At 38.6% G+C, this 215,195-nt stretch overlaps 2 protein-coding genes and 1 non-coding gene across 5 annotated transcripts in view; 1 reads left to right on the top strand and 2 right to left on the bottom strand.

Annotated features, from left to right (window-relative positions):
* The first annotated feature begins 15,757 nt into the window (after positions 1-15,757).
* On the top strand, positions 15,758-194,346 carry BMPR1A (bone morphogenetic protein receptor type 1A). 3 transcript variants are annotated; one of them, XM_036926539.2, is made up of 13 exons: positions 15,758-15,916; positions 114,741-114,855; positions 145,314-145,532; positions 153,297-153,459; positions 155,320-155,422; positions 160,719-160,815; positions 160,978-161,077; positions 172,556-172,700; positions 184,149-184,341; positions 185,871-186,168; positions 189,169-189,344; positions 190,365-190,495; positions 190,586-194,346. In XM_036926539.2, exons 3-13 carry the CDS (start codon positions 145,466-145,468, stop codon positions 190,709-190,711), a joined length of 1,599 nt encoding a protein of 532 aa, XP_036782434.2. In that variant the 5' UTR covers positions 15,758-15,916; positions 114,741-114,855; positions 145,314-145,465; the 3' UTR covers positions 190,712-194,346. The 3 variants fall into 3 exon arrangements, with proteins under 3 accessions (XP_036782434.2, XP_057361824.1, XP_057361823.1); XM_057505840.1 differs by lacking the exon at positions 15,758-15,916 and adding an exon at positions 61,784-62,692; XM_057505841.1 differs by lacking the exon at positions 114,741-114,855 and having other exon boundaries at positions 15,782-15,916.
* On the bottom strand, positions 153,958-154,041 carry LOC118932824 (small nucleolar RNA SNORD79). Its single transcript, XR_005032913.1, has one exon. It is a non-coding gene; the product is annotated as a small nucleolar RNA SNORD79 (small nucleolar RNA).
* A 6,038-nt stretch (positions 194,347-200,384) lies between the features above and the next one.
* The window catches only part of MMRN2 (multimerin 2), a 15,625-nt gene continuing 814 nt past the window's right edge, over positions 200,385-215,195 (bottom strand). The window contains exons 2-7 of the mRNA XM_036926538.2: positions 207,652-207,780; positions 207,457-207,563; positions 207,273-207,353; positions 206,014-206,178; positions 204,122-205,861; positions 200,385-201,618 (exon numbers count right to left, since the gene is read on the bottom strand). Coding sequence (XP_036782433.2) covers positions 201,233-201,618; positions 204,122-205,861; positions 206,014-206,178; positions 207,273-207,353; positions 207,457-207,563; positions 207,652-207,780 — 2,608 coding nt within the window. The 3' untranslated portion in view covers positions 200,385-201,232. The remainder of the gene's footprint in view (positions 201,619-204,121; positions 205,862-206,013; positions 206,179-207,272; positions 207,354-207,456; positions 207,564-207,651; positions 207,781-215,195) is intronic.

Raw genomic sequence — 215,195 nt, 5'->3', positions numbered from 1 at the left:
CTTTTTTTCCTTTTCTTTTCAATAGACTGTACCTTTAGAGCAGTGTTAGGTTTGCAGCAAAATTGTACAGAAGATACACAGACTTCCCATTACCCCTGTACCCATGCATGTATAGCCTCCTCCTTGTCAAGCTCCTCCACCATCTGATACATTTGGTACATTTGTTACAATAAATGAACCTGCATTGACACATCCTTATCACCCAGAGTCCGTAGTTGGCATTAGGGTTCACTCTTGGTGTTGCTCATTCTGTGGGTTTGAACAAATGTATAATGACATGTATCCATAATGATAGCATCATACAGAATTGTTTCATTACCCTGAGAATCTCCTATGCCCCACTTACTCATCCCTCCCTCCACCTTAACCCCCGACAACCAGTAATTGTCTTATTGTCTCCATAGTTTTGCCTTTCCCAAAATGTCATATAGCAGGAATCATACAGTATGTAGCCTTTCCAATTTGGCTTCTTTCGCTAAGCAGTACACATTTACCTTTCCTCCATGTCTTTTCATGGCTTCATAGCTTATATCTTCTCAGCACTGAAAAATATCCCAGCAGTACATCCTTTTATTCTACAAACATTCCATGTGGTGAAGCTCTGTTGTCAGGATGGAAGACAACAATACAAAGTTCCTGCTTTCATAGAGCTTACACTTAAAATGGTAGAGACAGGTAATAAACAAGTAACACATAGTCGACATAATTTGAGATATGGGAAAATAAAACAGAGCGATGTGTTGGAGGCTGGAATAAGCTATGTTTGATTGGGTGGTCAGGGAAGACCTTGCTGAGGAGGTGATATTTGGGCTGAGGTCTGAATGATGAGAAGAAACCAATCATATCAAAGTTTGAGGTAGAATGTTCTAGATAAGGGGAATATAAATGTGAAGACATTAAGGGAACAGTTCTGCAACAGTGAAGGCACAGGGCTTGAGAGCAGAAGGTAAGGGTAGGAAGAAATGAGGTGGACAGCACAGAAGGCCTTGTAGGCCCTGGGAAGATGCCAGACAATGCCTTCCAATACCTGTCAGTTGCAAAGAGATAAAATAAGTATTTGACTATAGGGACCTCACTTTTGATAAAAGAATACATTTTATTTCTCCTATAAGACTTTTCACTGTTCATCAAGCAATTCCAGATGAATATGACAAAATGTCAAAGTTGTATAGAGTTTTCTGAAGCCTGGGAAACATCAATTTTGTGTGGGTGTGGGTAAATGGTGGAATTTCCAGAATCTCCTGCCTAGCCTTAGTTCATTTACATATCAATACGTGTTCACCACTTCAGAGCCTCTCACGGATCTCGAGCAAGTGGTGGAAAGGAAAATGGCCATTCTCTCCTCTCCTTTGTTCCTAGTATATAATTGGTCTGGCATCTGCCACTCACCAAGGACTCACCCATGGAGTTCCTCCCAGAAGGGGCCAAGGTGGCACAGAGTGAGTGGCAGTGGGAGAAGACAGACAGGGCCAGGCCTAGCTAGTGAATTTGAGCAAGCTGTGGGCAATAAAAACAGTTTCTTCCAACCTATCCTTTCTCTTGACTTATTTCAGTTTCACTGGTCTCATAGAGAATTCACCCAGGCCGGGAACACCCTACTCACAGGAGCTACAGTGGATATGGCACAGTATTGTTTTCTGAAGTCTGGGAAACATGGACCTATGCTTGTATACACACCCACACAAAATTGCATATACACACATTGTGTTTTACCTAATTGGAATCATACTATACATACTGTCTTGAGATTTGCTTTCCTTTATAAACTATTTTTAAACTATGAACTTAACTGTCTGATCCTATCCAAACCTTCTATAAAACATGTATTAAGGGTTATCTGAGTAATAATGCTCATGAGTTAATCTATTTACTGAGCCTGTGGAATACATCCTGCCATTAATTTTGTTGAGGCAATCAACTACTTTTCTGAACCATTAGACATCTGTGTCTTCAGTGTATTGCTGTCCTCTAAGCCTCAGGCTTACATAACCAGATTTTGCTCTCCTGCCTCACCAGGACGTTGCCCCACCATCTCCAAGTCTGCCTGTTTTATAGGTTGGAGGAATGGCCATGTATGTTCTTAGCCTTTCTTCCAGCATAGACCCTATTCCTTTAGGCACAGTGATTGGTTCAAGAAGTGGGTTTGTGAACCAAATCAAAGCCATCAGAGCCTTTCCCCAAGATATGATTAAAACTGGAGGCTGGAGAGAGAGATTTTCTTTTCTCACTGGTGGCTGAGCTGGAAGAATGTTGAATCCAAAGGCCCTCTGCTCCCTCCTGTGTGGAAAAGGTGTCTGCACTAGGAAAGAACGAAGCCAATAGGTGCTGAGAAACAAAGATTAGCAGTGGAAGGGAGAGAGCATTCTGCCAACTTGAGGGCTCTTGTATCTAGTCATTGCTGAGGCTCCATGTCTATCTCTTCCTTGGTTTGATAAAGTTCTCTTTGATCTTTGACCTTGTTTAAATTGGTTTCTGTCACTTGCAACCAAAAGAATCTCAACTAATACAATTCAGCCCATGCTGAATTCAGGATGCTTGGGGTGGGGACTTAAAGCCTCCGTGATATGACACTCATCTGACCCATGCCCCTCCTCTAAACATACACACAAACAGAGTGCTTTTTATTGCAAACATAGTTTTGAGAGAAATCCCCCAGTCCTGCCGCCCTACACTTCTTCTGTGCAGGAATTCTGGAGCTGTCACTAGCTGAATTTACCACCTTACCACCAACCTGCTGCTCCGCTGTGTTCTTTCTTCCAAGGAATTGTAGGCACCACCCAGTCATTGAAACTAGAAATCTGGGAGTATCCTAAGTGTCTTTCTTCTCCCACAGCTGCTCTTTCTGACAACCGATAATTACCACAGGCTCTCAAATTTCTTCCTGAAACTGCTTTAAATCTGTTCTCCCCTTTCCATCTTCAGGACTCCTTCCTGCCTTCAACCATCTCTCATCTAAGCTATCTCCCCAGCTTCCTAAGTGACCTTGTTGGGTCCATTTCGCCTCCCACCTACCCTTAAACCATTTCCCACACTGCAGCTGGAGAGAGATCTTCAGAAATAAGTCTGACCATATAATGGTCCTGCTTGACACTCATAAATGGCTTCCCATTGTCCCTTGATAGGGCCCAAACCAGCCTGCATATAAGACCCCTGGGTGCTAGCCCCATGGACCTCACTAGCCTTGTAACCCATCATGGACGTACTGTCTCCTAACACGACATTATCCTGGTCACTCAGTGGGACAGCATTCCCTCTCAGTATTTCCGTAACACCCTTGCATTTTTACATTATTTAATACTTATTTGACATATATGTTGCTCTCATATTTACACAAGAAAACAGCTACAAGGAATGACTATTTGGAGCATTTTTATGTGTTGGCCAAACTGAAAAATTCTGAATCCTTTTCTCCAGTAGTGGATACATCGGATTACGTTTTCTGTGTTTCTTCCATCCACAGCTAGTCATTTGACTGGAGAAATTTAGAACTGAAATGACAAAAGGATGTCATCATTGTTATTGCTTAGCTGGAAACTGTCTTTTTTTTTTTTTTTTTTACAAACAAATTCTATTAAAAAACCAAAACATTTTATTAAGTAAATTATTAAAGACTACCTTTCCATTTGCAAGTCATTTATTCCCTTATCTAACTCCAGTTCAAAATCTATTTGATGCATGAAAGTAGATATGAGGAGACTATTTCAAAATAGTTGTTAGATTCAGGGAAGAAGCCAGCAAATAGAGGTTTTATCTTTTACTTCTAATGAAGAATTTGGGGGTGTTAGAGGGCCCTAGCATTTGTGGAAGAAGAATTAGTACAAGGCATCCCATGTGTGCCTGTGGTACAAGCAGCGACGGTGATTCTGTTTTGTTGTGATCATTGTTACAGAGACCCCTGTAGAGTCTCCTCCCATATGGGTGACTTTTTGGTGAGCTGCAGGTAGGGAGGCATTAGAAAAAAGTAGACATGGATTGGAAAGGAACCTGATCCAGCCTGGGATCCAGGGTTTGTGGTACTGTCTTTAAGAAAAAGAATATAAAATTTCAAACATAAAATTGGTGACAAAAGTGAGTATCCATTTAGAATGAGAAGAAAGAATAACAACAAATTATAGGAACCATGAATTTCTAGGTCTCTTTCTTCTGAAATGTCTTTTGGCAACTTATCAGAAAAGTTTACACAGCAATGCTCCTTGATTGCAACCTGACTTACCTTCTCAATCTAGGACATTCTAGCAACTCTCAGCACTCACAGGGGCCTTTGAAAGTGAGGGACTCGGCAGCTTAAGCTTCTTTAGTTTCCTGGTACAGCTACTCTGGACCCAGGCCAATAGAATGAAAGACACAGCCATTTTGGGATCCCAATTCCCCGGCTCATGTTGAATGTTAGGAATTGACAACACTTGTCAGGGCTGCCTCCAGAACCACGACCAAGACATGCCTTGGAGTTGGGAGAGTAAATCAGGTTCCTGAGTGAGGCAGGGCTTGAAATGGGCCCTGACTCTGCAGCTCCCACCTCCTAACAGGTGGTTATGTTTCTCCACCTTTTAGTTGAATCATCCCTGTCCTATAAACCAGGTTTAGTGTGAAGGAAACTGAGGCAGTAAGTAGTCTTATAAGGTTGGCGGTTTAGGAGGAAGGACTGTGGTGCTGCAGAAGAAGACCCAGGCAGAGGTCAGCCTGAGCCATGGGCACCAGGTCCTGTTTGAATTGTTGGGGATGATTAAAATGACCAGAATTATCTCTTACCTTGTAGATTAAAAACCAGAATTTGACTTTAGAGGATAGGAAAGAAGCCTTTTCTCATGCACTTTCTATGTACCAGGTAAAGTGCTTGGCACTTCATGGACCTTTTCCCATTGAATCTTCACAACAGCACCAGGTTGGGAAGACAAAGGTAAGGTAGGTTAAATACCTTTCTCAAAAAGTACAGGTAGGATTGTATTCTCTCCAATAGGCACTTGATGTGAAGTCCTGTCAGTTAACCAGTTTCAAAATTCCTCTCCTTGGTGGATATATTATGCTCTGCCCAAAGTACTGGGGGAACACAGAGAGTTGAGTTTAGTTCCACAAACATTCATGAAGCCTCTACTTGAAGCAGGCCTTGGGCTGAGTAACTAAGTATTGTGAATTCAGAGACAAGTGAGGTACAGTCACTGCCCTAACAAAGCTCATTGTCTGGTGGAAGAAATATTGGTACCACATAATTTTCACTATCATATGGCAATAAATGTTTGTCCAACTTTTCTGCAAAGCAGACTGAAAAGGAAACAACAATAAACACATGTCCTCTAGAGACACTCTGCAATTGTGAAATTTCTTCTACAAAGTAATATTTTAGCTAAAAACAAAATTACGTCCTTTGTTTTAAGTTATTGCTATCAGATAAAACTGTTGCCATGGAGAAGATGCTTTATATTATCATGTACTCTGTGCCCAATGCCAGGTATCCTGCTTTAAAAAGCAGAATGTAAGGTAAACTATTGGACAGAAATGATCCTCTGTCCTGGGACTACTCAGGAGGGACACTAACTCAGCCTGGGACTGGGCAATGGAGGCTTTCTAAAGAAGTAAATTCCTGAGCTAAGGCTGGAAATAAGAACTGGAGCCTAGCCCACGCTGAAGCAAAACTCATACGCTAATTACTGAACTGCAGTGGGCTGTATTTGAAGTCAGGCTCATTAAGAATTTTACAGTTTGTTTTCTTTTCCCTTCAACATAAACAATGATGGATCAATCACTTTCTAGAAGGAAAAGGAAAGGCAACTAAATTAATTGTTGACTCTATGCCAACTATTTTCCATACACTCTCAGTTACTTCTTCTTACATCTGTCTCATTAGATTGCTATTATTTATCCACATTGTATAGATGAAGAAACTGGGATTCAGAGAAGTTTACAAACTCTGCCCAAGGTCAAAAATTAAGAAGTTCAGCCAGAATTCTGACACCAAAGTTGGTGTTCTTCCCATCATATTGTATTGCTTAGTCTGTTTCTGAAGTGTCTCTCTACTGGGTACAGTAGCAGTCAAGAAAACAGGGGGGGTTGGCTTCACATTTCAAGGACGAAAGGAAAGAAAAACAGAGGCTTTCCATGCACTTTTGGCTATTTCCTCTGGTTATGGAAAGTTCTGGAAAGGAATTTTTGGGATACAACCCTGGCTGGCATTGCAGCACCCTCCCTCACCAAGCCAGATCTGTTGAATCTGGACATGGAGAAGCAAGGGTTCATGGGACATCCTTTGGGAGTGTCCACTGAGGTCTTCTTTATACAGTTTATAATTTGTTGTAAACAGCGTGCTATTCCTAATTAAACCTGTATGATCATGCCTGAACTTTTAGGAAATGAGGACTTCTTTCTACATTGTATTTTCAGAGGTAAAACTCTTCTGCTCCACGAGCTTCCTTAACTTGTTTGATTCAGAGTTCAGAACTCTTGAGTCTAGAAACGCAGGGATCCTGGGAAAACACCCGACAAATGCCTGAGTGAGAGGATTGCTGGCAATCATGAGCCATCTCTTCCAGAGAGATGTGCTGAGATCCTATTTAGCAGGGCCCCAAGGCACCCCAAACACAGTTTCTTTGATGCTTTTCATGTTAGAATAGAAGGGAATACAGATCTCTCAAATCGTAATTTTTAAAGAAACATTTGCTCTAAATGACTACTCCCTCTTTTAGAGAAAGGAGCTGGAAAAAACCATCTTAGTTTGAAATTGTGATAAAAACAGCTTATGTTTCTTAAATGTAATTTTTACTAATTAAGAAAGGAATATGAACAAAATCTGAAAAACATATATGAATATGAAGAAGAAAGAATAACTATAGTCTCACTCTCTGGAGACAACCACTATTAACATTATGCCAATTTTCTACCATTTAAAAAGTTTTGAAATTTGTAATGGTAAGAACACTTCTTACACACCTGTAACTTTTATACGTATTCAATAGTAACCTGCAATTTCTAGTGCTCTGCATGTTCAGAGAAACTTGTCGAGTAACAAACTACAGTAATGATCCCTAAAAGTAGCTTTATTACCATTTGCTTTGAAAGGTGAGAACAGAAACCGCCATTCAGGAGATGGGCTCAGATACTGTTCATGAGCCCTGAGCTGAACAGGTCACAGTCTGTCACAGGTCACCAATACTGTGTACTAGAACTTTCTGTGAAAACAGAAAATGTCTGTACTCTTCTAACTCATGTGGCTATTGAGCACTTAATGGGCCTAGGCTGAGAAACTGAATTTTCCTTTCATTTACTTATAACTAATTTAAACCTTACATAGCCACACACAGTATGTGACTATTGTATCGGACAATGCAATTCTACACAAAGGATTTTTAAATGAGTCACTTGCTGGCCTCAAAGTGTATGGTGGGCAGGGATTGAAAGTTGACACTGAAAATGTTTCATCTGTCATTTCAAATAATGACAGAACTCAGAATATTTCTCAGCAATGAGAAATGCCACTCCAAGAAAAAGTATAGAGATAGGCTCACAATTAGAAAAGGAAATCAGTCATTAGCTACCTTCTGACATCCTAGCAATTAACCAGTCTTGGGAGAAGAGCAGGTATCTCCAGAGAGGTACCAAATAAATAAGAGATAAGAGACTATAAAAATGAAAAGGCTTTTGCTCTTTCATCACAGGATAATCCAATACCTGTGAATTAATGGCAAAAGGCTCAGTAATAGCCTTTGTGAGGAAATAGGAGCAGTGTAGCAGGATATCCTTCTTCCGCACTAAAGCGCCCAATTCTTTCAATTTTATATACAGCGGAAGCAATTAATTGTACTCGAAAGAAATCCACAGCTGGCTTTTCCTGATGGCTCCATAAGCAACAAGCCCTATTGTTCAGATTCCGGGAGAGATGTGGAATCATTCTACTGCACAGTTGAGATTTTTCTGATTGTTGAGTTTGAATTTTCCAAAGATGAAAACATGTGTAACAGCTAAAATTAAATTCTTCTTGGTAATTGTACCTTTTCAGTACAAGCAGGTGTCAGAAAGTTAATTTGTTATTTACAATGTAATCCAAGCATATCACTTGATGCTAGCATTTCTTCTAAACTTTATGGAACTGAATCATAAGTTATTCACTTTTGTTTGTTTTAGGTGTTTATGCTCAATTGAACTTGTACCGTCTCTGCTTTCGTGGTGAACATTCATAGTGTGGCTATTCGATGATTGTGAAGAACAAACAAGATGATATGTAAAAAACCTAGAGACTCAACATTTCAAACTATTGGTCTGTCTGGTGTTTTGCCTTTTAGATGCATTTAAACACACTGTATTTCATTAACTTTTAGATGTACATTTTTTGACATTTTATCATCTCTGAAATTAGGATGTCTTGTAACTGATGATGTGTCATAATTTAATTGGCAGTGTTTTTCTTTCCCAGGTGTACATAAAATAATGATGCCTCTTATAATCAATGATATCTTAGTTCTGATCAAATATAGTGGTTATATAGTTAAAATTTGATTAATATGATGCATAATTGCAAGTATAACCACAGAATACCTTTTATTAAGAACATTCACATTGATCAAATTAATGAAACTTTTGATTAGTTACTCATTTTATATGAGATTCTAATTGACTTAATCCTGACAAATATGCATCTTGCCACTTTCATTTTCCCTAAATGCCCTGAAAGGCATACAATATGATACAATGTTTTATATATATAATATAAATATGTAATAATTCTATTACATATTTATATTATATATATAATCTATATAATAGCTATTATAATATATAAATATAACAGCTATAAAATAATATATAGTATTACATATATATAATATATAATGTTAAGCAATAAAAAAGGTGGTCCTTTAAGCAAGCCAGGGACTAGGCTCTTTGTCTGCAATTGGAGCTGCATCTTTTGTGGAGTTCAGTAGGGCCAAGTGCAGGTTTGCACCACACGACTTCTGGGACCACCTTTCCCACACAGCAGGACTTGAACGGTGCCCCTGGGAGTCCTGCAGTGCAGCTACCTTGGAGCTCAGCCTAACCACAGCAACGGTGGCAAACAACCAGAGCAGGGGAGGGTAAAAAGGAGGGAGGAACGGGAGTGCCTTCTTTGACCTTGAAGGACAGAGCAGCACAGCAGATGCCTGGAGGAGCTCAGGACTCCCACACTCTCCCTCCAGCTGGACCTTGAAAACAGATGGATTGGCAGAAGCCAGGATTTCAATGATTACAATGGTAGGTCCCAGCCTGGGGCTGCTATTTTGATACCTTGTGTATTTTGATACCCCCTACACCATCCTTCCCTAGTGTGGGAGGCTGGGAAACTCCTATTTACATGTAAGTGAATAAAGGCTGGGAAACTCCTATTTACATGTAAGTGAATAAAGGGATGAAATTTTTTTGGGGGAAAGACATAGAAACAGCTAAACTATGCAAAAAAAAGTCAGTGATACAGACTATAGAGAAGAAAGCCTAAGGAGTTTAGGGTGAAGCAGTCAAAGACTTCCTACAAGAGGTAGGACTTAAGCATTGCAGGCAGGAGAATGGCATTGAAAGGAGAATGAATGTGGCCCATTCTGTAGGAAGTGCAGAGACCAGTCTAACAGAATGTTGTCATACATCAGGGGTTCCCAGATTTTCATGAGATGTTTTGATGGATGCTTCATCAAGAGAAATCTGGAAAAACTGAGCAAGATCAGTTGAAAAAAGGGAAAGACCAATTAGGAGAATAGGCTAGTCTAATTCGGTTATATAGTGAGGAAGACAGGTTTTAAGGTGGGTAATAAATGGATATAAAATAACCTATATTTTGAAAGAAACACTGATAGATATTGGTTACTGATTAAATATTTGATTATGCTTCCTGTTGAAAAAATTGAGGATGTTGTTTTAAAGAACAAATGTAACTTCAGAACTCAAGCATTATTTGTTGAAAACAAGTTGTTAGAATTGAAAGTCGATGATAGTTCTTTGTTATCATGGACAGCATCAGCTAGATTATCATTCCATCAAGATAAGTGCTTTAGCATTAATCTTCAGAAATACTAAAAGAAAAAACCAACCCCAAAGCAAAAAGCAACCCTACTTTGGTTGATAAAAATAAATGAATGAGGACAAACTATCAATAGGGAACAAAACCAAGTATCAACTATCTTAAGGGCAACAAATCCTGACTCAGAAACAAATATTAAATGAAGAAATTATGTACATGTCTTATTTTTACTAGATTTTAAACTTTCAGAGAACAGGAGTCCACTATAATGCCTAGTATATTCAATCATTCAGTAAGTATTTATTGACTACCTACTGATATACCAGGCAGCACATTAGATCACAGGGGTACAGTGGAATAAGAATAAGACAGTTCCTGTCCTCTAGAACTTTGTATCTAGCACAGAGATAGGGTACCCCAACATAGGTGGTGGATAAACTAGTATGCCTGGTCATATTGGTGGAACTACACCACACCTAGGAATGCATCCAGATAACCATGTAGATCATGTACAGTAGAGACAGTATGGCTGTTAATGACTCAGCATTCTTGATTCACTACCATATCTCCCCAGGTATCTCAGCCTGAATCTTTATCACAACTTGTCTTCCTTTGACGATTCATTCACCAGGTAATCAAACTCAGTTCCAGATCCTGGGATTTCTGGTCCTCTAGTCTTGAGTAGAATCACTGTTTAAGAATAGTAAGTAGAATCAGATATGGGTTATAAATATATATGTATAAATATAAATATGCAGCTGGAGTTGGGAGGCCAACCTCATGCAGTTGAAATACTGCTTATAACTTTTGACTTCCCCAAAACTTAACTACTGATAGCCTGTTTTTGACCAGAAGCCCTACTGGTAACATAAACAGTCGATTAACACATATTTTGTACGTGTTGTATGTATTATACATTGTATTTTTAAAATAAAGTAGGCTAGAGAAAAGAAAGTGCTTTTTCAAATTGTTAAAATCTCCCAAAATTTTCCAATGTGTTTGTTGAAAAGAATCCACATACAAGTGGACCATGCAGTTCAAACCTATGTGTTCAAAGGTCAACTGTGTATGTGTATACATATACATATATACACATATATAGACACACCTCTTACACTTTTATTATTTTTGATGCACTTTTACATATTGTATTTGGTTTTTGTTTTTATCTGGTTAAAAAAATAAAGTGTAATAGGTCATAAACCCACTGTTCTCAGGACAGAAGAAAACAGGGTGGTGAGGGTGGCGAAGTGCTACAGGATGGGGAAGGACAAGATTTACCTGGGCTGAGTGGGAGCTGGGGTGAGGAAATGAGGAAGCCCCAGCTCCAGGTGTTGGGTGGGAGGAACTCCAGACTTCTAGGCAGTACCTGAGAGCCAGAGAGCAGTGAGCAAACAACAGGTGGTAGCCCAGGAGAGCAGCAGGCATCAGGATGTCCCAGGTGAGGTGTTGGGGAAAGAAGGCCCAAGGGATGGGTAGAAAATGGACACTGATGATCTAGGAAGAACGAGCTAGAGGTAAGTAAGTGTTGCCACCAGGAGTGACTATTAGTTCATAGCAAAGTCTGTGTTGCAGGGTTGGGGCAGACTCTAGAGAGCAGAGTCCAGACAATAGCAGAGGAAATCAAGTTCCACACAGGTTAATAGGCCAGGGCTTCAAGCACAAGACAAGGGCTGTGTGTCAGTTCTTAGAAAGGGACCAAGGTTAGGACCGAGGACCCAGTAGGTAGCAAAGGCAGTAGGCAGCTGAGTCTTGGGCTTGGGATTGGAGCTATGGGAAGTCTTCCTGCCACAGGGTCAGGAGAGGATCAGGTTCTCTGGTAAAGAGTGTAGGGAGGAAGGACTACAGAGACCTGCGGACTAGAAAGGACCAAGTGGTAGTTACTTTGCAGCAACAGCTGCAGTGGATGGTCTTTTAGTGACAGTAAACAAATGCTTTGAGGCAAAGCAAAATGGAAATGGAAATGGGAAAAGGAGCAAGTTATTTAGAAGTAAAAATAGAAGGGGAGTAAAATATACTGTTACAAAGAAAAGAACAGATTTAGATTTTGAAACTTTTCTCAATTTTGTACACTGAATTAATTACATATAACTATTTTTTCTTAAACACAATTTCTCTGCTGGCTTGGTCCTTCTAAACCAGGATGGGGTATTATTCACCAATAAAATAAGGTAGTACTTTTCATGCTGAAAAATGTAGCTGTTTCCTCAATTCTTCACATTGCATCTGTTGTTTTAAAATCTGGTTTGAAGTCAAACTAAGGCATTACCCTGCCACAGGCATTCCTTCCCCAGTCCCTCCTTACTGGACTCTAACTTATCTCTATGCCCACAGAGATTTAGTGTTGCCTTTACCTCATAAAGTCTTTACAACAGGAAAATGACTTTGGATGGATTAACTTGGATTAATCTATTGAACTACAGCCTTCTCTGAAAGCAGAATTTCCACTTCACGAAAGAGGGTATATACAACTCAGAGCTTTTCTGATCCAGCCTCACCCTTTTCAACATTGTCGTCTATGCCATCCTTTAAAACTGGGGCTTGATGACAAGGTTCAGATACGCTTAGAGGAAATTCTAGCCTTATCTCTCTCATTCATTTAACAAATATTGAGCACTTGTTATGTGCCAGGAATTAGGCCCCAAGGAAACAGTTGAGAACAAGATTGATGAGGTCTTTGCTCTTGTCCAGTTTACATTCTAGTGGGGCAGTGAAACTCAGACTGTAAACAAATAACTAAACGAACAAGGACATTTCATATAGTAAAAAGTGGCATAAAGTAAAGGAAGTTGTCTGTGTTGGGGTGCTAATTTAAGACAGGCGACCAGGGAAGGTGTCCCTGAAGATCTGAGAACTGTATGAGAAGGTAATTTTCCATTCCAAACTAATGTTATATGATTTGGGCATGCAACTACCATTCTTGGGACCTACATAGCTCAACCTAAGTGTGCACGAAAAAGCACCTTTCCAGCCCATTTTAACCTACTTAAAGGAAAACTATCACAATAGAGAGCATTAAATGTGGATGTCAAGGTGTTGCCTTTGAGTTTGGGGGCCAGACCATACCTGTCCGGATATCTCCTTGGGCTTCCTGGCTGCTCTATTCATTTAGTGGGCAGGCAAACCGGAGAAACAGGCCGGCATGCATACACATGCCAGGAACCTGAGAGAACACCATGCCCTGCTTAGTTGTTCTTAGGTAGGCTGCCTGCTGTGATTTAACACTGAGGATTTAAGCCTGGGCACTAAGTGGGCCTTATCTAAGGAGAGCAAAAAGATGTCAAGCCAAATTCCCAAAGACTTGAAAAGGAGATCCTTTAGCAGAGAAGCAAAGATACGGCTTAAAATTCGATGCCTCAGTTTTGCTTCCATTTCTACAGTGGCATATAGCACAATCCAGGCAACATCGATTTGTGCATTTTGGAAACCTGATGCACTGAAGTTCCAACCTGAGATTCTTGTTTATTTTATAGACTGATTCATATGTCTGAAAATCAGACAAAGCTTTAGAGTGTATATTAACACACTTGTCATGATTTCATCTGCCATGACATATTGCTTAGCATACATCAGTGAGGTCTTTGGCCAACCAGTCTGAATCTCCTTGAGCAACAGGACCATTACTGCCCCGTGCCCCCAAACTAAAGCAGTGTAGTATGTAGAAAACTTGAAAAGGAAAAATGATACATTTTATTTGATGCAAGGAAACTTATGTATCAAACATTCTTCTGTGCAACATGGTACTGTCAAGCCTGAGACTGCTAAAGAGTTCAGAAAAAAAATTAGAGAATAACTAAGAATTGAAAAATAATTCAGAATAACAGAGGGTATCTTAGGCATGAAAGGGAAGGGTAGGTAAAAGAAGGAGCAAAGGGGGAAACGATAAAGGGTGGACTGAAAAAAAATCTTTAAGACAAGAATGTAAAGGAATTTAGATGTTTAAACAAGAATATAAGGGAATACTCTGGAATCCAAACATCTCTTCAAAAAAAAATGTGTGTAAAAACAAATGATCAGCGCAGGAACATTCTTCTCTTTCCTTCCTTCTTTTCACCCACAGTTTAAAAAGTGATTTTATAAAGGGACCTGAAAAGAAGAGACTTTTGTAAAGAGACTTATTTAACACAATTCATTTGTTGAAACACTTACCAAAAAGATTAAGGTCACATTTGCTCATTAAAAAGGGGTCTATACAAGCATACCTCATTGTATTGCTCTTCACAGATACTGTTTTTTCCAAATTGAAGGTTTGTGGCAACAACCCATGAGGGGCAAGTGTATAAACATCATTTTTCCAACAGCCTTTGCTCACTTCATGCCTGTGTGTCACATTTTGGTAATTCTGCCAATATTTCAAAGTTCATCATTATTACTTTGTTACCATCTGTGATTAGTGATTACCACTTGCTGAAAGCTCAGATGATATCATTTTTTAACAATGAAGTGTTTTTCAATTAGGGTATGTACATGTATGTTGCTTTTTTTAAGCCTTCATGCTGTTGCATTCTTAATATAGTGTGGTATAAACATTACTTTATTATGCACTGGGAAACAAAAACTTCATTTGACCTCTGGCATTGCTCTATCCATTTTATCGCAGTGGTCTGGAACCGAACTGTAGCATCTCCAGGGTATGCCTGTACTCATCACATACAGGACATTTAATACTTTTAATAACATTTTCCACAAAGAATGAGAGGAAATGGCAGAAAAGTTAGTGACAGTATTTACATTTTCCAACTGGAGGGAATGCAACTCTGGAGGGTATACGAGGTCACTAAAGTGAGCCAAACGTAGAGAAGGGAGCGATATTTATAGTCGGCTGACTTCAGTTCTTTTGGGTTAAGGCCACTCCTCATCTTGTCTTTGGAATTCACCGGCTCCCAGATCACGGGGCCCAGGCCGGCGAGGCCTCAGAGCTCCTGGACCAAGGCAATGCTTCTTTTCCCTGCAGCTCTCTCGGAGGGCGCCCACCTCCATCTCCCTAACCTGTGCCTCAGCACATTGGCAAAGAACCCAGAAAGAGAAGCCGGGGAGCGGTGGGTGAATAATGTGTGTAGTGTGGCTACATTTTTCTTTTCTTTGTGGCAATTGCTACCACGACCTGGCAGTTCCCAGCTGTGGTGCGTGAATTCTGAGCTTCCAGGCTTATTCACATGCCGGCTGACTGGCGCTCACGTGGGGTATTAAAGTTGTCGAGACGCGGGGGTGGGGGGTGGTCCACGCGACGAACTCCTGAGAACGCGCAGCTCCGTCGTGTGCGGCGCGCGCTCTGCGTCTATTCGATGCGGCTTCCGGAAACAATCCGGCCGCGCCAAGGCGACGGTAGGGCTGCTCTGTGAGGAGGGGTCGCCGGGCCGTACGGAGGAGAAGTCGCCCCCGCCCCACAACGACAGCCCGGCGCCCCACTGCCCGGGAGGAGGTACCGCTGCCGGCAGAGGGGCGCCGGGCCCCACGGACCCTTCGGCCGCTTCCGCCGCAAGCTCGGCTCCCCTCGTGTCCGGGGCGGGGCGGGGCGGGGCGGGACCGGCGCCTTCTCAGTGCGCGCGCGCAGCGCCGCGTCTCGTGGAGGCCTACCCCTCCCCCCAGCCCCCCCGCCCTCGCCGCTTCTCCCCACCCACCCCCCGTGTGAGAGCCGGCGGCGGCGGCGGCGGCGGCGGCGGCTGCCGAGATTGGAATCCGCCTGCTGGCGTTCGGCGGAGGAGGAGGAGGAGGAGGGAGGAGGGCGGAGAGAGCGGACGGGGAGAGCGGGCAGGAAGGCTCAGGCTCCCGTGCGTCCATCCGCGCAAGACGAGGATCGCACGGCCGCGCGAGGGGCGACCGGGCCGGGGCCGCTGCGCGCCGAGGGCGGAGGCCAAGCCGGGTCCCCGCCGCGCCCCGGCGGTTCGCCGCGCCCACCGCGCTCCGCGCCGTATACTAGAGGATGAGTTTCCCGGGGTCCGGGTGAGTTGGCTGGTCCGGAGCGTGCGTGTGCGCCCCGAGAGAAGCCGGCCGCGGCGGGGAGGCCGGAGCGGGCTCGGGGCGAAGTTTCGGAAGGAACCGGCAGCGCGCGGGAGGCCAGAGATGGGGGCGGCCCGGCCCGGCGGCCCCGCGGGGTCTCATCAACCCGTCTGTGTCAGGCCGCGGCCGACTGGGCCCCGCCGCCCTGCGCCCCCACTCTGGGCTCGGCCCCGCCGCAGACCCCGGCCCACGGGACGGCCGACGTCGGGCCCGTGAGGCCCCCGGCAGTCCCCGCAGCCCGGCCCCTCTTTTGTTCCTCAACTCCGGGTTTCGGGCCGAGTTTGGGGAGGCGGTGTGGACGAAAGCTGACTTCTAGGACGCTTCTTGAATCCTTAAATGGGAAAGGCGCTCACCTCCCTTGCCCGGGAACTGCGAGGTTGATATTCAAGATCTGACTCTCTCCGCTTTTGCAAAAAAGAAAGAAAATATCTGTTTCGTGAGATGGTAGAGCGCGGAGGAGTTGCATGTCCTTCCTCAAAACTTGCTGGCGGGAAGGTGCCAGGTTTCTCGGAGGTTCACCTGTTGTCCTGCGCTGCCTCCGCTGCCATGTCTGTTGTGATTCTGCACTTCGGTTTCTGAAAACTTTCTGCTGGATTGAATGTAGCCCGTTTCTTTGCTTTTTCCAGACTCCTAGTGGAAAGGTTTGGCAAGAAAAAAAGCTTGCGTCAGGGAGGAAAAATAATGTGCAGTGTGTTAGTGTGGCGTTTTGTGACTTGTACTCTTTCATGCTCTTGGATATTTTAATTTGGTCCGAGTGCTGCAGGTTTTCTCTTTCAAACGCTTAGCATACTGTTCTGAGTACATAGTACGAACTTGGCACATTCACCTGTGTTACGTCATTTAATCCTTCGATAACTGGTTATTGCTGGTTACTGTATTCCTTATTTTCAGACGAGGAAACCGAGACGCAAGGAGGTTAAAGAGCTTATTTGAAGGGAGCTGGGATTTGAACCCAGAATTTTCTCTATTATTCAGGAACTGTTCAAGTGAGACATACGAGGAGTTAAAACAACCACAACAGAAACATCTTTTTGCACTTTTACGTTTGGGAGCACTTTACGGTTACCTATACTTGAAAAGATTGTTCTGTTGCTTAAGTTGAAAACAACTTTATTGTATTTACTTATAAGAGTTCAATTCTGAATTAAAGTAGAATATAACTTCATGCTTATTGTTTTCAGTTCTTGAAATAAAAAGTTTGTGAACCAGAATTATTTAAATATTTAAACTTAAAGCATTTAAAACACGGATAGTTCTGAGCTGGAAATGGGGTGAGTTTACAAAAAGGCAGCTTGAAATTTAGAATGCACTTCTATTAAAACCGGTATTCATTCTATTCGTTTTTTTTTTTTTAACCTCCTTGCACATTCTCCGTGGAACTCATTTAAAACTTTGTTTCCTTCATTTTTCCACATCCTTTACTGAAACGATTGAGGCATCCAGTGGGAGCTCCTTGCAGAATTTACTGGATTTCCTCCCTTGCGTGTGCTATTCTTTCAAGCTGTCTTGTTGCTGCTTTTCCTTTTCAAGTCATATTAATATTTTTTAAAAGTGTGTCCTTATAAAAGTAATACATGTTCAATAAAGATAAATTGTAAAGCTTGTGAGCCAAATTGAAGTAAAATTAAAATTCAGTCTTTCATAATCCCATCTCTAAAGATTGCCAGAAGTATTTTATTTTTCTGCCTTCACTTCCTGGCCATCCATCCACATCTTAACCTCTTGTTACTTGGATTTCACCTTCACAAAGGTCACCTATAACCTAATCAACACATTTAAATTCCTTTTCTAAATTAACTCCCTGAGCTCTCTGTTAAAAAGGCTTCAAAATTTCATTCTTGAAATGCCTTTACATGACTTTTATTCATCTGTCCATTTCATTCAACGAATACTACTGTGTTCAAACATACCATGTAAGGCAGTAGGATGCAACACAAATAAGCATCTTGCCCTCATGGAGCTTAAAACTGGGGGTGACATATATTGAATGAATTCTATAATTAAATATAATTGTGATTATAATTAAAATGCAGAGTAGTATCAGAGCTTAAAATGGGAATTTGACCTGGTGCTGGTGGGGCAGGGAGAATCTGAGAAGTCCTTTTCAAAAATGTTACTTTGAAACCTAGGGCAATTCTGAAGGATGAGTAGGAATTAACTAGATGAAAAGAGGGCATCTGTGGCATTATACTGACTTTGTTCCTCTGTGCCCTCTTTTTTGCTTTCTGTTCTTCGTTCTTCCCAATTAGTAATAAGTGTTCTCCAAGTTTCACTCTTCAGTATGTCTCTAGACCTTTGACATTATTGTGCAGTCTCTTTTGTCTGAATAATTCTCAGATCTCTACTCATTATTCTTCTCTGCCATTTAAATCCTTGTTCTTCCAACTGCTTTCTGTATATCTTTATCTGGTTGTTCTGGTTCAGATTGAACTCTTCTTCCTTACCAAACTTGTTTCCCTTGTTCCTTATTTCTGTTGATGTCATAGCATATCCAAACCTTTACCCATTCCATGACATTTTGTCTGTAGCTAACATCTTTTGGTCCTACTTTAATGGTATTGCCATGGTTCTCTCTGTCCCTGCAAACTCTAGTATCATTCCTAATGTGTGTTGGTGTCAGGGTTACAATAGACTCATAAAATGAGTTGGGTAGTTGTCTTCCTTTTTCTCTTTTCAGGAGTTTAGCCTAAGATACTTTTTTTTGGTTGAGAATTTACAGACTTCACCTGTAAGACCATTCAGCCCTAGATTTCCTTTTTTGGAGAGGACTTTTGAGTACAGTTTCAACTTAATAGCTGTTCTGTATAGGTTTTCTGCTGCTTGTGTGAATTTTAATGTTCGATATTCTCTCCAGAAATTTGAGTTTTCTAATCTAGTGTTATTTGCTTTTTACTCAGTTCTTTTTTTCTCTGAATTTCTTGGATTTGATGTATATTAGTGTGCAGTGTTCTATACTGATTATATTTGGTAATGTTCCTTTTTTTTTTTTTTTGCCTAATGGAATCAGGTTCTCATCCCAGTTGGGCCAATGTTACGGTCTTCTTGCCTTCACTTCTGCCTTTACCCAGGTTATCTTAATGTATTTCTGCCTAAAACTTGAAGTCCAGTTCTTGTCATTTCTCTGTTTGGAAGTTTCCAGTTTTCTGTTCAATGCAGTCCTTTCCATGGGATCTCCCCTGGATTTTCCTTATTCTTACCTCCCATGATTTTTGCTTCCTGCACATATTCTTTTTGCCCTGTTCCTGCTATTGCTTATACTCCCCTCTACTTGTTTAAGGTGCATATATGGCCGGTTGGTGTATGTCCAAGTCCTATCCATTCTTCAAACCCAATTTCAGATTCCGTCTCTTTCTGAACTCTTCTCCATTTTCTTCTTCTGAATAGAATCCCTTCTGAGGGAAGGGATTTTTTTTTTTTAAGCATGAAATTTTTAGATATTTTCTTGTTCCACTTATTTGTATTTAAAAAAATCAACTTTATTGAAGTATAATTTATATATAGTGATAAGCACACATGTTAAGTGTGAGGTTCCATGAGTTATTTGGTTTTTTTGTAGGAATTTTTATACAAGTATTAGATTTGCTACTAGACTGCACACTGGGTCTGTAACTGACTATATTACATGTTAAAATGAATAAATGGAGAAAGCCCCTGTCTAGCCCAGGAGTGGTTGGGTATCATTTATAGTTGTATTGATCTGACTTTTGGATCTTGAGAGCAGGGAGCCATGGAAAGGAAAATGGATTTCCTCTCAAGCTAAATTTTAGACTTGAAAAGTCTTTCCTTCTTCCCCTCTTCCACCATTTATTAGTGCTTGTGCTTTTAGAATGCCTTTTTAATACCTCAAGGTTCATATTAACCAGGTCATTCCAACTCTCTAATACTTAAAAGATTTACAGTTGAGTTGTATTGTATTATGCCAGTTAAAAGATGTACCATACTTTTTAATAGACCACTTGTAAAAAAAAATATACTTCTAGTTAATTTTAAGAATCCATTGATTATAAGATGCACTCTAATGTTGGAGATCCTAAAATATGAAAAATATTATGTGTGCCTTAGAATTGATGACTAGGGTTTCTTTTATTCATCAAAAGTTCTATTCCTTTAGTGTAGATGTTGGGAAAAATAATTTAAACCACACTTATATAGGAGTGATTTATAGCTCTACTATTACTATGAAAGGTTATTTTTTAAAAGAGAATGCTTATTAAACCTCTTTAACAAGTAAACTATTCCAGGCATTATAGAGAAATATTATTTTTGGAAGGGGTCTCCCACAATTAGGTATGTCAGTCTGATTGCAGGGCAGTTTGAACAACAGCTTTATGTATACCTTCCCTCCCCCCTTAATTTCTTTCACTCATTTTCTGAACTCAGAGGTTCTCTAAGCGCTGGTAGTTTTCACCAAATGGCACATATAACATAAGGGGGGAATTGTGGAAGAGTTGTGATAGCCAGTTTTATGGGTTATTTTAAAGACAGTATCCAGTATTTGTATGTTATCATTAAAATTCATCAAATCCTTAATGTTTCAAAAAGTAAATACAAACATAATTGTAAATGTTTGGATGTTTTCCTAAATCATAATTATATTGTGTATCAGTTTTTATAGCTAATATTTTTAAGGCAATCAGTTCTTAAAATATATAAACAAATGGATGTGCTTGGAGACCCCCAACAGTGTTTTTTTTTGTGTGTGTGTGTGTCAGTTTTTTTTTTTTTAGATAATTATTTTTTTATTGAAGGGTAGTTGACACATGGTATTACATTACATTAGTTTCAGGTGTACAACATAGTGATTCAACATTTATATACATGACAATTCTAGGTACCAGCTATCACCATACCAAGCCCCAACAGTGTTTTTTTTTGAAGAATGTGCTCGTTAGAGAAGGAGCTTGAGCTGAGGTGATCAGTGTGCTCCATTTCAATGTACTCTTGGCCCATTGGGTCCCTAAACCAAGTTCATATGGGCAGGTTAAATATAGGACTAATGAATGAACATTGTATAGAAAGGAAATTATTCTTGAGTATCTTTTATTAAAAACAGGTGAATCTGAGCTATTCTGATATTGTGGATGCTGTTACTGTTACTTTTATACTTTTTGTATTTCTGATGAAATTTTCACAGTATATGTTCTACCACTAATAACATCAGAAACAGTGGAGCTTGGCTACTGCTCTAGCCATATGTAATTGGCTGTGACCTAAGAAGGATGGGGTATGTCAAGTGTAAGGATAAAACAGGATCTGCAGTTTAGGGAGATTAGTTACATAGTAGAGAATCCATTCGAACAGAGGAAGACTGAAGGTACTGAAACTTTTAGGGACACTGTTCTATCCTGGCACAGACTTAGGGTGGTAGTAGGTAATTAGGGCCTAGAATGGTAAGGACTTGATAGTTATCTGTGGGAGAGAGAAGTAATGGGATCGGCAGGGACTCCCAGGTTTCTATCTTGGGAACCTGGTAGGGTAAATGTATGTTGTTGGTTGAGATGAAAGATGTGGAGGGAAAGTAGTTTGTGGTAATAGTTTTGATCTTAAGGAGTTTGAGGTGCCTCTGAAACAACCAAGTAGAAATTTCCATTTGGCAGTTGCACATGCTGATCTGGAATTTGACAGCGGTTTGGGCTGGTGATAGGCATTTGGGAGTGATTATCATGTAGGTTCTGTAGTCCACTAACAGGAATTGGGTGACTCTCTCAAGTGACTTTTGCTTGCAAGTGATAAACTAAACTTAGACTAGCTTAAAGGGCAAAAAGGCTTTATCCCCCTGTCACGTTCTTTGAAGACAGGAAATAGACATGGCTAAATCTGATTGTTCAGATGATATAATCAGGGATCTGTCTTTTCTGTCCACTTTTTTAGCCCCATTTTCAGACAGGTACTTTGACCTGGCAGAGGAGGACCACTGGCAACTCCAGGCTTATATGGGTTTTACTGCTGTGGATTCAAAAGGGTATGAAATAGGCACCTTTTTCCTAGGTCCGTCTATTTTATTCTGTCTCATGGAGAGATTTTTACTGGATCTACATGAAGTCTGGGTACGATCATTGGCCAGGCCTGGCTTACATGCCAATGGGATCAGTCAGGGAGCTGGTTAAACACTGGGACTGATGGCTACCTGAGACCATATGAGATGGGGACATGGTTGTTTTCCCCAAAGAAAGGCTCTGGGCAGGTAAACAACGTAAGTCCACATCTCTTGGTCCTTAATTTCTTTAAGGTCATTTTTTGAGTATCTGAAGAAAAAAACACAAATTAACAATTTTGTGTGTAATTTTTTTTGGGGGGGTATAATTAATCGACAATTACATGAGGAACATTTTGTTTACTAGACTCCCCCCATCACCAAGTCCCCCCCACAAACCCCATTACAGTTGCTGTCCATCAGCATAGTAAGATGCTGTAGAATCACTACTTGTCTTCTCTGAGTTGCACAGCCCTCCCCATCTCCACCCCCCTACATTATACGTGCTAATCGTAATGCCCCCTTTCTTTCCCCCCCCCCCTTATCCCTCCCTTCCCACCCATCCTCCCTAGTCCCTTTCCCTTTGGTAACTGTTAGTCCATTCTTGGGTTCTGTGTTTCTGCTGTTGTTTTGTTCCTTCGGTTTTTTCTTTGTTCTTATACTCCACATATGAGTGAAATCATTTGGTATTTGTCTTTCTCTGCCTGGCTTATTCACTGCGCATAATACCCTCTAGCTCCATCCATGTTGTTACAAATGATAGGATTTGTTTTCTCCTTATGGCTGAGTAATATTCCATTGTGTATATGTATCACATCTTCTTTATGCATTCATCTACTGATGGACACTTAGGTTGCTTCCATTTCTTGGCTGTTGTAAATAGTGCTGCGATAAACATAGGGGTGCATCTGTCTTTTTCAAACTGGGCTTCTGCATTCTTAGGGTAAATTCCTAGAAGTGGAATTCCTGAGTCAAATGGTATTTCTATTTTGAGCTTTTTGAGGATCCTCCATACTGCTTTCCACAATGGTTGAACTAGTTTACATTCCCACCATCTGTGTAGGAGGGTTCCCCTTTCTCCACAACCTCCCCAACATTTGTTGTTGTTTGTCTTTTGGATGGTGGTGATCCTTACTGGTGTGAGGTGATATCTCATTGTGGTTTTAATTTGCATTTCTCTGATGACTAGTGATGTGGAGCATCTTTTCATGTGTCTGTTGGCCATCTGAATTTCGTCTTTGGAGAAGTGTCTGTTCAGTTCCTCTGCCCATTTTTTAATTGGATTATTTGCTCTTTGTTGAGGTGTATGAGCTCTTTATATATTTTGGATGTCAGCCCTTTATTGATCTGTCATTTATGAATATATTCTCCCATACTGTAGGATGCCTTTTTGTTCTCTTAGTGATGTCCTTTGCTGTACAGAAGCTTTTCAACTTGATATAGTCCCACTTTTTCATTTTTGCTTTTGTTTCCCTTGCCCGGAGAGATATGTTCATGAAGAAGTCACTCATGTTTATGTCCAAGAGATTTTTGCCAATGTTTTCCTTTTGTATGTAATTTTATGGTTATTTTATGGACCTCATGTCAGGAACTACTGGTATATATACCAAAAACCTAGGACAGCCCTGAGAAACACCAGTTGAAGACCTAGGTAGAGAAGAAATTAAATAATCCTCTAATTGTAGTTACATTAATATCTACAAAAGGGAAAGTATTCATGAAGTATTTGGGAGTGTGTGGTAAGGGAATATGGGGTGTTTGGAGTGCAGGTGCTTTGGAAGGCTTTCCTGAGAAAGTGGTCCATAGAGTGAGACCTCAGACCATAAAGGAGAGGGAGAATGTCTCTGGAAGTATTCAGTAGTTTTGAAAGCTGAGATTTAGCTTTTTTTTTCTTTTGTAAACCTATGAAGAAATATATTTATTGTGGATAATTTGAGAAATACAGAAAATTTTAAAGAAGCAGCAGAGCACTTAAATTTTGGCTTCTGGTGTTATAAAATAACATCTAGTACTGCTTGTATCACTGCATTAGTTCTGCAGTCTTGGATACTACACTAAAAAAACCTAACTGGATCTCCAGGCTGAAAAAGTGAAAGAGACTTGAAGAAATTTAAGGTCTGATTAAAAAGAAAATGAAAGAAAATTCTGTGACTTTAATGAGGAGCAGTTAGTTGCTGAAATTGCAGGTCATGTAATGCTTTTGGCACTGATGACATCACTGGATTTCTGACTTTTGGCTGAAAAGTCACTTCCTGCCCTTGCAGTCATTTTAAGTAATGAAGGGAATGGCATATGACCAGGGGTGTTCTTCCATGCCCTGCTTTCTTACCTCCTTTTTTGAGCATTAATCTTTTTTCTTCAGCCTTTAGAAACTATTTGAAGTGTTATAAGCTCTCAGTTTTGAAGTTAAGAAATTTGGAGGAGACTTTTATGGTTGTGATACTGTTTTATGTATATTGAAATTGGTGGGTAGTTTTCTTACTATCAATGAAAATTTTTTGTAGTGTATTTCAGGAGCATAAGATCTTGAGTGGTGAAAATTTGTATTTAAGAATATTTTAGGTTTTTGGCTACAAAGATAAGTATTAAAGGTTAAAATTTTGGTGAAATTCTTCATACTACATATTTAATTTTAAAATGTCATGAAATAAGAATATTTAGATGATAATTATTCTGAAGTATCTTAAATCAGCAAAATGCATTCTCTTGATGACAGATTTTTTTTTATTGCTTCATTTCAATAATCTTTCATGTAATATAAATGTTGGGGGAAAAACTGCATGTTGAATTCATATGTGTATCTGAGTAAAGAAAAACAAGTTAATTTTCCTGAAATACTGCTTTTGGTCATCATTCCTATTTGTTGACTATTTTTCTCTGGTTTCTTATTTGCTTACAATATAAAATTCACATTGTCTCAGACTGGCCGCCTCCTCTGGCCCAATCATCCTTTTCTGTCTCATTCACTTCCTATTACTCTTTTTTTAGCCTGTGACGCCTGAATATCCAATTCTGGGTTTGGGATTAGAATTCTTAGACCTAGATTGTCCACTACAGTAGCCAATGCCACATGTAGCTGTTGGACATTTGAAATATGGCTAGTCTGAATTATGTTGTTAATAAGAATTTGAAGTTAATAAGAAAAAAAAGAATGTAGAATATCTCCTTGTGCTTTTAAAATATTGATTACTATTGAAATGATACTGTTCTGAATATACTACTAATGTATTGGATAAAGTTATTTAAAATAATCTCACCAGTTTTTTTTTTTTTTTGCTTTTTTAATGTGGCTCTTAAAATTTTTTTCAATTATGCATTCTGTTAGACAGTGCTGCCTTGGACTTTCCATCCCCATTCTTTACTTACCAGAATGCTTCTAAATCTATCATAAATCTCCTGTGAAGCCTCCCAGTGATCCAGGCAGAAAGCTCTTCTGCATCATTGTTTAAAGGCATTACTTTGGTGTTTCTTGTACCATCTATCAATACATTAGATTTCTTTACTACAAGCCTTCTCAGCTTTTAATCTAGTGTGTAACTCCAATGTAGTTTTCCTAACTGTATATTACCATAGAACCTGCCTTTGTTTGTTCTACTTACAGAAGTTTATATGTATTTGTGGTTGAACTTCAAACAATAGAGGTGAAGTAGAAAGTGAAAGTCTTCTGTAATCCTCCCCTTGCCCACACCACAGATTACCAGTTAAAAGTATAGAGGTGGGGGATCAAGGGAAGATGGCGGCATGAGTAGTTCAGTGGAAATCTCCTCCCCAAAACATATATATTTATGAAAATACAATAAATACAACTATTCCTAAAAGAGACACCAGTGGATGCAGTATAACAGCCAGGATACATCTACATCTGCAAGAACTCAACATCACACGAAGGGGGTAAGATACAAGCCGTGGCTAGGCGGGACCCGAACACTCCCCCACCCCAGAACCCGGCGGGAAGAAAGGAGTCAGAACAGGGAGGGAGTGAAAGCCCAGGACTGCTAAACCACCAGCTCTAGAAATCCACACTTGGAGCACAGACACAAGGTGCATGGGGTGCTGGATATTAGAGAAACGGAAAAGCAAAACCTGTGGGCAGGTCCCCGCAACCGGCGCCCGTGAGACCAAAGAAAAGCGAGTGCTTTCTGCAAGTCTTAGAGAGACAGGGACCCCACAGCTGGACGACGTCGTCCCGGCACACTTAGCCAGCAGCTGGGAATCCCGGGGAACTTTAGGTGCCCTAAACCCCAGGGTGGCAGTGCAGCTCTGAAGCCCCTCATGGCACTAAGCAGCCTGCCAGTCGTTCCTCCAACTGGCACGGACCCCGACACACTGACCCAGTAGTGGGAGAGTGGCAGTGCGCACCGGGGGCAGCGGTGCTGGACGGGACCGGGAGTGGCTCGCCTGCGCCGACGGGACCAGGAGCGGCTCGTGCAAGCCCGCCGCAGCGGTGACCAAACAGCCTGGGTGCGGCCTGAGCGTGTCGGTGGCAGTGGCGGGCACCAGAGGAGCCAGGGAGAGGTCCGCGTGGGAGAGGCCCGCGTGCACCTGCAGTGGTGCCAGAGGGAGCAGCCATACTCCCAGCAGCCAACCAGAATCCCAACCTGTTGCACAGCCGCCCGGGCCAGACCCAAAGGCTGCTCCTGGCACACAGCTGCCCGGCAGGGGCATTGCTATTGCAGAGGAGCGCACCTGGCGTACCTGCCACTCCTCGCAGGGCTCTGCGCTGCTCTGATGGAGACCCCGCCCACAGCAGCTGAGGGGATTAACCCGGAGGCTGCTCCAGGAGTGCGGGTAACCGACACAGGCAGTGGAGAAGGGCAAGGCATCCAGCAAGCAGAAAAGGACTTTCTTCTCCCAGCTGACACACCCGCAACCTGCCTACAGCCACCGCTACCACCATGAAAAGGCAAAAAAATTTAGTCCAGTCCAAAATACTTCAGACAACATCTGAGAGAGGATCTGTAGAGACAGACCTAACCAGTCTCCCTGAAAAAGAATTCAAAATAAAAATCATAAACATGTTGACAGAGTGGCAGAGAAATATACAAGAGCTAAGGGATGATGTCCGAAGGAAGATTACAGAAGTGAAACAATCTCTGGAAGGATTTATAAGCAGAACGGATAAGATGCAAGAGGCCATTGATGGAATAGAAACCAGAGAACAGGAACGCATAGAAGCTGACGCAGAGAGAGATAAAAGGATCTCCAGGAATGAAACAATATTAAGAGAACTGTGTGACCAATCCAAAAGGAACAATATCCTCATTTTAGGGGTACCAGAAGAAGAAGAGAGAGAAAAAGGGATAGAAAGTGTCTTTGAAGAAATAATTGCTGAGAAATTCCCCAAACTGGGGGAGGAAATAGTTGCTCAGACTACGGAAGCACACAGAACTCCCGAGAGAAGGGACCCAAAGAGGATAACACTAAGACACGTAATAATTAAAATGGCAAAGATCAAGGACAAGGACAGAGTATTAAAGGCAGCCAGAGAGAGAAAAAAGGTCACCTACAAAGGAAAACCCATCAGGCTATTATCAGACTTCTTGACAGAAACCTTACAGGCCAGAAGAGAATGGCATGATATATTTAATGCAATGAAACAGAAGAGCCTTGAACCAAGAATACTGTATCCAACACGATTATCATTTAAATATGAAGGAGGGATTAAACAATTCCCAGACAAGCAAAAGTTGAGGGAATTTGCCTCCCACAAACCACCTCTATAGGATATCTTAGAGGGACTGCTCTAGATGGGAGCACTCCTAAAAAGAGCACAGAACAAAACAACCATATGAAGAATGGAGGAGGAGGAATAAGAAGGGAGAGAAATAATCATCAGACTGTGTTTATAACAGCTCAATAAGCGAGTTAAGTTAGACACTAAGGTAGTAAAGAAGCTAACCTTGAACCTTTGGTAACCACAAATCTAAAGACTGGAATGGCAGTAAGTACATATCTTTCAATAATCACCCTAAATGTAAATGGACTGAATGCACCAATCAAAAGCCACAGAGTAATAGAATGGATAAAAAAGCAAGACCCATCTATATGCTGCTTACGAGAGACTCACCTCAAACCCAAAGACATGCACAGATTAAAAGTCAAGGGATGGAAAAAGATATTTCTTGCAAACAACAGGGAGAAAAAATCAGGTGTTTTAATACTAGGATCAGACAAAACAGACTTCAAAATAAAGAAAGTAACAAGAGATAAAGAAGGACATTATATAATGATAAAGGGCTCAGTCCAACAAGAGGATATAACCATTATAAACATATATGTACCCAGTACAGGAGTACCAATACATGTGAAGCAAATACTAACAGAATTAAAGGAGGAAATAGAATGCAATGCATTCATTTTGGGAGACTTTAACACACCACTCACTCCAAAGGACAGATCCACCAGAAAGAAAATAAGTAAGGACACAGAGGCACTGAACAACGCACTAGAACAGGTGGACCTAATAGACATCTATAGAACTCTACATCCAAAAGCAACAGGATATACATTCTTCTCAAGTGCACATGGAACATTCTCCAGAATAGACCACATACTAGGACACAAAAAGAGCCTCAGTAAATTCCAAAAGACTGAAATCCTACCAACCAACTTTTCAGACCACAAAGGTATAAAACTAGACATAAATTATAAAAAGAAAGCAAAAAGGCCCACAAACACATGGAGGCTTAACAACATGCTCCTAAATAATCAATGGATCAATGACCAAATTAAAATGGAGATCCAGCAATATATGGAAACAAATGACAACAACAACACAAAGCCCCAACTTCTGTGGGACGCAGCAAAAGCAGTCTTAAGAGGAATGTATATAGCAATCCAGGCATATTTAAAGAAGGAAGAACAATTCCAAATGAATAGTCTTAATGTCACAATTATCGAAATTGGATAAAGAAGAACAAATGAGGCCTAAGATTTGCAGAAAGAGGGACATAAGAAAGATCAGAGAAGAAATCAATAAAATTGAGAAGAATAAAACAATAGGAAAAATCAATGAAACCAAGAGCTGGTTCTTCGAGAAAATTAACAAAATAGATAAGCCTCTAGCCAGACTTATTAAGAGAAAAAGAGAGTCAGCACACATCAACAGAAACAGAAATGAGAAAGGAAAAATCACGACGGACCCACAGAAATTCAAACAATTATTAGAGAATACTATGAAAACCTGTATGCTAACAAGCTGGAAAACCTAGGAGAAATGGACAACTTCCTAGAAAAATACAACCTTCCAAGAGTGATCCAGAAAGAAACAGAAAATCTAAACAGACCAATTACCAGCAACGAAATTGAAGCAGTAATCAAAAAACTACCCAAGAACAAAACCCCGGGGCCAGATGGATTTACCTTGGAATTTAGCAGACATAATAACCATTCTCCTTAAAGTTTTCCAAAAAATAAAAGAGGAGGGAATACTCCCAAACTCATTCTATGAAGCCAACATCACCCTAAAACTAAAACCAGGCAAAGACCCCAACAGGAAAGAAAATTACAGACCAATGTCCCTGATGAACGTAGATGCAAAAATACTCAACAAAATGTTAGCAAACCGAATTAAAAAATAGATCAAAAGAATCATACACCATGACCAAGTGGGATTCATCCCAGGGATGCAAGGATGGTACAACATTAGAAAATCCATCAACATCATCCACCACATCAACAAAAAGAAGGACAAAAACCACATGATCATCTCCACAGATGCTGAAAAAGCATTCGACAAAATTCAAAATCCATTCATGATAAAAACTCTCAACAAAATGGGCATAGAGGACAAGTACCTCAACATAATAAAGGCCATATATGATAAACCCACAGCTAACATCATACTGAACAGCGAGAGGCTGAAAGCTTTTCCTCTGAGATCAGGAACAAGACAGGGATGCCACTAGAACTAATATTGAAATTCAGCAAAGTTGCAGGATACAAAATTAATACACAGAAATCTGTGGCTTTCCTATACACTAACAATGAACTAATAGGAAGAGAAATCAGGAAAACAATTCCATTCACAGTAGCATCAAAAAGAATAAAATACCTACAAATAAACCTAACCAAGGAAGTGAAAAACCTATACCCTGAAAACTACAAGACACTCTTAAGAGAAATGAAAGAGGACACTAACAAATGGAAACTCATCCCATGGTTCTGGATAGGAAGAATTAATATCATCAAAATGGGTATCCTGCCCAAAGCAGTATACAGATTCTATGTAGTCCTTATCAAATTACCAACAGCATTCTTCAATGAACTGGAACAAATAGTTCAAAAATTCATATGGAAACACCAAAGACCCCGAATAGCCAAAGCAATCCTGAGAAGGAAGAATAAAGTGGGGGGGGATCTCACTCCCAAAACTTCAAGGTCTTCTACAAAGCCACAGTAATCAAGACAATTTGGTACTAGCACAAGAACAGAGCCACAGACCAGTGGAACAGAGTAGAGACTCCAAACATTACCCAAACATATATGGCCAATTAATATACGATAAAGGAGCCATGGACATACAATGGGGAAATGACAGTCTCTTCAACAGATGGTGCTGGCAAATCTGGACAGCTACATGTAAGAGAATGAAACTGGATCACTCTCAAACCCCATACACAAAGTAAATTCGAAATGGATCAAAGACCTGAATGTAAGTCATGAAACCATAAAACTCTTAGAAAAAAATATAGGCAAAAATCTCCTGAACATAGACATGAGTGACTTCTTCATGAACATATCTCCCCGGGCAAGGGAAACAAAAGCAGAAATGAACAAGTGGGACTATATCAAGCTAAAAAGGTTCTGTACAGCAAAGGACACCATCAATAGAACAAAAAGGTATCCTACAGTATGGGAGAATATATTCATAAATGACAGATCCGATAAAGGGTTGACATCCAAAATATATAAAGAGCTCACACACCTCAACAAACAAAAAGCAAATAATCCAATTAAAAAATGGGCAGAGGAGCTGAATAGACAGTTCTCTAAAGAAGAAATTCAGATGGCTAACAGACAAATGAAAAGATGCTCCACATCGCTTCTCATCAGAGAAATGTAAATTAAAACCACAATGAGATATATCACCTCACACCAGTAAGGATAGCCATCATCAAAAAGACAAACAATAACAAATGTTGGCGAGGTTGTGGAGAAAGGGGAACCCTTCTACACTGCTGGTGGGAATGTAAATTAGTTCAACCATTGTGGAAAGCAGTATGAAGGTTCCTCAAAATGCTCAAAATAGAAATACCATTTGAATTCCACCTATAGGAATTTACCCTAAGAATGCAGCACTCCAGTTTGAAAAAGACCTATGTACCCCTATGTTTATTGCAGCACTATTTACAATAGCCAAGATACGGAAGCAACCTAAGTGTCTATCAGTAGATGAATGGATAAAGAAGATGTGGTACATATGCACAATGGAATATTACTCAGCCATAAGAAAAAAACAGATCCTACCATTTGCAACAACATGGATGGAGCTAGAGGGTATTATGCTCAGTGAAATAAGCCAGGCAGAGAAAGACAAGTACCAAATGATTTCACTCGTATGTGGAATATAAGAACAAGAGAAAACTGAAGGAACAAAACAGCAGCAGAATCACAGAACCCAAGAATGGACTAACATTTACCAAAGGGAAAGGGACTGGGGAGGATGGGTTGGAAGGGAGGCATAAGGGCGGGGAAAAAGAAAGGGGGCATTATGATTAGCATGTATAGTGTGTGTGGGGGGCACAGGGAGGGCTGTGCAACACAGAGAATACAAGTAGTGATTTTACAGCATCTTACTACGCTGATGGACAGTGACTGTGAAGGGGTATGTGGGGGGGACTTGGTGAAGGGGGGAGTCTAGTAAATAAAGGTTCTTCATGTAATTGTAGATTAATGAGACCAAAAAAAAAAAATCAGATGTGAAAGATAGGTATCTATTATCTCTTCCATCTTCCACTGACTTCTCCCAGTGAAGTAATAAACTTTAGAAAATGAAAAAAAAAAAGTATAGAGGTGAGTGTAATATTTCTTTTTCGTTATCTTCATTTTTCTCTTTCCCTCTCCCCAGTCCAAAAAAAAATAAAGTCTTTTCTTTAACTTTTCTTTTTTCACTGAATGTATATGAGCATAAGTCAAATTTCTTTAAACTGCATTTTTAAAAATGCATTCTCTAAAACTAAAAATTTGTGAAATGAAGAATATACTGTTAGACAACTCCCTCTCCCTTGAATATATTCCTCCAGTAATAAGTCTGTTTGTTAATTGAGTGGCCTAATTCTCTGTGTTGAGTAAACTTTTGTTCTTCGTAAAGTTACTCAGTGTTTCTTGTTCTTTCTTGGTATTTTATCAATTTACATAGAAGATGGTTTGTGACAGGTTCATTGAGAAGAAACAACAACAAAGTTCATTTTGTTAAGGTTAAGCAAATAAAATCTTTATAGCAAGAAGGTGCTGATTTCTTAAAAGAGTAAAGGAATCTTGATACATTTACAGTGACTTTTTCTGGATTCCAAATAACCTAAAAGGTTCATTAACCTTGAGCTACTTATATGTTATCTGTCCATATATATTTATTGTATTCTGTACCTTCCTGTTATTAGGTTTGTGACCTTGCATCAAAGTAGTTGATTAGTTGATCTTTCAAAGTCTTATTTCCTCATATATATAATGAGGATAATAGTCCTCTTGCTGGGTTGCTGTGAAGACTAAATGAGTTAGTGCAGTCAAGCACTGACCACTGTTCTTGCCACATAGTAATGCCTAACGAATGCTGGTGAAGATGAATATTTGTGTGTGAGAAGTTGACGTCAGTTTTATCTTCAAGGCAGTTTGAATGGCTGCACATATGGGGTCCTTGAAAATGAAATCTAATCCCAGTACCTTCTGAAAGTGTTATTTTTGTTGGTATTAGTACAACACTGGAATTTGTGAAGTACTTACGTATACCAACAGTACTGGCAAATTGACATAGAGGCTTTGTTGCTTTTCCTGTTTTATACCTCAGTCTGAGGCTAATAAAGGTTAATTGTCTTAGTAAGGTCAAACAGTAAGAGAAGAAAGCAGCTAGAATGAGGTTTTCCCTGGTTATCTCAGAAAAGGGATTAGAACCTCAGAGTTAGATATAAAGTGAAATTGAGGCCTCTGCATTCTAAAGAAAAAGCCCAAGCACTTAGTAGTGAATCTTTTCCGGGCTTACTAATGTGACAGAAACTTGCCAGATGCTGGGGAGGGCAGTTGGGTGCACCAGTCCCTGCAGAGGCTAGTTTGCCTAGGGGGAACCTAATTTTTTGCTCCTTTCTTTCTCCCTTTAGGGTAGCCTTCCCAACAGGCTTCACATGGAGAGGTCTAAGAGAACTGGTCCTGAAGGTCAGGGATACTAGCAAAAAGTGGAGCAGAACATCTCATTACCTAGGCGATAGCCATTATGCAGCTGATTCATTTATTTGTGTCTGTCTGAGCAAGGGATAAAGAAAATTGGAGTGAGATCTCAGTGTGGACAGAGTGGGTGGCAGTGGAAGAGCTTGCATTTGTTTTGAATTTTTGAATTTGGTTTTGAAGTTCATGTGGGTAATTCAGGAGGTAAGGAGACATTGGCTATCTTGGCAGGGCTGACTCTTCTGGAGAGGGTAACTACAAGTAGTTAGAAGAGGTTGAGATAAGCAGATCTTTAGGTAGGGAAATGTGTAGTGGGTTAGAGCCCCTCATCCCTCAGTCACCAAGGAGCCTCAGCTCGTCCCCAGAGGGAAAGCCATCATTTGGCTGCCTGTGATATGGACAGTATAGTCAGTATTAGCCAGGGAAGTGCCAACAACCACAGAGGACAAAAATAGTCAGACACTGAGATGGTTTATTCTGTTCTTCATCCCTCAACTCCCTCAAAGTAGATCAGATCACACCTCTTTCCCACCTGAGCTTTCTCAGACCGTAGGCCTGAGAGGAAGGGGGTCATTATAAGATTGACAATTAAAGTTTTAAACAGCAATAAATTGGACTTGACTTTTAATAACTGAAAGCTACTGGAAAGCTCTAGGAATTGCTCCAGATGTCAGTAAGGGGTAGGAAAGGGAAACTGGACCAACCACAGTTGGGGTAGATACTGGAGAAAAATAAAACCATTTCTCACTTTTTTACTGATTTCAGATCTTTTATTAAGTTATATAAGTATCAGTTTAAGTTCCTACTAAAGCACCTCTGACACCAGACCTCATTCTTTTCTCTATAAAGCTGCTAGAGTATTAGACATGACTGTTTGATCTTAATGGTTCTGTTTCCAAGTGCATTCCAGTTTTGTTCAATGTAATCTTAGCATTTAGCAGATTTTACTTAATTCTAACTACTTCCATTTATAAACTATGATAACCTTTTTAATTGGAACATTATAAAATATTTTTTCCCTTAGTTTTTATGGAGTTGTTGGGTTTATCAAACCTTGGAAACATTAAATAAAATAAAAAGCATGTTTAAGAGATTTTGAGTTTATGAAGTTTCAAGTTAATTTTTAGCTGTTATATAGAAAAGGCAAGTGGATTCTAGTTTAAGTGATGTAGAGCAAGAAAATACAAGATGGAGATAGATTAGACAATACCTACTATATTTTCCTTGCTTTCTCCCTGGCCCTGTTTTAAGTACTTTGCATATATTAATCCATTTAATCCTTACAGATATTCTGTGATACAGGTGTTATTATCAGTTCCCTTTTACTCATGAAGAAAATGAGGCCACAGAAGTTAAACACCTTGTCAAGAGTTGCCCAGCTGGTGTCAGAGCTGGGATTCAAACTTAGGTATCCTATTTAGCGTCCATGTTGTTAATACAGAATTATATTCATTCCCAAACGGAATAGGATAATCTTAAAATGAGGCTGTGTACTACACAGGCACATAAACATGTTTTACTTTGTTTTTTGCCTGCCTCCTCTTATTCCCTGTTTTCCACTTAAGAGTAGATGAGTTTGCCCGTGTTTGCTGTAGTGTTACCTGAGGTACCTGGTAAAACATCTCTGCTATCTCCACTATCTCCAGGTCTAAATATATATATATATATATATATATATATATACACATATATATATATTTGATGGGTTAAAGTTGATTGACTTTAAACAATTCCTAGTTCTCTTTTTAATATTTAAGATTTGTTAGAAAGTTTTCATGGGTAACTTCTTGATTGATATTCTTTGAGTTGCCTAATATTTTCCTTTGCATCATAGAGAATATTAAAAGGTCAGTGGAATGCAGTTACTTTTTAAATATTTATCCGGAATCCTTCCTGTAAACACTTTTTAAAACCAGTGCTCTATTGTATATCTCATTTTTGAGATATATATAGAAATTTAATTGTTGATAATGATCACACAGACAAGCCTTTTTCACAGCTTTGCCATGGCTCTTACTCTTAAAATAGTGGAAATTGGGTAGATATATGCATGACATAATTACGTTATTTGTGTAGTTTTAGAATACATTTAAAATCTACCCTGTGAGAGAACAGGGAGAAAAAAAGAAAAAATACCATCACTCAATTGAAAATGAAAGTGAATAAGCCCATCTGTGGGGCAGTTTTTGGAGTCAAGTAAGTTGAGAAATGAAATCTGATACTTATTTACCTGTTAATGATGCTGAGACTGTCTCCTGGAATATTACTAAATTCCTTAGGTTGCTCCAAATTATTTAAACATAATCACCGGCATGTAGACATTTAAAAATAATCCCTTTACTTTCAGGTTTTTCTTCAAAACAAAAGCTTTTTTTGTCTCCTGATTACAAAAGTGATGCTCACTGAACCAATTTAAAACACAGAAAAGCCCTGAGAAAAAAGTAAAAAGTTCCTCATATTCATACTACTCAGAGATAACATCTGAAACTTTTTGGTATACACAACGTAAGTTTTAAAAATAATCTTACTACTGAATATTTCTCCCATAAGTTAAGAATTTGAGAAAACCAGGTGAGGAAAGATGAAATTCTGTTGTTCCTTGTGTAAGTTTGTTCATGCATTAAACCTGAATGTCTGAACCTGAAATACAAGAAAGTTAGAATTAAGGGAGGAGAATTGTCTAAACAGAAATACAAAGATTTGGAAATTTGGCTGTCTTGAGTTACCTGATCATCTTTTTTCATGTATATTTTCCCATTTTCAGCTTTGCAACTTCTAAGCTTTAAAGAAAAAGTTAAGATGTTTCAAATTTGATGTGTTTTTCTGTAATAATGAGCTGAAATAGAATAAGATGTGGGGCGGTAGAACCTAAACTGAGGGAAGTCAGAAACCATATGGAAATAGAAAATGCAAAACCTCTAGCAGAATGAAGCCAGAAAGAATGGAATCTAAACACTGGAATTATGCATCTGCTAGGCAGCTGTGCATTCCTTATTCATAGGTTCTGTTGTAGAAATAGCAAAAGAAACTTTGGGAAAGAAAACTATCGTCAATAGATGGAGCATATATTCTTTATCACTATGACGTATATTTAAAATTACACAGTGTATTCATCTTTAAGTGGATTACTCTATTTTAGGAGTTGTAAAAATTCTTTTTCAAAAATAACATCACTTTTGTGTAAACTAAGGTTTCCTATTTATATCTTCAGTACTGAATCAACATTTTATTAAAATACAGATGGGCTCGTGAGTGATAATGAAGACTGTGGTGCTGTGTGAATTTAGCCGCTTTCCTTTTTGTCAGTATTTGGGATAAGTGGCCCTTCAGTGTTCAGCCTTTTAAAAGTCAGCTCTTCTGAGTTGTCTGAACGATCAGGCAATTTCAAGCAGTTGCAATTTAAAAATGGAAAGGCGTGAAATGTTATTTAGTCCTAAGCTGCTTTGTAATTACATTTGTATAGCTTTATAGTTTAAAAAGCACTTTTATATCCATTATCCCCTGTGATCTTCATTGTCTTGCTAATAACCTTTTTTACTCTCTTAACTTGAAAATTAAGACAGAACATTATCAATTTAATTAGTGATTCTAATGCTTGTTAGTTTTTCCTAACTATAAAGGTGATGCATCGTCAGAATTTAGAAAACATGGAAAAGTAGAACAAAAAGGAAAATGTCCCCAACATCTTAGAATCATTATTAACATTTAGTATAATTCCTTTCAGTCTTCTTTTTCTATTTATATTTTTTGAATAGTTTGCCCTGATACTGAGCATCTAATAATTTTGTGTGTTAAAATTCACATCTTAAGTTTTTTTTTTGGTATTATTAATATACAATTACATGAGCAACATTGTGTTTACTAGATTGCCCCCATTATCAAGTCCCCACCACATACCCCATTACAGTCACTGTCCGTCAGCTTAGTAAGATGCTATTGAGTCACTACTTGTCTTCTCTGTGCTATACTGCCTTCCCCGTGCTCCCCCACACTGTGTGTGCTAATCATAATGCCCCTCACTCCCCTTCTCCCCCCCCCGCCCCACTGCCCAGTCGCTTTCCCTTTGGTAACTGTTAGTCCAGTCTTGGGTTCTGTGATTGATTCTGCTGCTGTTTTGTCCCTTGTTTTTGCTTTGTTCTTATGTCCACAGATGAGTGAAATCATTTGGTACTTGTCTTTCTTTGCCTGGCTTATTTTACTGAGCATAATACCCTCTAGCTCCATCCATGTTGTTGGAAATGGTAGGATTTGTTTTCTTCTTATGGCTGAATAATAGTCTTAACTATTTTTGATAAAAAATTATTCTTAACCATTTTTTGGAGATACCTTTTCAGTAAATTTGTTCCTATTTGAGGGAAAACATTTTATCCTAGGATCATTTTTTTATCTCTACCTCTGTCTGTGTATCTATATCTATAGATACGGAGAGTGGTTAAGAACTTGGGTTTAAATCCCAACCCTGATTTGGTTTAAATCCTACATTTTCTTCCCAGCAGTTTTGGCAAATTAATATCTCTGTGTCTGTGTCCTCATCTGTAAAATGGGAATTCCAACTTCATGGAATGGTTGTAAGTACATCTGTATATATACACATACGTGTTTGTGTGTGTGTGTGTGTGTGTGTGTGTGTGTGTGTGTGTGTATAACCTTTTATATCTTAGAACCATATCTGACTCATAGTAAGCACTGTGTAAGTTTGTTTCCTAATAAAATTTTAGATGAGGGGCCATAATTGCACTGACTGCTCATTGAACTAGCAGACAAAAAAATTGCTAAGGATATAGAAAATTTAACAACACAACGGAAAACTTAACCTAATTAGTATATATATATATATATATATATATATATATATATATATATAGAATACCACACCCAGTAAGGATAGAATATAACCCACTTGCTGTGTCATAGAGCAAGCTACAACAACAAAGGGTTGAAATTATACACAGTGTCCTCTGACCATAGTGGAATTAAGTTAGAAATCAGTAACAAAAGATAATAAAATCTTTGAAAGTAAGCAGTGCACTTTTAAATAACACATGGGACAAATAAGTTACAAAGGAATTGAAAATTGTTTTGGATTCAATAATAATGAAAATACACGTCATACGAAAATTTGGAATACAGTTAATTCTGTATTAGAGGAAATGTTATAGCCTAAAATACATATATTAGAAAAGTAGAAAAGTCAGTGATTTAAATGTTCATCTCAAGAAATTAAAATGATAAGGATTTCCTCTTTCTAAAATTTGATTGGATAGAGTGTGGGGGAATTTTATGTTTTGAATCAAATTCCTTTTTTCATAAGATGGGAGGAAAGGTATGGTTGACTAAAGGAGGTTTATTTTATTTTCCCATTAGTACGTTTGAAATCCCTCTTCCCAAAACTTGATTCCTACTCTACTTGGTTTCTAGGAGGCTTTATCTCAGTATCCTTTATTAAAACTTTACATTTTCTTGGGCCTTCCATAGAGCCCTTGACTTTTCTAAGGGGAAAGAAACAAGCTTTCTGAGGAAGCAGAGGCAAGAACTCTGAGATTATCAGTTTTAGTCTTCGTAATTATTTCTACGTCTTTCAGACTTGGAAAGTGTAATTCAACTTGACAAGCATGAATGAGCACCTGTTACAGACCAGAGACTGACCTGGCTTGGTCCATACTAGTGAAGTTCTGCTTTCATGGAGCTTATGTTCTAGTAGGGCAGAACAGCATTAAAAAACACAAGGCTACCCAGTTAGATGATTACAGTGTGGTATGGGTGTTAGGAAAGAAAGTTTAGAGGACTAAGAAAGTGGATAATAGCATTCCTAATAAGCTTACTTACATTGACAAGGTGATGAGATATGTAAAAAACTGATTAGAATAAAATGGGGAAATAGACCCATAGAAAGTAATAGAAAATATGTTTTAAAAAGATGAGGGTGAAAGACCTATACCCTGAAAACTACAGGACACCTTAAAAGAAATGAAAGAGAACACTAATAAATGGAAATTCATCCCATGCTCTTGGCTAGGAAGAATTAATTTTGTCAAAATGTCCATCCTGCCTAAAGCAATCTACAGATTCAATGCAATCCCTATCAAAATACCTACAGCATTCTTCAATGAACTAGAGCAAATAGTTCTGAAATTCATATGGAACCACAAAAGACCCCAAATAGTCAAAGCAATCCTGAGAAGGAAGAATAAAGCAGGGGGATCTCGCTTCCCAACTTCTACTACAAAGCCACAGTAATCAAGACAATTTGGTACTGGCACAAGAACAGACCCATAGACCAGTGGAACAGACTAGAGAGTCCAGATATAAACCCAAGCATATATGGTCAATTAATATATGATAAAGGAGCCATGGATATGCAATGAGGAAATGACACCTTCTTCAACAGCTGGTGTTGGCAAAACTGGACAGCTACATGTAAGAGAATGAAACTGGATTATTGTCTAATTCTGTACACCAAAGTAAACTCAAAGTGGATCAAATACCTGAATGTAAGTCATGAAACCATAAAACTCTTAGAAAAAAATATAGGCAAAAAATCTCTTGGACATAAACATGAGTAACTTCTTCATGAACATATCTCCCTGGGCAAGGGAAACAAAAGCAAAAATGAACAAGTGGGACTATGTCAAACTAAAAAGCTTCTGTACAGCAAAGGATACCATCAGTAGACCAAAAAGACATCCTACAGTATGGGAGAATATATTCATAAATGACAGATCCGATAAAGGGTTGACATCCAAAATATATAAAGAGCTCGCACACCTCAACAAACAAAAAGCAAATAATCCAATTAAAAAATGCGCACAGGATATGAACAGACACTTCTCCAAAGAAGAAATTCAGATGGCCAACAGACACATGAAAAGATGCTCCATATCGCTAATCATTAGGGAAATGCAAATTAAAACCACAATGAGATATCACCTCACACCAGTTAGGATGGCCAACATCCAAAAGACAACAACAAATGTTGGCAAGGATGTGGAGAAAGGGGAACCCTCCTACACTGCTGGTAGGAATGTAAATTCATTCAACCATTGTGGAAAGCAGTATGTAGGTTCCTCAAAAAACTCAAAATAGAAATACCATTTGACTCAGGAATTCCACTTCTAGGAATTTACCCTAAGAATGCATGAGCCCAGTTTGAAAAATACATATGCATTTCTATGTTTATTGCAGCACTATTTACAATAGCCAAGAAATGGAAGCAACCTAAGTGTCCATCAGTAGATGAATGGATAAAGAAGATGTGGTACATATACACAATGGAATATTATTCAGCCATAAGAAGAAAATAAATCTTACCATTTGCAGCAACATGGATGGAGCTAAAGGGTATTATGCTCAGTGAAATAAGCCAGGCGGAGAAAGATAAGTATCAAATGATTTCACTCATCTGTGGAGTATAAGGACAAAGCAAAAACTGAAGGAACAAAACAGCAGCAGACTTACAGAACCCAAGAATGGACTAACAGTTACCAAAGGGAAAGGGACTGGAGAGGATGGGTGGGAAGGGAGGGGTGAGCGGGAAAATGGGGCATTACGATTAGCACACATAATGTAGCGGGGTGGGGACATGGGGAAGGCAGTATATACAGAGAAGACAAGTAATGATTCTATAGTATCTTACTATGCTGATGGACAGTGACTGTAATGGGGTATGTGGTGGGGACTTGATAATAGGGGGAGTCTGGTAACCATAATGTTGTTCAAGTAACTGTACATTAATGATAACAAGAAAAAAAAAAAGATGAGGAAAAAGATCTTAAAATGTGTTATCTTGACTGACTTAAACAATTCAGAGGCTTGAGTAGTTATCCTTATATACAGTACTAATTAGATAGATAGTCTTATTCAGGACATGCCTTAGGTCTCAGTTCTCTGTTCCATAGAATGAAAGTGGTCAGGACTAGACTAGCTAGTGACTTAAGTTGCTAGTTCCAAAGTGCTAGTTCCAAAGTGCTCTTCAATTCCAATGAAACTCTTATTAGCATTTTAGAGTATTTTTCCTCTGATTGTGAAAACTATGTTGTTTTTAGAAAAATTTGGAGACTGTAGAAAAGAAAGACCCTCTTCCCCAAATTTCATTTGTACTAGAGATAATGAATTTTATTTTAAATAGAGAATATATCCAAGAATTTGACCTTCCCACAGCTTTGGGAAGTGTTGGTTAATAGGACAACAATATTAATCAGGATAGATGCAGATCAATTATGCCTTATTAATGAGCGAATCCCTAAATTTCAGGGGCTTGACAGAGGAAAACGTTTATTTCTCATTCCATGTCCAACTTGGTCAAGTAGGTAATTGAGATAAAGCCTGTCATAGTGTCTGCCATCTTGTAGCTGTACTCTGGGACACATGGCTTTCTTGTGCTGTAGAAAGGAAAGGAACTTTGGAAGTCTTGTAACCAGCAGTTATGTAACTTCAACTGTCAGAACTAGTCATTTGGCTTTACCTAACTGCAGGGGTATAGAAGAGTGTAGTTCTTCTATGTTCCTGGAAGTAGAGAACTGGCAGTGAGTGAGTTTTAAAAAGTCTTTACAATAGTGACCTTGCTTTTCCTGGCCATAGTTGAGTAGAGTGAGGATGGACCCCTAATTTTGTCTAGCAATTTGCTTTTGGATCTCTGGAGACTGGAGTTAGCAGTTACCGAAGTGCTCAGGCTATTAGACACAGGCTTTGCTTCCAATCACGGATGGTGGAATTCAAGTAGCTGAGTAACCAGAAGTTGATTTATTAGAGAGAAATAAAATAGATTCATTGCAGAAATAAGGTATTCCCAAAGGTAGTTTTGGGAAGAAAATAATAACTGTATTGATGTTCAGTGGCATTTCATTTCTCAGTACTAATTACATACATAGTCTTATTTTTGGACAACATTCCCTGATTCAAGGATCGTTAATAAAGACTGGTTATAGTTCCTGCACAGAAATTTCTTGACAATATGTATGCTTCATGCCGACACATGAAATATTCACAAAAATAGTACATTTTTTGCCACAAAGAAAATCAGACTTTCAGAAAGCAAAAATCAGATAGGTTATATTTATGTTTTCTGACCACAGCATGATAGAATTTAATAGCAGTAGCATGCCTCACACCTCCAACCCAAAAACAAAAACAAGAACATGCAGAATGAACAAAACATAAATCCAAAAAAAAAAAAAATACCTACCTTCTTTGGGGGAAGAGACATACTATTTAAGTAGTAGCTTAAAGGAACAATTGTAACTAAAGTCTCACAATTTAGAAGCTAATTACAGTGAAAGCACTACATATCAATGTAGCCAGTGTGAAACTGTATGGGAGATTCATAGCAATTAAATGTTAATTAGTAAATAAGAAAGATTAAAACTTAATGAGGAAGTTATTCATTTTAAGCTGATTAAAAACAACAAAATAAACCCAAATAAAGTAGTGAAGGAATTAATAAATATAAAACTATAAGTTAATGAAAACAAAACAGCTTTTGATAAGTAAAATCAAAAGCTGGCAGACTGGGCAAGTCTGATTAAGAAGAAAACAAGATAGAAATAAACATTAAAAATGAGCTAGGGACATCTCAGTAAATTCTGAAATCAAAGCCTTATAAGATAATATTATAGATAACTTGATGCCGTGCATCCTAGAAATTGGATGAAATAGACTCCTGGGAAAATACAAATTATTGAAATTGTCAGATGGAGTGAAAAGGCATAATAGAGCTTCACCAATAGCTGAAGAAAGAATTGTCAAAAATATATCCTTGAAAAGGGCCAGATTTTTAAAAAGAGATGTTATGTAATTGACGATTCCTATATTACACAGATTTCCAGAGGAAAGAAAAAAATGCAGAAGAGAAGATGCTTTCTGAAGCAGGCATAATTCTGCTAGCAAAAAGAATAGCACAGGAAAAGAAAACAATAGGCTATTCTTATCACCTAATTGTAAAATCCAAAATAAAATATTAGCAAACCAAATCCAATAGTATATTAAAACTACAGGGTAAAGCTAGCCTAGGGGTTCAAGTGTGAATTGACCTTAGGAAATCTATTAGTGTCATTTATACCATATTAATAAGTCAAAGAAAGAAGACAATATGATCGTCTCAGTTGATGACTAGATTAAAAAAAAGATACTAGATAAAATTCAGTAACCGTTTCTGATAGACTAGGTTTAGGAAAAAGAAACTTTCTCAACTTGATGAGGGTAAAACTACCCAAAGCATATAGCCAACTCAAGTGGCAAAATATTTCCCATGAAAGAAAGAACAATACTAAGAGAGCTCATTTTTAATGCTACTGGTAAACATTTATCCTGAGGCCTCAGCTAGTGGAATAAGAGAGGCTAAAGAACAAAGGTGTAAATATTTGAAAGGGGAAACCAAAACTTGTACTCTTTGCATATGTTGTTTGCAGAGTATATAATCTACCTAGGAAAACTAAGAGAATCAGTTGACAAACTTGGAAAACTAACAAGTTCAGTAAGATGGCTATGTGCATGGTGAACAAAAAAATCAGTAGGTTCTCTGTATACCAAAAGTAGCTGTTAGCTGGAGAAGTGCTATCAATGTTTGCTACATTTGGTAAGGAGTGCCCATTCATTTTGGCCTGCTTGGTAGTTTTCCATCCCGGACATCCTTCGAATCCTGAAAAGAGAGGTCCAGGAGATGAAGCTCCCAATTTGCTGCTTGCCTCAACACAAAAGTCAAATGTTTGGAGGGCTAATACAAGGCTGATTACTTCATGACAACCCCAGATAGCTAATACTATTCCCTATGATGCCCACCACATCCTGCTATACAAAAAATTTGGTTTGGACAACATCCTCTGCAAGAATGCATCTCTTGAGTTCCCTGGAGGTCTACCCCTTAGTGTCCTGCAAGAATAAAGAATACACTAAGGTAGTAGAAAAGGGATTTCCCCCAAAATAACTAGTTTTTGTTTTTTTTTAAGTAGTACATGCTTAGGCGGGTGGGAGGGAGGGAGAAGGGGATTGTGGGGTATCATGATTAGTGCACATGGTGTGTGTGGGGTCATGGGGAAGACAGTGTAGCACAGAGGAGACAAGTACTATGGCATCTTACTATACTGTTGGACAGTGACTGCAATGGGGTATGGGGACAGACTCGACAATAAGGATAAATGTAGTAACCACATTGTTTTTCTTGTGAAACCTTCATAAAAGTGTATATCATGACACCTTAATAAAAAAAAGTAGTACATGCTTATAGTAAACAAAACAATACAAAAAAGTGAACTTTCCTCTTTTCCTTCTCTCTTGTTGCTTTCCCTGTCCCTTCTCAGTTTACTTCTCATTGGTAGCCACTGTTGCCACTTTATATATCCTTCTAAAATTTTCTCTTCACTTATAAATACATATTTCCATTGGTTTGTTTTCTGTGTAAAGGGTGTCATGCATTCTGTGTTGCGTTTGCCTTTTTCACTTAACATTTTCTACATCTCCCTCATTCTTTTTAACCTCCCATTGAGCTTTATTCCCCATGAGGCTTTGTATAATCAGTCTTTTTGGCAGACCCTTTTCTACCACTGCCCTCCCACTTCTGAAACCTTTTCATCGCTCCTCTCTGACCTTTCTATTCACCTTCTTGCTCTCAAGTGTTCTCAACGTTTTTAGGGCAGTATGATATAATGAGTCATAAGAAATACATATTTGGACATTCATTCGACCAAATATATATTTCCCAGGTCTATTTGGTCTATCCATGGTTCCTGAAAACACTGCAGTCTTAAAGGTGAAATGGGAGTTTTGTTATGTACTGAGAGATTTTTTGGACCAGCGCCTGAAGGCAGAGGCTGGAGGCTGAATCAGCCATTGGCCAATAATTTAGTCAATCTTGCCTATACCGTGATGCCCTCCCAAAAACCCAGGAGAAGAGTTTTTTGCTTTCTCTCTTCTGTGCTCTGCTACCCTCTGATCAGTTGGCTTCTGCTTTTTGGTCAGAGAGAGCTTCTGTGCTTGGGAAGCCAGAACACCTCCATGTGCCGCTGAGCCAGGCCCCAAGCTCCACAAGAATAGAAGCTGCTTTATTTGGGACCTTGCCCTGTGTCTCCTCATCTGGCTGTTAAGTTGTATCCTTTATAGTATCCTTTATTAAACTGGTAAATGTTTAGTGTTTCCTGAGTTCTGTGAGCTGCTCTAGCAAATTAATCTAACTTAATGGGGAGGTCATGTGAACCTCCAATCTGTAGCTTGTAGTTCAGAAGTGCAGGTAACTGCCTGAGGCTTGTGACTGGCATCTGTAGTAGGGGGTGGAGGGCAGTCTTGTAGGATGGAACCCTTAACCTGGGAATCTGGTGCTGTCTTTGGACAGACAGCATCAGAATTGAGTTGATTTTTCTAACACCCTGTTGGTGTTCAAGAATTGCTTGGTTACATATGTGTGGGAAGACCCCCTCCCACATATTTACACATATTGAAATCTGTCTCAGTACCTGAATGAAGTACTACTATTACTGTGCTGTGTATAATATTGTTATTGTTTTACATATATTCAGGGAAAAAATACACCATTGCAATTGGTGTTGAAAGAGTGGGAATCACAGGAGTCTGTGTCCCCCTTCTCAGACTAATGTTTTCAAATGTGTAAAATACATTGGATTATAAAGGAAACCAGTCTTATTGACATATAACTATTAAAGTAATTAAAGATTTTTTTGATACAGTAATATGTGTATTCTTTAATTAACTCATTAAATAACCCAGTGAAGAGTTTTAACAGCTGCCCTAATTTTTAAATAATGATGAATATAAATAATATATTGAGTTATCTGCAACAGTGTAATTTGATGAGAATATCTGATTTCTTTTGGTTTTACAGATTTACAGGTACTGTTAATACTTCTGTGGGTTTTATCTACTCTCAAAATTAAATAGTTAAATTTAAATTTCAGTTAGAGGTTGATGAGACTAAAGATACAATTTTTCCCCTTCTAAGTTCATGCACTGCCTGAATTTTTTGAGGTCGTGAGCTTCTGATTAAGAGCCCCTGCAACTGACACTTGATTCACACTGGGGGACACTGATTATTTTGCAGCTCGCTCAAGTAGTGGAATGTTGTTCTCTTCCAGAATACCTCTCCTTTGGGCCTGGACGTGGGTTATCCTGACCCTCTTAGCTACTTCCATACCACTCTTTCTCCCCCCTTACTGTACGTGAAACAGGAAACATGATTTTGAATCTTTTCATCAGATAGTACCACCTACTACTGCTGCTTCCTGCAGTTTTCCACAAAACCTTGGCTTACAGCCCCCATTACAAGAAGGTTTTATCTTACATGGCTCACTATCTCCAATACTACTTTATTCTAATTCTTGATGATCTCAGTGTACCAGTGGGTGATTTTATTCCACTACTTTCTTGGCCTCTTGGTTTCCTTCAGTGTCCTTTACTTTACTTTACTTTAAGCCAGATCATACCTCAGATCTGTTACAAGATAATATGTTTGTAGTTACAGTACCTGTTATACTTGGTCTCCTTCAGTGTCCTTTACTTTACTTTAAGCCAGATCATACCTCAGATCTGTTACAGGATAATATGTTTGTAGTTACAGTAACTGTTATACTCTCCGTAATTCCAAGTTCAAGTACCCTACTTTCTGATCATCACTTTGCATCTTTTCAGCTCATGCCTTCTAGTACAATCCTTTTACCTCACTGGAACCTACAGCCGATTGACTCTGTTACCTTTTTACTGTTCTTCATCACAGTCTTCCTTCTGTTCTCACCCTTCTCCTTATTCAGTTTAAATTCTATGGTCTGCCATAATTGCTTGGTTGGAAATATTCTCAACACTCTTGCCCTCACTTAATTGCTTAGTTGAGAAACCCCAATGCTGTATAAATACAATTGTGCCTACTCTACACTTTGTGTGTGTGTGTGTGTGTGTATGTGGTAAGTACATAACATAAATTTATCCTCGGTGATTTTTAAGTGTACAGCACAGTATTGTTAATTATGTGCCTGTTGTACAAGAGGTCTGGAACTTTTTCATCTTGCCTGATTGAAACTGTACCCATTGAACAACAACTTCCCATTCCCCTTTCCTCCCCAGCCCTGGCAACCACCAGTCTATTTTCTGTTTCTATGAATTTAATTAGATACTCCATGTAAGTGAAATTATGCTGTATTTGTCTTTTTATGATTGGCTTATTTCACAGCATAATGTCTTAAAGGTTCATGAGTGTTGTAACATGTGATTTCCTTCCTTCCAGAATTTCCTTCCTTTTTTAAGGCTAAATAATATTCAATTCTATGTATATATACCACATTTTCTTTATCCATTCGCCTATTGATGAACAGTTAGGTTACTTCCACTTCTTGGGTTATTGTGAATAATGCTGCAGTGAACATGGGTGTGCAAATCTCTATTCAAGATCCTGTTTTTGAATTCTTTGAATACATACCCAGAAGTAGGATTGCTGGATCATGTGGTAGTTCTATTTTTCTTTTTTTCAAGAGCACTCATACTCCCTAAAAACAGCTGCACTATTTCACAATCCCAACACTGTATAAGGGTTCTAATTTCACCAATCTCTTGCAGCAGTTGTTAGTTTTTTTATTTTCATAGCAGCCATTCTTACAGGTATTAGATGATCTCTCATTATGACTTTGATTTGAATTTCACTGCTGATTAATGATGTGTATCTTTCATGTGCTTTTTGGTAATTTGTCCTTGGAGAAGTGTCTATTAAGTCCTTTGCCCATTTTTAATCAGGTTATTCATTTATGTTTTGTTATTAGCATGAATTCTTTGCATATTCTGGATATTAACACTTATCCAACATGTGGTTTGCAAATACTTTCTCCCATTCCATAGATTGCCTTTTTTTTTAGTTGAAGTATCTTTGATAAACAGTCTTATATTGGTTTCAAATATACAGTACAGTGGTTCAGTAGTTACCCATATTATTAAATCTTCACTCACACTACTGCAGTCACTGTCAGCATAGGAAGATGTTATTGTAGTTTGCCTTTTTACTCTGTTGATTTCTTCATTTGCTGCCCAAGTTTTAAGCTTTGATGTAATCCCATTTGTCAATATTTGTTTTGTTGCTTGTGCTTTTGGTGTCATGTCGGAGAAATCATCTATTCCAGTGCCATGAAATTTTCCCCCTATATTCTAGGAGTTTTATAGTTTCAGAAACATGTAGTTTCTTATATTTAACTCTTTATTTTGAGTTAGTTTTTGTATATGGTATAAAATAAGGATCCATCTTTGTCCTATTGTATGTGGATATATACAGTTTTCTCAGCACCATTTGTTGATCTTCCATTATGCCTTCCAATCCATGGACACAGGATATCTTCCCATTTATTATTGTCTTCCTTTATTTTTTTCTGCAACCTTCTGTAGTTTTCAATGTACAGGTCTTTCACCTCCTTGGTTAACTTTATTCCTAAATACTTTATTCTTTTTGGTGCTTTTGTAAATGGGTTCTTTCGCTTTCCTTTTCAGATTGCTATTTGTTTATGTATAGAAATGCAACTAATTTTTGAATGTAGATTTTACATTCTGTAACCTTGCTGAATTCATTCTAACAATTTTTGTGTTGGATTCTTTCTACATATAAAAAGAGTTTTCTACATACCATGTTATCTGTGAACAGATATAATTTTACCAACTTCTTTTTGATTTGAGTGCTTTTTGTTTCTTTTTCTTGACTAATTGCTCTGGCTAGGGCTTTCAGTACTATGTTCAATAGTAGTGGTGAGAGCAGTCATCCTTGCCCTGTTCCTGATCTTAGAGGAAAAGCTTTCAATTTTCACAGTTGAGTATGTGAGCTGTGGGCTTTTCATATGTGGCCTTTTTTATGTTGAAGTAATTACTTTCTATTCTCGTTTGTTGAGTGTTTTCATCATGAAATATTGAATTTTGTCAAATGCTTTTTATGCACCAATTGAGATGATGATGTGATTTTTTTTTCTTCCATGTGCTAAATTACATTTATTGATTTTCTTATGTTGAACAATCCTTGTATCCTGGGATAAATCCCATATATATATAATACTTGTAATACTTCAAATGTGCTATTGAATTTGGTTTTCTAGTATTTTGTTTAGGTCTTTTGCATTTATATTTCTCAGGGATACTGATCTGTATGTTTTCTTTTCCAATAGTATCTTTGGCTGACTTTGGTATCAGGGTAGAGCTGGGTTCATAAAGTGAGTTTAGAAGTGTTCCCTCTTTAGTGTTTTGGAAGACTTTGAGAAGGATTGGCATTAATTCTCCTTTAACTATTTGGTGAAATTCTCCATTGCAACCATTTGGTCCTAGGATTTTCTTTGTCAGAGATTTTTGATTACTGATTCAATTTCCTTGCTAGTTAGAGGGCCTGTTCTATAGGTTTTCTTCATGATTCAGTTTTGGTAGGTTGCATGTGTCTAGGAATTTATTCATTTCTTCTAGGTTATCTTAATTGTTGCTGTATAATTATTAATAGTAATCTCTTAAATCCTTTTTATTTCTGTGGTATCAGTTGTAAAGTCTTCCCTTTAATTTCTTGTTTTAGTTGTCTGAGTCTTTTTATTCTTAGTCTGGCTAGGGTTGTATCCATTTTACCAATTTTCAAAAAACAAACTCTTAGTTTCCTTTTTTTTCTATTCTGTATTTTATTTCTGTTGTAATCTTTGAGTTTCTACTTTATAAATGAGTTTTGTTTGTTCTTTTTCTAGTTGTTTGAGGTATAAAGTTAGACTGCTGATTTGAGATGTCTCTTCCTTTTTAATTGTAGGCATTTACTACTATAAACTTCCCTCTTAGAACTGCTTTTGCTGCCTTCCATAAGTTTAGTCATTTTGTGCTTTGTTTTCATTTGTCTCAATGTATTTTCTATTTTACCTTGTGACTTCTACTTTGAACTGTTAATTGTTCAAGAGCGTGTTGATTTTCATGTATTTGTGAATTTTCCAGTTTTCCTACTGTTGATTTCTAGTTATATTCTGTTGAGGTTGGAAAAGACAGTTGGTATTATTTCAGTATTCTTAATTTTGTCAATACTTGTTTTGTGGGCTCACATGTGATCTGTCATAGAGAATGTTCTGTGTGTGCCTGAGAAGAATATGTATTGTGCTGCTTGTGGGTGGAGTGTTTTGTTTATGTCTCCTAGGCCCAGATGGTCCATAGTGCTGTTCAGATTCTTTTTTCTTACCAGTCTTCTATCTGGTTGCTCTGTCCATTATTGAAATTGGAATGTTGAAATTTACTATTACTGTGTTGCTGTTTCCCCCTTCGGTTCTGTCAGTGGTTGCTTCTTATTTGGGTGCTGCTACACCTGCACTTTTGCTGCTGAGAGTGGCTGGAGAATTAGCTTTGGTAACTGGTCTTATTTTCAATTAAGGGCCACAAAAGTTAGAGGAGCCCATAATGTTACTCAGAAATAGTTCATAGTCCATTTACTCTCCTAATCTCACCAGGTGGTTATTTAAACCTCCTCCCCCTCAAACCGCCAACACTACCTTCCATATTCTTTGATCTCAGTACACAACTTTGCTTTTCATCTCTCTGAGAAAGCAGATGCCATAAGTAGAGCCCCTGCTGTGGTGGGGCATCTCTCCATCTGTCTTCATCTGTGCTCCATGTATTTTCACTTCTGTCTGTTATTATGGAATGAACTGACCATGCTTCTGGCAGTGACCACAACCTCCACTGTGCTCTAATTCTATCCCTTCTCTCTTACATCCTGCATCTTCTCATCTGCACAACAACATACTTACACTTCTCTCATCTTAATAACAAAGCCTCTCTTGACTTCACTTTTCCCTCTAATTGTTGCTCCATTTTTCTCCCCCTACCTTTTTTTGGGGGTGGAGTGTTCTGTTTAGTGTCTGTTAGTATCTTATGAGTCAGCTTGCTCTAATTGGGTTTTCCCTTCCAGCACTCTTCCTAAAGTGCTCTTATGAAGGTTACCCATGACTCTTCCTTTTTCATCTTTGAATTATTTGACCCATTAACAGTATTTGACACAAGTGGTCACTTATTCTCTCCTCCTGGAAACACGTTCTTGACTTGGCTTCCAGAACTGCACACATCTTGGGTTCTATCCCAGTCTTTTTTTGTCCTGTAATACTCCAGGGCTCAGTTCTTATACCTCTTTTTTAGCCATATTCATTCTCTGGTTGATCTTCTCTGACCTCAAGGCTTTGAAACCTTTTTGTGTTGATGACACCCAATTTTTAGTCTGCAGCCTGAAACCCTCCTCAGAAATGTTAATTTATACTCCACTTGACTGTCTAATAGGCAACTAAAATGTAACTTTTCTTAAAAGGAGCTTACCATTTTTTCCCTCAGTAATTTAATGTGTCAGGCTTAGAATGGCTTCCTCTTGTCTGAGACTATTTAAAAAGACTAAAACTTTTCTTGTAGACTCAATTTATTTTTGGTCTAAGGAGTGAGATAGAGCTCTCTCTTTTTTTTAAAGCCAGATGTCTACCCAGTTTTACAACACTCTTTATTAAATAATAACTTTTTATTTGGTTGAAATAAATTTCATCATTATCATTCTGTGAATGATATCAGGATTAAAAAGAATACCATTTAATGCTTGCTTTACAGATTTCACACTCTTTAAAAATATTATCAATTCAGAGCACAACCATGTGTAGTAGAATAACTGACAATGGAATAATTAAGCAAATTGAGGAAGAATACAGAAAGAGTCACATTTTAAATTAGGCATGCAGTACACTTGCAACAAACACACCAGTGAAGAAAGGGCTCACTAATGTTTGGATACTTGACTTTTAGTTCAATAAAGAATTGACTTTATACAGTAAAAAGCAATAAAACAAATTAAAAATGGAAGGGAAAAGTGGGGTGTGAAATACATAACCAAATGGAAGCTTTTAATCCAAAATAAAATATGGTTTGTTGGGTAAGTACTTAAGATTAGGAGAAAAGGCAATGAGTAGACAGTTACGTTATATGGGCAAAAGTAGTAAGTCACTATCTGCAAAAATGCTGTTTGTGTTAATCCCAGTTAAAGGCATGGGAAATGAAATAACCCCCTGGTTATACTACACACCTCTTAAACTGACAGAATTATTTCATGCGTCTGTTTGCCACTATCATAAATTGGATCAGTCTCACGGGAAAAGAATTTGACTAAACATACATTTTCGGGGGAAGGGAAGTGGTGTATCATGGGACTAAGATACTTAAAATTTCTACTCAGTGATGGTGTACTATATCCCTAGTCTGGCTAGGGTTTGTTTCAGGGGAGCCTAGACGTAAGGTGAGTAAACCAGTGGACTCAAGGCAGAATTTCTTAGTGTTGCTGTTTTGTTATGTTACTCTTGCACTGAAAATTTAAAAAAGAATTCCATTCCATTGACCCAAGTATGCTTCATGTAAAATAGGGAATGGAAGTGAACTTTTATATTTGGTTAAGTGGTGTAAAGTGAAAAACCTATAGACTTGAGGAGTAGCCAAGATGGCGGCGTGAGTAGGGCAATGGAAATCTCCTCCCAAAACCATATATATTTTTGAAAATACAACAAATACAACTATTCCTAAAAGAGAGACCAGAGGATATAGTACAACAGCCAGGCTACATCTACATCTGTGAGAACTCAGCATCTCACGAAGGGGGTAAGATACAAGCCATGGCCCAGCGGGACCCGAGCACTCCCCCCACCCAGCTCACTGGTGGGAGGAAAGGAGTCAGAGCAGGGAGGGAGTGGAAGTGCAGAACTGCTAAATAACCAGTCCTAGTAATCTGCATCAGGAGCGCAGACACACATTGCATGGTGTGCTGGATATTAGGGAAATGGAAAAGTAAAATCTGGGAGCGGGTCCCCGCAGCCGGCTCCCCTGTGACAAAAAAAAAAGCGAGTGCTTTTTGAAAGTCTTAAAGGGACAGGGGCCTCAGACCTGGATGGAATTGTCCCAGCACACTCAGCCGAGCAGGCTGGAATTCTGAGGAACTTCAGGTGCCCCAGCCCCCTGAGTGGCAACACAGCTCTGAAGCCCCTCATGGCGATAAGCAGCCTGCCATTCGTTACCACGGCCGGCACGGCGCAGTCACAGCGGCGGGGCAGCCAGAGAGCGACCGCGCCCACAGGAACCGCCCAGAGTCTCCTCCTGGCGCATGGCTGCCCGGGCCAGACCCAGAGGCCGCCACCGGCACGCAGCAGCCTGGCGGAGGCAGAGGAACCTGGGGCAAGGCACGAAGAGGCGCTGTTCTCGCAGGAGAGCACACCTGGTGCACCTGCCACTCCCTGCAGGGCTCTGGGCTGCCCCGATGGCTGCCCCGCCCATGGCGGCTCAGGGGATTAACCCAGAGGCTGCTCCCAGTGTGCGGGTAACCGGCACAGGCAGTGGAGAAGGGCAAGGCAACCAGCAAGCACGAAGGGACTTTGTTCTCCCAGCTGATACATGCGCCATCTGCTTGTGATGACCTCTGTCACCATGAAAAGACAGAAGAATTTGGTCCAGTCCAGAATTATCCAGACAACCCCTGAGAGAGGGCCTGGGGAGATAGTTATAACCAATCTTCCTGACAAAGAATTCAAAATAAAGGTCATAATCATGCTGATGGACCTGCAGAGAAATATGCAAGAGTTTAGGGATGAAGTCAGGGGGGAGAATACAGAAATAAAACAATATCTGGAAGGACTTAAGAACAGACTGGATGAGGTGCAAGAGACCGTTAATGGAATAGAAATCAGAGAACAGGAATGCAGAGAAGCTGACTCAGAGAGAGACAAAAGGATCTCCAGGAATGAAAGAATATTAAGAGAACTGAGTGACCAATCCAAACGGAAATATTCACATTATAGGGGTACCAGAAGAAGAAGAGAGAGAAAAAGTGATAGAAAGTGTCTTTAAAGAAATACTTGCTGAAAACTTCCCAAACTGGGGGAGGGTATAGTCACTCAGACCATAGAAGCCCACAGATCTCCCAACAAAAGGGATCCAAAGAGGACAACACCAAGACATATAATAATTAAAATGGCAAAGATCAAAGACAAGGACAGAGTAGTAAATGCAGCCAGAGAGAGAAATAGTCACCTACAAAGGAAAACCCATCAGGCTATCATCAGAATTCTCAACAGAAACCTTACAGGCCAGAAGAGAATGGCATGATATATTTAATGCAATGAAACAGAAGGGCCTTGAACCAAGGATACAGTATCCAGCACGATTATCATTTAAATATGAAGGAGGGATTAAACAATTTCCAGACAAGCAAAAGTTGAGGGAATTTGCCTCCCACAAACCACCTCTACAGGATGTTTTAAAGGGACTGCTCTAGATGGAAGAAGCACTACTAAGGCTAAATAGATGTCACCAGAGAAAATAAAATCACAGCAAAGAAAGAAGACCAACCAAATACTAACTAAAGCCAAAATATAAAATCAACTATTCACAAAAGCAGTCAAAGGAAATGCAAAAGAGTACAGAATAAAACACCTAACATATAAAGAATGGAGGAGGAGGAATAAGAAGGGAGAGAAATAGAGAATCATCACACTGTGTTTATAATAGCTCAATAAGCGAGTTAAGTTAGATGGTTAGATAGTGAAGAAGCTACTCTTGAACCTTTGATAACCACAAATCTAAAGCCTGCGATGGCAATAAGTACATATATTTCAATAATCACCCTAAATGTAAATGGATTGAATGCACCAATCAAAAGACACAGAGTAATAGCATGGATAAAAAAGCAAGGCCCATCTATATGCTACTTACAAGAGACCCACCTCAAATCCAAAGACATACACAGACTAAAAGTGAAGGGATGGAAAAAGATATTTCATGCAAACAATAGGGAGAAAAAAGCAGGAGTTACAGTACTTGTATCAGACAAAATAGACTTCAAAACAAAGAAAATAACAAGAGATAAAGAAAGACATTACATAATGATAAAGGGCTCAGTCCAACAAGATGATATAACCATTATAAATATATATGCACCCAATACAGGAGCACCAGCATATGTGAAACAAATACTAACAGAATTAAAGGAGAAAATAGAATGCAGTGCATTCGTTCTAGGAGACTTCAACACACCACTCACTCCAAAGGACAGATCCACCAGACAGAAAATAAGTAAGGACACAGGAGCACTGAACAACACATTAGAACAGATGGACCTAACAGACATCTACAGAACTCCACACCCAAAAGCAGCAGGATACGCATTCTTCTCCAGTACACATGGAACATTTTCCAGAATAGACCACATACTAGGCCACAAAAAGAGCCTCCGTAAATTCCAAAAGATTGAAATTCTACCAACAAACTTCTCAGACCACAAAGACATAAAACTAGAAATAAATTGTAAAAAGAAAGCAAAAAGGCCCACAAACACATGGAGGCTTAAAAACATGCTCCTAAATAATCAATGGATCAACGACCAAATTAAAACAGAGATCAAGGAATACATGGAGACAAATGACAACAAAGCAAAAAGCCCCAACTTCTGTGGGATGCAGTGAAGGCGCTTCTAAGAAGAAAGTATATAGCAATCCAGGCCTATTTAAAGAAGGAGAACAATCCCAAACGAATAAAGGCACAATTATTGAAACTGGAAAAAGAAGAACAAATGAGGCCTAAAGTCAGCAGAAGGAAGGACATAATAAAGATGAGAGAAGAAATAAATAAAATTGAGAAGAATAAAACAATAAAAAAATCAATGAAACCAAGAGCTGGTTCTTTGAGAAAACAAACAAAATAGATAAGCCCCTAGCCAGACTTATTAAGAGAAAAAGAGAATCTACACAGATCAACAGAATTGGAAATGAGAAAGGAAAAATCATGGCAGACCACACAGAAATACAAAGCATTATTAGAGAATACTGTGAAAATCTATATGCTAACAAGCTGGAAACCTAGAAGAAATGGACAGCTTCCTAGAAAAATACAACCTTCCAAGACTGACCAAGGATGAAACAGAAAATTTAAACAGACCAATTACAAGGAACGAAATTGAAGCGGTAATCAAAAAACTACCCAAAAACAAAACCCCCGGGCCAGATGGATTCACCACTGAATTTTATCAGACATATAGAGAAGACAATACCCGTTCTCTTTAAAGTTTTCCAAAAAATAGAAGAGGAGGGAATACTTCCAAACTCATTCAATGAAGCCAGCATCACTCTAATACCAAAACCAGGCAAAGACCCCACCAAAAAAGAAAATTATAGACCAATATCCCTGATGAACATACATGCAAAGACACTCCACAAAATATTAGCAAACCGAATTCAAAAATACATCAAGAGCATCATACACCTTGATCAAGTGGGATTCATCTCAGGGATGCAAGGAAGGTACAACATTTGAAAATCCATCAAGATCATCCACCACAACAACAAAAAGAAGGACAAAAACCACATGATCATCTCCATAGACGCTGAAAAAGCATTTCGCAAAATTCAACATCCATTCATTATAAAAACTCAACAAAATGGGCATAGAGGGCAAGTACCTCAACATAATAAAGGCCATATATGACAAACCCACTGTCAACATCATACTTAACAGCAAGAAGCTGAAAGCTTTTCCTCTAAGATCAGGAACAAGACAGGGATGCCCACTCTCCCCACTGTTATTCAACATAGTACTGGAGGTCCTCGCCATGGCAGTCAGACAAAACAAAGAAATACAAGGCATCCAGATTAGTAAAGAAGAAGTCAGATTGTCACTATTTGCAGATGACATGATATTGTGCATAAAAACCCTAAAGGATCCACTCCAAAACTAGTACAACTAATATCTGAATTCAGCAAAGTTGCGGGATACAAAATTAATACACAGAAATCTATTGCATTCATATACACTAATGATGAACTAGCAGAAAGAGAAATCAGGAAAACCATTCCATTCACAATTGCATCAAAAAGAATAAAATACCTAGGAATAAACCTAACCAAGGAAGTGAAAGACCTATACCCTGAAAACTACAAGACACTCTTAAGAGAAATTAAAGAGGACATTAGCAAATGGAAACTCATCCCATGCTAGGAAGAATTAATATTGTAAAAATGGCCTTCCTGCCTAAGGCAATCTACAGATTCAATTCAATCCCTATGAAAATACCAACAGCATTATTCAATGTACTGGAACAAGTAGTTTTAAAATTCATATGGAACCACAAAAGACCCCGAATAACCAAATCAATCCTGAGAAGAAAGAATAAAGTAGGGGGTATCTTGCTTCCCAACTGCCAGCTCTACTACAAAGCCACAGTAATTAACACAATTTGGTACTGGCACAAGAACAGACCCATAGACCGTTGGATCAGAATAGAGAGTCCAGACATTAACCCAAACATATATGGTCAATTAATATATGATAAAGTAGCCATGGACATACAATGGGGAAATGACAGCGTCTTCAACAGCTGGTGTTGGCAAAACTGGACAACTACATGTAAGAGAATGAAAGTGGATCATTGTCTAACTCCATATACAAAAGTAAATTAGAAATGGATCAAAGACCTGAATCTAAGTTATGAAACCATAAAACTCTTAGAAAAAACATAGGCAATAATCTCTCGGACATAACGTGAGCAACTTCTTCATGAACATATCTCCCTGGGCAAAGGAAACAAAAGCAAAAATGAACAAGTGGGACTATATCAAGCTGCAAAGCTTCTGTACAGCAAAGGACACCACCAATAGAACAAAAAGGTAACCTACAGTATGGGAGAATATATTCATAAACGACAGAGCTGATAAAGGGTTGACATCCAAAATATATAAAGAGCTCACACACCTCAACAAACAAAAAGCAAAAAATCCAATTAAAAAATGGTCAGAGCACTGTCTCGGTGACTGTAAGTGTCCCCGTGGTACTGCTATGAGACAGCATAGGCCAGTGGACGCTCTCCAAGGTGGAGCTCATGGGCGACAGGGTGTGTGACTGATGGCACATTCTTGGCCTTTATGGGGATGCACTCAGGCTCACCTACCTGGGGCAGCCAATCCCTTGTGGGTGGAAGGGGTGGTCTGAAGGGAGCTCTGGGGCCTGGGCTCCTGCCCAGCTGGTTGCCCTTTTGAAACTAGATGGTTAGGCCTGTGGTTGTGATGAGAATCCCACTGCTGGGGAATGGCGGGGAGACCAGGCGGGAGGACCAGGCAGGAGGACCAGGCAGGAGCATAGGTGAGGTGGGGCACCAGGCGGGGAGCATCACTGGGGGAACAAAAAAAAAAAAATGGTCAGAGGAGCTGAGCAGATACTTCTCCAAAGAAGAAATTCAAATGGCCAACAGACACAAGGAAAGATGCTCCACATGGCTAGTCATCAGAGAAATGCAAATTAAAACCACAATGAGATATCACCTCACACCAGTAAGGATCGCCACCATCCAAAAGACAAACAAGAAATGTTGACGAGGTTGTGGAGAAAGGGGAACCCTCCTATACTGCTGGTGGAAATGTAAATTAGTTCAACCATTGTGGAAAGCAGTATGGAGGTTCCTCAAAAAACTCAAAATAGAAATACCATTTGACCCAGGAATTACAGTCCTAGGAATTTACCCTAACAATGCAGGAGCCCAGTTTGAAAAAGACAGATGCATCCCTATGTTTATCGCAGCTCTGCTTACAAGAGCCATGAAATGGAAAGCAACCTAAGCGTTCATCAGTCGATGAATGGATAAGGAAGGTGTGATATATATACACAATGGAATATTATTCAGCCATAAGAAGAAAACAAATCCTACCATTTGCAAGAACATGGATGGAGGTAGAGGGTATTATGCTCAGTGAAATAAGCCAGGTGGAGAAAGACAAGTATCAAATGATTTCACTCATCTGTGGAGTATAAGAACAAAGAAAAAACTGAACAAGCAAAATAGCAGAGGACTCACAGAAACCAAGAATGGACTAACAGTTATCAAAGGGAAAGTGACTGGGGAGGATGGGTGGGAAGGGAGGAATAAGGGGGGTGGGGAGAAAGGGGGCATTATGATTAGCATGTATAATGTTTGTGGTGGGGTATGGGGAGGGCTGTACAACACAGAGAATACAAGTAGTGATTCTACAGCATCTTACTAAGCTGATGGACAGTGACTGTAATGGGGTATGTGGGGGGGAAAAGGTTGAATAGACATTTCTCCAGTGGAGATGTACAAGTGACGAGTAAGATAGATGAAAAGATAGGTAGGTGCTCAGTATCATTAGTCATCAAAGGAATGTAAATAAAAACCACAATGTGATATTACCTCACACACAGTAGAGTGGCTATAATCAAAAAGACGGTTTTGCTAAAGATGTGGAGAAATGGGAACCCTTATATATTGCTTATGGGAATGTAAAATGATGCAGCTGCTTTGGATAGGAGATTAGCAGTTTCTCAAAATGTTAGGCTTAGAGTTACCTTATAGTGCAGCAGTTCCACTTCTAGGTATATACCCAAGAGAATTAAAAATATATATTAACAGTTGCACATGAAACTAGTACATGAAGGTTCATGGCAGCATTGCTCATAATAGCCAAGAAGTGGAAACAACCCAAATGTCCCAACTGATAGATAAAATGTGGTCTGTCTATAAAACGGAGTATTCACCCATGAAAAGAAAAGCTGACTCATGCTACAGGATGGATTAATTTTGAAAGTGTCATTCCAAGTGAAAGAAGCCAGTCATACAGAACCACATATTGTGTGATTCCATTTACATGAAATGTCCAGAATAGGCAATTCATAGAGAACTAAGAGGACTAGGTGGAGGAGGTATTTGAGTGTGATTGTTAACGGTTACAAAGTTCTTTTTTGGGGAGCTGAAATGTTCTGGAATTAGTGGTGATGGTCGTACAAGTTTTAAAATATGCTGTTAACCACTGAATTGTATACTTTAACAGAGTGAATTTTGTGATATATGAATCATATCTTCAAAAACTAAACAAAACCTCAGGGACTCCTAAAATAGTAACTCCAAATACTGGTGTTTGTATTGAGAAAGTAAGTAGCTCTAATCTTTGGAGAACAAATCTGTTAATGGTTTCCATTTTTCTTCCAGCAAAATTGAAGGGTTTTTCAGTTCCGCTATTCAAAAATAATCAATTTGGTAGCTGTTAATCATTGAAAATATTTTTGATGGTAAATCACTGTGGGATTTTCAACAAATATCTCAGAAGGAATTTAAAAAATTGTGTCTACTGACAACATTCCTTCCATTTCCATTCACCTGTTCATGTGAACAAAATTCCTCAGTGCTTTCTTTAAAAAACAAAAACAAAACAAAACCCAAAACAGAAAAGTAGGAATATGCTCAATCATCTAATTTTAGCAATAATTATTCAAACAGATGAATGAACTAATTGAAAAAAAAGTTCTGTCCATCTCATTAACAGATACATTTCCAGTAAAACTTTACCTTTAATGTTAATTACTCATCAAATCTGTAGTATGTTTGTCAGTTAAATCAGTTGTATATGCTAATAGTAAGGGAATCCTGAATAATTTTGTAAATGCCTAGAAGCTTATTTATTATGGTCAAAGGATTTTTTAAAAATTCACATTTAAACTGCAGACATGTATGAGTGATTAATAATAGACTTTCAAGCATAAAAATTATTACATGAAGAGCACATGGAATGATGAGTTCCAGGAGAAAAAAATAATGTGAAATTTTCACTTTAAAATGGTAGGTGTCAGATCCCAATGGTATTTGGGTTCTTTTGAACACATTTAAGAGTGATGTCACAGATTTATTTAAAATGTTAGTATTTACTGTATGCCAGAAATTGTATTCTTTGAATTTCTCTGACTTGTGAAAGATTTTAGATGTCAACTCAAAAATGTGTGATGGGTTATGTAAGTTTCACAATTACATTTGCGGATGCATAAGCCTAAACATTCATTGACCAGTAGTTGAAGGCCAGTGGTCAAATGCTTAGACTTTATATGTTAAATCCCAAATTTGAATTTTCTCTGTCACTTACTGGTGTGCAGCTCTACTTAACCTCTCTCTGCAATTTTCCCATAACCAGATACAAAGATATAGTTCCTGGGCTGTTGTGAGGTTTAAATTAATATTATCATAGCACCTAGCACTTAACTAGTCACTACATTTATTGAACAATAAGTATATGCCAGGCACTTTTCAAAGTGCTTTACATGTGTTACTCTTTAATCTTACCCAATTATTTGAGGCAGAAATTATTACTTTTGTTTTGCATAAAGGAGTCAGTGAAAGGCTTATGCTCTGCAAAGTAATTTACTAATAAAGTGCACCAGCACAACTATGTCTTTGCTATTTATTAGCTGTGTGACTTAGGTAAGTTATGTTATGTTCTGTCCTTAGTTCCCCTATCTGTAAAATGGGATAATAATGGCAGCTAAGTCAAGTACTAAGTTATTTATTACTGTATCTAACACAGTTCCTTGACAAATTTTCTTTGAACTATATGGGTACTCCATACTCTGTTCAATATCCCAATGTCTGGTGCTTTTTGAAAATTCTTCTGTCACCTCTGATTAGTTGATGCCATTCTTTTTTGGCCATTATTGCAGTTTTCCCCTAATTATTCTGTTCCTTTTGATCAGTCTCCTGACTTTTGCATCTGCCCACACATGCTGGTGCAGACAAGGCAAAAGAACATTGGATCTGTATTTTGAGATTTCAAGAGTTTGTATTTGCATTTGACTTGTTAGGAGAGGGGGAAGAAGAGTTAAGAGGTTATCATTGGGTTGGAATGTCATTAACAACAAAATCACATCCAGCTGTACAGTGGTGGGTACCTGTGTTTTTATTCATCTATTCAGGGGGAAGGATTTCTGATTACACATTTGCTCACTGACAGATTGATTTTTAGTATTGTAAGACAGTATTCAGTTAATTTTAGAAAAAGTCAATTGTCTTAGTCCAATCAGGCTATAATTACAAAATACCATGAACTGGGTGGCTTATAAACAACAGACATTTACCTCTCACAGTCTGGAATCTGAGAAGTCCAACATCACAGTGCTGACAGATTCGGTGTGTGGTGAGAGTCTGCTTCCTGGTTCATAGACAGCCATCTTTCCCTCTGTATGCGAACAAGGCAGAAGGAGCAAAGGAGCTCTTTAGTTACTTCTATAAGGGCTCCGGTACCATTCATGAGGGCTCCACCCTCATGACCTAATTACCTCCCAAAGGTTCTTCCTCCAAATACCATCTTGTTGGGTGTTAAGATTTAACGTGAATTTGGGAGGGACACACACATTCTGTCTCTAGCAGTCATTTATTAGTACAGTTGGCAAATTAGTTTTTCTATTGCCACTGTAATCCTTCCTCCTTATCTTCAAAGCCAACAAGGTCTCATCTCTGACCCTTTGTCAGCTCTTTCTCTCTAACCACAGCTGGGAAAGGGCTTCTGCTTTTAAGGACTTAGATGATTTGATTGAGCCCAACAGGATAATCTCCCCTCCTCAAGGTTTGTGTTCTTAATTACATTTGCGAAGTCCCTTTTGCCATGCAAGGTAATATACTCACAGGATCCAGGGATTAGCATGTGGATGTCTTTGAGGGACCATTATTCTGCTACCACAATTCGTTTTTAGTTATTTATGTAACATTAAACCGTTAACTTTATTTTGATAAACATAAGGATTACAGTAGTTGTTAATTGGCAAGATGTTGGAGTAGGGCCTGCTGTGTATCAGCATTGTGACATTAGGCAAGTTGTTTATTTCTGAACCTATTTCCTCTCTGGTAAAATGGGGATAATAATGCTTACTAGTATGTATTGAAATAGAATAATGGTTTAGGGCTATTGGCTGGAGTCAAGAGACTTCCACTAGCCTTTTTGTGACTGTCACTGCTAAGCAAATTTGTGACCACCTGACATAAGGTGGTTGTGAGAGGATCAAATTACATCATAAATGTAGAAGTGCTTTGAAATATTTAAGAATTACATAAAATTTTGGTGGTATTCTAGAATACCTTAAACATTTTTGTCAATGGCGAGAATACTTAGTACATCCTTACCTGGTCAGCATTTTTTCCCCAGGTTTTTATTGTTTTCCATATTTTTACATTTAGCTGTCTCCTTTATTATAAGAGAAATGAAAAGATAATATGAAGATTGAAAGTACATAACTTGGATGATACCTTTATCCACTAAGATTTAAGATTCAAATTTATTTAGATTATTTGTATTAGCTCTTAATTATTTCCTCTTCTGAAAACTTAGGTGCTAATTGCTATCTTCGTTCTAAAAGCAAAATAAATACCAAGTACATCTTGTATTAGTAAGACAAATTGTTCTAAAAACCTAAGCTGCATTTTAAAGTCTTGCATTGTAGACATTCAAAGAGCAAAATTAAAGTCTTCATTTATAATTGGCTTGTCCAAGTTTGACACAAAAATATCGCTATAATTAAGGAAAAACCATTTTAAAAAAGTGATTTGGTTTACTTTTTCCCTTAACTGTAAGAGTGAATAGATGTTTTTCCCCTAAGCAGCACAAAGATGCCATTTTGAGAGGTTAAATTACTTTCTAAATGTCGCTGTGAAGGGAAGAAGGAGAAGAGATCAAGTTACACATTCTTTGTTCCAGAGCCTACCACTGCACTTCAAGTTTGGAGCTGGGAGCTGCACTTGTGAGGCTAGAATACACATTTGCCACAGTATCTTCGACCCTCCCCCCACTCAGGGAGCTAGAAACAGAATTTTCCCTGACAGGGCCCCAAAAGAAAATCATTTTAATTTAAATATTTGTAAGAGTTGCAACTTAGTTTTTCTTTAAAGGGTTTACTTTTGTATAGTTGAGCTTCCGAGAAAAGCTTAAAGATTATTTCTCTGTATAGTACAAAAAAAAACTTTCTTCGAGAGGCTTGCAAGTTATATTTTAATATTACAGTTAAACATAAATTTATCTCAATTTTGAGTTACATTTAGAGAGTATTTTAAGTTGTATTTTGAGTAAAAAAAACTTTCTTGGTGTAGAATGGCTTGAATTGGACTCTGTGTGTGTTTCCGAAAGGTGGTGGTAAAAAGTTCCAAAGCAGTTACTGTATTTCTTTTGTTCTATTTCCTTGCTGCTCTTAGATAAATGGATACTTTAAAAAGATTTTTCACATAAAAATCGTCATAAAAATCCCAGTGCCATATTCTGAACATTAATTTGTTTTATGATGTAACTTTCCCAGCTCAGTTTTAGTTGGAATATAAACTTTTTTTTAATCTTTAAGGAGTTGTTTTTAAAAAATTGTTTATTAAAATTTGAATGTACAGGTTTTTGACTATCTGAAAGAGCATTCCTATGAAAACTATAATAAGCCGTAATGGCATAAAGCAAAGAAGCAATTATTACCAATTTATATGGAACATTTTTTGAGAGTTTCCAGACCCACAAAATAACCTCTTAGGCATTTCTGATACCTTACGACACATCTTAATGGATGTACAAAATAATGATAAAGCTCATAAGCCCACCGACAAAGTGCTGAGTGTGGTTCCTGGGGAAGGAGCTTGGTGGAGCCACATGCTGTTTCGGTGCGTGCTGCCTGTATAATGGCTGCTGTAAAGCAAACACTAAACACTATTTTCTCTTCTCACCTTTTTTTCATAAAAGTGAAAATCTTTGAAGTTAGCGAAAACAGGTAGTAATATAGGTCTTTCACAAGAGCAAGTGGTGTAATTCAAACTTTGAGCACTTGGGGGATACCTATATACCATAGACATGTGTTCATATGTCTGAGGTTTTTAGTAAGCTTAAGCATTATTTGTAAACTGATTATACCTCTTAAACATTATCAGTTCAGTAAAAATAATTGTTTTTTTAAAACTCATTTCTAGGTCATTTTAAGTACTACTAATGTTCATCAATTTGAAAAGCCATCCCTGATAAAAATTTGTAGTTGGGCATTGGGACTTAATGTTTTATTTTGTCCTGTTCATACAAGTTTTAGTCTCTCTAGCTCATTATTTTGTTCTAGTTTTATTTACATATTTTTGCTCAATCAAATGATGTTGGATATGGCTTTTATGTTGTGGCCCTGATTCTTTAGTCTTATCTTTGCTTCTCTATTCCCCTCCATCTCCCGGCTTGTCTAGTAAGTCCAAGCCTTCTTGGTAGGCTCAGCCCAAGTATTATGTAAGCCTCTGCATGAAGCCTTTACTTTCATCTGGTCCCTTGGTTATTTCTTTTTTGGTGCTCCTGTAGGGCTCATGATGCAGTTTGTAATGTCACTTGTCTTCCTAAGTATTTGTTCTCTGTCTCTAATTTGATTTAAAATAGGTATACCAGCTACCATTTGTGTACCTACAGTATGCTAAGTACTGTGACATTATTGTGGGTCTTTAAAATAACCTGGTAAGGTAGGTACTATCCTCTGAAATAGAGTGAAAGCCAGTTACACTGTGCTGGACGTTTTTAGTCAGTGTCTTCTCTCTTTAGCTCCTATTACACATACAGGGTATCTTAGACATTCGATTCTTAATAAATATGAGGTGATGAGTCATATTTTAGTTCACTTTTTCTTTTAAAGGTGTTTTTTGGAAAGGGCAAGAGCAGCTGAGTCTGTTAACATTTGTGTCAATTTTTCATTCTTCAAGTCATATGATATTGTTAGGCACCATCGTGGTCTTTTCTTCTAAATTTCCCGTGTCTCTTAAGTATGGACCTCATTTCAAAAAGATCGACATGTGGTTCCCTGTACTTTAAAAAAAAATCTCTGACTGCATGAAATAGGGAAGATGTTTGAAAGTGACTAGTGAGAATAGAGTATGCTACTGTAGGATGTTAATTTAAATCATTAAGTGAATGCATTTCTATATTTAAAAATTACATGTAGGTAAGCCTCAGAGAAATTGGAAAGTGGAGGTAAGTCTCATGAGATGTTTTTGACTTTTGAATCTTTCATTGTATTTGAACACTTTGTACCTTTGCTATTATTTTGACATAAAAATTAATTGATAAGACGAGTTACATTTTTGATACATTTTCTTAAGCCTATTTAAAAAACTTTTATGTCTGTTTCTGTTAATAGGTGCTTATTTTTTTACTAGAGGACTATGACTCATTTTAGTGCCTTGCTTTTGTAGCTTCCTAACCTATGTTTTTAATATTTTTTCAAAAATCAAGTAATTGACCCATTATCACAATTTCCATACTTCAAAAATGAAGTTTTTTTGACATGTTGCTAATAAAAGTAGCATTTTAACCATTCCACATTATTTGATGAATGTTATTGGCTTTGTCTGTTTTTTATTTTTATAAATATATAATGGGCTTTAATTATTTAAATATTCATTGAATCTTGGACTTAAATGCAGATAAGGGTTTTATTTTTTAAAATACTGAGGTTTATTATTTATGTGTGCATGTCTTGTAGAGAATTGAATAGCTTTAAAAGCATGAAAACCAAAGACTTATAGAAACTTACAGTAGGAAGTGTGAAATATAAATAGTTATGTATTTGTAAGGTTTAATGTAAGCCTTCAGACTATAATAATTTTAAAGAAACAATTTCACCTAACAGCTTGTCTTTTTACTTCTCCAATTATATTGAGATTTTGCCCAGTAACGTCTTTTTACTTAAACTTTTAAATTTCCTTTGCAGCCCTTGTGATGGTGGTTAAATTATAATTTGTATGAACATTTCCTTAAGATTTCTTTCCATTCTTAGAAATTGTAAGCTCTGTGTGAGTAAGCTCTGTTTGGTTCATTGTGTTACCTTGCCTGACATAGTGTCTTGCCTAGTATATGTGTTCCGTAACTTCTTTGTGGCTGCAATTAATCCTCTTTTTTTAGTTGTCTTTAATTAATAAAGAAGGCTTGGTTTTTGTAAAACTTCTGGCATTTTTAGACGCCCTGGAAAAAACGTATTAACCAAAGAGAAGAGCTGATTTCAATTTTTACTTGTCTTAAATTAACTGTGGCTATTTCAGTGATTGGAAGGTCACCAAAACTGAAGGATTTAAGGAGTTGAAATTAAGGTTCAGCAAATTTTTCAACGGATATTGTCGTTCAGTAGCTTTACTTTACATTTTTGTTATTGTGATTTAAGATGGTTGTTATTATTCTTGATTGAGGGTAACTGTCAAAAAGCAAGCCTAACCAACAGTTTCTGCTGGATTCTATTGCTGAGAAATAAAAACCGAGAACTTCCTGAACTATTCTAAGTACTTAGTCTGTGAAATGAGATAATAAAATCTACTTCACTAGGTAATTTACTCTTTAATGAAATACCAGTGTGAAAATGCTTAGTAATGGGTCTCGCACACTGTAGCTCTGTGTTTAGTGATCATATATTTATAGATACAAGAAAACTTCCTTTCTCAAGAGCAGTTGTAAATTTAAAGATGAATTTCATCCATCCCCAAATAGTATCAAATGCAAATATGGTACATTCCTTAAAAGAGAGTGATGTTTAATGGCAGAAGAATTTCCTAAAAAAATAAAAATGTTAAAGAGAAATAAGCATATCCACTATGGTTTATTTTTATTTCGGTATCATTAAAATACAATCACATGACCAACATTGTATTACCAGATTCCCCCATTATCAAGTCCCCACCATATACCTCATTACAGTCACTGTCTATCAGCAGAATAAGATGCTATAGAGTCACTACTTGTCTTCTCTGTGCTATACTGCCTTCCCCGCCCAATGTTATATGTGCTAATCATAATGCCCCTTATTCCCCTTCTCCCTCTCTTCCCCACCCGTCCTCCCCAGTCCCTTTCCCTTTGGTAACTGTTAGTCCATTCTTGGGTTCTGTGAGTCTGCTGCTGTTTTGTTCCTTCGGTTTTTGCTTTGTTCTTATACTCCACAGATGTGTGAAATCATTTGGTACTTGTCTTTCTCCACCTGGCTTATTTCACTGAGCACAACACCCTCTAGCTCCGTCCGTGTTGTTGTAAATGGTAGGATTTATTTTCTTCTTATGGATGAATAATATTCCATTGTGTATATGTACCACATCTTCTTTATCCATTCATCTACTGATGGACACTTAGGTTGCTTCCATTTCTTGGCTGTTGTAAATAGTGCTGCAATAAACATAGGGATGCATCTGTCGTTTTCAAACTGAGCTCCTGCATTCTTAGGGTAAATTCCTAAGAGTGAAATTCCTGGGTCAAATGGTATTTCTATTTTGGGTTTTTTGAGGAACCTCCATATTGCTTTCCACAATGGTTGAACTAGTTTACATTCCCACCAGCAGTGTAGGAGGGTTTCCCTTTCTCCACATGCTTGCCAACATTTGTTGTTGTTTGTCTTTTGGTTGTTGGCCGTCCTGACTGGTGTGAGGTGATACCTCTTTGTAGTTTTAATTTGCATTTCTCTTATGGTTAGCGATGTAGAGCATCTTTTCATGTGCCTGTTGGCCATCTGAATTTCTTTGGAGAAGTGTCTGTTCAGATGTTACTTAAATCATTAAGTGAATGTATTTGTATATTTAAAAATTACACGTAGGTAAACCTCAGAGAAATTGGGAAAGTGGGGATAAGTCTCATGAGATGTAATTGCAAATAATCCATTTTGTAATTGAATTATTTCCTTTTTGTCTGTTGAGGCATGTGAGCTCTTTATATATTTTGGATGTCAGCCCCTTATCAGATAAAGTATATCCACTGTGATTCTTTAACCTAGAGGTAGTGAAGTAGTGGCTGGTCAACTGCATTTGGCCTGCAGTCATATTTGGCTTACACTGTATTTTTTTAATTAGGTGCAAATAATTTAAAATTGAGAGATTTCATAGAAAGAAAATCCAGATTTCTGGCTTATCTTGAAAAACTGGAGGATAGGCAGGCAGCACATGGCCTGTGTTCTTAGTCAGTAGACCTAGGCGGAGGGAGGCTCTGATTTCCATACTCCTATTGTCTCCCCAATGCACAAGTGTCAGTGCTTGCTGTGGGATTAATGGGATTAATACATAAATCAAGTAATATAGAAATCAAATGTACAAATACATATGACTTGATTGTTTTTCCTACAACTCTTGATGTGTGATCAAAAACAGAATGATTAGAGCCAAAACAGTTTCTACAACTCGTGACCACCCTCACATGGTTTCAGTATCCTTTAGGAGCATCACACCCTAGGGCTAGACTCATATAGGTCAGATAATGATTGTGTGTTGATCATGTGTTGAACCCCCTACTCAGAATTCTTTAGCTGTTTAAGTTCATTTGCTCAATAAATATGAAGAGTACCTTGTTGACATTACTCTTGTGCTGCAACGCCTTGAGTCCCCTGACTGGCCTTTCAGATCTTCAGCATTCCATTGCGTTCCCTTCAAATCGGAGGCAGGGGGAGCTGATAAGTGGCGCCCGAACAGAGACCTCAGAGTGGGAAAGCTCCTGAAGATAGTAGATATGGTAAGACTCCAGGGAAAGCGTAGGTAGGGACAGGATCGAGACGTCACAGACACTATAATGGGCCAACATGAAACTAAAGCAGATAATCCAGAGGATTACTTAAAATTACTCCGTGCCCTCCTAAAAACGTCAGGAGTGAGAATTTCTTTAAAAGATTTTGCGCAACTTTATAAATATATTAAAAAACATTGTTACTGGGTGCCCCCACAAGGAACCCTCAGACAAGCTGATTGGAGTAATGTATTAAGAGATTTCAAAAAGGCTCACAGACAGGGAAACATTATCCTTATACCTGTTTGGGTGGATCAGTGGCCCCTCAGCAAAGAAAAACTGGCAGCCTTACACATATTTGTTCATGAACAGCTTCAGTTGAATATATTAGAATTCTCCACGAACCCATGGAAATTCCCCTGTATTTGTTATAAAGAAGAAGTCAGGAAAATGGAGACCCTTACATGACTTAAGACAAATTAATGCAGTCCCTAAACCTATGGGACCTTTACAATAAGGCATCCCTTCTCCAGCTATGATTCCAAACAACTGGGACATGGCTATCATTGATCTTAAAGATTGTTTTTTTACAATTCCTTTAGCTATGGCAGATAGGGAAAAGTTTGCTTTTACAGACCCTCCTTAAATTTACAAGCTCTTTCAGAAAGATTCCAATGGAAAGTACTTCCTCAAGGAATGTTAAACAGCCCCACAATTTGTCAAAATTATGTGCACAGGGCTCTTCAGCGTATATGTAAGAAATGGCCCTCAGCTTATATCATTCATTATATGGATGATATTTTTATAGCCCTACCTAAATACCTGTCTCTTACTACTATTCTCAGTGAGACTGAAGTTGAATTAAAGCAATAGGGTTTACAAATAGCCCCTGATAAAATACAAATACAATACCCAATGAATTACTTGGGGAACAAAATTCAAGAAAACTCAGTAATTCCTCTGAAAGTTCAGATAAGGAGAGATCATCTCAAAACTAAATGATTTCCAAAAGCTATTGGGAGATTCAGTTGGATCTGACCATTATTAGGTGTTCCTACTTATAAACTACAACATCTTTTTAATACTCTGAAAGGACCCTCAGATCTTAATAATCCAAGATACTTAACCTCAAAAGCTGAGGAAGAACTTTAGTGGGTAGAAGAACACATTCAAAAGGCTCAATTATCAAAAGTAGATTTGCACAAACCCTTACTTTTATTAATCTACTTTACACCCCACTCTCCCACAGGATTACTCTGTCAATATGATGGTTGGCTAGAGTGGATATTTTTACAGTATCAGACTAAACCTTCATTACAGCCTTACATTAACAAAGTAGCCTCTATTATCCTCAAGGGACGACAGAGGCTAAGACAAATGATTGGTCAAGATCCTCACTCCATTATTCTTCTGGTGTCTAAACAAGATGTTATACAAGTATTTCAAGAAAATACTCATTGGCAAATTGCAGTCTCTGACTTTTTGGGAAACATTGACTATCATTATCCTAAGAGTAGATTGTTTTCCTTTTTTCAGCGCCATCAATGGATCCTTCCTCAAAAACTTACCTCAGTCCACTATTAAATACTATTATTTGTTTTACAGATGGCACAGGATCTTTTAAGGCAGTCTATTCAGCTTGTTCTGGTTTATCAAAGACTTCTCAAATGTCTTTTACTTCCACACAACAAAATGAATTATATGCTGTATTGCAAGCTTTACAGAATTTTCCAGGTCCTCTCAATATTGTTACCGACTCTGCTTATACTGGCTTCTCTGTTCCTCTTTTAGAAACTGCGACGTTGGGCACTATACAATGCCCTATTAACACTTTATTTTCTCAGTTACAGGCGTGTATCTGTCAGCGTCTACACCCCTTCTTTATTATCTTCTGCAGTACAGCCTGACTTTAAATAACTAGTGCTAGAATTGTACTTGCATTTCATTCCCAGCCACCTAGACACACACAGTCCCTATCAGTAAAGAGCCTTCTGATCAGCCCTGTTCATCTCGGGCGGTCTAAACCTTAACCCAGTTATGTAAACTGCTCTCGCTTAGAATGTGTTCTTGAAAACTGAGATACTTTTAATCAAATAAGCTAAAAAGAAAAAAGAAATAGAATATTAGTAACTCAAATCTTTGTATCAATTTGTGTATATGTTCTTTTATGAAAAGTATTGCTAACTGTAGTCATTACGTCTCAATTTGCATGTTTGTGTGTCTAAGTGTATAAATGGAAAATACTTTTCTACCTCCGGATGGTATTAATAAAAATCGATTTAAAGACAGTTTCTCATGCTTAAAGTGCTTGTGAAAATTGGGCATTCTAAAACTTCCAGAAAATTCTAATAACAGATATTAAGTATTAATGCTAATTTAAGTTGAACTGAAATGGACATGTCCTTATGGTTATCAGCTGCCTAAGTTTACCTAAAGTCATTTAAGTTGACGTTATCTGTTAAATATTTCAAGAATAAAATGCTTAGAGGATTGACTTTGTCTAATGTTCAGTAAAGGTTTTGTAAGTAATCTAGCATGGTTGTTAGGAATGAGTAAACTAAATAGGTGTAGTAAGTAAACATCTTAATAATTGTGTGGTACAGTGTGTATACCTACAGACAGCCTGAGAATCTTTGTGGTAACCTAAAACCTTTAAGTTTTGCTAAGTTAAGTAGACATATTTTGTGCTTAGTGAGAGATTGTGCTATAAAGCACACGGTTCCAGGAATTATAAAATGTGTTCATAAATTTGTCAGTCTAAAGAATGCTGCTGTAAGTTTACAATAGCCTACTTCTCAGTGTTTACTGAAAATTAAAGTTCCTAATGGTTTTAAGTTCTAATTAAAACTACTTAAAATAATAAGGAAAACATTTCTTTCTGAATGCTAAAGAATGTCTTGATAAAAGAAAATAACTTAGTTCTAAAGTACAGCTGTTTATTTAAAGAGGAAGAACTCTAAATGTAAAAAAAAATTGTAGAAACTGTGGAAGAATTGATATGGTCATGCTATGTAAAATTAAAGCAAATGAGTCTCGACATCAAGTACACAGCAAATGAGAATTTTGTTTTCAGTTAAAAGGACACAGTTTTCTTAAACTGTTAGTCAGCTCTTAATGTTGAAAAATTGCAAAAGGTTTTCTAATTGTTTTATTAAAGCAGTTTCTCATGCTTAAAGTCTCAATGAGTTGTCTGAGTATTTAAGAAAATGAGATCTTAATATTAAAAGGACTAAAAGCTAAACTTGCTAACAACTGTGTAACCTTCTGTATTTGCCTTTGAGGTATTTTGTTGTCATTCTGGTTAAATGGATAAGTATTGTTTCATGGCAACCTATAATCTTATTTAAGCAAGTGCCAAAGAAACTTTCTTCTGACAACTTCCCAAAATCAAATTCAAAAAGGTGCTTTTACCTCTAGTTAACTCTGATATTTTCCAGAGGGCCCCTGAAACATATCAGAGGAATTTTTTCTCATTGGGGAAAGTATTTGGCTAATGTGACTTATTTATCTGATACATAATTTACCTGCTTAATTACCTGGAAAGCACTGTCAAAGGGAATGATTCTAAACTTTGTTACTAAATGTTTTGTGTTACAAAAATATCCAAATTTCCTTATGTCAACTGTCTCATAGTAAGCTCTCATCAGATCCTTAGCCATTGCCATTTGTAAGTCTTTTGTCATTTATAGTCACTGTTTTATTACTCCTAAACTAGTAAAGAACTAGATTTCAGCAGAACAGGTATTGGTTACATAGGATTAAGTAAACTAAGGAAGATGATTTTGTGCCTTTTTGTTTCAAATGTTGCTGATAAAGTGTTTTAAACTTTTTCTCTTAAGTTGACAACAGTTCAGTTAAATGACAATATCTTTTAGGCAGAATTGACACAACTTTCTCTCTACCTAATCCCTCCAGAATTTAAAAACTCTCAATGACTATTTTCATATTTCATGACAGTATGTTTATTTGCATAAGTTCAATAAGAATCTGCTTTCCTTGTAAGAGGACCAATTACAAAACAGGTTATATTACCAAGGCTTTGACTGGAATGTCATACCTGAGAGACACGTGCATAAACTCAGATATGAACAGACAGCTTTAAGGAACTAAGGTTGACTTTATAGAGCCAACAAAGCCCCTTGGAAGAACTGGCCTGGTACCTTGCTTACAGGGTTCCCAGCAGCCTTACCAGGTAAGTATGGAAGGTTACTTCCTGGAAGGTGGGGGAACCTCAGGATGTCTTGGGGACCTCGAGAAGAGAGGAAGTCACCCAGATCTACAGGTTCTGCAAGCAAAATCTGATGGCAAGTCTGGCTTGGCTTTCTGGCCTTGAGAGGCCTTTAAAAGTCCAATCTGAAATTCCGTATAAAAAGTTCCAGCAAAGCACATTTAAAAGAGCCTATGTAATCAATTGCTCTTCTTGCTCTGCACTTATTCAAATAATCAAGCCAAGTATTAATAATTTTCATAATCTGGTTACTTCTAATAAAAATGAGGGTAATTTTAGAGAAAAGTATTATTTCAATAATGCAGCCTTGTCTATACTGAATCCTAATACTAGTCACTGGGACATAGATTATATCCAGAGTTCTAGTTTCCCCAAAATATCTGGCTATGAATTCTCCAGATGTTTTAGTTTTCTATTATTTCAGTTAAAGTTTTACTATTTCTAGTTCTCATATTCAGCCATGCATTCTTTTTTTTATTTTTTTATTTTGGTATCATTAATGTACAATTATATGAGCATCAGCCATGCATTCTTAGTCTCGTCAAGTTTGTCCTTCCAGAATGGAAAATCCAACTCCAGATGTTGCTACTTAACCTAATAACACGACTTGTTCTATCTTGCCTAGAAGCCATAAAACTGCAAATAGTAATAGAAATGAAACCCAAGATGGAAGTGCCAATCTTCCAAGACCCTCTCCATCAACAACTGATGGAGACCTAACTGCAGTCTTTACTGCGCCCCCTCTCAGCATGAAGCAGCCAGAGCAGTCGCCCCCTTTCCCTAGAAGTAGCTAGGGTCTCCATCTGTAGAGGGGGAATGAGACAGGGACTGTGGGTGTAGTCAGAGTAGGGTGAGGGCCTCCCGGAAAAAGCAAGGCAGGATATTTACACTCAGAGCAATGTAACAATGGGCAAAGAAGTCCCTATTGAAACTCTGTTAAGCATTATGCAAAGTCAAGGTCACACTAATTCTCTAGGGTAAAAATACAAAACTAGGAATATAGACAGACATCTTCAGTGAGATCAGTTAAAGCTCAAAAGGCCAGGAGCAAAAGAGGAACCAAAATGGCGGCATGAGTAGAGCAGCGGAAATCTCCTCCCAAAACCATATATATTGTTGAAAATACAACAAATAGAACTATCCCTAAAAGAGAGACCAGAAGATACAGGACAACATCCAAGCTACATCCACACCTGCGAGAACCCAGCACCTCACAAAGGGGGTAAGATACAAGCCCCAACCAAGCAGGACCCGAGCGCCCCTCACCCCAGCTTCTGGCGGGAGGAGAGGAGTCAGAGCAGAGAGGGAGATAGAGCCCAGGACTGCTAAATACCCAGCTCTAGCCATCCGCACCAGAGCACAGACACACAGTGCATGGGGTGCTGGATACTAGGGAAATGGGACAGTAAAACCTGCAAGTGGGTCCGTGCAGCTGGTGCCTCTGGGACAAAGAAAAAAGACTGCTTTTTGAAAGTCTTAAAGGGACAAGGACCCCACAGCTGGACGGAAGTATCCTGGGACACTTAGCCTAGCAGCTGGGAATCCCAGGGAACTCTGGGTGCCCTAACCCCCTGGGTGGCAGTGCAGCTCGGAGGCACCTCACGGCAATAAACAGCCTCCCGCCCATTTCCCCTCCGATGCGGCTCCGCTATAGTGGAGTAGCAGCCTGAGGCTGGCCACGCCCACAGCAGCAGGGCAGAGTTTCTTTCACAGTGGCCAGGCAAGAATCAGAGACCCCTTCTGCGCACAGCTGCCCAGCACAAGCCCCTAGGGGTCGCCGTTCTCCCAGGAGAGGAAGGCCACAAACCAGCAAGAAGGGATGTTCTCCCAGCTGACACACGTGCCAGCTCCCCACAACTATACCTCTGTCACCATGAAAAGGCAGAAGAATTTGATCCAGACCAGACTAACCCAGACATCCTCCCCTGAGAAGGAACCTGGGGACGTAGACCTAACCAATCTCCCTGAAAAAGAATCCAAAATAAAGGTCATAACCATGCTGATGGAGCTGCAGAGAAAAATGCAAGAGCTAAGGGTTGAAGTCTGGAGGGAGATTACAGAAATAAAACAATCTCTGAAAGGACTTAAGGGCAGACTGGATGAGGTGCAAGAGGATGTTAATGGAACAGAAATCAGAACAGGCACGCAGAGAAGCTGACGCAGAGAGAGATGAAAGAATATTAAGAGAACTGTGTGACCAATCCAAATGGAACAATATTTGCATTATAGGAGTACCAGAAGAAGAAGAGAGAAAAAGGGATAGAAAGTGTCTTTGAAGAAATAATTGCTGAAAACTTCCCCAAACTGGGGGAGGAAACAGTTGCTCAGACCACGGAAGCACACAGAACTCCCAACAGAAGGGACCCAAAGTGAACAACACCAAGAAACATAATAATTAAAATGGCAAAGATCAAAGACAAGGACAGAGTAGTAAATGCAGCTAGAGAGAGGAAAAAGGTCACCTACAAAGGAAAACCCATCAGACTATCATCAGACTTCTCAACAGAAACCTTACAGGCCAGAAGAGAATGGCATGATATATTTAATGCAGTGAAACAAGGGCTTGAACCAAGACTACAGTATCCAGCACAATTATCATTTAAATATGAAGAAGGGATTAAACAATTCCCAGACAGGCAAAAGTTGAGGGAATTTGCCTCCCACAAACCACCTCTACAGAGTATTTTAGAGGGACTGCTCTAGATGGGAGCACTCCTAAGGCTAAATAGATGTCACCAGAGAAAATAAAATCATAGCAAAAAAAGAAGACCAACCAAATACTAACTAAAGGCCAAAAAAAAAAATCAACTACCCACAAAAGCAGTTAAAGGAAACACAAAAGAGCACAGAATAAAACACCCAACATATAAAGAAAGGAGGAGGATGAATAAGAAAGGAGAGAGATAAAGAATCACCAGACAGTGTCTATAATAGCTCAATACGAGTTAAGTTAGGCAGTAAGATACTAAAGAAGCTAACCTTGAACCCTTGGTAACCAAGAATCTAAAGCCTGCAATGGCAATAAGTACATATCTTTCAATAATCACCCTAAATGTAAATGGACTGAATGCACCAGTCAAAAGCCACAGAGTAATAGAATGGATAAAAAAGCAAGACCCATCTATATGCTGCTTACAAGAGACCCACCTCAAACCCAGAGACATGCACAGACTAAAAGTCAAGGAATGGAAAAAGATATTCCATGCAAAAAACAGGGAGAAAAAAGCAGGTGTTGCAGTACTAGTATCAGACAAAATAGACTTCAAAACAAAGAAAGTAACAAGAAATAAAGAAGGACATTACATATTGGTAAAGGGCTCAGTCCAACAAGAGGATATAACCATTCTAAATATATATGCACCCAACACAGGAGCACCAGCATATGTGAGACAAATACTAACAGAACTAAAGGAGGAAATAGAACGCAGTGCATTCATTTTAGGAGACTTCAACACAACACTCACTCCAAAGGATAGATCCACCAGACAGAAAATAAGTAAGGACACAGAGGCACTGAACAACACACTAGAACAGGTGGACCTAATAGACATCTATAGAGCTCTACATCCAAAAGCAACAGGATACACGTTCTTTTCAAGTGCACATGGAACATTCTCCAGAATAGACCACATACTAGGCCATAAAAAGAGCCTCAGTAAATTCCAAAAGATTGAAATCCTACCAACCAACTTTTCAGATCACAAAGGTATAAAACTAGAAATAAATTGTACAAAGAAAGCAAAAAGGCCCACAAACACATGGAGGCTTAACAACATGCTCCTAAATAATCAATGGATCAATGACCAAATTAAAATAGTGATCAAGCAATATATGGAAACAAATGACAACAACAACACAAAGCCCCAACTTCTGTGGAATGCAGCAAAAGCAGTCTTAAGAGGCATTTTTTAAGAAGGAAGAACAATACCAAATGAATAGTCTAATGTCACAATTATTGAAATTGGAGAAAGAAGAACAAATGAGGCCTAAAGTCAGCAGAAGGAGGGACATAATAAAGATCAGACAAGAAGTGAATAAAATTGAGAAGAATGAAACAATAGGAAAAATCAATGAAACCAAGAGCTGGTTCTTTGAGAAAATAAACAAAATAGATAAGCCTCTAGCCAGACTTATTAAGAGAAAAAGAGAATCTACACACATCAACAGACTCAGAAACGAGAAAGGAAAAACCACGGCGGACCCCTTAGAAATACAAAGAATTATTAGAGAATACTGTGAAACTATATGCTAACAAGCTGGAAAACCTAGAAGAAATGGACAACTTCTTAGAAAAATACAACCTTTCAAGACTGACCAAGGAAGAAACACAAAATCTAAACAAACCAATTACCAGGAAAAAAATTGAAGCCGTAATCAAAAAACTACCCAGTAACAAAACCCCCGGGCTAGATGGATTTACCTTGGAATTTTATCAGACATACAAAGAAAACATAATACCCATTCTCCTTAAAGTTTTCCAAAGAGTAGAAGAGGAGGGAATACTCCCAAACTCATTCTATGAAGTCAACATCACCCTAATACCAAAACCAGGCAAAGACCCCACCAAAAAAGAAAATATCCCTGATGAACATAGATGCAAAAATACTGAACAAAATATTGGCAAACCGAATTCAAAAATACATCAAAAGGATCATACACTATGACCAAGTGGGATTCATCCCAGGGATGCAAGGATGGTACAACATTCGAAAATCCATCAAGATCATCCACCACATAAACAAAAAGAAAGACAAAAACCACATGATCATCTCCATTGATGCTGAAAAAGCATTTGAGAAAATTCAACATCCATTCATGATAAAAACTCTCAGCAAAATGGGTATACAGGGCAAGTACCTCAACATAATAAAGGCCATATATAATAAACCCACGGCCAACATCATACTGAACAGCAAGAAGCTGAAAGCTTTTCCTCTGAGATCAGGAACAAGACAGGCATGCCCACTCTCCTCACTGTTACTCAACATAGTACTGGAGGTCCTAGCCACGACAATTAGACAAAACAAAGAAACACAAGGAATCCAGATAGGTAAAGAAGAAGTTGAACTGTCACTATTTGCAGATGACATAATATTGTACATAAAAAACCCTAAAGACTCCACTCCAAAACTACTAGAACTGATACCAAGATACAGCAAAGTTGCAGGATACAAAATTAACACACAGAAATCTGTGGCTTTCCTATACACTAACAATGAACTAATAGCAAGAGAAATCAGGAAAACAATTCCATTCACAATTGCATCAAAAAGAATAAAATACCTAGGAATAAACCTAACCAAGGAAGTGAAAGACCTATACCCTGAAAACTATAGGACACTCTAAAAGAAATTAAAGAGGACACTAGCAAATGGAATCTCATCCCATGCTCTTGGCTAGGAAGAATTCATATCAAAATGGCCATCCTGCCCAAAGCAATATACAGATTTGATGCAATCCCAACTAATTACCAACAACATTCTTGAACAAACTGGAACAAATAGTTCAAAAATTGATATGGAAACACTAAAGACCCAAATAGCCAAAGCGATCCTGAGAAGGAAGAATAAAGTGGGGGGGGGGATCTCACTCCCCAACTTCAAGCTCTACTACTTAACCAAAGTAATCAAGACAATTTAGTACTGGCACAAAAACAGAGTCACAGACCAGTGGAACAGAATAGAGACTCCAGACATTAATCCAAACGTATATATATGGTCAATTAATATACGATAAAGGAGCCATGGACATACAATGGGGAAATGACAGTCTCTTCAACAGATGGTGCTGGCAAAACCAGACAGCTACATGTAGGAGAATGAAACTGGATCACTGTCTAACCCCATAACACAAGTAAATTTGAAATGGATCAAATACCTGAATGTAAGTCATGAAACCATAAATTCCTAGAAAAAAACATAGGCAAAAATCTCTTGGACATGAACACGAGCAACTTCTTCATGAGCATATCTCCTCGGGCAAGGAAAACAAAAGCAAAAATGAACAAGTGGGACTATATCAAGCTGAAAAGGTTCTGTACCACAAAGGACACCATCAGTAGAACAAAAAGGTACCCTACAGTATGGGAGAATATATTCATAAATGAAAGACCCAATAAAGGGTTGACATCCAAAATAAATAAAGAGCTCATGCACCTCAACAAACAAAAGGCAAATTATCCAATTAAAAAATGGGTGGAGGAGCTGAACAGGCAGTTCTCCAAAGAAGAAATTCAGATGGCCAACAGACACATGAAAAGATGCTCCACATCGCTAATCATCAGAGAAATGCAAATTAAAACCACAATGAGATATCACCTCACATCAGTAAAGATCGCCACCATCGAAAAGACAAACAACGTGTTGGCGGGATGTGGAGAAAGGGGAACCCTTCCTACACTGCTGGTGGGAATGTAAATTAGTTCAACCATTGTGTAAAGCAGTATGGAGGTTCCTCAAAAAGCTCACAATAGACATACCATTTGACCCAGAAATTACACTTCTAGGAATTTACCCTAAGAATGCAGCAGCCCAGTTTGAAAAAGACAGATGCATCCCTATGTTTATAGCAGCACTATTTACAATAGCCAAGAAATGGAAGCAACCTAAGTGTCCATCAGTAGATGAATGGATAAAGAAGATGTACATATATGTGATGGAATATTGTTCATCCATAAGAGGAAAACAAGTCCTTCCATTTGCAACAACATGGATGGAGGTAGAGGGTATTATGCTCAGTGAAATAAGCCAGGCGGAGAAAGACAAGTGTCAAATGATTTCACTCATATGTGGAGTATAAGAACAAAGAAAAACTGAAGGAACAAAATAGCAGTAGAATCACAGAACCCAAGTATGGACTAACAGTTACCAAAAGGAAAGGGACTAGGGAGGATGGGTGGGAAGGGAGGGATAAGGGCGGGGTAAAAGAAAGGGGGCATTTCAATTAGCATGTATAATGTAGGGGGTGGGCATGGGGAGGGCTGTACAACACAAAGAAGACAAGTAGTGATTCTACAGCATCTGACTCCGCTGATGGACAGTGCCTGTAATGGGGTGTGTGTGGGGGACTTGGTGAAGGGAGGAGCCTAACTAAACATAATGTTCTTCATGTAATTGTAGATTAATGATAACAAAAAAAAAAGGCCAGGAGCAACTTGGCCTGGAATGTTTGAGTGTTCTGCAAATAAAGAAGGGTATCTCAGCATAACCGGTGACTTCACTGCAAACAGCCCGAGCAAACAGACAACAACCCAGCCCACCTTAGGGGCAGGGCAGGTGGTATAAGTCCACAGCCTAAGCCCCAATAGCCTAACCCCTCTTTTCACATTATCAAGGTATATGTGGCATCAGACGCATCCTTCTGCTCTAATAGATTATCTCAGAAATAGTCAAAGAAGATTTCTCTGAGCTCTGCCATCTGATTGTGACGCCAACTTGAAACTTTTAGACCCCACCTCTGTTGCAGTTGCGGCTGCATTCATCCTGCCAGTTCCTGGACTTGTCGGTGGAATGCAAAAAGAAGTACCTAAGCTGGCCTGTACAAATAGTAAGACAACGAATTTGACTGCTTCTCTATTATCTGAATTCATTCAAGAGCTAGGAGAAGTGCGAGTTGCGGCGCTTCAAAATCGTGCTACTGTAGACCATCTGCTGTTAAAAAAGAACATATGGGATGTGAACAGTTTCCAGGAATGTGTTGTTTTAATTTGTTTGACTTATCTCACACCATTCAAAATCAACTAGACAATATTCATAATATTATTAATAAGTTTTCACAAATGCCTGAATTACTTAACTAGTTTCATTGGATATGGCCCTTATTTATTGTAGGTCTGCTTTTGTTATGTATCTGTATTCCTGTTCTGTTAATGTGTGTATGTAATTTAATTAGTAGTCTGTTGAGACCTATACAGGCTTATGCTACCATACAAGAAGTTACGTCATAGAAATAATCAATCTTCTCACATTTTTCTTCCGTTTGCTACTCCTAAAACTTTTCTTCTCCTTTCCTGACTACAACCCTTTTTCTAGAATTTGTGCCTTATACGTAGAATTGTAGTGCGTCAAAGCCTTTCCAGCTAATGAAGATACCTTGAGACAAGTGCTAGGCATAGTAGCCATGAAGTACAGATTTTCAAAAAGGCAGAAAGCTAACCTTTTTAAAAAATACTACTTCTCTCTCTCTTACCAACTTTACATCTCCCTGTATAGCACTGGAAGATGGCTGGTTAGCCAGAGACGGGTAAGATTCCTCAAGGGAGGAACAACCTAAGACAGGCACAGTCGCAGAGGGGCCATCAGGTGAGAAATTGGGAGTGAACAGAGGTGAGGCTTAGAACCTCACCCCCCCCAGTTTTGAGAGAAATCTTCTGCACCCAGGGCTATTTTGTTGCCCTTGCCCGGCTCAGATCAAAACTCAGTCTGTAGGCATAGACCTGATCACCTGCATACCTTCTAATTGGACTAAATCTACTTTCTGTCTTTATTTCACATCACGTAAATTCAAGAAGTAGACTTTTATTTAATACTGCAGAATTTGGAAAAGTAAACTATGTTAAAAGCCTTCTGTTAGAAGCTGTCTACTTGCTATATTCATTATTACATCTATCTACCACTTAAAAGAAAAGGGGGAAATGTGGGATTAATGGGATTAATACAGAAATCAAATGTACAAATACATATGACTTGATTGTTTTTCCTACAACACTTGATGGGTGATCAAAAAGAAAATGATTAGAGCCAAAACAGTTCCTACAACTTGTGACCACCCTCACATGGTTTTAGTGTCCTTGAGGAGCATCATGCCCTAGGGCTGGACTCAAGGTCAGATAATGTTTGTTAATCATGCGTTGAATCTCCTACTCAGAATTCTTTAGATGTTTAAGTTCATTTGCTCAATAAATATGAGGAGTGCCTTTTCGGCATTACTCTTGTGCTGTGATGCCTTGAGTCCCCTGGCTGGCCTTTCAGATCTTCAGCATTCCCTCACGCTCCCTCCAGATATGCGGGTCAGAGGCAGTGGGGAGCCAACACTCTCTAATGTCTCTATTCAAAGAGGGACACCTAAAATGGAGCTGTTTGTGTTTTAGGAAACGAGAGCATACAATTGTGAAAATAAAAATCATTTGTACATATATTTGTCAAAAGGCCACAGTTTAGGACTTAATTCATAGTAAGAACTATGTTTAATATGATATGTGGAACAGATGTGTAATGAAAAGCTAGGATAGGAACTCAAACATCAGGGATTTTTAAAAAATAAGAATAAAATAAAGTGAGTGATATGGTGAGGATGCAAGAAACTCATATGTATATATTTAGAGAAATTTCCTGGGCATTAAATAACTTACATATGTTAGGTGAGTGTTTTATAGAACAAAGACATCAATATGTTTTAACATCAGTAATTTGTAAATATGAGTCTATGTGGAAATACTATTGCTTATGTACAAAATAGGAACAAGAAAAGTACAGGGCAGCTTATACAAAAATGCTGTTACTGCTATTGAGTTTGATAGAAGCACAGAGATAAATACTACCTAATGAGCTCTTGTTTGTGTAATCTGAAAATTTTGACTATTTCTCCCCTGTCGTCTTTAGTCTTTGCCTCTTCATTTGCTTATTCATATCAACAATAAGGCTCTAGTATAGACGTAGGTAAGAATGAGTCATCTTCCACCCTCTTGCTTAGTAACTATGTGCTTCAGGGAGTTGCCTGCTTGTAAAACCTCCTCTCCTTCACCTTGCCTTAACTGTTTCACCTGCTCCAGTCATTATTCTACCTGCTCACCATGAGTAGTGTCTCAAAAACCATTCTTGTCAGTGTCATTGATGAACTCCATGGTGCTACAATTTCTGTCCTAGTCTTCAACCTCTCAGTGGTGTTTGACACACCTGATTCCTCTGCATGAAACTCTTACCTGCTGCCATGTGACTGCTACCTTCCACTTCTTTTAGCTAAGTCCAAGTCCAAGTATTGACCGAGGAACACTCTGAATCAGGACTGGGGATGAACTCTTGATGTTCAACTATAAATTTAGCCCTGCATAAATTTAGCATTGTAACTCAGGTTTGATACCTTGTGTCCTGCATTTTGCGCTAACTTATGAGAGGACAAAAAAGAGGATTTGGAAAGCAAAATAGAACCATGTTAAAGAATCATCTCAGGTTTACTTCTTGCCTGTTTACTGCAGATACACATGCTTGAGTGACTATGATGGAAAGGGAGAAGAATCTAGGAATCTGACATGGGATATCACATTTACACATTTTTTCTTCCCACAGAGCAAACATTTGCTTATAACTAAAGTGGTTTAACCACTCAGATCCAGTGGTACTAGCTTGAGAGAGAAAAAAAGATCCTTGTAGGTGTTTCTTATTCTTTCACTTAGAATACTGTCTGATCAATTTTTTAAAATTGTTTCCATTTTAATAACTCAATAATAGCTTGTAGGAAATTATTATGTAGATAATTTTTTTCATGCCAACAAAGATAGCAATCACAGAAATATGAAAAAAAAGGAGTCAAGTACTTTTTGTTACTCAGTGACCTCCTCACCATTACAGGAAATGTCAATTGTCAAAGTGGAAAATTGTTCTCTTTAAAATGAAGGCAGAGGAGTAGAATGAAATATTTTGATTTTACTGTCCTAGCCACTACTCTACAAGCACAACATAATTGTAATGATGCTATAGGCTCATTAAGATTGCTACATAAAACAAAAATTATATTCAGTGTTATTAATAACAATTTACAACAGACTTTTCTTTATGGTGTCTACTTTTGATATCAAACTTAGAAATTCCTTCTCCATTGCAATAGTATTTTGAAGTTGTTTTATAGTTTCATATTTTATATCTTAACCTTTTATTTATCTGAAATTAATTTTGTTGCATGAGGTAAGGACTCAACTTATTTTTTTCCCAAATGGTTAGCATATTCTCTCAACACCTTTTATTTATACTTGCGATGCTGCTTTTATTATATTTTTATACATACTTGGATATACTTTTGGTCTCCCCTTATAAACCATCTCTTAACAGTAGATTCATGCTGTTTGTATTGATAAGCCTCTCAGTGTATTTTAATACATGGTAAGGCAAATCCTTCTTTGTTAGTTTTCCAAAAGTTTTAGGTTATTCCAAAATTTATTTTTCCAGATGTCTTTAGAGTCCTTTTGTCTGATTCCATTCAAAAGCCTGTTAAAATGTATTGGTTGATTTGGACAGAACTGATGTCTTTATATTTTTCTAACTCATAAAATGGCATACCTTCTTTTATTAGTCATCTTTTTTGACTTTGGCTAAAATTTTGTGGTACATTTTTAGGTGCTATTGTGAATGAGATGTTTTTCTGTTGTATTTTGTAACCTATTTATAGTTAATATACAAACAAGTTACTAATTGTATATGTAAACTATTCAACTTATTTAACTCTTAGTTTGAGCAATTTTTCAGTTGATTCTAGTGGGCATTAAAATATATATAATATCTATATAATGATAAGTTTGGTAAAGCAACTTTAGTATGTTCTCAGTTGATTTAGTTTACATTAGAAGTACTTACTGTAGGGATAGTATATTGAGTTTGGTTAGTGTTTATATCACATGGTTTTCTTTACAGTGCAAAGTTAGTGTTCATTGATTTCTTCAGTCTTTATTTGGTGAAAAATAGTGATTATTCATCTTTATTTGTTGGACATATATCTCATCTATAAAAGTTATTTTAGCATAATGTTTTAGTCTTTTCTGTTTGTTTTTACCATTCTAATTATTCTGTTTGTTTGTTTCTGCTTAGGATAGCAGAACAATTTTTCTCTCGTTCCTGAAGGCTAAACTTTCAAAATTAAGTTGTTGCTTGGAGCTGTGCTCCCTCAGATGGTGCTTGGAAAGGATATGTTCCAGGCATGTTTCCTAACTTCTGGTAGCCCCAGGCATTCCTTGGGTTGTAGATGACCATCTTCTCCCTGTCTCTCTTAACATGCCTGTGTCCAAATTTCCTCTTTTTATAGGGACACCAGTCACTGGATTAGGGCCCACTCTTACGACCTCTTTTTATCTTGATGCAATAGTAAGGGTAAAAGGGTATACTACATAAAACTTCACTTTCTCAAAGAGTTCAACAAAAATAAATTGGACATAGAGAAGGGCCAAAGCAGAGAATGATGCAAATTTCCTCTTTTTATAGGGATACCAGTATCTGTGAAGATACTGTCTCCAAATAAGGTCACATTTTGAGGTACCAGGGATTAGGACCGCAATACGTAAACTTAATTCATTTATGTTTTAATTTTGAAATTACTTGATACATAGAAAAGATGTAGATTAGCACAGTGAACTCCCATGTCCTCTTTACTTAAATTGATCAGTTTTTAACATTTTACCACTTTTGCATTGTTCTCTGCTTTGGCCCTTCTCTATGTCCAATTTATTTTTGTTGAACTATTTGAGAAAGTGAAGTTTTATGTAGTATACCCTTTTACCCTTACTATTGCAGTTTGTTTTTCAAAAACAAGGATATTGTCATATGAAATCACACTTAGGTTATCCAGTTCAGGAAATTTAACATTGATTCAATACTTTAGTCTATATTCCAGTTTTGTTAGTTGTCTCAACTAAGTCCTCTTTAGTTTTCTTTTTCCTCTAGTAGAAGATTCAGTCAGGGATCACGTATTGTATTTAGTTGTCATATCTCTTTAATCTGGAACAGTTCCTTTGCTGTCTTTTATCTTTTGTGACATCAACATTTTTTTAAGAATATGGGTCAGTTATTTTATACAGTATTTCACAGTTTGGCATTACCTGCCATTTCCTCATTATTAGATTTAGATGATGCATCTCTAGCCAGAATGCTACCTAGAGGATGTTATGTCCTTTCTCAGGGTATCACTTCCAGAGTCATAGTATATTTGTCTCCCACCTGTCACTGGTAATGTTAATTTTGATCACCAGGTCAAGAGCTTCTCCATTGAGTAGTTACTATTTTCCCCTTTACAACTAGTAAGCAATCTGTGGGGAAATATTTGAAGATGATGCAGATTTCTTGTTCCTCATAAAATTCTCCACTCCTCCCTAGAGTTAACTAGTCTTTGCTACTTATAGTTGTAGTATGGTAATTTTCTTACTTCATCATTTGTTCTGCATTTATCATTCTGCATTTGTACTATAAGAACCCTTCTTAGGCTGTTAATGTAATTATTTATCTAGCTCTCATCAGGATGGACCTTTTTATTAGTGGGTTTTAATCTGTTATAACCCTAACAATTTTTTATGTTCATATTTTCCCAGATTTTGACAGTGAGAGTCCCTTCATCCTGGCCCTGGTGTCCTTTGGATGTGGTCCCATCTTTTTTCTTTTTTTTTTCTTGTGCACTTCTTTACATTCTGACACAATAACATTCCAGGCTAATGCTGGACCTACTTTGCCCCATCTATGGGGCAGAATTAGTCATGTCTCTAAGGAGGCTAGGTTTCTCTTAATGAGGAAATGATATGTAGAAATAATTATTTCTTATCAGTCATTTACATTTTATATTGCTAGAATTGGGTTGCAAAAATGTCAGTATTTCTAAAAGGATTGTTATCACTGTATTTTTCTAATTACGAATTGTGATGGTAAAGAAAACAAGTATGTATTTCCTTACGAGTGGATGAAGAATATTGTAGTTTTTGGAGTTCGGCCAAGTTTTCTTAGATGTTTTCTATTAAGTAATGGCACTACCCACAGAAATGTATAACTTTAAACAGTATCCTTTTTTTAACGGATGGAGCAGAAATGGACAGTGTTGTCCAATTTTCAACAAGAAGACATGAGTTTGATTTAAAAAGGGTTATTTCCAGAGTTGGAGAATCTGATTTTTTAAGTTAGTTTTACAGTTTACTCTGTAGTGCCAGATTAGTAAGATTTTGCAGGACTGGAGAAATGACCAAGAGGGGGAAAAAAGAAGAAAAATTGGCAAAAAAGTTTTATGGTAGAAGGAACAATAGTGATAGAATTCACTAGAGAACCCATCTGAGCCTGATGTTTTCTGTTTTGAAAGGTGGTTTATTATGATTCAACTTCTCCAATAGATAGAGGGCTGTTCAGATTATCTCTTTATGGGTGAGATTTGGCAGATTGTGTCTTTCAAGGAATTGGAAGTTCCATATCATCTAAGTTATCTCACTTGTGGGCATAGAGTTATTCGTGGTATTCCTTGATTATCCTTTTAATGATAGTGAGACCTATAGTGATGTCTCTTCTTAATTTCTGAGATCAATAATTTGTACCGTTTCTTTATCAATTGTATTGATCTTTTCAGAGAATCAGCTTTTGCTTTCGTTGATTTTCTCCATTTCCTGTTTTCAGTTTTACTGTTTTCTGCTCTAATTTTTATAATATTTTTTCATCTGCTTGCCTTGGATTTAATTTGCTCTCCTTTTTCTAGTTTCTTGAGACAGCAGCTTAGGTTATTGATGTTAGATCTTTCTTTTCTAATTTTTGCGTTCAGTGCTATAAATACCCTCTAAGCACTGCTTTCACTGTATTCCACAAATTTTGAAAAGTTGTGTTTTCGTTTTCTCTTAGTTCAAGTTATTTTTAAATTTCTCTTTGAGATTTTTTCTTTGACTTGTTATTTAGATGCACATTATTTACTTTCCAGGTATTATGCAATATTCTAGCTGTTTTTCTGTTTTTCATTCTAGTTTAATTCCACTGTGGTCTGATAGGAGACACTGTATAATTTCTATTTTAAAAATACAGATTATGGCCCAGAATGTCGTTTATGTTGGTGACTATTCTATGTGAGCTTTAGAATAATGTGTATTCTGCCATTATTGGATGAAATAGTTGATAGATAGCAATTATATCCAATTTACTGATGGTGTTGAGTTCAACTATGTCCTTACTGGTTTTCTGCCTGCTGGATCTGTCCATTTCTGACAGAGGTGTATTGAAGTCTCCCAACTATAATAGAGGATTCATCTGTTTTTTTCCTTGCACTTCTATCAGCTTTTGTCCTTGTATTTTGAAGCTCTGTTGTTAGCTACACACACATTAAGGATTGTTGTGTCTTTTTGGAGAATTGACTCCCTTTATCATTATGTAATTCCCCTGTTTATCTCTGATAACCTTCCTTGGTCTGAAGTCTACTTGTCTGAAATTAATACAGCTACTCTTTCTTTTGCTTAGAGTTAGTGTGATATATTTTTCTCCATCCATTTACTTTTGATCTACATGTGTTTTACATTTAGAGTGCGTTTCCTATAGACCACATATACAGCTGACCCTTGAACAACATGGGGGTTGGGGTGCCGACCCCCACTGCCCATTCCCCAGTCAAAAATCTGAGTATAACTTTTTTTTTTTTTTTTTTACATAATTATTTTTTATTGAAGGGTAGTTGACACACAGTATTACATTACATGAGTTTCAAGTGTACAACACAGTGGTAGAACATTTATATACATAATTCTAGGTTCCAGCTATCACCCTACCAGGCTGTTACAATATCTTGACTATATTCCTTATGCTATACATTACATCCCGGTTACTAATTTATTTTACCATTGGAAGTCTGTCCTTTTTTTTTTTTTTTTTTTTTTGTGAGGGCATCTCTCATATTTATTGATCAAATGGTTGTTAACGACAATAAAATTCTGTATAGGGGAGTCAATGCTCAATGCACAATCATTAATCCACCCCAAGCCTAATTTTTGTCAGTCTCCAATCTTCTGAGGCATAACAAACAAGTTTTTACATGTAGAACAAATTCTTACATAATGAATAAGTTACATAGTGAACAGTATAAGGGCAGTCATCACAGAAACTTTCGGTTTTGCTCATGCATTATGAACTCTATAAACAGTCAGTTCAAATATGAATACTCATTTGGTTTTTATACTTGATTTATATGTGGATACCACATTTCTTTATTATTATTATTTTTAATAAAATGCTGAAGTGGTAGGTAGATACAAGATAAAGGTAGAAAACATAGTTTAGTGTTGTAAGAGAGCACATGTAGATGATCAGGTGTGTGCCTGTAGACTATGTGTTAATCCAAGCTAGACCAGGGCAATAAAACATCCACGTATGCAGAACATTTCTCTCAGAACGGGGGGATGAGGTTCTAAGCCTCACCTCTGTTGATCCCCAATTTCTCACCTGATGGCCCCCCTGCGACTGTGCCTGTCTTAGGTTGTTCCTCCCTTGAGGAATCTTACCCGTCTCTGGCTAACCAGTCATCTTCCGGGGCCATACAGGGAAATGTGAAGTTGGTAAGTGAGAGAGAAGCCTTATTGTTTGAAAAAGTTAGCTTTTTACTTCTTTGCATATTTATGCCCTGTGGCTTCTATGCCCAGCATTTGTCTTGAGGTATCTTTACCACTTGGAAGAATTATGATACTCGGTAAATTTGATATGAGGCACGAATTCTATTTAAGGGTTGTAATTAGGAAGGAAGAAGAAAAGCTATAGAAGTAGCAGGCGGAAGAAAACATGGGAAGATTGATTATTTCTTTGATATATCTTCTTGTAGAGTAACTTCAGCATGTACAGGTTTTAAGCTACTACTTAAATTGCACACACACATTAACATAATAGGAGTATAGTTACATAACCAAAGCATATCTGTAATTACCAGCCATCTGCAGTGAAACCAAGAAAACCAGTTAGGCACCTTAGGCATTTGTGAATGATTTGTGAAATCTATGATATGGTGGATATTGTCCAACTGAACTTGAACAGTCTGAGAGAAATCAGACAAATTAAAACAACCCATTCCTGGGGACTGTTCACATGCCATATGTTCTTTTAACAGTAAATAGTTTGTAGTTGTAAGACTTTGGAGCGCTACAATTTGCACTTCTCCAAATTCTTGGTTGAGTACCAACAGTATAGATCCAGTCCAATTTTGTTGTTTTACTGTATGCACAGGCCAGCTTAGATATCTCCTTCCTCATTCCCATGGCAAGTCCAGGAACTGGTGGGATGAGTGCATCTACACCTGTAGCAGTGCGTGGATCTTTGTTGGGGTTTTTTGATGATCATCTTCTGGCATGAGTCTTCCAGAGAGTGCAGATGTTGGAAGTTCTTTTTCATATCGTATCTTAGTTCATTTTCGGGGTTGCCCAATTAGGCTTTGATCCTCTGTATAAACACAAACAGACCCTTTGCCTACACTTTTATATGCCCTTTATACCCTTGTGTAGAACTCGTTGGAGGTTACCACACAGAAACTGCCCTTTTTTTTTTTGGTATCACTAATCTACACTTACATGACGAATATTATGTTTACTAGGCTCTCCCCTATAAACCCCTTTACAGTCACTGTCCATCAGCATAGCAAAATGTTGTAGAATCACTACTTGCCTTCTCTGTGTTGTACAGCCCTCCCTTTTCTCCTACCCCCCCCATGCATGTTAATCATAATACCCCCCTACTTCTCCCCCCCTTATCCCTCCCTACCCACCCATCCTCCCCAGTCCTTTTCCCTTTGGTACCTGTTAGTCCATTCTTGAGTTCTGTGATTCTGCTGCTGTTTTGTTCCTTCAGTTTTTCCTTTGTTCTTATATTCCACAGATAAGTGAAATCATTTGGTATTTCTCTTTCTCCGCTTGGCTTGTTTCACTGAGCATAATACCCTCCAGCTCCATCCATGTTGCTGCAAATGATTGGATTTGCCTTTTTCTTATGGCTGAGTAGTATTCCACTGTGTATATGTACCACATCTTCTTTATCCATTCATCTATTGATGGACATTTAGGTTGCTTCCAATTCTTGGCTATTGTAAATAGTGCTGCAATAAACATAGGGGTGCATCTGTCTTTCTCAAACTTGATTGCTGCATTCTTAGGGTAAATTCCTAGGAGTGGAATTCCTGGGTCAAATGGTAAGTCTGTTTTGAGCATTTTGATGTACCTCCATACTGCTTTCCACAATGGTTGAACTAACTTACATTCCCACCAGCAGTGTAGGAGGGTTCCCCTTTCTCCACAGCCTCGCCAACATTTGTTGTTGTTTGTCTTTTGGATGGCAGCCATCCTTACTGGTGTGAGGTGATACCTCATTGTAGTTTTAATTTGCATTTCTCTGATAATTAGCGATGTGGAGCATCTTTTCATGTGTCTGTTGGCCATCTGTATTTCTTTTTTGGAGAACTGTCTGTTCAGTTCCTCTGCCCATTTTTTAATTGGGTTATTTGTTTTTTGTTTGTTGAGGCGTGAGAGCTCCTTATATATTCTGGACGTCAAGCCTTTATCGGATGTGTCATTTTCAAATATATTCTCCCATACTGTAGGGATCCTTCTTGTTCTGTTGATGGTGTCTTTTGCTGTACAGAAGCTTTTCAGCTTAATATAGTCCCACTTACTCATTTTTGCTGTTGTTTTCCTTGCCCGGGGAGATATGTTCAAGAAGAGGTCACTCATGTTTATGTCTAAGAGGTTTGTGCCTATGTTTTCTTCCAAGAGTTTAATGGTTTCATGGCTTACATTCAGGTCTTTGATCCATTTTGAGTTTACTTTTGTATATGGGGTTAGACAATGGTCCAGTTTCATTCTCCTACATGTAGCTGTCCAGTTTTGCCAGCACCACCTGTTGAAGAGACTGTCATTTCCCCATTGTATGTCCATGGCTCCTTTATCAAATATTAATTGACCATATATGTCTGGGTTAATGTCTGGATTCTCTAGTCTGTTCCATTGGTCTGTGGCTCTGCTCTTGTGCCAGTACCAAATTGTCTTGATTACTATGGCTTTATAGTAGAGCTTGAAGTTGGGGAGTGAGATCCCCCCTACTTTATTCTTCTTTCTCAGGATTGCTTTGGCTATTCGGGGTCTTTGGTGTTTCCATATGAATTTTTGAATTATTTGTTCCAGTTCATTGAAGAATGTTGCTGGTAGTTTCATAGGGATTGCATCAAATCTGTATATTGCTTTGGGCAGGATGGCCATTTTAACGATATTAATTCTTCCTAGCCACGAGCATGGGATGAGTTTCCATCTGTTAGTGTCCCCTTTAATTTCTCTTAAGAGTGACTTGTAGTTTTCAGAGTATAAGTCTTTCACTTCTTTGGTTAGGTTTATTCCTAGGTATTTTATTTTTTTTGATGCAATTGTGAATGGAGTTGTTTTCCTGATTTCTCTTTCTGTTGTTTCATTGTTAGTATATAGGAAAGCCACAGATTTGTGTGTGTTGATTTTGTATCCTGCAACTTTGCTGTATTCCGATATCAGTTCTAGTAGTTTTGGGGTGGAGTCTTTAGGGTTTTTTATGTACAGTATCATGTCATCTGCAAATAGTGACAGTTTAACTTCTTCTTTACCAATCTGGATTCCTTGTATTTCTTTATTTTGTCTGATTGCCGTAGCTAGGACCTCCAGTACTATGTTAAATAACAGTGGAGAGAGTGGGCATCCCTGTCTAGTTCCCGATCTCAGCGGAAATGCTTTCAGCTTCTCGCTGTTCAATATAATGTTGGCTGTGGGTTTATCATAGATGGCCTTTATTATGTTGAGGTACTTGCCCTCTATTCCCATTTTGCTGAGAGTTTTTAACATGAATGGATGTTGAACTTTGTCAAATGCTTTTTCAGCATCTATGGAGATGATCATGTGGTTTTTGTCTTTCTTTTTGTTGATGTGGTGGATGATGTTGATGGACTTTCGAATGTTGTACCATCCTTGCATCCCTGGGATGAATCCCACTTGGTCATGGTGTATGATCCTTTTGATGTATTTTTGAATTCGGTTTGCTAATATTTTGTTGAGTATTTTTGCATCTACGTTCATCAGGGATATTGGTCTGTAGTTTTCTTTTTTGGTGGGGTCTTTGCCTGGTTTTGGTATTAGGGTGATGTTAGCTTCATAGAATGAGTTTGGGAGTATCCCCTCTTCCTCTATTTTTTGGAAAACTTTAAGGAGAATGGGTATTATGTCTTCCCTGTATGTCTGATAAAATTCCGAGGTAAATCCATCTGGCCCGGGGGTTTTGTTCTTTGGTAGTTTTTTGATTACCTCTTCAATTTCGTTGCTGGTAATTGGTCTGTTTAGATTTTCTGTTTCTTCCTGGGTCAATCTTGGAAGGTTATATTTTTCTAGGAAGTTGTCCATTTCTCCTAGGTTTCCCAGCTTGTTAGCATATAGGTTTTCATAGTATTCTCCAATAATTCTTTGCATTTCCGTGGGGTCCGTCGTGACTTTTCCTTTCTCGTTTCTGATACTGTTGATTTGTGTTGACTCTCTTTTCTTCTTAATAAGTCTGGCTAGAGGCTTATCTATTTTGTTTATTTTCTCGAAGAACCAGCTCTTGGTTTCATTGATTTTTGCTATTGTTTTATTCTTCTCAATTTTATTTATTTCTTCTCTGATCTTTATTATGTCCCTCCTTCTGCTGACCTTAGGCCTCATCTGTTCTTCTTTTTCCAATTTCGATAATTGTGACATTAGACCATTCATTTGGGATTGCTCCTCCTTTTTTAAATATGCTTGGATTGCTATATACTTTCCTCTTAAGACTGCTTTTGCTGTGTCCCACAGAAGTTGGGGCTTAGTGTTGTTGTTGTCATTTGTTTCCATATATTGCTGCATCTCCATTTTGATTTGGTCATTGATCCATTGATTATTTAGGAGCGTGTTGTTAAGCCTCCATGTGTTTGTGAGCTTCTTTGCTTTCTTTGTACAGTTTATTTCTAGTTTTATGCCTTTGTGGTCTGAAAAGTTGGTTGGTAGGATTTCAATCTTTTGGAATTTTCTGAGGCTCTTTTTGTGGCCTAGTATGTGGTCTATTCTGGAGAATGTTCCATGTGCACTTGAGAAGAATGTATATCCCGCTGCTTTTGGATGTAGAGTTCTATAGATGTCTATTAGGTCCATCTGCTCTACTGTGTTGTTCAGTGCTTCCGTGTCCTTACTTATTTTCTGCCCAGTGGATCTATCCTTTGGGGTGAGTGGTGTGTTGAAGTCTCCTAGAATGAATGCATTGCAGTCTATATCCCCCTTTAGTTCTGTTAGTATTTGTTTCACATATGCTGGTCCTCCTGTGTTGGGTGCATATATATTTAGAATGGTTATATCCTCTTGTTGGACTGAGCCCTTTATCATTATGTAGTGTCCTTCTTTATCTCTTGTTACTTTCTTTGTTTTGAAGTCTATTTTGTCTGATATTAGTACTGCAACCCCTGCTTTCTTCTCACTGTTGTTTGCTTGAAATATGTTTTTCCATCCCTTGACTTTTAGTCTGTACATGTCTTTGGGTTTGAGGTGAGTTTCTTGTAAGCAGCATATAGATGGGTCTTGCTTTTTTATCCATTCTGTTACTCTGTGTCTTTTGATTGGTGCATTCAACCCATTAACATTTAGGGTGACTATTGAAAGATATGTACTTATTGCCATTGCAGGCTTTAAATTCGTGGTTACCAAAGGTTCAAGGTTAGCCTCTTTAGTATCTTACTGCCTAACTTAGCTCGCTTATTGAGCTGTTATATACACTGTCTGGAGATTCTTTTCTTCTCTCCCTTCTTGTTCCTCCTCCTCGATTCTTCATATGTTGGGTGTTTTGTGCTGTGCTCCTTCTAGGAGTGCTCCCATCTAGAGCAGTCCCTGTAAGATGTTCTGTAGAGGTGGTTTGTGGAAAGCAAATTCCCTCAGCTTTTGTTTGTCTGGGAATTGTTTAATCCCACCGTCATATTTGAATGATAGTCGTGCTGGATACAGTATCCTTGGTTCAAGGCCCTTCTGTTTCATTGTATTAAATATATCATGCCATTCTCTTCTGGCCTGTAGGGTTTCTGTTGAGAAATCTGACGTTAGCCTGATGGGTTTCCCTTTATAGGTGACCTTTTTCTCTCTAGCTGCCTTTAAAACTCTTTCCTTGTCCTTGATCTTTGCCATTTTAATTATTATGTGTCTTGGTGTTGCCCTTCTTGGATCCTTTCTGTTGGGGGTTCTGTGTATTTCCGTGGTCTGTTCGATTACTTCCTCCCCCAGTGTGGGGAAGTTTTCAGCAATTATTTCTTCTAAGATACTTTCCATCTCTTTGCCTCTCTCTTCTTCTTCTGGGACCCCTATAATACGGATATTGTTCCTTTTGGATTGGTCACACAGTTCTCTTAATATTGTTTCATTCCTGGAGATCCTTTTGTCTCTCTCTATGTCAGCTTCTATGCGTTCCTGTTCTCTGATTTCAATTCCATCAATGGCCTCTTGCATTCTATCCATTCTGCTTATAAACCCTTCCAGAGTTTGTTTCATTTCTGCGATCTCCTTTCTGGCATCTGTGATCTCTTTCCGGACTTCATCCCATTTTTCTTGCGTATTTCTCTGCATCTCTGTCAGCATGTTTATGATTCTTATTTTGAATTCTCTTTCAGGGAGACTGGTTAGGTCTGTCTCCTTCTCTGGTGTTGTCTCTGTGATCTTTGTCTGCCTGTAGCTTTGCCTTTTCATGGTGATAGGAATAGTCTGCAGAACTGGGACGAGTGACGGCTGGAAGGACTTCCTTTCTTGTTGGTTTGTGGCCCTCCTCTCCTGGGAGAACAGCGGCCTCTAGTGGCTTGTGCTGCGCAGCTGCGCGCAGACAGGGTTTCTGCTTCCTGCCCGGCTGCTATGGAGTTAATCTCCGCTGTTGCTGTGGGCGTGGCCTGGCTCGGGCAGCTACTCCAAAACGGTGGAGTCGCGTTGGAGCAGGAGCTGCTGGGAGGCTATTTATCTCCGTAAGGGGCCTCCCTGCTCCCTGCAGCCCAGGGGTTAGAGTGCCCAGAGATCCCGGATTCCCTACCTCTGGATTAAGTGACCCGCCCTGCCCCTTTAAGACTTCCAAAAAGCACCCGCCAAAACAAAACAACGACCACAAAAAAAAAACTAGAAAAAAATTTTTTTAATTAAAAAAAAATTTTTTTTTAATTAAAAAAAAAAAGGTGGTCGTTCGTTTTTCTTTATTCTCCGGTGCCAGCCTCAGGCCTCTGCTCACCGGTCTTTCTGCCCTGTTTCCCTAGTATTGGGGTCCCTGTCCCTTTAAGACTTCCAAAAAGCACTCGCCAAAAGAAAGCAGCAAAAAAGCAAAAAAGAAAAAAAAAATGGTCGCGCGCTTTTCTTATGTCCTCTGTCGCCCAGCCTCCAGTGCCTGCTCACTGTTCTTGCTGCCCTGTTTTCCCAGTATTGAGGGCCCTGCACTCTGGCCCGAATGGCTGGGGCTGGGTGTTCGGCAGCCCTGGGCTCCGTCTCCCTCCCGCTCTGCCTGCTCTTCTCCTGCCGGGAGCTGGGGGGAGGGGCGCTCGGCTCCCGCGGGGCCGGGGCTTGTATCTTACCCTCTTCGCGAGGCGCTGGGTTCTCTCAGGTGTGGATGTGGTCTGGATATTGTCCTGTGTCCTCTGATCTTTATTCTAGGAAGGGTTGTCTTTGTTATATTTTCATAGATATATGTTGTTTTGGGAGGAGATTTCCGCTGCTCTACTCACGCCGCCATCTTCCGCCCCTCCCCTGAGTATAACTTTTGACTCTCCAAAAGTTAACTACTAATAGCCTACTGTTGACCAAAAGTCTTACCAATAACAGTTGACTAACATGTTTTGTATGTTGTATGTAGTATCTACTGTATTACAGTAGAGAAAAAAAATTTTCAAATTGTTGGAGATCTCCCCCAAAATTTCCAATATATTTACTTAAAAAATCTGTGTATAAGTGGACCTGCACAGTTCAAACCTGTGTTGTCCAAGTTGTCATCTGTATACCATTCTTTTTTCACCTCTGAACTTCTCAGAATGGTAGTCTATACCTGAATAACTCTCGTCATTTTTTTTTACTCATTTCCCCCTTGCCGTTGCCATTTTTGCCTATAATCTCTTGAATTCATCAGCAACCCATTTAGCAAATATAGCAGCTTCTTCCATGTTCTTTTGTTACTTGTCTTTTCTGCAATACTTGAAATTGTCACTATCTTTTTACTTTTTAAGGACCTCACCTTAGAAATTGAGTTTAGCAGTACAAAATGGAGAAAATACAGCAAAGTGTAAAGAAGAAGACTGCCCATTGTAATACCACCTTTCAGAGATAAACGCTGTTAAATTTGAGGCTGTATCTGTTCCATCTTTTTTTTTAATGCATTAAACAAAAGAAGGATCATACTGTGCTTATTTTGATATCTGATTATTTTCTATTTTAATATATTGTATGCTACTAAGTACTTATTCTTCTGCAGTATAAAATAGTAGCCACAAAGCTGGCAGTGTGGAGACTGCCAAGGTTGAAGTCCTGGCTCCAGTTACTCACCACTAGCTCTGTGACCTTGAGCTAGTTACTACTCTGGATTTCAGTTTTCTCATCTGGAAAACTGAGATTTCATTCTTAATCTAACTCCTAGGATTGTTGTAAGTAATAAATATGATAAAACATAAAAATAATTCTTGGCACTAGTAAATACAAGCTGTCGTTACTGTAGTATATGAATTTACTATAATTTGTTTAGATTATTTCTATTTTATTTGTTTAGATTTTTTCTATCTTAATGTAATCTTGCCACATTAAGGATGTGATAAGACCGTCCTTATAGCTAAATGCACATCATGATTTGTTTCTGGTAGATTTTTATCAATGAAATATAAAAATCTCTAAGTGAAATTGTTGGGCTAGTGGGTACATGCATCGTACATACTGCTAAATTGCCCTCTAGAGGTGTTATACTCAAGTGTACTTCACAAGATTGTACAACAGACCATTAGCCCATTACATTTTTCAAAAAAATTCATGCCTACATTTTGTACCGCTTCCCTTGCTAAAATTGAATAACTTTACAATGGATATGTTGTTTTCCCTCTTTTGTCAAAATGTTGGACTTGTTTGAAAGGGATAACTGTTAACATCATGGTTAACTACATTTCTTGATCTACATTTCATTCATTATTTAGGTCTAATTTAAGCATAGGTATGTATTTATTTACTTTTCTTATTGACTATAAATCTTTCTGTTTTGAAAATACGTATTTTTCTATCCTAAATGAATTCAAATCTCTCTTAATATATACCAGATTGTGTGTAGATAAAAGCCTAATTACCATCTAGCCTAATGTTACTATTTTTAAAAGAATTTGTGCTGTACTTTCAACCCCATGACTGGTTTATCTTATAAGAGATTAATGTACCTCTTTATCCTCTTCACCTATTTTGCCTATCTTCTTCCCCTTCCCCTCCTTTGGCAACCACCAGCTCTCTGTATTTATGAGTGTCTTCTGGGTTTTTGTTTGTTCGTTTGTTTGATTTTTAGATTCCACATAAAAGTGAAATCATGTAGTATTTGTCCTTCTCTATCTGACTTATTTCACTTAGCATAATGCCCTCTATCTATCATATTGTTGCAGATTTTAAGATTTCATTCTTTTTTATGGATGAGTAATACTTCATTATGTATGTGTACTTTATCCATTCATCTATTGATGGACATTTAAGTTGCTTCCACATCTTGACTATTGTAAATAATGTGGCAATAAACATAGGGGTGCATGTATCTTTTCAAATTAGTGATATTAGGGTTTTTATGGGTAAATTCCCAGAAGTGGAGTTATGGGGTCATATGGTATTTCTATTTTTAGTTTTTTGAGAACCCTCCATACTGCTTTCCATAGTAGCTGCACCAATTTACATTCCCACCAGAAGTGTTTGCGATTTCCTTTTCTACAATATATCCTTGCCAATACTTGTTATTTCTTGGCTCATTGATATTAGCTACTCTGGCTGCTGTGAGGATAATAACTCATTGTGGTTTTGATTTGCATTTCCCTGATGATGTGGAGCATCCTTTCATGTGTACCTTAGCTTCTGTATGTCTTTGGAAAAATGTCTATTCAGGGCCCTGCTCATTAATCAGATCATTTGTTTTTTTGTATTGAGTTGTATGAGTTTTTTATATTTTAGCTATTAACCCCTTATTGGACATATTTGTTTGTAAATGTCTTCTCCCATTTGGTAGGTTGCCTTTTCGTTTTGTCTATGGTTTCCTTTGCCTTGCAGAAGCTTTTTAGCGTGACACCATCCCACTTGTTTATTTTGCTTTTGTTTCCTTTGCTTGGGGAGACTTACCCAGAAAAAAATTACTCTTGCTGATATTTAAGTTTACTATCTGTTTTCTTCTAAGAGTTTTATAGTTTTGGTTCTTATTTAGGCCTTTAATCTGATTTTTTTTTATGGTGTAAGATGGTGGTACAGTTTCATTCTCATGCATGTAGTCCAATTTTTCCAGTGCCATTTATTGGAGAGACTGTCTTTCCCCCATTGTATATTCTTGCCTCCTTTGTCAAATAGTAATTGACCATATAGGTGTGGGTATATTCTGGGCTTTCTATTCTGTTCCATTGGTCTTTGTGTCTGTTTTTGTGCCAGTGCTGTATTGTTTTGATACAGTAACTTTGTAGTAGCTTTGCTTTTTATTTTGATATACAGTAGCTTTGAATTGTGGAGTATGATACCCTTAGTTTTGTTCTTTCTCAAGATTGCTTTGGCTATTTGAGGTCTTTCATGGTTCCATATAAATTTTAGGATTATTTGCTGTAGCTTTCTCAAAAATGCCATTGGTATTTCGATAGGAATTACATCGATTTGTAGATTGCTTGGGTAATATGTCCATTTTTAACAGTATTCTTCCTATCCATAAGCATGGAATAACTTCCCATTTGTATGTGGCATCTTCAGTTTCTTTCATCAGTGTCAGTGTTCAGAGTACAGGTCTCTTACTCCTTGCTTAGATTTATTCCTAGGTTTTTTGGAGTTTTTTTTTTATAGATTTGTAAATGAAATTGTTTTCTTAATTTGTCTCTCTGCTAGTTCATTATTTGTATATACAAATGCAATGCATTTGTGTATATTGATTTTCGTATCCTGTACTTAATTTGTTTATTTCTAATAATTTTTTTGGTGGCGTCTTTAGGGTTTTCTATAGTATGTTCATATGTGAAAGTGACAATTTTATTTCTTACTAATTTAGATGCCCTTTTTGTCTGAAAATTTTACTGTTTTTTCTTTTTGGTGAGAATATTTTAAAACAGCTTTATTGAGATACAGTTCATATACCATATATTAAAAGAGTACACTTAAGTGGTTTTTAGGAAATCCACAGATATGTGTAACCATTATCACAATCTTAGAACATTTTCATCACCTCACAATGAAACCTCATACCCTTTAGCTATCACCCTCCCCCTTATAAATTTTATTACTTTCAAATAGTATCTTATATTTATCCTATTATATGATGGCCATTTTTTTGGTTTAGAATTTAGAAAGAGAAAGTACATTAGTCTGCCATTATCTGTGGTTTTGCTTTCTGCAGTGTCAGTTACCCATGGTCTGGAAGCAGTTGATCCTTCTTTTGATGTATTGTCAGGATGTCATTAGTAGCCAGCCTAACACTACATAACAATTCCCACATCATTCACCTCACTTCATCTCATCATATAGACATTTTGTCATCTCACATTGTCACAAGAAGGGTGAGGAAATATTTTAAGAGAAAGGTCATATTCATATAACTTTCTTTGCAGTATAATTGTTTTATCTTTTTATTATTGTTATTGTTAATCTCCTACTGTCCCTAATATAAATTAAACATTTTTGTGTGGAAAAAACATGCTATACATAGTGCTAGGTCTTATCTGTGGTTTCAGGAGTCCACTGGGGATCTTGGAACATATCTCCTGTGGATAAGAAAGGTACTACTGTATGGGTTAGGATTAAAAGTGCAGTCTCTGGAATCTGACTGGGTTAAAATTCCAGCTCTACTATGTATTAACTTTGTGACCTTGGGCAGGTTACTTCCTACTCTGATGCCTCTAGTTTTCTTACCTGTAATGGAATTAGTAGAGTTGCCTGCTTTGTATGTTTGTTTTAAGGCTTAAGCAAGGTAACAAGCATATAGAACTTAACACAGTCATGGGCACATAGAAAATGTTCAATAAATGGAGCTCAGTAAATAAATCTTTGTTGTGGATTTTGTTCTTAAATCAACTAACAAGTATTTGGTGCTATTAGACATTGTTGCTAAGTACTAAATGGTTTCCATCAGTGAGTCAGAATGTTTTCTGTACCTGACAACCTTACACATTTTATATTATCCTTCATATAAAAATTCTAGTTACTCTCTGAGAATACAGTTGAGTGCTTATTAATAGAGAACAAGAGTACTAATTTATATTTGCCTGGTATTGTTCTAAGTGTTACACCTATATTAACTCCACTGATACATGAAATTATTGTCCCTATTTTGCAGACTGGGTACAGAGGAAGTTAAGCAGCTTGATCAAAGGTTAGTAGCAGAGCCAGGATTCTAACCTTGGTACTCAGTGAGGCTACAGAGCCTATACTCTGAACCATGTGTTCTTCTCTTTATCTTCTGGTTCCTGAAACAACAGTACGTAGACTTTTGACATCTTGGCCATTGAGGGGTTCTGTATGCAGAAAGACTGGAGTTTTTAATGCCTGATTGAAGGAGAACGAAAATGAGTATTGATACCTGCTATGGGCATGGGCATCAGGGTGTCTATGTGTTTATTATCTGGGTCAGGCCATACTTTGATAATCCTGCTTCTCACCACTCCAGAATCTGGGTCCCAGGTGGGACAATGGCCAGGCACAAGGCACCCTCCCTGGGTCCCTGGCCCTCTTGGTAGAATGCCCCTTTGAACTTGCACCACTTGCTCCTTGCAAACTCTGCCAATCTTTGGAAGGGCACTTTAAGTTCAGCCCACAGGGATCTCTCACCTATGAAGCAATAGTTTTTGTACTTCTCAGTTAATCATCATGTGTGTTGGTATGACATTTATGACTGTATTGTCATCTAGTACTATTATTTAACCTTTATTTATGACATGACCTCTGAAGTTGATTAAAAAATGTCTGCTAACAGGACATGATCTTAAATGTTTTAAAATTTACTATAGTGCCGTGGGAAGTTATCAAGTGATCTTTTCTTACCCCTTCTCTTTCAGTCTCACTTGCCTGTTGATAATAGAGCTATTCTCTAAAATTCAGACACATCTACTAGCCTCACAAATTTAGCCCCAAAAGTACGAGATATGTTTTGCAAGAAGGTGGGTAGTCCATAGTCAGACTGTTGGATTATGTGCATTGTATTGGGATAGTTGATTTTAATAGTTTTGTCTGAAATTCTTCAAAACCTATTATTGCTGCTTTTTGATATTTTACGTGATTGCCCTGGTTGTTGCTCATTCTGCTTACAAGCCCCTCCCTTAGGCATGTGATACACTGATTTAAAAGACAGTGAGTGCTGTTCAGTAATAAACTACTGGCTTCTCATCACATAGAGATGAGAACTTAAATGCAGGCTTCCCAGCTAAAGCTTTCTTTCCTATGTGTTTACCCACCTAGGGACATGTAGCAACACTGTCCCACACCTGGCTTTAGAGGAAATATCTGTGGTCCATTTCCCTTTGCTGTTGGAGGTGATTCGTTTTCATATTCCCATACAAATGATAGATTTTATATGGGTACTGTTAATTGAAGATTTTTTTTCCTGTAATTTCTAGGATGTCATTTTAAACATCTCATTGATGCACATATTTGGATGAATGACAATTAGATATTTAATGAAGGTAGTTTTAAGTTTTAGTAAATAATAATTAAGCCAACTGTTACACACAGGTTAATTGGCTTTAATTCTGACATAACCAGTACATCTGGAGGTGGTAGGTGGTTATCCATTTTTATGAAGTATAATTAATTTTTTAGGAAACTACCCATGTTTTAAAGGAATTTGTTCCATCTTTACTACCTTGCCTTAGCAATCCTGAAAATTTTGGGTATGCATCATTAGGAAATAGATCTGTTCTCAGAAATTTTAAGACATTCTTCTATATGCTAAATAGGACATTTAAAAATATTATGTCCAGACTTCCAATGGTAAAATAAATAAGTAACCGGGATGTAATGTATAGCATAAGGAATATAGTCAAGATATTGTAACAGCTTGGTAGGGTGATAGCTGGAACCTAGAAGTATGTATATAAATGTTTTACCACTGTGTTGTACACTTGAAACTAATGTAATGTAATACTGTGTGTCAACTACCCTTCAATAAAAAATAATTATCTAAAAAAAAAAAAAAAAAAAAAAGAAAAGAAAAGCATAAACCTATAAAATGGCAGTAAATTACATAAAACATTTAAGCAATTACGTTGGTAATTTAACCAGCATAAACTTCTAAAAAAAAAAATGTATTACATATCACAGTGTTTAATGAAATACAAATTCATTGTAAATCATTAATAAACTCATAGTAGCCTAAAAAAAAAATATTATGTCCAGCAGTGACTGTAATGGGGTATGTGGGGGGGACTTGATAATAGGGGAAGTCTAGTAACCATAATGTTGTTCAAGTAGTTGTACATTAATGATATCAAAATAAAAATGAAAAAATGAAAAAAATTATGTCCAAATGTGTCAGAATGGTGATTTTGCCAGTATCAAATAAAATATTTGCAAATTATGTATAGTATAGTTGCCTTGCCACAATTTTATTACAAAGCCCAAAAGCTCTCTGATTATGAGACTGTTTCTGAAGCACAGCTGTAATCTTTGAGCCATTAAGCAAAATGTAATTTTTCATTCTGTTGAACAACTTAAAATTTACAGTTTCTAGGAAAAAAGTTTTAAAGTTTGCTGGTGGAGGAAAGATCCTTGGGACTTTCTTACAGGCCTGCCAAAATATTTGATTTTAATAACCTCTGTCATACTGACATTGTTTACTAAAACCTGTGTGTAAAGTTGTAACTCATAACTGAAAATGTTTTTTTACTTTTAAAGTTTTTTTAAACTTTTTTAAAGTTTATGAAAACTTTTTAATTTGTATAAAATTTGAACAGATAGTAAACAATCCATTTTCAGCTCTATTCACCAGTTCACTTGATAATAGCATTTTGCCTCATCTGCTTTCTCTATGTTTATAAAAACACACTTTTTTTCTGAGCCATTTCAAAGTAAGCTGCAAACATCTCAATATTTTACCCCTAGGTATTTTAGCAAGTGTATCCTAAGAACAAGGTTCTTACGTTTTCCTTAAGGAGTTACATTATTTTATCTAAGATATTTAGTATTAATACAATGTTATATCATATATTGTCCTTGTTTAAATTTCCTCCTGTTTTCCAACCTTCAAAAGGATTCTTTATTGCTATTTTATTTTTTGTTCCAGTCAAAGAATATGTATTTCATTTAGTTGTCATATTTCTTTAGTGTCCTTTAATTCAAAATAATCCACTATTTCCATCCTCCCATCCACCCCACCCCATCATCCTCCCCATGGTCTTTTATGAAATCTCATGTAGTTTTTTTTTTTTTTTTAACTAGACTACCCCACAATTTGCTGTTTGTATTTTGCATTTCATGACTGAAGTTAAAGTTTGTTTGGAATGAGTACCATATAGATAGCATTGTGTATTTTCCATTGCATTATATCAGGAGATGAAGTAAATTTTTTTCCTTGACTTCTTTCCTTTTATACTAGCTTAATATATACTTGTTTTGATTCATTGCTGCTAAGGATTTGTGATACTGTGTCCTTAAATTTCAGAATACAATTTTGTAGTGCTTTGCTCTTAATTAAAAAAAAATTAAGTTATGAGAGATTCCAAAAATAAAGGAAGTGGTGTAACAGACATCTGTGTTCCTAATATCCCAATTAAAAAAAAAACAACATTTAACCGTATTTGCTTTAGATTAAAATTAAATTTTTATTCTAACGTCTATCCTATGTACAAGGGTATATATAATATAGATGTACATTTTACAGAGTGATAATAATAACTGAATATATCTGTCCCAATGTCCTATCTCAAGAAATGTAATGGCATTTTTGAAACTTTACAAGACTCAGAACAGTGACTTCTCCATCCCTGGAAGAAACCATCATTCTAAATTTGATATTATTCTATTACTTTTTCTTAAGTTTTCCCACCTTTTTTTTTTAGTGTTTCCTATTTGTGAACTTCATATGAATGGCATCACAAGTTATATATCTATTCTTTTTGGACTGTTGTTCAACACTATGATTTTGAGATTTTGCTCATGTTGACATACTTATCTGAGTACATTAATTTTCACTACCAAGTGGTAATACCATTATATAAATATACTGTAATTTATTCATTTTACTGTTGTACACTTGGTTTCCTCTAGTTTTTGCTGTTAAAGTGCTCCTCTAAATATTCTTGTACATGCTTTCTGGTAGACATACAGAAGGTTCTCTGGGTTATATGCCTAGAGCTAGAATTTTTGAGTGTTTGGGTATGTACATTATTAACTTTGTGAGGTAATGGCAAAAAGTCTCTTGTAAACAGTTGTACATTAAGCCCAGTAAGGAATTCAAGAGGAACAGATTTGTGAGAGGATGAACAAGATAGTTTTGTATTTTTTGAATTCTAGCATCTTGTTAGTTAGAAGTGTTTAGTAGGCATTTGAAATGTGTTTATAGTTTTTAGCTGCACCCACCTTTGTTTTTTCCTGGGTTGACTTATTGAGGTGTCCCATCTTTCTCTTCTCCTTGGAGTGGTCTTTTAAAAATTATTATTATATCACTGCATAGAAATTACTTGATCATAATAGAAGATATGTTCCGTTTTTATACCCTCAGCCTCAGGCTATCATATGCACCCTTTTTATTTCTATTGACCCTGAAACACAAAGCTGTATTAAGCTAGTTTTCTGCTTTCCAAGGATGATGTAAATGAAAAGTGGGGAGAGATTGCTATAATTATATTAGCAAACTTATAGGTAACTGTAAGCAAGGGGAAGAAAAGTTAACAAAAACTGGGTGGGATGCAAACTAAAAAAAACAAACAAGTAATTAAATCAACAAACACTCTTCTGGAACCATTTAATAGTCCTGAGAAAACGATTACATATTAATTTAAGTCCCTGATGATTTTGCTAATTGTGGCATAACTCTTAATTGGTGTTCGTAATGTCACTTCTCAATAATCGTTATACTTCATTTGGGAAGGTGCAACAACGCCCATTTAGAATTGGTGAACCTATAGCAGTCTAGAATCAATACCTGATGATTCCTGACAGCAGAAATTTTACTGTTTATATGTAGTGAAACTCTCCAGAAGAACTTGCTCCATGGTGCTATCATTTATCAACTAATAAAACATGATCTAGTGATAATGTCTCAGAATTCCACAGGAAAAAAATGAGTGATACATATTTCTCTAACTGACTGGATTTGGATGTACTTGGAAAGGGAAAGATGTATCAAGTAATCTGAATTACTTTGAATATTATTCAATTATAGAGAAAAGTTAAAAAGAGGATATAGAAGTGGTTTTCATGCTTTGTTCTTAACAAGAATAAAATAAAAAGAACATACAGGTAGATGGTTATTTGGGGGCCATTCTGCTACAGGTGTCTGCATCACACTTGCTGAGTTTGCTACCCAGAACAGATTGACACTCACTTAGGAGTAGCCACTGCTTCCCAGAGCCAAGGGTGAGGCCTACAGATGGGACTGAAGACTCTGAATTTAGTGTAGGAACTGCTGGATTATTTAGACATCTGTTATTGGGACTCCTCATTCCTGTAGGATTCTAAATCCACTGCAGAATTGCAGTTTCCTAGTTGATTTGAAAAATCTAAGTTAAAGCAAAGGTAAAAACAACATTTTTAGGAGGTAGATTTTAAATTTCAAAATTTTGATAGATTTGTAGGAAATTACAAAAATAGTAAGGAGGGATCCCTTGTACCCTTCACCTTCCAGTGGTTACTTCATATTACATGTAGTATATTAGCAAGCCAGAAATTTACATTGGTGCACTTTGTACCTATAGGTCTACCACTTAAACATTTGTGTAGGCTCATGTAACTATCACAGCATCAAGACAAGTTTCCATCATAACGAAAATCTCCCTTGCATTCATGGCCATCTCTATAATTTTGTCATTTTGAGAGTGTTTAGTAAATGGAGTAATATAGCAGTTTTTTTTCACTCATATGGGATCCATTCAGGTTGTGTGAATTTACAGTTTATTCCTTTTTATTGCTGAGTAGGATTCCATTGTATGGATGTACCATGGTTTAACCATTCACCTTTTGAAGGACATTTTGTTTTTCCAGTTTTTGGCTATTAAAAATAAAGCTACTGTGAACATTCATTTTCATATATTTGGGGTAGGTCCCAGGAGTGCATTTGGTTACATGTAAGTGTATATTTCATTTTTAAAGAAACTTCCAGGCCATTTTCCAAAGTGAGTGTGCCGTTGTACATTCTCACCAGCAATATGTGAGAGATCCATTTCCTTCACATTCTTGTCAGCACTTGCTGACAAGTGATATCTCAACCTAGTCTTAATTTGCATTTCTCTGATGGCTAGTGTTGACCATATCTTTTCATGTGCTTATTTGTCATACAAATACCTTCTTCAGTGAAGTATCTCTTCATATTCTTGCCCATTTCATAGCTGATTTTTTAAAAATATTTTGAGTTTTGAGATTTTTTTGTATAGTCTGATTCCTGTGTCCCGTATGTGGTTTGTGGATATATTTTCCCAGTCTGCACCTTGTTTTTTTAATCTTTGTAAGAGTCATTTGTAGAGGAAACATTTTCAATTTTGATGAAGTCCTATTTATCCAATTCTTTTCTTTCATGGATCATCCTTTTGGTGTCTTTCTCCATTATCACTCTCCATCACCAGTTCCAGACAATGATTAATTTGTTTTCTGTCTGAAGAATTGCATATTCTGGATATTTCATATAAATGGAATCAAACAAGTATGTGGCTTTTTGTGTCTGGCTGCTTTTATTTTCAATGTTCATCCATGTTATGTTGGAATTGGTTCATTGTATGGCTCCATTTATCCTTATGACTGAGTAATAGTCCATCAGATGGATCTACCACCTTTTACATATCCATTCATCAGTTGGTGGACATTTAGGTTGTTTCTACTCTTTTGCCTGCACTCAGAACAGGTGGCACATACCCTTTACACTCCTCACCTTCCTCACACATGTGCATTCATGCAAACACATGCACTCCTGTTTGTGTATATAGTGTTTTTTGTTTTTAATAATGGAGAGTGGCTTATTTTACAATTTTTTTAATTTAAGGGTATTTTGAATATCCGTGTCAGTACAAATAGGTAAGATGCATCTCATTCTTTTTAATGACTATGTATTCAGTGTGGCTATTTAATTGATTCCACACTGGTAAACATTCAGGTGACACTGGGTAGACTTCCTTCCTGTTTTCTTTCATATGTAACATTGACAATAACCATCCTTTTACAGGTGTCTTTGTGGTGCAGAGCTCATTTTACCTACTTTTGGATATTTCTCTTCCTTGCCATTCTTCATCAGTCATTTATTTAAAAAAAATAAGTTTCTCTCCAGTGCTCTGGTCACTGGAATATGCTTAAAACACCAGGGACACAAGCATTACTAAAATGCTATTGCTAGCCAAGAACTGGAAGCAACCTAAGTGTCCATCAGTAGATGAATGGATAAAGAAGATGTGGTACATATACACAATGGAATATTATTCAGCGCTAAGAAGAAAACAAATGCTACCATTTGCAACAACATGGATGAAGTTAGAGGGTATTATGCTCAGGGAAATAAGCCAGGCGGAGAAAGATAAGTACCAAATGATTTCAGTCATCTGTGGAGTATAACAACAAAGAAAAAAACTGAAGGAAGGAAACATCAGCAGACTCACAGAATCCAAGAATGGACTAACAGTTAATAAAGAGATAGGGACTGGGGAGGATGGATGGGAAGGGAGGGATAAGGGAGTGGGGAAAGAAAGGGGGCATTATGATTAGCATGTATAATGAGAGGGGGGCACAGGGAGGGCTGTACAACACAGAGAAGACAAGTAGTGACCCTACAGCATCTTACTACATTGACGGACAGAGACTGTAATGGGGTATGTGGAGAGGACTTGGTGATGGGGGGAGTCTAGTAAACATAATGTTCCTCATGTAATTGTAGATTAATGATACCAATAAATAAGTAAGTAAATAAATAAATAATGCTTTTTCTGTACTTAGGGTGGTTATCTTAATAAAGAAGGTGTATCTAAATAGATAATCATAATTCAGTGTAAGTGCTACAAGGTGTTATTACCAACCTCCTGTGGAACAAGTAGTTACATAGGGAGTGGGGAGGGTTCAACAAAAGAAGGAGGTATTTGAGATGGATGTATGTGAGGACAAATGGAAGTTTACTTGGCTAAGGATAAAGATAAGAATAATTTGATTTGAATTAGAATAGCAAGTTTTATGAAAAGTAAAACCATTAAAGAGCCTGACATATTTAGGGAATAGCAAATAGTTTAGTTTGGCCAGTAGGAGGCTTTTTAGCAGAGATTATAATAGAAGATAAAGCAGGTTAAATAGATTGAAAGCAGATTATAACCATCTCTGAATGCCCTCTTAAAGAATTTGGACTTCATTTTGTACATAATTGGAAATCACTGAAGAAATTTAAGGTGTACTTGTGATTTTTAATTTTTAGTAAATTTTTAGAGTTGTACTGTGAATATTTTAGAATGTTGCCATAATTTCCCCAAATTTCCCACTTCACTCCTTGTTCTAGGCAACCACTTTTTTGCTTTCTATCTAATTTGCCTTTTCTGAGCATCTTGTGTACACAGAGCCATACAGTATTACAGTATTAAGAAATTTCCAAACTGTTTTCCAAAGTGGCTGCATCATTTTATAGCAATGTGTGAGACTTCTAGTTTTTCTGTGTCTTCCTTTACCAACACTTGGTATTGTCTGTCGTCTTAATTATGGTCATTCTAGTAGGTATGTAGTGGCATCGAATTATAGTTCTAATTTGTATTTTCCTAATGACTTACGGTGTTTGTAATCTTTTCATGAGGCATGGTTGTATTTTAGAAATAGAGTGGAAAAGATAAGAATGGTGGGAGGGTACATGAAAGATAAAACCCAGCACTGTATATGTATGGAGATGAGACAGATTTGAAAGATACATCAGAGTTAGAATGGGCTCCATTTTGTATCTGCAAAATACAAATGTAGGGGGCGTTGCAAAAGATATAAATTTAGGGTGTCATCATTTATGTAGATAACAGTTGAATTCATGGAAATAAATGGTGTGTCTAAATTGGTATATCTGCTAGGTTTCTTTTGGTAATTGAAAACTGCCTAAAAAATAAAAAGATTTATATAATATAGTACAAATATCGACGTTAATAAGTGGTTCCAGGATTTATTCATTCAGTCATAACATCACCAAGGACTCAGGTTCTTTCCCTGTTTTAATGCTGCCATTTGGGTTGTCCTTTCAGGCTGTCTCTTTCCTTATGACCGTCCTAAGGTTGCTGCCATAGTTCTGCATAATAAATTCAAAGCCAGATTTGCCTGAAAAAAAAAAGGGAGTTTTCACCTAGGTATCTTCTTTTCATCAGCCAGGAAAACCCTTCTAAAAGCTCCACAGCAAACTTAGTCTCTTGTCTTATTGGCCAGAATTACATCAGGTGCCTGTTACTGAACCACTCCTTGGCAAGGAGAATGGAAATTGCTTCAGTCAGCTTAGACTAGAGCTTTCTAAACCTGTGTTGAGCATCTCTTTCTTGTGTCTCTTTTGGAAGAAGTTTTTTCATCTTGCATTTTGGTTCTGTGTTGTAGTTCACGTAGGTATGGTGTTTTAGATAGCTCAGTTGTTGCTATTCAGTACTTCAGATCAACAAGTATTTGTTGAAATCCTTCCCTGTGCCACAACTGTGATAGATTCTAGGATATAGCAATGAATAAGAAACTTACAGTTTGGTATGGAAATAAGCTTAAGTAGAAGAGTGCTGATAGAATTGTGCACTAAACATTTGTATTATAGGTTTAATACTGCTGCTTATATCTGTGGTTTTATGAGAAAAGCCATCATGAGTTTCAAAATCAAGATTATATTCACTTTATAAACAAACTGTTGGAACATCTAGAACACTACCTATTCATAAGTTGACCTCCCTTTCTGTGCTATGTGGTTTAAATATTTTAATTTAGAAGTGCATGGTAAACTAACCTAAATTGTACTGTTCATTCGAGTTACATACAGCTAAAACTGTATTATGTTTTTCTGAAGCATACTGTTTGAATTTTCCAGGTAATATACTGAAGGTTTTAACAGTAATAATACCTTTAGTTTAAAGGACTCAACTGAAATGTTTTATAAAATACTGATTATTTTGTAATTTGGTTCTGATTTTTAAAAAATGGTATAAAAAGCAGCTATAATGTTTACAGTAGTATTTGTACAGTATGTAGAGGGCTTTTTGTGGATTCTAAGAGAAGAGAAATGAAGATGAAGAAGGGGGGATCTGGTGTGGTGGAAGGAAAAAATGTATAGTTAATATTGATGACCTTGTGAATACTAAAAATCCACTATGACATTTGGAACAAACTCAAAAGTAATCTTAAATTTTGTCTTAGCTGAATCTATGTATTTATCAAGAGCATATTTATATTGTTCTTACCTATAAAGCAAATCTTACTAATTAATATAGGATGTTAGTGGATGATGTTCTAACACCTCAGAGTCAAAGATAATATCCACAATCAGTGGTTTGTCATTGATGGTTTCTGTATGATTAGTGATGTTAAAAGTATTCAGTTGTCTGAAGGGTTAACCACTTTAATAATTCTGAAAACCAGGGGAGATGTGTTCATTTTAATGGCCAGAAAAGATATTTTGTAAAGGCAGTGTGTGATTAAAAGGAACTTCTCACATTTGTTTGCAACTACTAACTTTGAGGAAATTCTAATGTTAACTCTGAATTAGAAAATGTTAGAATGTATCTAGAAAGGTTTGACTTTAATTTATTTTGAGTCATTAAGAAGTTTGATGTGTTTTTAAAAGAATTACCTTTTGCTTAATGTGTTTTCTAGACTGAACATGCTTAAAAATTTCAGACACACAATCTTTAGTGAAAATATTATTATTTTACCTGTTTAGTGTTCAGTTTTGACTGGATATGTTGTGGTTGTTAAACATAAGTTCATAGTGCTAAAGCTTGTAAAAGTGATTAAAAAGTTTTTGGGAACATTTTGCCTATGTAAGTCCTGTTATGTGCATGTACATCTCTGCTTATAGGACTGTAGCACTATATTGCAGAGGTTAGGAAAAGCTTTACTTTATTCACACAATTTCTAGTAGAAAATTTGAAGACCTGTACTATGAAGCTCACCCTATCCTTTGATTGTCTTTTATTTACCACTTGGTGTAATGAGGTCAAATCTTACTTGGTTTTCCTTAGCTATTGTTAAATTCAACCTTTAGAAAAGGTTTTCTATAGGTAATGTTGTATCATGTATTTGTGCATATGAGGTATGGAGGGAGGATATATGATTCTGGGTCTTGGACTTTGAAGATGGTATATTTAAGATTGTTTTCATTATTCTCCTTTTCTATTAACTTTAGGTTAAGCCTAAATCTTGAAACTTTAAAAAATTTGACCCATTGGAAATATCTGGTAGAATTAAAATCAGGCCATATTTTTAAAAACACTAATTTTGACGGGCTATTGTAACCTTTGTGAGAATAGGTTAATCTGAGCTTCATTTAATATAATGATTGCCTCCCGTTTCTTCCACACACACCCTTAGGGAAGAATGGAGTTGTTGGCAAGAATGGCTTTGGAGCAAACCCTTTATGCCATTTCTAAAATGGGAACACAGTGCATTTGTTTATATTTTTTTGATTAACATAAGGAAAAATTTTTTAAGACTATAAACGTCTCAGAAAAAAACTAAACACCAAGTCTCCATTCCTTCCCTCCTTCATTTCTCTGAATAATGGTCTAAGAGTTTTACAGTAATGTGAATGAATACTCTGAGAAATGTTAGGGACCTGGTTAGTTGTGAGAAATGTTAGGGACCTGGTTAGTTGTAAGAAACTAGTGCACTGAGAAGACTGTTAAAGGCTCCTAAATGCACACAAAGCATTAGTGATTGCTTTCAGGGTCAGTCTGTTTTTAGTTGGACCATGAAAGATTTAGCATGGTCCTATAGCAGCCTGTCTGCTGAGTGGAGACTTGTCTTTAAGAAAGGCTGCTAACTGATACGCTAGGCCGTTTCGCGTTGCCCCAGCTTACATGAATTTAGTCATTATTGCCAAGACTACTAAATCTCAGTGTGACACAAATGATACTTCTAAATGGACTTGAAGACAAAGGCATTTTTACCTTGTAGTGGATCACAGGTAATGTTCATACAGCTTAAGTTTTTTCTTTTTTAAATATGAAACAGAATTCTTTGCTATTTGAAATCTCAGTTAAAAGATACATCCAATGAAATTTTTAAAGCTCTCATAGTACACACCGCACCTATCTTTAAATAAATTAAAATTTTTAATGATTTCCATTATTTAAATTTATAAACGTTTTCAGAGTAGGATGTTACTAATGGCAATAGTAACAGTTGAAACCTATCTCATGGACTTAGAACAAGTAGTGCAATTAATTCTTGACTCTCACCATTCCTAATATTGTAGATAGACATTAGACTGCAATTAAAACTGCTTACTGAGACGTTGTGATTAAAACGTGAAAATAGGGGTACTAGCTGGTGGTTAAATATATTTTTGTCTAAGTAGGAATCTGAATATTACAGGATTAAGAATTTTAGTGCTGCTTCTCGCTGTTACTGTTTTTTCAATTTGAGATGTGATTTTTTTCCCCAAAAGTACGCTAATAACAGAAATTTTACATGTGAATAATTTTTTCCACAGAGCTATTACCTTCATAAAGTTGAAAGTACTCAAAAAGGAAAACTTAGGGCAGAGGTTGGGAAAATGGTGAGGTGATAGGTTTCTAAAGTACTGTAGAACCTTTCTACATTGAAAATGGATAGTTTTACACATGATAAATTTTTAGTATTGCTTCTGCATGTGTTATTCAGACAAAAAGTTCTTACAGTTCAAAATACTTTTCTTTTCCAAACAGATTTATGAAAATATGCATCAGTTTAATACTGTCTTGGAATTCATGAGATGGAAGCATAGGTCAAAGTTGTTTGGAGAAAATTGGAAGTACAGTTTTATCTAGTCACATCTTTGAGGTAAGGAAAAGACTTCTAAGAAAATAATTGGTATACTGTTTCTTATTGTAAGAAATACCGTATTTTTTAACAATTGAAAATAATCCTGTATCTTTGCTGCAACTTTATTTTAGATTCTTTAGTTTCTTTAATCACCTTCCTTATGAGTTAATAAGTAGTTCTAATATATTGTCATCTCCTTAGAAATGTTGAACCTCTTCAGAAGTAAAAGGTATTTATTGCTAGTATCACTTTCTTTAATTGTAGGAAATAAGCATTAAATTCTTTCTTTCTTTCCTTAAGATGAGAAGGCAGAGTACAGAATGGAAGATTGTATTAATGAATGTTTACATTTTTCTGAAACTTTTCACACATTTTAGAATTCAGGACAAAATTCTAATCTTAGAATATTAGATCTTGGAGATGGAATCTATACTATATAAAGTAGGAACTACAGTAACACCAGGAATAGGGGAGAATAAATATTCTAAAACAATATGTACAGAGAAATCAAGTTCATTATTTTCAAATCCAAAATTTAGAGACTCAGATTATCAGATAAGAGGTTTGAATTCTTAAGAGATCTACATTTAAAAAAACATAGGTAGGACATACACAATGAAGTGGTCTCTGTTTTTTCCTCCTGAAATCATAGAAATCTGCCAAAGGGTGGTGGCTTTGGGAGTGAAATTCTTGAGTGGGTACTTGTTCAGAGATTGTTGTGTTAGTAGTAACTGACTATAACTGGAAGGTTTGGAGATACATTTGTAGAAGTCAATATACTAATAAAGAAGTTTTAGAGTCTATTGCATGATTTTATAGTTGGTTTAACTCCCCAGTTATGTTTCCCTTAAGGCATTAATACTATTTTTTACTCTTCATTCATTTTTTGAACATTTATTGCTCTGCTTTAGTAATGTGCTATAAATGGAGATTACAAGTGCTGCAAGTAAAAAAAAAGTCACCTTATAATAGGAGGAATCATGTATTTTTCATTTACTGTTATATAATCAGTATGTAACACATACCAAGTAACTAATAAATAGTTTCTGAAGGCATATTAGTTAAGCCATTAAGTAGCTGTGATGCATGTTCTGGATACACTCAAATTATAGAGATGGGCCACCTCGCTCAGCCTGATGAGTAGGGGTCAGGAGCTGCTTACAAAGGTTACTTGTAGATGAGGTCTTGAATAATGAATTATGCTTAATTTGGTGAAAAACAAAGGGAAGAGCACAAAGAATGTGCAAAAGAATGGCAGTCTAAAAGGGAGTGCCTATGCAGAGAGAGGCTGCAGTGATTTCGGTATAGTTGAGGTACTGTAAGGGTCTGGAGGTGTGCGAAGACAGTGTAAGGCCAGATCGCAACATTTCTTCCTGTGTCTTGCTAATTCCATTCTGTGAAATATTTTAAGATTTTTAAGCAGAGAGCACGACAAGGTCATTTGATTTTAGAAATTAGACCAAAAGTAAAGGTTTGATTTCAGAAGTTAGCATTTTATTAAAAGTGACTATTTATCTAGCCACAGCAATCAGACAACACAAAGAAATGAAAGGCATCCAGACTGGCAAAGAAGATAAACTGTCCCTGTTTGCAGATGACATGATATTGTACATAAAAAACCCTAAAGAATCCACTCCAAAACTACTAGATCTAATATCTGAATTCAGCAAATTTGCAGGATACAAAATTAATACACAGAAATCTGTTGAATTCCTATACACCAATGATGAACTAGCAGACAGAGAAATCAGGAAAACATTCCATTCACAATTGTATCAAAAAGAATAAAATACCTAGGAATAAACCTAACGAAGGAAGTGAAAGACCTATACTCTGAAAACTACAAGACACTCACTCATGAGAGAAATTAAAGAAGATACCAATAAATGGAAACACATCCTGTGCTCATGGATAGGAAGAATTAATATTTTCAAAATGGCCATCCTGTCTAAAGCAGTATACAGATTTAATGCAATCCCTATCAAAATACCAACAGCATTCTTCAACGAAGTAGAGCAAATAGTTCTAGAATTCATATGGAATCACAAAAGACCTCAAATATCCAAAGCAATCCTGAGAAGGAAGAATAAAGCTGGGGGAATTATGTCCCTGACTTCAAGCTCTACTACAAAGCCACAGTAATCAAGACAATTTGGTACTGGCACAAGAACAGACCCATAGACCAATGGAACAGACTAGAGAGCCCAGGTATAAACCCAACCATATATAGTCAATTAATAAATGATAAAGGAGCCATGGATATGCAGTGGGGAAATGACAGCCTCTTCAACAGCTCATGTTGGCAAAACTGGACAGCTAGCTATATGAAAAAGAATGAAACTGGATTATTGTCTAACCCCATACACAAAAGTAAACTCAAAATGGATCAAAGACCTGAAAGTAAGTCATGAAACAATAAAACTCGTAGAAGAAAACATAGGCAAAATCTCTTGAATATAAACATGAACATCTTTTTCCTGAACGCATCTCCTCGGGCAAGGGAAACAAAACAAAAAATGAACAAATGGGACTACATCATGCTAAAAGCTTCTGTACAACAAAGGAAACTATCTGCAGAACAAAAAGGCATCCTACAGTATGGGAGAATATATTTGTAAATGACATATCTGACAAGGGGTTAACGTCCAAAATATATAAAGAACTCATATGCTTCAACACCCAAAAAGCAGGTAACCCTACTAAAAAATGGGCAGAGGATATGAACAGACAGTTCGCCAAAGAAGAAATTCAGATGGCCAACAGACACATGAAAAGATGCTCCACATCGTTAATTGTCAGGGAAATGCAAATTAATACTGCAATGAGATATCACCTCACGCCAGTTAGGATGGCCAACATAGAAAATAATAGGAACAAAAAATGCTGGCGAGGATGCAGAGAAAGGGGAACCCTCCTACACTGCTGGTGGGAATGTAAATTAGTTCAACCATTGTGAAAAGCAGTATGGAGGTTTCTCAAAAAACTAAAAATAGAAATACCATTTAACCCAGAAATTCCACTCCTAGGAATTTACCCTAAGAATGCAGGAGCCCAGTTTGAAAAAGACATACGCACTCCTATGTTTATTGCAGCACTATTTACAGTAGCCAAGAAATGGAAGCAACCTTAGTGTCCATCAGTAGATGAATGCATAAAGAAGATGTGGTACATGTACACAATTGAGTAGTATTCAGCCATAAGAAGAAAATAAATCCTACCATTTACAACAACATGGATGGAGCTACAGGGTATTATGCTCAGTGAAATAAGCCAGGTGGAGAAAGACAAGTACCAAATGATTTCACTCATCTGTGGAGTATAACAACAAAGGAAAAACTGAAGGAACAAAACAGCAGCAGACTCACAGAACCCAAGAATGTACTAGCGGTTATCAAAGGGAAAGGGACTGGGGAGGATGGGTGGGAAGGTAGGGATAAGGGGAATAAGGGGCATTACATTTAGCACACATAATGTAGCTGGGGGGCATGGGGAAGGCAGTATAGCACAGAGAAGACAAGTAGTGATTCTGTAGCATCTTACTACACTGATGGACAGTGACTGTAGTGGGGTATGTGGTGGGGACTTGATAATGGGGGGAATCTAGTAACCACAGTGTTGCTCATGTAATTGTATATTAATGATACCAAAATTTAAAAATTAAATAAATTAAATTAAAAAAAGTGACCATTCACTAGGCTGAATGGCAGGTTCTAATATATTTCAAATAATCATATCATTTCATCAGGAAAACACTCTAAACCAGCACATTTAAAAAAATTTATTTTGGTATCATTAATCTACAATTACATGAGTTAACATTATGTTTACTAGACTCACCCCATCATCAAGTCCCCCCCTCACATACCCCATTACAGTCACTGTCCATCAGCTTAGTAAGATGCTATCGAATCACTACTTGTCTTCTCTGTGTTGTACAGCCCTCCCTGTGTCACCCCACATCCCCACATTATGTCTGCTAATCATAGTGCCTGTTTTTTTCCCCCTTATCCCTCCCTCCCCATCCATCCTCCCCAATCCCTTTCCCTTGGGTAACTGTTAGTCCATTCTTGGGTTCTTGAATCTGTTGCTGTTTTGTTCCTTCAGTTTTTTCTTTGTTTTTATACTCCACAGATGAGTGAAATCATTTAATACTTCTCTTTCTCTGCCTGGCTTATTTTACTGAGCGTAATACCCTGTAGCTCCATCCATGTTGTTGCAAATGGTAGCATTTGTTTTCTTCTTATGGCTGAATAATACTCCATTGTGTACATGTACCACATCTTTATCCATTCATCTACTGATGGACACTTAGGTTGCTTCCATTTCTTGGCTATTGTAAATAGTGCTGCGATAAACATAGGGGTGCATCTGTCTTTTTCAAACTGGGCTCCTGCATTCTTAGGGTAAATTCCTAAGAGTGAAATTCCTGGGTCAAATGGCATTTCAATTTTTAGGTTTTTGAGGAACTTCCATACTGCTATCCACAATGGTTGAATTAATTTACATTCCTACCAGCAGTGTAGGAGGGTTCCCCTTTCTCCACATCCTCGCCAACATTTGTTGTTTGTCTTTTGGATGGTGGCTATCCTAACTGGTGTGAGGTGATATCTCATTGTGGTCTTAATTTGCATTTCTCTGATGACTAGCGATGTGGAGCATCTTTTCATGTGTCTGTTGGCCATCTGAATTTCTTCTTTGGAGAAGTGTCTTTTCAGATACTGTGCCCTTGTTTAATTGGATTGTTTGCTTTTTGTTTGTTGAGGTGCACGAGCTCTTTGTATATTTTGGATGTCAACCCTTTATCGGATCTGTCATTTATGAATATATTCTCCCATACTGTAGGATGCCTTTTTGTTCTCTTGGTGGTGTCCTTTGCTGTACTGAACCTTTTCAGCTTGATATAGTCCCACTTGTTCATTTTAGCTTTTGTTTCCCCTGCCTGGGGAGATATGTTCATGAAGAAGTTGCCCGTGTTTATGTCCAAGAGATTTTTGCGTATGCTAAACCAGCACATTTTAACCTAAAAAGATGTTCTGACACAGAGTAAAGGAAATAAAATGTAGGTGTTTCATCCACAAGAGGGAATACTCTTCCAGAATGTCCAAATGCTTCACATTAATAAGCTGAACTGTATAATCATGAGGGTTTGTGAAGTTTCCTGCAGTTTGTGGTTCATGTCGTTTGGGAAGAATTGTTAACTGTCTGATTTTAACACCCTCTAGTCTTATGCAGGTCCTTCAGTGACTTAGAATTTACATATAAATATTACCTTGGAAACTTTACTAATATCTATATCCTGAAAGGTTGCAGTTGAGTTTAGATAGTGTTTTGAAGTTCCCTTTGTCAGACTACATTGTTTGTACCAAAGAAAAGACTGTATTTTCTTTTCATCTGTGATTATTTTTCCGTAGTTATCCAACTTGCTATAACTATGTGTTACTGTCAGAGTGTGACCCAAGCCATTGTTTGCCTTAAGCAATATTTTAGAACTTGGGAAGTGATTTTTGCTTATCCAAACCTTTCTTAAGACCTTTTAATTTGTATCTCAAGCTTGAGTATATGCAGTGAAAACAGTGGAAAATTTTCCTCATTGGATCTTGACAAAAGTCAGGGCTTGAAGTGAGCAAAAGGAAGTGGTGTAGGGTTTTTTTATGGTTTCAGTTGTGTTGAGATAAGGAAATGGAATAGTTTATCCACAGCACAGCCCTTTTGGGAAAGTCTCGTTTGTATATAAAAGTAAAGGAATTGGCATAACATTTTAATTCCTTCTGTTATATTCAGTCATTCCTACAGCAAATATTCATTTTGTACCAACTATGTGCCACACAGTTTTCTAGGAGCTAGAAATGCAGAGTGAAAAAATGGACTAACAACCCTGCCCTTATGTAGCATATATTCTGGAGCAAGTGGCAGGCAGTAAACAAAATAAACAGTAAATTATATATCAAATTACATGATGACAAGTGCTAACTGAAGAGAAAAAACATCAGGGAAGGAAGATAGCAGTGCCAGGAATGAGGTTGCGATTACAATTTTAAATCACTTTACAGTGAGTGAGAACACTCAATGAGAAAGGGATATTTGGGAAAGCACTCAGAAGAGGTAAAGTAGCAAGTCGTACAGACGTCTTGGGGAGGATCTTACAGGTAGAGGGACCTGCGAATACAAAAGCCTGTGGCAGGGTCATGCGTGGGCACATTTTAGAAGCAAGGAGGCCAGTGCAGCTGGAGTGGAGGAGTTGGAGTCCTGTGAGCCACTGTAGACTTCAGCTTTTGCTCTGAGTGACTTGGGGGGCTATTGGAGGGTTTTGAAGACATGAGTGATGTAATCTAATAAGGTTTTTATCACTACTTTGTCTGCTGTGTTGATAATATTATGTAGATAGATAGGGGCAGAAGCAGGGAGAGTAGTTAGGAGGCAGTTTCCAATAATCCGGGTAAAAGATGTTAGTGGCTTGGATGAGAGAGAGGGCAGCAGAAGTAGAGAGAAGTGTGTAAGTTGTGGATACATTTTGAAGGTAGAACCAACAAGATTTGCTGACAGATAGGATATGGAATATGAGAAGGAAGAAGGAATAGTTAAGAATGGCTCCCAAGGTTTTAGATCTTGGTAACTAGAAGAATAGAGAGGTTGTTAGCTCAGGTGAGAAAGACCAAGGGTCTAGCAGATTTGAGGGGTAAGAGGAGAAAGTCCAGGAGTAATAAATTACATAGCTGCTGGTCATATTGTTAAGTACATTTTTATACCATTTGAGCTATCTTAAAAGTAACTCACATAAAAGTGTATGGGTCCTTTTTTTTAATTGAAATATAGTTGATATAAAATACTATATTCATTTCAAGTATACAACACAGTGGTTCAGCAGTTGCACACATTATTAAATCCTCACCCCAGCCACTGCAGTTTCTATCAACATAGAAAGAATTACAGAACCATTGGGTGTGTTCTCCATGCTACACTTCCATCCCCATGACAGACTTACATTATGATTGAGATTTTTGTGCCCTTTTACCCCCTCAGCGCCCCCTCCCACACATCCCAACCCCTTCCCCATTGTAACCACCAGTCACTTCTCAGTGTCTGTGAGTCTGCTGCTGTTTTGTTCATTCTGTTTTGTTTTTAGATTATGCATATAAATGAAATCATATGGTATTTGTCTTTCTCCACCTGGCTTATTTCACCTACATTAATACCCTCTAGGTCCGTCCGTGTTGTTGCAAACGTCAGGATTTTTTTTTTCCTGTGGCTGATGTGTATATGTACCACATTTTCTTTATCCATTTATCTGTTGATGGACACTTCAGTTGCTTCCATATCTTGGCTTTTGTAAATAATGCGGTGATAAACATATGGATGCATATATCTTTTCAAATCAGGGGTTTTGTTTTCTTCGGGTAATTTCCTAGAAGTGGAATTACTGGGTCATATGGTTTTTCTGCTTTTAGTTTTTTGAGGAGCCTCCATACCCCTTTCCATAGTGGCTGCACCAATTTACATTCCCACCAACAGAATAGGAAGGTTCCCTTTTCTCCACAGCCTCGCCAACACTTGTTATTTCTTGACTTTTGGGTAGTGGCCATTCTAACTGGTGTTAGGTGAATCTCATTGTGACTTTGATTTGCATTTCCCTGATGACTAATGTGGAACATCTTTTCATGTGCCTGTTGGCCATCTGTGTTTCTTTAGAAAAATATCTGTTCAGGTCCTCCACCCATTTTTTAATTTTTTTGTTTTTGTTTTTTGGTATTGAGGCATATGAGTTCTTTATATATTTTGGATGTTAACCCTTATTGGATAAATCATTTGTGAGTATATTTTTCCATACTGTAGGCTGCCTTTTTGTTTCATTGACGGTGTCCTTTGCTATACAGAAGCTTTTTAATTTAGTTCGACTTGTTCATTTTTTATTTTATTTCCCTTGCCCTGGGAGATGTGTCCAGGAAAAAATTACTCAGGCTTACGTTGAAGAGAACTTTGCCTATGTTTTCTTCACAGAGTTTTATGGTTTCGTGTCTTATATTTAGTTTAGGTCTTTAATCCATTTTCAGGTTACTTTTGTTTATGGAGTTAGACAATAATCCAGTTTCATTCTCTTGCATGTAGCTGTCCAGTTTTACCAGCACCATTTATTGAAGCGATTGTCTTTTCCCCATTTTATATTTATTCATGGCTCCTTTAGCATGTATTAATTGACCATGGGTTTTTTTTTTGGATATGTGTTATGAAGTATCTTCTCTAAAATATATTCAGAATTACTAATTTTATGCTAATCTAACCCAAAATACTCAAGGGATCTTTTTTTCCTTTAATTTTCCTTCTTATCAGCTAGAATGTTTTTGATTTTTGAAGAAAAACTGATTCTTTTTCTGATCTTAAAAAAAACAAAGGGGTTTCATAGGCTGCTAACTGAAAAGTCCCTGAGCAATTGAGGCTTCAGGCAGGGTTGCTTAAGCAGTGCCTTGACTGCTCCAAGGATCTGGATTTTTTTAGTCTCCTCCTGGCTCCTGCCTTTTGCTTCCACTTCTGGTCCCAACTTAGCTGCCAAAAGCTTCTTGGGCTGCTATTTTCTTACTCATATCCACTCAGAAAGAATGGCTTTGTCCCTGCAGGCCCAGCTGAAGTCTTGAGACTGTAATGAGACCAGCTCATGTCTGAACTTTTTCCTGTGGCAGAGGATAGAATATGCTGATTGCCTTACTGCAGAGCCCCTACTCTTGGAACTTCAGGGAAACCTGTGTCCTCTGAATTTAAAAAAAATTGTAAATTGAGAAAGAAGTGGAGTGAAATGGTGGATTTTTTTATTGCTTTTGCATTTGTGCAGGCAGTATGTTTAGCAGAAGAATATGATGCCTTTTTAAAGTGATCAAGTTAAATGAGAAGGAAAAAAAGTAAAAGTAAAATTGTATTCAGACATTATTAGTTTGATCAAGATAATCTGCCCTTATACAGGCCTAATACTATTGCTTCCTGAACATTAGATCTGCAAAAGAGCCTTCAGATAATAATGGAATCTAATAGTCTGGTCACTCTAGTCAAGAATTGGTATTTCTCAACAAGGGTAGCATTACTGGCATTTGGTTGAGACGGTTCTTTGTTTTGAGGGTTCATCCCTGCACATTGCTTTGCATTTTCTATTTTGGTCCCAGGTCACTACATGTCTTGTCATACTCTAGTCATTGTTTAAACCAAAATATTCACTGTACATTTCTAGATTTTCTTAGGGAGGGACAAGCTTGCAAAAACTTGTGACTGTTTTTGAAAGAGTCTTCTTTCATCTCGAGGGCATAAATACAGATACATTTTGATTTGGCTTCTTGAGATAAATGTGGGCTTGGTTTTATTTTTGAAGTTCTGCTTTGATATTTTTTCCCCCTAGTTCTAGAAGTTATGTGTATTCCCCTTAAAGATTAATTTAACATTTGAATTGATTTTTTTTTTTTGCCACAGGGATTTACTGAGTTAACTCAAAAAGTCTTTTATTAAATTTAGTGTTGCTTAAGGAAAAGAGAAATCTGTTTTGATAGCCAAATTTTGGTACTTTTTCAAGCATTTTGACTTGGGTCACATAGATTAGAATAGAAAGCTCAAACAATCTTGAACAAATGACTTGATAGGTTAAAATTATTTGTGGTAAGAAAAAGTGAAATGTAGAGTCTAGATGAATTCATTTAAAGCTCTTTAAATATACATTAAAACACATAAGTACTTAGGAAATATTAGATATATTATTAGTTCCTCTTTGGTGAAGTGAACATATATAAAAATATGTGTGTGGTGTGTGTTTATAGTAATCTGTTACTCTGAGATCTATTTTCTGAAAGTCTTTGTATCAATCAGGGCCCAGTCAGGAAACCACACTGGTTATTTTAACCAAAAGAATTTGGTTTAGGGAATTGGCCACATGGGTTCCAGAGGATTGAAAAAAGCTAAAAGAACACTGGAATTTAACAGAAATAGTAACTGTGGACAGAAGATACCACCCATGAGAGGTTGAGGTTTCAGAACCTGTAGAATGTGTGTCCCTGTGAAGCCATGAGCCAGCCCTCTGTGGAGGAAGCCATAGGAGCCCAGCTGCGGCTGACACCTAACAAGCTCAGAGCAGGGGTCTTGTGGAGGTGGCACTCAGACCCTCATGTGTGGGCACCACTGGGTCTGAATGGCAGTGAGGCTGGTTCTGGGGTTGTGGAGGGAAGCTGGAAATTGGAACCTGCTGCTGCCAATGTGAAGGGTGTTGTTCAGGTGGAAGTCCCTTCTTCCCTCCTCCAGTTTTCTCTAGAACCTTTGTTGGCAGAATTTGGAACCAGCTGGTGAAAGACAGGTTACTGGTATCCCAGCTCAGCATGACAGTGCAGAGTATTTAGGGGACTTGGGGATTTTTTTGCTTGTTTTTTGCTGAAAAGCAAGAGAGTAATAAGGGGCACAGTACTTTTTTATTTTTCGCATTACCTACCAGCTCCCGATTATGCAGTAATGAGTGGGTTTGGGGTTTTATCAGCAGCAGACATACCACTTACTGGTTGTGTGAACTTGAGCAAGCTTCTTAACTTGGCTGAGTTAACATTTTGCTTGCCAAGTTGTGAAGATGAAATAAAATCTTATGTGGTTCAATAAAAAATAACTTCCTGTTTCCCTTTTGATGAACTTAACTGGTTAAGACACTTGGTATTAGAAAACCTGGAGTTTAGTTTGCCCCTAAGTTACTAGATACATGAAATTGAGCAAGTCAGCTTAGCTCCCTGAACCCTGTTCACTGTAAAAGTAGGAAAAATTTTACTTACATAAGGGCCATACAGATGGTATAATTCATGTAAAACTAATTTGTAAACTATAAAGGTGGTGATGTGCAAACATAAAGTTACATTCAGTACTATATATGAGTTTCTCTCATTTAATCTGCACAGAAGACCTAGATCTGTCTTCTGACCCTGAATGCTTCACCACGTTATGCTGATTTTGTCTCTATAAAAGTACTATACAGAAAGACAGTATTGTTTACTCTTACTCAAAATATATCTATAGGAATGACCAAACTCTGTTCCCTCCCAGGCATTTCTGCAACAGCTGATTAACTTCACTTGTTTTTTGGTCATTTGTGCTTATTCCAGAGGAGAGACAGAAGAGTAACACCCAGGTCCCCTCAACAGCTGGCATTAAGAATCTCCACTAAGCACAGATAGGCCAAAGATTGATATTCTAATTATTTGTGAGGTTTTTTGATTAATACAATTAAGCAAACAGCTTTGGAGAAACTAGGTTAAAGAGTTTGTAATATGAAGTTGGTGTTTTGAAAATAGATTACCTCCTTTTTCTTAAAATAATTCATAAATCAAGAAGTATTTATTGTACATCTAACATCTAATATTAAGGTCCCTAGTGAGGGATAAAAAACATCAATGCATCAACTTTGTATAATGCCATACTAATTTGTCTTGCCTCTCTCTTCCTGAATAGTTTGTGCTTGTATTGGCCAAAGTAGTCTTTTGGTACAGAAGGAATGTGAAAGGTTTTTTTTTTTCTGGTGTCATTAATGTACAATTACATGAGCAACATTTTGGTTACTAGATTTCCCCCCATTCTTAAGTCCCTACCACATACCCCTTTACAGTCACTGTCCATCAGCGTAGTAAGATGCTACATAATCATCACTACTTGTCTTCTCTGTGCTGTACTGCCTCCCCCACCCCCCACCACATTATGTAATGCCCCTTATTCCCCTTATCCCTCCCTTTCCACCCACTATCCCCAGTCCCTTTACCTTTGGCAACTGTTAGTCCATTCTTGGTTTCTGTGAATCTGCTGCTGTTTTGTTCCTTCAGTTTTTTCTTTCTTCATATACTCCACAGATGAGTGAAATCATTTGATACTTGTCTTTTTCTGCCTGGCTTATTTCACTGAGCATAATAGCCTCTAGCTCCATCCATATTGTTACAAATGGTAGGATTTGTTTTCTTCTTATGGCTGAATAATATTCCATTGTGTATATGTACGACATCTTCTTTATCCATTCATCTACTGATGGACACTTAGGTTGCTTCCATTTCTTGGCTATTGTAAATAGTGCTGCGATAAACAGGGGTGCATATGTCTTTTTCAAACTGGGCTGCTGCATTCTTAGGGTAAATTCCTAGGAGTGGAATTCCTGGGTCAAATTTTTAGTTTTTTGAGGAACCTCCATACTGCTTTCCACAATGATTGAACTAGTTTACATTCCCACCAGCAGTGTAGGAGGGTTCCCCCTTCTCTACATCCTTGCCAGCATTTGTTGTTCCTAGGGAACATGTAAGATTTTAAATGAAGAAGGGACAATTGAGCAGAAATACAGTAGCTGAATGTGTTAAGTTTGCTTTGAATAAATAATTGAATGCTGGGGAAAGGTAAGGTCTAGTCGGAAAGTAGGGCCAGGGGTGATGATGAAAGTAGTGACCTCAATGTGATAAAGACAGGGCAGTTAGAATTGCCTCTGTAAACTGGAGTTTCCCCAATCCCTGCTGTAAATCAGAATTTAGCTAGATGGTTGGTTGGTTGGTTGGTTGGTTGGTTGGTTGGTTCTCTTTGCTCCTTTTTTAGACTTTCCAAAAGAGTGTCTTTTCAAAAGACAGTCGTTACGAGTGTCTTACCATCACAAGTTCTCATAGCATGGACTCCAGGACAGGCTTTTTGCTGAGATTCTTGTGTATTATCACAGACAGACTCACATACCTATTTATTTAAGCATGTTATTTTTTAAGGGTTTATGTTTAGATTTGGGTGAGATTGTTTTTTACACTGATACAAAAATAACCATGAGTAGTGTTGCTCCAGTTGTGTGTGAATATTAGCTCAGGGGTTGATGGGGATGAAGGTTAGAAATGGATGAGCTGCTTGTTAAGGGAGAAGACAATATTCTTATGCTAATCAAAGCTCTGGATAAGGAGCAAAGCAGCCTTGCAAACAATGGCTCTGGAGCCAGAAAGTCTGCAGTGAGTCTAGTCTTCCTCAGAAAGCTTGTCAGACCAGGCGCCTGGAGCTGCCTAGGGGGAGGGACCCCTTGCAGGAGGGGTAGTTTTCTCCCTCCTACTTTGTGGAATTGGCAGCTGGCCAGCTTGTTGAAAATTTCCAAACCTCACTACTAGAAAGTAAAAATAAGGGTGGGGGGCTTAACGGGAAGAGGAGAGAATGACTTCAGTCTGTTTTTTCAGCTGACTTCAGCCTTTTCCTGTTTTTAAAATTCTGATTGAACTGTCAGTTCTGCCTTCTTGCTTTTGGTGAAGCTTTACTTTTTTTTTTTAATTTAAAAACAAATAATTTCTGCTTTATTGAGTAATTTTGCCTTAGTGTTATTTTCCTGAAGAACAAACCACCCATCTGTGTATATAGCAAAGGAAAGGAGATGTATTTAGATGCTATTTGGATAAATATTTAATAATAACTTTTTAAATGCTAGCATCATTTAAAAATTTTGATCATGCAGCATTTCAAATGTCTGCATTTCCTTATATCTTTAACATTGTAAAATTAGATTTTAGTTTTAATATAAAAATTTTGGTGAATTCTAGAAATTTAAAACTTTTCTATTTAGATGTTAGACTTATAAAATGCTCAGCTTCAAAAATGGTCGCAAAATAAGGTTATTCTTTTGCTATATCATGACAATGGGAGCACTTAGTAGTAAGATGGGTCAAATGAAGGGAAAGCCATCAGTGTATTAGTAGTAACAATCACAAGACCAACTGGCATCTATTATTTATTAAATGTTTTATACTGAGATGCAAGATGCTCATTCGGATTAGTAATATCATCCCCATTTTGTGGCTAAGGGAACTGAGACCTAGATAGCTTGAGTAACTTCTCCAAATTAGGTAGCAAATAAATACTGAGCTGCTATTTGAAACCAGTACACTGACATCAGAATTCACTGTCTTAAATTTGCCAAGATACTGTATTAAAAGTGCCTTTACCTAGAACACAAAACTGATGTCATCTTTGTGGAATCCATAGTTTAAAAGGGCAGAGGTAATAGTGTAGTAGAGTAGAACCAGGGACACTTTTCCCCCCACCAAAAAATAAGCTATACTTGTGATCATTTAAAAACAAAGAGCATATTTTTGTTACTCCTTTGGAAAAAGATGTTAATAATATTATCCAGCTCGTTCTTGGGCATTGTGACTATTTATCTTACACTTTTTTTTTTTTTTTTTTCCCCACACAAGAGACTTTATTATTTGAAGGAAAAAGTGGCTGCCCCAGATGGGGGTGGGGGGAGAGTGAGAGGGAGGGAGCAGCAGAGGGACAGAGAGAGGGCGGGGAGAGCACGGGAACAGAGACAGAGACAGAGAGAGGGCAGCAGAGACAGAGACAGAGAGAGAGAGCAGTGAGTGAGAGAGACAGAGAGAGGCAGAGAGACAGAGACAGAGAGAGAGGGGGGCAGCAGAGACAGACAGGGGGAGAGAGAGCAACAGAGTGAGAGAGACAGAGAGACAGACAGAGAGAGAGAGGGCAGCAGAGTGGTGCCTTTTATTGTGGCGGATCCGGCTTATGTGCTTGGGACCATGGGACAAATGGAGGATAAATTACTATTTTCTTACATTCCTCCCTTTTCTGTTTTATAAGTGGTAGAGGATTTGGGAAGGGGTGCAGGTCAGTCTTAAGTAACTGCTTCCTGCTGATTAGGGGTGATGAAGTTCATTTTTATATTGATGGGGGGCAGTCCTCAGATGAGCCCTTTGGTCTGTAGTGATGGCATTTTCCAGGTTCAATAAGGATCATCGTTTTTGGAGAGGGGTTGGTAATCCTGTAATATAAGCAAATCGAAGGCCGGTGTTGGGCGAGAAGACGAGCGACCAGGGAAATAGATGGTGAGCCCGTGGAGGAGGATCAGGCAGTGAGGGTTCCCAAAGCAGCCCAGAATGACTCAGGAGACATGGGCCCACGCAAGAGACTTTATTATCTTAAGGAAAAAGTGGCTGCCCCAGATGGGGGTGGGGGGAGAGAGAGGGAGAGGGAGGGAGCAGCAGAGAGAGAGCAGTGGGACAGAGAGAGCAGAGAGAGGGAGAGGGAGAGAGAGTAGGGAGAGCAGGGGGACAGAGACAGAGACAAAGAGAGAGAGGGCAGCAGAGAGACAGACAGAGAGAGAGATAGCAGAGAGGGCACGAGACAGACAGACACACAGAGCAGCAGAGTGAGAGAGACAGAGAGAGCAGCAAGTGAGAGAGACAGAGAGAGCGAGCAGCGAGTGACAGAGACAGACAGAGGCAGAGAGACAGACAGAGACGGGGGGGCAGCAGAGAGACAGAGTGAGAGAGCAGCAGAGTGAGAGAGACAGAGGGACACAGACAGAGGTATCTTACACTTTTATTGTTATACTCTGACTTGACTGTGCTTTTCAGATTTCTATCCTTTGGTTCACTGTGCAATAACAGTGATTAGATTTTTATTATTTAAGCAAATTTCTCAGAATGACTGATGAATGTTATCTGTTGCTGCCCAACAAATTTCTCCAAACTTCAGCAGCTTAAAACAGCCAACATTTATTGTCTCATTTTCTGAGAGTCAGGAATCCACCAGGAGCTTAACTGGATGGTTCTAGTTTAGGATCTCATGAATTGTGTTTGTGAAGCTGTGGCCATCTGAAAGCTTCCCTGGGTTGATGGATCGGTTCCCAAGGTGGGACACTCATGTGGCTGTTGGCAGGAGGCCTTGGTTCCTTGTCACAGGGGCTTCTCTGTAAGGCTGCTTGAGTGTCCTAATGATATGGCAGCTTGCTTCTTCAACAGTGAATGTTTCAAGAGGTAGCAAGAGGAATCTGAAGTGTCTGTTATAATTCAGTCTTAGAAGTCACATTCTTCTTCAGCGAACTGGAACAAATAGTTCTAAAATTCATATGGAACCACAAAAGACCCCGAATAGCCAAAGCAATCCTGAGAAGGAAGAATAAAGCAGGGGGCGATCTTGCATCCCAACTTCAAGCTCTACTACAAAGCCACAATAATCAAGACAATTTGGTACCGGCACAAGAACAGACCCACAGACCAGTGGAACAGAATAGAGAGTCCAAACATACAGTCAATTAATATATGATAAATGGTCAATTAATATATGATATATGGTCCATTAATATACGATATACCCAAACATATAGTCAATTAATATGTGATAAAGGAGCCATGGATATACAATGGGTAAAGGACAGCCTCTTCAACAACTGGTGTTGGGAAAACTGGACAGCTAAGCTACATGTAAGAGACTGAAATTGGATCATTGTCTAACCCCATAACAAAAGTAAATTCAAAATGGATAAAAGACCTGACTGTAAGTCATAAAACCATAAAACTCTTAGAAAAAAACATAGGCAAAAATCTCTTGCACATAAACATAAGCAACTTCTTCATGAACAAATCCCCCTGGGCAAGGGAAACAAAAGCAAAGATGAACAAGTGGGATTATATCAAGCTGAAAACGTTCTGTACAGCAAAGGACACCATCAATAGAACAAAAAGGTTCCCTACAGTATGGAGAATATATTCATAAATGACAGATCCAATAAAGGGTTGACATACAATATATACAAAGAGCTCATGCACCTCAACAAACAAAAAACAATCCAATTAAAAAGTGGGCACAGGATCTGAACAGACACTTCTCTAAAGAAGAAATTCAGATGGCCAACAGGCACATGAAAAGATGCTCCACATCGCTAATAATCAGAGAAATGCAAATTAAGACCACAATGAGATATCACCTCACACCAGTAAGGATGGCCTCCATCCAAAAGACAAACAACAACAACAAATGTTGGTAAGGATGTGGAGAAAGGGGAACCCTCCTACACTGCTGGTGGGAATATAAACTAGTTCAACCATTGTGGAAAGCAGTATGGAGGTTCCTCAAAAACTAAAAATAGAAATACCATTTGACCCAGAAATTCCACTCCTAGCAATTTACCCTAAGAATGCAGCAGCCCAGTTAGAAAAAGACATATGCACCCCTATGTTTATCGCAGCACTATTTACAATAGCCAAGAAATGGAAGAAACCTAAGTGTCCATCAGTAGATGAATGGATAAAGAAGATGTGGTACATATACACAATGGAGTATTATTCAGCCATAAGAAGAAAACACATCCTACCATTTACAACAACATGGTTGGAGGTAGAGGGTATTATGCTCAGTGAAGTAAGCCAGGCAGAAAAAGACAAGTATCAAATGATTTCACTCATCTGTGGAGTATAACAACAAAGAAAAAACTGAAGGAACAAAACAGCAGCAGACTCACAGAACCCAAGAATGGACTAATAGTTACCAAAGGGAAAGGGCCTGGGGAGGATGGGTCGGAAGGGAGGGACAAGGGGGAAAAAGGAACATTACGATTAGCAGACATAATGTGGCGGGGGCACGGGGAGGGCTTACAACACAGAGAAGACAAGTAGTGATTCTACAGCATCTTACTACGCTGATGGACAGTGACTGTAATGGGGTATGTGGTGGTGATTTGATGATGGGGAGAGTCTAGTAACCATAATGTCACTCATGTAATTGTAGATTAATGATACCAAAATTAAAAAAAATAATAATAATAGTAATAAAAAGAAGTCACGGAGGGGGCGGAAGATGGCGGCGTGAGTAGAGCAGCGGAAATCTCCTCCCAAAACAACATATATCTATGAAAATATAACAAAGACAACCCTTCCTAGAATAAAGACCAGAGGACACAGGACAATATCCAGACCACATCCGCACCTGAGAGAACCCAGCGCCTCGCGAAGGGGGTAAGATACAAGCCCCGGCCCCGCGGGAGCCGAGCGCCCCTCCCCCCAGCTCCCGGCGGGAGAAGAGCAGGCAGAGCGGGAGGGAGACGGAGCCCAGGGCTGCCGAACACCCAGCCCCAGCCATCCGGGCCAGAGTGCAGGGCCCTCGATACTGGGAAAACAGGGCAGCAAGAACAGTGAGCAGGCACTGAAGGCTGGGCGACAGAGGACATAAGAAAAGCGCGCGACCATTTTTTTTTTTTTTTTTTTTGCTTTTTTGCTGCTTTGTTTTGGCGAGCGCTTTTTGGAAGTCTTAAAGGGACAGGGACCCCAATATTAGGGAAACAGGGCAGAAAGACCGGTGAGCAGAGGCCTGAGGCTGGCACCGGAGAATAAAGAAAAACGAACGACCACCTTTTTTTTTTTAATTAAAAATTTTTTTTTTTTTTTAATTAAAAAAATTTTTTTTCTTGTTTTTTTTTTTGTGGTCGTTGTTTTGTTTTGGCGGGTGCTTTTTGGAAGTCTTAAAGGGGCAGGGCGGGTCACTTAATCCAGAGGTAGGGAATCCGGGATCTCTGGGCACCCTAACCCCTGGGCTGCAGGGAGCAGGGAGGCCCCTTACGGAGATAAATAGCCTCCCAGCAGCTCCTGCTCCAACGCGACTCCACCATTTTGGAGTAGCTGCCCGAGCCAGGCCACGCCCACAGCAACAGCGGAGATTAACTCCATAGCAGCCGGGCAGGAAGCAGAAACCCTGTCTGCGCGCAGCTGCGCAGCACAAGCCACTAGAGGCCGCTGTTCTCCCAGGAGAGGAGGGCCACAAACCAACAAGAAAGGAAGTCCTTCCAGCCGTCACTCGTCCCAGTTCTGCAGACTATTCCTATCACCATGAAAAGGCAAAGCTACAGGCAGACAAAGATCACAGAGACAACACCAGAGAAGGAGACAGACCTAACCAGTCTTCCTGACAAAGAATTCAAAATAAGAATCATAAACATGCTGACAGAGATGCAGAGAAATACGCAAGAAAAATGGGATGAAGTCCGGAAAGAGATCACAGATGCCAGAAAGGAGATCGCAGAAATGAAACAAACTCTGGAAGGGTTTATAAGCAGAATGGATAGAATGCAAGAGGCCATTGATGGAATTGAAATCAGAGAACAGGAACGCATAGAAGCTGACATAGAGAGAGACAAAAGGATCTCCAGGAATGAAACAATATTAAGAGAACTGTGTGACCAATCTAAAAGGAGCAATATCCGTATTATAGGGGTCCCAGAAGAAGAAGAGAGAGGCAAAGAGATGGAAAGTATCTTAGAAGAAATAATTGCTGAAAACTTCCCCACACTGGGGGAGGAAGTAATCAAACAGACCACGGAAATACACAGAACCCCCAACAGAAAGGATCCAAGAAGGGCAACACCAAGACACATAATAATTAAAATGGCAAAGATCAAGGACAAGGAAAGAGTGTTAAAGGCAGCTAGAGAGAAAAAGGTCACCTATAAAGGGAAACCCATCAGGCTAACATCAGATTTCTCAACAGAAACCCTACAGGCCAGAAGAGAATGGCATGATATATTTAATACAATGAAACAGAAGGGCCTTGAACCAAGGATACTGTATCCAGCACGACTATCATTCAAATATGACGGTGGGATTAAACAATTCCCAGACAAACAAAAGCTGAGGGAATTTGCTTTCCACAAACCACCTCTACAGAACATCTTACAGGGACTGCTCTAGATGGGAGCACTCCTAGAAAGAGCACAGCACAAAACACCCAACATATGAAGAATCGAGGAGGAGGAACAAGAAGGGAGAGAAGAAAAGAATCTCCAGATAGTGTATATAACAGCTCAATAAGCGAGCTAAGTTAGGCAGTAAGATACTAAAGAGGCTAACCTTGAACCTTTGGTAACCACGAATTTAAAGCCTGCAATGGCAATAAGTACATATCTTTCAATAGTCACCCTAAATGTTAATGGATTGAATGCACCAATCAAAAGACACAGAGTAACAGAATGGATAAAAAAGCAAGACCCATCTATATGCTGCTTACAAGAAACTCACCTCAAACCCAAAGACATGTACAGACTAAAAGTCAAGGGATGGAAAAACATATTTCAAGCAAACAACAGTGAGAAGAAAGCAGGGGTTGCAGTACTAATATCAGACAAAATAGACTTCAAAACAAAGAAAGTAACAAGAGATAAAGAAGGACACTACATAATGATAAAGGGCTCAGTCAAACAAGAGGATATAACCATTCTAAATATATATGCACCCAACACAGGAGCACCAGCATATGTGAAACAAATACTAACAGAACTAAAGGGGGATATAGACTGCAATGCATTCATTCTAGGAGACTTCAACACACCACTCACCCCAAAGGATAGATCCACCGGGCAGAAAATAAGTAAGGACACGGAAGCACTGAACAACACAGTAGAGCAGATGGACCTAATAGACATCTATAGAACTCTACATCCAAAAGCAGCGGGATATACATTCTTCTCAAGTGCACATGGAACATTCTCCAGAATAGACCACATACTAGGCCACAAAAAGAGCCTCAGAAAATTCCAAAAGATTGAAATCCTACCAACTAACTTTTCAGACCACAAAGGCATAAAACTAGAAATAAACTGTACAAAGAAAGCAAAGAGGCTCACAAACACATGGAGGCTTAACAACACGCTCCTAAATAATCAATGGATCAATGACCAAATCAAAATGGAGATCCAGCAATATATGGAAACAAATGACAACAACAACACTAAGCCCCAACTTCTGTGGGACACAGCAAAAGCAGTCTTAAGAGGAAAGTATATAGCAATCCAAGCATATTTAAAAAAGGAAGAGCAATCCCAAATGAATGGTCTAATGTCACAATTATCGAAATTGGAAAAAGAAGAACAGATGAGGCCTAAGGTCAGCAGAAGGAGGGACATAATAAAGATCAGAGAAGAAATAAATAAAATTGAGAAGAATAAAACAATAGCAAAAATCAATGAAACCAAGAGCTGGTTCTTCGAGAAAATAAACAAAATAGATAAGCCTCTAGCCAGACTTATTAAGAAGAAAAGAGAATCAACACAAATCAACAGTATCAGAAACGAGAAAGGAAAAATCACGACGGACCCCATGGAAATGCAAAGAATTATTGGAGAATACTATGAAAACCTATATGCTAACAAACTGGGTAACCTAGGAGAAATGGACAACTTCCTAGAAAAATATAACCTTCCAAGATTGACCCAGGAAGAAACAGAAAATCTAAACAGACCAATTACCAGCAACGAAATTGAAGAGGTAATCAAAAAACTACCAAAGAACAAAACCCCCGGGCCAGATGGATTTACCTCGGAATTTTATCAGACATACAGGGAAGACATAATACCCATTCTCCTTAAAGTTTTCCAAAAAATAGAGGAGGAGGGGATACTCCCAAACTCATTCTATGAAGCTAACATCACCCTAATACCAAAACCAGGCAAAGACCCCACCAAAAAAGAAAACTACAGACCAATATCCCTGATGAACGTAGATGCAAAAATACTCAACAAAATATTAGCAAACCGAATTCAAAAATACATCAAAAGGATCATACACCATGACCAAGTGGGATTCATTCCAGGGATGCAAGGATGGTACAACATTCGAAAGTCCATCAACATCATCCACCACATCAACAAAAAGAAAGACAAAAACCACATGATCATCTCCATAGATGCTGAAAAAGCATTTGACAAAGTTCAACATCCATTCATGTTAAAAACTCTCAGCAAAATGGGAATAGAGGGCAAGTACCTCAACATAATAAAGGCCATCTATGATAAACCCACAGCCAACATTATATTGAACAGCGAGAAGCTGAAAGCATTTCCTCTGAGATCGGGAACTAGACAGGGATGCCCACTCTCTCCACTGTTATTTAACATAGTACTGGAGGTCCTAGCCACGGCAATCAGACAAAACAAAGAAATACAAGGAATCCAGATTGGTAAAGAAGAAGTTAAACTGTCACTATTTGCAGATGACATGATACTGTACATAAAAAACCCTAAAGACTCCACCCCAAAACTACTAGAACTGATATCGGAATACAGCAAAGTTGCAGGATACAAAATCAACACACAGAAATCTGTGGCTTTCCTATATACTAACAATGAAACAACAGAAAGAGAAATCAGGAAAAACAACTCCATTCACAATTGCATCAAAGAAAATAAAATACCTAGGAATAAACCTAACCAAAGAAGTGAAAGACTTATACTCTGAAAACTACAAGTCACTCTTAAGAGAAATTAAAGGGGACACTAACAGATGGAAACTCATCCCATGCTCGTGGCTAGGAAGAATTAATATCGTTAAAATGGCCATCCTGCCCAAAGCAATATACAGATTTGATGCAATCCCTATGAAACTACCAGCAACATTCTTCAATGAACTGGAACAAACAATTCAAAAATTCATATGGAAACACCAAAGACCCCGAATAGCCAAAGCAATCCTGAGAAAGAAGAATAAAGTAGGGGGGATCTCACTCCCCAACTTCAAGCTCTACTATAAAGCCATAGTAATCAAGACAATTTGGTATTGGCACAAGAGCAGAGCCACAGACCAATGGAACAGACTAGAGAATCCAGACATTAACCCAGACATATATGGTCAATTAATATTTGATAAAGGAGCCATGGACATACAATGGCGAAATGACAGTCTCTTCAACAGGTGGTGCTGGCAAAACTGGACAGCTACATGTAGGAGAATGAAACTGGACCATTGTCTAACCCCATATACAAAAGTAAACTCAAAATGGATCAAAGACCTGAATGTAAGCCATGAAACCATTAAACTCTTGGAAGAAAACATAGGCGAAAACCTCTTAGACATAAACATGAGTGACCTCTTCTTGAACATATCTCCCCGGGCAAGGAAAACAACAGCAAAAATGAGTAAGTGGGACTATATTAAGCTGAAAAGCTTCTGTACAGCAAAAGACACCATCAATAGAACAAGAAGGATCCCTACAGTATGGGAGAATATATTTGAAAATGACACATCTGATAAAGGCTTGACGTCCAGAATATATAAGGAGCTCTCACGCCTCAACAAACAAAAAACAAATAACCCAATTAAAAAATGGGCAGAGGAACTGAACAGACAGTTCTCCAAAAAAGAAATACAGATGGCCAACAGACACATGAAAAGATGCTCCACATCGCTAATTATCAGAGAAATGCAAATTAAAACTACAATGAGGTATCACCTCACACCAGTAAGGATGGCTGCCATCCAAAAGACAAACAACAACAAATGTTGGCGCGGCTGTGGAGAAAGGGGAACCCTCCTACACTGCTGGTGGGAATGTAAGTTAGTTCAACCATTGTGGAAAGCAGTATGGAGGTACATCAAAATGCTCAAAACAGACTTACCATTTGACCCAGGAATTCCACTCCTAGGAATTTACCCTAAGAATGCAGCAATCAAGTTTGAGAAAGACAGATGCACCCCTATGTTTATTGCAGCACTATTTACAATAGCCAAGAATTGGAAGCAACCTAAATGTCCATCAATAGATGAATGGATACAGAAGATGTGGTACATATACACAATGGAATACTACTCAGCTATAAGAAAAGGGCAAATCCAATCATTTGCAGCAACATGGATGGAGCTGGAGGGTATTATGCTCAGTGAAACAAGCCAAGCGGAGAAAGAGAAATACCAAATGATTTCACTTATCTGTGGAATATAAGAACAAAGGAAAAACTGAAGGAACAAAACAGCAGCAGAATCACAGAACTCAAGAATGGACTAACAGGTACCAAAGGGAAAGGGACTGGGGAGGATGGGTGGGTAGGGAGGGATAAGGGGGGGAGAAGTAGGGGGGTATTAAGATTAACATGCATGGGGGGGTAGGAGAAAAGGGAGGGCTGTACAACACAGAGAAGGCAAGTAGTGATTCTACAACATTTTGCTATGCTGATGGACAGTGACTGTAAAGGGGTTTATAGGGGAGAGCCTAGTAAACATAATATTCGTCATGTAAGTGTAGATTAGTGATAGCAAAAAAAAAAAAAAAAAAAAAAGGGCAGTTCCTGTGTGGTAACCTCCAACGAGTTCTACACAAGGGTATAAAGGGCATATAAAAGTGTAGGCAAAGGGTCTGTTTGTGTTTATACAGAGGATCAAAGCCTAATTGGGCTACCCCGAAAATGAACTAAGATACGATATGAAAAAGAACTTCCAACATCTGCACTCTCTGGAAGACTCATGCCAGAAGATGATCATCAAAAAACCCCAACAAAGATCCACCCACTGCTACAGCTGTAGATGCACTCATCCCACCAGTTCCTGGACTTGCCATGGGAATGAGGAAGGAGATATCTAAGCTGGCCTGTGCATACAGTAAAACAACAAAATTGGACTGGATCTATACTGTTGGAACTCAACCAAGAATTTGGAGAAGTGCAAATTGTAGCGCTCCAAAGTCTTACAACTACAAACTATTTATTGTTAAAAGAACATATGGCATGTGAACAGTCCCCAGGAATGGGTTGTTTTAATTTGTCTGATTTCTCTCAGACTGTTCAAGTTCATTTGGACAATATCCACCATATCATAGATAAGTTTTCACAAATGCCTAAGGTGCCTAACTGGTTTTCTTGGTTTCACTGCAGATGGCTGGTAATTACAGATATGCTTTGGTTATGTAACTATACTCCTATTATGTTAATGTGTGTGTGCAATTTAAGTAGTAGCTTAAAACCTACACATGCTGAAGTTACTCTACAAGAAGATATATCAAAGAAATAATCAATCTTCCCATGTTTTCTTCCGCCTGCTACTTCTATAGCTTTTCTTCTTCCTTCCTAATTACAACCCTTAAATAGAATTCGTGCCTCATACCAAATTTACCGAGTATCATAATTCTTCCAACTGGTAAAGATACCTCAAGACAAATGCTGGGCATAGAAGCCACAGGGCATAAATATGCAAAGAAGTAAAAAGCTAACTTTTTCAAACAATAAGGCTTCTCTCTCACTTACCAACTTCACATTTCCCTGTATGGCCCCGGAAGATGACTGGTTAGCCAGGGACGGGTAAGATTCCTCAAGGGAGGAACAACCTAAGACAGGCACAGTCGCAGGGGGGCCATCAGGTGAGAAATTGGGGATCAACAGAGGTGAGGCTTAGAACCTCACCCCCCCGTTCTGAGAGAAATCTTCTGCATACGTGGATGTTTTATTGCCCTGGTCTAGCTTGGATTAACACATAGTCTACAGGCACACACCTGATCATCTACATGTGCTCTCTTACAACACTAAACTATGTTTTCTACATTTATCTTGTATCTACCTACCACTTCAGCATTTTATTAAAAATAATAATAATAAAGAGAGAAATGTGGTATCCACTTATAAATCAAGTATAAAAACCAAATGAGTATTCATATTTGGACTGACTGTTTATAGTTCATAATGCATGAGCAAAACCGAAAGTTTCTGTGATGACTGCCCTTGTACTGTTCACTATGTAACTTATTCATTATGTAAGAATTTGTTCTACATGTAAAAACTTGTTTGTTATGCCTCAGAAGATTGGAGACTGACAAAAATTAGGCTTGGGGTGGAATAATGATTGTGCATTGAGCATTGACTCCCCTATACAGAATTTTATTGTCGTTAACAACCATTTGATCAATAAATATGAGAGATGCCCTCACAAAAAAAAAAAAAAAAAAAAAGGACAGACTTCCAATGGTAAAATAAATTAGTAACCAGGATGTAATGTATAGCATAAGGAATATAGTCAAGATATTGTAACTGCTTGGTAGGGTGATAGCTGGAACCTAGAATTATGTATATAAATGTTCTACCACTGTGTTGTACACTTGAAACTCATGTAATGTAATACTGTGTGTCAACTACCCTTCAATAAAAAATAATTATTAAAAAAAAAAAAAAACAAAAAACAAAAAACAAAAAAAAAAAAAAAAGAAGTCACATTCTGCTTTTCCATCTTGTTATTAAAAATGAGTTGTTGATGTCCAGTGGGAATTCATGGGATGACACTAGGCTCCATCTTTAAAGGTAGGGTCTGAACATTTGTGAACATATTTTAGATCACCAAAATATTTTGGTAGATTTTTTTTTTTTTTACCTGTGGAAAAAACATCACTCTTGAATAGTTTATATTTTAGGTGTGGTAATAAACACTACATTAATATCATACATGATGGATCCTTGGGCCATGAACTTCTTTTATCTGTGAATGCCAAATATATGTGGTGTCAATGCTTTCATTAATTTAAATGAACATTAGTGTTCTGAGGCTCTCTTCTCTGGCATCATATTTGACCCCTCACTCTCCCTTTCTCCCTTTCTCCCACATTACTTCTATTACCAGTGCTAACAAGTCTATATGTAAAGTATACCTTGAATTCATCCGCTGAACCACCACCACCCTAACCTTAACCACCATTGTCCACCCTTCTCACTGGTCTATTTGCTTCTGTTTTGTTCCCTCCTGTTCCTTACACAGAAACCAGATAATTGTCTTCCCATCCCATTTAGATTTAAATCTGAAATCCTTTATATGATCTTGCTAGATCTGGTCCTTGTCTTTGATTTCTCTTCAACCTCATCTTCCACCACACTACCCCTTATTCTCAGCATTTCAGAAACATCACTCTTCCTTTGTTCTGATTGGCCTAAAGATGTTTGCACAGGCTGTTCCCATGCCTAGAACTTAACCCCCTTTCTTTACATGGCTAACTCATTTATTCTTCAGATCTCAACGTGTCACTTTTCACCATTGCTTCCCTTGACTTCCCTATCTAGACTAGGTTAGGTCACTACCCTGTGTCCCTCTAGGACCTGGCACTTTTTGTTCTTTCCATTTACCACAAGTTATAGTTATGTATCATTTATATTGTCTTGTTTGATGTCTGAATCTTTTTTTTTATATTGTTACTGTACAATTACATGGACAACATTATGGTTACTAGACTCCCCCTATTATCAAGTCCCCCCCCGTACAGACCCCATTACAGTCACTGTCCATCAGCGTAGTAAGATGCTATAGAATCATTACATGTCTTCTCTGTATATACTGCCTTTCCTGTGTCTCCCCCGACTATATTATGTGTGCTAATCGTAATGCCCCGTTTTCCCCCTTATCCCTCCCTCCCCACCCATCCTCTCCAGTCCCTTTCCTGTTGGTACCTGTTAGTCCATTCTTGGGTTCTGTGAGTCTGCTGCTTTTTTGTTCCTTCAGTTTTTGCTTTGTTGTTATACTCCACAGATGAGTGAAATCATTTGATACTTGTCTTTCTCCACCTGGCTTATTTCACTGAGCATAATACCCTGTAGCTCCATCCATGTTGTTGTAAATGGTAGGATGTGTTTTCTTCTTACAGCTGAGTAATACTCCATTGTGTATATATACCACGTCTTCTTTATCCATTCATCTACTGATGGACACTTAGGTTGCTTCCATTTCTTGGCTATTGTAAATAGTGTTGCGATAAACATAGGGGTGCATATGTCTTTTTCTAACTGGGCTGCTGCATTCTTACGGTAAATTGCTAGGAGTGGAATTTCTGGGTCAAATGGTATTTCTATTTTTAGTTTTTGAGGAACCTCCATACTGCTTTCCACAATGGTTGAACTAGTTTACATTCCCACCAGCAGTGTAGGAGGGTTCCCCTTTCTCTACATCCTCACCAACATTTGTTGTTGTTTGTCTTTTGAATGGAGGCCATTCTAACTTGTGTGAGGTGATATCTCATTGTGGTTTTAATTTGCATTTCTCTGATTATTAGCGATGTGAAGCATCTTTTCATGTGCCTGTTGGCCATCTGAATTTCTTGATATCTGAATATCTTAATTGTCTTGTTTAATCACTGAACTCCATGAAGGGTGGTCTCTTTCGCCCTCATCACTATTTTCTCAGTGTCTAATATGGTATCATGCATATGAGAGGCACTTAATAAATATTTAGGAAATAAATTATTCAATGGCAAGAACACTGTTCACACAGGACTTCAGAGTAGGAAGGAATCTGATGAATCATTTAATTAGTCTCTTTTCCATCATGCCTGTCACGTGCTTGACAAAGGTGCATTCATACCCTGTTCCTTTGATACTCTGTGAGTGAAGACCTACGTTCTTTCAGTTGTGTAGTCATTTCTGTGTCCTTTGCATTCCTGTCATTCTTCTTGAAAGGGTTCAAGAGGCCTGACCAGGTGGAATAAAATAAGATGGTTACCTTCTTTGATTACAGCAGCATGATTCTATCAATGCTTCTTGGTAAGATTGCCTTAATGTCTCAGCAGTGGCTTAAATGCTGATGCGAGCTGAACCTTGTTGTCAGCTAAAACCTTTTTTTTTTAAGATTAAGCAATTCCTTTATTAGATTATAAATGAGGTATTTGAAGCCATTTTTACCTCTAGCCTTCCCTTGGCTGATAGCTGTTCTTCATACAAGTTATTGCAGGTTTTTTAGTTACAGAAATTTCTTACAGAATGGATTGTCATGGACAGCACCTGTTACTTCCTGTGTCATGTTGGCAAGTGTGTTATAAACATGTATAAAAGGAAACTTGAGTGCATACTCTGTACCAGCCTCTCCTATGTACTTTATAATGTATAATTTACATTATATAATGTACCTAAAATATCCAGCAGGGCAATTTAGGGTAGCAGTTAACACATGAACTCGGAATCAGGTTTTCTTGATTAGACTTACAACCCTACCACTTACCAGCTGTATGATCGTTGATAAACTCCTCAGGCTCTACTTGCCTCAGTTTCCTCATCTGTGAAATTAAAATAATAATTGTACCTATCTTATAAGATGGATGATGATTTGATAAATTAATAACTCAAAGCATTAATAATGGTGCTGGTGTAGATTTAGATGTGAATGTGTTAGCTATAATCACATTTAGTTCTCCACATAATTGTGAGTTAATAATATAATTCCAGTTTTACAGAACTCATCCAGAAAGGTTAGGTTACTTATTTAAGGCAGATTCAGGATTTGAACTTATCGCCAGCAGAGTCATAGATGTTTATGTGGAAGGAGTCACATATAATCCCTTTCCCCTAAAAGGGACTGTGAGTGTGGCAATTGCTCAAAATCTCATCAGTTACTCTGAGGATGCCATGGTTTTACCTATAATGAGACAAGACCATGTACTAACTAAGAAAATTGAGGAAGAAATAGTGACACTGAAAGATGGAATAATAGAAATTTCCCACCGAAGACTGTGAGTTTCTTGAAGCAGAAAATGTCATATTGTATTTGTGTTTCTAGCACCTTGAACTGATGTATAATATGTATTCAGAAATGCTGTTGGTGAATGAGTGAGTGAATGAATAAATGACTGCAAGTATGGAGAAGGGAGTGAGAGCTGAGGGAGGCAGAAATGATGCGAGGGTTTTTGACATGGATGACCTGAGAGATTGGCACAGGCTTTCTCTGTAATAGCAAATAGAGGGAGAGGTAGTTCTAGGGGAGTGAGAAGGAAGTTAATGAGGTTGATTTAGAGTGGAGTGTAGTCCTACTAAAGATATTTAATAAGCAAATAGAAATAAGGAGAGAGATCAAGGTTGGAAGTACAGTCGAAAACTACTTGTGGATTGAAATGTGAACGCAGTATCCTTCAAATCACAATTGTATAATTTATGAAGTGAGTTTTCCCAAGAAATGCTGTTAAGTCACATTATAGATGTTATTCTGTAATTACTTTAGACTACATCTTAACTCTGTCAGCATTATGTAGATGGAAGCCTTTACATTTTATAGTACAACAGGGGGAAATCACAGAAATTTTAGAACTAAGCCATTTATAAAATGTACAATATGAATGACATTTCACTGTATACCTTATTTCCTTAGTACTGTTAAGTGCCTTTGGAGAGCAAATTCAAGTGAAAAATTCCTAGGTAGGTAAAAAATAGAAAGCCCAGGTTAGTTATGGTAGAATCATACCAGGGGTAGTTGTGTCATAAATAAATAAAATCTTTTTCATTCAGGATTGTTCAGACTAAACTCAATAAAATCAAATTGCCTGATCTGATGGGGTAAGGGAGGAGAGAATTATATTGATTTTTATATGGACTGGCCCTTTTTTCTGTTACCTGTTTAAATATTTTATAATTGCCAAGCCTTAATTGAAAAGGTTTTGTTTCATGTCATCCACATTAAAAGCTCAGATTTATCCTAATGAAGTCAGATTTGTAATATTTTAGAAAAATAATTTTGAAGTATACTGCATATTTAAGTATGTGTAATTTTTTAGGTAGGCTTTCTCTTCTACATTTAGAATAAATTGCTTATTAAAAAGATTCAAGATGTTTTATCACATCTTCCAGTATTTGAAAGATTAATAGCTTAGTATTTTAAATTCAACTTTTCCTGCTCTATTCTTAATATATTTAGAAATTTTCTTGATAGTAATAAAATAATTACTTAAGAGCAACAAGAAAAGACTACCGAGATTAGTTAGTATAATTGTTTTACATATGGCTAATCTAAGGTCAGGAGAAGTGGCAAACTATTCCTAAATTATTTAAGCTTTTGAATTACAGTGTCTTTTTTAAAAAAACAAAGATAGCTTTAATCTTTAAAAATGAATTTCATTGTTTAAAGATATGTTTCGGTATTTGTTTTTCTCTGAGTTTTTGAAAACTGTCCAATATTCATTACCTTTTTAATATTTTTATCTTTCAGGAGTCAGGAGAAAGTGGTGGAAGTTGGAGTCATTGTCAAGTGATCAAGACCTTTTACAAGAAAATTTCATTGAATAAAGGTCATTTAAATTAGTGACTTAACAAGACCAGTTATTGAAGGTGACAGTATACAAGAAACATTAAAATTGAACAATGACTCAGCTATATATTTATATCAGATTATTGGGGGCCTTTCTGTTCATCATTTCTCATGTTCAAGGTAAATCAGTGTTTTTTAAGCAATCTTCACATTTTTTTAGTAATTTATTTCCTTATATAAAAAGCACTTGTTCTTGCAATTGCTCTTTCAGCTGGTGCCCTTTTTGAATAGCTAGGTGCCCTGTAGTCCAGCATGGCTTTTAAGTAAAGAGTCAGAGAAAAACATTTGGAAGTATTTATAGAATCTCAGCTTTTCTAACCTCTTCTCTTATCTGTAATATAGACATTGTGGATACACAACATCAGGTCTTGTGAGGAGGATTAAATTAAATAAAGTAGAAAATAAAGTACAAGACTTAGTGCCTAAGACATAGTGTAACTTGTACTCAAGACTTAGTTTAAAATTCCTATCTCCTTTAATAAATTTATTAATAGGATAAATATAAATAATTTAGAAAATAATTTTATTGTTATAGTCTTTTAAATACATCAGAAAGATAAATGGTACTTGTGTGTGCTGAATGCTAACATTTTGTCATAGAGTACTCAAAGTTTTATTTATGACCAATGTTGTAATTTCACTATTGTGGGTTCACAGCCCAGAACTCCCGTACAGGAAGTTATTGTGACGACTCTTAGGATCAGATGGGCCATGTTTGCACATAGCTTTTTCCTGTATGCTTTAATTAGGACAGTATTTTAAACGGAAGAGATAGCACTATTTTTCAAAAACATTTTGGATAGAACTTGGACATCTTCATTCTCTCTTTTTTGATATACAATATGCTGGTTTGAAGTATTCACCATAGTGATACAACAGTTATCTACATTAAATACTCATGCATACGAGTGTAGTTCCTATCTGTCGATATACAGAAAGATGTTACAGAACCATTGACTATATATTCTCTATGCTTTACTTTCATCCCCATGCCTAGTTTGTATTGTGATTGAGATTCTGTGCCTCTTTGTCCTCTTCACCTATTTCATCCACCCCAGCACCCCCCCTGGTTAACCACCAGTCACTTCTCAGTGTTTATGAGTCTATTGCAGTTTTGCTCGTTTTGTTTTTAGATTCCACAGATAAGTAAGATCATTTGGTATTCGTCTTTCTCCACCCGACTTATTTCACTTAGCATAATACCTTCCAGGTCCATCCATGTTGTCACAAGTGGCAGGATTCCTTTCTTTTTTATGAGTAAAATTCCATTGTGTGTATGTACCATATCTTCTTTATGCATTCATATGTTGATGGACACTTTGGTTGCTCCCATATCTTAGCTACTATAACTAATGTGGCACTGAACATACAGGTGGATGTATCTTTTTGAATCAGAGATTTTGTTTTCTTGGGGTAAATTTCTAGAAATGAAATTACTGAGTTGTATGGTATTTCTAATTTTAGTTTTTTGAGCAACCTCCATACTGCTTTCTGCAGTCGCTGCACCAGTTTAACATCCCCACCAACAGTGTAGGGGGGTTCCCTTTTCTCCACATCCTCACAAATACTTGGTATTTCTTGTCAGTGAGGTATTACCTCACACCAGTGGCCATGAGACCAGTGTGAGGTGAGATCTCGTTGTGGTTTTGATTGGTATATCCCTGATGTTTAGTGACTTGGAGCAATTTTTCGTGTACCTGTTGGCCATCTGTATTTCTTCTCTGGAAAAATGTCTGTTTAGGTCCTCTGCCCCTTTTTTAATTGGGTTTGTGTTTTTTTGGTGGTGTGGTTTATGAGTTCCTTACATGTTTTGGATGTTTACCCTTATCAAATATATCATTTCCGAACATCTTCTCCCATACTGTAGGTTGCCTTTTTGTTTTGTTGATGGTGTCCTTTGGTGTACAGAAGCTTTTTAGTTTGATGTAGTTCTACTTGTTCATTTTTGCATTTGTTTCCCTTACCTGGGGAAATGTATCCAGAAAAAAATTTCTCATGTTATGTTCCAAGAGATTTTTTCCTCTGTGTTTTTTTTTTCTAATAGTTTTATGGTTTCATGTCTTACCTTTACATCTTTAATCCATTTAGAGTGTACTTCTGTGTGGTGTTAGAGAGTGATCCAGTTTCATTCTTTTGCTTGTAGCTATCCAGTTTTCCCAACACCATTTGTTGAAAGAACTGTCTTTTCCCTATTGTATATTTTTGCCTCATTTGTCATTCGTTAAATCTTAAGTTTATGATTTCACAGATTCTCTTTCATAATATTTTGTGCAGTGATGTAGATAAATATTTCCTAGCAGGAAATATGATTAACAATATAAATCTTATCACATTTTTATTTTAAAGAGTAAATGTAATAATGAAATCTGTAGTTTTTTTGTATTTTGTCTTAAATTATTACCATGCCTAGAACAGAGCCCTCTTGCAAAAGCCACTTTTTTGGTGAAACACCACATTATTTAATGAAACACCTTTATTTATTATTTTTTTTATTAAGGTATTATTGATACACACTCTTATGAAGGTTTCACATGAAAAACAATGTGGTTACTACATTCACCCATATTATCGAGTCCCGCTCCATACCCCATTGCAGTCACTGTCCATCAGTACAGTAAGATGTCACAGTCACTATTTGCCTTCTCTGAAAACACCTTTATTTTAACATCTGTTTTTATATGCCTTGTTGTTAGCATGAATCAAAGCTGCCATAGTTTTGAAGATGAGTTAAATTAATAGTAACATTTATATTTGCCACCTTACTCCCAGTGAGGTAATACCAATTGCTATTTGATACTTTTTAAATCTGTATAGATTACACAGAGGCAGTATGATCACAAAACTCTCATTCCCCTCCCTGGTTCAAGTTGTTCTGTAATAACTAACCTTGTTTTAGATGAGATATTGGTAATTAGTTACCAGACATAAATGGAAAATCTTTCTAGGAGTTGTACTTCTCTGCTAAAGTGCAAAATTTGTTAACATTTCCTTTCAAAAAAGATTAGTTAGATAGTTGCTTCAAATGGTAAGATAAAAATATTTGCTCTTAAAGAGCTAAAACCAATGTAGGAGAAATAATACACTTGAGAGATTACTAAGAAAGATTTCAGAGTGGCATTAGTGGAAATAACTTTTAGCTTAAGTGCCAGTCTTACCTTGAATTGTGTTTTGGGGAAACAAATTTCTCTGTAGCTTGGTTTCCTTGTTATAAAATAGAAATAGTAACACTTATCCTTGATTTAAATAAGAATTTTTTGAATATCAAATGTTATGATAAAGATTTAAATGCTTTGTACTGAGATAAAGTTATTCAAGATGGAACAGAAGAATGAGTCATCTGATATTAACATGTGATAGATACGTAATCCTTGTTTTTGACTTGGTTATAAATTTTTTAAATGGATTTTAGCTTTAAGTAACTGATTACCCAGTGAACAGTGACTTAAACAAATAGAATTTATTTTTCAACATAGATGGCAGATGTTTGCTAGTGTTCATTCAGTAATTGAAAAGTGTCAAGGTTGACATCTTTGCAGTTTTCTTGGCTTTTCCTCAAGATTACAAAATGGCTGCTATTATCTGCATTGGAGGAAGGAAAAATGGGGAAAAGGCCAGCACTGGCTTCATCTGCGCCTTCTATCTGGAAAGCAAAAGTGTCCCCAGAAGCAAAGCCCCTGCCAGCAGATTTTATCTTATTTTACTGGGTAAATGGAGACAGTTGCTAGGGCTACTAGAAAACTATGAAACAGAATTGTCACCATCAGATTAATCTAAATCCATTGCTAGGACTGAACACAGTGTGACCCCAGACAAAATCAGAGTTCAGTTAGCTAGGAAGATCAGAAACATAGGTATCCATTGGGCAAGTAAAAGGGTCTGGAACAGATTTTACCTCCTCTATCAATTAAGATGTTTTCAGTTACAAGTAACAACAACAACAAAAAACCCAATTCAAAATAGTTTAACCAATGAAGAAAACGTAATAGCAAACAGAAGTCTGAACATAGGGTACTCCAGTTAGTTAATATCTTGGCCTATCGAGCTCTTTCTCTATTTCAACTGTGCTGTCCTCCATCTGTCAGTTTAGTTTTAGGTAACCTAACTCACGTCATGGCCCTAGTGTGGCTGCTGATGGGCCAGATGGGGCAACTATGAGTTGACAATGTTCAGTAGAATATGAGGGATGTGTATCTCTTGTGTCTCTTTTTAATTGATAAAGAACTATTTTCCCACACACCTGCCATCTCCTTCTCTACTGCAGCAGACTTCCTTCTGATCTTATTGGCCAGAATTTATTATATGCTCTTGTGGAAGCAATGACAAGGGGAATGGAAATAAAATTTTTGACTTAGACAAAAAGTTGTTTGCACTGAGTGTAGGGCTGTTTCCCTGAATCACGTGGAGAAGGGGCAACATTTAAACCAAAAAGGGTGTATGTGTATGTGTGTGTGTGTGTGTAGTGTGTGTGGCCGACAAAGTGAAGGAGAGAACAGCTAACAGTATTGCGGGACATCACATCTGTGTGCCTAATATCATACATACCCTTTCACACATGCATATACTAAAGTGCTTGTGTTGATATGACGTACTCAATTCCTCCTCAAAGGGATATATAACCCAGAGTTTCATCCATTTAGTGCCCTCTGCTGCTGATTCTGGACTTCTGGGTAGTACGTAGGCTTCTCCATCAGATCCAGATGTGCCCATTCAAGGTTCAGTGGTGTGTGGATTAAAGAGCAATTATAGATGCCCAACACACCCAATATTCAATCCTGAAGAAGAAACAGGATAAGTAGTACTATATTAACTCCACCCAAAGGAAGGAATACTTGGAAACAACCTTCAGTAGTCACTGCTCCATACCACACAGATAACGAAAACTACCATTATTGATTACCTCATACATGATGTGCATTAATGTCTCATTGGCCTCTCCAGCTGTCCTACTTTTTGCTTTCTGATTCCTACTGTAGATATTCTGTCTTAAGGAAGGAGAACTTCTGCTTTATACAAAGGAAGCCAATAGATTACTAGGAAAGTAGGAAAAATTCTTTAGCCAGGAATAAAAATCTAGTAAAATCATTGATGCTAAAAGCTGCCATTATGAGAAGGAGCATTATGTAAATGTGCCTTTATGTGGTCGCTTTATCTTTCAGCTGTCTCTGTGTTTATATACTTGTGTTTTTCTGAGTTCTTACACTTGAAATGTAAGCTGTCAAATATTTTTTGTGTTTGTTTGTTTTGAAATATAACCTATAGCCCCAGCCCACTGTGGGCCGCATAATTTTATGCTGTGAACACAGAACTTGGAGTTAGAAAGAGATTGGCATGCTCTAGGAACTGACGAAAGGCCGTGTGCCTGAGCATGAGGGATGGGAGGTGCTATGAGTTGTTCAGGGTGGGCTTCAGTAGACATGGTGAAGGAGGTCAAGTGCATATGAAGCCCTTACTTTGTTTTAGGCAAGGGAGTGACGGGATCAGATTTGTGTTTGTAAGATAACTCTGGCTGCTGTGTGGGAAGTGGACTAGAGGGACCAAGAACAGAAGTTGGCAGATCAGTGTGGAGATGGCTATGTTGAAACTGGCCCGGTACGATAGGCTCAGGTAGTAACAATGAAGTTGGGGAAAAATGGAAAAACTAGAATTATATTTTGGAGGTTGAGCCGAAAGACTTGGGGAGGACCAGGTTTGTAGAGGAAAGTCAAGAGGTCCATTTTGGATAAGTTAATTTTGAGCTACTTAAACAAGTCAAGGCTGGAGGGGATAAATTGAGGAACCATCAAGAAGATTTGCTTGAATCTTGGGAATGGGTGCCGTTGCCTAGGGAGAGAGTGCACAGAGGTAGTTGTGAGCTGTTTTTCTTTGCATCCATGCCTCTACTTAGGGAAATCTTACAACTTTTAGATGCAGACCAGATGAATTTGTGTTTTTGGCTGCTTCCTTTGTTTACATAGCACCTTTGCGATATGTCACTTTTTCCACAGTGTTTGTTCTACTGTGTTTGTTTATGTGTTTGTCCTCCCTCTCCCCATTTGCCTCCTTCAGCTCCATTTTCTCAAGAACCAGATCAGTTTCCAGTATTCACGAACTTGTTTGCATATAGTTGGCCTTTAATAGTGTTTTGTTTAATAAACATTTGAGATAATATAAACTCCAAATGCAAATTAGTATAATTAAAATTTTTATCTTCTAAATCCAAATGGTGTTCTAGAAAGTTAAATAATATTAATCATCATACAACTTTAAATTTTCCAGGTATCAGTGATCTCTTAGTGTGATCTTTATTGTTAGTAATATCTTAATTTGTACACTGTTTTATATTCAGTTAAGCCCTTTATTTATATACTTACTTGGTCTATGTATAATCTCTTGACTTGAATTCTTCAGGAATTATCACCTTTTTTATGGATAGAAGAGTGAGGTTTAAGGAGCAACCTATCTTAAGGACATATTCTGGACTTGAAACCTTGACTTCTCAGTGTTATTTCTACCACAGCATTACTGCTTTTTCTATGTACCATTTGAGTTTTGAAAAATCAGTTGCATGTAATAGATTATTTACTGTTTGTTTTCTGTAGTTAAATTCATGCTTCCTTGTATATCGCAATAGAGTTTTAAAGCTAGTTAGGAGAACCCGTAACAACTGTCATCTTGTTGAACAAATGAGGCCTGGAGAAGTGACATGGTTCATCCGTGATCATCCAGCTAGCTGAACTCTGATAGGACCAGAATAGATCACAATCCAGGTCGCCTTATTTCTCACCCAGTGGATTTCTTCCCTTCCTGCCTCCACCCTGCTCCCCCACCTTTTTTTTTTACAGTTGGTATTCTTTATAGAAATATGGTCTTTAGGTTTTGTAGCAATTTAGAGGATTATGTGAAAATTATTAAAATTCAAGGCACAGAGTTACTAAGACATTTAACAGCATATTCTTTTCTTTTCCTGTTATCAATGTGTGTATGTTACTTTTTCTCTTTGTAGTAGTTACCTCACCAGTGTGGCTAAATTTAAAGTCAAGTCCACATTATGCCTTGGACCACTTCCTTAACATTTGTAATGAAATACATTTACAGTTCTCTTAATGTTTCGTACCTGTTGGGCTCTACATTTCATCCCCTGGGGATCAACCCGGCAACGGATAGCCTAGCCACTTTCAGCTGATTCAGAGAGAGGAAGGAATTACTGAAACACTGTTAATAGTCCTGTTTTGCTTTCAGCCTGAAAGATTCAATACCAAATATGACAGCATCTGTCATTTGAGGCTACTGGACTCTAATTCAGTTCTATTTCCATAAGCTAACTACTGCCCTACAGTAACCTTCAGTTTCTGGCAACATAGTCTGGATTTGAACCAGTGACCTTGAGATAAAAGGCACTGGATAATATGATTGGTCCCTATGCTCTCACAATTCCCTTACTTAAGCAAGATGCTTAGTAACTTACTTCCACAAGAGGCACAAAGGACTTATATTTTTAAGCTAGTCACAAATTTTGAGCCACAGAGTTTTAAGAGAAGAACCATAATTTGTCTGTTTTTTCATGACTGGAAATATTCTCAGCCTCCCTGAAATCACTCTCCATTTTGTACCTTTCTTACAAGCTATGGCCATATTCTGCCTTGCACCCTTCTTGTTTGTCTTTCACTAGTGCAAAAATTGTAACATAGTCATCTCCATATATCCCATGATACCTAGGATGGTTCATCTGTGCCATAATAAGTTATTAGTATATGTTTATTGAAGAATGAAATTTACTTTTAATTGAAGAAGCACATTAGCTGCAGTTACTGTGATTAAGAAAGCCTAAAACTGTCTCAACATTGAAAACTGAAATAATTAGCTTTTCAGAAGTGGTATATTTACAAATTTCGCATTTGTGTACAGGGCAGAATCTAGACAGTATGCTCCATGGTACTGAGATGAAATCAGACTCCGACCAGAAAAAGTCAGAAAATGGAGTAACCTTAGCACCAGAGGATACTTTGCCTTTTTTAAAGTGCTACTGCTCAGGACACTGCCCAGATGATGCTATTAATAACACATGCATGTAAGTATTTTATGCAGTCCTTCTTAAAGTTATGAGAATAGGGTTGCATTTAGTGCTATTTTAAGAACTGTTTGTGCTAAGTTTTTTTTCCCTTTAACTTTATATGGTATCTTTTCAAAGAGCCAAAAAGCCTCTTGCTCTGTATATTGGAACATTTATTACTATTAAGTGATTGATGGTTACTTTCTTATTACGTAACATTGTGGTATAGCTTTTTAAAGGAGATAGAGGGAATCTGGTATTTGTCCAACATTTTGAGTTTATTTAATAATCTTTTTAGCATAAAGTTATTGATACTTACTGTAGAAAACTTGAGATTACCAGAAAAAAACCATGAAAACTCATCCAAAACCTTGTAACTCTAAATTTGCTGAAGTGTTTTACAGATAGATCAGAACAGTATTGTCGTAGTTAGTTTTGTTATTTTCTTATTAGTGAACTCCCCAATGCAAATCTGATTTATATAACCATTTAAATTTTCTTACTTAATTTTTTTTTCACTGTTTCAGTTTAAAAAAATTTTCACACTTTTTCAGAGAGATTCCCATCTGTTTTTAATTTCAAAAATCATCACCAACACTACTTAATTTTATGTTAACTATTTAGCACATTTATATATGATCACGTACTATTCCATGTTCTTTGGGAACATTGAAGAATTGTCTTACTAGCCAAAAAAAGTTCCTTGAACAATTTAATCTAAGTCAATTAATGGTCTATAATTAATAATTAGTGTCTTATTTTGTACTTTTCTAAAATTGTATATTCTTTGAATGACCAGACATAAAGTAAAAAAGTATACATGTAAGATACTGAAATTATATGATGGCTCATCACATTTTAGATTGTTAGTTATCCTTTGGTAGTAGTTGACTTTATTATGACAGGTGGACTAGGTGATCTGTTGTAAGGGAGTGTTCCCCACAGTGTCACCAAGTGATACCATTCCATTCCAGATTTCTTGTCTGTAGTGTGTGCTTGACATGTGTGGGTTATTTGTTAGTGGCTTAGTAACCTCAAGTAAAACTGAATCATCAGTTTAAATAGAATTCTGTCCCACTCTTAACATTTTCCCCTTACAGAAAATAAATGATTCTCCAAGATTCTTTTAAATAGAATCAGTACACTTAGTGATGGGAACAGTAAGTTGGAACATCAAAAAGAAAAAAAGGTTTTAGAAGTTTCTTCCTACTCAGTAAAGTGAAATAAAGGAGTTTCTTCCTACTCTAAATTTAGAGTATATTATGGGAAAACTCCAGCATACTAAAATGAAAAAATTGCCTTAAATACAAATACATTTATGGAAGTTTCTTTAAAATTGAGGTACTAAAAAGTTCTCCCTCTTTTCCATCACATTCAGTAAAAAGTGGCTCTTGGGACCTTATTCTTTTCTTCCCAAATACAGTTTTCTTTGTCTTAAGTCTGTGTTTATGTTTCACAGAAGTTTGTTTTGATTTATTATTATGTATAGTGTGTGAACACTGAAAATCTTATGGATAAAAAGTTTTTTTTTTAAGTATATTTTTAAAACATTAAGATTATTTATAAAATCATATAGATGATCTTTCTGTGGTCACATTACTGTGATTAGCAAAGAGAAGTTACATAATAATTCAGATTTGGAGGACTTGTTTAATAGAAATCTTTTCTACCTGATGTGGGGTTCTTACTGGACCTTTCGGTTTTGTTTCAGATGGGACAACTTATTTGCCAGTAAGTTACATGCAAATGCATTTGAATTAAAAAACCATGGTACTAAAGGTAAACGCCATCAGAACCTAGGTCACATTCAAACTGAGGTTAATTAGTACTTTCTTATATGAAATAAAGGAGTTTTGTTCGTTTGGTTTTTTCTTTTAGAACTAATGGGCATTGTTTTGCCATCATAGAAGAAGATGACCAGGGAGAAACCACATTAGCTTCAGGTTGTATGAAATATGAAGGATCTGATTTTCAGTGCAAGGTAAGATCTAATTTTGGGGCCTATGAAGTAAAGAAGGGAGGGGCCACATGAAAAGCTTTGATTTCCCCTAGGTGAATTGTGACTGGTATGCACATTGATGTATGTTCTTGTGAGCAAATATATTGAGGAAGCATAGCTCTTACTTCAGGTAATAAAATGGTGGTAACTAAAGTTCCAGATTATTTTACTTGAAACATTAAAAAAAAAATTCTGTTTCTAAAATGTCATGACTACAGTACTATCACAGTATTATTTGTGGATCATAAAGTTGAAAAGATTTTAAGGTGATGAACAGTAACCTTTGTATCACTCTTAGACAAGTTCAGAACATTAAGTCCTTACAGAGTCACTTCAACGGCAGCAGCAGAGGGATCAGGGGGTCGGCAGTAAAGTTTATGGACATCCTGGTGGATCTGGGGTATAAATCTAATTCTTATAGTATTTTTGTATAGTAATTTTGCCCCAGGGGATCCCTTCCAATGTTTTTGAAATACAGCTCTAGATACAAACATAAAAGAGGTTACTTTAGAAAATTTTTCAAATTATTAAGAAATTCTCAGGATTGATAGAAGCCTTATGTTTCAACTTCTCAGCTAATGTTTGGAATCCCCTTAACCTGCGTGTGCACACAACACATGCTTGCAGATGCAAGCGTGCATGCGCACACACACAAAAAGTACATCCCATCTATTTTCTGTGTGCTCCACCTCTAGTAACAGTGCCTCATTTGTCATCTCCCATGAGTACCACCTATTTATCTATAGTATCAACCTGACCTGATCCTAGAAAGCTTTTCCTCCCAACAACTGCACATCTCTCTTCTTGCCGCTTTGGATCATAGAGAACAAATCTAATCCCTCTTTTACATGACAGCCATTTACTATGTGAAGATAGTTTTTTTATTTTGTTCTTTGGAAGGTTTTTTTGGTCCTGCTTTCCTCCTCAGACCCTCTAGTCTTTGCCTAGTGAAAATAATAGTTCACAGTGACCTCAGCTGTTCCTTATATGATCAGCATTTGAGTTGAAGTCTCCAGTTTCTTGGTGTAATACACAGAATTGAGTGTGGTCTGACCAGGAAAAAAAGCAGAGAGTAAGTGACTTCTTTCCCTGTTTCTAAATACAGCCAAATCTCATGTTAGATGTTTGCTTGTCACACCATCTTCTCGAAACATACTGAGCTGTCTCCTGAAATCCCCTTGTCTTCCACTTATGTTCCTGCTGAGCCACATCACTTCATTCTTTTTTGGTGCTGTTGATTTCTTGACACAAATAAACATGGGTATGGGATGAATTTTTTTACACAAGTTTTCTATGTTAAATGTTATCATATTCTTTGCCCTGATTTGTCAGGATTTGAAGAGATGCTAATTTGTTTTGTCTCTTCCAGTTTTATGCAATTTGCATATTTATTAACCATACGTAGTTTACATTTTTCAGTCACTTAAAAATATTGAAGAAAGACCTATGGTTAGAGCACTAAGCTCAGTAGTGGTAACCAGTGTCTTGCAGGCCCCCTGTACTAGGTGTATCCTGAACCGAATTAACCAATATAAGTTAGTTGCTAAAGTTGACAATCTGTGTTCAAATCCATATGCTGCCTCTTGCAAGCTGTGAAACTTTGGGGAAGGAGCTTTACTCCAAATGGTTTTCTCATCTAAAGGAGTTGTAAGAGTCAAATGGGATGGGAGAATCACAAGGTACATGGATGGTTTTAAAGGAATCAGTTAACAGATCCCAAACTTTGTTTGTTTAGTATTGATCTGCCCAAGAACAGAACTTCTGAAGCCCTTTGTCTCTCCTGTCCTCCCCTTTCACAACCACCCTTTTCACAGTTTACAGATCAGAGGTCTGGGATTTAAAACCTCAAGTTTCCAAACAGTTTTGTAACTTGGAATCTAATTATCCATGTGGGGAACATGGGGAGATCAAATGGTTTTCGGTTGTTTGTTTTCAACCAAATTGCTAGATCATTGAAAATAATTTTTGGTAATAGGATTATGATGGGAGTTTCAGCATATGATTAGAAGGTCTTTAAAGAATTAACTGAACAATGGTGTAACAGACTCCTTCCATTATCATCATCTTATGTGAACACAGTACCTTAGTACTGACCAGAAAAGGAAAAATAGGAAAATAGGAATAAAATTAATGCTACCTTCTCTTGCTAGTGATTAAGTAATATTTATCCATGAATTTATGAATTAATTTTTTTAAGTCTCATCAATTTCATAACATTCCAAGAGTTTACTCTTTACGTTAGTATTTTAATAAAGAGTATTATATATGTATATGTTATCTTGATTAGTTTATTTATAATACTTGTGATACTAAATTAAACTGATTTTTAAGACTTAATAAAGACATTGTCACAGGGGATGAAATTACATCAATTTATACTTCTTTATTATTTTTGATGTGGAGAATTACATACCAAAATATTACACTACGCATAATAATTGTGGTAACTGCAAAGGAAATAAGAGTTCAAGGAGAAAAAGTAACACTATAAAATTATCAGTTGTTATGGAAACATTTGTTCATTTATTTTTCAAAATAAGGATGGTGGCTGTCAAATTGCTATGTTATTTAGATTCTACTGAATAGATTTAGGAATGATGTAGCAGTCTTACTTTATAAGGTCATCATCATGTACAAATTATCATACATTCTTTGCCGCTATTGATGATGAAAAATTTTAGGTGACAGCCTAAAAATATATGAGGGGATAAATTGTTTTTCAGAATTCATTTATGGGTTACACAAGCAAACAGTGTTGACCATCACTTACCTAACTTTCTGTGTGTCTTGCTAACTATCACTACCCATTTACCTAGCCCCTAATCTGAGAACAGGTCTTTTACTCTTACCCTAAGCCATTTCCTCCCAGGATTTCACATACTGCCAGGTTTGGATCAAAACAAGTTGAAGTGATAATCATCGTGGTCCACCTAGATGTTGATTTTCCTTGCCATCCACAGTCTCTGTTGGTAAATCTTGCTTATTCTGTTCTTCTGTAGAATAAATTATTTCTCAGAAACTGCACTGCCATTCCTTGTAATTTGGCTCAGTTCCTTTCTCATTTACCATTCCTTCTCCTACCCAGCCTCATTAAATAAAGTTTACTTAAGTTAGAATCTGTTTCATGAATGCTGAGTGTTTTCCCCACAAGAATTTCTCTTGCCCACATAAATCTGGAGACAAAAATGGACTTGGGCAGAGGATAGGAGTGGGGTGTGAGAACTCAGGAAGGTGGTGGCACCTGGCTGCATGGTCTAGACACACCTTCTGCCTACGCAGATATACAGTTAACCTGTGTAAGAAAGGTGCAGGATGAGTGATGCTATTGGTGGTGATGTCACACTGAGACTTGTAGGGGGTTACAAGCATTTTTTGGCTTGTTCTAGAATCTCAGCTAGGTTTCATGTCATGTTCACAAGAGGAAGAAGGATTGGTTCATTGAATATTTACTGTTTGCATTTGATATTCTAATACATGGTATATTCCACCTCATTTTCTCCCTGTTACCCTATCAGGCAGGTATTTTCTATACTCTATTTTACAGCAGGAAGGAAACTAAAGCACATTGCTCAGGGTCACAAAGCTAGTTAAGTGGCAAACCTAGGATTTTGAACTATTATATTCCAAAGTCCTTATTTTTTTCTTTAATACTTTGTTGCCTCCAATCTGCTGTTGGCAAAGTCTGCTTTCTTTACCTTTTAAAGAAAAGTAATAGTACACTTAGCTACTAGTTTCCAACACTCCTTGTTTCTAAAATTTTAACATCACATGCTGTCTGCCCTCACAGGTGCTCTCATCTTCCTGGTATATAGTTAACCTGGGTTACAAGAAAGGCACTCATACAGAAACATTGTAGGATCTTTTCATACATTGGGATATCAGTTCTCACTGGTGTTTGGTCCACCTTGATTCTTGTAGTCATCCTTGATAGAGAAGACTGAAACAAAACAGGAATTGAAGGATTGTACATTTTCTTTGTCCTCTGTTACCTACGTTTTGTTAGCAGTGCACCTGTTGCTTGGTCTTCTAGCACTGCCAAAGAAACCCCTCCTTGGTTTTTCTTTACATTTTCTTTTCTTCAAGGCTGAAGCTCACTTTGAACTTTACATTTCCTGGAACTATTCTTGGAGGCGAACTATTCTTGGAGGCTTTGCACTTCTTGAATTCATCTTTATTTACAGATTTGTCATTCCATCCTTTATGTAACTTTTCTCTGTATCTGGGATTATTTCAGAGTCACCTGTGTCACTCTAACATCTTTTTTCTCTTTCTCTTTATGATCATTTAAAAGTATTTAAAATTAGTTAAAATGAGGAACTTATGCTTTTGGAATTTCCAAATACTCTTGACTTATTTTCTGTGATAGAATCTCAAGTCATGACTCAGTATTCACCTTTTTAAAGTAATACCCGATGCTGAGGTTTTTCCTTTTTTGGCCTAGAAATAACACACTCAGTTTCTGCTTCTATTCTTGCTACTTTTATAATGACAAACAATTCCTTTTTGTTACTCTTTTGATCCAGAATGGCAGTTCTCCAGGCACTGCTGAAATGTCAGTGTTCAAATTAAGAACTTGTCATATATTGTACTGGTAATCAAGTAACTGTTAATATTTTTTCCTATGACTACAGTCTTTCTCTGTGCTCATTTTTTTATTTATTAGAGATATGTCTCATATCTGGTTGGTAGGCTCTAAAAACTCAAGAATATTGTTTCTATATTTTGCCTTTATCCTCACCACAAATACCTCATTAGTTTCAGCATTTTAGATGCAGAATCTAGAGTATTTTCTCCCTACATAACTACCTCTCCTAGCCTATCTTTTCTTTAGAGTTAGGACAATCTCCACTCATTAGTCTGATCTTAAGTATCATCGTCTAAGTCTCAGCACTAGTAGGAAATCATATTCTCTACTGGTTTATCATTGGAATACAATAGTTTGTAAGCAGAATATCTCATGACTTCAATTACTTTTTTAAATTAAAAAACACATGAATAGCAACATCTTAAGATAAGCCAAAGTTTGGGTAAAAAAATATTTTAAAATTTTTGTTTATCTGTAATTAAGTTATAGTCTGGTGTTCTGGCACACCATCCATATACATTTGTTCTCCTTACAAGAGAACATTTTTTACCACATACTCTATTTTTTTCAATAACTTCTGCAGGTTCTTTTCACTCACTGAATTAGAAATTGCATTTTATGAATATTTAAAATTTTTATTATCAAATTAGTATATCAAACCATTTATAATTTTATCATTACTGTCTCCTCTAGGATTCACCAAAAGCCCAGCTACGCCGAACGATTGAATGTTGTCGGACCAATTTATGTAATCAGTATTTACAGCCTACACTGCCCCCTGTTGTTATAGGTGGGTTAATGGAGAAGAGTGTGACCGTGATTCTCTGTAAAATATTTTCTCTGATTTTAACAATAAGCAAGCTTTCTAGAATTTAATACTTCAAATTATATTTTTCTTTTAAGATGTGATAGAAAGATAACATGTTTACTTTGTTGTTACTTCCACTGTCAGGTCCATTTTTCGATGGCAGCATTCGATGGCTGGTTGTGCTCATTTCTATGGCTGTGTGCATAATTGCTATGATCGTCTTCTCCAGCTGCTTTTGTTACAAGTAAGAAGATAATTATTTGGGTGTAAAATATTTTGTTGGATTTTGGGTGTAAAGCCTTGTAAGTCAGTGAGCAGAGTGCAATTCAGAAACCATGAACAGTATTCTCTGGCTATAGCTCCTTTAATTAACTAGATTATAATTTTCTTACGGGAAAAGAGGACCTTACTACCAGTCAGTTAATTAGATGCCTTATACATCTTGTTTTCTTCAGAAGTACTTGAGATTTTCTTATTTATGGAATATTAAACTTTCTTGTATCTGAATGTTACTTGTCCCAAGAAGCCAGCTATATTATCATTCTTTAGATTTGGGGCTTCAGAATTGTTTGCATTTAGTCATGATATCAAGACACTTACCAAAGAGTAATAGGAGAGCATCAACTTCAGTAATAAAACATTTCTTATTGCATGTGAATAGCTCAATGGAACAGGTTACTAGACCCATAAATAGACCCAAGTATGTAAAAAAATTCAGTATATGATAGAGGTAACATTTCAGATTACTGAGAAAAAAAGATGGATTCATCTGATAAATAGATTTGGGAATGGTTAGCTATTTGGGACAAAATGAAGTTGAATTGATCCCCTACACTGAAATAAATTTTAACCAGATTGGAGCTAGGTATATATAAAATGAAATTATTAAAGAACTAGAACAAACCATGAAATAATTTTTAAAAATAATCCCATAGTGTGGAAGACTGTTCTGACTTTTTGAGTCTGACACAAAATGTAGAGGCTTTTTGCACAAAAAAACAAAAAACCTTAAAAAAAAAAAAGGAAAGATTTATGGGTCAGCTACATAAAAATAAAACTTTACTATGGTGTCAGGAACCACAATAACAGAAGAAGACAGTGAAAAATAGCAGCTCATATTAAAAGAGCTGATTTATTAAATACAGAGAGTTTTAGTCAATAAGAAAAAAAATGGCAGTTCAGTGGCAAAATAAGCCAGAATAAATGAACATACAATTTATCTAAAAGGAAATACATATAGCTCTTAAAAATAAAAAGATGACTGAAGAATACTTATAATACAGAAAATATAAATTAAAATCCTCCCAAGATGCTGTTTTTCATCTATTGGCAAAGATTCAAATGTTTGGTAATGGGTCTTTTGTATAAAGAGGCAGATGAGCATACTTATTTACTTCTGCTGCCCCCACTAAAACAGCAGTAAAGAATTTTTAACTTCTATGTCCAACTAGGACAAGGAGAACAGGAGATAACAACAAAAAAACAGAACCTGTGAGACTTGGATGAGTAGTAAGTGACTTTGCAGACCTAAAAACCTGACACCTAAAGCCCCAAAGCAACCAGTTTACACTATAAAATTCCTTGAGAGGCTCAGAGGTTGGCAGCACCTCTGGACAAAGTTGAAAGTGGCAGTAAAATGAAGAGGATTGCTTGAAAGTCTATTTTTAGGAAGTCAGATGCTCTATTAGTTATGTAATAGTGCATTTAAGAAATCACTCCCAAACTTAGCAATTATTTCTCACTGTTTCTGTGGGTCAGGATTCAGGAGTGACTTGATTGGGTGGCTCAGGATCCCTCCTGACATCCAGTCAGTTATCATCAGAGGTTGTCCTTTCCTGAAGTCTTGACTGGAGCTGATAGATCACCTTTCAAGGTAGCTCACTTTCAGTGCTCACAAGTTGGCAGGTTCCTCTGATGTGCCTACAGAGCTGTTCAAATCCTCACAACATGAAGCCTGGTTTGCCCTCAGAGCAAGCAATCCAAGGGACCAAAGTGGAAGCCACGATGCTGTTCATAGATTCAGAAGTTGCACCTTCATGTCTGCCATGTTCTGCTGGTCATACAGGTCAGCCCTGATGCCCTGTGGAAGGGAACTCAACACACACACACACATACTAGGAGGTGAGGATCTTTGCAGGCCATTTTGGATGCCATGTACCATGGAAAATGAGATCACTACTCCTACTCTGAATGATCACTTTCCCACCATCTCCCTAACAGAAAGGTAGAGGTGTATTCTCTGGAAGAGCAAAAGTAAGATTCTCAGCTATAGAATCCATTAAGGGTAATATATTATTGTAGTGAAAACAGGGAGGAAAAGTAAGAATTTACATACTGATTGGTGGGCCCCTCAACACTCCCAGAATCCTGTCAGCCAAGTTTGTTCCCTCCAGACAATAGATAGGAAGATTCTTCTTAGAGAAATTCATCCAATGAAGAGAAGACTTAAGCATCCTGACCTCAGCAGGCCCAGTGAAGTGCCCCAAGTACATTATCTTACAGTGAAGCCTATAATCAGTAAGCCCCATTCATATACTAACCATACCAATCAGGCAGTGAAGGACACATCACAGAGAAAGAACTCTGGGCATCCACAGAAGGGTCCCAAGTATTCAGCTGAATCTTGATTGGCATGCAGATGCCTGAAAAGATTGGAGGAAGCAGTATCCAGTACTCACACAAGGCTAGGAATAGTGTCAGCTGTGAAACGTGAAAAGCTTATAATTGATGGGTTTTGTTTAGAGTACTCAAAGCCTTGCCCTCAGTATTAGGAAATAATTAGCCCTAGACTAAACATGGCTTTGGCACCACCCCAAAAGCAAGACCCAAAAGGATTGTGTTGTTTCTAGATAGTTGCATCCTAGAACAAATCTCAAGAAAGTTACTAGGAATGCAAAAATTCCCAGGACCTAATGAAGTGAAATTCACAGTATCTGCCATCCAGTCAGCAGTTACCAGGTATGCAAAAATTAGGAAAATACAACCAATAATGAGGAATCAAAACCACCAAACCAGTACTAATGGAGATTTTAGAATTAGCAGACAAGCCCATTAAAACAGTTGTAACTGTATTTTATATGTTCATAAATTAAATAGAGACATGGAAGATATAAAAAAACTCAAACTTCAGGAAACAAAATCTAATATCTGAGATGAAATATACACTAGGTGAGATTAATGGCAGCTTGGACACTGTGAACCAACATGAAGATATAGCAATAGAAACTAAACAAAATGGAAAAAGAACTTAAAAAATCAATTAGCCCCTGTGAATTGTGGGACTTCAAGCAAATATGTAATGGGAGATCCCAGAGAAGAGGATAGGACAGAATAAAATATTTTAATGGTCAAAGTTTTTTCCAAATTTAATGAAAACTGTAAACCCATACATCCAAAAAACTCAGCCCAAAACACATGAGAAATAAAAAAAGTTAAACTAAGGCACATCATTATCAAATTACTATAAACGATTAATAAAGAGAAAAATACTAAATGCAGCCAAAGGGATAAAGGCAGATTATGTACAGAGGAAGACAGATAAGGATGATAGCAGACTTCATGGGAAACAGTGCAAGCAAGAGTGCAGCAGAACTACGTCTTTAAAGTATTCAAAGAAAAAAAGCAATGAGTCTAGAGTTCTTTACTCAGAGAAAATGTTTCTTCAAAAATGAAGATGAAATAAACTTTCAGATGTACAGAAACTTAAAAGAATTGATCACTAGCAGATTTGCACCATAAGAAACACTAAAGGTGGACATTCTTCAAGTAGAATGGAAATTGTGCCAGGTGGAAATAAGTTTTGCAAAAAAAATTAAGAGCACTGAACATGGAGATCAGGGTAACCCTCCCTGATGCAAATTAGCAGTGTCTTTTTTTTTTTTTTTTTTTGGTATCATTAATGTACAATAACATGAGCAACATTATGTTTACTAGACTCCCCCCATCATCAAGTCCTCCCAACATACTCCATTGCAGTCATTGTCCATCAGCATAGTAAGATGCTATAGAATCACTACTTGTCTTCTCTGTGTTGTACAGCCCTCCCCATGCCTGCCCCCTACATTATGTCTACTAATCGTAGTGCCCCTTTTTTTCCCCTTATCCCTCCCTTCCCATCCATCCTCCCCAATCCCTTTCCCTTTGGTAACTGTTAGTCCATTCTTGGGTTCTGTAAGTCTGCTGCTATTTTGTTCCTTCAGTTTTTGCTTTATTCTTATACTCCACAGATGAGTGAAATCATTTAATACTTGTCCTTTCCCACCTGGCTTGTTTCATTAAGCATAATACCCTCTAGCTCCATCCATGTTGTTGCAAATGGTAGGATTTGTTTTCTTCTTATGGCTGAATAATATTCCATGTGTGTATGTAGTACATCTTCTTTATCCATTCATCTACTGATGGACACTTAGGTTGCTTTCATTTCTTGGCTATTGTAAATAGTGCTGCGATAAACATACAGGTGCATATGTCTTTTTCAAACTGGGCTGCTGCATTATTAGGGTAAATTCCTAGGAGTGGAATTTCTGGGTCAAATGGTATTTCTATTTTTAGTTTTTGAGGAACCTCCATACTGCTTTCCACAATTGTTGAACTAATTTACATTCCCACCAGCAGTGTAGGAGGGTTCGCCTTTCTCCACACCCTTGCCAACATTTGTTGTTTGTCTTTTGGATGTCAGCCATCCTAACTGGTATGAGGTGATACCTCATTGTGGTTTTAATTTGCATTTCTCTGATGATTAGCGATGTGGAGCATCTTTTCCTGTGTCTGTTGGCCATCTGAATTTCTTTGGATAAGTGTCTTTTCAGACACTGTGCCCATTTTTTAATTGGATTATTTGCTTTTTGTTTGTTGTGGTGCATCAGTTCTTTATATATTTTGGATGTCAACCCCTTATCAGATATGTCATTTATGTATGAATATATTCTCCTATACTGTAGGATGCCTTTTTGTTCTATTGGTGGTGTCCTTGGCTGTACAGAACCTTTTCAGCTTGATATAGTTCTACTTGTTCATTTTTGCTTTTGTTTCCCTTGCCCAGGGAGATGTGTTCATGGTGAAGATGCTCATGTTTATGTCCAAGAGATTTTTGCCTATATTTTTTTCTAAGAGAATGTAAGTTTCATAACTTACATTCAGGTCTTTGATCCATTTAGAATTTACTTTTGTATATGGGGTTAGACAGTGATCAGTTTCATTCTCTTCCATGTAGCTGTCCAGTTTTGCCAACACCAGCTGTTGAAGAAGCTGTCATTTCCCCATTGTATGTCCATGGCTCCTTTATCGTATATTAATTGATCATATATGTTTGGGTTAATGTCTGGACTCTCTATCTGTTCCACTGGTCTGTGGATCTGTTCTTGTGCCAGTACCAAATTGTCTTGATTACTGTGCTTTGTAGTAGAAGTTGGGAAGCGAGATCCCCCTGCTTTATTTTTCCTTCTCAGGATTGCTTTGGCTTATTCAGGGTCTTTGTGGTTCCATATGAATTTTAGAACTATTTGTTCCAGTTCGTTGAAGAATGCTATTGGTATTTTCATAGGGATTGCATTGAATCTGTAGATTGCTTTAGGCAGGATGGCCATTTTGACAATATTAATTCTTCCAAGCCAAGAGCATGGGATGAGTTTCCATTTGTTAGTGTCCTCTTTGATTTCTCTTAAGAGTGTCTTATAGTTTTCAGGGTATAGGTCTTTCACTTCCTTGGTTAGGTTTATTCCTAGGTATTTTATTCTTTTTGATGCAATTGTGAATGGAATGGTTTTCCTGATTTCTCTTTCTGCTAGTTCATCATTAGTGTATAGGAAAGCCACAGATTTCTGTGTATTAATTTTGCATCCTGCAGCTTTGCTGAATTCAGATTTTAGTTGTAGTTTTTGGAGTGGATTCTTTAGGGTTTTTTATGTACAATATCATATCATCTGCAAATAGTGACAGTTTGACTTCTTTACCAATCTGGGTGCCTTGTATTTCTTTGTTTTGTCTGACTGCCATGGCTAGGACCTCCAGTACTATGTTGAATAGCAGTGGGGAGAGTGGGTATCCCTGTCTTGTTCCCCATCTTAGGTGAAAGCTTTCAGCTTCTCGCTGTTAAGTGTAATGTTGGCTGTGGGTTCGTCATATATGGCCTTTATTATGTTGAGGTACTTGCCTTCTATACCCATTTTGTTGAGAGCTTTTATCATGAAAGGATGTTGAATTTTGTCGAATGCTTTTTCAGCATCTATGGAGATGTTCATGTGGTTTTTGTCCTTCTTTTTGTTTATGTGGTGGATGATGTTGATGGATTTTCGAATGTTGTACCATCCTTGCACCCCTGAGATGAATCCCACTTGATCATGTTGTATGATCCTCTTGATGTATTTTTGAATTCGGTTTGCCAATATTTTGTTGAGTATTTTTGCATCTACGTTCATCAGGGATATTGGTCTGTAATTTTCTTTTTTGTGTGGTGTGTTTGCCTGGTTTTGGTATTAGAGTGATGCTGGCTTCATAGAATGAGTTTGGAAGTGTTCCCTCCTCTTCTATTTTTTGGAAAACTTTAAGGAGAATGGGTATTATGTCTTCTCTGTATGTCTCATAAAATTCAGCGGTGAATATCCATCTGGCCCGGGGGTTTTGTTCTTGGGTAGTTTTTTGATTACCGCTTCAATTTCTTTGCTGGTAATTGGTCTGTTTTGATTTTCTGTTTCTTCCTTGGTCAGTCTTGGAAGGTTGTATTTTTCTAGAAAGTTGTCCATTTCTTCTAGGTTTTCCAGCTTGTTAGCATAGAGATTTTCATAGTATTCTCTAATAATTCTTTGTATTTCTGTGGGTCCATCATGATTTTTCCAGCAGTGTCTTTTAAGATGAACTGAAAAGAACACTTACCTCAGAATCAAGCTATGTATACTCAACTGAGTGGACCAGTAGAACAGTTCATGATACACACAATTAGACTCATTTAGACTTTTTTTGTGATTTTAACTAAATATTGTAGAGAAGTTGATGACTGCCTATTTATTTTGCTTTTGAATTTCATGTACTAGTTTTACTTATTTGAAGACCTGTTATTGATCAGATTACAAGATAAGTAATTTGGGGTTTTCATTCATATTTAGCTCTCTTTTTTTTAACAAAAAACAACATGCTCTCTATAGCAAGCGATAAAGCGGTAATATTACTGTTAAAGAGGGATGTATCTTTTAGATAGTAAGGCTAGTCTTTTTATGTATCTCATTTACATTGTTTCATTTCTTTCTGATGACTTTTCTTTCTGTTTCTGTCTGTTTCTGTTCACCTGTCCTCTAGTTCACTCAACTGTGTTCAGTCTGCTGGAGCCTATCAGAGGAATTTTTCATCTCTGTCATCATATTTTACATTTATAGCATTTCCATTTAACTGCATTTCTCTGACAGGGAGATTTACCTTGATCTCATGTACATATCCTCTTTATTCATGTTGCCCACCCTTTCCTCTAGATCCTTTTAATCATAGTTATTTTAAAGTACCTGTCTGATAATTCCAACATATGAGTCATCTCTCTCAGACTGATTCTGTTGAGTGCCTGACCCCTTGGCACAGGGCTCTTTGTCTTACAACTTTTGATTGAGTGCTGTACATCATATTTAGAAAAACAGAGAGAAAATAAATATACACATCTAAAAATGCACATGTTTTTTCTTCTTTTAGGCTACTAGTGTGGGGGTGTGAGTCAGTCTAGTCAGCAGTTGAGTTGTGCTTGGGCTTTGTTTAGTGTTTGAGTCTGGGCTGGTGCAAAGATTTCAAATTCATTTGTTGATGATTGATGTGACATGCCTAGAGTGGGGGTTTGGTTGTGGAAAGGATTTTTCTCTGTGCCTGCTAACCCCCCAGCTTTCAGCTTTCACTGCATGCTTGTACCACACAAGGGTCACTCTCCAGTCTTTTGCTCTTCCTCAAAGATAGTCGGCTGTTGCACATTAATCATAGTGTGGAATGGGTTGAAGGTGAAGTAGAGGGTGTCTGTTGTACTTGGGCAGTCTCCTGTGTTGCTGGACCTTAAGGATGATGCTTTTTGAGAGTTTCCACCTTGTCTCAGTATCAGTGGATCTTTGCCTGGTAGGTGCAACGGAAATGTTTCCTACACATTCCCCTGAGGCAGGGAGATTTGCTTCTGCTCTTTACCCAGAAGTAATGGGTCTTTCACTATGCTCTTGGGGGGCAGAAGGGTTTATAGGGGAAAAAAATCATGGTATGCATGATATCTGTTTGTGGCTAGCGCTTACATAGTTATAATAATACAAACTTTGAATACTGATCTAAACAAATGTTATAACTGTTAGGAGGATGTGAGGATAGAAGTATTTCTGTTTGGGGAAGGGGAGGGGGTGTTAAATGATGAGTGAAATCCTTATCACAGTGTGAAGTCAATAGTTAAAGCCTAAGACTGGAAAACCAAAAATGTCAATATAAGAATGTTATTTAGAAACAATGAGGTAAAATTAAACATATCAACGTAGAAACTGATCTGTTTGGGAATGTTTGCCTCTTAGAAAAAGAAAGAAGTGGGTGGGGGGAGAAGAGGAGATAGGTTGCTGTTTTGTTACTGACCCATGAAGAGCTTTATGACTTTTAAAAATGGGTGAATATTGATATAATTAGAAATGAAGTTCTGCAAGTTATGAGCAAGGGTGTGAATGAGAGTGTAGGGAAATGGGCCGTCTCATAAAATGGTGGTGGGATGGTAACTGGGATAGCCTTCAAGGAGGTCAGTAGAGCATTCCATCAACATTCCAGATTCAGTTTTGACCTACTTATTTGTAAGACAGAGAAACCATAAAACGGTCCATTTCAACCTTTATGAAATCAGACTAGAAACAATCTAAATGTTACTGGTAGAGGAATGGTTGACAGCCATACAATGTAATACTATTTAGCCATTAAAGAAGAAGGAGGTGTTTATGTAATGCTGTAGAATGATCACTCAGACACATCACTAAGTGAATAAGTAAGGTACAGAACAGCATGTACAGTATGTTACCAGTTCTAGGAATAAAAACAGCAAAGGGAATGAACACCAATGTGTATGTTTTCGTTTGAATATTCATGAACAGTCTCCAGAAGATTACCTAAGACACTGGAAAACAGTTTCAGTTTTCTTCTAGAGAAGTGAACTTGATGACTTAGGGATAGGAGTAGGAGGAAGCTTTTCATTGTATGCCCTTTTGCACCTGTTGAATTTTATTTTTATTAAGGTATTATTAGTATACACTCTTATGAATGTTTCACATGAAAAACAATGTGGTTACTACATTCACCCGTATTACCAAGTCCCCACCCATACCCCATTACAGTCACTGTCCATCAGTGCAGTAAGATGCCACAGATTCACTGTTTGCCTTCTCTGTGCTATACTGTCTTCCCCATGATCCCCCCACACCATGTATACTAATCATAATACCCCTCAATCCCCTTCCCCCTCCTTCCTACCCTACACGCCTTTCCCCACCCCTCCCCTTTGGTAACCACTAGTCCCTTCTTGGAGTCTGTGAGTCTGCTGCTGTTTTGTTCCTTCAGTTTTGCTTAGTTGTTATACTCCACAAATGAGGGAAATCATTTGGCACTTGTCTTTCTCCGCCTGGTTTATTTCACTGAGCATAATATCCTCCAGCTCCATCCATCATGATGTTGCAAATGGTAGGATTTGTTTCTTTCTTATGCACCTGTTGAATTTTAAGCTGTTTAAGTCAATTACCCACATAAAGTTTATAAAGTAAGATTACAAAAAGTATTAAGTATACTGGGCTATTCATATGGAAAATAAATCTCACTTGATGTATTTCCCTCATTTCTGTCCTTTACTATAAATTTCAAAAGGGTTAAAGGACTAAGTGAAAGAATCAAAATTTTAAAACCTTTAAAAATGTGTTTAGGGCATTAGAGTTGCAAATGTTGTCTTGAACAAGACACAGAAGCATGTGTCAGAAAGGGAAAAAAGAAGATTGATAATTTTACACCATTAAAATTAAGAACTGACATAAAACACCATAAATGGAATGACATGGCACTGACAGAAAAGACTGTTGTAACATAATTATCAAAGGTTTAGTGTTCAGATTATATATAAAGAACTCCTCTGAATCAGTAGGAAAAAAAGATTAACTCTCCCCCAGTTGAATTACATAAATAGGCAGTTCATAGAATAGGGAAAAAAAAGCATGAATAGGCAGTTCACAGAAAAAACTGAGCTGTGAAAAGGAAAACTCAGCCTCCCTACTAATCAGGGGGAAACAAATGAAAACAAGCCACTATTTCATACCCATCAGGTTTGCTAAAAGTCTATAAATATGACAGCTCCAAGTCTGCATTAGAATGTGAAGAAGTGCCCATTGTGAATATTACATGTTTGGCCAAAGTATAAATTATTCCACTTTGGAGAGCAATTTGGTGATACCAGTAAAATTGAAATATCTTCAAGAAATTATTTTATGTCTAGGTTAGAGATAGGCACAAAAATGTTTCTTGCAACACTTAATTATATTAACAAACTTTTGGAAACAATTCAGATATGGCTGTCAGAGTAAATTGTGGTATATTTATAACAGGAATACAAGGTATCACTTAAATTATTTCCTTGACAGAACTGTGGTGACTAAGACCATGGATTCTAGACCCATACCTCTGGGTTTATTAGCAACCCTGCTTTACCACTTGGCTAGCCATCTGACTTGAGACAAATGAGGATCCCTTAGGCCATAGTTTCCTCATTTGTAAAATAGGAACAACAGTACTTCCCTCTTAGGAGTTTCTTAAGACAAGTGAGTCATAGAACAATGCATGACACACTCATCATCAATAAAAATGATCTATTGTTTTTTAACATGTTTCAGTGTGGATAAATACATAAAACAGAAAGAGGGGTTTTTTTTAAAGCAAGGTGTAAAATATGCCATTTATGTAAATTTGTATCCAGAGAAACAGTGTTTTTTATGAATAGATACATTTATGGCAAAAGTATAAATACATAAAGAGGAAGGAAATAACCACCTTCAGGATAGTGTTTGTCTCTTAGGAGTAAAGGAGGGAAATGGAATTATCAGGAAAATAGCTGGAACTTTAGATATTTCTAATGTTTATTTAAAAAATTTTTAATATAAATATCACATAATATGTTAAATTTAAATGGTCTACACATGGATGCCCATTAATCTCTACCTTCCTATATGTTTGAAATATTTCATAGTTAAGAGAATTTGATTTCTGTAACTCCTTTTCCCTTTTCTTAAAATGGAACTATATGTATCATTCATTTTGATACAAAAATACATACTTATGAATTCAAATGAAAATATTTATGTAAAGTAGAAAGTGAATATTCCTGTATCCCCAGATAGAACTATTATTTACAACTTGCTGTATATCCTTTCTGATCTTTTTAGACATATGTAGATAGATGTAATTTTTTAAAGTTTTTAAGCTAAGATTACACATAGCTTGCTGTTTTTTAATCATACAAATTTTTTTCACTTGACTGTGCACATGGCCATTTTTCCATTTTAATATGGTACATAGAACTCTATCTCATAAACTCCATTTCTGGATAGGATTTTAAACAGGGTATGTTAGTACTGTGGTAAGACAGATTTGGATATGGTCCTATCTGAGGGAAGCATAATGGTGTTGACAGCCTCAAGATTTTTCTTACCTTCGAATTCTATAATTTTAAAATTTTAATGTAGATTCTTTTCTGCTTTTTTAAAAGACATTATTGCAAGAGCATTTCAAGCAGACGTCGTTACAATCGTGATTTGGAACAGGATGAAGCATTTATTCCAGTTGGAGAATCATTAAAAGACCTTATTGACCAGTCACAAAGTTCTGGTAGTGGATCTGGACTACCTTTATTGGTAAGATAAAATGGCATATAAACGTGAATGGCTTATTGATACAGAATGTGTCCTCATGATGGTAGACAGCATTATAGATTAGGGAACATTGCTACACACATTTTTTTTCTTTTTTTAGAAAGATGACTGCAGTAATGCAAGATGGAATTAAAAGTAAGAAATATAAAACAAGGAAAACAGAGGCACAGGCAAGGTTAGGAAAGAAAATGTGATCATGAAGTACAATGGGAGTGCTAAAGTTAGCTCACAAATGTGCTTTTAACAGCCAAGCTGAAGAGGAATCAGGTATAAGATTACTTGCATCTGGTTGGGGAAATTATAACTGCTTCAGATTCTGAAATGAAAGGGAAGTTTCTCCATAGGACACTTCCCTTAGTATAATACTATTTTATCCAAAACACAGGTCATAAAAGTAATTTTAAAGGTAGTTGTAAGTAGTTCTAAAAAGGCTATATATAAAAATAATTCTAATTTAGGAGTCAAAGGGACTCTTATAATAAATCCCCGATATCCAGATTTTTAATTGTTTAATTACATGTGTTTAAATACATTGATCTATAATTTGAAAATTCATTGAATTAAATAGTTGGATTATTCAGTTCAGTTATTCAGGTAAAAAGTAAAACCACCTTTATATGCAGTTAACATGATTGTGTAGAAAATCTCAAGTATTAAACCATAAAGCTGTAACAACCAATATTATTGAGTTTATCAGGGTTGCAGAATATAAGGTCATTATCCAAAAATCATTGAATTTATGTAGACTGTTAGCGAACAATTAGGAATTAAAATTTTTTTTAATAGTATTTAAAATAGCATAAAAAACATGAAGTTTTTGGACTAAGCTTTACAAAATTTACATAAGACCTATACACTGAAAATTAGAAAAACGTTGCCAAAAGAAATTAACAAAGACCTAGGTAAATTGAGATGTGTAACCTGTTTGTGAATCAGAAGACTCAGTAGTAAGATTTCAGTTATCCTAAAATTGATTTATAATTTCAATTCAATCCAAATCAAAGAGCAAACTTTTTAGAAATTGATAAGCTGACTCTAATATTTATGTGAAAATACAGAGGACCTAGTAGAGCAAAAACATTTTTGAGAAAGAACAAAGAGGATTTACTACCTGATTTCTGGCCTTGCTGTAAAGCTAGAGTAATGGACACAGTGTGGTCCTGGCAAAGGACATATATGTGCATATCAGTGGAACAGAATAGAGAGGAATGAACACACACATGTATGATGATTTGGATGTCAAAGTACTGTTAATTCAGTAGAGAAAAAACAAATGGTACAGGAGAAATCGGGCATCCATTTGCCAAAAAGAGAATCTTGACACTTCATGCCATATACCAAATTACCTTGAAGTGGATCATAGACCTAAATGTAAAAGTTAAAAGGATAAAACTGTCAAAAGAAAATGTTTTAGAAGATCATTGTAAACTTGGATTGAGCAAAGATTTCTTAGGACACAAAAGCATAAATCATTTTAAAAAATGATAAATTGGGCTTCCTAAAAATTTAAAACTTCCTATTTAGGAAACACTTAAGAAAATGAAAAAACAATTCACAAACTAGCAACACAGTTCTGATAAAGAATTTGTGTGAAGAATGTATAAAGCACTTGCATGACTCAAAACAAACCAACCAATTTTAAAAAATGGACAAAAGATTTGAATAGACACTTCCACAAAGAAGATAAAAGAATGGCAAATAAGTCATTATCAACATTTTGAAAAGAAGCAGGTTGCCAGTTGACTGAAAAGTTGAGCATATACTTTTTATGAAATGAAGAGTCCTTCTGCTAAGTATTTACAGAAGAGATATGCAAACATGCCCACACAAACACCTGGATGTGAATATTCATAGTAGCTTTATGCATAATAGACATAAATTGTAAACAGCTCAAAAGTCCATCAATTGGTAAATGGATTAACAAATTTTGGTACATTCCTGTGGTGGAATACTAATCGTCAAGAAAAGGAACATGCTGATAGGCAACAGCATCACAGATTTATTTCAAAGCATACTTAAAAGAAGCTATATAGAAAAGGCTACATATTGTATGTTTCCATTTATGTGATTTTCTAGAAAAGACAAAACTGCAGGGTCAGAAAACAAATCAGTGATGCCAGGGACTGGGGTGGGTGGGGAGGGAGTTGTTTTTAAAGAGGTGAGAAAGAACTTTTTGGGATAAAGAAAATGGTTATCTTAATTGTGGTTTCGGTGGTTACATGACTATATTTCTTTCTTTTTTTTTTCTTGCCATTTTTTTTATTAAGGTGTTATTGATGTACACTCTTACGAAGGTTTCACATGAAAAAAACAATGTGATTACTACATTCACCCATATTGAGTCCCCCCCATACTCCATTGCAGTCACTGTCCATCAGTGTATTAAGATGCCACAGATTCACTATTTGCCTTCTCTGTGCTACACTGTCTTCCCTGTGACCCCCCCACACCATGTGTACTAAACATAATACCCCTCAATCCCCTTTCTGCCTCCCTCCCGACTTGGAGTCTGTGAGTCTGCTGCTGTTTTGTTCCTTCAGTTTTGCTTCATTGTTATCCTCCACAAATAAGGGAAATCATTTGGCACTTGTCTCTCTCCGCCTGGCTTATTTCACTGAGCATAATATCCTCCAGCTCCATCCATGTTGTTGCAAATGGTAGGGTTTCTTTCTTACAACTGAATAGTATTCCATTGTCTATATGTACCACATCTTCTTTACCCATTCATCTACTGATGGACACTTAGGTTGCTTCCATATCTTGGCTATTGTAAGTAGTGCTGCGATAAACATAGGGGTGCATAAGTATTTTGAATCTGAAAACTTGCATTTTTTGGGTAAATTCTAGGAGTGGAATTCCTGGGTCAAATGGTATTTCTATTTTTATTTTTTGAGGAACCTCCATATTGCTTTCCACAATGGTTGAACTAGCTTACATTCCCACCAGCAGTGTAGGAGGGTTCGCTTTCTCGACATCCTCGCCCACATTTGTTGTTCTTAGTCTTTTCTATGGTGGCCATTCTAACTGCTGTAAGGTGATATCTCATTGTGGTTTTTATTTGCATTTCCCTGATACTTAGTGATGTGGAGCATCTTTTCATGTGTCTGTTGGCCCTCTGAATTTCTTCTTTGCAGAACTGTCTTTTCATATCCTCCACCCATTTTTTAATAGAGTTTTTTGCTTTTTGGGTCTTGAGGCATGTGAGTTCTTTATATACTTTGGATGTTAACCCCTTGTCAGACATGTCATTTACAAATATATTCTCCCATACTGTAGGATGCCTTTTTTTTCTGTTGATGGTGTCCTTTGCTGTACAGAAGCTTTTTAGTTTGATGTAGTCCCATGTGTTCATTTTTGCTTTTGTTTCCCTTGCTCAAGGAAATAAGTTCAGAAAGAAGTTTATCATGTTTATATTCAGGAGATTTTTGCCTATGTTGTCTTCTAAGAGTTTTATGGTTTCATGGCTTATATTCAGGTCTTTGATACATTTCAAGTTTACTTTTGTGTATGGGGTTAAACAGTAATCCAGTTTCATTCTCTTGCATGTAGCTGTCCAGTTTTACCAACACCAGTTGTTGAAGAGGCTATCATTTCCCCCATTGTATGTCCATAGCTCCTTTGTAGTGTATTAATTGACCACATATGGTTGGGTTTATATCTGGGCTCTCTAGTCTTCTCCATTGGTCTATTCTGTTCTTGTGCCAGGACCAAATTGTCTTGATTACTGTGGCTTTGTAGTAGAGCTTAAAGTTGGGGAGTGTAATTCCCCCAACTTTATTCTTCTCAGGATTGCTTTGGCTATTCAGGGTTTTCTGTGGTTCCATATGAATTTTAAATTGTGGTTCATTGAGGAATGCTGTTGGTATTTTGATAGGGATTGCATTGACTCTGTAGATTGCTTTAGTCAGGATGGCCATTTTGACCATATTAATTCTTCCTATCCATGAGCACGGGATATATTTCCATTTATTGGTATCTTCTTTAATTTCTATTAAGAGTGTCCTGTAGTTTTCAGAGTATAAGTCTTTCACTTCCTTGGTTAGGTTTATTCCTAGGTATTTTATTCTTTTTGATGCAGTTGTGAATGGAATGGTTTTCCTGATTTCTCTTTCTGCTAGTTCATCGTTAGTATATAGGAATGCAACAGATTTCTGTGTATTAATGTTGTATCCTGCAGCTTTGCTGAATTCAGATATTAGATCTAGTAGTTTTGGAGTAGATTCTTTAGGGTTTTTAAAAAAATTTTTTTATTAAGGTATTATTGATATACACTCTTATGAAGGTTTCACATGAAAAAACAATGTGGTTACTACATTTACCCATATTATCAAGTCCCCACCCATACCCCAATGCAGTCACTGTCCATCAGTGTAGTAAGATTCCACAGATTCACTGTTTGCCTTCTCTCTGCTACACTGTTTCTCCTGTGGCCTCCCACACCATGTCTACTAAACATAATACCCCTGAATCCCCACCTCCCTCCCACACCCCTCCGCTTTGGTAACCACTAGTCCCTTCTTGGAGTCTGTGGCTCCGCTGCTATTTTGTTCCTTCAGTTTTGCTTCACTGTTATACTCCACAAATGAGGGAAATCATTTGGCATTTGTCTTTCTCCGCCTGGCTTATTTCACTGAGCATAGTGTCCTCCAGCTCCATCCATGTTTTTGCAAATGGTAGGATTTGTTTCTTTCTTATGACTGAATAGTATTCCATTGTATATATGTACCACATCTTCTTTATCCATTCATCTACTGATGGACACTTGGGTTGCTTCCATATCTTGGCTATTGTAAATTGTAAATAGGGATGCATATGGATTTTTGAGTCTGAGAAGTTGTATTCCTTGGGTAAATTTCAAGGTGTGGGATTCCCGGGTCAAATGCTATTTCTATTTTTAATTTTTTTGAGAAACCTCCATATTGCTTTCCACAGTGGTTGAACTAGCTTACATTCCCACCAGCAGTGTAGGAGAGTTCCCCTTTCTCCACATCCTCATCAGCATTTGTTGTTCTTAGTCTTTTCAGTGCTGGCCATCCTTAGTGATGTGAGGTGATACCTCATGGTGGTTTTAATTTGCATTTCCCTGATGATTAGTGATGTGGAACATCTTTTCATGTGTCTCTTGGCCATCTGAACTTCTTGTTTGGAGAACTGTCTCTTCATAATCTCTGCCCTTTTTTTTTTTTTTTTTTGGTATCATTAATCTACAGTTACATGAGGAACATTATGTTTACTAGACTCCCCCTATCACCAAGTCCCTCCCACATACCCCATTACAGTAACTGTCCATCATCATACTGAGATGCTATAGAATCACTACTTGTCTTCTCTGTGTTGTACAGCCCTCCCCATGCCCCCCACCCCACATTATATATGCTGATCATAATGCCCCCTTTCTTCCCCCCACCCTTATCCCTCCCTTCCCCTCCATCCTCCCCAGTCCCTTTCCCTTTGGTAACTGTTAGTCCATTCTTGGGTTCTGTGAGTCTGCTGCTGTTTTGTTCCTTCAGTTTTTGCTTTGTTCTTATACTCCACAGATGAGTGAAATCATTTGATACTTGTCTTTCTCCGCTTGGCTTATTTCCCTGAGCATAATACCCTCTAGCTCCATCCATGTTGTTGCAAATGGTAGGATTTATTTTCTTCTTATGCCTCTGCCCATTTTTTAATCTGGTTATTTGCTTTTTTGGTATTGAGGCATGTGAGTTCTTTATATATTTTGGATGTTAACCCCTTGTTGGATATGTCATTTACAAATATATTCTCCCATACTGTGGGATGCCTTTTTGTTCTGTTGATGGTGTCCTTTGCTGTACAGAAACTTTTTAGTTTGATGTAGTCCCATGTGTTCATTTATACTTTTGTTTCCCTTGCTTGAGGAGATGCATTCAGGAAGAAGTTGCTCATATTCAGGAGATTTTTGCCTATGTTGTTTTCTAAGAGTTTTATGGTTTCATGACTTACATTCATGTCTTTGATCCATTTCCAGTTTACTTTTGTGTGTAGGGTTAAACAATGCAACAGATTTCTGTGTATTAATTTTGTATCCTGCAACTTTGCTGAATTCAGATATTAGATCTAGTAGTTTTGGAATGGATTCTTTAGGGTTTTTTATGTACAATATCATGTCATCTGCAAATAGGGACAGTTTAACTTCTTCCTTCTGAATCTGGATGCCTTTTATTTCTTTGTATTGTCTAATTGCCTTGGCTAAGACCTCCAGAACTATGCTGAATAGAAGTGGGGAGAGTCGGCATCCTTGTCTTGTTCCCGATCTTAAAGGAAAAGCTTTCAGCTTCTCGCTGTTAAGTGTAATGTTGGCTGTGGGTTCGTCATATATGGCCTTTATTATGTTGAGGTACTTGCCTTCTATACCCATTTTGTTGAGAGCTTTTATCATGAAAGGATGTTGAATTTTGTCGAATGCTTTTTCAGCATCTATGGAGATGATCATGTGGTTTTTGTCCTTCTTTTTGTTTATGTGGTGGATGATGTTGATGGATTTTCGAATGTTGTACCATCCTTGCACCCCTGAGATGAATCCCACTTGATCATGTTGTATGATCCTCTTGATGTATTTTTGAATTCGGTTTGCCAATATTTTGTTGAGTATTTTTGCATCTACGTTCATCAGGGATATTGGTCTGTAATTTTCTTTTTTGTGTGGTGTGTTTGCCTGGTTTTGGTATTAGAGTGATGCTGGCTTCATAGAATGAGTTTGGAAGTGTTCCCTCCTCTTCTATTTTTTGGAAAACTTTAAGGAGAATGGGTATTATGTCTTCTCTGTATGTCTCATAAAATTCAGCGGTGAATATCCATCTGGCCCGGGGGTTTTGTTCTTGGGTAGTTTTTTGATTACCGCTTCAATTTCTTTGCTGGTAATTGGTCTGTTTTGATTTTCTGTTTCTTCCTTGGTCAGTCTTGGAAGGTTGTATTTTTCTAGAAAGTTGTCCATTTCTTTAGGTTATCCAGTTTGTTGGCATATAATTTGTCATAGTATTCTCTAATAATTCTTTGTATATATGTGGTGTCCATCGTGATTTTTCCTTTCTCATTTCTGATCCTGTTTATGTGTGTATACTCTCTTTTTTTCTAGAAAAGTCTCGCTAGGGGTTTATCTATTATGTTTATTTTCTTGAAGAACCACCTCTTGCTTTCATTGATTCTTTCTATTATTTTATTCTTCTCAATTTTATTTCTGCTCTAATCTTCATTATGTCCCTCCTTCTACTGACTTTGGGCCTCATTTGTTCTTTGTTCTTCTTTTTCTAGTTTCAGTAATTGTGAGTTTAGACTGTTCATTTGGGATTTTCTTCTTTCCTGAGGTAGGCCTGTATTGCAATATATTTTCCTCTTAGCACAGCCTTCACTGCATCCCACAGATTTTGTGGTGTTGAATTATTGAATTATTGTTGTCATTTGTCTCCCTATATTGTTTGATCTCTGTTTTTATTTGGTCATTGATCCATTGGTTATTTAGGAGCATGTTGTGAAACTTCCATGTATTTGTGTGATTTTTTGTTTTCTTTGCATAATTTATTTCTAGTTTCATACCTTTCTGATCTGAGAAGCTGGTTGGTACAATTTCAGTCTTTTTGAATTTACTGAGGCTCTTTTGTGGCCTAGTATATGATCTATTCTTGAAAATGTCCCATGAGTGCTTGAGAAGAATGTGTATTTTTTTGCTTTGGGGTTAGAGTTCTGTAAGTGTTTGCTCCATCTGTTCTAATGTGTTGTTCAGTGTTGAAGTCTCCTAGAATGAATGCATTGCATTCTATTTCCCCTTTTGATTCTGTTAGTATTTGTTTCACATATGTAGATGCTCCTGTGTTGGGCACATAGATATTTAGAATGGTTGTATCTTCTTGTTGGATTGACCCCTTTATCATCATGTAATGTCCTTCTTTGTCTCTTGTGACTTTCTTTGTTTTGAAGTCTATTTTGTCTGATACAAGTACTGCAACTCCTGCTTTTTTCTCCCTATTAGTTGCATGAAATATCTTTTGCCATCCCTTCACTTTTAGTCTGTGTATGACTTTGGGTTTGAGGTGAGTCTCTTGTAGGCAGCATATAGATGGGTCTTGTTTTTTAATTCATTCAGTGACCGTGTCTTTTGTGATTTGGTGTATTCAGTCCATTTACATTTAGGGTGATTATCAATAGGTATGTAGTTATTGCCATTGCAGGCATTAGATTTGTGGTTACCAAAGGTTCAAGGGTAACTTCTGTACTATCGTAGAGTCTGACATAACTCACTTAGTATGCTATTACAAACACAATCTAAAGGTTTTTTTTTTCCCTCCTCCTTTTCTTTATATATTAGGTATCATATTCTGTACTCTTTGTCTGTCCCTTGACTGACTTTGGGGGTAGTTCATTTAATTTTGCATTTGTTTAGTAATTAATTGCTCTACTTTCTTTGCTGTGGTTTTATTACCTCTGGTGACAGCTGTTTAGTCTTAGGAACACTTCCTTCTATAGCAGTCTCTCCAAAATACACTGTAGAGACAGTTTGTGGGAGATAAGTTCCCTCAGCTTTTGCTTATCTGAAAATTGTTAAATCCCTTCTACAGATTTAAATGATAATCTTGCCCGATAGAGTATTCTTGGTTCAAGGCCCTTCTGCTTCATTGCATTAAATATATCATGCCACTTCCTCTGGCCTATAAGGTTTCCGCTGAGAAGTCTGATAGCCTGATGGGTTTTCTTTTGTATGTGATCTTATTTCTCTCTCTCGCTGCTTTTTATGGTCTGTCCTTTTCCTTGATCTTTGCCATTTTAATTATTACATGTCTTGGTGTTGTCTTCCTTGGGTCCCTTGTGTTGGGAGATCTGGGCACCTCCATGGCCTGAGAGACTATCTTCTTCCTCAGATAGGGGAAGTTTTCAGCAATTACCTCCTCAAAGACACTTTCTATCCCTTTTTCTCTCTCTTCTTCTGGTACCCCTATAGTATGAATATTGTTCCATTTGGATTGGTCACACAGTTCTCTCAATATTCTTTGATTTTTAGAGAACCTTTTTTCTCTCTGTGCCTCAGTTTCTTTGTATTCCTCTTCTCTAATTTTTGTTTCATTTATCGTCTCCTCCACTGTGTCTAATCTGCTTTTAAAACCCTCCATTGTATTCCTTAGTGATTGGATCTCTGACTGGAATTCATTCCTGAGTTCTTGAATATTTTTCTGTACCTCCATGAGCATGTTTATGATTTTTATTTTGAAATCTCAGGAAGATTCATGTGATCAGTTTCATTTGACTCTTTTTCTGGTGTTTTTACGATTTTTGTTTGAACCAGTTTCCTTTGACATTTCATATTTTTATGTGGCACCCTCTAGTGCCCAGAAGCTCTACTCCCTAGAGCTGTTCAGCCCCTGGAGCAATGTCAGGGGTCACAGGGGAGCGGTATTGGTGCCTGGGGGAAGGAAAGAGCTGTTTCCTGCTTTCCAGCTGCTATGCCTGTCTCCACTGCTAGAGCCAGTGGGCTGAACACACAGGTGTAAGCCTCTATGCTTTGCAATTGTAGCTGCTATAGGCAGGGCTTCCCTCTGGCTGGCCTGATGCCAGGGCAGGGGCTGCTGGTTTGTGAGCCATGGGCAGGCTAGCCGGGAGGAAGGTGCAGCATGCTGTGTGTTACTGTGGGGGGCCTTGGATCTGCGTATCCAGCCAGGGGGATGGAGTGCCTGAAGCTCCTGAAAGTTCCCAACCTGCTGGTCAGAGTGCGCCCGGACAGTTTTGTCTACTGTCCTTTCTCCTGAGCAGTAAGCTCTGTGCGGTCCTTGCCACTTTGGCAGCCCTCTCACTATTAAGAGGTCTCTCAAACTGCCCGCCTTTCTTTTGTCCCAGAGCAGCCCAGTATGGATCCCTGTTTTCAACAAGCAGCTGGAATCTCAGTCTCTCAAGGTATTCCGCCTGTCTTAGCCACACTAATCACCAGAACCATCCAGTGTAAATTCGTGGTCCCAGAGTAAATATCCAGGTTTAGGTGTTCAGCAGTCCAAGGCCTCCACTCCCTCCCTGCTCCGTTTCTCTTTGTCCTGCCGGTGAGCTGGGGTGGAGGAAGGGTTTGGGTCCCGCCAGATCACAGCTTTGGTACCATGAGGTGTGTTCTTTTCTCCAGGTGTATGCAGTTTGGTGCAGCCTTCTTTCTTGTAGCTCTTTCAGTTTTAGTTGTATTAACTATATTTTCATATTATATGTGGGTTTAGAAGGAGGCCTCTGTCTCACCTCTCATACCACCGTCTTTAATCCTCTCTGACTATATGTTTCTTAAAACACAGTTCTCAAAAAGTGAGTTTTATTGTATATATAAGTCATACCTCAATAATCCTGACTTTCTAAACAAAATCACCAAAGGATTCTGTAATAAGTGATACAAAATGTCAGTTTAGGTATGCACAAAATCTAGCCCATTTTAACTTCATTTCTGACCTGGATCTTCATTTTTTTAAATTTAGAATGGTTACTGATGGTTCTGAAAATGTATGGTAGCAATTAATGTGCATCTTTCATTCAATAAATATTAGTGAACTCAATTATTATCCTTCAGGTATTATAAATAAATATCTATATTCTGTGAGTAGGGGGAATAAAATTCAAACAAATACATAAATAATAACATTATAATTGTAGTAAGTGCAGCAACTGAGAAGTGAGTATATGTGCTATAAACATGTTTAACAGAGAGAAAACAATGCTGTTACAGGGAGCTGCACATGCAGAAAGCCTCTGAGACAGGAATGAGCTTGACTGATTTCTGCAAGTTGAACTAAGGTACATAAGAGGGGTGAGTGATTATAGTGGATGATGAGGCTGGAGAGTTAGGCAGGGGCCAGGTCATGTCAGGTCTTAGAGACTATCATTTAGGTTTTGCTGCATAATGCAGCACCCCAAAGCTTAATGGCTTCAAGCAACGAACAGTTATTATTTCTCATGATTCTGTGGGCCTGCTGGTAAGTTCTTTTTCTGGCCTTGCTCAGCTAGAGCTAGATGGTATAGTCTATGCACATGGCCAGTAGTTTACCTGGTATTATTCATTGGTCACTGGGTTCCCCAGAACAGAAAGAAAGGGCAAGCCCCAATACATACTTTTCAAGTCTTTATTTGCATCACATTTGCCATTGTTCTGTTGTCCAAAGCAAGTCATGTGGCCAAGCCAGGAGTCTGTGGAGACTACCCCAAGGCTGTGTCCCAGAGGATAAATTAGTTAGACTGGTTTTGCAAACTATCTGCCACATTAATGGACCTGTTAGTTTGTGGTTTCAGGGTATATTATACATTGTTTCATCTTCTTTTAAATGCATTAGAAATTTTAACAATGGACTTAAGTGGTATATCTCATCCTTTCTGATGAGATGGACTCTAAGACCACTTTCTTAGTGTTACAGGTTCTTTTCATGAAGAATCCAAAACATTTTACTTTTTTCTATTAAGGTTCAGCGAACTATTGCCAAACAGATTCAGATGGTTCGACAAGTTGGTAAAGGCCGATATGGAGAAGTGTGGATGGGTAAATGGCGTGGTGAAAAAGTGGCGGTCAAAGTGTTTTTCACCACTGAAGAAGCAAGCTGGTTTCGAGAAACAGAAATCTATCAAACTGTGCTAATGCGTCATGAAAACATACTTGGTGGGTACACATTTGATTTCAGTCAATTCCATATTCTGACAAGGTTAGTGGAATGTAGGTGGAAGCCTGCCATAAAGGCTTTGAAAACATATGTGAATTCAGTTCTGTGCATTTGGCTAGAGAAAACCCAGTAGAATACACAGTTTAAATACAACATAGTCCCAAATGTAACCAGCCACTTTTTTACTTATTCAACTGAGGAAACAGCAGTGAGTTTCACTTTGGAGGTAATGTTAATTTTTGGATTTAACCCATGTACTAACAAAAACCAACTCTTTTAAAGGTAGTTTAAGTAATTTTCTAGAGTGACTTTATTTGTACCTTTTGCCTCTTGTAAGCTAAATAACTTGCTCTCACGCGCGTGTGCGCGCACACACATGCGCACTAGATGTAGCCAACTTCATTTATGTTTATCCTTAGTAGGTTTCTCCTCCACCCCTACTTACACAACAGCAAAATAATTTGGCTGTGATCTGATCAGTAGTATTCATAAACTCATCTAGGTTTCGTGACTTCTTTCAGTTACCATTTCCCCCCTCTTTGAGCATGGGTAGCACATTGCCAGGAGTATCGTAGACACTTTTGTTAGTTTCCTAGGGCTCTCATAGCAAGTTACCACAAACTAGGTAGCTTAAACAATAGAAATTTATTCTATCAGAGTTAGAGAACCCAGAAATATAAAATTAGGGAGTTGGCAGGGCTGTGCCCTCTGAGGGCTCCAGGGGAACTCAGTCTGGAGATTGCCAGCAATCTTTGGTGTTTCTTGGCTCAGTGACAACACTCCCCTCTGTCTTTGTTGTCACGTGGTCTTCTCCCATGTATGTTTGATCCACATATCCCTCTTGTAAGAGTACCAGTAAGTGACCTTAGTATCACCTCATCTGAGCTTCATTACATCTCTTGAGACCCTATTTCCAAATAGGTCACATTTACAGGTATCAGGTAGATGTGAGTTTGGCCAGTGGGGGTGGGGGAGGACTGTTCAGACCAGCACTCACTGACCTTTTTGTGAAGAGAGAGAAGAGAAGAAAGAGCAGGAGGCTAGGAGGCCAGTATTGTGCACCTACCTGAACAGCCAGACTGAAAAGGCAGATGTGATGAGGCATTGTCAGGCAGGTGGGAGCTGGCTTAGTTAGAGGCAAGCTTTTGATTGAATCTTTGTAACTTTATTATTTTCATGTGTCTGCTTTTCAACATGAAATTGAGAGCCTTTTCCACATTCCTTCTTTATATTCCTCAAGCTTAGAGAACCAGGAAGCTTGGTAACACTCTTCCAGGTTCTATGGCATGTGATCTGTTTCTTGGTTGCATTATAGTCATTTTCATAAAATTATCATTAAGATTATTTTAAATGTGTTATGTAAGTGTAGAGCTATATGTGTACATGGCAGAAATAAAAATTTTGGTGTTTTTCCCAGGCAGATTACATTTTTATTATCTGTACTGATAACCTAAGTTATTCTCAATGTCCTGAATGAACATTCATTACTACCTCTGATAACTAACCTTTAAACTCATTAATTGAACAGGTTTTATAGCAGCAGACATTAAAGGGACAGGTTCCTGGACTCAGCTCTATTTGATTACTGATTACCATGAAAACGGATCTCTCTATGATTTCCTGAAATGCGCTACACTAGACACCAGAGCCCTGCTCAAGTTGGCTTACTCGGCTGCCTGTGGTCTGTGCCATCTCCACACAGAAATTTATGGCACCCAAGGAAAGCCTGCAATTGCGCATAGAGATCTAAAGAGCAAAAACATCCTCATCAAGAAAAATGGAAGTTGCTGTATTGCTGATCTGGGCCTTGCTGTTAAATTCAACAGGTGAATGGTTCTTTGCCTGCTGTTTTGAAATTATTTTAATCTCCAGAGGATATTAGTATATTTGTATTCAGGACAGTGGAATACCAGACATGTATAGTTGCACTAATATAGTTATATACATAAATAGTTGGGATTTTTTTTTGTCTTGGTGGTTTTTTTTTAACAAAAATTACATTTTACACTACGTAATTCTTTATTTCCTGCTTTTTATTGTCTTAGACATCCTTCTATTTCAATGTATGTAAATCTACTTCATTCTTTTTAATAGTGTTGATGCAGACTTTTCCATTATATGGATATACTGTGATTTATTCCATCTGTGACCTGATGGGCAATAAATTTTTCTTCTGCTTTATTTCTATCATTAAAAGAAAGTTTTAATGAACATTGTAGTTTATTTATGTATAATATACTTGAGCTCTTCTTGTACAAGTATTTCTTCATGATGGATTCCTACAGAAGGGTCTCGACAAAGAATATATTACAAATTATCCCTTTAGAAAGTGTGCATCAATTTATACTCCTATAAACAGGGTGGAAGTATGCCATTTCTCCATCACCACCTGATATTGTCAATATTTTTAAAACAACTAGGATTACCATACTTTTAGGAAACTGTTTAAGCTGTTTTAATGTTGTTATAACTCTAGAATACAGCAGCCATTTGACTTCAGAATTTTGGGCCATAAAGTAAAAGTACTAGACCATAATAAAGCAAACGTTAAGAGTTAAGTCTCACCCTTTAGTTGTTAGAGTGTTCTAATCGTGTGTGTGTGTGTGTGTGTGTGTGTGTGTGTGTGTGTGTGTGTGTGTGTGTGATCGGTGCAGTGTTTGTTGGCTCAAATACTCATCAAATGTTGTTTAAGAAAATAACGATTTTCTTTGCTTCAGAGTAATTTCCACAACCTGCCAGAACAGGGAACCTAAGCAACAAAGCATGTTCATGTCTTGCAGCTCTAAAACTTAGTCCAAAATTACAAAAAACCAATAAGCATGATTTACTGATTGTCCATAGAATTGCATAAATATTACCCACAATAGAACGAGGTTGGGCCATAATGAAGAAAATATAATCCTGTGTCAGTAGGCTGAGTTTATCACAGAGAATGGTAAAAGCAAATGATTCCTCTCAATGTATTTTTCTCATTGACTTGTTCTGGGACATAATCATCTACACTTTTTCTTATATTTAGTATTGTCCTTTTTCTTAGAAAGGCACTAAACTTGTGACAAAATTTGACCTGACCCGCCACTGCCTCCGTCTCCGGCCGCGGGCGACGAGGAGGAGCAGGTCGGCGCGGTGGTGAAGGGCAGGAGCGCAGGGCCCAGCGCCAGGAAAGGCAAGGGATAGATGGAGAAGCAGAAGCTGCGGGAGAAGCGGTGCTCCACGGCCGTGGTCAACATCTCCGCGGCCGAGTGCTTAGATGAACATGAAGATGATGAACGAAGCAGGGCAGAAAGAACAGAAACGAGAAGATGCAATACACAACAGAACATGATGCGGAATGAAGCCCTAATTATTAGACCCAGGCAGTTCCTATCTATTGCAAGAGCCATCTAGAACAGTTTCAGGCAGATACAAAATATTTCTCAGAGGCATCTAAAAGTCAGTGTGTTTAAAAGAAAATGTGTGAGACCTGGTGGCTTTCAGTAGTTGGCATCAAAATCCACTCTAGCTCAAGTCAGAAATCTAGGTATTGTTTGTGACCCTTCTTTCTTAAGAATTCTTTGTATGTGTGGATAACAGCCCTTTATCAGCACAACCACTGCCTCTGAAGACGATATCTCAAGTAGATATCCCCGAACAGGGAGAAGTGGATTCAGCAGATACAACAGGGATGCAAGTGCTTCAGGTAGTTTGGTCTCAAGGAGCACAATGGAAAAGAAAATTGAAGATCTTGAAAAGAAAGTAATAAGAGAAAGGCAAGAAAAAAGACTTGTGAGACTAATGCAAGATAAAAAGGAAATGATTGAAAAACTCAAAGAAGAAATTGATTTGTTAAATAGAGACCTAGATGACAATAGAAGTCTCTATTTCATAGAAGATGAACTACAGACCACAAAGAAGAAATTGATTTGTTAAATAGAGACCTAGATGATGACAATAGAAGTCTCTATTTCATAAAAGATGAAATAGAGACCACAGATGAACAACTGAAGCAGGAGAATAAAACTCTTTTGAAAGTTGTTGGGCAGCTAACATTTTAAGCATGCTCTAAAAGAATGGTGACATTTCCGAAACTTCTCTCCCAAGGAGAGATGTGCCCTGGTTGATGTAAATGGAAAGTTCGTCATTTTCTTCATGAACACTTGGTTGGGTGGCACAGTCATCTGCATTTTCTCTTGTTGCATGTGATTCATGCTTATGTAACCCACCAGGTGTTTCAAGGGACTAACGTTTGAATAACTAAACATTGGAAATGTGGGTAACTAAAAGAAACTCAAGGTCACATGCTACAGAGAAGTCAAGTCTGTCAAAATCACAGCTGAGCACATTTGTATATTGTAACTTTCTTAAGTATATTAAACTTTGTATTAGTGCTTTTAAAAATAAATGATAGTTTTTTTAACCTTGAGAAAAAAAAAAACAACCTGAGCTGATGTGAGGCGTTTATTGTCTCCATGTATCTAGCTTGTATGAGTATTCGTGTTGTTTTCACTGCTGACATAGTAGTGACTTTGAATAAGAACACTGCTTCAGACCCTATAGGGAATGTTATGTATAATATGTAGCATATATTTAAAGGGCATACTCCTTTTCTAAAATTTGAAAGATGCTTAATTTCAAAATATATCTGGTCCAGATTTCTGATACGAGAATGTGGAAATATTAGCCAGGTAGGTAAATAGGTACATAGATTGGCTGGTTTTTATTTTATTTATATATATTATGTATATATTACAGGGAGAAACAGACACTGACTTTTACAAAATATGACAAAAATAGAAGATAAACAATTTTGTTCTTAGCCCGAACCTATTGTCTGTCTTCTATTTCAGTGATACAAATGAAGTTGATGTACCCTTGAATACCCGGGTGGGTACCAAACGCTATATGGCTCCAGAAGTGCTAGATGAAAGCCTGAACAAAAACCATTTCCAGCCCTACATAATGGCTGACATCTATAGCTTTGGCCTGATCATTTGGGAAATGGCTCGTCGTTGTGTCACAGGAGGTAGGCGTTTATAAAAATGGCATGTTTCTGGTTATGTATCCTCATCATTAAGAATATAAGAGCTCCAGTTATGTAATTTCTATGTCATGCATGTCAGGGATCCCTAAGACCATTCCCAGGTTCTAGATTTCACAAGAAGGACTCAGAGGACTCATCATATAGTTGTCCTCACCGGTAAGATTTATTGCGGTGAAAGGAAGCAAATCAAAATCAGCAAAGGGGAAAGGTGCCTGGGGGCAAAGTTCAGAGGAAGTCGGGCATAAGCTTCCAAAAAGTCCATTCCCACTGGGGTCACACAGGACACGCTTAATTCCTCCAGCAACAAATTTTGACATCATATAAAATGTTGCCATCTATGGATGTTCGTTAGCGGCTTAGTGCCCCAAGGTACTTTGAGAGGCTGGTCACATGGGCACCCTCTGCCTAGCATGTCCCAAGACTCCAGTTGCAGAAAGAAAGCAGATATTCAGTATATACACCACATTGTTTTTAAGCTGGGCACAGTGGGCCACCCTTACCATTTAGGGAAAATTTTGTATGCCTATAGGGAACTGTACCACATAAGTTTCCAGACCCCAATCAAGGGCCCACCTGGCCAGCAGGCCTTTTGAGGATAGCAGTTGTAGTTCTAAATATGTTAACTTTTCCTGCAAATCATGTTGTCTTTCTACTGCAAAACAAAACAAAACAAAATAAAAACCATATTCATTAGTAGGAACTGTTATACACACAAATAATTAGATTAAAAATTAAGGGTAAGTGAGCATTTCACCTTGCATATCCCTTTTTTTATATTGTTACATCCGCAGCTGTGATGGAGACTCTGATGGAGGCTGAGGAAATGATGAGACATGAAAAAAGAGAATATATATTTATTATTAAGAGTGAATCCATGCTATGATTTTTTTTTTTAATGTAGAAATCAAGTTCTAGTTCCATAAAGATCAGTAAGAGGTGCTGAACAGCTGATAGAATTTGTTCATCTACCATTTTTGTGCCCACTCTGTTTTTTCCCTGCAGGGATAGTAGAGGAGTACCAGTTGCCATATTACAACATGGTACCCAACGATCCATCATACGAAGATATGCGTGAGGTCGTGTGTGTCAAACGTTTGCGGCCAGTTGTGTCTAATCGATGGAACAGTGATGAAGTAAGTGGAACCAAGTCCCTTGAGTAAGTAGTGATTGTTAAGTGTTGCCAAAGATACTTACCTGCTCTCTATGTTCTCTTTGTTTTACAGTGTCTACGAGCAGTTTTGAAGCTAATGTCAGAATGCTGGGCCCACAATCCAGCCTCCAGACTTACGGCTCTGAGAATCAAGAAGACACTTGCCAAGATGGTTGAATCCCAAGATGTAAAAATTTGACAGTTAAACAATCATGAAGAGAAATTCCAGACTACAAGAACTGTTTTCACCCAGGGAATGGGTGGAGTTAGTGTAGATTAAGGATGTTAACTTGGTTCTCAGACACTTTCCTCACTACACCTTCACAGGCTGCTAATATTAAACCTTCCAGTACTCTGTAAAATACAGCTGGGAACTTCTAGACACTTAATTCTTTATATATGGACAGCTTTGTTTTAAATGTGGTTTTTGATGCTGTATTTTTTTGGAGGGGGAGGTTTTATGAACTGCATCAAGACTCCAATCCTGATTAAGTCTCCAGTCAAACTCTGGGTACTGAATTAACTGATAATAAAACGGTGCTTTCTGTGAAAGCCTTAAGAAGATAAATGAATTCAGCAGAGATGGAGAAGTAACACTTTTGCCTTCTACGTAAGAAAATTTAATCTATTTGTATTCTACCTTTGTAAACAGCCTATGGATTATGATCTGTTTGGGATACTGCTTAGTTTATGATAGTTGGTCATGCCTTGATAATGGGGGATGTGTGTGTGTGTGTGTGTGTACATACATGCACACCAGGATTCCTCTGCTGCCATTTGAATTAGGAGAAAATAATGCACAGGAAGATACTGGTTTGGGGCTTTAAAAAATACATTATCTGACCAAGATTCGCCAGTTACATAAAAGCCATTTACCATGCAGGTGAGCTAGCTTCTCTACCAACTTTATTTTTAATATAAAGTTGTTATAAAGGCCAAAAGACATTTAAAGTCTGTAAGTGTGGATTGTTTTCCTCCACCATCTTTTTTTTTTTAATAATTACTGTTTTTACTATGAAAAGCATCCTGTTTAAAGTTGGAGCTTCCAATGCCATGAACCTTCTAAAGAAAACACTTCTTATTGAAGTGAATTACTAATTACTGCATTTGATAGCAATGTAAGTGCCTACAGCCATGTTCTGTATTCTTTATTCTCAGTAATTTTTAAAAGGGAAGTTATTTATATTTTGTGTATAATATTCTTTATTTGTGAAACACCTCTTTTACAACCATATTTTATATGTATACATACATACATTCATACTGTAGAAACAGAGCTCACATGTACCTCAGATCCCATGCTTTAAGGGAAGGAAATTAAAAGATTATCAGAAAAAATAATAAAGTATAACTACATGTAAGTTTTAAGATTTAGCACATTCAAAATAATCTAGGATTTCATTAACTTCAGGCCATAGACATTCATAAAGATAGCTATCACCTCAAATTTCCTTTATGAAAAGATCTTATGAAACTAGAAATTTCTATTTCAGAAATGATAAAAATTTATCAACAGCTATTTTAGACATTTAAGTCATTTGAGAGTTTTGGTTTTATGATCTCTATTTCATAATTCGTGAAGGCAATGAAGAGTCAGGAAAAAAAGTCCAGTATCTAATCAGTATCTGTTATCTCTACTGTTTAGGCGTTACTCAATAAAATGCTGCATATTTTATGGATGCCTTGTTATCCCTAGGGATAATTCTGACTTACTTAAACTTATATTTCTGTAATGTCCTTTAAATATTAATGTCTATTCTGAACAACCAATAGATCATAAAGTGAGGCAGTTTTCTTTGAGTATGACATAAAATAAATGTAATTATATCAGCATTATAGTCAAAAAACTTTAATAAAGGGAAAAGTCAGAGCATGTGCGTCCATTACCAAAAATTTGGCTTTTAAGGATGAAACATATATTTGACTGTACATCAAATTTAAAAATTTTGAAACTAACAGTTTTGGCTAAATTTAATAATTTTCATCTAAGACTAAAAGTGTTCATCAAGATAAGTAAATTTACATAATGACAATACCCAATAACTTCCTCTTTCAGAATGTTTTCCCCATCTCTATACTGAGAAATACAGATATTTTAATCTAAATTGCCAAGTGATTTAAGAATACTTAAGAACTCTGATCTACTTGTTAGTCTAAGGTTAACCTGAATTAATTTTTTTATTTGATAAACTATAAATCTTTAAATTATTTGTCATCTTAAAATATGTAAGGAAAAATGTAAGGAATAAGCTCTGTTCTTTAAAACATTAATTTTAGTATATGTAAAAAAATTAGTTTATAAGTACGAGATCACTAATGATTTTTTTAATTAAATTGATTTATTAAAAATGATATCAAGATTAACCTTAGAAACTTGTTCAGTAACTATTTTCTAGTATAGCATGTTCTTTAAAAAGCAAATGATGCCATATATGAAATCCTAAACTTTAAAAAAGTTGCATAAAACTTTCTTCTGTTCTTATTACTCTTACTCTTAAATTTATAAGTTTACCCAGTAAGTAAAATATTTAAAGACTAAGAAGTATTATGTATCATCATAGATAGTAATTTGTGAAACCCTAGACACCCATTGTTTGGTTCCAGTTAAAAGTTTCGCATTTTAAAAATGTGTGGCTTCTGTCTGTCATCCTTTTAAATAATGCACACATAAAAAAAAAAAAAGCAAAGCTACTTGAATACCACAAAAGTTAACACCCAGAATTCCTATAAGTTCTCGATATACTGGTAAATATCTCTAGAATTCAAAGGCACATTAGGATTGTGTTTATTCTAAGCTTTGCCTGTGCTTTCTTACTGAACACGTTACTGAAGTATAAAATTTGAATCTAATTCTCTGGAAATGATTTCACAAAAGATATTTCAATCAATGTTTTATGCTGCATTTCCAATGTCCCAGGAGTTTTCTAAACTTAAAAAATGACCAGTAGTTTTTGAAAGTTATGTTTTCATAGAATGTGCCAGATTTTGTATTTATGCACTCTAAAAAGGATTTAGTACCTTTTTTCCCCAGATGCTTTGCTTCTGTTTAGAACAAAAATGCAATACAATTTTTAAAAGAATCGTGCATCTGAGTTGGCTCAAGATCAAATAATTTATTCCAGCCAAGATTTTATAAATTAATTCACCTATGTTTCTTTTCATACATGTTGTTTCTGAATATCTAAAATAATTGTAACAGCTGTAATACTAATTGATTTAAAAGGATTATTGCAGCTCTTGTACTGTTTGAAAGTGGTAATATTTATTATTTCCTTGGGTCAGATCTTAAAATAATGGTGTAGCAGTTCATCTTCTTGTCTCAGTACTGTTACAAAGTCACAGAAAAACTGCAGAGAGCTGACATGTTCATAAAAAGCAAATTAAATCTGGGGCAGCATCACATGAAGCCATGGGTAATGATTGTCCCATAAGGAAAGTATGTGAATAGTGCTTTTGCAAGAGTAAATATATTACTGTAATTTTAGCTTGTGCTCTGTACCATGCTTTCAATGGAATTATTTAAGCCCTTTTAGTGATTGTTGTCCTTGCCCATTTAAAAATGAAAGTGTAGTATATATTGTATAAAATAACATTATAGCTTAATTAGGGAAGTTGTACATAGACATTGAAAGGTGGGTTAAAACAAGCAGTTTTATTAAGCAGTTGTAAAACACCAAAAATATAGATTCATCTTTGATATGTAACACACTAAATGTATTTTGTATAGCATCTGGTTTAAAAGGTGCCTTATTAAGTTTACCATTAATTGCTTTGTTCTATATATAGATTACATCCAATGTATCATTTTTAAGTAAATAACCTTATTTTAGTATACTTTAGTGATGTGTTTTGTGATACTCGGACTGGATTGTGTATCAGAAATCACACGTCTGGTGAGATTTTATAACAAGTTAAGTTGGTGTACAGTATCCCTGAGATGTGCTTCTCAGCTGTCTGAAACTAGGTATGGAACACGGGGCAGGTAAGTAACCATGTGCTCTTTCCTTGGTGTAGAGAAGTTACAGGCCTATCATAGCAAAGGGTTGTTTTCCTTTAAAAAAACAAAACAAAACGTTTTTCCTAATCTAAAAATATGTACTCACTGAAGAAAATTTGGAAAACAGGAAAGAATAAAGAAGCAAATCAAATCACTCAAAATTCTGTCCTGGATGTTACAAATACTAATTGAATGTTTCTTTTGAATCTTTTTTTTTCCTGATGCTTATTTATTTACAACATGAAGATCATAGTATGTCATTATATCCATTGAAAACATAATTTTAAAAAATTGACTACATAATATTCCACAAAGCAGATGGAATAATTTGTTTTTTAATTCCCTGTTGAATATTTGAGTTATTCCCATTGTTTTGGAAAATGTAAGTGATATATTATACATTCTTGTATAATCTTTGTATATTTTCTTAAATTACATTGCTAAAAAATGGGACTAAATGGATAAGAACTTTTAAAAGATTATTTAAGATAAGAACAAATTCTAAGGTTCTTGATAAATACTGCTACCCAGGAGGGTTTCTCATTTACACTCCTAGCAGTACGAGACAGTGCCCATCTCCCTACCTGAGCAGGTAATTTCTTCCAAGTTTCTTCTCTCCCTGTTAGTAGAGTGCCTGGTTTCTCTCCTATAACTGGCTTCTTTCACTTAAATAATAGCATCCATTTATCTGGCTTTATCGTGTTCCTGTTGCAGCCAATGCTTTTTAAAAAGCTTAAACTTAAGAGAAGGTGGCTTCCTTTCTGTCCAGTACCAGTGTTTTTTCCCACCTGCCCTTAGTCTCACCTCTGTCAGAGCTCTTTTTAGTTGTATGTAAATTCAGTCAGTGCCTTGTGATGTCTGTTCTCAGGCATCTGGAGATGTTAAATCGTCATGAAAGCTGTGGGACTAGTTGATGTCCGCCCCATCCCCCCACAAAATGCATTCTCATGCACCTTGAGAATCAATGGATTCTTGGGTTTATCAAATGCTGTCTAGCTTTCCTTACATCTTAACATGCTGAACCCAAAAAATGGATAAATATATTTTTTTCCTTCACAGCATAATCTGTTACTCTCATTGGTTTCCAAGCTTTTTTAAATTTTATTAGTATTAATGGAGTGGATATTAAGAAATGATACTCTTCATCCAGAATAATCCTTGTAGGTAATTCAAAGCAGGTGCTAATTCAGTGGTAAGTTTGTTCACTTAGAGGAATATTACCTGCCTGTTGATAGTGCAGGGGCCATTTCTGATACTTTATACTTAATTATTAAGTTAGATGCATATTCCTTAAAAACCTTGCTTTCAGTCCTTGAGGCAATACAGCCTTGACTAAGTGGACATGGTCCATTGAAGGTGGCCAGCCAGTATAGGCAAGTCTCCTACCAAGAGTGGCCCTTTCCTATTCATGGGGAGTGAAAGGATAAGCTCAGGGTGATGAAATGGGCAAGTCACCCCGAAGCTAGCAATCAGGAGGAGGAGACATAGTTCAAGTGCAAAGGTACATAACAAAAAATACCTCAGGTAAAGCAGAGATGAGGGCAGAAGGTTAATCCATAGTTACCCTTTGAGGTAGGTATTGCTGTCCTCATTTTTAGATGGAATGTGTGTGGTTCACATATTACTCTTCTGAACGTTCATTTTCCTGGTCTTTGTCCAGTTACTTCCTCACCGTGAGTCCCATGTGTGCTCAAAATGAACCCAGGGTGATTGCAGATGGCCCTGTGTGCCCTACACCCACCTCACTGTCCTATCCTAAGTTTTATACACAGAACCTGAAATGTTATTGTTACTTAAAAAGTCAATAAGAAACACGTTGAAACTACTTTTTAAGTCAGAGGAAGAAAGAACATGGGCTTTTTTTTTTTTTGAGGGCGAACGATTTTTTTATAGCAAATTTAGAATTAGGTTGATAAAACACTTCCATGCTCTGCTCTCAGTTGCTCTACTGTATGACAAAAATCCAAGGAAATGTTGAAAAACTTCAAAAAGAATTAAAAGGCTGACCAAAAAAAAGGCTAGTGCTGTTGTGAGAGGCATTTCAATCTTCATTCGTGGCCAGCAGTTTGCCAGAGACAGTCTAACTCAGAAGGTAGTGCTCCATGATCTTCCAGCAGCCCTGTTGGCAGTAAGAAGTCTGATGTATGTCTAATTCAGTCCTTTATAGTTTAACTTGATTTTTTCATTCAAGAAATGTAGACTTTCCTTTTTATTTCATTCCTTTACTCACTACTCACTGGGTTCTCCTAATCTTTCCTTGGATCTGGGAACTTCTCCTCTGCTACTTCTTTACTTCCCGCCTTCCTTTTTACTTTTCTGTTTCTAGAACTCCGATTAGATAAATACTAGGTCTCACAGGTCCTTCTGTATTTCTTAACATGTCTCTCATATGTTCCATCCTACCTTCTGCTTTTCAGCCCATCTACTGAGTTTATTTCAACACCCAAATTTTAACTTTATTTTGAAATAATTTCAAACTTAAAGAAAAGTTGCAAAAATAGTATAAAGAGCATCATTTACTGTGCACCCAGATTCATAAACTGTCATATTTTTCACAATTGCTTTGTCATTCCTGTGTGTGTCCCAACGATTATAAAGGCCCATGTGGAATGTTTGTGCACACACATCTGCATACACATACTTTTTTCTAACTACTTGGAGTAAGTTACAGAGCTCGTGCCTCTTTATCCCTAAATACTGCCAGGATATTCTGTTATATAACCAGTTATGTACAGTTGTCAAACAGGAAAGCTGCCATTGATACCATCACAATTATTAGCAATGTCATAATCTGCTGGCCTTACTCAAGTTTTCCAGTTCCAACAAAGCTCTTGAGAGCACATTTTCCTGGTCCGGAGTCAGTCTAGGATCTTGCATTGTGATTAGTTATTCTGTGCCCTTAGTCCCCTTTAATCTGGCAGTTCTCCAGCTTTCATCTGTTGAAATAATGACATTTTGTAGAGTAAAGGCCGGTGATCTGTGGGCATGTCACTGTGACCTCTGGGTCTTGATCACAAATAAGGTGATGCCTGGTTTCTCTGCCATAAAGTTACCCTTTTCCCTTTGTAGTTAGTATGTGATGGGAGATACTTTGAGACTGTGTTTTACCATCCATTGATAATTCTTACCTGAATCTGATTGCAGAGTGGTGGTTTTCTAATTCCATTATTACATTTATGTTTATTAATCAGCATTCTGCTGTAAGGAAGGGGTCTACTCTTGTCGCCTACTGATTATCAGTATGGATTCATGGGTTCTAATTTTATTCAATGACTTATAGTCTCTTATGCCATTATTTGTTTTGTTGCTCAAATTAACCCCAGACATGGCTACTGGGAGTTCATCCAGCTGGCCTCTGAGTCCTTCTGGTATGTGCCCATCATTTTTTGAGTACCTCTTACTTTCTGGCATGTGAAGATGTTCTAGCATCATCTGGTACTTAATTGCCCCAGCCATGGAGTCATCCATTTCTCCAAGGCACTCTGGTTCTTTTAGGGGGGTCATGGTATTTAGAAACCAGGATCTGGTTGGCAAATAATCAAGATTTAATTGCTGATTCTCTGTATTGTCTCTGGAGATCTGTATATTACTCACTACTCAGATGAGTTTCAGATCACCTTGCTCATGATGCTAGTTTTCCACAAATATTTGGCAGTTTGGGCAATTTGCTTATCTCTGTGGTAGTGAGCCCCCGCGCACTGATTCTGTGCTCCTCAGCTTGTTTTTATCAAGGAGAGATGGCACAATAGTTTGTGAGAGCACAAAATTGGATTAGAAGTGACCCTTTGCTCTCTTGTTGCCTACTCAAGAGGTTTCCGTCTTTCCCCGCTGCACTCAGTTACCTGATCCATCCCTGGAAAGAGTTTGGCCATTATCAGGCCAGGTTTAGGGGCACTTTGTTGATGGAGGAATGTGGAAGAGTATTGCTCAGGCTAGAGCCAGGAGAGGAGTTTTTCATGTTTTTGAGATAAACATGGGATACCAGACAAGCTTCAGAGTATGTGAGGAAAGGAGAGTTTGTAACGTTTTGTATAGACCATGTGTCCTCTTCACAGTGTCTTTGAAATAAAAATAAAGGTCAGGAGCTATTTTGAATACTGTTACGGTTTGTGGAGACACATCTCTAGGTTGACTCCCATGGGTCTTGATTTCAATAAGGTTCCACACATCTGGGTGTGGGAGCTTCCTGCTTCAGTAGCTGCCCTGTAGGTGAGGGCTCAGGATTGACCCCACAGTTCTAGCCCAAGGCAGAGGCCACTGTCCCTGGCTGCTTAGCAAGGGCAGGGGGACAGCTGGGACTGGCTGTCCGCTGCCTCAGTTGCCCCCTCCTCCTTTAGTCCCCCTAAGTGTGTCGGGCTGAGTTTGAGTTTGGGGTTTCCTTGAAATCACTCATCTCTTCCAACAGTCTCGAATGTTTTGGGTTATGGTGTTCTAATGCTGTTTCATTTTATACGTGATCCCTTCTGCTTCCTTTTTTCAGGAATTAATAAAATGTCCTGATCTGCTTATGGTACCCCTTCTTGCTTTTCAGTGATACTTTTTATCACTTTTATATGTTTTTTTCATTAGGTTTGGAGAGGTGTGATACCACTCTGTGCACAGTCTGTTGTCTTGTTCCAGATGCCACAGGTGAAGGGTGTTTTACTTCAGCCTGGCTAATGGGGTCCACCTGAAGGGCACTGAAAAAGTCTTCACCCAGAGATATCAGATGCCTTAGTGAGATAAGATAGCTATCAAATGAACTTCAGAGTTCCTGCTGATTTGGGGTCCTAATTATAGAAGTGCTAAGCAGAAAGTTTGCACTTAAAATTGATATTAAGGCTTTATGGAATTTGTTTTGCTATATGGAAAGTGCCCTCTTTAAAAGAATGATTGTTTCTCTAGTTCTCATCTTAGAAACTTCTGGAGTGACTCATCCATGTGGCTGGCAGAATTAACCAGTTGGCATTTCCATTTATAATCTTTCAATTCAAGAGCACCAGCCATGTGAGGCAGGACATGTGCCCCTGATGGACATAAGTTCACTTTGCTTATTTTGTGCAGTAAATTCTAAATGATAAGAATACATTTTTCTAATGTTTCCATTTCGTCATTAGCACTGCTTAACCAAAAATAGCAAGACTGAGCAGAGAGAAAACAGCGTGGTCTTAGAAGTAGCAAGGGTGTCCTGGGGCTGGCTTCTCAATCTTCGGTTAGGAGTGGCCCAATACATCATGTCGGGATTGGTCTTGGCAACTGAGAGCTGCACTGGGCAAGAGGCCCTGGCCAGCAGGAGGGGCAGGTAGGCGAGAGTGGAGAGAGAATAAAATGGCAGAATACTCAATGAGAGCTGTTTGACTAACCACCTCAATCTACAGATGGAAAAAGCTCAAAAGAGGCTGGGATCTACCCAAGGTCAACCTGTCAGTGGCAGAGGGACCTGGCATACTGTTCCTTTTAACTCTGATATCTTACACATTGGGCACACAAAGCTTAGTGGTAAACTCTCAGGAACAATCATTTAAATTGGGGATCCCGAGGAAACAATGAGGAGTCTGGGAACCGTGTTAACTCTGAACTACCTCCTGTCCCTGCCCCTACCCAGTCTCATCTGACTTTCTTACAGAGGAGAGTGTGGTCAACAGATACTGACTAGCTTCTACCAAAGTTAAAATTTTTGAAAACTATACTGATATTGCAGGAATAATTGCAACTGAGTTACTGCCTGATCCAATATTCATGTCATTGCCTGCTGGGAAGGCCTCTGTTTCATGTAGAATTAAATTGTGAAATCAAATATGGCCTGGAACAATGAAAGTCACATCCTAGATAGTTTTATTTTGTCCTGTATTTCTATTTTACCAAATGATTTTGTACTCGATGAGTAAACCAGGCAGATGTTTGAAGGGCATTACTTTATTCCAAAGTTGGTCATTATCGAGGGGGAGTTTTATAGATGTCCTTCACTTCCTCCCTCAGCCCTCCCTTCCTGGTTAGAGATGCTAATAAGATTCAGGGTGGTCATGAGTTACTGGAGGAGGTAACAAAGGAGTCTATACACATTTTCGTTCTTGTGTGGCATATCTTAGCCTTTGCAAGGCAAGGAGAGAGAAGTGAAATTAAAGTTACAGATAAAGTCAAGGAAGGACTGAAACTAAGGGAAAGTTATGAATTCTGTTGCCCTTGATTATCTCAGCACTTCATTTGCATGTCTGGCTGGTAGAGACCAGAGAGCTTAGCTTAGTTTTCTCTTACTGCTCTGTAGTGAGTGCAGACTGGTTTCCAACGTTGTCCAAAATGTCACCTCCATTTAAAACATCCCTTCTGGGAAAGAAGGATTCTCTAGCAGAAAATCAGGCAGAAGAGGAAGTGGGAGAAAGGTTTCAAGCATATGGACGTTCCAACCACAAGAGGACCAAAACCCCAATGAAAAACACAACAAAGCCGTAGGACACTGGCAGAGAGCTGGGGTCCGTGCCATGTGGACCAGGGAGGCACGCTAAGTCAAGGTTCACACTTCGCCGGACCAGGTCCTTCCCAGAGAGAAGCATTCCAGTCCTCCTCATTAAGAAATAACCAAACCCAGTGCGTCTAGAGGGAGGCCACATAGGCCATACTGTCTTTGCAGAAAGTTTCCGGGAAAGAGCTAGACCAACTGGATGGTCCCAGACCAGTGCCGGCCAGAGCCCCAGGCCAAGGAGAGCTGGGCAAGTCCGCCGTGTCTGTCAGAGCTGTGCCCAATGTTCAGGTCTTGAACACCAGGAATCCCCCGAACGTAGAGCCTGGTGGGTTTCTCTTCATTACCGATCCCTGAGTTAACTCAAACCACACTCTCTCACCCTTCTGCAGCTCAGCCATGGCAAAGGTGGTTGCTGTGCTTCCACCCCTCTGCTCCTCGGTGGTACAGATAGGGGTCTGATGGTGACCTCCAATCACTAGCTGCCCAGTGCCTGGCCCTGGACCGAATTCAATGCTCACTGCAAACAGATAGACTCCACGCTCAGGGGCTCGGAAGTAGCCATGTTCAGGGAAGTAGCTGCTGCCGATGTTGATGTGAGTTTTGTTGAACTTCACTGTCTGCAGGGCAGCTGTCCCTTCTGAAAAGCTGGCATAGAAGGCCACAGGAGAGCCTGGAATGCAGGAAGAAAGTGCTCAGTGATTCACTCCCTTACTCCCATGGATGGGAAATTAAACCCTGAGGACTTGCCTTCCTCCCCTTACTAATACTAAAATAGATAACCTAGATACTCCCAATAGCAGCACATCTCAGGGAGTGGGAGCTAACCGGCCAATGCTCAGTATTTCACTAAAGAGGAAAATACAAGTCTGTTGTCTCTATTGGTGTGCATTTTTAAAAAGTACTTTCTAGTGAGATCCCTTTTGCTCCCAACATCCTTGAGAGTAAAGTATCTCTGATTTAGGAAACTCCCAAGTCTTGAGTGTTAACTGGTTGCCCTAGGCTACATGGCTTTTCAAATGGTCCAGCTACAAGGCAAGCTGCTTCAGGACTACTGCCACCTGCTGGGGATCTTGAGATATCCAAGGGGAAGAGAGAGAATATTACCTATTCTCAAGGTAATAATGGTAACACTTGTGAGATCACTAAGGAACAGTGAAGGTGATTCCTACTAGAAGGCACAGGACCTTTAAGAGAGAGAAGGAGGGCAGGTGGGACTGAGGAAGAAAAGTTGGTCATCTTAATGGTTTCAAAATTGCACAGAGCCCTGGGACTGCAGATGGGCCCAGAAAGGGATAACTTGGTCCAGATGACACAGCTAATAAACTACCAAACTGGGAGCAGTCCATATGTCCCCTGATTTCGGTGTGCTTCCCACCTGAAAAAGGCACTTTAGCCAGCTTTCAGAGGGTAAGTAGAAGGGAGGACACACAGGTGTGCAGCCCACCGGGCCTACACACAGGCATACAGCCAGAGGAAGCCACTCTGTGCAGAGGGGGAATGTACAGTGAGGAAGCAGCCAACGGGGCTGCCTGGCCAAGAAGCTCCAGCAGGGGAGGACTGGGCTAGGAAATGGGATGAGAAGGGGGAGTCCCACCGGGACTCTTGACACTGGCCTTGGCACCATGAGGTCATGTTCCCCGTGTGCTCACTCTCAAGCTCTCCATTTCTTATGAAGCCAAGGCCTAAAGGAGGCGCAGTCTGCTCAACAGCTAGTGACTTAGATCCAAAAACGAGAGCTCTGGTTCTCTGGTCCTGGTCAAGCAATAGCCTGTGAATGATGAAATTTTGCTCCTCTATAATTCTGGAAATTTTTCTGAGAATTAGAAAATAGCTTTCTGGTTTGTGTGAGATTGGGTCATGGCCAAAGCTGCTGGCCCTGCAGTTCCCCCAGCACCCGGAAGGTGGAGCACTCGCCCAGCCAAAGAAGGCAGGCCTAGAGCGCTCTGCCGGAGGTGGTCTCCTGTCCACCTGCGGCTTGGAATTCAATTTTAGCAGAAGACCCCACCCAGCCTGGGTCCCCGCGCACCCCTCAGAAGGTGGAAGGGTTGTGCTTCACTGATTTGCTAGCAGGCAAACTGTGAGTGGGCTTCCCTGCAAAGAACAAATTCAAGCCCTATGGCCTTCCTGCAAAGTAAATAAGGGAGAATTTCTTTCTTTTAGAGAAAATATTTTTGAAATAAAATTATACAGGGGTAAACTCAGATACCTAAACCATCAAGCAATTAGGCCTTGCACCACTCCCAAGAGGAAAAAGGATGGAGGACTTAGTGTAGGCAGACCAGCCTCAACCCTGAAAATGCTAGGGAAATGGGAAAACATTGGCTGTTTCCTACCATATGTTAAGCCTTAGGCTAGGTATTTGGTAAATGGACCTGTTCACCTTCATAACAACCTTTGATGTAGGTAGTGACTCCCATTTACAGAAGGACAAACTGAGACAAGTGGTGAGGGCCTTTCACAGAAGAGGCAGCACTGTTGAGACAGCTGGACTGGGTCAGGGCTCCTCTGTGCTACTTACTAGCCATGTGAGCAGGACCCTTCCCCTGACTGAGCCTCAGTTTCAGGTGGGACGGCAGTGATAATGCATCATTGAGCTATTGTGTTGATTCAACATGGCAGAGCCCAAATAAGGCATTGCAGGGGGACCTGGCACAGAGCAGCAAGAGGGGCCAACTATGTTATGAGCCCATGGATTCCCCCACCCTGTATTCCCCACTTGTGGCCTGTTGCCCATGTCTGGTGAACCAGCCCCTATCCACACACCGGTGAGTTTACAGGAGAAAGCTGGTTAGACACAGCGGGGGTGAGGTGAAGCAGGTGAAGAGCTGAGGTGAATGGATTTGAGGGTGTAGCATGGAGGAGAGGGAGCCATTCCCTCTCCCTGCTCCTGGTTAGAGGGGCAAGCCACCAGCCCTGTATACACCAGTCCTTTAGGTGGAGGGGCTTGACGCTTGCTAATGGTTGGGTTTATGACTTCTACCTCCTACTCCAGGTAGCTTAAGAGGCCCTAGTCCTGAACGGAAGGTTGGTCAAGGGCAAAGCTAGCCTGAGTAGTCAGGACTGATGGTCAGCCTGCTCTCTCACTGCTCCCCCCTCCCCCGCGCCCAGGCAGAACTGCTTGCAGACGGCCCTGTTCTAGGCTCTGCCCAGCCTGCCTGGGCCCAGAGACTCACCTGTCTCCCAGAGCTTTGCTTGCTTCCGGTCCCTCCTCCGGGGAGCTTCCAGACCTTTCTGCTGCTTCTTCCCCTTCCTGCTCAACAAGGCCTGCAGCTTCCCCAGGTCCAGGCTGACGTTGGCTTCCACAAGCCCTTGGAAGTTCGCAAAGAGGCTGTGGAAGAGCCGCTGGTGCTGCTCTAGGCCGTGCGCAGAGTTGGAGAGCGCCCCGCGGAGGTCCTCCAGGGAGCTGTTGAGGGAGGAAGCCCCGGGAGCCTCGCAGCACTGCCCCACCTGCTTGACCTCGGAAGCCAGGCGCTGCAGCTCCTGCTCCAGCCCCGCCAGCTGGGCCTCGCCGACCCCCTCTCGTGACGCGTCGTGGCTGGGCTCTCGGTGCTGCGCCCGCTGGTCCGCGGCCTGCTCCAGGGCCGTCACTCGGGCGGCCAGCGCGTCCCAGGCGAGCGCCTGCTCCTGCAGCCCGCTGGCGGCGTCCTGCAGGGCCACGCGGATCTGCTCGTAGCGCAGCGGCAGCGGGCCGGGCGCCTCCTCCGACATCTCCTCCATCAAGTCCTCCCCGAAGAGGGCGGCCAGCACGGCCTCGTGCCGCAGTGCGTCCTCCAGCAGGGCCGCGAAGGAACTGTGCAGCTGGCGGATCTCGCGGCGGATCTCCGCCTCGGCGGCATTCAGCGCGCCAGTCTCACCACCCAGCGCCTGCAGCTGGCTTCGGAGCCGCGCCAAGTCGTCCCGCGCCCGCTCTCCCTCCGCCTTGCCGGCGTCCACGGCCAGCGACAGGGCGGTCACCGTGCTGCTCAGGGCCTGCAGGGAGGTGCCGTCCTGCTGGCGCCGCTCATCCAGGCTCACCTGCGTCTCCTCCAGGGCCCTCGTGGTGTCCCGCTGGTCCTCCCGGATGACATCCAGGTCAAAGTAGAGCTTCTGGCAGTTGCAGTCCTTGACGTACTTGATGAGGTCGGCGTGGGCGCCCTGCAGATGCTGGAGGGTGAGGTTGAGCTCCAGGATCTGCCGCTCCATCTCCTCCTTGTTCTCCTCCATGATCAGTGACTTCTCCATCAGGATCACCCGCAGCTCCCGCAGCGCCGTGTGGTTCACCTGCAGCTCCTCCATCTGCCGCTCCACCTTGCTGATCTGATCGAAGGTCTCATCGGACTCTGAGTACAGCTCCTTGATCTCAGCCTCGTGCTGGGCCAGGGCCGCCCTCACATATGCCAGGGTGCTCTGCAGCACCTCTTCCCTTTGGCCAGTGGCCACATGCAGTGCTGAGAGGTTCCTCTGAAGCTGGCCCAGCCTGGCCTGTAGGCTTTCAGGCTCCGGCCTTGCCCCTGCCCCTGCCACCACTGTCAGGCTGCCATTGGCTCCCAGGGGCTCCTGGGCCTTAAGGAGCCTCTTCACCTTAGTGTCCATGTTCACCTGGATCTCAGAGAGGGACTGGTGCAGGGAAAGGCCCTGGGCATGCAGGCGGTCCTCCACATCCTGCCGCAGCTGACCCACTTTCTGGGCATTCTCCTGGACCTTGGTCTCAAATTTGGCACCAAGCTCCTGTAAGTCGGCCCTGGCCACAGTGTTCTCCTGGACCCTCTTGATGGCCTGTCGGTTGGCCTCCACATCAAGAGATAGGTTTCTGATGGCCTGGGACAGGCCATGCAGGCTTTGGTTGAAACTCCTCCATATGGGGCTGAAATGCACTTGCAGGAAGGTGTCCATGTGGGGCAGCAGCACTTGATCCAAGGATCTGCCAGGAAACTCTGCAACAGACACACATTTTCACATAAGCCCTGGAGGAGTGGACATCCCTGTCCAGGCAGGACTAGAGGGGGGTCCTCTGAGATTTGGGCATTCTTGCCTCCCCTCCCATTCATCCCCTTGGATGTGACCAGGCTCAGAGTCTGCTGCTCACCAAGTTCTGTCTGATTTGCCTCAGTTGTGGCAGCTGTGAGGTTGCTTGCCAGGGCCTTCCACAGTCCTGGGAGGCTGTCTGCCATCTGGTAAATGTCATTCTGCACATCTCCCAGCAGGCGTTCCTGCTGCACCACGATGTTGCTGATCTCTGCAGCTGGGTGGCCTGAATACATATGAGAAATAAAGTGCCGAGGTCTAACTTCCCAGGCCTGGAAAGATCATGAGGTCTGAGAAGGAAATTTTGGAGTTGAGAGCAGGGAAGTGTGTGCTGATGTCCTCTGACAGGATCTTAGAATCTTTTAGCTCCAGAAGGGCAGATACATGGCAAATGAGTTCTCACCCTGGACCCCCCACTCACAGCAGACATGACTAATGGATCACAGTACACTCTCCTCAGTATAACATGGACGTAGCCTCTCAGCATCACTTGAGGCAGCCCGTGTCAATAGATAGAAGTTCACTACATGAGGAAACTCATTTACCATCCCGATCCATGGCCTAGCCTCGAAAAGCCTCTCAAATTGCATCTCTTGGTGCTTCTTCTGCGGTTACTGAAGACCAGGGATAGCATGACTTCCTGGCCCCAGTACGTAGTTGGCAGGCAGTGGGGTGGGAGAGTGCTTCTTCCCAGCCATGGGAGCTTGTGTAGTTCAGGAGGGGGGACGTGCCAAATTAAGCTGTCCTTCTCTAACGAACTAGTGGTTACCAAAGGGGAGGGGTGCGGGAGGGTGGGTGGGGAGGGAGGGAGAAGGGGATTGAGGGGTATTATGTCTAGTACACATGGTGTGGGGGATCACAGGGAGAACAGTGTATCACAGAGAAGGCACATAGTGGATCTCTGGCATCTTGCTGCACTGATGGACGGTGACTGCACTGGGGTATGGGTGGGGACTTGAAAATATGGGTAAATGTAGTAACCACATTGTTTTTTCATGTGAAACCTTCATAAGAGTGTATATCAATCATACCTTAATAAAAAGTAAAAAATAAAAAATAAAAAATAAAATTAAGCTGTCCTTCCCAGAAAATGTGGTCAGGGAAGCAGGTGTGTGTGCTTACCCAGCAGGCAGGAAACTGAGCCCTGTGAACCTGGCCTCCTTGGTGTGAGTGTTGGTAATACAAGACACAGAGGAGCCTTGCTGATTCTGGGGGCACAGGTCTCCTGAAAGGGCTCTGCCCTATCAGAGGAGAAAGGGCCTGGACACATGGGTTCTTTCTGCCTGCCTGTCCCCTGCACTGTCCAGAAAAGCAGTGTACCAGGTTCTAAGGCAGCGGGCCCGTCCCAAGGCTCCTGGAAGTCATCATCTGGATCTGCAGGCTCAGGGATCGCAGTAGGGTCTGCAAAGAGGAGACAACAGATATTGACCCCAGAATTTAGAGTAGAGCTGCATGACCTCTGGGGTCAGAAGTTGAAGAAGATGGGGGCCACAGGGAATCCTACCATGGTACTGGCAGTCAGGGCCTGCAAAGCCTGGGCAGCACCTCCAGGCCACAGAGGACAGCACCTTCTGCTTGACCCGGTACACTGGCTTGTGTGCCACGCGGTACCTGGGGAAAGAGGGCCAGCTCAGCAACTCCATAGTGAGTAGCAGAGGGCATGGATGAGGGGCCTGCCCTCCCACCCTGCCCCACTCACATGACTTTGACTTTCTGACAGTCCAGAGCTCCCTGTGGGCATGGCTGCTGCTTGTGGACGTGGAATTTCTCTGTTTTGCAAGCGGCAACGAAGGTGACTAGCCTGGACTTCTGGTAGGGGCACCAGTTACTGGAATAAACAAGCCAGAAGACAGGGCTGTTGAGCCATGCCTAGGCCCCCCACAGCCCTTCCTGGAGGTCAACAGTGGGTGTCAGTGCAGACTGCTGTACCCTTGCCTCCCTATCCCACCAATAGTGGGGATTCTGGAATCCATTATCCTGAGAAGGGTGTGTTCTGTATTGTTATCTCCCAGATCTGGGGCAAAACCTCTGTGAAGCCCACCTGCAAGGGCCCCTGTTTCCACTGCTTTCCTGGAAGCAGCACGCCATCGCCCCCCACCCTGCCCCATCCCCACCTGACATGGCTCAGCACAGACAGGCTGAGGAGCACCTCTAAAATCACACAGCAAAATTACCCACAGAGCCAGGAAGGGCTCTCACTTTTCTCCTGGTGCCAGGGAGGCAGCATAGGGCTGCTGGGGCTGGAGAGTTCTGGGTTCAAATCCTTCCCACTTCCTGGCTGTGTGACTTTGGGTGAAGCACTTAGGGAGTTTCCACCTCCCATTTATCTGAGGAGATCAAATGTGCTGCCACCCTCCCAGTGGACAGAGGAGTATCACGGGCCTGACTTTCAACAAGCTCCATAAACACTGCGGCGCTGCCCCACCACCAACACCTTTCTTCACCACAGGCCCTGAGCTGGGAGGATGCCTGCTCCCTGGCCCTGCCCAACCACTCTGTTAAGGAAATACACCTTCAAACAGTTGTGGGGGAAGGCAGCTGGGCTGAGCGGTCCCTTCTCTGGAAAAGGCCACCCACGCTGAGGTCCTAGAAGGTGGTTTGGGAGGCGCACTCAGCATCCTGAACACCTGGGAGGCGGGGTAGCCTGTCCATCTGGGCCCTTCACCAGTGCACGGTGTTGCTGGTCCCAGGAGCAGTATGCTCACTGATCCAGTGGTAGGCTTGATGGGCTCAGTAGAAGGGGTCAGAAGGTCCTTCCCCTGGCAGTCAGCTCCCAAAGTAGAGCTCTTCAGAGCTGCAAGTGGCAATGTTCAGCTTTGGCTCAGTTCAGCTTAGCACCTCTTGGGTACCGGGTGCTTGGCTCAAGTGCAGCAGCACTCTGTGCAGATACGGAGGAACAGGCCTTCCCTTCATGGTCCCCAGGAAGAGCAGGCAATCTCAGATGGTGGAGTGGGCACTAAAACCTGGGGAGACTTTCAGGAGAAGGTGATAATTTGGCACCAGGAGTGGTGACAGAGTGTGTATGGCCCCACTGAGGTGCCCAGGGTTGCAGAGGAGAGGTAAGGAGAAACAAGACTATGGAGGCCTGGAGTGCCAGCCGAGGAGCTGGACTACGGCGTCCTGAAAGCAAGGGACATCAGGGAGGAGTTTAAGCAGGGAAGTGACACAAATGCACCACCCTGGTTCCTGGGCGCAGAAAGGACAGGAAAGGGACCTAGGTGGAAGATGCCAGCAGCTTGCGCTGGGTGATTCTGGTGGATGTGGAGAGAAGTGGCCAGATTTGTGAGATAGTAGAAGGCAGTGTTCAGGGACCTTGGAGATGAAGTGGCCCTCAGGGCTAGGATTTCATTCACGTGGTGGATCTGTGTCCCGGGGCCATGACAGGGATACTGCTGGGGAGGGTAGGGGGAAGGATTGAGGGAGATCCGGTGACCACATTTACTTTGAGGGCTGAGACCTCCAAGCTGCTTTCCCACTTGGCTCCTAGAAGTCTGGCAGCCAGCCTTTACCCTCTTGGCAGCCAGCTGAGAAAATGATCCCACTCGAGAAGAGAGATCTAAAGACGATGACATCAGGGGTTCCCCCAGTGAAACAGGCCAGAAGAGCATCCTATGACAAAAGAAACCAGAAAGTCCCACCCATGCACTAAGCTTCCAGTCTGCTTTGCAGGCTCTCTACTCTGTAGCAGGCAGACATCCAAGGATGATCGCTGAGGAAAATTTCTATTGCAAAAGAGGGAAGTCAAAACAAGCAAACAGAAGAAAACTTGGAGAAAACCAAGGTGGTGGGGAGAAGAAAACTGTCTTGTAATAACATCCCCAGATTGAAAAGAGACATTACTGCATCCAAGAAACAAGAACAGAAAGGTATAAAAGAACAATTGAGGAAAAGAATTTTCAGTGAACAAAAAAGAACCCTTGGAAATAAAAAAAAGAGCAGTAGAAATGCAAAAGAAACTTAACACAAATGCTAGAAGGTAAAGTGAAAGAAATTTCCCTAAAAGAAGAGCAAAGAGAGATGGAAAATAGGAGAGAAAGGATCAGAAAAATAAAGGACCAGTGTTGGAAGTCCAACATTCAAACAACAGGAGTTCCAGAAAGAGATAACAGAGGGAGGAAATCATCAATGAAAAAACTCAGCAAATATACCAGAAGTGAAGGGCTTGAATTTTAAGATTTTAAGGGCTCACCAATTATCCAAAATATGATGAAAATAAACTCATCATCATGAAATTTTAGAACTCTGACAATGAAGGTGATTCTACACTTTTCGGAGATAAAAACCAAGACACACACATCAGTAATTAGAATGGCCTTGAACCTCTCAACAGCAACACCGGAAACTAGAACACAGTGGAGAATTGCCTTCAAGGACTTAAGGAAAATTATTTCCAGTGTAGAATCCTGTTCCAACCCTAACTACCAATCAATATAAGGAGAGCAGAATAAAGACATTTTCAATAAGCTGGGTTTCAAAACATTACCCTCCCTGTGACCCTCATCAGGAAGCTGCTAGAGCAGTGTGGTTCAAAATTTTGCCATCAAATCTTTACATCAAAACCATTCTGCATCACTTTAAAAGTAAAAGCCTCTGGGCCACACACCAGGCCAGTTAAGTGAGATTCTCTGGGGTTGTGGCCTAGGTACTAGCATTTAGAAGCTCGCTGAGTCATTCTAAGGCACAGCCCAGGACTGAACATCATTGTACCAGAAGTGATCCACCTAAAGACAAAAGAAAGCCAAGAAAGAGGAAAGCACAGCATGGGAACAGATGTTGTAGCAGGGAAATGAGGTGACGGGACTCCCTAGGGAGATGGTGTGAGGGGTGGGCGGGAGAGGGGGCAGGACAATAATGGGCAGTGGGTGAGGGCCCAGTCTGGACTGGGGCACCGCTGGAGCTCCTTGGAGAAAAAGGTCTCCAAGAAGCCACAGGGGTTCAAACAACTGACATGGATGAAAGAAGAGAGCAGAAGTTGACAACTGGCCAGGAGTTTGGAATTGAGTAGTGGCAAAGACACAGAAAACTAGGCAGAAAAAAAAAAAGGCAATTATTTACTCCAGGGAAAACCAAAAGTGTGTGGGTGTCGGGGGGGGGGGAGGCGGGAAATTCATTGTTTTTTCAAGCCTCAAGTCTAAGTAGCAAATGCAGTCATACGAACATAAATAGTATGTATAGTCATAGGAATGACAATAAGGGACTATGGCTGGGAAGGGCACGTGCACGTGTGTGTGCACAGGTGCTCGCTGCTGTTTGTAGGATGCTCATCGGGGTTGGGGTATGGAGCAGGAATGAGAGCTGAATCATAATGCCACTTCCCAAGAAGCAGCAATATAAGATGTTATTTTGAGATACAGAGGTAAATGCTGAACAAAATCGCCTAAAGTGCTGAAAGTCATTGCTTTCAGGGACCAAAGGGAGCTGGGTCTTCTGATTGTCTCAGCCAATCTGTAGAAGGTTTGACTCTAACCCAAACAGTCAGCAAAGTTTTCTATAAAAGGACAGATAGTAAATATTTAACACAAGACTAACTTCAGAATTTGTGGGGTCCCGTGCAAAATGAAAATACAACAATACAAATTAAACCAAGAGTACAGCCTCTCAGGTCACATACCCATGAAAATGGCCCTGATTTTAAGCAAAGAATGTTCATTCACTCACTCTGAAACAGTGGACTGTGAAAGCTATAGGCTGGTGGGCGAGATATTCCAAGGATTAGAAATTCCAGCCCCCACCCTGGGCCCCATTGGAAATTCCTGGAACCTGGGCTCAGCCCTAGGGAAAAATGTTTCTTTAAACTAGGGTTCTCAACGGGAGGAGCAGGCACTTACCCCCAGTGTATTTGGCGACCTCTGGAGACATTTATGGTTGTCGCTACTGGGAGGGAGGGGGTGGTTCTGGCATCTAGTGGGTGGGGACCAAGGATGTTGCTGAACATCCTATGATACCCACAGGGCAGCCCAGTGCCCCACAACGAAGAATTAGCCAGTCCCAAATGCCAACAATGCCAAGGCTGAGAGACACTGGCGCTGGACAATGTTCCCTTCCTTGCTCATCCTCTCGCTGAGCAGAGGGTCCAGCAGGCTTGTGGCCTGGGCGCACCGCCTGCCAGGGAGTGACTGGGACTTTCCACCTCAAGCTCCTGGAACAGGAAGTGGTGCTGCCCACCCTTCCTGCCCAGGAACTTTCTCTTCTGACCTGCCCAAACCGGGGGCTCCAGCAGCCACTATTCTCCTGCCCACACTCCCCCTTCCCTTGGCAGCCCTGTCTCTTTGGCACAGCATAGGCTGCTGGCCCAGAAGCCCTGGGAACATTCCTGACCTTTGCTTTGCTTTTCTCCAGCTCTTGGCAGCTCTGGCTGGCCCTCTGAGCCGGAGCCCCTGCCCAGTTTGCTGAGGTGCCCCACTGTTCTCACTGCCTCCTACTCTCAGGCCTGCACCCCATTGGCCCCCTCATTTCCCTGGGTTCCACTGAGAGGCAGGCACTGGCCTAGAAATGAGTACAGGTTCCTTCAGCTGGGTTTGTCTTGGCCTCTGACATGGCCCTGATACCCTGCCCCAGGCAGGAGAGCATCTGCTGGCCCCTCTGGAGCTTCCAATAGGAGCTGGGAGGCCTGGGCTCTTCTCCCCTCCCCTCCCTGGACTCAGGATGACCTTGAGCAAGGCCCTTCCCCCAGTACTGGAAAAATGGAGTGTATTCCCACTTCAGGCCCCTCCCTGTGGGGAGGGGGAGGGGCTGTGGAGAAGGCAGAGAGAGCCTCCAGCAGGGAAAAGTCTGTTAGCTGGAGCCTCCTGAATTATGGATAAGCTGCTGCTCCTGTCCTTTGGGACATTTAAGTGCCAGTAAAACATGCCTCTGACTGCCCCTCAAGTCTTCCTGGGGAGGGAGGGCTTGTTCTCCTTACTTTCTGAGGCCCTAAATGCAGTCATGGCTGTGATCACTCCAAGGGACAATTTTGCAGGGCTTTGTGTCTGAGCCAGAAAGGGGCCTTACGGAGGAGCCTGAGGCCCACTCGGCAACCAGCCCAGAACAAGGGTCCCCTAAGTGTGCCCAGGGCCTTACACCTCAGAGAACAGGAACAGGTGCAGGAGGTACCGCTGTGGGCAGTGACTGGTGGCCTGGGCTCTACTTGGCCCCTGTGTGACCTCCAGGGATTCATGTAACAGCTCTGGGTGAGAGCTCCTGCTGCAGAAATCACAGCCATTCCTTGTGCGTGGGTCAAATAAGCTGATGCTGGGCGCCAGGATCCACCAGCATCTCCTACACTCCCACCCATTTTGTGGGAGACGGGACAGAGGAGGCCTGGGATTTTCAGTCCAACAAATGTGGGGGAACCTGGCTCTGACCTGTCATTTAGGAGCTGTGAGGCCCTGAGTGGCAACCCCATTCCCTGTGAGTCTCATATGTAAAGTGTAGAGGAGAGTGGTGACCTTGCAGCAACAATGCAGAGATGGGGCACCTTGCCTGGGATTCAGCTCGGCCCCCCAATTCAGGCTAACCGTGTGGAGGAAGCAGGTCTTGGTGCTGAGGAGCCAGATCCTGAGCTGCTGCTCTCCCCAACCCCACCAAAGCCAGGGAGACGGAAAGAGCCTCTCACCATGGAGTCCAAATACCCACATTGTTGCTCACTGGGCCCAGCCCCGCAGGGGCTCCGAGGACCCGGGAGGTATTTAACCATGTCCCTCCTCTACCTCAGGACCTGCCATTGAGCACCAAGCTGTTCTGTTGGAACTTCTTGCAAACGGTTGTAATCTGGGTCTGTGTCCAGGTGGCCCTGGGGCTCGGGACACAGGAGTGAGGGGCAAATGCAGGGCAGAAGGCCTGGTTCTGGCAGCCGGGGTGGGGATGGAGGGTCCACCAGGCTTGTGCTGATGGGGTGGGCTCTCCACCTTCCCTACTCTGTCTTAGCGGGAAGGTGGGGCAGCATTTCCGCTTCTCCCTTCACAGGAGCACAGGAAGCAATCAGCCCGAGGAAGCCGCGCGGCGTTTCCTTCCTTTCTCACCAGCCCCTCAGGGGCCTGGACAGCCTGGGCTTGGCTGCTGTGGTGAGAAGACCCAGCAGATCCAGACTCCCCTGGGACCCCCTGGACTGCCCCTGGGACCAGGGCTTGGGACATCTGCCTGGGCATTCTTGGGCCAGGGTGTCCTTGTGTGTACATACCAGGACCAGCCAGAGAATGGCCGAGTGAGCCCGCAGGGCAGCCCACGAGCAGCCCAGAGGCCCTCTCTCTCTGGAGCTAAGGGAGCATAGTACCTCCCTAGAACCCCAGGGGTGTGAAGAACAAGGAGAGTCTCCTAGCTCCTTCCCACCCACTTGGGCCCCTCGTCCTCCCTTCCATCAAAGGGAGGCAAGGCAGCCTGGAGACAGAGGCTTGGAGCTTTGGGGACAGAAGGCGAGGTCCTTGGTCCTGAAATTGGAGTTGGCTGGGGGGATTCCCCCACCAAGTCACCTGTGCCCTCAGCTCTGAGCAGAACTGGGGGTCAGACAGGGATGGGGTCTCCCCAGGTTCATCTTTTGCGCCACTCCCCACATACAGCCAGCCCCTCCTCACTGAGGGTCACTGCACTCGGTCTGTCACCCTCCTGCCTCTCCCTGGCCGAACTGGCTTTTGGGAAAGTGTCTAACAAACACATTCCCCTTGGAGTGTCAGAGCTGTACAGAACTGTTCAAGGCAGATCCACTCAGTAAGCCAGCGTGATGGTGCCTCTCAGCCAGATGGGTGACTCTGAGTTGGTGTCAGCTGGTCCCTCTCAGGCTCAACCAAGATACAGGATGCCCTCAACCAAGTCTGTGTGTGTGTGTGTGTGTGTGGCAGTGGGGAAAGCGAGGGAGGTGGGGATAGGTGAATCCAGGGGCTGGGGCTGCCTCAGAGTGCTCTGGGAATCAGAGCATCATATCTGGAGTGATGTGTGAACTCAGATCCTGGCTCCAGCTCTCCTTAGCTGTGTGACCTGGGGCCAGGTGTTTAGCCTCTCTGAGCCTCAGGCTCTGCCTCTTACAGACCAGGCTGTTGGGAGGATTAACTGAGATAACACGTGGTAAGGTGCCCAGCCCAGAGATGGGCCCAGTCAGTGGCACATGCTGTGGTGCTGTGGCATACTCTGAGGAGGGCCCTGCGGGCCCAGGACCTTACCAGTAGAGGATCACTGGCCCTGGGCAAGTGAGACTGGGAAATGGTGTCCTGGTCCAGTCACAAGACCATTCAGCCCATTTCCAGAGGGGCACTGAAGTATAGTTTGTTGAAT

This window comes from Manis pentadactyla, chromosome 8 (assembly GCF_030020395.1).
Source record: "Manis pentadactyla isolate mManPen7 chromosome 8, mManPen7.hap1, whole genome shotgun sequence".
Lineage (NCBI taxonomy): Eukaryota > Metazoa > Chordata > Mammalia > Pholidota > Manidae > Manis > Manis pentadactyla.
This window is presented reverse-complemented; position numbering and strand designations above follow the sequence as displayed.

Excerpts from the sequence above, each read along its gene's own strand:
- BMPR1A (XM_036926539.2), top strand. The coding sequence starts at position 145,466 with ATGACTCAGCTATATATTTATATCAGATTATTGGGGGCCTTTCTGTTC. Across the intron at positions 155,423-160,718 it reads GATCTGATTTTCAGTGCAAG|GATTCACCAAAAGCCCAGCT; the intron begins GTAAGATCTAAT and ends TGTCTCCTCTAG. Across the intron at positions 190,496-190,585 it reads ATCGATGGAACAGTGATGAA|TGTCTACGAGCAGTTTTGAA; the intron begins GTAAGTGGAACC and ends TTTGTTTTACAG.